Source organism: Eleutherodactylus coqui, chromosome 7 (genome assembly GCF_035609145.1).
Source record: "Eleutherodactylus coqui strain aEleCoq1 chromosome 7, aEleCoq1.hap1, whole genome shotgun sequence".
Taxonomy (NCBI): domain Eukaryota; kingdom Metazoa; phylum Chordata; class Amphibia; order Anura; family Eleutherodactylidae; genus Eleutherodactylus; species Eleutherodactylus coqui.
This window is the reverse complement of record NC_089843.1, coordinates 148,447,804-148,736,161: the sequence shown is the minus strand read 5'-3', so window position 1 is coordinate 148,736,161 and position 288,358 is coordinate 148,447,804. Positions and strand designations below refer to the sequence as shown.

The 288,358-nt window shown below is 44.1% G+C and overlaps 1 protein-coding gene across 4 annotated transcripts; it reads left to right on the top strand.

Moving 5' to 3' along the window:
- The first annotated feature begins 147,081 nt into the window (after nt 1-147,081).
- Nucleotides 147,082-264,620, top strand: LEF1 (lymphoid enhancer binding factor 1). 4 transcript variants are annotated; one of them, XM_066573816.1, is made up of 12 exons: nt 147,082-147,706; nt 151,701-151,832; nt 161,617-161,674; nt 172,202-172,338; nt 204,857-204,989; nt 211,131-211,221; nt 221,963-222,085; nt 224,524-224,686; nt 232,087-232,194; nt 239,813-239,861; nt 246,700-246,743; nt 262,469-264,620. In XM_066573816.1, the coding sequence occupies exons 1-11, from the start codon at nt 147,488-147,490 to the stop codon at nt 246,735-246,737; spliced, it is 1,251 nt and encodes a 416-aa protein (XP_066429913.1). In that variant the 5' UTR covers nt 147,082-147,487; the 3' UTR covers nt 246,738-246,743; nt 262,469-264,620. The 4 variants fall into 4 exon arrangements, with proteins under 4 accessions (XP_066429913.1, XP_066429912.1, XP_066429914.1 ...); XM_066573815.1 differs by lacking the exon at nt 246,700-246,743; XM_066573817.1 differs by lacking the exons at nt 246,700-246,743; nt 262,469-264,620 and having other exon boundaries at nt 239,813-239,866.
- Nucleotides 264,621-288,358: the final 23,738 nt, after the last annotated feature.

The following is a 288,358-nucleotide window of genomic DNA, read 5'->3' as shown; positions in this document are numbered from 1 at the left end:
ATCATACGCAGCCAGCTACGCTTTACTGCTGGGTTCGCCATTTGCTTTCCTTAATTGGGAAAAAAAATACCTGCTCTCCAAGAGTTATAATAACTCTGCTACCCTCACGTTCTGTGACACATAAGCAGGGACACAGCACAGTTATTAAACTTCTCAGGTTCATAGAATATACGCAGTGCTGCCTGTTGGTGGGAAAAAACTGAAAACAAATCTATTTGTCCAGCCTCTGTCCGTCCTTACGGGCGGTGGACACGTGTGAGCTGCGTGAAAAACATTGCTAAATCATACGCAGCCAGCTACGCTTTACTGCTGGGTTCGCCATTTGCTTTCCTTAATTGGGAAAAAAAATACCTGCTCTCCAAGAGTTATAATAACTCTGCTACCCTCACGTTCTGTGACACATAAGCAGGGACACAGCACAGTTATTAAACTTCTCAGGTTCATAGAATATACGCAGTGCTGCCTGTTGGTGGGAAAAAACTGAAAACAAATCTATTTGTCCAGCCTCTGTCCGTCCTTACGGGCGGTGGACACGTGTGAGCTGCGTGAAAAACATTGCTAAATCATACGCAGCCAGCTACGCTTTACTGCTGGGTTCGCCATTTGCTTTCCTTAATTGGGAAAAAAAATACCTGCTCTCCAAGAGTTATAATAACTCTGCTACCCTCACGTTCTGTGACACATAAGCAGGGACACAGCACAGTTATTAAACTTCTCAGGTTCATAGAATATACGCAGTGCTGCCTGTTGGTGGGAAAAAACTGAAAACAAATCTATTTGTCCAGCCTCTGTCCGTCCTTACGGGCGGTGGACACGTGTGAGCTGCGTGAAAAACATTGCTAAATCATACGCAGCCAGCTACGCTTTACTGCTGGGTTCGCCATTTGCTTTCCTTAATTGGGAAAAAAAATACCTGCTCTCCAAGAGTTATAATAACTCTGCTACCCTCACGTTCTGTGACACATAAGCAGGGACACAGCACAGTTATTAAACTTAGATAATTCATTCACTAGAGGCAGTGGGGCCTTTCGTTTTCCAAAAAGGGCAAAAATTATATTTGGCCTGCAGTCTTGCGCCAATTTATTTCCTGCCTGGGAAATCTAATCACTGGTAATACAGCATGCTGAGGGGTAGGGGTAAGCCTAGAGGACGTGGACGTGGACGTGGCCGAGGACGCGGAGGGCCAAGTGAGGGTGTGGGCACAGGCCAAGCTCCTGATCCAGGTGTGTCGCAGCTGTCTGCTGCGCGATTAGGAGAGAGGCACGTTTCTGGCGTCCCCACATTCATCGCCCAATTAATGGGTCCACGCGGGAGACGGTTATTAGAAAATGAGCAGTGTGAGCAGGTCCTGTCCTGGATGGCAGAAAGTGCTTCGAGCAACCTATCGTCTACCCGCAGTTCTGCGCCGTCCACTGCTGCCAATCCGAATCCTCTGTCTGCTGCTCCTCCTTCCTCCCAGCCTCCTCACTCCACTACAATGACACCTGCTCAGGAGCGGGAACACTCCCAGGAACTGTTCTCGGGCCCCTGCTTAGATTGGGCAGCAGCGGTTCCTCTCCCACCAGAGGAGTTTATCGTCACTGATGCCCAACCATTCGAAAGTTCCCGGGGTCCGGGGGAAGAGGCTGGGGACTTCCGCCAACTGTCTCAACAACTTTCTGTGGGTGAGGAGGACGATGACGATCAGACACAGTTGTCTTGCAGTGAGGTAGTAGTAAGGGCAGTAAGTCCCAGGGAGCAGCGCACAGAGGATTCGGAGGAAGAGCAGCAGGACGATGAGGTGACTGACCCCACCTGGTGTGCAACGCTTACTCAGGAGGACAGGTCTTCAGAGGGGGAGTCAAGGGCATCAGCAGGGCAGGTTGCAAGAGGCAGTGCAGTGGCCAGGGGTAGAGGCAGGGCCAGACCGAATAATCCACCAAGTGTTTCCCAAAGCGCCCCCTCGCGCCATGCCACCCTGCGGAGGCCGAGGTGCTCTAAGGTCTGGCAGTTTTTCACAGAGACGCCTGACGACCGACGAACAGTGGTGTGCAACCTTTGTCGCGCAAAGCTCAGCCGGGGAGCCAACACCAACAGCCTCACCACCACCACCATGCGCAGACATATGATGGCCAAGCACCCCGCAAGGTGGGACAAAGGCCGTTCACCGCCTCCGGTTTGCACCCCTGCCTCTCCCCCTGTGCCCCAACCTGCCACTGAGATGCAACCCCCCTCTCAGGACACAGGCACTACCGCCTCATGGCCTGCACCCACACCCTCATCTCCGCTGTCCTCGGCCCCATCCAGCAGTGTAGTTCAGCGCACCGTTCAGCCGTCGCTTGCGCAAGTGTTCGAGCGCAAGCGCAAGTACGCCGCCACGCACCCGCACGCTCAAACGTTAACCGTCCGCATCGCAAAATTCATCAGCCTTGAGATGCTGCCGTATAGGGTTGTGGAAACGGAGTCCTTCAAAAGTATCATGGAGGCGGCGGCCCCGCGCTACTCAGTTCCCAGTCGCCACTACTTTTCCCGATGTGCCGTCCCAGCCCTGCACGACCACGTCTCCCGCAACATTGTGCGCGCCCTCACCAACGCGGTTACTGCCACGGTCCACTTAACTACGGACACGTGGACAAGCACAGGCGGGCAGGGCCACTACATCTCCCTGACGGCACATTGGGTGAATTTAGTGGAGGCTGGGACAGAGTCAGAGCCTGGGACCGCTCACGTCCTACCCACCCCCAGAATTGCGGGCCCCAGCTCGGTGGTGGTATCTGCGGAGGTGTATGCTTCCTCCACTAAAGCACCCTCCTCCTCCTCCTCCTCCTCTGTCTCACAATCAAGATGTGTTAGCAGCAGCATGTCGCCAGCAGTCGGTGTCGCGCGGTGTGGCAGCACAGCGGTGGGCAAGCGTCAGCAGGCCGTGCTGAAACTACTCAGCTTAGGCGATAAGAGGCACACGGCCCACGAACTGCTGCAGGGTCTGACACAGCAGACCGACCGCTGGCTTGCGCCGCTGAGCCTCCAACCGGGCATGGTCGTGTGTGACAACGGCCGTAACCTGGTGGCGGCTCTGCAGCTCGGCAGCCTCACGCACGTGCCATGCCTGGCCCACGTCTTTAATTTGGTGGTTCAGCGGTTTCTGAAAAGCTACCCACGCTTGTCAGACCTGCTCGTAAAGGCGCGCCGGCTCTGTGCACATTTTCGCAAGTCCCACACGGACGCTGCCACCCTGCGCACCCTGCAACATCACTTTAAGCTGCCAGTGCACCGACTGCTGTGCGACGTGCCCACACGGTGGAACTCTACGCTCCACATGTTGGCCAGGCTCTATGAACAGCGTAGAGCTATAGTCGAATACCAACTCCAACATGGGCGGCACAGTGGGAGTCAGCCTCCTCAATTCCTTTCAGAAGAGTGGGCCTGGTTGGCAGACATCTGCCATGTCCTTGGTAATTTTGAGGAGTCTACCCAGGTGGTGAGCGGCGATGCTACAATCATTAGCGTCACCATTCCTCTGCTATGCATCTTGAGAAATTCCCTGCAAACCATAAAGGCAGCTGCTTTGCGCTCGGAAACGGGGGCGGGGGAAGACAGTATGCCGCTGGATAGTCAGGGCACCCTCCTGTCTATTTCTCAGCGCGTACAGGAGGAGGAGGAGGAGCATGAGGAGGATGAGGAGGAGGGGGAAGAGACAGCTTGGCCCGCTGCTGACGGTACACCGGCTGATTGCCTGTCATCCTTTCAGCGTGTATGGCCTGAGGAGGAGGAGGAGGAGGAGGATCCTGAAAGTGATCTTCCTAGTGAAGACAGCCATGTGTTGCGTACAGGTACCCTGGCACACATGGCTGACTTCATGTTAGGATGCCTTTCTCGTGACCCTCGCGTTGCACGCATTCTGGCCACTACGGATTACTGGGTGTACACACTGCTCGATCCACGGTATAAGGAGAACCTGCCCACTCTGATTCCCGAAGAGGAAAGGGGTTCGAGAGTGTTGCTATACCACAGGACCCTTGCGGACAAGCTGATGGTAAAATTCCCAGCCGACAGCGCTAGTGGCAGAAGGCGCAGTTCCGAGGGCCATGTTGCAGGGGATGTGCGTAGATCGAGCAGCATGTACATCCCAGGCAGTGCAACAGTCTTTAAGGGCCTGGCCAGCTTTATGGCTCCCCACCAAGACTGTGTCACCGCTCCCCAGTCACGGCTGAGTCGGCGGGAGCACTGCAAAAGGATGGTGAGGGAGTACGTAGCGGATCGCACGACCATCCTTGGTGACGCCTCTGCCCCCTACAACTACTGGGTGTCGAAGCTGGACACGTGGCCTGAACTAGCCCTGTATGCCCTTGAGGTGCTTGCTTGTCCTGCGGCTAGCGTGTTGTCGGAGAGGGTGTTTAGTGCGGCTGGGGGAATCATCACCGATAAGCGTAGCCGCTTGTCAACCGACAGTGCCGACAGGCTAACACTCATCAAGATGAACAAAGGCTGGATTTCGCCAGACTTCTGTTCTCCACCAGCGGACAGCAGCGATACGTAAGCAATACGTAGGCTGCACCCGCGGATGGAAGCTACGTTCTCTCTCACCATCCAAAACGGGGACATTTGTGCTTCATCAATCTGTGTCTAATATTCCTCCTCCTCCTCCTCCTGCTCCTCCTCGTGAAACCTCACGTAATCACGCTGAACGGGCAATTTTTCTTAGGGCCACAAGGCTCACTCAAATAATTTTTCTGAACAATTTTTATAAGTTTCAATGCGCTTAAAAGCATTGGAACTTTAACTTGAACCAATTTTTCGTTACACTGGGCTGCCTCCAGGCCTAGTTACCACTTAAGCCACATTAACCAAAGCGATTAATGGGTTTCACCTGCCCTCTTGGCTGGCCATGGCCAATTTTTGGGATGTACATTAGTACTGTTGATACAGCAATTTTTGTGGGCCCTCGCCTACAGTGTAATCAAATTAATTTTTAGCCCACCTGCATTACAGCTGACGTTACCTCAGCTGTGTTGGGCAATGCAATGGGATATTTTTGTGTACCGCCGGTGGGTTCCAGGGAGCCACCCATGCTGTAGGTGCACACTGAGTTTTTAATACTTCTGTACACTTCTAAAGAACCCGTCTGACTGGGGCATGCAGTGTGGGCCGAAGCCCACCTGTATTACGCACGACATTACTACCTCAGCTGTGTTGGGCAATGCAATGGGATATTTCTATGTACCGCCGGTGGCTTCCTGGCACCCACCCAGGCAGTGGGTCCACAGGGAGTTAAACCTACATGTGTCCACTTGTAAAGAACCCCAGTCTGACTGGGGCATGCAGTGTGGGCCGAAGCCCACCTGCATTACGCACGACATTACTACCTCAGCTGTGTTGGGCAATGCAATGGGATATTTTTGTGTACCGCCGGTGGGTTCCAGGGAGCCACCCATGCTGTAGGTGCACACTGAGTTTTTAATACTTCTGTACACTTCTAAAGAACCCGTCTGACTGGGGCATGCAGTGTGGGCCGAAGCCCACCTGTATTACGCACGACATTACTACCTCAGCTGTGTTGGGCAATGCAATGGGATATTTCTATGTACCGCCGGTGGCTTCCTGGCACCCACCCAGGCAGTGGGTCCACAGGGAGTTAAACCTACATGTGTCCACTTGTAAAGAACCCCAGTCTGACTGGGGCATGCAGTGTGGGCCGAAACCCACCTGCATTAACCCTTTCCAGTCCACTGTGTGACCTGTGAAGACATTAGGGTTTAAGGCTGTACAGCTCCGTTGTTGGTAGACGTCCGTCGGGGTTCTCTTACTGTATATTGCCAGCCTCTCTGCTGTCGGAGCCTATCCTACGTGTCAGCTCATGCAGTACTGGCTTTAGCCAGCATATAGCGCCGTTGTATAACAGCAGAAAAAGAGTAAGCCCCCTAGGAAAACCATATACAAATTGGATTGGAAAGGGTTAAGCACGACATTACTACCTCAGCTGTGTTGGGCAATGCAATGGGATATTTCTATGTACCGCCGGTGGCTTCCTGGCACCCACCCATGCTGTAGGTGCACACGGAGTTTTTACTACATCTGTACACTTATAAAGAACCCCAGTCAGACTGGGGCATGCAGTGTGGGCCGAAGCCCACCTGCATTAAGCACGACATTACTACCTCAGCTGTGTTGGGCAATGCAATGGGATATTTCTGTGTACCGCCGGTGGGTTCCAGGGAGCCACCCATGCTGTGGGTCGACAGGGACTTCACAATAGGGAGTTGTACCTGCCTGTGTCTATGAATTAAAAAGCCCGGTCTGACTGGGGCATGCAGACACCTTGACAGAATGAATAGTGTGTGGCACATAGGTTCCCCATTGCTATGCCCACGTGTGCAGCTCCTGATGGCGGTGGCACAGGATTCTATTTATCATTGCTTCTGTACAGCATTGTGGGCTATCGCTCCGCCACTTTTAAAGAGGGTCGCTGCCTAGCCGTGCCAACCTCTGCAGTGTGTGCCTGCGGTCCCTCGTCATGGCAGACGCAATTCTAAATAGACATGAGCGTGGTGTGGCATGAGGGCAGCTGAAGGCTGCGCAGGGACACTTTGGTGTGCGCTGTGGGGGGGAGGGGGGGGCGGTTGGGCAGCATGTAACCCAGGAGAAGTGTCAGTGGAGTGTCATGCAGGCAGTGATTGTGCTTTGTTGGAGGTAGTGTGGTGCTTAGCAAAGGTATGCCATGCTAATGAGGGCTTTTCAGAAGTAAAAGTTGTTGGGAGGGGGGGGGCCCACTCTTGCCGGTATTGTGGCTTAATAGTGGGACCTGTGAACTTGAGATGCAGCCCAACATGTAGCCCCTCGCCTGCCCTATCCGTCACTGTGTCATTCCCATCACTTTCCTGAATTGCCCAGATTTTCACACATGAAAACCTTAGCGAGCATCGGCGAAATACAAAAATGTTCTGGTCGCCCATTGACTTCAATGGGGTTCGTTGTTCGAAACGAACCCTCGAGCATCACGGGAAGTTCGTTACGAATAACGAACACCCGAACATTTTGGTGTTCGCTCATCTCTAGAAGTAACACATTATCTGTATAGATGGGGGGTAGAATAATTTTCTTAGGTGAGTGGCTCCAAGGATTCTAAACCTAACACTGCTTATAATTTACGGATTCATATAACAATCCTCATAGGGTATGATGACTTGGCTTCAACCATAACAATTAGCCTATAACTGTTTTCATAACTAATTTTCTTTTGTTTTTGTTTGGGTCTGAAGGCATAAAGTTTCTTCTTGAGGAATGAGCTAAGTTGGTGTAGGGAATCTTAAAAAGGCCATGCAATGCTCCTGGGGGAAAAAAAAGTATAAAAATAGGGTTAGCAACACTTGGCACTCTCCTCACTGAGAACTCTTATCCCCACAGACCCATATTAAAAGTCTCTCACCTAGCCTACCAGCAATACACTGACAATAGGCAAACATCCCAAAACAGCCTGTCTGCCGATGGGTGTCTTTTCCTTTTGGAGAAGACTTTGGTTTGGCTTATTGACTTATAAGGAAGTCACCTTTCAATAGTTGGCAATATGAAGGTATTTTTCCATCTCCTATCATGGGAGGAGATTGAGAATGCGAAGCCGAGTATTACACAGCGTCGGCTCAATCCTTTCTCAAAGGATTCTAATTGAATATGTTGGGGTTTATGGTGCTTCCAGCATCTGTAAGGCCTGCACTTTACATTGTCCAAACTTTACTGCAGTCTCCACGGGAGTGCCACACTTCTAGTGAGAGAACAATTGTGGGAGGCGGGTGTGTAACATGTTTACATAGCTTGATTCTCATAACTGTCTTAAGACGTTTATAGGATAATGCACCTATGTTTGTTGGAACTCTTGCCACTGTTTCACGACCGGCATCACACTATGGTTATTTATAAATATTGAGCAGAGAACTTCAAAGGGGTATCAGGCAAGCTGAGACTGTAGAGCGTCGTGCTGAGAAAATGTAAAAACTGCAACATTACCAAAAATGCATGTCTGTATATTGTGGAATTAGGCTAAAGCACAGTGTTGAGTAAGGAACCGCTCATTCATAAATGTAGCTACTGCGCACTTTGCCATGGCTAACTACACAGTACACTTTTAGGGCATCCGCACACAGGCGTAAGCGCATATATGTTTACGATCGCGTGATGTATATGTGCTATGCAGGGAGCACGCTTGCGTACTATAGCGCCCCTATTGGTGCTTTTTACTGCACGTTTTTGCGCTGCTGGGACTGCTCACATTGGTACGGTCCTGGCAGCGCCATTTTTCAGTAGGCGGGGCAGCCTACTTAGTAAGTGGGTCAGCTGACTTAGTAGTCAGTCTAGCCTATGTAGCCCCAGGTGTTATGGTTTAACCCCGCGAAATCACGCAGTTCAGTGCACGATTTTGGGCAGACGGGGGCCTTCAGTGCGCAATTATGCACCAAAATAGAGCATGTTGTGTTTTTTTCCTTGCGCTCGAAATGCGCATGGAAAAAAAACATGCAAAGAAACCCATTGAAATCAATGGGTTCCATTTGCTGCTCATTGCAGGTGCAGATTTTGTGTTCGAAAATACACTTGTGTGTGGCCGCCCTTTCGCAGAAAAGCCTCCTTCACATGGGCGTTTTTGTGCAGGTTTTTGCTCGCAGAAAATCAGCCGCGGGAACAGCAACCATTAAAAGGCATAGTTTTTAATGGGTATACTTACAATGGTTGATTTCCTGCCATCGGCAAAAATTCGTGACATGCTCTAATCTTGTGCGCATTCGCGAATCTGAGGCTCGATCTATGGGGGTGCATAAATGCATGCCCGTGTGCACGAAAGTGTGCCCGTAAGGGCGCCCACCCACTGGCGTTCTTTTTTCCCTGCGAAATTCGCAGCATTTTCTTTCTGCAGGGGTCTATGGGACTTGTAATGTTAAAATCGCGATCGCGCAAAATCGCAATTTACCGCGATTCGCGGTAAATTGCGATTTTGCGCGATCGCGATTTTAACATTACAAGTCCCATAGACCCCAGGAGAAAAAAAATGCTGCGAATTTCGCAATGAAAAAAAAACGCCAGTGGGTGGGCGCCCTTACTGTGCGATTTTACAGTGTTAATTACTAACACCGGCGACTAATTAGGCTGGCCCACTTACTCATTAGACTGCCCTGCCTGTTCAAACATGGCACTGGTGTGTCCCACGCCGATTTAGAACGCAATTATGTCACTATCTCAAGAGCGTGAATACGTCACACTCGTGTGAAGGAGGCCTTAGGCTAGATATACGCTAGCCTTGACCGTTGGATTTATTACTATTCTTCAACGCAAGCTAACAGAAAGGACTAGTAGTGAACACATCAGACTGGCTGGATCATCCTGCCGCTGGACACCAGATATGGTCTGTATGCAGGTTAGAAGTGGGCATTATCACTGCATGTATTTAACATCAGCTTTTGACTGCGATTACATCTATTGGGTGAATACAAATTCTTGTTATGTATGTAGTTTAACAATGTCATTTCTCTGTTGAAGGAGTTTCTGTACAGGTTCATTCCATCCAGTAACAAAGGCAATATGGCAATCAGAAACTGCATAATTTCTTTTCTGGCACAGTATATATGCCCTTGGTGGCTGATAATGAGGGTTGTGGTAAATAATGGCATGACTGTTGCTGGTAATGAGGGCTACAAGGGGGTGATGATAAGCCCTTGACTTTGACCCCAAAAATTGAACAATAGAACAATGAAATTTCCGTTATTCCACATAATCCCCTCAGATATCAATGCACTTCTGGCTGCGGTGTTGCAACATCTTCAATCCATGCAGATAAAATTCCTTTGGGAGGGCAGCAAACCAGTCCTCAGCTTCTGCAATTGCGTCCGAAATTAAGGCAAATTTGGTTCCCTTGAGGTGTTTCTTTAAATTAATTTACATTTCTGGTACAATATATTTCTTTAAATTAGAAAATAGTTGATAGACTGAGGGCGAATAAGGGAGATGATCCAGCACTTCGAAACGCAGGTCGATCAGTTTGCTCAGAGTGATGGCCACTATGTAGGATGGGGCATTGTCATGCAAGAACATGACACCTTGCATCAACTTTTCAGGTCTTTTAGACATCAATGCCCCCTTCCATTTATTTTGAAGTGTTATATAATACACACCTCTGCTAGTAGAGACCTTTGGATGGTAGTCCACAAGCAGTAACCCATATTTCATCCCAGAAGATAGACCTTGCATGATGACTTCTCCACTCTGAACGTCTTTGGACGTGGGGAACCACTGTGTCTTCATTCTTTTGATTTCTTTTTTGACTCAGGACCACAAATAAAAATCCACATCTCATCCATTGCCACTAGTCAAGACAGGAAAGCATCAACATCCTGCTGAAAATGTTGCAGAATTCCCCAGCAGGTTTGCACTCGGGCACGCTTTTCATCTGCTGAATGGAGAGCACGGGCAGGGCGGTAGACAGAGATGAGGGAAGAGATCTAGGGAGGTGCAGAATTGTGGAGAGTTTATGGATGAGAGTGAAGATTTAAATTGTGTTCTGACTGTAGTGACTGGCATTGGGTGGAGGTATCCGTGTTGAAGCTGGAAAAAAAATATAAGCTTGGCTGCTGCATTCAAGCTTAATTGGAGAGTTTAGTGAGGGGAAGACCAATTGGCAGCTCTATAGAAGGCTAGGCCAACTGGAACTGGTTATAAAAGCTCATTGAACGTCCTAGTGTTCAGAGAGATAAGCCACAGCCAGACACCTCTGGAACTGTCTTATCTCCCGAGGAACGAAAGAATCAGGTGTTGAACATCTACTACGATCCTTTCTTGTCAGGGAAAGGTTAAGTCACCCAAATACACATTAGAGACATCTGGCACTGCTTTTATCTACAGGTTTGGATGACTATTGGTGCTCTTACATGGTCCGACATTCGTTTAAACGACTGCAAGGGCGTTGACATCACTGGTAAGGTCGTCAGTGCTTGTGAAGAGTGTTTAGACTGTAAAACATCACTGGCTTCTCGCTCAACGCTTCACCTTCTATGTAAAGCACTAAGCAGGGAGCTTTTACAAGCAACGCCAAGCCGGCAATCCAGCAATAGTTTTTTCGGTGACTGAAAGTCAGCGATAAACAACTGTTAATGTATAGTGAGTGATTTTTGCACATTTACACTGAATGATTATCGCTCAAATTAGTGCGTTTGAACAAATTTTGAGTGATAATCGTTACATGTAAATGGGCCTAAGGCCTCTTTCACATGGGCTACAAAATCGCACGATCACTGCAAAACGCATGTATGTGAAGCCCATGGTTTCCAATGGCTTATTTCACATGAGATGTTTCCAGCCTGAAAGAATCCATGGCTTCACATGTGATTTTGTAGTGTGAAATAGGCCTTAAACTCTTTAGATAAGTGACTGCTGGACAACTCTGATGCCACTTATCTTTGTAAAACAAAGGGTCAGATAGGTGAAAATTCAACTTATTAACTCATTGTTGGGACAGTCAGCCAGAGACAGCAGATTGTTGACAGAATCCTAAAGAAAACTATGCAGACCGATAAAGGATGCCTATAGATGGCATAATTGTTCAAAAAGTCATTCAAATCGTAAAATTCATCGTTGGCTCATTCGTTTGGCGTTCGGTTAAAACAGCGCTCGTTCCATCCTTCTGATTCACTTATACAGCGAATGTGAAAGACTGAACGATTCTTGTGTGAATGAGCCAACGATGTATCTGCCTCTCTAAACAAGCGGCATGAGAGCGAACAGGTTAGAGGTGACGTCACTCGCTCGTTCTAATGATAAATTGGCTCGTCTACAAGGGCACAAAGAGCTATCTAACGTCTTTGGTTAGCATAACCCTATTTTAAGCCTTGGCAATAAGCCCAAAGACGAAACTACAGATGTTGTATATCAAAATAAGCAGTAGATCATGGTGAAAAAATTAGGACCAGATTTTAGGGACCTTTCAGATGATTTATAGGGCTACAGAGTTGAAAAGGTATCATTTTTATAATGATTTACATCCATTTTGCCCTAAATAACTCAGTCTATACGGCTTGTCTCATCAGAGACATTCCCTTTCAACTGATTTTGCTGGGGAAGCCACAGCCAGCCAGGCATTTCCTCTGCAACAGCCGCTGAAGAGAAATGTAGTATTACATGACAGCCATTCAATGAATAGCAATCCTTGTAATACTTGGATGGCCTGTGGACCTCAGAACGGGAGCCACTTATATGGAGCAGCTCTCTGTTCTGGCTCATAGGGGCGCGTCCCAACAGGTGGTCCCCCCATGATATCCATATATGACTTAATGAGAAAATCCCTTTAATTTTATTTTAAGAATATACTAAGATTAAGTCTATATTTAATGAGAAAAGCTCTCACTTTTAGGGCTTCTTCAGATGACCATATTTTCATGCGTTTTGGCAAGCGCAAAAGTTGCCCATTCAATACGCAGAGAATAGAACCCATCGTTTTCCAAGGGTTTGTTTTCAGTTCCATACTTTGCGTGCACCTTTTTCGCACGTGGAAATAATAGTACATCCTCTATTTTTGTGCGTTTTGCATACCAAGGGCCCCATAGAAGTCTATGGGAGGTGCACAAGTGATTATTGTTCAAACAATCGTTGGATGCTGTGAATTTGAACGATAATGGCCAATGACGAGGAATGAGTTTCTTTGCTTTTCATTCGTCATTCATTTTATGCAGACATGAAAATCATTGTTCAGTTATTTGCAAGTCGTTACGTGTAAAAAGTGATTGTTCAGTCGTTTACGTTCACTGTTACGGTCCCCTGAAAGAGCGAATGAGCAAATGTAGAGCTGGTGCTACTTTTTTTCGTACACATTTTGTGCAAAACGCATTCATGAGAACGAATCCATTGAAATTAATGGGTTCTATTCTGTGTTTTGTGCGCACAGATTTTGTGTGCGCAAATACCCGGTCGTGTGAAGAAGCCTTTATTCACACGAATTTTGCTGCGATAAAATGTCAGCCGATAATCGTGACTATCTGAAGCATTGGATTCCAGGGCATTCGTTGAAATGGGCGATTTTTTGGCCGTCGGTAAAATCGGCCGGTAAAGATAGTGCATACGCTGCGGATTCTGTCTGTCTGCTTTTACGCGCGGCCGGAAAAGATAAGTCTTGCCCTATCTTTTGGCAGCTCACATAGAAGCCTATGGGAGCTACCGGCAAGGGGAGGGGGAGGGACTTTAGCAGTGGCTCACGCTGCTAAACAACCTCCCTTTCCCTCCCTTTGCCGACAGATCCCATAGGCTTCTTTTTGGCTGGCAAAGGGAGGGGGAGTAAGAGGGAGACAAGTGTAGCATCGCTAAACTCTCTCCCCTCAGCCGATGAAATTCCGGACTGCGGCACATATATGCCACACCTGGCCATGTAAATGGCTGAGAAAACGAGAGATTTAGTCGCGACTTGGTTGCGTTTTTCTCTTGTTCATGCAGTTTTCGACCACGAGGCGGGTGGTCGAAAGTCGTAAACTCCCCCGTGAAGACTGCCTTAGGATGATTTTAGATGGAATGATTATCGTTCAAAAGATCGTCCAAACGATCGAAAGTCAACGATAATCATTCGATCTAAATGCAAGCCACCGACTGAATGACGAACAAGATTCATTCGCTTTTCGCTCGTCGTTCATTTTATACATGCATAAAAATCGTCATTCGCTTGTTCACTAATCATTCAGTTTAAAAAGCACTAGTTCAGTCTTTCACCTACGCTAGTTTAGTCTTTCATCCACATTCGCTTATATGGCGAATGTGAAAGACTGAATGATACTAAATGATGTTCATTTGAATGAGCCAATGATGTGTCTGCCTGTCTAAAAAGGCTGAAAGAGCGCGAACGAGCTAGCGATGATGTCAGTCGCTCGTTCAAACAAGAATCGGCTTGTCTAAATGGACCCTTAGCACTTCAAGCCAGTGCATTGTAGTTGATCAATAGTGTCCGGTTTTCAATGCCCAAACCCACCCTGGTCATGAAATGGTTACGGCATTGTCCTTCGCTATCCTAGTGTTCTACTTTTCTTTGTTACTGTCTAGAACCAGTCTCTAAAAGTTACAATATAAACCTGCTGATATCAAAGATAAATCCATATAATGGTGCTGTTCGCTCATCCTTCCAGTGCTATGAATGCCAATGGGGACTCCCTTTGTGTCTACTGAACAGTTATCTTGCTTGATATGGAGGCATTAAGTACATGTACATGGATATCAGTGATACACCAGGCATATCTCCCTCACAACAAACACTGCTAACTGAAAGATCATCTATTCAGAAACAACACTGTGGTAGTTCAAAGAAGGGGATTTTATCTATCACAAACAGTGCCAATCTATTTAACACAACAGTAGAGATAACAATGAATGACATCAACAGCAAAACCATCTGATACCAGGTACTGAGCAAATCCCCCAAATCATGGAGGCATGAATGTAAGGGCCGCAGTGACTCGCAGCAATACCTATAGTAGACACTGGGCAATCATTAAAATATGAAGATGTAGTCTATTTCAATGTCATGCAGTGATATACACGTATTGTCAAAAAAAGATGAAGCACCTAGAAGGAGTTGTGATTCTGTTGCAAAACTCGGCATGCAGTTACATCTCAGGTAGATATGCAAATGATTAGAGTTGTGGCGTAATTAGATGAACCGTCTTGCCTCCTGAAACCCTAAAAGTGGTCCTTCCCCCACCCCTTGGCCTGTAAAAGGCTCTCAGAGGCTCCTTGTGTGCAGTGACCTCTTTTATCATTTGTGTAGAGCTTGTTGCCCACTAGACTCCTCTGCAATTCAATTCAAGAGATTTAGTCCAGGTAACAGAGTTTAAGGGGGTGGGGGCGCATTATTGGAATGCTAGAAGGTGAATGGTTGTATTGATTAATTGCACGCCGCCTGGGACATTTTGACCAGACTGATAGGAGGTGTTGGGACCAGTGGATGCATGAGAAAACGCACACAAGGCAAACAGGCTCAGGACGTCCTCGACAGACCACCAGTAGAGAGGATCATCTGATGGTCCGACAAGCAGCTCCAACTGTTTCATTGTTCACCCTCCAGAGACAGGTGGCACCATCGTTATAGTCCTGTGTCTGTCAGTGGCAACCATTTCCAGGCACTTGGCTGAAAGATATTTCATCTCACGGCACCCATTACATATACTTCCTTTGACACACCATCGCCTCTGTTTGCCGTGGTGTCATCAACAACAAAACTGGATGCTACAGAGTGGAACTGAGTTGTATTCAGCAACAAATCCAGGTTGTGTTTGGGCACTGATGACGATTGTGTTTGTGTCTGGAGACCTCGGGTGATCGCCTCAATCCTGGCTTTGTTGTGGAGCGGCACACTGCCCCCACTGCTGATGTGATGGTCTGGGGGGCCATCGCAGACGACAGTCAGTCACCACTAGTAGTAGTACGAGGGACAATGGCAGCTCAGCGATATGTTCAGGACATCCTGCAGCCACATGTGTTCCTCTCATGGCGGCTTACAGGAAGCAACAGGATAATGCTCGGCCACACACACAAGGGGGTCACAGGAATGTCTCCACAAAATTGTCCCACTTCTGTGGCTGCCCGGTCGCCAGATTTATCACCAATATGACATGTATGGGAACATCTGGGACGCCAACTTCAACAGCCTATGAGTTTGCACGATCTAGAGGCTCAGTTATAATAAATGTGGACCAATATGCCACAGGATACCATACAGAACCTGTATGCCTTCATGCCCACCCATATCACATCTTGTATCCAATCTAGAGGCGATACAACAGGGTACAAGAGCCTCCATGCCCACCCATATCACATCTTGTATCCAATCTGGAGACGGTACAACAGGATACTAGAGCCTTCATGCCTGCCCGTATCACATCTTGTATCTAAGCTAGAGGTGGTACAACAGGGTACTAGAGCCTCCATGGCCACCCATATCACATCTTGTATCAAATCTATAGGTGGTACAACAGGGTACTAGAGCCTCCATGCCCGCCCGTATCACATCTTGTATCCAATCTAGAGGCAGTACAACAGGGTACTAGAGCCTCCATGCCCACCAGTATCACATCTTGTATCCAATTTGGAGGCGGTACAACAGGGTACTAGAGCCTTCATGCCTGCCCGTATCACATCTTGTATCCAAGCTAGACGTGGTACAACAGTGTACTACAGCCTCCATGCCCCCCATATCACATCTTGTATCCAGGCCAGAGGCAGTACAACAGGGTACTAGAGTCTCCCTCAAGTGCTCAGCTTTCCGCAATAAAATTATGCTTTTGCTCTGATATTGTAATCACTTATATGAACATTACAATCACACAGAGAAATTTTCATTCAATTCAGACAAGTCCTTCCAGGTGCTTGATTGTTTTTACAATGAGTATATGTGTGAATATATTTGTCGAATCAGTGCATCAATCTTATACTTTCAGTGTTGTAGGAACTTTGTAGTTTGAACTATTCTGCAAGACTGAGTTAAATAAGACATAAACCAAGAGCCTTCCAAGAATGGAAGTTTTTTTGTATCTTTCAGTCAAATCATACATAAAAATAGCCAGATTATAGCGTTGTCTGAAGAAATATACTTACCTGAATCCAGTCTGGGTCCAGTGGTGTTGACACCTTCAACTCCAGCTAGTTGCAACATCAGCCACAACAGAACAAGAATGGGGCTTACTTAGACATTGAAATGAGCCAGTCATCCAGCCCCCTGAAATCACATCACCGGCTCCGGGAGTAGGGAGGAAGATCTATAGCATTTGACCATGTTGAAACAAAGCCAAAAGTGGAGGTTTTAGCACAGCTAAAGTAATCTAGTGACCATAGCATATAATATTGTTACACTCAAGAAAGGCATCCAGGCCCTTCTTGAATTCCTTTAGCGAGTTCCCCATCACCACATCCTCAGACAGAGTTTTATAGACTTGTTAAGGACCGTTACACATGACCGGTCACATTAACCTTTCAAGCCTTGGGTTCCAAATCAGTTCATACCTGGATGCATCAGAGAGGCCAAAGAAACTATATGATTTATAGTAATTAGCTCTCACAGATATGTAGAGATGGGCCGCGGCAGTATATACAGCCCACTCTGCTTAAGGCGCGTACACACTGAATCTTTATTGACTGAGTATATTTCTTAATACAGGAAAGCAATACGTCATTAGTCACGAGGTTAATCTTATTGGGTTAGAAAAAACATCAAGAATTGTTGAACAATCAGCGCAGTGAGAATAAATATGTGAAATGTCCTTCAAATGATTATTCTCTCTTGTGAGTTTGGATGATCGCAGCGTCTTATCAGCACGATTTGCTCTTTTCCAAAGCTCAGGACATGGGGGAGGTTTTTCTGATAGCGTCTGTACCAGGCAAATGTTCTCGGATGAATAGAAAGAAAAAAACAAATCATTAGACAATGCACCGAATACCCTGCTGTAAAGTTATTTTTGCAAATTTATTGTTTCACTACACACAAGCTTATTTACATCTTATAATGCTCCATTTTGTATCTAGCGGCCATTTTGAGACAGATTCTTCCATTTTATGGACCTGTACCTTCTCAGACTCACAGCTCTTACAGTAAAGAACCCCCTGCTTTGTTTGTGTAGAAATCTTTTTTTCTAGACTAGAGGTGTCAAACTCATTTTGACCAAGGGCCACATAGGTTGCCTTCAAATTGTAAGACCTGTGGCCTCAGTAGTAATAGGGTCCCCCATAGTTGTCCCATTAACAAAAGTGACCCCTATAGTGTCCTCAATAGTAATACTGCTCTCATAGTGGCCTCAGTACTAATAGTATCCACCATAGTGACTCCAATAGTAATAGTGACCCCCCCCCCCCTCATAGTAGCTCCAATATTAATAGTGACCCCAGTAGTAATAGGGACCGCATAGTGGTTCCAGGAGTATTAGGGACCTTAGTAATAGTAATGATCCACATAGTGACCCCAGTAGTAATAATGACCCCCATAGTGACCCCAATAGTAACTTCAGTGTTTTCTATAGTGGCTCCAGTAGTAGTAGTAGTCTCTCCCCATTGTGACTCCAGTAGTAATAGTGCCCCCATAGTGGCCCTAGTAGTAAGAGTGACACCCATAGTGACCTCAGTAGTAATAGTGGCCCCAGTAGTGATAGTGACCACTCATAGTGGCTCCTGTATTAATAGTGACCACTATAGTGGCCCCAGTAGTAATAGCTCCCCCCCATGGAAGGTCCAGTAGTAATAGCTACCACTATATTGGTCCCAGTAGTTACAAGTGATCCCCAAAGTAGTCCCAGTAGTAACAGCAACCCCCCAATTGGCCTCAGGCCAGTCAACATCCCTACACGCATTCCACTCACCCAGACTGCAGCTCTGCTTCAGAGGCAGCTGCTTCTGAGTATGTGCATGCTGAACTCTTCCCTTGACATGTGCGCTGCATACAGGATGGCACATGCAGACACCAAGGGGAATAGGTCAGTGGTCACAGACTCTGCACTGCTGCCACCAGTCCGAAGCTGCAGGCGGTATTAGTGCAATATGTCTTCACCGGAAGTATGGGTAAAGATATGAGTTTGCCATGTAGAGTTACAGGTAACGCCCACAGCTACTGATTGGCTTGGCGGACACACACCTTCATTCATGACATGGCTTATTGACCGGGACTGTCCGCAGGATCCTGACCGCTGTACTCCTTATGCAGCTTCCTGCTTTCCCTTGTGAGAAGCCCTGTGAGGCAAATGAGGAAAAGGACATGTCTCCCACAGTGAGGGAGTATTCGGGCTAGCATCTCTAGTCCTCATCCCAGCAAAAGGATGAACAGCTCAGTGTGCCGGGCCCCCCACGCAGCTCCAGGAGCCACTGACTAGCGCTCTGCGTGTTTCCGGCACTCCTCACACTTGGCTGGAGGAGCCAATAAAGAAGCATCTGCTGGCGCCCAACAGCCGCCGTCACCGAGCAGTCAAGATGTGGCGGACATTCCTGCTGACTCAGCCACGTGGGGGAGGCCGCTCTTTCTGCTTCCAACTGGAGGAGCTGGTGTGGGCGTGAGCTGCTGCGGGTGTGGCTCTAGAGGTGTGTGTCCGCCAGCCAATCAGCAGCTTTGGGCGTTACCTGTACTCGACCCAGCAAATGTATATCTCCACCCATAACTAAGGGGCAGACATATTGCACTAATACCACTGCAGGCTTGGTGAGTGGAATACCTGTTAGTTTGCTGCACCACTGGTGGGCCACATAAAATGAGGTGGTGGGACAGATTCGGCCCGCAGGCCTTGTGTTTGACATGTGTGCTCTAGACATAGAGAATGCCCCCTTGTTACATTTACAGTCCTGGGTATAAACAGATGATGGGAGAGATCTCTGTATTGTCCCCTGATATATTTATACATAGTTATTTGGTTTCCCCTCAGCTGTTTTTTTTCTAAACTAAATAGCCCCAATCTTGATAGATTACACGGTTCAACTTGACAGTAACTTTCTATTTACATTACTTGACTCTGGGTGCCTCTTGCACAGCTCTCTACTTGTAGGTGCAGAGAATTTACCAAAACTCATTCCGCATCAGCCTCCTACTGGTGTGGTCACCTGTAGACAGGTTTCCTTTCTTCCTCCAGTCACAGGATCCTCTATCAATCCTTCAGTGAATTCCCCATCACCACGTCCTCAGGCAGAGAGTTCCATAGTATCACTGCTCTTACAGTAAAGAATCCCCTTCTATGTTGGTGTACACATCTTTCCTCCTTTAGGCCGCCTGCAGACGAGCGGGTCGGATCCGGCAGCGAGAAATCTCGCCGCGCGATCCGACCCCAGAGCCTGCAGGGGCGAGCGCGTACTCACCCGCGCCTGGCGGCCCCGGCTCTTTGATGTGCCGGCTGCCGCGCAGCCGGCGCATGCGCAGACCGGAGCCGGCGGCCAGGTGAGTGCGTGCTCTGCACAAAATTAGAACATGCCGCGGTTTGTTTGCCGCGCGAGATTTCGCGCGGCCAAACCGCGGCCGTCTGCATAGGAGTGCGTATTGTAATGCACTCCTATGCAGACTTTCAGCGGCGGAAATCCCGCGGGAAATCCCGCGGCGGGATTTCCGCTCGTCTGCAGGCGGCCTTAGATGTAGAGGATGCCCTCTTGTTATAGTCCTGGGTATAAATAAATAATGCAAGATCTCTGTATTGACCTTTGACATATTTATGCATATTTATTAGGTCACCCCTCAGTTAAATGACACGCTCATAGCAAAATTTGGACAGTTGAAGACAGTCATTACCAGAAATCTATTATTCGTGACTTCTGCCTATGGGGGTAGAGTTATTTTGATAACAAACTGCACAACAGTAGGCTAAGATTATTAGATTAACTATATCATGTCTCCTTCCAAAAACATTTTATAACGTGTACTGATTATCCTACAACTTCTGAGAGACAATTGTAAAAAAATTCCTAAAACTTGGACAATTTTGAATAAAGTCAGTTATGTTTCAGCATGTATAGTAGTAAGCCCAAGTAACATCGTTTTGAATCTTCTGTCACACATATACTGTATGTCGGGATTATTTCCCAACATGTTCCTCGGATGGAAGGCTCTGACATATGCCACTGTATGCGGTATCGTACGTTGCCCATAGGGTTCCATTGTGATTAAAACAATTAATGTATGGCTCTGTATAGAATAACTTGGTCCAGTATGCTAGAATATACATAAAAAATAGTATGCTGGTTTATATCAGACTGGGCACTTTTTTTGTTTCCATGAGGCCCTAAGGATTTGTTAAGCGTTTGCACTGTGAGCTTTTCTGGTATATAAACCTGACAGACACTGCAAACGTGTGTGAACATGGCTACCATTGACCTACAGCATTGTTATGGGTTTCTGCTCTCTGCATATAAATTACTGCTGTTTCCTCTTACCTGTCTAGAGGATTTATGAAAGTTTCATTGAACATTCCCAACTGTTGCTAAGTGGCATATGTGAAAGGTAGAAGTAAACCTTACTATTTGGTCATCTATCTCTCTATCTAATATCTATCTATCCATCAATCTATTTCATATCTATCTATGTAATATCTATTTATCTCATATCTACCTATCGATCTATCTAGCTAATAGCTATCTACCTATCTCTCTATCTAATATCTATGTATCTCATATCTATCTACCTATTATCTATCTCTGTAATATCTATCTCATATCTATCTTTCTACCTATTATCTATCTATCTATCTATCTATCTATCTATCTATCTATCTATCCATCATCTATCTATCTATCTATCTCATATCTATCTTTCTACCTATTATCTATTTATCTATCTATCTATCTATCCATCATCTATCTATCTCATATCTATCTTTCTACCTATTATCTATCTATCTATCTATCTATCTATCTATCTATCTATCTATCTATCTATCTATCTATCTATCTATCTATCTATCTCATATCTATCTATCTATCTCATATCTATCTATCTATCTATCTATCTATCTATCTATCTATCTATCTATCTATCTCCTATCTATCTCCTATCCATCCATCCATCCATCCATCCATCCATCCATCCATCTATCCATCTATCCATCCATCTATCCATCTATCCATCTTAAATACATTCAGCTGTCAGCCGGATCAAGGTGTTTGATATAAATCACTTTGTATGGGCAAATGTAAAAGTATCTTTACAATCAGCCACTATCGTTCGATTAGTCACAAAGAAAAGTCATTGAAGAGTGAGAAGTGATCATTATTAGAATGGACGCCCACTGGCGATATTTTCTTTCTTGCACTGCGAGAGCACGGGAAAACTCCCGATTGCAGCGCAAGAAAGACACCGGAATAGAATCAGCATATCGCTAGTGCTTTCAATGGGGCCAGCGGCAGCAGCGCTAGCCCCATTGAAAACATAGGGAGAATGCCGCGGATTTCTGCCACAGCTGTGGCAAAAGTTTGCGGCATGCTATCCCATTGCTTTCAATGAGATCGGCACTGCTACCGATCCCATTGAAAGCACTGCTTTCTGGCAAGCCCTGCATTATCATTATCGGGGAAGGGCTTGAAATATAAGCCCTTCCCCGATAATCATCAGTAAGTGGTAATTTTTTTTTTAAATTACTCACCTCTCCACCACTCAGACGCGTCCTCCAGCGGGCTCCCTTGCACTGCTGTTAAGCTCTCTCAGCAGGCAGGGATTTAAAAATCCCCGCCTCCTGAAAGGGCTGTGCTGATTGGCTGAGGGCTCAGCCAATAGCAGCTAGTGCTTAGAAAATGCATGAATGAATGCATGAATGAATAACTAAGGGCTATCTGTCATTGGCTGAGCGCTCAGCCAATAGCTAAGCACTAGCTTAGCAGTGCCAATCCCATTGAAAGCAATGGGATAGCATGCTGCGGACTTTTGCCACAGCTGTGACAGAGGATTCCTTCATCCCCGCAGTCCCCGCGGGGATGAAGGAAATTCCTGCCCCAGCTGTGACAGCTGTCACAGCTGTGGCAGAAGTCCGCGGCATTCTCCATCTCTTTTCAATGGGGCTAGCGCTACTGCCGCTGGCCCCATTGAAAAGACTGGCGATATCCTGGTGTGATGCCGTTTCTTTTCTCCCACTGCGCTGCAAGACTTTTTCTCTACTCTCGCAGCGCAGTAAAGAAAAAAATGTCAGTGGGTGTGAGCCCTTAGTTCTGCAAAAAATCATGAGAGAGAGATTCTCCTTGCAGATTTGTTCGCTGTACAAATATAAATGGCCGTGCCTTTACACCGTTCATCAACCAACAACTATTTTTTAACTGAACTGAAGTGAAACAATTAGTGAATTACTGCATGTCACCTGCCGCTGCGATGTTTACCTGGCACTGCGAGCTTTAATTGGCACAACTGTTGTTTGCATTCATTCATTTGAACAGTTAGGCTGGGTTCACACGGGGCGGATTTGCCACTGAAAATCCGCATGCGGCTGCTAATCCCGGGATTAGCCAGCCAAGTGGACGAGATTTCTCAGAAATCTCGTCCACACGGGACGGCAAATCCGCCAGAAACCGACACTGCGGCGCGGATTTGCCGGCCACAGCATGCTCATTCTTTTTCGTCCTCCGCTGCGGCCGCTCTCTCCTCTATAGGAGCACCAGCCGCAGCGGAAGAGCGAGCAGCCGGGCCGCAGCGCTTTTGCCGGTGGAAATCTCGCGTTTTTTCGCTGCGGACAAACTGCGAGATTTCCGCCGGGATTCCGCCCCATGTGAACCTAGGCTTATTCTGCCGATAGGCGTCCTGTGCAAAGGTACCTTACATGGAGGATCCCTATGAGCAAATAGTTTCTTCTTAATACTTCTACAAGGAATGTCCATAGGATAGCTTAGTACGCAGAGTATCTATTAAAGAGGTGTATCTGTTGGTGAAGACATCTTTGAGATAAGCAATCTCTCCTAGCCCCAGGCACACTCTGCCATACATCTATAGATGATTATTTATTGCTAGTTAATTGACACGCTCATGGCAAAATTTGGACAGTTGAAGACAGTCATTACCAGAAATCTATTGTTCGTGACTTCTTCACAATATGTTTAACTGTGTGTTTGCATCACATCTCAATAGAATATTAGTTTTGGTCCTGAAATATTTAAACTTTAATGGTCACTGAATTTTCAAAATAACTTGTGCTTATGTGATAGTTAGTGTGAAAACTAGCAAGGGTGCACCACACTTTACCTAAAATTACAGTTTTTTGCTGAAAAAAGTCGCTTTAAAATGCTGGCCACTAGGGGTCTCACTTCATCTCATTCCAATTTGCTATCCACTATCTGTTCTCAAGTGATGTCTATCTCTAGAAGCAGAGATTACAATGTCAGGGTATGGTGCACAAGTCTCAGAATACGATGCAACGGATAGAGTAACCAAAGTGTAAAGTAATTAAAAACGTAAAAATATAAGTAAACAGTAGAATAGCAATAAGGAAACAATTACCGTATATACTCGAGTATAACCAGAGCCTTTCAGCACATTTTTTTGTGCTGAAAAAGCCCCCCTCGGCTTATACTCCAGTAAGGTAAAAAACAAAACACAATACCCACCTTCCAGCCGGCGTCTGTGTCCCCGGCGCGATGCTCTTCCTGGCGGTGCAGCAAGCTGCTCCAGACTTCTTCCCATTGTCATCTCCTTGGCTCGGTTTTCAATTCCCCCGCCATCAGCGTAAGGAAGCGCTGTGATTGGATCGAGCACCAGCCAATCACAGCCAACGCTCGATCATTCACAGCCATTCAGTGAATGACAACACTGAATGGCTGTGATTGGTTTATCGAGCGCCGGCTGTGATTGGCTGGCACTAGAGATGAGCGAACACCAAAATGTTCGGGTGTTCGTTATTCGGAACGAACTTCCCGTGATGCTCGAGGGTTCGTTTCGAACAACGAACCCCATTGAAGTCAATGGGCGACCAGAACATTTTTGTATTTCGCCGATGCTCGCTAAGGTTTTCATGTGTGAAAATCTGGGCAATACAGGAAAGTGATGGGAATGACACAGTGACGGATAGGGCAGGCGAGGGGCTACATGTTGGGCTGCATCTCAAGTTCACAGGTCCCACTATTAAGCCACAATAGCGGCAAGAGTGGGCCCCCCCCCCCCCAACAACTTTTACTTCTGAAAAGCCCTCATTAGCATGGCATACCTTTGCTAAGCACCACACTACCTCCAACAAAGCACAATCACTGCCTGCATGACACACCACTGACACTTCTCCTGGGTTACATGCTGCCCAACCGCACCCCCTCCCCCCCACAGCGCACACCAAACTGTCCCTGCGCAGCCTTCAGCTGCCCTCATGCCACACCACCCTCATGTCTATTTAGAAGTGCGTCTGCCACGACGAGGGACCGCAGGCACACACTGCACAGGGTTGGCACGGCTAGGTAGCGACCCTCTTTAATAGGGGCGGGGCGATAGCCCACAATGCTGTACAGAAGCAATGAGAAATATAATCCTGTGCCACCGCCATCAGGAGCTGCACACCTGGGCATAGCAATGGGGAACCTATGTGCCACACACTATTCATTCTGTCAAGGTGTCTGCATGCCCCAGTCAGACTGGTAATATGCACCTTAACAGTAACCGCGTTGGTGGTAATGTGGTGGTGACTGCGGACCTAGTAGCACGGTTGTATTTTGTTGGTTTTCGGAATGTGGCCAGGATTAAGTAGGCCGTGGCGGGGGGATGGTGGGGGGGCTCTCTTGTAGTGTCGGTAAAGGTGAAATTCTTGGACTGCCACCAGACGAACCAATGCAAAGGCATTTGCCAACAATGTTTTCCCTGTTGGAGGAGGAGGGGGATGTTTTTGAGGCACTACGTGTCCTCTCCACGTGTCCGTGGTTATATGCACCTTAACAGTAACCGCGTTGGTGGTAATGTGGTGGTGACTGCGGACCTAGTAGCACGGTTGTATTTTGTTGGTTTTCGGAATGTGGCCAGGATTAAGTGGGCCGTGGCGGGGGGATGGTGGGGGGGCTCTCTTGTAGTGTCGGTAAAGGTGAAATTCTTGGACTGCCACCAGACGAACCAATGCAAAGGCATTTGCCAACAATGTTTTCCCTGTTGGAGGAGGAGGGGGATGTTTTTGAGGCACTACGTGTCCTCTCCACGTGTCCGTTCCATGTCAGCAATAGTAGCACTCAAGACAGGCTCCAGTAACAATTCTGAAGCAGCAGTATAGCGGGAGCGCAGTCTTCGTTCCATGTAAGCAATAGTAGCACTCAAGACAGGCCCCAGTAACAATTCTGAAGCAGCAGTATAGCGGGAGCGCAGTCTTCGTTCCATGTAAGCAATAGTAGCACTCAAGACAGGCCCCAGTAACAATTCTGAAGCAGCAGTATAGCGGGAGCGCAGTCTTCGTTCCATGTAAGCAATAGTAGCACTCAAGACAGGCCCCAGTAACAATTCTGAAGCAGCAATATAGCGGGAGCGCAGTCTTCGTTCCATGTAAGCAATAGTAGCACTCAAGACAGGCCCCAGTAACAATTCTGAAGCAGCAGTATAGCGGGAGCGCAGTCTTCGTTCCATGTAAGCAATAGTAGCACTCAAGACAGGCCCCAGTAACAATTCCGAAGCAGCAGTATAGCGGGAGCGCAGTCTTCGTTCCATGTAAGCAATAGTAGCACTCAAGACAGGCCCCAGTAACAATTCCGAAGCAGCAGTATAGCGGGAGCGCAGTCTTCGTTCCATGTCAGCAATAGTAGCACTCAAGACAGGCCCCAGTAACAATTCTGAAGCAGCAGTATAGCGGGAGCGCAGTCTTAGTTCCATTTCAGTAGCCTTAGTATAGCCAAGGCACAAGTGACATTTATGTAGCTAAAGTGTAGGCCAACCCCACACACCTTTCTGTACCATGAGTGCAGGCGAAGAACATAGAAATTACTATGATTACACTGTAGGTGAGGGCCCCAAAAAATTGGTGTACCAACAGTACTAATGTACCTCAGTAAAAATTGGCCATGCCCAACCAAGATGGCAGGTGAATCGCTTTGGTTAATGTGGCTTAAGTGGTAACTAGGCCTGGAGGCAGCCCAGTGTAACGAAAAATTGGTTCAAGTTAAAGTTCCAACGCTTTTAAGCTAATTGAAACTTATAAAAATTGTTCTGAAAAATTATTTGAGTGAGCCTTGTGGCCCTAAGAAAAATTGCCCGTTCAGCGTGACTACGTGAGGTTTCAGGAGGAGGAGCAGGAGGAGGAGGAATATTAAACACAGATTGATGAAGCAGAAATGTCCCCGTTTTGGATGGTGAGAGAGAACGTAGCTTCCATCCGTGGGTGCAGCCTACGTATTGCTTACGTATCGCTGCTGTCCGCTGGTGGAGAACAGAAGTCTGGGGAAATCCAGCCTTTGTTCATCTTGATGAGTGTTAGCCTGTCGGCACTGTCGGTTGACAAGCGGCTACGCTTATCTGTGATGATTCCCCCAGCCGCACTAAACACCCTTTCCGACAAGACGCTAGCCGCAGGACAAGCAAGCACCTCAAGGGCATACAGGGCTAGTTCAGGCCACGTGTCCAGCTTCGACACCCAGTAGTTGTAGGGGGCAGAGGCGTCACCAAGGATGGTCGTGCGATCCGCTACGTACTCCCTCACCATCCTTTTACAGTGCTCCCGCCGACTCAGCCGTGACTGGGGAGCGGTGACACAGTCTTGGTGGGGAGCCATAAAGCTGGCCAGGCCCTTAAAGACTGTTGCACTGCCTGGGATGTACATGCTGCTCGATCTACGCACATCCCCTGCTACCTTGCCCTCGGTACTGCGCCTTCTGCCACTAGCGCTGTCGGCTGGGAATTTGACCATCAGCTTGTCCGCAAGGGTCCTGTGGTATAGCAACACTCTCGAACCCCTTTCCTCTTCGGGAATCAGAGTGGGCAGGTTCTCCTTATACCGTGGATCGAGCAGTGTGTACACCCAGTAATCCGTCGTGGCCAGAATGCGTGCAACGCGAGGGTCACGAGAAAGGCATCCTAACATGAAGTCAGCCATGTGTGCCAGGGTACCAGTACGCAACACATGGCTGTCCTCACTAGGAAGATCACTTTCAGGATCCTCCTCCTCCTCCTCCTCCTCAGGCCATACACGCTGAAAGGATGACAGGCAATCAGCCGGTGTACCGTCAGCAGCGGCCCAAGCTGTCTCTTCCCCCTCCTCCTCATCCTCCTCATGCTCCTCCTCCTCCTCCTGTATGCGCTGAGAAATAGACAGGAGGGTGCCCTGACTATCCAGCGGCATACTGTCTTCCCCCGCCCCCGTTTCCGAGCGCAAAGCAGCTGCCTTTATGGTTTGCAGGGAATTTCTCAAGATGCATAGCAGAGGAATGGTGACGCTAATGATTGTAGCATCGCCGCTCACCACCTGGGTAGACTCCTCAAAATTACCAAGGACATGGCAGATGTCTGCCAACCAGGCCCACTCTTCTGAAAGGAATTGAGGAGGCTGACTCCCACTGCGCCGCCCATGTTGGAGTTGGTATTCGACTATAGCTCTACGTTGTTCATAGAGCCTGGCCAACATGTGGAGCGTAGAGTTCCACCGTGTGGGCACGTCGCACAGCAGTCGGTGCACTGGCAGCTTAAAGTGATGTTGCAGGGTGCGCAGGGTGGCAGCGTCCGTGTGGGACTTGCGGAAATGTGCGCAGAGCCGGCGCGCCTTTACGAGCAGGTCTGACAAGCGTGGGTAGCTTTTCAGAAAGCGCTGAACCACCAAATTAAAGACGTGGGCCAGGCATGGCACGTGCGTGAGGCTGCCAAGCTGCAGAGCCGCCACCAGGTTACGCCCGTTGTCACACACGACCATGCCCGGTTGGAGGCTCAGCGGCGCAAGCCAGCGGTCGGTCTGCTGTGTCAGACCCTGCAGCAGTTCGTGGGCCGTGTGCCTCTTATCGCCTAAGCTGAGTAGTTTCAGCACGGCCTGCTGACGCTTGCCCACCGCTGTGCTGCCACACCGCGCGACACCGACTGCTGGCGACATGCTGCTGCTAACACATCTTGATTGCGAGACAGAGGAGGAGGAGGAGGAGGAGGAGGGTGCTTTAGTGGAGGAAGCATACACCTCCGCAGATACCACCACCGAGCTGGGGCCCGCAATTCTGGGGGTGGGTAGGACGTGAGCGGTCCCAGGCTCTGACTCTGTCCCAGCCTCCACTAAATTCACCCAATGTGCCGTCAGGGAGATGTAGTGGCCCTGCCCGCCTGTGCTTGTCCACGTGTCCGTAGTTAAGTGGACCGTGGCAGTAACCGCGTTGGTGAGGGCGCGCACAATGTTGCGGGAGACGTGGTCGTGCAGGGCTGGGACGGCACATCGGGAAAAGTAGTGGCGACTGGGAACTGAGTAGCGCGGGGCCGCCGCCTCCATGATACTTTTGAAGGACTCAGTTTCCACAACCCTATACGGCAGCATCTCAAGGCTGATGAATTTTGCTATGCGGACGGTTAACGTTTGAGCGTGCGGGTGCGTGGCGGCGTACTTGCGCTTGCGCTCGAACACTTGCACAAGCGACGGCTGAACGGTGCGCTGAACTACACTGCTGGATGGGGCCGAGGACAGCGGAGATGAGGGTGTGGGTGCAGGCCATGAGGCGGTAGTGCCTGTGTCCTGAGAGGGGGGTTGCATCTCAGTGGCAGGTTGGGGCACAGGGGGAGAGGCAGGGGTGCAAACCGGAGGCGGTGAACGGCCTTCGTCCCACCTTGTGGGGTGCTTGGCCATCATATGTCTGCGCATGGTGGTGGTGGTGAGGCTGTTGGTGTTGGCTCCCCGGCTGAGCTTTGCGCAACAAAGGTTGCACACCACTGTTCGTCGGTCGTCAGGCGTCTCTGTGAAAAACTGCCAGACCTTAGAGCACCTCGGCCTCTGCAGGGTGGCATGGCGCGAGGGGGCGCTTTGGGAAACACTTGGTGGATTATTCGGTCTGGCCCTGCCTCTACCCCTGGCCCTGGCCACCGCACTGCCTCTTGCAACCTGCCCTGCTGATGCCCTTGACTCCCCCTCTGAAGACCTGTCCTCCTGAGTAAGCGTTGCACACCAGGTGGGGTCAGTCACCTCATCGTCCTGCTGCTCTTCCTCCGAATCCTCTGTGCGCTGCTCCCTTGGACTTACTGCCCTTACTACTACCTCACTGCAAGACAACTGTGTCTGATCGTCATCATCCTCCTCACCCACAGAAAGTTGTTGAGACAGTTGGCGGAAGTCCCCAGCCTCTTCCCTCGGACCCCGGGAACTTTCGAATGGTTGGGCATCAGTGACGATAAACTCCTCTGGTGGGAGAGGAACCGCTGCTGCCCAATCTAAGCAGGGGCCCGAGAACAGTTCCTGGGAGTGTTCCCGCTCCTGAGCAGGTGTCATTGTAGTGGAGTGAGGAGGCTGGGAGGAAGGAGGAGCAGCAGACAGAGGATTCGGATTTGCAGCAGTGGACGGCGCAGAACTGCGTGTTGACGATAGGTTGCTCGAAGCACTTTCTGCCATCCAGGACAGGACCTGCTCACACTGCTCATTTTCTAATAACCGTCTCCCGCGTGGACCCATTAATTGGGCGATGAATGTGGGGACGCCAGAAACGTGCCTCTCTCCTAATCGCGCAGCAGTCGGCTGCGACACACCTGGATCAGGAGCTCGGCCTGTACCCACACCCTGACTTGGCCCTCCGCGTCCTCGGCCGCGTCCACGTTCTCTAGGCCTACCCCTACCCCTCAGCATGCTGTATTACCAGTGATTTGATTTCACAGGCAGGAAATAAATTGGCGCAAGACTGCAGGCCAAATATAATTTTTTCCCTTTTTGGAAAACGAAAGGCCCCACTGCCTCTAGTGAATGAATAATCTAAGTTTAATAACTGTGCTGTGTCCCTGCTAATGTGTCACAGAACGTGAGGGTAGCAGAGTTATTATAACTCTTGGAGAGCAGGTATTTTTTTCCCAATTAAGGAAAGCAAATGGCGAAGCCAGCAGTAAAGCGTAGCTGGGTGCGTCTGATTTAGCAATGTTGTTCACGCAGCTCACACGTGTCCACCGCCCTTAGGACGGACAGAGGCTGGACAAATAGATTTGTTTTCAGTTTTTTTCCACCAAAAGGCAGCACTGCGTATATTCAATGAACATGAGAAGTTTAATAACTGTGCTGTGTCCCTGCTTATGTGTCACAGAACGTGAGGGTAGCAGAGTTATTATAACTCTTGGAGAGCAGGTATTTTTTTCCCAATTAAGGAAAGCAAATGGCGAAGCCAGCAGTAAAGCGTAGCTGGGTGCGTCTGATTTAGCAATGTTGTTCAAGCAGCTCACACGTGTCCACCGCCCTTAGGACGGACAGAGGCTGGACAAATAGATTTGTTTTCAGTTTTTTTCCACCAAAAGGCAGCACTGCGTATATTCAATGAACATGAGAAGTTTAATAACTGTGCTGTGTCCCTGCTTATGTGTCACAGAACGTGAGGGTAGCAGAGTTATTATAACTCTTGGAGAGCAGGTCTTTTTTTCCCAATTAAGGAAAGCAAATGGCGAAGCCAGCAGTAAAGCGTAGCTGGGTGCGTCTGATTTAGCAATGTTGTTCAAGCAGCTCACACGTGTCCACCGCCCTTAGGACGGACAGAGGCTGGACAAATAGATTTGTTTTCAGTTTTTTTCCACCAAAAGGCAGCACTGCGTATATTCAATGAACATGAGAAGTTTAATAACTGTGCTGTGTCCCTGCTTATGTGTCACAGAACGTGAGGGTAGCAGAGTTATTATAACTCTTGGAGAGCAGGTATTTTTTTCCCAATTAAGGAAAGCAAATGGCGAAGCCAGCAGTAAAGCGTAGCTGGGTGCGTCTGATTTAGCAATGTTGTTCAAGCAGCTCACACGTGTCCACCGCCCTTAGGACGGACAGAGGCTGGACAAATAGATTTGTTTTCAGTTTTTTTCCACCAAAAGGCAGCACTGCGTATATTCTATGAATAATAACTGTGTTGTCGCCCTGCCTATACAATTCTTTCCCTGCAGTATCAATGGAGGGTGGAATGCTCTGCAGAGGCGATTTTGAGAAGCCCAAAAAAAATGCAGCACAGCTAAAAGCAGCCTGGACAGTACTGCACACGGATAAATATGGCCCTAGAAAGGACCGTTGAGGTTCTTGAAGGCTACACTCACTCCTAACACTCTCCCTGCCTATGCAGCACTTCTGTCCCTAATGCCAGGTGCAACGGTCTGCAGAGGCGATTTTGAGAAAAAAAAATTTGCCACTGCTAACAGCAGCCAACACACAGCTATCAGTGGCCCTAATAAGGACCTTTGGGGGGTCTTGAAGCCTACACTAACTACCAATTCTTTCCCTACAGCAGCTCCGGTACAAACAGCACTGTCCCTCATCTAACTCACACGGCATCTGAGGCGAACCGCGGGAGGGGCCGACTTTTATGTTCGGGTGACACCTGATCTCCCCAGCCACTCACAGCAGGGGGGTGGTATAGGGCTTGAACGTCACAGGGGGAAGTTGTAATGCCTTCCCTGTCTTTCAATTGGCCAGAAAAGCGCGCTAACGTCTCAGGGAAGGAAATGAAAGTAACCAGAACACCGCATGGTGTTCGTTACGAATAACGAACATCCCGAACACCCTAATATTCGCACGAATATCAAGCTCGGACGAACGCGTTCGCTCATCTCTAGCTGGCACTCAATCCAATCACAGCGCTTCCTCACACAGCACTGACAGCGGGGGAATTGAAAACCGAGCCAAGCAGATGACAATGGGAAGAAGTCTGGAGCAGCTTGCTGCACCGCCAGGGAGAGCATCAGTTAAGGTATTTGAGCTATAGTCGTCCCATGTGAACGCATGCAGAAATCTGAATGACAAGCTGTTCAGATCTGAATGACTGCCAGCTCACCGTACATGGAGACGGGCAGGGGGAGAGCAGGGAAAGAACGCTCCTTGGCTGCCCCATCTCCATGCTGGCAGCGCTCTGAGCGATGCCAGTGAATCTTGCTCCTGCGTAACAGCACAGGAGTGAGCTTCACTGGGACAAGTGTCGGGCATCGTTTGCCCAACAGCTTCCAATATAGTTCTTGTCAGAGGCTGACCTCACTTACAACTCCTTGCACTGGATATCTTCCTGACCGAGTTTACTGCTTGATTCATAGTCAAAAGCACTACTCTCTCCATTTCCTGCTGTTAGCGTTGCACCCCTATTAGCTCAAGGGTCACTTATTTCCAGGGTCTTCCTGGTGCCAGGCACCACACACCAGCTTTTTAGTCTTCAGTCCTGTGCCACTCAGCTCACTACGCAGTTAAAATTGACCATTTTTATATCAGAGCATCAACTAACCAACAAGTGTCCAGTGAGCATGCTCAGTTTAGTTGCTCCAAATTTTGGCAACGTTCCTGGGGTGTCTCACCCATTACATTTCTATGGCAACACTACATATTAGTTGGGGCATCCTTACAACAAGACATATAACAGGAAATGGAAGTGGGTTCTGCCTCATGCTTCCCATAGAAGTCTGTGGAGAAGGAAGGAGGAGGAAAAGGGAGAGAATGGCAGAGACATTTACACTAATGCTGCCGAAGTTAATAATAACAGGTCTCCACTAAGCAATATGCTAACAACACCTAATGTGATAAGGATTAGAGATGAGCGAACGTGTTCGTCCGAGCTTGATATCCGTGCGGATATTAGGGTGTTCGGGATGTTCGTTATTTGTAACGAACACCATGCATTGTTCGGGTTACTTTCACTTCCTTCCCTGAGACGTTAGCGCGCTTTTCTGGCCAATTGAAAGACAGGGAAGGCATTACAACTTCCCCCTGTGACATTCAAGCCCTATACCACCCCCCTGCAGTGAGTGGCTGGGGAGATCAGGTGTCCGCCTAATATAAAAGTCGGCCCCTCCCGCGGCTCGCCTCAGATGCCTTGTGAGTTAGTGAGGGACAGTGCTGTTTGTACCGGAGCTGCTGTAGGGAAAAAATTGGTAGTTAGTGTAGGCTTCAAGACCCCCAAAGGTCCTTATTAGGGCCACTGATAGCTGTGTGTTGGCTGCTGTTAGCAGTGGCAATTTTTTTTTCTTCTCAAAATCGGCTCTGCAGAGCGTTGCACCCGGCATTAGGGACAGAAGTGTTGCATAGGCAGGGAGAGTGTTAGGAGTGAGTGTAGCCTTCAAGAACCTCAACGGTCCTTTCTAGGGCCATATTTAACCGTGTGCAGTACTGTCCAGGCTGCTGTTAGCTGTGCTGCATATTTTTTTTCTTCTCAAAATCGCCTCTGCAGAGCATTGCACCCTCCATTGATACTGCAGGGAAAGAATTGTGTAGGCAGGGCCACAACACAGTTATTATTCATAGAATATACGCAGTGCGGCCTTTTGCTTGTAAAACAAGTGAAAATAATTCTATTTGTCCTGCCTCTGTCCGTCCTAAGGGCGGTGGACACGTGTCGGCTGCGTGTGCAACGTTTAAAAATCAGACGCACCCAGCTACGTTTTACTCCTGGCTTCGCCATTTGCTTTCCTTAATTTGGAAAAAAAATACCTGCTCTGCCAGAGTTATAATAACTCTGCTACCCTCAAGTTCTGTGCCACATTAGCAGGGCCACAGCACAGTTATTAAACTTCTCATGTTCATTGAATATACGCAGTGCTGCCTTTTGGTGGAAAAAAACTGAAAATAATTCTATTTGTCCTGCCTCTGTCCGTCCTAAGGGCGGTGGACACGTGTCGGCTGCGTGTGCAACGTTTAAAAATCAGACGCACCCAGCTACGGTTTACTGCTGGCTTCGCCATTTGCTTTCCTTAATTGGAAAAAAAAATACCTGCTCTGCCAGAGTTAATAACTCTGCTACCCTCAAGTTCTGTGCCACATTAGCAGGGCCACAGCACAGTTATTAAACTTCTCATGTTCATTGAATATACGCAGTGCTGCCTTTTGGTGGAAAAAAACTGAAAATAATTCTATTTGTCCTGCCTCTGTCTGTCCTAAGGGCGGTGGACACGTGTCGGCTGCGTGTGCAACGTTTAAAAATCAGACGCACCCAGCTACGTTTTACTCCTGGCTTCGCCATTTGCTTTCCTTAATTTGGAAATAAAATACCTGCTCTGCCAGAGTTATAATAACTCTGCTACCCTCAAGTTCTGTGCCACATTAGCAGGGCCACAGCACAGTTATTAAACTTCTCATGTTCATTGAATATACGCAGTGCTGCCTTTTGGTGGAAAAAAACTGAAAATAATTCTATTTGTCCTGCCTCTGTCCGTCCTAAGGGCGGTGGACACGTGTCGGCTGCGTGTGCAACGTTTAAAAATCAGACGCACCCAGCTACGGTTTACTGCTGGCTTCGCCATTTGCTTTCCTTAATTGGAAAAAAAAATACCTGCTCTGCCAGAGTTAATAACTCTGCTACCCTCAAGTTCTGTGCCACATTAGCAGGGCCACAGCACAGTTATTAAACTTCTCATGTTCATTGAATATACGCAGTGGGTCCTTTTGGTGGAAAAAAACTGAAAATAATTCTATTTGTCCTGCCTCTGTCCGTCCTAAGGGCGGTGGACACGTGTCGGCTGCGTGTGCAACGTTTAAAAATCAGACGCACCCAGCTACGGTTTACTGCTGGCTTCGCCATTTGCTTTCCTTAATTGGGAAAAAAAATACCTGCTCTGCCAGAGTTATAATAACTCTGCTACCCTCACGTTCTGTGACACATTAGCAGGGACACAGCACAGTTATTAAACTTAGATTATTCATTCACTAGAGGCAGTGGGGCCTTTCGTTTTCAAAAAAGGGAAAAAATTATATTTGGCCTGCAGTCTTGCGCCAATTTATTTCCTGCCTGTGAAATCAAATCACTGGTAATACAGCATGCTGAGGGGTAGGGGTAGGCCTAGAGGACGTGGACGCGGCCGAGGACGCGGAGGGCCAAGTCAGGGTGTGGGCACAGGCCGAGCTCTTGATCCAGGTGTGTCGCAGCCGACTGCTGCGCGATTAGGAGAGAGGCACGTTTCTGGCGTCCCCACATTCATCGCCCAATTAATGGGTCCACGCGGGAGACGGTTATTAGAAAATGAGCAGTGTGAGCAGGTCCTGTCCTGGATGGCAGAAAGTGCTTCGAGCAACCTATCGTCAACACGCAGTTCTGCGCCGTCCACTGCTGCAAATCCGAATCCTCTGTCTGCTGCTCCTCCTTCCTCCCAGCCTCCTCACTCCACTACAATGACACCTGCTCAGGAGCGGGAACACTCCCAGGAACTGTTCTCGGGCCCCTGCTTAGATTGGGCAGCAGCGGTTCCTCTCCCACCAGAGGAGTTTATCGTCACTGATGCCCAACCATTCGAAAGTTCCCGGGGTCCGGGGGAAGAGGCTGGGGACTTCCGCCAACTGTCTCAACAACTTTCTGTGGGTGAGGAGGACGATGACGATCAGACACAGTTGTCTTGCAGTGAGGTAGTAGTAAGGGCAGTAAGTCCAAGGGAGCAGCGCACAGAGGATTCGGAGGAAGAGCAGCAGGACGATGAGGTGACAGACCCCACCTGGTGTGCAACGCTTACTCAGGAGGACAGGTCTTCAGAGGGGGAGTCAAGGGCATCAGCAGGGCAGGTTGCAAGAGGCAGTGCGGTGGCCAGGGGTAGAGGCAGGGCCAGACCGAATAATCCACCAACTGTTTCCCAAAGCGCCCCCTCGCGCCATGCCACCCTGCAGAGGCCGAGGTGCTCTAAGGTCTGGCAGTTTTTCACAGAGACACCTGACGACCGACGAACAGTGGTGTGCAACCTTTGTCGCGCAAAGCTCAGCCGGGGAGCCAACACCAACAGCCTCACCACCACCACCATGCGCAGACATATGATGGCCAAGCACCCCACAAGGTGGGACGAAGGCCGTTCAGCGCCTCCGGTTTGCACCCCTGCCTCTCCCCCTGTGCCCCAACCTGCCACTGAGATCCAACCCCCCTCTCAGGACACGGGCACTACCGCCTCATGGCCTGCACCCACACCCTCATCTCCGCTGTCCTCGGCCCCATCCAGCAGTGTAGTTCAGCGCACCGTCCAGCCGTCGCTTGCGCAACTGTTGGAGCGCAAGCGCAAGTACGCCGCCACGCACCCGCACGCTCAAACGTTAACCGTCCGCATAGCAAAATTCATCAGCCTTGAGATGCTGCCGTATAGGGTTGTGGAAACTGAGTCCTTCAAAAGTATCATGGAGGCGGCGGCCCCGCGCTACTCAGTTCCCAGTCGCCACTACTTTTCCCGATGTGCCGTCCCAGCCCTGCATGACCACGTCTCCCGCAACATTGTACGCGCCCTCACCAATGCGGTTACTGCCACGGTCCACTTAACAACGGACACGTGGACAAGCACAGGCGGGCAGGGCCACTACATCTCCCTGACGGCACATTGGGTGAATTTAGTGGAGGCTGGGACAGAGCCTGGGACCGCTCACGTCCTACCCACCCCCAGAATTGCAGGCCCCAGCTCGGTGGTGGTATCTGCGGAGGTGTATGCTTCCTCCACTAAAGCACCCTCCTCCTCCTCCTCCTCCTCTGTCTCGCAATCAAGATGTGTTAGCAGCAGCATGTCGCCAGCAGTCGGTGTCGCGCGGTGTGGCAGCACAGCGGTGGGCAAGCGTCAGCAGGCCGTGCTGAAACTACTCAGCTTAGGCGATAAGAGGCACACGGCCCACGAACTGCTGCAGGGTCTGACACAGCAGACCGACCGCTGGCTTGCGCCGCTGAGCCTCCAACCGGGATGGTCGTGTGTGACAACGGCCGTAACCTGGTGGCGGCTCTGCAGCTCGGCAGCCTCACGCACGTGCCATGCCTGGCCCACGTCTTTAATTTGGTGGTTCAGCGCTTTCTGAAAAGCTACCCACGCTTGTCAGACCTGCTCGTAAAGGCGCGCCAGCTCTGCGCACATTTCCGCAAGTCCCACACGGACACTGCCACCCTGCGCACCCTGCAACATCACTTTAAGCTGCCAGTGCACCGACTGCTGTGCGACGTGCCCACACGGTGGAACTCTACGCTCCACATGTTGGCCAGGCTCTATGAACAACGTAGAGCTATAGTCGAATACCAACTCCAACATGGGCGGCGCAGTGGGAGTCAGCCTCCTCAATTCCTTTCAGAAGAGTGGGCCTGGTTGGCAGACATCTGCCATGTCCTTGGTAATTTTGAGGAGTCTACCCAGGTGGTGAGCGGCGATGCTACAATCATTAGCGTCACCATTCCTCTGCTATGCATCTTGAGAAATTCCCTGCAAACCATAAAGGCAGCTGCTTTGCGCTCAGAAACGGGGGCGGGGGAAGACAGTATGCCGCTGGATAGTCAGGGCACCCTCCTGTCTATTTCTCAGCGCGTACAGGAGGAGGAGGAGGAGCATGAGGAGGATGAGGAGGAGGGGGAAGAGACAGCTTGGCCCGCTGCTGACGGTACACCGGCTGATTGCCTGTCATCCTTTCAGCGTGTATGGCCTGAGGAGGAGGAGGAGGAGGATCCTGAAAGTAATCTTCCTAGTGAAGACAGCCATGTGTTGCGTACTGGTACCCTGGCACACATGGCTGACTTCATGTTAGGATGCCTTTCTCGTGACCCTCGCGTTGCACGCATTCTAGCCACAACAGATTACTGGGTGTACACACTGCTCAACCCACGCTATAAGGAGAACCTGCCCACTCTCATTCCCGAAGAGGAAAGGGGTTGGAGAGTGTTGCTATACCACAGGACCCTGGCGGACAAGCTGATGGTAAAATTCCCAGCCGACAGCGCTAGTGGCAGAAGGCGCAGTACCGAGGGCAAGGTAGCAGGGGAGGTGCGGAGATCGAGCAGCATGTACATCCCAGGCAGTGCAACAGTCTTTAAGGGCCTGGCCAGCTTTATGGCTCCCCAGCAAGACTGTGTCACCGCTCCCCAGTCAAGGCTGAGTCGGCGGGAGCACTGTAAAAGGATGGTGAGGGAGTACGTAGCCGATCGCACGACCATCCTCGGTGACGCCTCTGCCCCCTACAACTACTGGGTGTCGAAGCTGGACACGTGGCCTGAACTAGCGCTGTATGCCCTGGAGGTGCTTGCTTGTCCTGCGGCTAGCGTCTTGTCGGAGAGGGTGTTTAGTGCGGCTGGGGGAATCATCACAGATAAGCGTAGCCGCTTGTCAACCGACAGTGCCGACAGGCTAACACTCATCAAGATGAACAAAGGCTGGATTTCGCCAGACTTCTCTTCTCCACCAGCGGACAGCAGCGATACGTAAGCAATACGTAGGCTGCACCCGCGGATGGAAGCTACGTTCTCTCTCACCATCCAAAACGGGGACATTTCTGCTTCATCAATCTGTGTCTAATATTCCTCCTCCTCCTCCTGCTCCTCCTCCTGAAACCTCACGTAATCACGCTGAACGGGCAATTTTTCTTAGGGCCACAAGGCTCACTCAAATAATTTTTCAGAACAATTTTTATAAGTTTCAATGCGCTTAAAAGCGTTGGAACTTTAACTTGAACCAATTTTTCGTTACACTGGGCTGCCTCCAGGCCTAGTTACCACTTAAGCCACATTAACCAAAGCGATTCACCTGCCATCTTGGTTGGGCATGGCCAATTTTTACTGAGGTACATTAGTACTGTTGGTACACCAATTTTTTGGGGCCCTCACCTACAGTGTAATCATAGCAATTTGTATGTTCTTCGCCTGCACTCATGGTACAGAAAGGTGTGTGGGGTTGGCCTACACTTTAGCTACATAAATGTAACTTGGGCCTTGGCTATACTAAGGCTACTGAAATGGAACTAAGACTGCGCTCCCACTATACTGCTGCTTCAGAATTGTTACTGGGGCCTGTCTTGAGTGCTACTATTGCTGACATGGAACGAAGACTGCGCTCCCGCTATACTGCTGCTTCGGAATTGTTACTGGGGCCTGTCTTGAGTGCTACTATTGCTGACATGGAACGAAGACTGCGCTCCCGCTATACTGCTGCTTCGGAATTGTTACTGGGGCCTGTCTTGAGTGCTACTATTGCTGACATGGAACGAAGACTGCGCTCCCGCTATACTGCTGCTTCGGAATTGTTACTGGGGCCTGTCTTGAGTGCTACTATTGCTGACATGGAACGAAGACTGCGCTCCCGCTATACTGCTGCTTCGGAATTGTTACTGGGGCCTGTCTTGAGTGCTACTATTGCTGACATGGAACGAAGACTGCGCTCCTCCTATAATGCTGCTAGTGATATGTTAGTGGGGCCTGTCCTAATGCTACGGCTGAAATGTTACTAATTCTGGGCTCTGGCTATACCGCTGCTAATGGTATGTCTCTGGGGTGTGGAAACAGAGGCTTCCCAAAGACATGATGGCGGCGAGGCCATTTCCCACCAACGCGGTTACTGTTAAGGTGCATATAACCACGGACACGTGGAGAGGACACGTAGTGCCTCAAAAACATCCCCTTCCTCCTCCAACAGGGAAAACATTCTTGGCAAATGCCTTTGCATTGGTTCGTCTGGTGGCAGTCCAAGAATTTCACCTTTACCGACACAACAAGAGAGCCCCCACACCATCCCCCCGCCACGGCCCACTTAATCCTGGCCGCATTCCGAAAACCAACAAAATACAACCGTGCTACTAGGTCCGCAGTCACCACCACATTACCACCAACGCGGTTACTGTTAAGGTACATATTACCAGTCTGACTGGGGCATGCAGACACCTTGACAGAATGAAAAGTGTGTGGCACATAGGTTCCCCATTGCTATGCCCACGTGTGCAGCTCCTGATGGCGGTGGCACAGGATTGTATTTCTCATTGCTTCTGTACAGCATTGTGGGCTATCGCCCCGCCCCTATTAAAGAGGGCCGCTGCCTAGCCATGCCAACCCTCTGCAGTGTGTGCCTGCGGTTCCTCCTCATGGCAGACGCACTTCTAAATAGACATGAGGGTGGTGTGGCATGAGGGCAGCTGAAGGCTGCGCAGGGACACTTTGGTGTGCGCTGTGGGGGGGAGGGGGGGGCGGTTGGTCAGCATGTAACCCTGGAGAAGTGGCAGCGGAGTGTCATCCAGGCAGTGATTGTGCTTTGTTGTAGCTAGTGTGGTGCTTAGCAAAGGTATGCCATGCTAATGAGGGCTTTTCAGAAGTAAAAGTTGTTGGGAGGGGGGGGGGCCCACTCTTGCAGGTATTGTGGCTTAATAGTGGGACCTGTGAACTTGAGATGCAGCGCAACATGTAGCCCCTCGCCTGCCCTATCCGTTTCTGTGTCATTCCCATCACTTTCTTGAATTGCCCAGATTTTCACACATGAAAACCTTTGCGAGCATCGGCGAAATACAAAAATGCTCTGGTCGCCCATTGACTTCAATGGGGTTCGTTATTCGAAACGAACCCTCGAACATCGCGGGAAGTTCGTTTCGAATAACGAACACCCGAACATTTTGGTGTTCGCTCATCTCTAATAAGGATCCTTTTAAGCAAATATATTTCCTTCAAGTCCAAGTACTGATCTGTTATTGAGAAGTTTTAATGGAACAAATAGCGCAGTCTGCAGAGCTACATCTTCAGTTACAAAACTGGAAACCTAATGGAAGCAAGGTGAAGGTTTTCAGTTTATTTCCATTTTTTTTTAAGCCCATTGCAATCAATGGGGGAAAAGGAAATGTTTATTTCCATTTTAATTCTGCTTCTTTGCTCCAAAAATGAAACAGAAAACAAAATTATAATTGACAGCCCTAACTGAAGTGTGAATGCATCCTAACTGATATAAAAGTGAGTATTAATAAAATACCTAATAATTACACAACTGTGTCAGGAAAACCTCTATAAGCTATGCAGCTGAAGACAGTTGCTAAGGAAAATCCATCTTTAGCTGCATAGTTGAATACAGCTGCTGAGTATGGGGGGATGTTTCACTTTAGTTTGCCCCTACTCTGTAAAGTGTTTGTAGAGATGTGGAAAAGAGTTTGGAGCAAACTAAGGAGAAGCATCCCCCCCTCCCCCCCCGTACTCAGCAGCTGTATTCAACTTTGCAGCTGAAGACAAATTTTCCTTAGCAACTGTCTTCAGCTGCATAGCTGATACAGATAGGGGAAGCCTTTCTTAAACAAATTTTAATTAAAAGCTCCCTGAATCTGTTAATGAAATATATAAAAAAGATGTTAAAATCACCTCCTCTTTACGTTAAAATAATGAAATAACAGCTATACTTTAATGTAAATGATCTATACTTATGCTAATTAAGGCTTAATTGAATTTCCAAAGCAGCCAGTTCATTTTAGAGGTTGTTCGGGGATAGAAAAGAGAGTTTGCTACTACTAAAAAGAGGCAAATTGTTGATTGTTTCCATGTACAGTAGCAACATTGTTTTCTATACATCAAGGAATAAAAATAAGCTTATAATTTCTGAAAACACGAAAAAATGATACCAATCTGTTAAACGGGTGCAAGATTTCATATTGCTTGACTATATAGCCATGTTAATTAAAGGCGGAGCTTAACTTTTCTTAATTGAAAAATCTAGATAACAGAGCGGCTTACTTACTAAGCAGGCTTATGGCAAAAATTAAAAAATGGTCTAATCAAATTGGGGCATCAGTCTTATACCCAGGGTGGACCTTGAAAGAAGAGAATAAATGCCTATTGTGTAAGATTATCTCCCGGGGCCTTGTTTTTAGCATTCGTAGTTCTTTATGATTTAGTGTTGGATAAGGCACTTAAGTACAGTAGTACAGATTGTATGCTTATAGAGGAAAATCATGGCTCCCATGGTGGGCTGAAATTTTAAATCACATCATGTTTCACAACCATCCTGGTCTGAAAAATAAATCACTAGAGCAGAGAGTAATGTAATTTATACTTTCAAAATATTGTATCCTTAGGGTGTCCTCTTGAACTTCAAACGTAAGCTTTGTAATTATTGTACCTATCAAAGGAAACCCAGAACTTCACCTCAGTCCAATTTTTCTGCCTGGTCTGCAATATTTAATTGTTAATCAATAAGCCACTTTTTTGGCTTAATTCTTGCAAATCTAAGAATCGGTAATATTTAGATGAATATTTAGATTAATGTACATACAACATTTACGCTACAAGAAGTCAATTTTTAATTGATCATTAGATCATTAGTTTTTAGATTTCAACAGATGCATGGTATTCTTTACAGAATGAAAAGTTATGCAAATATTCTAATATACTAAGGCCTCATGCACACGGGGCAAATTGAGCAGCGGATTCCACGCTTGTCAACAGGCGCAGGCGATCCGCTGCTCAATCTGCCCTTTCATGTGTGTGGGGATTCCTCTCTCCACGCACACATGCGGCCGCAATGTGCCGAAATAAAATCGCAGCATGCTCTATTTTCCTGCGGATCCTACAGGGACAGCTTCCATTGAAGTCAATGGAAACCGACACTGCCGCAGCACACCAGCAGCTGTCACTGTGGACGTGCCGTGGATCTGCGGGAAAGCAGGAGATTTAAAAAAAAAAAAGCACTGACATGCACCGGGCGTGTCAGACGGCATGCCCGGACGCATCCGCCATGCTGAAGAAAAAAGATCCGGTCGTGACAGAGGAGACCCGCGTTGGATGCGGAGAGGTAAGAACCTGTCTTTTAATGCCCATGTCTGCGGGCATAAGAGGATTCCGCTGTGGAGTTCAGCAGCAGAATCCATGCGTGCCCGTGTGCATGAGGCTTAATGTATCTATTCCACATGGTTTTTAAAATCTCTGCTTGCTGTCATTTAATAGAAAACTTGATTTTTCACCTCCATTGGATTATTAATATTACATGCTCATATAATGAATGCACACATGCAGGACTGATTACTAGTACAATGCAGTCATAAAAGGGGTATTATTACTAGCTATAGGCATAAAGGGGTATAATGTTTGAATGGGGGCATAACGAAGGCATTATTACTGAATGGGGCACCTTTCTGAGTGAGGTGTACTAAAAGTGGTACTTACTGTGTGGGGCATATAGGGGGTGCAAAAAAGGGATATTATAACTGTATGGGGCACCACCGGTGGCATTTTTACTATCTGGGGTATAGCTGAGAAGATTTTGTAGAGATGTAGAAAATTAAGGCAGATTGCTGGAAAATTGAGAAGCCAAATATGTCTGTGTGTTAAATTCTACAGTGACAAATTGAGAACAGGAGTGGTCATGTCAGTGTGGGCTGGATGGAGAAGAAAATGGAAAGTGTATGACTCTGGGGTTAGCATTTGGTCCTTATATAGTATAATGTTATTATAAAAGGCCCATTTACACCAGCTGATGATCGCTAAAAAAAAATCGCTATTCGGCGATCGTTTTAGCGATAATCGGTGCATGTAAACGTGCACCCATCGTGTTCTTTTCTTTTTAATTTTTGCACTATGAGCTGTAGTTTTTATTGGTAGCATTTTGGGGTACACAGGGCTTTTTTGATCACTTTTATTGAGTTTTTAGGGGCAAAATGAACAAAATAAGCATTTTTCGTGTGATTTTTTTTTTTTTACAATTTTTGCCGTGCAGGACAAATATTGTGTGCAGTTTTTTTGAACAGGTCGTTATGGATATGTTAATACTGACTATGTGGATTTAAAAAAAAAAAATCTTTATACGAACCAGAAAGTGCATAGAAAAGGTTTTGTTTTTTAATGTTCTTTTTACACAATTTTGTTTTTTTTTTTTACATTTTTTATGTCCTTGTAAGGGACTTGAACCATAAAAGCTGTGACTGCTAAATACCTTATCACTTACAATAGTAATCATAGGCCACGACAGGCCAGGACACCAGTGTCTGACATCCGGTTGCTGCTATTACATTGTGGAGGGTCAATGACGTTACAGAGGGAGCACGCTCCCTCTGTGAACCCTTTAAATGCCGCAGTGTATATTAATCACAGTATGCAGGAGGTTAACAGGGGGATCCCTGTTCTCGTTGATCCCCATTATTGCAGCTGAAGGCTGACTGTCAGTCACAGCTGGCTCCGACTACAGGATGGTGCAGGCTCACTTCTGAGCCTGCAGCATCCACAGGACATCCTGTTGCATTAAAGGGGTTGTCCCGCGCCGAAACGGGTTTTTTTTAAATTCAATAGGCCCCCCGTTCGGCGCGAGACAAACCCGATGCATGTGTTAAAAAAAAACAAAACGTTTAGTACTTACCCGAATCCCCGCGCTGCGGCGACTTCTTACTTACCTTACTAAGATGGCCACCGGGATCTTCACCCACGATGCACCGCGGGTCTTCTCCCATGGTGCACCGTGGGCTCTGTGCGGTCCATTGCCGATTCCAGCCTCCTGATTGGCTGGAATCGGCACACGTGACGGGGCGGAGCTACGAGGACCAGCTCTCCGGCACGAGCGGCCCCATTCACCAGGGAGAAGACCGGACTGCGCAAGCGCGTCTAATCGGGCAATTAGACGCTGAAATTAGACGGCACCATGGAGACGAGGACGCTAGCAACGGAGCAGGTAAGTGAATAACTTCTGTATGGCTCATAATTAATGCACAATGTACATTACAAAGTGCATTAATATGGCCATACAGAAGTGCTGAACCCCACTTGCTTTCGCGGGACAACCCCTTTAATCACCCCCCAGCACGGACGTAAACTTATGTCCTGTGGCGTTAAGGGGTTAAACATTACCCCATCTGCTCTTTTCTCTCCATTGTACACATTCTTCATGGCAATTGCTACTCAGATGCCTCTTTAAACCAATATTCTTGCCAGGTTCAGGATAACCATAAGAACAATATAAACTAATGTAGAATATAAATAGAGGGGCTCCTTGAACTGTCCTGTAACTGAGGACCCCCACAGGTCACAGAAGTGATACATTTATTTGCAGACAATAGAAAATAACGACAGAGGGATCTTGTCTGCTGTGAAAGACTATTAATTTGCAGTTAACTTCCCATGTATCTATGAAGACTTCCAGATGTTTATCCTTCCAAGTCACTCAGAAAGAGACATCAAAGAGCATATTAGCATTTTCTCTCACAGATAACAACATTGACATACTGCATGCTGACTCATACAAACCACAGCGGTAGGAGTGCTAGCTTAATATTCGCTCGCTCACAATCAACAATATTCTTGGGAACCTTTTCTGAAAATGAGAAAAACACCTCCACAATCACCACAAGAACTGGGTGCATTTTTTGCTCCATTATTTAGTGTGATAAGGGTGGAATTCTCCGTTGCACCACTGATACCCTTGATGCCCGTTTGTGAAAAATATCTTGTATTTAAGCCTGATTTAGACACAACGATTATTGAGCGGCTTTTGAGCGATCACCGTTGTGTGCCTTTACGGGGCAAGGTAATTGTTCAAACGTTGAGCGATCACCTTGCGCTCCAAGCGGGGTATGCAGAACACAAGCGTGTCCGCTTGTCTTCTGCGTCCAGCTGTTCTCTGCTCAGAGTGCTCAGCTGGTATACAGCTGAGCGCTCCAAGCGGGGTATGCGAAAGACAAGCGGGGCCGCTTGTCTTCTGCATCCAGCTGTTTTCTGCTCGGAGCGCTCGGCTGTTATAAAGCTGAGCGCTCCAAGCGGAGGATGCAGCTGTGTTCTTCATACCCCGACTGTTCAGGGAGCGCTCAGCTGGTATACAGCTGTGCGCTTCGTGAGGAGTATGAAGAACACAGCTGGACTGCTCTGTTCTTCATACCCCGGCTGTGTTCACTGAGCGGGATACAGCTAAAACAATAGTATCAGCTGTATCTTGTGAACTCCTGATAAGGCTGATCGTTCTCTTTCAGCATGCTGAAAGAGAACGATCAGCGATTTGTTAACAAAAACTGTACGATGTAAGTGCAGATAGACACAACAATTCTCGCTCAAAAGACGGCTTTTGAGAGAATTTTGAGCAATAATCGTTGTGTCTAAATGGGCCTTTATGTTTAAAAAAATACAATCAAACTGTAGTCATTTGTACACGTACACTAGATGTAGTTTATTCAGATTGTGTCTACTGTATGTATTGGGTCTTTTCTCTTCATTCTACTGTATATTTCCCCTCTGCATGCTCTTGGGCAGCTCCTCTTGGGCGGTACTCTGTGCTCTAGACCAATCAGATGTCTTTTTTCTGTTATTTTTCTTCAGAGCCTGAAGCATCATAGAAATAGATAGAAACTTCAGTAAGAGATGGGAACACGAGCTCACCCGTCACAGCAAACTCCTGTCCCAGTGTCTCGGATCCCATCCTGACCGGATGTAAGGGGAAAGCGTTGCCCTGCACTACCCCTTACTGTTAGGGCTTAAACAGATGGGGGCATGCACAAATACACTCTGCTATGCAACTTACTAGCGCATGAACCAGTCAAAATTATTTTTGGCTTTGACAGTTCAAAGTTCACGCTATTGCATTGGGGGAAAAAAAGCAGGAAGATAGGTCCTACCTTATCTTTTCTCGTACGTAGTATTAACGTGCGAAAATCGCGCTAGTCAAATTGAAACCATTGAAATGATGTTCATCTGTTTTAGCCCTTAGGAACAACTCAGTCACTCATATCAGCAGCATGACCATGACTACTAGGCCCCGTCCTGTCTGGTCTGAGTTGGGGCCAGGAGGGAAAGCCAGTCGGGAGCGAGTGCTGACAAGCACTGAGGACAGATTGTTTATTTAGGCACTGTGTGAAAGCCCAGACCTACCGGTCAGGACAGCAGCGGGAGCGATATAGTACAGAGTGCTGCACGCTCTGTTGAGATGAGGCTCCACTTCCCTTATAACACGGCAGTGTTGCAACCAGCACGTCACTGCCCAGAAAGTCAGCTCCCAAAATTATTGGCGCTAAGCCCCACCCACCGGCCCAGGACTTTATAATGCATCAGATCACACAGGCATATTTCCACGGACAATATAGCACCGGGTGCTTTTATACCAGGCAGGAAAGATAGTCCTGCAACTATCTTTCTGTCCAGAATATGTTGGCCGCTGCTTAGACTCCTATGGGAGCAAATGACAGCCAGAGAAGAGAGGTGGGAGGGAGTTTAGCAGTGTGACTGCTAAATTGCATTCCCCTTCTCTCCTTCTCCCTCCACCAGCTGTTTGCAATGAGTTAAGCTCTGCCCCTCCCCACTCCCCCCATTGTTGGCTGCAGACAAGGGGTGGGAAGGGGGCGGGAGCTTAGCTCCACCCGTCCCACCCCCTCCCACTGCAAACAGCCAGAGGGGTGGAGAGAGCAGGTGAGCCGGGGAAGGGGAGGGAAGAGGGAGACAGCTTAGCAGAGCTAAACTGTCTTCCCCCCTGCCTAACGGCATTGCGGCCTCGGCGTATATGTGTAGGGCCCAGGCCATCTGAATGGGTGAACAAACGTTAGATTTGTGCGCCCGTTAACATGTTTTTACGGCGCCGGCAGGCGCATGTAAAAAAGCTTAAGGCAATGCGAAAGAGCCCTTACTGTGCAAACGGAAATTTTAGTGCCTGCTGCCACCATATCTTGCTGCAAGTCTTTTGCAGTCACTCAAGGGTTTTTGACCACCTGATTCCTCATGAACCTGATGACAGCCGGAGATAGCCTCCTCTTTCTAACATATCCAAGTAATGCAGTAGGTGTTCCTTTTACTTTGAACTTTCAAAATATGCTTCAACTGTATCTCTATAAGCATTCATTGGCTTTGCTATTTCTTGTAACCTTTTCTTTGTCTCTGCAAGTCAATGATTTCTTTTGGACCACTGTCTGGATTTTGTCATATTTCTAACATGCCAGTCCAGGTATTGATATGTTTTATCTCAAGCACACCTGATGCAACTAATGAGGTGCTTGAAGAGTTGCATGAGATGTGCTTGAGACAACAAAAGCTTTGCAAATGAGTGTTCTTATGAGGGATTTATAAAAGCACACATTTTATCTAGGAGGTTGAATAATACTCTTGCAGTAGCCATTAAAAATGGCATTTTATGTTGAATTTGGCGAAACCATTCATTATATTAATTGTGCTTACTAATATACAATTGTTTAAATTGGACTGACATGGACTAGACGATGGACAAATGATCTTTTTGGTTATAGATCATTTGTGAATGAAACCTAAGGGCGTTTCTACACCGGCCGGAAAAGATAGTTCAGGAATACCGCAGTGCCTCCCATAGACTCCTATAGGAGTCCATAGGAGCTGCCAGAGAAGGGAGGTGGGAGGGAGTTAAGCAGCGTGTTTGCTAAACTCCCACCCCTCTCCCTCCTCCTATCCACCCCTTGTCGGCTGTTTACAATGGGAGGAGGCAGAAGCTAGTTGCTAAGCTCCTGCCCCGTCCTGCCCCTTCCCATTGCTGGCAGCCGACGGGGTGGAGAGGAGGAGAGAGCTTAGCACACTAGCTCCTGCCCCATCCTGCCCTCTTCCTTTGCCAAGAGCCAGTGAGGGTGCGGAAAAGGGGAGGCAGTGTAGCAGAGCTATACTGTCTCTCCCACCCAACGGTATTCTGGGCTCGGCATATACTTGCCGGACCTGGGTGCACAAACGGGAAGTGCAATCGTGACTTAGTCACAACTGTCTTTCGTTCACGTGATTTTTGGTCACGTTGTGGCCCTGACATGGCTGACCAAAAATTGCCTACTCTCATGTGAAAGAGCCCTTAAATTTCACTAGACTAACGATCATTTTAGTTGAAATCATTCATTTTCATCAACTCTCGTTTAATGTATCTGAGTACCTTAAAGAAACTCTATCACCATCTTTTTGCACTGCTCTCGAATCTTTAGAGACGAGCGGGCAGGTACTCGCATAAGGCACTACTCGCTCGAGTAGTTTGCCTTAGCGAGTATGTTCGCTCATCTCTACTTCCACTCTTTTAGCAATATAGTACATCAATGACCACAGTTCCTTTAGCTCCATGACCTGAGACTTCAAGACTTTCTTGCGACTCCTAAGGTCTGAGTAGGCTCCCAAGCTTTGCCATGGCTCAGAGTTACAGGCAACACTGAGCCTCTTAGTAGGTTCCATGGGTTTTCTCGCAACTCAGGAGCACCGGCTGCACCCAATCTTTAATAATGTACTTGCTTGTGCACTCCACCACAGCAGCAACAACAACTTGTGTGCACTGAACACGCTTGTGAGCCGCACTCCGCTATTGTATCACCCATGGCACCACTCTGCGGGCAAGGCATACCCTATCATATATTCATAAGACGCACATGCCTAGTTCAATGCAGTGGCTGGCTATGTTAAACTTTAAATGGTCACTGGATTAGGATTGAGATGTTAGGCCCTTTTACATGCAAAAATAATCTTTCAAACAACTAAAAGATTGAAACATTTAGCGATCTATTTGTATAAAGTGTTAATGGCCATTAACACTTTATCATCTTCAATTGCATGTAAAAGAGCCTCCAGAAGCTGTTTGCAGAGCCCAGCGTGTGATTAATCACACGCCCAGCTGTGGAAACAGCTACCTCCACATTCCTTTGTTCTCCTCTTGGCTGCTGACACATTCCATTGGTCACGCGACAGGAAGAACATCCTGCAGTCTTTTGAAAGATGAGCGAAATACATTCAAATGGAATATCTTTGCTCAGTTTTTCAGCAGTTGAAGGATGGATTTTAAGCTTAAAGGGGTTGTCCCGCGGCAGCAAGTGGGTCTATACACTTCTGTATGACCATATTAATGCACTTTGTAATGTACATTGTGCATTAATTATGAGCCATACAGAAGTTATAAGAAGTTTTTCACTTACCTGCTCCGTTGCTAGCGTCCTCGTTTCCATGGAGCCGACTAATTTTCGGCGTCTAATGGCCAAATTAGACGCGCTTGCGCAGTCCGGGTCTTCTTCTTTTCTCAATGGGGCCGCTCGTGCAGGATGCCGGCTCCGTGTAGCTCCGCCCCGTCACGTGCCGATTCCAGCCAATCAGGAGGCTGGAATCGGCAATGGACCGCACAGAAGCCCTGCGGTCCACCGAGGGAGAAGATCCCGGTGGCCATCTTCAGCAGGTAAGTAAGAAGTCACCGGAGCGCGGGGATTCAGGTAAGCGCTGTGCGGTGTTCTTTTTTAACCCCTGCATCGGGGTTGTCTCGCGCCGAACGGGGGGGGGGGGGGGGGTTGAAAAAAAAAACAACCCGTTTCAGCCTGCGTTTATATGTAATGATATTGCTAACTTTCGGTTGTTTCAATGAATTTTAAGCGATAATCGTTAAGTGTAAATGGGCCTTTCGACACAATGTTTGCAAGGAGGCAACACAAGGCCTACAACAATCAGATTAGGCCAATCTCACAAATTCGTAAGTCACTTTGCAGCATGCAAATACGCCTGTGTGAAGGAGGGAGGCCTTAGGGGTATGTTCATAAATAGCTGATATGATGCAGATTTCACAACTTTAATTTAAATGCAATTGGATGGGTGAAATCTGCTGCAGATCCGCAACAAAAGCTGCTGCAAATTAGCTACCCTGATGTTTTTGGAAAATATTCTTAGTGATGGTAAGGGCATGTTGGAGCTTTCAAAAACACACAAGTTGCCATAAAAGAGCCTTGTGGATGTCAGCTGCATTGTATGGAAGCCCTAACTCATGGAAGAAACAGAAGTTTTAATTTATAAAAAGCCATTTGTGGTTGACAGTGGAATGAAAGCTGATATATATAAAGTAGCGGTAGCTTTATGTGGTGAAAGCCAAGTTAATCAGAAAATGATTTTCCAGAGAGCTCTGCAGCTTTCATATGACTGCTGTGGCCTGCAGCTCCTTCATCTTAATTGCACTTGCTAAAGATAGGACGCCTTTAATGCAAAATTATTTTTTAAATTGAATGTCACAAGTGTGGCTGCTCGGATGGGTCACATTGCTGGGAAAGGAGGATTCAAAGCCGGATAAAAAATTACATAAAACACCTTTGGGTGTTATTTAAAATGAAATCATTCATCCTTTTTGGGGCCCTACATTTTCTTTTGTGACATGAAAGCTGCTGCACCATTGACTGCTATAGGACTGCAAGAAAATGTTTTATTATATATTTAGAGTCATTCTGGGTTTCTTTGTAAATATTTTCAAAGATGGCTTGTTACAATGTAATATTTAGTTATTACAGTGATATTAGGAGCCCATTATATTATTGTCTAATACTTTCCATCTTAAAGGGTTTTCAGAGAGTTTAATATTGATCAATCAAGTGTCTGGCGCTCGGGATCGGCACTGATCAGCTGATATCGGGCAGCTGTTATTGCAGAAAGAGCTTAAAGCAGGTAGCTCTGCTAGTAGTGCAGCAGGCCAGGTTGGTAATACAGGCACATTGCTATCAATGAGAGCTGCATGTGCAATACCAACCATGGCCACTGCACTACAGACAGAGCTATCTGCTGCCAGTTCTGTCCGCAATCACATCGAGCCCTGCAAGCAACTGAATGAGGATCCTGACTAAGGATGAGCGAGTATACTCGCTAAAGCACTACTCGTTCGAGTATCTCTCTGCTCGTCCTTAAAGATTCGGGGACCGCTGCGGAGCGGGGAGCTGCGGGGGAGAGCAGGGAGGAACGGAGGGAAGATCTCTCTGTCCCTCTCTCCCGCCCGCTCTCCCCTGCTCCCCGCCGCAACTCACCTGTCAGCCGCAGTGGTCCCCGAATCTTTATGGACGAGCAGAGAGATACTCGTCTAAAGCACATTACTCGGACGAGTAGTGCCTTAGCGAGTATACTCGCTCATCCTTAATCCTGACCAACAGACCCCCACCCATCAACTATTAAGATAAAATACATATTACATCCTGAGGGTGCATTCAGACGACCATATATCGGCCGGATATTCACGACGGCCGATATACAGCATCTCTCTCTGCAGGGGGAGGAGGCTGGAAGAGCCAGGAGCAGTGCTCTGAGCTCCCGCCCCCTCTCTGCCTCCTCTCCACCCCCTCTCCGCCTCTCTGCACTATTTGCAATGAGAGGAGGCGGCGCTTTGTTCCGGGAATTAGCTCCGCCCCCGTCCCACCTCTCCTTATTGAAAGTACTGCAGGGGGGTGGAGAGGAGGCAAAGAGGGGGCGGGAGCTCAGAGCACTGCTCCCGGCTCTTCCAGCCTCCTCTCTCTGCAGAGAGAGACGCCGTATATACGGTCGTCTGAATGCACCCTGAAACTAAGGGCAGCTTCACACAGGTGTAAGTGTACTTAAATGCACAATTGCGTTGCGTATTTGCGCGATGGGCGTTGTGTTTTTGCTTGTGTCTGTGTGTATTTTCCTGCGAACTTGTACGCACAATAAAACACACAAACATGCTGCCTTTGATTTTAAAGGCAAATTAAGCTTAATATGGGCCAAGTAGTGCATAATACACATGAAAATAGGACATACTGCTATTTTTTGCACAACCCAAATATGAGCGCAAAAAACCCCCAAAAACACAATTGAACCTACTGAAATCAATGGGTTCTATTCCCTGCATATTGCGTACGCAAATTTTGCACGTGTAATATGCAGCACAAATGTGTTCATGTGAATAAGCCCTAGCCATGGTTTAGATCTGGTTCTATCCCTCCTTGTAGGTTATTCACATGGGCAAAAAATGGAATAAAACATGCACAGACAATAATCCAAAAAGTGACATTTTATCCTATCCAAGTGTAACCGATTGCCCTGTATGGCCCATATCCAGTAGTTGTATGGTGTAAATCAAGCTATACGGGTGGGTCTGTGTAACTGTAAGTGAGGTCAGACCTCTACCAGAAACTGTAACCTTATTTGAGTATCTAGTGCAGTTATTGTGCCCAAGGAAAGAGCTGCCCATGGCACCAGACTTTACTGGGGAATGTAATAGTGATGGGGCTGGTAACTGGCACTGCCCGTTGTGTCTATAGTATTATATACATACATAAGATGGTGTTATAGTGAGCTGTGGAGGAGCGGAGACTCGTGACAGAACATGAGGTTTTGCTGTACCCTATGTAGCCCCTGGCTGGCTGTATACCGTATACTGCACTGTAACACTGCTGACCCTGGAATTCATAATGGCTGGAGTGCATCAGGCCTCATTCTGAGTAAAGACTCATTCACACAAAATCCGCAGAGATGTCAGAAAGGTCTAATAAATGAACGGCGTAAAATATGCGCAACAGTTCCTCATATTTGTATTTCTTTACGGCCACATTGGTGATCGTATGTATGACTACACAGTCTGTCAGTCAGATGATAGCTTAACTACTGGGCTGTGCCACAAAGAGAGGATTTAAGTCTGAATTAATAGAAGGGAACCTTAAAGACTAATGTGCGCTTAACATATTATTATGCCATTTACTATAATGTAAAAATTGTCATTACTTCCCCTATAAATCAAACACGCGATTGCCTGAACTTGTTCCTAACTACCGATCACCCCAGTCATGTCACAACTGGCCTAGGACGATGATTTGTTACATTTATGTATTTTACACTCTTACAAAATTACAATATAAAGCAGCATTACATTTATTTTTGTCTATTTCAATGGTTGACAAGTTCATATTTTGTGTAATATTATCATACTCTAAGGCCGCCTGCAGACGAGCGGGTCGGATCCAGCGGCGAGAATTCTCGCCGCGAGACCCGACCCCAGCGCCTGCAGAGACGAGTGCGTACTCACCCGCGCCCGGCGGACCCGGCTCTTTCATGTGCCGGCTGCCGGCCAGCCAGCGCATGCGCAGACCGGAGCCGGCGGCCGGGTGAGTGACGTTTCTGTGCGAGGCTCTGCGAGCCCTGCACAAAAATAGGACATGCCGTGGTTTGTTTGCCGCGTGAGATTTCGCGCGGCCAAACCGCGGCCGTCTGCATAGGAGTGCGTATTGTAATGCACTCCTATGCAGGCTTTGAGCGGCGGAAATCCCGCGGGATTTCCGCCCGTGTGCAGGGGCCTTAGGGATATATTTCCTAGCTACCTGCACTTCCTCTGTTACTGACTCTGTTGTTATAACACATTGTTAGTCCACAGTTTTTAGCATTCATTGACTTCTAAAGCTTACTGAGTTGCCACAATATAACTTCTCTGTCTTTGACAATTCCTACTCCTTCCTACCATTATACTCCTTTTCCTTCTCCTTTACCTTGTAGCTGTATTCTTCTCCTACAGCTAACTCATGTTCCAATCTCACTCTTTCCCCAAAGCTTCTTCAAGCACTTTGCTAGTTTCCTACTTCTGTTTATTACGCAGGCCAACCAACTCAGTAAATGGCCTCATTACAATCTGCATTCTGACAGCACGAGGAAGAGACACAGATTAGATATTAGAAAGAACTTTCTGACAATGAGGGTCATAGATGAGTGGAACAGGTTACCACAGGAGGTGGCGAGTTCTCCTTCAATGGAAGTCTTTAAACAGGCTGGACAGATATCTGTCTGGGATGATTTATTGAATCCTACATTGAGCAGTTGGTTGGGCCCAATGACCCTGGAGGTCCGTCCCTTCCAACTCTACCATTCTATGACTGATGCAGCATATTTTTGTAGGCTATAGACTGGACCAAAGCCTAGACTAATTTTGGAGCAGTTTTATGGCCTGGTTAGTAATAGTATATGACCAGTTTAACATTACCCTCCTTCTCCCATTCCTCTACTCTGTGTCCTCAGTGTGTTGTTATAGAAGACTAAGGCCGCTCTCACACATACGTTTTTTACAGTGCTTAGCGCAGCATTTAAACGCTGTGCCAAATGCTGTAAAACGGCTCCATTGATTTCAGTAGGGCTTCTCAGACGAGTGCTGGAGAGCAGCATTTTTAACGCCACAATTTTAAAATGCTGTCTGCTCTATTTTACTGCATTTTACCATATTTTAACACACCTTATCACCCATTGAGTGTGTTTACATATGCTGCATTACCGCCGTTCAAAAAAGCGGTAAAATGCAGTGTTTTTACAGATGCCTGTGTGACAACAACCTAAGGGCTCATTCACACAGCCATAGGCGTAAAACACTGTGAGTATCTCGCAGCGTTGTAACATTACAGCCCATTCGCTCTGCCCTAAGAGACCCGGCAGTGATTGTGACAAGGCTGCGCATGCTGGGGATTCTGGCGTCACGGACATGCGCAGTGTGACTGTTTTTTTCAAATTCCCTGCTCTGTGCAGAGTGGGGCTGCGTATTAAACGCTGTCCATTCACAGAGAAATACAGCATGCTGCAACTTATTTCTCCTGCGTTTTATACACAGTATCCACTTGCAGTTCCAACGCAGGTGTGAATGGAAGAAGAAAAAGTCCATAGACTTTCATTGCGTGTTTCGCACAGGAAATATGCATGCGTAATACGCCCATGTGCATGAGCCCTTTGTGTACGTTTCCTCCACATAATTTATTTAATAAAATGCGGTCTAAATATTTTCTGATGGTTCCTTTACATTGCCCAAATTCTCGACGAGCATTTTGATCAGTGCTCAATTCATTTTCTTCTGTACATGCTAAGATTCAGATTATGGGGACAAAGGATTGCTATACATCTGATCATCTCCCTATTCACATGGAAAGATGCCAATCAGCGCATAAACAAGTCGATAAGACAATGAACAAGTGTTTGCTCTATTGTCGGCTGATCTTTGGTCTCTTTACGCAGCCCAATTGTCAGACAAACGAGTGTTTACAGAAATACCTAGGCCCAATGATAGGCACATATATAAGGAGGACCATTAGTCACAATCATAGACAAACACAATCGAAGTAAACTAATAACAGACAAGCTGTTGTATTGTTTGTGTCCTTAATTGAGTACATTGTGTAAACATCTACAGTGTAGAAAAAATAAGTGAACCTCTGTTAATCACTTCTCCAAGAACTAATTGGCAAAAGGTATTTAAATTAAGGAGATGAAATTGGAACTATGAGTTTCATGGGTATACAAAGCCTGGTTCCTGAGAAATCGGTGCTTCTCAAGAAAGATTGGTCAGTATGAACCATGCCTGACGGCCACTGTTGGAAGACCTCAGAAGGCATACTACAGAGACACGTGGCGGCGGAAAACACTACAAAAAACATTGCTAGGTGTACTTCAATCCATGGTTTATTAAAATGACTCCAAGAGCACAATTGGCAATCCTGAAAGAGAAAAAAACTGAAGGGTAACAGCAAAAGTGAAAACTCTGAAAACTGCAAAAACCTTGGTTCATGTGTCCACTATTAGAAAAATACTGAATAATAATGGTGTACTTGGAAGGACACCGCGAAGGAAGCTGCTGCTATCCAAATAAACATTGTGGCAAATCTCAAGTTTGCGCAAGACCACCTGGATGTTCCACATTATTTCTGGGAAAATGTTCTATGGACAATGAGACAAAAGTGGGACTTTTTCAGCAGAAATGTATAATGAATGCCACATGGTGCTGAGTTAACAGTGTTTTAAAGGTAGCATATGCAAATAAGGAAGATGGAACAATACCACTGCAGCACCACCTATTGGATGGGGATATTTGCCCCTTATCTGTGTGCAGTAGGTTTTGAGCTTACTTAATGAGAAGCCTGTGACGTGGGTCGGGAGGGGTGTCATCTCTCCTTAAGGCGAACACCCAGAAGATATGCTGACATCTAATAGGTGGCGCTGTAGAGGTATTGTTCCATCCTGCATATATTATGCAGAGGAGCATTCATGGCCTTATAAGTCTCCTCACTCACCTCCTAGGTGTCTCCACACACCTTCTGGGTGCTCTCCTTAGGGAGAGACTGCACCTCTTCCAACCTATGTTAAAGGGATAGATAGGCAAGGAGGATGAGCAGGTAGGGAAGTTGGAAAGAATGACTTGTCCATCTTGGGTTTGACAACACAATCAGAAGCTCCAGACACAAAGACTACCCTGAGCACATGTTGATCAATAACAGAAAAAAGATGGGAGAGGGAGGTAGTCTGCCAGCATTTGGTGTAAAAATGTTAGGCAAGTGTGGAATAAATGCTGCAAAATAAGAATGTTTATTTTGAAAAATAAAAGGCGCCTGACTCCAAATTTATTCTGTAGCAGGACAACAACCCCAAACATACAGCCAATGTCATTAACAACTATCTTCAGTTTAAAGAAGAACTAGGAGTCCTGGAAGTTATGATATGGCCCCACAGAGCGCTGATCTCAACATAATTGACTAAGGGCTCCTGTCCACGGGCGTTGCGAAATCCCGCTGCGGAGATTCGCCCGGGAGCAGGAGTCGGCAGGCGAATCACTGCGGTGAGCCTCTCTGACAGACAGGCTCACAGCGGAGAACCGTGGCAATTTGCAGCATGCTGCGATTTGCCGTCTGCAAGCGGATAATCACTATGATTCTCCGCTTGTAGAGAGGGGGGCTGCGCACTCAATAACAACGCTATGGAGAGCATTCAACGCGATGAAAATTCACCCATGGACAGGAGCCCTAAGTCTGATATTGCATGAAGAGACAGAAGGATTTGAGCAAGCTACATCCATAGAAGATCTGTAGTTAGTTCTCCAAGATGTTTGGAACAATCTCCTGCCAAGTCATTCAAAACCTGTGTGCAATTTATTTAGAAGACTTGATGCTATTTTGAAGGCAAAGGGCAGTCACATAAAATATTAATTTGATTTCTTTTTTGTTCGTTCACTTTGCATTTTGTTAATTGACAAAAACTATTGACACTTCTATTTTTTAAAGCATTCTTATTTTGCAAAATTTTTTCCACACCCTCCTAAAACCTTTGCACAGTGCTGTAGATTTGGATCCCCTACATCTAATCCAGTACATACAGTAGAGGATTTCTGAGCTCATTTATCTCTGTTATCTAATGAATTATCCCCACCTGAACTCCCGGCCATTGAGACTTTCCTGAAAACTAACCCTCTCCCTTCTTTTTCAGCAGCCCTGGTGGACTTGTCTCCCAATTGGCTATTTCCAGTGGTCCTATTGCAATGAATGGGAGCGGAGGTGTGTATGTGCATTGTCTGCTGTCACACACTTTGGGAACTTCAAGATGTGGCTCAGATGGTTTTGAGCTAAGAGCTGTTGTGAGACAACCCCATTAAACATTAGGACCCCTTTAACCCTTTCCAATCCACTGTCTGACCTCTAAAAACATTATGATTTAAGGCTGTACAACTCTGATGTTGGAAGACAAACGTTGGGGTTCTCTTACTGTATATTGCCAGCCTCTCTGCTGTTGGAGCCTATCCAACGTGTCACCTCATGCAGTACTGGCTTTAGCCAGCATATAGCGCCGTTGTATAAGGCCAGAAAAAGAGGAAGCCCCCTAGGAAAACCAGGATACAAATTGGATTGGAAAGGGTTAAGCACATTATAGACACACCTCTTAAAAAGCCTTTACCCTTCACTCCATTTGAGCAAACATACCATTTAGATCCACATGCTATTAACTCCTGGGTCTTAGACCTTTCTTACATATGGCCATACATAGGACTTCAGATTTGGGAAAGCATTTCCCTTAGCTCTACTAACAGATTGCTGTTAGAATCTCCATATAAGGTGCTGTTGCACTGTTACTCACTGCCAGTTCTTGTCGCTCATGCTGTCTCTGGATACCTCCCAACTTGTTTTAGGGGTTCAGCATTCTTTGGAAATATATTCCATATTGGGTGGACTTGTCCAGGTTTCAACCTGCCTAAAAACCCATGGGAAGCACTTCTTCATAAATCTATCAAAGGGATACCTCTCTTACAGCAAAAACTTAGAAGCTTCTTCCTAGCTACTAAGCAGACCATAGCAAAAACCTGGAAACAGCAGATCCTTGACTTCTCTGAGTTCCAACAACAAATGAATATTATATAATCAGTGAGAAACTAATTGCCATTCTGCGAAAAACCCTTCAAGGAAAAATGTGGGAACCCTAGAAAGTTTACGCTTTCTTAGTTAGTCCGTGTCCAGATGGCCAACTGCTAGTTGCATTTGAAGCTCTTGGGCACAACTTACATCAGACAGTACAACGGCACATATTTATCTGCTGTCGTATCCCCAAGGATAGTGGATATTGCATATCCAATCTTGGTTATTGAATCGGACCAGAATAGGACATGTTGCAAGTTTTTCATGCTCATGTGAAAAGCCTAATTGGCTATAATGGGTCTGAGTGCCGCCTGTGACATACACAGACAGCCCTCTGATGGAACATTGGCCACACTTATGAACGATTGATTGCTTACTGTGAATGGAGGCGAGCCGGAATGATACCCATCCTATCCAGCCTCATTCAGTCAGCAATGCTTGTTCCAGTGTAAAAGCACAAAAATGATTATCACTGGGACCATCTTTTTGGTATCGTCCCGTGTAAAGGCACCCTTAGACTACTGATGCACAGTGTGCATTAGATAATCAGAGAAGGGGTGCAGCCATATTTGTCCAGGACTGGAGGGTCACCTTAAGTTTACATGTTGTAGATTTAATTACAAAATATATTATATACGAGTATATCCTGGTATATAATTCATGTGAACTCGCATCCATGCATCAAGGCTCAGCTATTCTTTTTGAGCATTTCCTATGGGACAAATGCAAGAAAGATTTTCTCACAATGAGGAAATTCATGCTCTATCCAGCAAACCATCCCACTTCCGTTCTTACAGCGTGCTGTGACCAGCTGCGTGTGTGTAAAAGACTGATCAAACAGACAAATGTACTGCTCGGAAACATTCAGGTGACCTTTCTTGTCCTTCCAAAGACTTCTGACTTCCCGCAAACTTCAGCCACCACAAAATAAACTTTCATGTAGTGTAAGCAGCAGTGCAATGATACTTCCAATGTTAGGTTGCGAGTTCTACATGTTTTTTGTAATCAAAAGCCTTGTGTGATTATAATCCTTTCATAGCAGGCATGATCAACAGGGTTATTTTTATTTCTCCATATTGGCTTTGGCATATAGAGAGCCGACTGTACAGCAAAACTGGTAAAACATACAGAATGTCAACAGGTTCTATGCATAAAAGAGGATAATGGGTTTTCCAGTTCTAAAAAAAATTGAAGAACTATCCTCATTAGTTGATTGGGAGAAGTCCACCCCTGCCAATCAGCTGTTCACCGGACCCCTGTCATGGTGTGTAGAGCAAGAAGCAGATAACTCTGTACACTTTACAATGACCTGGGTTGGTATCATAGGCATAGTTCCCATTGAAATCTCTGGGAGCTGTGCCTAAATTCCCATGCCAGGTCACTGTATAATATAAGGAGTTATCTGCTTCCTGCTCTGTACATCGGCACAGTCGTCATCTGATTGTCAGGGGTCCCAGGTGGCGGCCCCCCACCCTTCAGATATTGACAACCTATTTTGAAGATAGATCATTAATGGTTTTAGAGCTGCAAAAAATCCCTTGAAATTAAAATCCATAATTATTTGCTTAGAGTATGCGTACCATGTCAAACGTTTTCAATTGCTCTAATATATTAAACATGCTCTGCATTGTAACTTATAATTAGACCCACCCAGGGATGTAACTACAGGGGATGCAAGTGACACGGTTGCACCCGCGCTCAGGAGCCATAGGGGGCCAATAAGACCTCTCTTCTCCATATAGGGAGCCCAGTACTATGAATAAAGCATTATAGTTAGGGGCCCTGTTACAGGTTTTGCATTAATGAAAACAAAGATCTGGTACTGTGTTAGCCAGTAGAGCAAAATGTGATTGTTCCCAACAAGAGAAACCATGTAATCTTATAGATATGATACCTTTTAATGGCTAACAAAAATACATGATGTTATAGCAAGCTTGCGAACCTCTCGGGCTCTTCGTCAGGCTAAAAATGGAATAGATCTGAAGAGGCATGAATATTCATACACACTTATAACATATATACTTATGACAAGGCACAGACATGGATGTGATTGGTTAGCACCTGGCCTGACGATTCCCCCTCAACAGTAATTCAAGGACCATAAAACGTTCACTCCGCTATCAGTGCCTAGACAAAAAAAGTTTGTTTTCTGTTGCAGTACTCCTTTTAAGTGCTAACCAATCACATCCATGTCTGTGCCTTGTCATAAGTATGTTATAAATATTCCTGCCTCTTCAGATCTATTCCATTTTTAGCCTGACGAAGAGCTTGAAAGGTTCGCAAGCTTGCTATTACATCATGTAATGTTAGCCATTAAAAGGTATCATATCTACAAGATTACGTGGTTTCTCTTGCTGGGAACAATCAGATTTTGCATTGGGGCCCAGAAACTTCAAGTTACGCTTCTGGACCCACTATTGAGACTGGACTACCAGAACAGCCTGACAGATATGGCTATCAGGAGTGGCAAAAGTATGAATTACCTCTATATAAGATTGTACTTATGTGTTGTTTAAACAAGTATTCCCATCTCAGGCATTTATTGCACATACAGAGAATATGCCCTAAATGTCTGATAGATGTGAGTCACACCGCTGACAGACCTTGTCAAGAACTTCAGCCCGTCCCACCTGGCCACTGCAACCAAGCACAGAATTAATGGAGACAGGTGGGATATACATTAAACTTTAATGGCATATCCTGTGGAGATGGAATACCCCTTTATGAATCAGAAAACAGGGGTCAGAAGATCCTTCTTCTCCCAATAGCTGAGGGATCCATAGAATGCAATGCATACCACCAGCCCGAATAACACAAAAACTTGTTACTGCAATTCAGTAGGTCAAGTCGCTGCTTATGATTTCTTCAGAAGGATTGTCCAGCCAGGGATTTATTCTGATTGCTAGATCTGGAGTCAGGAAGGATTTTTTTTACCCTAAAATTAGGGAAATTGGCTTTTTCCTCATGGTATTTTTTCCTTCCTCTGCATCATAATTGGAGGATACTTGGCAGAACTGGATTGATGTATATATTTTTCTGCCTTACAAATCATGTTACTAAATGCAGCATTGGATTAATAGGAGACTCTAAGAGAGAAAGGTAGACAGGGTGCAACGAACTGGAGTTGGCAGAGAGTAGTTCGAGTGGTCACGCAAATCCTGTCCTTGTCATGGTGGTTGCTACTCTGCCCAGAAATGGTGGCTCGTGCAGTTGGCAGATTAAAAAAGTGCCCTCACCGGGGCAACCGATAGTTAAGGAATGTGCGATGTGACGCTAGTGCCTCTTAGTCTTGTGTGACGATGAAATAAACAGTACCAAGAGCTGTAGTGAAACCAGAGGCACACAGTTTACTTGTAGCTTGGAAAACAGGTCAAAATCCAATACAGGCAACCATATACAATTACTTCCAAATTCTCAGTGGGAGACAAAAAACAAGGTACCAGGCTAAGTTATCCAGCAGCTAGTCCCAAGAGATTTTTCGTAGAGGCATGGAGGAAACAGGACAGTCTCTCTAGACACTCTAACTTCTGACCAAATGGGGACAGATTAAATTCACGATTGGGTGGCTGCTTTCCTACCCGCAGACAGGCAAACCTTTCAGGACAAGGTTTCTGAAGACTGTAGATGACTACCTCTCTGTCCTGCCGTCCTCCCCTCTGAGTGACTCCATGGTTAGGCACCCTCCATAGCTTGACTCTGAATGTAGGCCAGATACTCCCACGGCCTGGGCTAGCTTGGATTCCTAACTCTCTCTCCTCTTCTCTCCTCTCTCACTTATCCATTTCTGCTCTCACTTTTCCATTTTCTCTCTTCTCACTTCTCCACTTTCTTCCCTTTCACTTCCCCACTTTTTTCTTTTCTCTATTCCACCCCCGAGCTGTCTTTTATACCAACTTCTTTAACTAATCCGGGCAAAGGGGGAAATCTACTTGACCAATCCCAGTAGTAGCTGAGGGATGATTGACAAGAAATAGAGTGGGTTAGGGTGAATTGTGCTCAGTCATACCCAGGTTAGAGAGAGAATACACCAGACACTGAACTTTGGTTGACCCAAACAAGGCTAATACACACAGGTTACTACCATTGACAGCACACATAGACATTCATACACACCACTTGAAGTAGCTAACAAAGTGCTGTGGGGGCCCTAACTCTGGGCCACTAAAAGGGCTTCTGCATAAATCTAAAACTAGTCATAGTGGTAACACAACTTCATTTCTAGATTGCTCAGTTATTGAGATTTGATCAGTTCCCTGATATATTTTTTTAAAAAGTGTCTCTGAATTGGGGCTTCATTTTACATGACATTATATATGGCTTTGTACATGGGCAGTAAGGGTACCATTGTATAGTGGCCCAACGTCATTGGGGCCCCTCTATAATGAATGCTTTATGTAGACTGTATTGTCTTGTACTTTGTCTGGTATAGCATATTTAATATTTAATGAATCAGCTTAATGCACTAATGTTTGCAGGAATGAAAGGGTTAACATCTGCAAATGTGCTGTCTGTGTCTGGAAATGTATCCTTTTATGTTGTGAGTTTGAAGTCATGTGACTATGCTTCAAATATGTGTTTGCAAAGTGGAATGCAAGAGACTTGACTCTCTAGGCTAGTCTAGGACAAGTGAGCAGTTAGCGAGAGTCTGCAAGAGAGAGAGATGCTTTTGCACCCCCCACAGACACTGATCGGTCTGTGCGTGGATAATGGAAGAGGCCAAGCGATTTCCCAAGAATTGTTCTGGGACTTCTACCCCCAGGAGTTCTTCCCACTAAGCAGAGGAAAGGAAATCGCCAAGCAGCGCTGAGAGTCAGTTGGAAGAGTGAGTGTTGAAGGGGTTGAGAGTCTGGTGGAGTAAAGAGTATATTTCCAGGAGCGGAGCTACACAGATAACTGGGACTGTGGGCCTGAGATTCATCTTGAGTTTTGCCTCCCTGTCACGCCACCAACTTTGCCTGCATCGGTGCTTTGCTCTGTCCTATGTACTGTTGAACTGTTTAGTGTTGGCATTTTCAGTAAAGCAACATTTGCAACCATTCCTGGCTCTGTTTTCAACTATACTCTGTGTGTGTGGACTTTCATTCCATCATCCAGCTTCACCACAGAGGAAGGAACGGTGGCGTCACGGGACATCGAACTGTAAGTTCCGAACCACACATCGGTTCATTGTTCTTCTGAGGTCTCTCCCTAAGCAGTTGATTGGACGGGTCTCATTTATCCCTTACTGGGGAGGAGATGGTAGAGCCACCGTGACAAGTGACATCTCTACCCCCGCCATCTCCTCAGCCATGGGCCCGCTCCCCGCATGCTGCATTTGCACAGTACAACTGTTGGGTGCTGTACCAGCGATTTTCACTCTGGTGCTTTACACAGGTCAATAGTTGTGCAGATGGGTGGAGCTGGAGTGGGTCGGGGATCATTCCGGTCTGCCCGCTTCCATTCACAGTAATTAGAAGTTGTTCATAGATTGAGCGACTCCTGCTTAAACTGAGTGAGAACTGAAACGGAATGACTAGTGACAATTGAGCGACTACTCGTCATCACGGTGCCTTGTCGGGGGGTGTATATACAGCTGACAGTTGCCTGATATTGCTTATTTGAGTGATTATTCGGACGACTATCGGCCCGTGTAAAGATACCTTAAGATAAGGCTGCATGCCTACAACTGTAATTTTAAACTTCCTATCATGTGTATGCACATAGACATTTTTTTATAGTACAATGTGATAAGAACACAGGCTCCTGTTTACTAGCTATAATGTACCTGTTCTCCTGTGGGATTATGTGGTTGTAAGGTCTGCTGCAAAAACCAAGCACATGAGTACCAAAACACGTGTATCACTTCAAAGACTAGTAGTTAGCCCTTGTTTGTTTTAACTGGTTATGAATGCATAATGTTTTTGAAGTGTGACAAATGAACCGTCCTCCAAACATTTCTGCTGACTTATAATACTGTGTATAAGTTTAAGGGAGGTGTGGAAAAAAATGCTGCATAGTAAGACAGACTCAATGATGTTGAGATGCAGAATAGAAAAAAGGGGGTGGAGCAAAACCCATATGGAATGAGTGGCCCAGAAAAGATGCCGTAGAGGTTTGGAGTGTGCAAGAGTTGCTGCCAACTAGAAAGCGTGCCCCCTAAGTAGGCGTGGATGTATGGAGGAGTGCAAAAATAAAATACTGGTGTGCTCAAAAAATAGTTGAGTAATCCGAACTATTAGGTGAGTTTTTTCCCTTTCAATTGGTCAAATAGACCATCATCATTGGAAAACGCGTTTTGGGGCAAGACCCCTTCCTCAGTTCAGCTGGATTAAATACTAAAACAGTTGGAGACCTAAGCAGGGAGAAGTCCCAAAGATGACACCAGAATACCAGTGGAGGGTACAGGGATCAGGGCTATAAGGAGAAATATCTGGAGGGACAGTGGGACAGAGGAGATGTATCCACATAGCACATAGCTGTAACAAGAGGACAAGCGGTTCTTACTCATAGCTTATGTCGACATGAGGATCAGTATCACATATAAAGGAATTTTAACCAATAAAACATGTATATGTGACTTGTGCATTAATTAGTCATCTGATGTATGCATAATCAGTGGGATATCCTCATCATCTCATACAATCTCATACAATAAAATTAGTTGAAACCCGACAATAATACTGTTATTATGGAGAGTTGCTGTAAAAATAATATTACCAAATAACATTTAGCAAAGAAAACCATAATGTTCAAACAAACACAAATAAATTAATTACTGCAAAATAATGAATTAAAAATGTTAGCATAAATCACCAAGTAAATTAATTGTGCAACACAACCTTATCCAGTGCGCTTCACGGTTTAAGAGAATCCTATGTGGATCTCTATCACATTTAGGTATTTTAATTTTTCTATTGCTACCGTGTTTCCCTGAAAATAAGACAGTGTCTTATATTAATTTTTGTTCAAAAAGGATTAACTTTTTTACATGTATAGCTGCCTGGACACTATTTAAATTGACTTTTTAATTAACTGTTAGCAGGGCTTAATTTTGGAGTAGGGCTTATATTTTAAGCATCCTCAAAAAGCCTGAAAAATCATTTTGCATCCTCAAAAATTTAAAAAGTCTGGAAAATCATGCTATGTCTTATTTTCAGGGTTTATCTTATTTTCAGGGAAACAGGGTATTTCTTTTAGGTGGGAAACAGCCGTAAAGTCAGGTGATAAGGCATGGGGCCACATTGGAAATATTTCGGTTTGCTGGTCTTTTAACCCCTTGAGTGGCACACCCAGAAAATTTCCGGGAACGAGCTCCACTGCTCATAGCAACATAGCCCGGAAGATTTCCGGGCTATGTATCACTATGGGAGCTGCAGAGCACAATGCCACAAGCTGTGACAGTGTGTTCTGCCTGCACAGACCCACACAGAGCAGTGCAAGGGCTTTGAAAAACCAGCAGAAGATATTGCCGATATGTCGGCAACCTCCTGCTTTGTTTACAGGTTGCCATAGAGACCATCGGCTTGTCAGAAGCAAGCCGATGGTCTCTGTGGCAGGGAGAGCTGGTTGTTAGCTGTCAGAGGACAGCTAGGTACTAGCTCTTACAGCAGAGATCAGAGAAAACCTCCGATCTCTGCTGTGTTAACCCTTTACATGCTGCAGTCTATGTGACTGCAGCATGTAAAGGGCTGTCACTGCAGCATGTAAAGGGCTGTCACCATCGGACCCCCTGAATGTGATCAGGGGTCCTGATGGGTCCCTGTGGAAGTCCCCTAAAGGGACAAAAAAAAAAAAAAATTTTAAATAAAAAAAAAAAAGTAAAAAAATTATTAAAAAAAAAAACACTTGTCTCCCTTTACTTTGTAAAAAATCAAAAATACAATCACACATGTGGTATCCATGCATCGTAATGACCCAGAGAAGGAAGTTAATACATTATTTAACCCCTTAATGACATGGCCCCTTTTTTTCTTTTTTCTCCATTTCTTTTTTTCCTCCCCCCTGTTTAAAAAATCACAACTTGTCCCGCAAAAAACAAGCCCTCATATGGCCGTGTCAATGGAAAAATGAAAAAGTTATGGCTCTTGAGACGCAACTGCAAAACTAGTTGAAATTCAATGATTAGACCATTTTAAAAAACCTGCCCTGGTGGGCACGACAGGGTGGTAGGAAACCCGCCACTCAAGGGGTTAATATCATTTAGATGTTCCAGTAGCCGTATTTTCAGTTTTCTGATTGTGCATCCTATATATATATATATATATATATATATATATATATATATATATATATATATATATATATATATATATATATATATATATATATATATATATATATCTCGATTAACATACTTCACATCTAATTTGGTAAAATCCGAGATCTGAGTAGCAATTTAAATGTGTATTAATCTTGGACATTTTTGGTCCTGTAGAATCCGTGAAAGTGCATGGGTTCAAGTTCTACATATCTGTGCCCCACACTTAAAATAACCTTTTGTGTGTAACCACATATTTGGTCTCGAATAGGTGGAAGAGTATAAAATTGGAAGTAAATATACTTCCCAAATTGGGAGTAATCTGTAATAAAATGTTTATGCCATCTTTTTTAGGATTTCATCGTCATATAGAGCAGATATATGTTTTTGTATGATGTGCTTTATACTGAAAAACTGGGTACTATATTCCAAGATTAAAGTAGGAGAACTAACCCATTTATGGTTTACTTATCTATTGTTTAACAAATCATTATGTGATCTGTTAGTAAAAATAGTCTTTGCTCTGTGAAGCTCCCAACCTGGATAACCTCCGCCTCTCAAGCAAGTGTTAAACTGTTTTACTTGCTTTTCATATTTGCTGCTGGTATTACAATTCTGTATGGCCCTAATTAGTTTCCCCACAGGAATTCCCTTTGTTGTATATCAGTAGGAAGGAAGAGGGGTGGAGCAAACCCGATGGTATTGGAGGCTTGGGTCCCAGATAAAGATCAAGAGACCAAAAGCCTTAGAGAAAAATTAGATGAATTGTGGAGCAGCTACCAACCAGAAGAACCTACCAAGGGTGGGCATCCCAGAAATGCGAAAAGCTAAAGGGAAAAAAAAAATGGTGAATAGGCATGACTCTCCAGAAAAGGTAGTGGGATGGTAGGACATAATATCCAACTTCTCTTTTATCAGATACATTAAAACTCATGCATCTCCCACTTCTCCTGGTGTCCCAAACTCTGCCACTGATACCATCAGCACTTTTGGGATCCACATTCCTTCAGTCTCAAGAGTGATGTCCCACCCAGCTTGACTGATGAAGTAGTTCACCATGCTGTGTTTTAATGTATCTAATAAAAGAGAAGTTGGATATTATGTCCTACCGTTCCACTACCAACTTAATAACAATGATAATCTTTATTTGTATAGCGCCAACTTATTCCGCAGCGCTTTCGAAGCACAGGGGAGCAAAGACAATACAACAATTACATGTCGGAATCAGTAGTAGGGTTTTTAAGGCACGCCTGAAGGTCTGTGCTTTGGGGATTGTCCGGATGCCTTGGGGTAGAGCGTTCCAGAGGATCGGTGCTACTCTGGAGAAGTCCTGGAGGCAAGCATGTGAGGTTTATATTAGGGCTACTGCACACTTTTTTTCACGCAATATCGCTGCATTTTTTTCACATGAATGTCAATGAGATTTTCTAATGTTAAAAAACGCATTTCAAGTTTGTGCTGTGCTATTTTTGTGCAATGCGTTTTTAACATTAGAAAGTCCCATTGAAATCGCGTTTAAAAAAACGCAGCAATATCGCGTGAAAAAACGTGCCAGAAAAACGCAAGCATGCAGGAGCCCTTAGAGGGGCGTTTAGTCTGTGTGTTAGCAGATTGGAGTGCGTGCGCTAGGTGATGTATGGACAGGAGGAAAGCGAGGTACGGTGGCGCGGTGCCATGGAGAGCTTTGTGGGTGAGGCTGAGGAGATTGAATTGAGTTCTGTAGTGGATGGGCAGCCAGTACAGTGATTGGCATAATGCAGAGGCATCCGAAAAGCGGCTGGATAGGAAGAGGAATCTAGCTGCCGCATTTAATATAGATTGGAGAGAGGAAAGTATGGGGCAGGGAAGGACAATTAGCAGCAAGTTGCAATAGTCAAGCCGAGAGTGGATGAGGGCGACAATGAGTGTCAATATCTCCATACTGAGATGGAGATATTGGGGATGGGGGGGTGAGGCTGGCAGAGGGCAGGAAGATGAGAAGGTCAGTTTTTGAGAGGTATTTGAGACAGCGGACAGACAGCCAGTGATGTTTTGGGGAAATGGTGCTGAGAGGTCGCAGGAGGAGGTGTATAGCTGGATGTCGTGAGCGTAGAGATGGTATTGGAGGCCAAATCTGCAGATGGTTCGTCCGATTGGGGCAGTGTAGATAGAGAAGAGGAGGGGGCCAAGGACCAAACTCTGGGGGCCACAAACAGTGAAGGGGAGTGGGAGGAGGTAGACCCAGCGAAGGAGATACTAAATTAGCAGTCAGAGAGATAGGAGGAGAACCAGGAGAGAGCAGTGTCCTTTTGGCCGATGGAGCAAAGCATGTTGAGAAGGAGTTTGTGGTCGAAAGTGTCAAACGTAGTGGAGAGGTCGAGGAGGATTAGTACGGAGTAATCTCCGCTCGACTTTGCCACCAGGAGGTCATTTGAAACTTTTGTGAGCGCGGTTTCGGTGGAGTGTAGGGGCGGAAGTCAGACTGTAGTGGGTGAAGAACAGTTTTCAGTGAGAAAGTGTGTAAGCCAGGAATAGACCAGTCGTTCTAAAAGTCTGAGATGAAGGGGAGGTCTGCGATGGGTCAGTAGTTAGTGGCGTCAGTCGGGTCAAGTTGGTTTCTTTAGCAGGGGGGCTATGATGGAGTGTTTGAGTGTGAAGGGGGAAAAGCCTGAGGTTAGAGAGATTTTAAAGATGGTAGTGAGGTGGATAATGACAGCCGGGGAAAGGGACCGGAGGTGTGAGGGGAGAGGGTCGCTAGCGCAGGTGGTGGGGCGAGCTGAGAAAAACAGTCTGGAGATTTCTTCCTCTGTTCTTAGTTTGAGTGCAGATAGTGAGTGACTGATAGATGCAGTGCTGAAGAGCCCGGAATCAGGGACAGCCGTATAATGCGCTGTAATATCTTTTTGGACATTTTCTGTTTATTTTCTTTGAACTGGGTGGTTAGCAATTTCACTTTTTATCAAGATACAGCTTTAAATTAACTAAAAAATATGACTGATGTCACTATTAAATTAGCTGACAAGGAGGACACAAACATATGGAGGATTTATTGTCTCCGTGGCACCTCTATGGTAACAGCAATGGCCCCTTTATAGTAATAATGCCCCCCATGGCTCCTTCATTGTAGAAACGTTACTATTTTCTATGTGTTGCTATGCCCAGCTGGGGGTGAATCCGTGCATGGAAAGTTTTGGACAGCAGCTAACTGGAGTTAATTTCTAAAATGTTTACACAGTACTGTACATACTTACATAGCACTTAAGAAAGGTAGAAGTAAATTTTCCTATTGGTCACTCATCCATCTATCTTCACATTTAACATCATAATTTGAACTAATGTTCTATATTTTTCTTTATACACCATTCTACAGAACATAAGATTTGCTTTGCTGAAACAAAGTAATTAAGAATAAGGAAGATGGAACAATACCTCTGCCGCGCCACCTATTGGATGGCCGCATTCCTTCAAATCAATGTCAGACCCTTTAAACAATAAAGATAGGTGTGCAGCACTCAGAAACTCATATCCAGTCCATATGGTTATATCAGAAAATGTAAACGGTTTATTGTAACTCCATGGAATCCAACAGATATGCGACGTTTCGACCTATACGGTCTTTGTCAGGCATCTTTAAACAAGTCTTTAAAACAGTGACTGGGAATTGAAAATCATGCCAGAAAACCATACACAGACAGCTGCTTTGGGGTTTTTGCCCCACATCAGTGTGGTTCTGGCTTGTTTAGTGAGAGGCCCGTGATGTGGGTCGGGAGGGGTATTATCTCTCCTTAAGGAGAGCACCTTCTAGGAAGGAAGAGAGGTGGAGCAAACACAATGGTATTGGAGACTTGGGCCCCAGATAAATATCTAGAGACCCATTGACTTAGAGAAAAATTAGATGTATTGTGGAGGTGCTACCAGCAAGACGAACTCACCAAGGGTGGGCACCCCAGATATGTGAAAATCTAAAGGAAAAAAAACTGGGTGCCCTCATTCAGGAGCGATGATACCCCTCCTGGCCCACGTCACAGACCTCTCACTTGCCAAGCCAAGTGAGCAAAAACCCTGAAACAGCTGTATGTGTATGGATTTTGACTTAGTTTTCAATTCCCGATCATTGTTTTAAAGACTAGTTTAAAGGGTCTGATCCTGACTTGCAGGAATGCTGCCATCCCATATGTGGCACTACAGAGGTATTGTTCCATCTTCCTTATTTGCATATGTTTCCCAAAGGAGCATGCATGGCCTTATAAGTCTCCTTACTCTCCTCTTAGGTGTCTCCACACACCTTCTAGGTGCTCTCTTTAAGGAGAGACGAAATGACCAAAGTAATTGAGAGACAGGATTGCAGTACTGTAAGTGCTTTCACCTCTTTCACAGTACCAGTTGATAAGGGGCTCTAGATATACAGTATTAATGACCAGAAGGAACCTGTTTTCCTATCTAGCCAGCATCCGCAGTGTGAGCTATGCTTTGCCTCTGTGAGATAATGCAGGTTTATATAAACCAGCAGTGATAATGTAAAATAAATCTGTTTCTAACCCTCCTCGCTACAATCCTAAGGCCACTTTCATATGACAGAAGTTTGGTCAGTATTTCTCATCAGTATTTGGAAGGGTCATGTTACAGATAAATTGCCTGTAAGAAGTGCTGATTGCCGATATAGCTAATCATGTACACTTGCAAAACTTGCTTTTATAGCTTACGATAATCGCATGGTCTTTCCACCATTGCAATCATTGGTGCAATCACTTGTCTTTCCTCCTCTCATGGAGTGGGGGGAGATGTTTAACCCGAAGCTTGCAGAAGGGAGTATGTACAGTTCACAGCGCCGGAGGGGGGGGTTGGGAGATCTCTGGCACATTACCTAATTAATTTTAATAACACTGTCATGCCACGCTGGCTGCGGCCACAACACGGTTCAGGCAGATGTCACAATGTCAGCCCAGCCTATGTTACTCTAACACTAGCGCATGCACCCTGTTATTCAGCGTTTGGTGCCGATGAGTGAACTTCCATCTACTAGTGGAGGGTCTGATTGGTCAGTGGGGGGTGCTTTTCCTAGTCGGTTAATCAGCCATTATTGTAGTGTTTATATTCCAGCCCCTCCTCTCAGAGGGTGTAGGTTATTCCTCTAGTTAATTAGTTTTGGTCCAGTCCACAACCTCATAGCGTCATCTCTGAGTCAGATAAGTCCTTGGTGTTTACAGTCCTAATATGGTCTTGTACGTCTGCTTCATTGTGCTTATGTGACTATTATTATTTACATCTGTTACTTGTCACCCCCTTTTACCATCTAGAAACAGTCTAGGTAGCACCCAGGTTCTGAATATTGGGTTGCCCTCGTCAGGACGATCGCCCAGCTTTTAGGCAGGGTATTCCCATATTAGTACAATGGGGTAAGATCTCCCTTCCCCTTATTATTTAGTTTAATTATTAAATACTTTTGCTCTCTGAGTTTATATCCAGTGTGTATAGCTACCCTTTTGGACAACTATTACGTATGACTTGGAGAAGGTGCTTTTGGAGTATGGATCAGATGTTATACACACTAGCTATCTACAAAGTACAAGTGGCCAACACTTCTAACTACCTGTCATTACAGGTACTGACTGCTAGTTGCCCGCTCCTTGATGTGAACAAGCAGAGCTTGCTCCACTCTGAAAGTTAAATGATTTCTCTTTCTGCTCTCATCACGGCGAATGTGAGTGGGGAATATATGAAGCAGACACGGAAGTCCAGCCTGCTTTATCCTTGATGAGTTCCAACTGTGCTACTCAGCTTATAACTAGTCGCAGTAGTCAGAAACTCAGACCCCGGCTGTTTAACCCCTTAGATGCTACATCAGTGTTGTCAGTGGCATCTAAGTGGTTAGACAGAGCGATGGGGCTTCCTTCTCCCCTCATTCACCTCCCCATGAAGCAATTGTGAAGTGCCAAATAGTTTTCATGGCTGCTGGAGACTAAGTGAAGGTTCTGACCTCTGTGTAATGGCTGGCGCTCGTAACTGCAGGCTGGGGGCAAGTATGAGTGCCGGCCACTACAAGGGGGACTGAGTACTTCTGCTCTGACCCTGGCGTATCCTGGCGGGCAGTGCCTGAAACACCCATTTAATGTCGCCTGAGTGATTCCCAGCCTGGAAGCCGCGGCACCCCAGTTGGGAATCACTGACATACACTGACATTTATCATGATAAAAACAACTCGCACCTCTTTGTGGAAAGCCAGTATTTTTGCAGACGTCTACCGTAGGAAATATAAAAGTGCTGCTTTGTTACCTAGAGGGAGACTCTGAAAGTAAGCTTGAGGGAATATTTTTATATAATACTGGATATTATCAGGTACAGACATGTTAAAAAAGAAGATTAAGTTCTTAAGGTGGGGCTACACTGTAACAAGCTGCTACTTCATTTTGTAGCATGTGTTGCTAGTCAATGTCCTTTTGAGTGATCCGACCACAAAAGAAAAGAAAATCACAAATGCTTCGGTAAATAAAGCACTTTACAGCTCGTTTGCTTTAATGAGAGAGTGGTGACATGTTCGCCTGCAAAAAAACAGAAAGTCCTCTTTATTACATTCTGCTACCATAAAGCAATCATTGCTTCTTATGTACAAGACAGGGCCCCGGAATACAATCTGCTAGAATAGTGCCGTCTATAAACATAAGGATCCATTACAAGTTATGATGCAAGAGTTACAAGCAGTTTATATCCAATTAAAATCTACATAAAAAAGATGAAAAACTTTGCTAATCTTGCACTGATCCTGATTTACAGTATGTTATCCACCATGTACAGTGGTCTCCAACAGGGAAAACTACTGTGCCAGAATACATAGCACAAAAGAGTTTGTTTAGAAATATACTATCTAGGTGAATCTACTGTATGTTACAAATATGTCATCTTCTACAACCATGTTAGGCTACTTTTAGACGAGCCGATTCTCACTTCCAGGAGCCAACAAGCGATTGACATAACCGCTGGCTCATTCGTTCTTCTGTAGCCTCTATAGACAGGCAGATTTATCATTGACTTGTTCAACGAGAATCGTTCAGTATCGTTCAGTCTTTTACATTATCGAATGTGAAGGACTGAACGAGCGCCGTTTTTAACGGAACGAGAAGCGAACGAGCCAACAATGATCTTTATGCCTGCGTCAAATAAATGACAAGCGAGAAGCTAACGATTCTCATTCGTCGTTGGCTTGTGTTTAGGTTGAACAATTATCATTCACTTTTGTTTGTTTGAACTATTTTTTTGAATGATACATTCTGAATAAAAGCACCTTTAAACAACTGAAAGATTGAAAAATTTTGCAATCTATTTGCATAAAGTGTTAATGGCCAGTAACACTTTTATCATCTTGATTTGCATGTAAAAGGGCCTCCAGGAGCTGTTTGCAGAGCCCAGGGTGTGATTAAGCTTTGTTTTGCCCGTGGCTGCCGAAAGATTACAATGTTATCTGCTAGCTCCAGTGGAAATAACAGCGTGTGGTCTACTGAGAGATAAATGTGTTTGCTTTACCTCTCAGTAGATGAATGATGGATTTTAAGCTCACCTTAAAATCATCATTCAAACAAAAAAGTGCACAATGCCCGCATTTACATGTAATGATTATCGCTCATTTTCGGTCGTTTGAACGAATTTTGAGTGATAATCATTACGTGTAAATGGGCCTTTAGACTTAAGGCCAGCTTCACACGACCAGATTCCTATTGCGGAATCCACGATTGGTGTCCACGCTGAGGATCCGCAGCAAAATACACGCTTTGAAAGGCATGTAAAATCGTTTTATCGCTCTCACTTTTGAATACAAATTGCATATTCCATGGGCGAAGGAAAAATCGCAGCGCGCTCTATTTTGCTGCAGACTCTGCGCTGGCAGCCTCTATTGAAGTCATCAACAATTAACATTGTGTATGGACTGCAGGTACTTGCGTCATCGCTAAGTGACAGCACAGGAAATACAAACATTGAAAAAAATCTGTACTGCACATGACCGATGGCGAGCCACCACAGTCATCCGCAATACAGAAAAATTCTGATACACAGGGTTGCCAGCAAAGCTCATAGCTGGAATCTGCTGCGGGCCTCTCACATACGGAATCCGGCCCGCCTGTGTGAAGCCGGCCTTAATGATTGATGTCAAAAGACACTATCCCACCATGGTACAGATGCGACAAATTTTCCCTTGACTGTGATAACAGTGTGCCAAAATGTATCTTATCTTAACTCATTAGGAAGCTATTGTTCTCATATCTTAACAGAACAAAGCCCATTGTAAAGTAATTCAAAGTGTAAATAACCCCCCCCCCCCCCGATAATATGGTACACCAGTAATATAGCTATGTAGTGATAACTATAATATGAAATATAAGTATGGTTAAAGGCCCTTTTAGACGGAACGAATGTCGAAAAAACGATGCCCGACGCTCGTCCCCGCACATACAACAGTAGCTCCCGTGCACCTGCATGGGAGCGAGTATAATTGGCTCACAGCGGGGAGGCTGCAGGAGATTTCTCTCCTCGCTCTCCCCCACCCCTCTCTATTGACATAACATGATGCATAAATGATGGATGATGAGCTGATCGCTCATCGTTCAGTGTAAATAGCAGCTGTTCAGTACTGAACGGCCACTATGTTAAGTCAATGGAGAGTGGCGAGGGAGCCCGAGTAGAAAATTCCCCTGCAGCCACCCCGCCCCCCTGCTGGCCGCTCTGTGAGCGAGCCAGAGATACTAGCTGCCGTGCAACAGCAACGAAGTGAGGACACACAGGGACAACTGTCGGGCATCGTTTGCCCGACATTTGTCCCATCTAACATTCGGACATTCGTCCCCATACATTTTAGTTCTTTCAATCAATGCGCAGTTTTGTAGTATTTATGTATATGAGCAAATGAAATAAAAACCAGCTGCTACACAAGGAATTTGTAGAACAATGTTGTCCATTTACCAGTCATTTGCAAGGCAGCATTTCAAGTCCTGTATGTGGAATGATTTCTGCACAGCACTGTGCAACATGTTAGCACTATACAAAGAACAATACCCTTAAAAGGGTGTGAAGTATTTTTTTTCTTCCTGAAATGGGGAAAAATGTCTTCTACCGCATTGGGGTTTTTTTTGCCTTCCTCTGGATCAACATTGGGGGAGGTGACGGGGGGTTAACGGGGGAACTGGATGAACATGTGTCTTTTTTCGGCCCTGCAAAAATGCAGCTTGCCCCACCACCAGGGCCAATAATGTTTATCTTCACTGCTGCGCCCTATGCATAACTTTCAGCGATATGTCCCACCCTCCCAAGAAATGAAAAAAATACAAATATCTACAGGACAACTTTTATAACACAGCTGGCTTACAATGGCTCAGCTCTTGTATACATCTAAATAATGCAGTCACCATATAATAGTCAGATACCAGTTCTACACCATGACAGGGATTACAATGCACTTACCTCTAGTGATCACAGGTGGAGTCTTCTCCGTTTCGATACATTTACTTTCCTTTTTCTCATCTGAATCTGAGACCGTCATGACAATTTTTTTCACCAAAAACTTGCTTCTGCATACAAACTCACCATAATGCTGCCCTAATGCCCCTCCCAGTGCTTCCTACCCAGTTATATTGCATCTTTTTGTGCCCCACACAGTAATAATACCCGCTTTGTGCCCCCATATACAATAGTTCTCTGTGCCCCCACACACTATAATAGTGGCCCCATGTTCCACAACACACTGTAATAGTGCATTCTTCAGCTCCCAGACACTTTTACAATGCTCCTTGTTCCCCACACACTGTTATTCCTTTTTTTTGCTCCCAACATACATTTACATTGCCCCTTTTGCTGTCACACAATGTTTGAGTGCCTCTTAAACCTTAAAAACTGTTTGAGTGCCCCCTTATGCCCACATTCTCTGTAATAGTGCCCCTTGTGCTCCTATCCACATTACTAGTTCCCCTGTACCCTTACATATTGTAATAGTTCCCCTTGTGCCCCCTATAATCTGTTATAGTGATCTTTTGTGTTCCCATATTCTGTAGTAGTACTCCTTTTTGTCCCCATACTTTGTAGTACTGCTCCCTTGTGCTCCCACAATCTGTAATAGTGCTCCCCTTGTGCCCTCATAATCTCTAATAATGTCCCCTTAATCCTCCTTTTGTGCGCCCACTAGGAATAATCCCTAACTGCACCTGTCAATATTTCGATGAGTCCACTGCATGCCAGTGTGGCTGTGAGAAATCTGCAATCGTCTCCTCTGTAAGCTCTACTCCAGGGTCTCAGAGCAGACAGAGGAAGATGACTGCAGATATCACACAGCCACAAGGCGTGGAGGACTGGAAGAAGAATCCAACTCATTAATAGATTGACATATGTAATTAGAGTGGAAGACGCCCAGGTGCAAGTTTGAGCAGTGTGGTCCTTATAGCTACATCACTGAATACGTAGAAGAAGCTTAACTTGATGCCCTGGGTGCAATTACAACCCCTGCTCCTCTTTTTCTTCGGACCTGCAAGCATAATCAGGAGAGTACTTAAAGGGAACATGTCAGCTACTATAAGCACTATAAACTAAGTTATGGTGCTTATAGTTTAGGTGATGGGGAGTCATTGTGTCATTATCTTCCAGTTCCCCATTCCTACAGTGTCCCGCAGTAAAGTCAGCATGCACGAGCAGCCTGACTCTTTCTGAGCACGCAACTCCTACTTCTATGGGAGATGTGCATGCAGTAGAGTCAAGCTGCTGGATCTCGCTGACTTTACTGGGGGGACACTGCAGGAACGGGAAACTGGGAGATAATGACGCAATGACTCCCCATCACCTAAACTATAAGCACCATAAGTTAGTTTATAGTGCTTATAGTAGCTGGCATGTTCCCTTTAATCTTCCAGCCTTAATAAAACTAAGATGGGGGTTCCCACCCCCCAAAGAAACAGAAAAAAACAAGTCACAACATACTTTCACTCACTATGCTGTAGTCTAAAGCAACTCTCTCACTTTTATTTATTCTTCAGTTGGAGGAGATCCAGAAGATGGAGCAGACTAAATCTGGCAATACACAAGCTAAAGGCTATGTCACTCAACTGCACCATAAATATGCATACTCAGCTAGGAAGAGTGTGCGTAATTGAAAAGAAGGCAAATAAGCCAGTCATATCACAAAGGATTGTCATGTTGAACTCCAACAGTCAGGAAGTTTCTGAACTTCTAAAGAGTAGATGTTATTAACTTTTACCTCATATGTGTATGGCAAGCTTCAGATTCAGAGCCTCACAGTCAGTGACTTATAGTCAGCAGTGGGCCAGGCTGGAGGATTTGGCAGCTGGCATGTTACAATGGCAGACGGCAGGATGGAGTAGGATCATTGTCCACCTATGCCTTCCTCACTTCCACTGGAGATGTATCAATATTCACAATTATGCTAGTTGTTATTGGAAACATTCATCGAGCTTGCCATCAGCTTACTTGAGCTCTTATAAATTAGTAAGTTCATTTCCCCTACGGTACCAGTCTAATGTTTGGACACACCTTTTTCATTCCATGTTTTTTCTTTAATTTTTTTTATTTTCTACATTATAGATTTATATTGAAGAAATGACAAATATGAAGCAACACATAAGGAATTAGCCAATAAACAAAAAAGTGTTAAGTTAACTGAATACGTTTTTTAAATTTTGGATTCATCAAAGAAATTCATTAATGTAGCCCCCTTTTGCTTTGATGACAGCTTCGGACACTGTGGGCATTCTCTCAAACAGCTTCATGAGGTAGTCACTTGGGATGGTTTTCAATTAACAGATATGCCTTGTCAAGAATTAATTTGTAGATTTTCCCATTTTCTTAATGTATTTTTTTTTTTTTTTTTTGTAAATCAAATTTTATTAAGTTTTCACAAAAGAATACAGGAAATCAGACATCAGCCTCTACATCAGCAGACAATTCGTCGGACTCTCGTCCATCACGTAACGACACTCCACCAGCATAATACCGTAAACAACATGGTTTTCCTAATTAGGTGAATAATACGAAAATAAACTATTAAAGTAGTCTCCTGGGGAGCAATATCGTCCCGCCACGGGCCGAGCCCAGCAGCCAGCCTTAAACTGCCTGCACTAAAAACATTGAGAGAGGGAAGGGACTAACATAGAGACAGCCAAAAAAAAAGGGGGGGGGGGGGAGGGTAACACCGGGAAAGGGGACACGAAAAAGGGGGGGGGGAGAGGCGGAGATGCTACATATCGGGGGGTTCCAGGGGACCACGTCTCACACATCCCACAACGCCGCAGCTCTCACCTCACGCCAAGGCGCCCAAGTCACAATGAATTTATCATAGGAATTATTCGACCAACTGTGTAGCTCCTCCAAGGAGTAAAGGTTGTCGACTCTCTCCCTCCAGAGACCCAACGATGGTGGCACACTCTGAAGCCACAGACGGGGAATCAAGGATTTGGCCGTGTCTATTAGTAGGGCTATTAGCTTGTTCTTTTTTGGATGAAAATGTTTATTCGGTCTCCACAGAAAAACCAGGTCTGGGGTAAGACGGACACCAGGCGCGATCTGTTCGACAATTTTCCCCACTCCTCTCCAGAAAGGGGTTAGGACCGGGCAGTCCCACCAGATATGGAGATAAGAGCCTGTCTCCCTTCTGCATCTCCAGCAGGAGTCCTGTGGAGAGAGCCTGTGTTCAAATAGCCATTGTGGTGTTCGATACCACCTGACAAGGAGCTTATAATGCGCCTCTTGTGCAATTATGCAGGGGGTAAGTCCAAAGGACGTGTCGAGGATTGTCCTGGTCTCCTCCTCCGTGAGCCGTATACCCAGCTCCTTCTCCCATGATGTAAGGAAGGCCGGTTTATAGGGTTGGAAGGGGGAAATAAAAGATCTGCGAATGAAAGCAATCTTTTTATGAGAGGATTTGTTGTCCAACCACGATCTCTCAAACCCAGAGAGGGGTCTGGTTGACTTAAACTCACTGAGGAATTCTTTAAAGAATCCTGCTAATTGGGCACTCTCCAGGAAGGAGAAGGATTCTGCAGGGAGAAGTTTTTGAGGGATCGTGGCGGGGGGTAGGTGCGAAAGAGCTTGCAGATTGGCTATGGAAATTGACCTACACTTTCTCCATACCGGCGCTCGGGGTCGGTCTCCAAGCGGATTCATTACTCTGGGAATCACTTCTATGGGGGAGACAGGTGAGGGCGATGGAGCTAGATCTGTTCTGAGCTTGTCCCACACTTCGCATGGACCCCTGAGGAGGGGGTTGAAGTTTTTAGCCCGGTATTGAGCGCCTCTGGGTAGCCAGAGGGTCTCAATCCGAGATGTGTTGCTGATCTCTACTATTAACCTTGAGAGAGGATCGGCGTCCTCCAACTTAGAGAGGTCCCACCAATAGCGGAGGTGGGCCGCGCAGTAGTAATCATATAGATTAGGAAGATCAACCCCACCCTCTCTTCTCTTCCTAATCATCAGACCCTGTGCCAATCTCGGCCTCCTCTGTCTCCACACAAAAGCCGAGAAGATCCCGCGCAAGAGTTTGAAGAATTTCGAGGGAAGATGAATAGGAAGCATTCGGATCTGGTAGAGTATGAGAGGGAGTATATACGACTTAATGATATTTTTCCTCCCCAACCAGGAGATGCAGGGGATGTCATAAGATTTGAGGAGTTGTTTAACCCGCGCTATTAGGGGGATAAAGTTGGTGGCATATAGGTCTTCAGCTTTTTTAGTCAATTTAATCCCCAGGTACTCCAGATGGGAGGATGACCAAGCAAAGGGGGAATTACTTCTCAAAATGTCATATTGCCTTCGTGGAATGGAAACGTTCAGGGCAGTTGATTTCGTGAAATTGATCTTGAAGTTTGAGATCAACCCGAAATCTTCAAGAAGCTCAGAGAGTCTAGGGAGACTCTTCTGGAGGTCCGTGACCACAAAGGCAATATCATCGGCAAAAGCTGCCGCCGAAATTTGCTGTTCTCCCACCCGCAGGCCCCTGACCCCTGGGTCTTGTCTGACCCTCTGGAGCAGGGGTTCTAGAGATAGAATAAAAAGCGAGGGGGAGAGGGGGCAACCCTGCCGAGTGCCGTTTCTTATAAGGAAGGGAGGGGAGAGGATCTCATTGATTTTCAGCCTAGCATGCGGGCAGCTGTAAAGCGAAAAAATCGCTCGGATGAACTGCGCCGGGAGGCCGAACGAATGCAACACTCTCTCCATGTACAACCAGTCTACCCTATCAAACGCCTTTTCGGCATCTGTACCTATTATTGCGAGTGGGATCTTGTGATGTTGGGCGTACCTGGCCGCATGGAGGAGCTTGATGCAGTTATCTCTCCCCTCCCTCCCTCCAACGAAGCCGGCCTGTTCCGGATTAATCAACCCGGGTATAAACGGCTCTAATCTTTTTGCAAGCAATTTTGCCCACAACTTCATATCTGAATTAATCAGAGAAATGGGGCGATAACTGCCGCACATTTCTGGGTCCTTGTTGTCTTTGAGAATTAGCGTAATGTGAGCTTCTTGGGATTGCTTCGGCAGGGGTGCCCCCCTTAACAGGTCGTTGAACAGAGAAGTCAATTTTGGCTTTAGTATCGGGAGGAAGGTTTTATAGTAATGAAGCGGGAGGCCGTCCGGCCCCGGGCTTTTGTTGGGGGGGCTCGAGACGATCAGCGCCTCCACCTCCTCCTGTGAGACTTCTGCAATCAAGCTAGCAGCCCCCGCAGGATTCAGTTTCGGCATATTAAGGTGTTCCAGGAATTTATTTATATGGGCCGCGGGGTTCTCACCCGGAAGGGCATTATGAGTGTCCCCGAGGTTGTACAAATTCGTGTAGAACCTCCGAAACTCCTCTGCGATTTCCCCGGATGTAGTCAGGGACGCCCCGGCAGGGGATTTGATTGCTCTTATTACGTTTTTAGCTCTGGCCTTTTTAATCAATGACGACATGAGCTTGCTGCCCCTATTACCCTGGGCGTATAGTTTATGCCGGAAATGCAGCTGGTTTTTGTTATATTTCGAGTTGAGCAGAAGTTTTAGATCTGCTCTTGCTGCCGCAAGTTCAGCTCCATTCTGTACTACTTGGGAGAGTTTTGCAGTCAGCTCCAAACTGGCGATACGTGAAAGCTTCTCGTCGATAGACTTCTGCTTTTTTTTCTTTATGCGAGAGCCCAGGGCAATCAAGAGGCCACGGATGTAGGCCTTATGGGCCTCCCAGACCAGAGGCGACTCCGACTCTTTTGTGGAGTTGAGGCGAAAATATTCTTCTAGATGTTAAGATAAGCTCTCTCTATCCTCTATGTCATCAAAGAGGGAGATGTTCAGTGACCATCTCCACTCCCTGGCTACTGGTTGAGGGAGACGTAGAGATGTATGAACCGGGGCGTGATCAGAGATCGTCATAGTGTCAATGCTCGATCTAATCAGGGACGGGAGTAGGGAGGAGGAGACCAGGACATAATCTAACCTCTGAAAAGTGGAGTGCACAGAGGAGAAAAAGGAGAAATCCTTGGTGAAGGGGTGCAGAGTGCGCCAGGTGTCGACCAAACCCAACTCCTGAAATCGTTTGCCCAATTTTTTCAGTTTCTTTTGGGATATATGCGAGCGGCCCGAAGAGGAGTCTACTGTGGGATTAAGAGTGACGTTAAGGTCACCCGCCAAAATAATCTGGCCTTCGCTAAAGTGTTTTAAAATCTCGAGTTGCTTAAGCAGCCAAGGGATCTGCTCTGTATTTGGGGTATATAAATTGGCTAATGTAAGTTTTGTGTTATTCAGAGTGCCCCTTACGAACAGAACTCTGCCCTCGTCGTCTCCAAACCGGGCCTCCTCGACAAAATTAATTGTTTTATGGAGAAAAATGGAGACCCCCTTCGAGGCCGACGAGGGATGAGTGCAGTGGAATGCCCGAGGGAATGATCTCCCAGGTAGGGGGAAAGTTTTATTACCTTTGTAGTGGGTCTCCTGGAGGAAGAGAATCTTAGTGTCGTACCTCCTCAGAAGTAGTTCCAAGCTGTGACGTTTAGAGGGCGAATTAAGACCTTTGGCGTTGAAGGAGGTGAGACGCAGTTCATTCATGTTGGAGTCCCTGGACTAAAAGGGGAAAAAACACACGTGAGACAAGCAATGACGTAATCACCGCTAATATGAATATTATGACTTTCCGTAAGTGCTCCTCTTCGCCGTCCCCGGTTTGGAGGCAGGGGGTGGGATAGGGGGGGAGGAGGAGGAGGGCAGGGGGGGGAGACAGAAACCAGAAGGTAAGGTAACGCACAGATAGAAAACAACAGAGAGAGAAAATAATGCAAGGAGAATCCCCGCAGCAGAGCCACTACTGGCGAGGAAACCTATGCAGGTGTGCCCCCGGGGGGGGTCCGTAGACTCCCCACTAGGGTCCACACGTGAGGCGGCCTACTGAGATCCCACCGAGAAATGAATCTGATGGGATGTCAGAGAATTAGTTGCGGCCTGGACGAAACAGGCCCCACAGCCCACTAATCAAAAAAAAGAGAAACGAGGTATACAACCAGCGAAACCTCCGATCAGATATATCAAACAACTTATAACAGTTACAGCAAATAAAAAACCTATGAAGACATGCTCACTGTCTTTTACAAAGTCTCTGGCCCGAACAGTGCGATACACTATATCGTAACCTGAGAAGAGGGGTGTCCTGAAGTCTCGAAGTCGGGAGGCTACCAAGTCTCTTGTATAACTCCGACCGATCCGATGTACCGTTCGACTCCGGCTGAACCCAATAGCATACTGTAGGCATAAACGGTTAATCAAGAAAGAGAAAAAAAAAAAAAACAGCTTATAACATCAATTGCCATAGGACCATCCCCCACGCCGCATGTAAACGGCTAAAGGGGAGGCCCCGCGGCTAGTACCAAATTTGAGGGCAAAACAGGAGAGGACACTCTCCAAAAACAGCGGATCATGAGTCCGGCTTGGGTTTTTTCTTCTTCCCCTTAGGGGATTTTGTGCTGCCCGCCAGCAGCCAGTCTTCAGGGTTCTCTAGCGGCTGAAACTGGGGAAGGTCCGGGAGAGGTTGCCAATTAGAGAGCTCGATCGGATCCATTTCCAGGAGGGTCCACAGTTCCGCCATCTCCTCTTGAGTGCGAATATTGACCCTCTTACCCTTGATGGTCATGCTGATGCCGAAAGGGAACAACCACGCGTATCGGATGTCGCGGTTTTTCAGCACATCGAGCAAAGGGCGTAAAGCGCGGCGCTTTGCCAAGGTAGAGGGCGCCAGGTCCTGGAATAACAGAATGGATGAACCCTCAAACTTCAAGTCCTTAAAAGATCTGGCCGCTCTAAGGACCGCGACTGCGTCCGGGAAGGACAAAATTTTGCATATTACGTCCCTTGGTTGTTCAGAGGGGCCCGCCGGCGGACGCAGAGCACGGTGAATCCTCTCCACACAAATAGAGGCCGCTCTCTCCTCCCCCAACAGGGTGGCGAAAATAGCTTTGGCGATTTTTTCCAGGCAGTCATTTGCATACAATTCGGGGATGCCTTTAAAACGTAAATTATTGCGCCTGTTCCTATTTTCTAGGTCTTCCTGGAGCAGGAGAGACCTGTTTAAATGCAGGTGCTGTTCCTTTAAGGCATGCTCCAGTTGCAGAGAGTGGGAGGTAATGGCTGCAGAGGAGGACTCTAAATCTTCCACCCTGTGCCCCATTAGTTTAAAATCTTCTTTAATCTCTGCTAAATCAGCACTAATGGGGCGCAGGGCTTGTGCTATCAGGTGCTTCATAAATCCCCTGGAAACGGACTCACCATCCTCCTCCTCCGAGGTCCGTTCTTCCTCCTCACCATGGCTGAGAGCGGGAGCGAGCGCTCGTGCCGGCGCCATCTTAGCAGGGGGCCGCGGGGAGCGAGAGGAGCGATCCCTGAAGAAACCCCTCATGTCAGCCTGCGTTTTGGTCGGTCGAGGGGTGCCCTGCAGATCAGTGGATTTTTCTTTCCCCGTTTTGCCCATGTTACCGCTGGTTGACAGCCGCTGTAAGTTGCTGTGGGTGCCTGCTTGTGGGAGCGCGGGTCTCAGGCAGCCATTGCGCTCGACGTCCAGGCTCCGCCCCATTTTCTTAATGTATTTGAGACCATCAGTTGTGTTGTGCAGAGGTCAGGTTGGTGCACAGCTCCATACAGTGTTTAGCCTCATTCAACTACTGTTCTAATCTATAATATGGCAAGAACCACTCAACAGAAATGACAGTCCATGATTACTTTTAGACATGAAAGTCAGTCAATCCAGAAAATGTCAAAAACTTTGAAGGATCCTCAAGTGTAGTCATGAAAACCATCAAACACTATGATGATACTTTCTCATGAGGACCGCTTTAGGAAAGAAAGATCAAGAGTTATCTCTGCTTCAGAGGGGAAGTTTATTAACATAGTATGTGAGGCCGAAAAAGGACATATGTCCACCCAGTTCAGTCTATTACCCTACAATCTTGATCCAGAGAAAGGCACAAAAAAAAACACTAATGAGGTAGAAGCCAACTTTCATCATTTTAGGACAAACACTACTTCCTGACTCCAAATCTGGCAATCAGAATAACTACCTGGATCAAAATCCTTTAAAAGTAATGGCCCTTTCACAACGGCCGTCAGTCGGGTTAACGATTGCACGAGCGCTGACATCACCACTAAAGTCAGTAGCACCTTATCGGTGCACCCGTGCAGAGTATTTACACCGATAGACTTCACCGATGGATCTTGGCCTTCTCGCTTGGCCCTTCACCTTCTATGAGCGTTTACACAGAGTGACAAGTCCACGAACCGGCGATGGTTTTTAGACTGACTGGAAGAAATATTTCGGAATTATGTAACTTTTGTGGTAGAGTTATTGATATTCTTTTCCTTATGGCTTATTACACTCTAAGCCCATCATACACAGAAACATGTGGCTGATATTATTGCTCTGACATCTGCCTACAAGTACATGCCCCCTAATGAGGTAATTATCACACCACTTTTACTCTCACAGTAATCATCCACTTCTTAGCCTCTGATCTTTTTCTTCCCTTTGATAGCATTACTCCTTAATAAGTTGTATAATATTATGTTCTAATGAGTTATTTCACAATTTCCATGCACATGTTTACCCATCAAAATCAGATATGAATGCCACACTATAGATGTTGCTCTCACAATGACTCACAATTGTAATTATCGATATTGTAATAGAATGTTCATTAATAATTTTCCGATTGGCCACTGCAATTCACAATTGTTCTGCGGTTACATCCATCTGTTCCATGGAAAAGATGCAACCCCTTACCCTTACAACCCAAAGAAGTTTAGGACAATATTGTAGGTGGTTTTCATTGGAGATTGTGTCAGCAAATAATGGTCAGACAGAGGTGAGGAGTCAAAGTATAAATAGGGAGCTAGAAAACCTAAAGTCCAAGGATACAGGGAAGGAAAGTCCAAGGAAACAAATGAGATCAAAGGTTCAAGACAAGTAGGCAAAAAAAGTTTACAGGAAACTGCAAGGGATCTCGTGTCACATACAGAAGTAGAGATTGCCAGGCCAATATGTAAATATGCATGGAGGCATCACAGAAATTCATGCATCCCAAATGGAGGGCCCTGTTGACATGGAAGCATATGAGGAGCGAAAAAAAGTATCATTACATCATAACAGGAGCCATGTCTGTACTGGAGCACGTACAAAAAGAAGTACAGAAATGATTGAGGACAGATCCTCACCTTACTAATCCAGCAGAACATTTCACTGATGAAAAACAGATGGGTGAGTTTGATACAACTCTATGACTCCGTACAAACAGACATCGGAATAATACATTCAAATGCAGTTTAAGGGCTCCCTCACACGGGCGTATGGGGGATGCATATTTTGCATGCATGTAATACATAGTACATAGTTAAATATGCATTTAAGGGCAAAACAGATGTCCGTTTGTGCAACTATGCTTACCGCCTTTTCCTCAAAGTATTCAAACTCTGTGCATATTATGCACCAAAATAGGACATACTGCCGTATTTTTGTCACGCGCATAATAAAAATTGCATTTCTGAATGGCCCAATGTAAAACAATGGGCATTTAGGACTGTGTATTATATGTGTAAAAAATATGCGCATCACATGCAGTCTTCATAGGCTCATGTGAGTGAGCCCTAAAGGAAAGAGCAGAAGTTGGGTAATGCAGGCTACTCTTCACCTGTACAAGAAACCCCACCCCCCCAACAATAAAAACAAAACTTTATTCATGCGGTATCATATCACTCAGGTCCTCACCTGCCTTACGGCTTTCAGCACAATTCTGTCTCTTTGTTCCATTTTTGGAGTAGAATAAAAGGAATTAAAAGGGGGTGCCTCGTGTCCAGGCTATGGCCATTCCAGGTTAGCTTTTGGCCTATGCTGGATGTCTTCAACCCATTAAGGACCAAGCGCAATAAATATAGGGCGTTTGCTCCTGGGCTTTAATCCTGGTGTGGGATTAAAGCTCCTCTACTAGAAGCAGGTTGGGTTCCCATCTATCAGACACAGCCAAAGACCTAAGGGAGAAGAAAGAAGCGGTTTTTAACCCCTTCTGCCTTTCCTTTTGCAAGCTACATAGTGCTCAGTGAGCGCTATGTAGAGAATGTTGGAAGCTGTAGTGCTGTTACCTACATAGGACCTGGTGGTCACGTGATCACCAGCAACCCCCAGCATGTCAGTGCTGCGGGAGCTTAGCAGATCCTTGCTTGGCTCTGACAGTGACTACTGTCACACTAGGATGATATTTTCCCATGTAACTGGGACTTCTATGAATGCTCCAGTTACAGTGGAAATAAAACAGTTATAGTTACAATACAAAAATAAAGTGTAATGTCCCCAGGGGTTTGATATGACATGGGAGACATAGATGTTAAAAAAAGTTACAAAAGTACGTTTAAAAAATTACAGAATGAAATAAAAATAAATATAAAAGCAAGAAAGTGACCTATCGCCGATGCCAACCTAAAGCATCGCCATATCCATCCTGTATTCCGAGATTATACAAATTATATATCAAAATGTCTGAAACAAAATGGCAAACCCATTCCTGTACTTTATTTTAACATAAATGTAATTAAAATAATAAAGAACTGTAAATTTAGTGTTTTTTTGTTTTACTTTTTGCATACATTACCCCATATAAAATAAAAAACTCAAAAATTTTAGTGATAAAAGGTATTAAAAATTGCTCTAGATGTGACAGAAAAAAAATGCTGCAAAAATAATTATGGCTGGCCAGCTAAAAAAATTGGGGCATAAAACCATCACATGGGTAAAATTGCTAGAAAACGTTCAGTTCTTTAGGACTAAAACAAAAGGAATTAAAATATGCCAATGAACGTCTGGGAAACTAAACAAAATCCCGGCCTCCAGACATATCTTGATGCTCAGAACAACAGTTTTATTAACATATGCAACAGTAACAGGCTGTAACCGGCCACAACAATATTATCAATAGCCTGGGAACTGGGAAGAGGTTCTTGTCACAAATGTCTTCGTATGAAAGCCAATGAACAAAGTAAACCAGTCTGTGAGGCACGTGACACAGTAGCTGTTTTTAGTAGTGACCGGGTGAGTAAGCAACAAGCCTACCATGGCTATAGGAGGTGAGATATTGAGGAGGAAACAGAGTCCAGCAAAAATCAAGAAGGGTCTGACTCATCGGGTCTCTGAAATGTGCCGCCTTGGCTGTCCTTCTGACTTTCCTCTTCCTGCTGCGCTTGCCTCTGCGGAAGTATTTTTTTTCTCAGACTCCTCTTTACCACGCCTGGAAATCAGAAGTGTGCCGAGAACGCCAGACTCTGCCCCTCCTTGAGTTTTCCTCCCTCCATAAATGTCATACATGTAATGTCTTGTGTTGGTGCACTGTGCAAAAATGTTTTGTCATTCTGTTATGTGTATTGCACAGCTGCAGCAAGTGAGGAGTTAAGTGTTTGCATAAGCCTGGGAGATGCTTGCAATGTATCAATTTGTCTAGTCACGTGGTATGAGTGAGAATATAAGTGTGTGAGAGCGGGAAAAGTTCTTCTGGGTTCCTGAGAGAGAGTGCCAGCCACATGGGGGTACTTTCAACTCCCATGTGGTGAAGAATGGAGGAGGAAGAGTGGTTCCTGACTACCTGTGTGACAGCAACTATGGCAGAGTGAGTCCCTTGAGAAGAGAGAGAAAGCATGAGTAAGAGAAAGTGTATACCAACAGGCCTAGCGCAGAGGTACTCAGTGATTATTTTTCCTACGCGGCTGTCCTGAAGTCTTGGATAACCACGTAGATGTACCCCCATTTGTTTTCACATCTGGCCATCCTGAAGTCTGGGATCACCGGGTGGAGGTACTCTCAAGTCTGTTTCTTTACTTGCACTGCCAATTTTGTGTAAATTGTAACATCATTTGGAACCTGTGTTCAGTAAAGTTTTGCCAGGCCCTGACCATTCCCAGGGACCTAAGGTATGTTACTTTTGTCTGCGACTCCATTATTTACCACCAAGGGTCATACTGGTGGGTGACGGAAAGGTGGCGTCACCCGTGACATCTGCTATCCCTGTCCTCCAGTTTATTGGGTATCCCTATCCTAGGGGTATCCGGAAGAGGCCCAGCAATGCTCTGGCCGAGGCTTCGTGTGTCCCTCCAGGACAGAGCCTGGTAAGTGCCACCGTGACAAGTGACCATTCTACCCTCCCAGCTCCTCAAAGTATGCCTTGTGTCTGGGGTCACCCTACAGGATGCTGCAAATAGACCCTTGTTTAGGAACATGCTACATCTGTACATAATGCAATACAAATGTGGTTTTGGATTCATAATTGGCCAAACCAGAAAAGAGAAATTATGTGCATCACTCTGGTCGCAACTACCTGAAAATAAGGAGTGAAGCCCTAGTTTTAGAGATTTGTAATGTACAGGATAGCTTACATCTCACCTCTGTTGTAAGAAGGCACTTGTTTTCTATGGGTTTTTTCACACAAGCGAAATGATTCTGCCAGGGCACAGTGGAATTTGCCGTTGGAGAAATCTACATCAAAATCCGCATGGCTAAATGGGGATTTTGATGCGGCATTGCAGACAACTTTTTTTAGCTTGAGGTCATTGACTACTGCCCTTACACTGTCTTGTGAAAGGTTTTGATCAGGGTACTTTTGTAATGGGCTGGTGGTGCGTGCCCATGTTATAGGTTGCATGATGGCACAAAGATGACAGACGGAGCAGCAGCCAAATAAATATATATTGCTCCATGAGAGGGTTCATGTACTGTTTTATCATGACTATAAAAACTTTCCCAAGAGCTAGGCCCTTTATAAAATAAAAAAATAGATCATACTCACCTTTCGGAAGACTCCTGAAGCGGAGCTGAGCAGCTACATGACCACTGTCGCCAATGATAGGTGGCAGCATCACGTCCCCAAACTCTTGGCATTATGGCACCCAGGATGTGAGTGCTGATGCCAGGAGCACCAACGATGACGCTGCGGCCTCTGATTGGCCATAGCAGTCACTCGCTTCCACCCAGCCGTCTACCTAGAAGCATTGTAGAACATCTATGTGGTCTCAGGCAAACTTGAGACATGCTGTAGTGGGGTTTTTTTGAGAGCCCCAACTTCTTTTGTGGTGTCCCTCCATGAACACCAAGCACCATTCTGATTCAGTATTTTCCTAATAGTGGCAGCCGGCACATAGCAGAGCGGAGGAGACACTGGAGGAGGTGAGCTGCAGGGGCACGGGTCACATCCCGCTGCGAGAATTCTCGCAGCGGGATCTGACTCGGCCGTCTGCAGGAGGCCTTACTGTGTGGATGTTTGCTCAATGTGCACAATAAAATAAATGAATGGTACAACTGTTGGTATCTTGTTAGTTTAGTTAGATTGTGTTTGCTTATAATTGTGACTTCGATAACATTCAGACCACATTATATTAGTACTCAATGCAAAAATCCAGGTAAGGGTGCCTACACACTAGTGATATGTTTTCTTGAGATGTGAGAGCGAGTGAAAACGCATGATTATGTATTAATGAATTTCAATGGTTTCATACTCATTTGCGATTTTTCACTCAAGGCTTGCAGCACTAAGAAAAATCTGCGATATTGCACATTGTTTTCAATGGGGCCGGTGGCAGCAGCGCTAGCCCCATTGAAAACATAGGGAGAACATCACAGACTTCTGCCACAGCTGAGACCCCCGTGGGGACTGCGGAGATGAAGGAATCCTCTGCCACAGCTGTGGCAGAAGTCAGCGATGCTATCTCATTGCTTTCAATGAGGCCGGCACTCCTGCGGCCCCATTGAAAGCAATGGGCTGCAGGTAACTCCCGCAGCAATGATTTTCGGTGAAGGGCTTGAAATACAAGCTCTTCCCTGAAAATCAGCCCTAGCTGTAAAAAAAAAGTTTAACTTTTTTTTTTACTCACCTAGAAGAGCAGTCCGGCTCTTCTCTCCGGCCCTGGCAGTAGTCTTCTGTCTTCTGCAGGCTGGGGATTGAAAAATCCATGCCCACAGAAAACGCTGCCTCTGATTGGTTGAGCGCTGTGACGAATCAGAGGCAGCGCCCAGCTGTCATTGAATGATGGATGTATTTGTGCACACAAAATTTGTGCACGCAATATGCAGAGAACAGAACTTGTTGATGTCAATGGGCTTGTACACATTTTCTGTTTTTGCACGCATGAGCAAAAAAAGAAAAAAAAATTGCTCTATTTTTGTGCGCATTTGCTCAGCAAGGGTTCCAACAGAAATCTATGGGAGGTGCACTAATGCATGCGCAATGCGCGAAAAGAATGCGTGAAACACTGTGCAATTCTATGAAAAGAAAGAACACATCTGTAACTCATACACAAAAAACCTTGCTCTATGACCCCAAAAATTATAGTAAAGCGCCGATGTGTGTGCAAAAAAACGTAGTATATAGCACAGATATTTTGCGTTTTTGTGCATTCGCTCATGTAAAGCCACCCTTTGCATATGAATGACTGTTGTTTGTGTGGTTTCACACGGAGTAACACTGTTCGACAGAGATTTTTTTCTTGAGTCATTCAAATTCGAACAACTGATGACTTTTAATCAAACAGCGACTGTTTTTTTTGTAAGCTGAAATTAAACGACTTATCGCCCAGCACCCTGTTGCTGGCCATGTTTATATGCAATGACCATTGTTTAAATAAGCTCTTTTAAGCAATTATTTGTCCAATAGTCATCCCATGTAAGGCCGGCTTCACACGGGGGTATTTGGTTATGCAAAAAAACATAAAACATGTTCTATTTTTCTGCATATTTGCACACCAAAGGTCCCAAAGAAGTCGATGGAGAAGGGGTGCGCGAATGCACACGCAATATGCAAAGAAATGCATAAAACACTGTGGGATTCCACTAGAAAAAGAACACATCTGGAACTAATTAAGACTAATTAGCCATTTCAATCCATGCGTCTTTGTTTGCCGCATGCAAAGGAACACGTCTTGCGGGTGCAAAATGTACAGTAAAGTACGCAATGCATGCCCAAAAAATAATGTTCATGCTGCAAAAACACTACGCTCAGACGCGAGCAAATACGCATACGCCCTGTTGAAGCCGACTTTTAGCCTATTTCTACAGTTGAAGCAAGATGAGCAGCTGCTAGACGCCTCGGGGGAAAACAATAAGTTTGGTCGGGTCGAAATCTAGCCTATCTACTCTTCTCCCCCTTCCCATTGTAGAAGCCAGCAGATAGTCTGATAGTCTTCAATATATGGAATTGAGTAAATCAGACAAATCCACCACAAATAGGTCCTGCCCGTGGCCGGGTAGTCATCAGTATGCCTGTGATGGGACATTGTGGGTATGAGGCGGCAGGCGCCCCTGGATGGTCAGTGAGGTACAGCCTGGCCTCCCGGCTCTGCAGCCTCTACTCCCTCCCTTCCCTCTTGGCTGTGAGGCCGGCTCTGCTGTCTACTTGGAAGCTCTCCAGTCTTGTGTGTTGTGTGTGTTTTTTTCATCTCTTCTTCAATCCACAGTTGAGCAGATCCAACTCCAGGCGCTTTGATCTTCGCCTCAGTCTTCTTTACCCGGAAGAAAACCCTTTTGCCTGCTCAGCTGGGAGCTTTGAGCACACGTGGAAAATGAAAAAAAATCCTTGCACAAGCTCCAGGATTTTTTTCTTCTTCCAAATTTAGTCACACAAAGGGGGCCTAGAAAAGAGCGAGGAGGAGGGGAGGGAGCAGAACGAGGAGATGAAAGGGACTGCCGCCTGGAGATGAAAGGATCCAGCCTGAGCAGCCAGAGCCCGCCCTAGTGTGAGTGTGCAGACAGTCCCCTACACACCACAGTCCTACAGCTTCTCACGCAAGCCTGTGCTGCTCTACACCGCCGTGTCACACACAGCCAACACTTGTGTTATACATCGCCGTGTCACACAGATCTAACACTTGTATTATACACCACTGTGTCACACATCTCCAACACTTGTATTATACACCGCCGTGTCACACAGATCCAACACTTGTATTATACACCGCCGTGTCACACAGATCCAACACTTGTGTTATACACTGCCATGTCACACGCATCCAAGACTTGTGTTATACACCACTGTGTCACACACATAGTACTTGTGTTATACACCGCCGTGTCACACACATAGTACTTGTGTTATACACTGCTGTGTCACACACATCCAACACTTGTGTTATACACCGCCATGTCACACACATAGTACTTGTGTTATACACCGCCGTGTCACACACATCCAACACTTGTGTTATACACCGCCATGTCACACACATAGTACTTGTGTTATACACCGCCGTGTCACACACATCCAACACTTGTGTTATACACCGCCATGTCACACACATAGTACTTGTGTTATACACTGCTGTGTCACACACATCCAACACTTGTGTTATACACCGCCATGTCACACACATAGTACTTGTGTTATACACCGCCGTGTCACACACATCCAACACTTGTGTTATACACTGCCATGTCACACACATCCAACACTTGTGTTATACACCACTGTGTCACACACATCCAACACTTGTGTTATACACCACCGTGTCACACACATCCAACACTTGTGTTATACACAACCATGTCACACACATCCAAGACTTGCGTTATACACCGCCGTGTCACACACATCCAACACTTGTGTTATACACCACTGTGTCACACACATCCAACACTTGTGTTATACACCACTGTGTCACACACATCCAACACTTGTGTTATATACCGCCATGTCACACAGATAATAGTTGTGTTATACACCGCCGTGTCACACACATCCAACACTTGTGTTATACACCGCCATGTCACACACATAGTACTTGTGTTATACACCGCCGTGTCACACACATCCAACACTTGTGTTATACACCGCCATGTCACACACATAGTACTTGTGTTATACACCGCCGTGTCACACACATCCAACACTTGTGTTATACACTGCCATGTCACACACATCCAACACTTGTGTTATACACCACCGTGTCACACACATCCAACACTTGTGTTATACACAACCATGTCACACACATCCAAGACTTGCGTTATACACCGCCGTGTCACACACATCCAACACTTGTGTTATACACCACTGTGTCACACACATCCAACACTTGTGTTATATACCGCCATGTCACACAGATAATAGTTGTGTTATACACCGCCGTGTCACACACATCCAACACTTGTGTTATACACCGCCATATCACACACATCCAACACTTGTGTTATACACCACTGTGTCACACACATCCAACACTTGTGTTATACACCGCCATGTCACACTCATAGTACTTGTGTTATACACCGCCGTGTCACACACATCCAACACTTGTGTTATACACCACCGTGTCACACACATCCAACACTTGTGTTATACACCGCCGTGTCACACACATCCAACACTTGTGTTATACACCACCATGTCACACACATCCAGCACTTGTGTTATACACCACCATGTCACACACATCCAAGACTTGCGTTATACACCGCCGTGTCACACACATCCAACACTTGTGTTATACACCGCCGTGTCACACACATCCAACACTTGTGTTATACACCGCCATGTCACACACATAGTACTTGTGTTATACACCGCTGTGTCACACACATCCAACACTTGTGTTATACACCGCCATGTCACACACATAGTACTTGTGTTATACACCGCCGTGTCACACACATCCAACACTTGTGTTATACACAGCTGTGTCACACACATCCAACACTTGTGTTATACACCGCTGTGTCACACATATCCAACACTTCTGTTATACACCGCTGTGTCACACACATCCAACACTTGTGTTATACACCGCTGTGTCACACATATCCAACACTTGTGTTATACACCGCTGTGTCACACACATCCAACACTTGTGTTATACACCACTGTGTCACACACATCCAACACTTGTGTTATACACCGCCATGTCACACACATAGTACTTGTGTTATACACCGCCGTGTCATACACATCCAACACTTGTGTTATACACCGCTGTGTCACACACATCCAACACTTGTGTTATACACCGCTATGTCACACACATCCAACACTTGTGTTATACACCGCCGTGTCACACAATCTAACACTTGTGTTATACACCACTGTATCACACACATCCAACACTTGTGTTATACACCACTGTATCACACACATCCAACACTTGTGTTATACACCACCATGTCACACACATAGTACTTGTGTTATACATTGCCGTGTTACACACATCCAACATTTGTGTTATACACCGCCATGTCACACACATAGTACTTGTGTTATACACCGCCGTGTCACACACATCCAACATTTGTGTTATACACCGCCATGTCACACACATAGTACTTGTGTTATACACCGCCAGGTCACACTCATAGTACTTGTGTTATACACTGCCGTGTCACACACATCCAACACGTGTTATGCACCACTGTGTCACAGACATAGTACTTGTGTTATACACCGCCGTGTCACACAGATAGTACTTGTATTATACACCACCGTGTCACACACATCCAACACTTGTGTTATACACCGCCATGTCACACACATAGTACTTGTGTTATACACCGCCGTGTCACACACATAGTACTTGTGTTATACACTGCTGTGTCACACACATCCAACACTTGTGTTATACACCGCCATGTCACACACATAGTACTTGTGTTATACACCACCATGTCACACACATAGTACTTGTGTTATACACCGCCGTGTCACAAACAACCAACACTTGTGTTACACACCGCCATGTCACACACATAGTACTTGTGTTATACACCGCCGTGTCACAAACAACCAACACTTGTGTTACACACTGCCATGTCACACACATAATACTTGTGTTATACACCGCCGTGTCACACACACATGGTACTTGTGTTATACTCTGTCATGTCACACACGTAGCACTTGTGACATACTGCTGTGTCACACATAGTACTTGTGTTATACACCACCGTGTCACTCATAGCACTTGTGTTATATAGCACCGTGTCACACACATACAGCACTTGTACCATACACCACTGTGTCACACACAGCACTTGTACCATACACCACTGTGACACACACATAGCACTTGTGCCGTACACAACTGTGCCACACATATATACCACTTGTGCCACACACCACTGTGTCACACAAATAGCACTTGTGTCATACATCTGTGTCACACATGGCACTTGTGTTATACACTACCGTGCTACATATAACATTTGTGTCGTACACCAATAGCACTTGTGCCATACACCACTGTGTCACACATAGCTCTTGTGCTGTACACCAGGGTGTCACAAATACCAGTGTGTCATGTGTATCATCTGACGGTCGATACATGTTCAGCATCCTCACATTTTACATCCGTGTGTCCTATGCTCCTCTACTAATAAAGGAGAAGTTTTATGGTTGCAGCTATCCTCTGCTTTTTTCTTTGCTCTTTATTATCCTTCTGGTACCCTCACTTACTTTCCCATCATTCGAGGTACATACCCTATGACTTTTCCATCCACTGTTTATGCGAGCAGCAGTTATCCACTACCCCCAGGTCCTCCCCGCCTGTTTATGGATCACTTTGCCACCTGGCTCCCCCACTTCATATCCTGCGAAGTCCCAACCCTCATCTTAGGCAACTTTAATATCCCCACAAATGACCCTATCTCCCCATCTGCCTCTCAGCTTCTATCGCTTACCTCCTCCCTTGGTCTCTCAACTCCCAGCCTCTTCCACTCACAGAGATGGCAAGACTCTTGATCAGGTCTTCCTCCATCTCTGCTTTGCTTCTTACTTCACTAATTCCCCTCTCCTGTTCTTGGACCATAACCTCCTTTCTTTCTCTGTCAAGCTCCCTAGTATCTCCCCAGACCCTCCTACTTATCATACACACAGGAACCTTCAGGCCGTTCGCACCCAAAACTTTGCTGACACCCTTCAGTCCTCTCTGTCCCCCATCTCTTTCCTGTCCTGCCCTAACACCATTCTGAAACAAGCCCTGGATGAAGCAGCACCACCCATGACTCAAGCCGTCTGACGCAGACTACGGCAACCCTGGCTCACATCTCAAATGTGCTTCATTTGGCGGTGCTCTGGGTGCTAAACGGCTGTTGAGAAAAGTCACAAAAGTCTGCAGACTTTCTCCACTTCAAATTCATGCTCAGAACCTGCAACCTTTCCCTCCACCAAGCCAAACAAGTCTACTTCACCTCTCTCATCTCCTCACTCACAACCCTAAACAATTCTTTGACACTTTTCACTCTCTCCTCAGCCCTAAATTGCAGCCCCCTGTGACTGATCTCTGTGCTGAAGAGCTGGCTGCTAACTTCAAAAAGAAAACCGATGACATCTGGCAAAAAAAAAAACTCGCAATCCCAGACTAGCCCTGACCCTAGTCTTTTCAGTACTGCATCTACCTCCTGTTCACTCCCTGTACTCAGACCAATACCAGAGGAAGAAGTCTCCAGATTGCTTTTCTCTGCTCCGCTAGCAACCCTTTTCCCTCACACCTTCTCTGGTCCCTCTCCCTGGTGGTTATCTCCCACCTCACCACTATATTCAATTATTCTCTGACATCTGGCATCTTCCCCTCCTCATTCAAACATGCTATCATATTCCCACTGCTAAAGAAACCAACTCTTGACTCGACCGATGCTGCCAACTACAGACCCATCTCAAATCTCCCCTTCATCTCCAAATTATTAGAACACCTGATCTACTCCCGCCTTATGAGCTGTCTTTTAGAAAACTCTCTTCTTGACCCCCTAAAATCTGGCTTCTGCCCTCTACACTTGCCAGAAACTGATCTTACAAAAGTGTTAAACGACCTCCTGACAGCCAAATCAAGGGGTGACTACTCCCTACTGATCCTCCTCAATCTGTCTGCGGCATTTGACCACAAACCCCTCCTTAGTATGCTTTGCTCTATTGGACTAAAGGACACTGCTCTCTCCTGGTTCCCCTCCTACCTATCTGACAGCTCCTTCAGTGTTTCCTTTGCTTGTCTCTACCTCTCCTCCTCTTCTTCTTGCTGTTGGGGTACCCCAGGGCTTGGTCCTCAGTTTTCTCCTTTTCTCTATCTGCACAGCCCCCATTGGACAGACCATCAAGGGATTTGGCCTCCAATACCACCTCTACACTGATGACACTCAGTTATACACCTTTTACCGTGACATCTCTGCACCTTTCCTCCAAAACAACACCGACTGTCTGTGCGCTGTCTCTAATACTATGTCCTCTCTCTACCTAAAACTGAACCTCTCAAAAACTGACTTACTGGTATTTCCACCCTCCACTAACTGACCTCATCCTGACACCTCCACCTCAGTGTGTGGCATCACCATAACTCCCAGACAGCACATCCGCTGTCTTGGAGTTATATTTGACTCTGATCTCTCCTTTACCCCCACATCCAATCTCTTGCCCGAACATATCAGCTGCACCTCAAGAGCATAGCAAGAATCCACCCTTTTCTCCCCTTGGACATGCTAAAAACACTCACCGTTTCCTTTATCCTGTCTCGACTCGATTATTGCAACTCAGTGCTGATCGTCTCCCCCCGCCAGACTCTCCCCTTTCCAATCCGTCCTGAATGTGGCAGCCAGGCTCATCTTCCTGTCCAGCCGCTACTCGGACACCTCTGCCCTGTGCCGGTCACTGCATTGGCTGCCCATTAAATGCAGAATTCTATTTAAACTCACTACCCTCATCCACAAAGCCCTCCACAGCATCGCACTGCCCTATACTGCCTCCCTTATCTCAATCCACCACCCAGCTCGTTCCCTACGCTCCGCTAATAAAATCAGACTGAGTGCCCCTTTAACCCGAACCTCTCATTCCCGCCTCCAAGACTTCTCCAGAGCAGCACCAGTCCTGTAGAACGTGCTACCTCAAACTACCCAGGCAATCCCTGACCCACATAATTTCAGGCATCCTCTAAAACTACACCTCTTCAGGGAGGCATACCACATCCCCTAGAAAAAACCCTTTGTACTCCCCTTGATAACATGCTCCCTGTCCTACAGACTGCAATCCCTGCTAGCCGCCATCAACCGCCCCCTGCAGTCATACCGATTCAACCACCACACAGCTTAAGTCTGACCATTGTTTATGTGTTTATGCCTTGGGGTCACACTGGACTCTGACCTCTCCTTTGCCCCCCATATCCAATCTCTGGCCCAAACATGCCACATGCACCTCAGAAATATTGCTAAAATACGTCCGTTCCTAACTACGGACACGCTAAAGACGCTCGTGGTTGCGCTCATCCACTCCCGGCTTGACTACTGCAACTCGCTACTCATCGGCCTCCCCCGCACTAGACTCGCTCCACTCCAATTCATACTAAATGCAGCAGCTAGACTCATTTTTCTATCCAGTCGTTATTCAGACGCCTCTGCATTATGCCAGTCGCTGCATTGGCCGCCCATCCACTGCAGAACTACATTTAAACTCCTCTACCTCACTCACAAAGCTCTGCATGGCGCTGCGCCACCATACATCGCCTCCCTACTGTCAGTATACCACCCAGCGCGCTCACTCCGATCAGCTAACACCCTCAGACTAAACACCCCTGTAATACGAACCTCTCATGCTCGCCTACAGGACTTCACCAGAGCAGCACCCATCCTCTAGAATGCTCTACCCCAAGGCATCCGGACAATTCCCGATGCACAAAATTTCAGACGTGCCTTAAAAACGCACCTCTTCAGGGAAGCATACCAAATCTCCTGACCTAGTCCCTCGCTTCTCCCTATGGTGCCCCACCCTGTTTGCCTTCTGATAAATGATCTGTACATAAAATTTCCTATTGCCTGTGTTCCCCAACCCCTGCACCTCCTGTACCACCCTCAACCCATTTGTGTCTAACCCAATGTACCTCACATTGTAATTGTTGCAATTGTATTGTTTTGCATTTATCCATGCCTGAAAGCGCTGCGGAATAAGTTGGCGCTATACAAATAAAGATTATTATTATTATCTGTATAGCATCCCTCACTCTCCCCCTCACCATACGGTGCACATCTCCAGGCCCTTTACCTTCTGTATCCCCCCATTATTTGTAGTATGTAAGCTCGTTGGAGCAGGATCTTCACCCCTACTGTTTCCATCAACTGATGTCATTCAGTCTCAGGTCTCCTTCAGATGAACGAATTTAATGCGTTTTTGCATGCAGAAAAATTCTGCACACAAAACATGTTGAATAAAGCCCATTGATTTCAATGGGTTCATTCTCACTTCTTTTTTGTGCGCGCAGGTACAAAAAAAAGGACCTGCTCTATTTTGGGCACATTTGTGCACCAAAGAGACGCATAGAGGTCTATGGCAGGTGTGCAAATGCGCAAAAAGGCTACACATTCCCCCCCATGTGAACTAGTAGTGTCTGTGGTGAAATGCAATAAATTTAGCAATTCACTTCTACTTGGTTCTGATGCATAAGCAGACATTCGGGGCTCTAACCAAACTTTACGGTACCTTCACTCATACTGGCAGTTGCTGGGATTCGACATCTGGCTTCCTTCTGCCATATCATGTGGAAGCTCTATAGCTACTCACACCTAGCACACAATATATGTACCACATACCGGGACTTTATATGTCGCTGACAACATTTCACAAACAATACATGCACAGAAGTCTTTACTAAGTTAAACGCTGCTTGCAACTCGCTTCTCCTTAGGCATTCAGACTACACTTCTTGAAACCAACACTTGGGATTCCGTGAATACTGCACAGAAGTCTGGTCTGCAATATTGCTATCTGTGGATTTAACGCAATATCACACAACTCGGAATACATAACTCTGCCCTCTATCAGACTTGGCTTTAATTATACCCAAGTGCCTTGCTGCACCATAACATTCATCATCCTACCAAATAACCCGCACCATAACTAACACTGTAAGGTTTCCTTAACTCCTATGAGTAGTTCTGGTGGGTCCAAGACCCCCACCCTAGCCGGGGATTTTGCACATTACAGAACCTGGGGAACAGAGTGTACTCTTGATTTCTTGGGAACACTTGGCAGTCCACTTTCACTCGAAGCAATGACTTTGGAAGCCCTTCACTTTCATCTTCACCTGCCCAGTGTCCACTGCGTAGACCTTTAAAACAGCGCAGCTTCAGTGTTGGGGAATGATGGAGAGAGAGACTCCTTCTCCTCCCATGCGCTGCGGGGTTCTCCATGGTCCGGCCGCTCCTTCAACTACTGTAGCAGCTACTACAGCAGGCATTTTCTTTGTCTGATCAGCAGCGGCTACACAGACCTTTTCACAAGCCCCTTTGTCTCTAAGGGCTGCTCCTCAGCATGGAGACTTGGCCTCTTTAGCTTCTGCCCCTTTACCATGGTCTCCCCCACTTCAATAGGCTGGCTGGCTGCATAAGACACTGCTCTGCTAAATCACAGTCTCTCTCAAAACTGTTGTGTCACTCTGCTTTTTTTACTCATTGGGTGCAAATACCCTTTTCCAAGATTGTTGCTACAGCAAAGTCACACGATGGGTTGGGGCTTTCTCAGCTCTGATTTCTGGCGGTGATGTCATTTGAGGCGAACTTAAACACTGTATCAGAGGAGAGCTGAATTAAATCATGTTACATCCCTGAAGGGTCTTTAAATACATAAAGCATGTTAATCATGTAAAGACAGGGTTAACTCCTTACATTTACAGTAATAGTATAAGGCTTGGCAGTCATAGTCTTTCTAAAAGGCCACTTAGCTTGGTGGTTACAAATAACAGGAAACAGTCTCTTACTGAGTGCGCACAGCTTGATGGTCCAAACTCTTTGCTAAGCATTTAGCTTATTGGTTACAGTCTCTTTTAGCTTTGCCGGACAGTTACCAACAGAACACAAGGCAACAGATTACAGCAAACAACTTGGTCTATTTGGCAGCTCCTCTAGCGCTTGACTAGCATACAGTGCGAGCTTCTATGTCGTGGTCTGGTACCATCAAACTTTACCCGGAGCATAAAGGAAAAAAAAGTTGCGCTTACCCCTTATATATATTGGCCGACTATACTAATGACTTTGATGCTTGAGGAAGGAGGCAAAACAGTGTGCAGTACTCTGAAATGCATCACATTCTACTGTATTCATACAATTGAGGATTTCCTGCTACATTGGAGTTTCCTGTCCATCGATGAATGGTCACATGAAAGTCATATTTAATGTGACTATCTGGATTTTAAGTGCAACGCGCTACCCGCATGTTAAGTAAGTTGGTTTTAAATTCTTTTGTCACCGTGACAGAAAAGGAAACCCTTTGAAGAGCCAAAATGAACTATCACCGAGGGAATCACTAAAATATAACTTTTATTAAATAAAATTTAAAAATGTATCTAAGGCGTGATCCTTTAATTCTGTTAAACTCCCAATGGAGAAATTGGCATTCTACAAGTTGGTAAGTCCATACATATATTATATGTTAATGCCCAAATTGTGATGCACTGAGATATGGTACCACAACTACCGTGACCTGGCGTATATAGTTTGTATGTAACCAGGAATCAACACAGTAGTTGTATACAGCTCCACATATATCAGTCACTGCTTGGACTATCCATGCCCGATATGAGTAGCAGTGGTTTTATATTTATGTTGGAGCTGACAAGAAAATATATTTTTCACAGAGGAGGCAGTCAGAAAAAAGTCTCCAAAAATTACGTATAAGGCCCTATCACAGTGGTGACTTAGAATAAAAGAGATAATTTTATTAGAAAAGTAATTAAAATAGAACACATAGGGGCACAATGAATGAAAAAGAAATAATAAAGGACATAATATGACAAACGTCAAAACACACAAAATACAGTTGCTGATAATGAGTGTCAGGCAGCGCAGTTGTTGGTCTATTATAAGGATGTGTTTTATATGACCAACAGGTCCTGAGCGTTATGGCCTGACACGTGGAACCTTTGAGGCTGAAACCACTAAATTTCTTATCCAAATTGGTAATATCAATAATAGAAAGATGGCTATAAGAGTATTTGTGGATCAACCAATCCAAGGAAATTATATATTCACAGCTGCCGATTGGTATCTCACTGGTTATCTGGGCTACGGATACCAGCCTTTTTTGTTTTTATCTTGTATCTACCTACCTTCTTCTGTCATTTTGACATCTTAGGGAAAAGAGGTCTGGGTGCGAATCTGTAGACGGCTTCTGAGAAATTGAGCTAGAAATGTACTAGTTCTCTTTATAATAGACATGCGTTACTTTGGAGTTTTGTCTCCAACTATTATCGACTATGTTTTGGACATAGCACCATCTTGATACACATGTCTATCTGAAGCTGTGTGAAGAAGCAGACTAGAATTGGAGTATAACTATACAGGATCTGAGTAGGCTAATTTGACCTTCTTAACCAGGAGGCCGCTTTATATCTTAATCTCTGCCTTTGAGTAATACTCTTAGGATTCCAGCCTAGCGCCCCACTATGAACATTTGAGTGGGACGTTGATTGAGCTGCCTGTCTTGATCTTTGACACTATAAAAAAATCTCAGGACAGAGATTTATAGCCCAGCATCACTCTGTACACTTAAGTGGGACGCTGTTTCAGCCGTATATCTCGGCTCGCGGTATTGCAAAAGACCTGCGAACAAAACCCCACTCTAGGTTCTGCTCACCCTCCAGTATATCTGGCGAAACAGTTGTTCTTCTAACGTCAGGACACTTGTTTCATCATTACCCATTCTACTTAGACTTTATAATTTCGTCTATATAACTCACAATGCTCCTGATGATCCACATAATCAAGTGGTGAAACGCGTTGAGCAGAAACGAACGATAATAGAGCAAAAAAACGAATATTGGAGTTATGGGTCTGGAATTTAAGTCCCGTTGAGCCCCATATATCTCTGAGAAACCTTCTCATGGAAGACAGTCTTTGGTACAAATATTAGTACCACAGACTTTCTGGAGAAATCTTTTAAGATTGGGATCAATTTCGACTCTCATACAAAGAGATTCGAACTATTGAAACCAACCCCTTCTTATACAGTTGCGAAGAAACTTGAATACAGCTGCCAATACGAAGCTCACTGATGGTGTTTGGGCTGCGCAACACCATTAACCAGTGAGATACCAATCGGCAGCTGTGAATATATAATTTCCTTGGATTGGTTGATCCACAAATACTCTTATAGCCATCTTTCTATTATTGATATTACCAATTGGGATAAGAAATTTAGTGGTTTCAGCCTCAAAGGTTCCACGTGTCAGGCCATAACGCTCAGGACCTGTTGGTCATATAAAACACATCCTTATAATAGACCAACAACTGCGCTGCCTGACACTCATTATCAGCAACTGTATTTTGTGTGTTTTGACGTTTGTCATATTATGTCCTTTATTATTTCTTTTTGCATTCGTTGTGCCCCTATGTGTTCTATTTTAATTACTTTTCTAATAAAATTATCTCTTTTATTCTAAGTCACCACTGTGATATGACAAGAAAATATAGCACTATTAGATACAGGGCAGTAATAGAGCACACTTGAAGCATGATCCCTGTCTGGTATAGTGCTCGATTTAAAGCATATACTGTATATCAGTGCCCAGGATATGTGGCATCAATGTCAATGTGGTATACCAGCTGATATACCCTAAATTGTGATGCACTGAGGTATGGTACCACAACTACCGTGACCTGGCATATATAGTTTGTATGTAACCAGGAATCAACACAGTAGTTGTATACAGCTCCACATATATCAATCACTGCTTGGGCTATCCATGCCCGATAAGAGTAGCAGTGGTTTTATAATTATGTTGGAGCTGACAAGAAAAGTATAACACTATTAGATACAGGGCAGTAATAGAGCACACTTGAAGCGTGATCCCTATCAGGTATAGTGCTTGATTTAGAGCATATACTGTATATCCGTGCCCAGCATAAGTGGCATCGATGTCAGTGTGGTATACCAGCTGATATAGTTGGCTATAGCCTGATATGGTATGCTGCTCCAATCTACACGGTCACTATTACACGTTTATAGTGACTAACGGGACTAATGACAGTCTTGATGTTCTATGTTATGTAGTGGAGCTAGCAAACAGACTTCACCGCTGAATGGTCTGAGGTACATTGTTAAGTAGTGTATAGATATAGTGCAACACTAAAACTCCATGTGGTTTAACCCCACGACCATTACTAATAAATACAGCAGAAAGTCTCAGGCCAGGGTCAGCAGGAAAGATGACCCACTAATATGGACTTTACACTGCTATATGCAGCCGATAAGTAAAAAACTGATAACTGCTTCCATTCAGATGAATGGCGCTATTAGTGACATTTTATAGTTACTAGCAGCAATACGCAGTTGAACTTGGGAGAGTTCAATATGATATGCACTGAGCTCCCACTGTCAGTAACTGCTACAATCACTACCACCATCAGCGCATGAATAGCCAGATGAAAGATAATGTGGACCTCTATTGCATGTCCCACAAATCAGCAAGGCTATCATGAACTAGCTGACACCATCAACGCGTTTCAGCGGTCATTGGTGAGGTGACCGCATCATCAGGATGGTGAGTGTATAATATAGAACCGAACAGCCTGACCGGCTGTGTAAGAATGAGCTCATTACCACATTGACATTGATGCCACATATCCTGGGCACTGATATACAGTATATGCTTTAAATCGAGCACTATACCAGACAGGGATCACGCTTCAAGTGTCCTCTATTACCGCCCTGTATCTAATGGTGCTATATTTTCTTGTCAGCTCCAACATAAATATAAAACCACTGCTACTCATATCGGGCATGGATAGCCCAAGCAGTGACTGATATATGTGGAGCTGTATACAACTACTGTGTTGATTCCTGGTTACATACAAACTATATACACCAGGTCACGGTAGTTGTGGTACCATATCTCAGTGCATCACAATTTGGGCATTAACATATAATATATGTATGGACTTACCAACTTGTAGAATGCCAATTTCTCCTGTGGGTGTGACGGTTGGTAATGTTTGGACATACCGTACACACCAGATTTACTCCATATTAATCTACCTTTTGGTTCTGTGTCGGACGCTATCCATTACTTAGTGTGGATACTTTATCAAGAAACTTTGCTCAAGGAGGCCCTCTCCAGGCCACACAAGGCCAAAGTACACAGTCCAAGAGGCCAGGGCAGTGGATCACCATCCCATCCACAGGATCTCAAAGTCTTCAACTTAACGCTATGTTTTCTGAACTCAACTTCAGTTTTACAAGAAAGTGCGAATAACTCTTGTACTCAGTCAGTCTTAGGTTTACTGATACTATGTCACCCCAACCACAGACCAGGAGGCATGTGGAGCAACCCCAACTATAATCTTGGACTCTGCCTTTGACAGAGCCAATGCAGCGCTACCCACAATGTCCGCACCGGTGTGACCCAAGATCAATCACGTACATTATAACCTAACAGACAATAAACTGTATAGGTGCCGCACTATCCGCAAATAAATGTGGTTAGCACATAACATGCAAACAGTGCAACATCAATATGGTGGTGCAAAACTTGATAGTTCTAGTTATGATCTCTAAGGGCTCATGCCCATGAACGCTGCAGAATACACCCACGGATTTCCGCCGCAGGAGTGCCCCAATTCAAACAAAAAAGTACCAGAAAGTGATTGCGTTTTTCCACGCGAATTTCCGTGGTCTCCATTCCTTGACATCAAAGGAGCCCTCCTGCTGCGGAAATCCGCGGTAAAATAGAACAGGCCGCAATTTTTTTCCAGCTGCGGAAATCTGCAGTAGAAATCCAGATGTATGCGTTGGCAGGCAGAAAGCTATTAGCTTCAATTGAACCTTGCCACTGCGGAATTCATGCGGGGATTTCCGCCGCGGGAAACGCGGTGCAAATCAGGCTGCGGGCATTCACCCTAAGACTTTAGCAATCTATAACATTACAAATGGTAACATAGTTCAGTTCCCACTTTTGGTAGGGGGATGCAGTACATGGTGGCATCAATATCTAACGCCTTATAAACACAGGCACTTGCCAGTTACAACTAGCAACCTCATACCGGTAATAGAGTCCCCAGAAAAGTAACAACATTACCCTATCAGTAACAGCCATAAAGTTCTCCATGCTCAAGAGGACATATCTCCCAAACATATCTTCCCAAAGAAGAAAGGCAAATTTTATGAACTTTAACCCCACCCTACTAATGCATATATGTGATATGGTCCATGGATAAATATTGAACAACTTGACCAGGCAGAGCCAAACAATGCCCGGGCATGCTGCACTCTTAACCGATAATACTCAGCCCTTAGTGTCATTACTCCAAGCATCCATCTAACTGAACTCCAGTACTTTTTTTCGTTGATCCGAACCACCACTATTTTCCAACCAACTTCAGATTTCCTCTGTGTTATTAAAAATGGCTGCCATGGAGTGCAAAAACGACATCTCCCACAATACACCACTATCAGTTACTGACAAGTGATAAATCATGACTGTACAAACTGTGCCATCATTACTGAATGTGAAGGCACTGAGCATGCCTGACCAGTAAAACCATGGAGCATACAGGTCATAGCCACTGGATACCAATGGGAGCTAAACAAGGGGAAGACCACACGTAGAGCAATATCCCTGCAACTTTGTAAAACAAGTTATAACATTGCATTGCAAAGTTACATGTTATCATCTTAAGAAGCATGTAACTTTCACTCTAAATTGCTGAAATACCCCTTCAACTGATGACCTATACTCTAGATAGGTCATCAGTAGTTGATGCACAGGGGTCCACTACTTGGGACCTTCGTCCATCAGCTGATCATCTGGCCCGCTGTAAGGTGCAGCGGGCCAAACATCATCATCACTGCTCAGAGGAGGAAGTAGAAGCACCACACTTCTCTTCCACTTCCTGCGTCTCTCCTGGTCAGCACTGGATGTGAGGTGTTGACCAGGAGAGAAGCAGGAAGTGGAAGAGTACTCACCCCTTCCTGTGCTAACCACTGATAACAACATTTAGCCCTGCCCATCAGTTACGCTAGGTCCTCGGTTAAAAAAAAGCTACAGAAAACCCCTTTACCTCTCCAAATGCTGACTAAACTAGTAATGCATCACGAAGATTACTAGTTTTATTGTATTAGTAAGTTCCTAAAGTGGTTTTCCATGAGTTTTTAAAAACTGACTAAAGGCAGGGATTGGGCTAAAATAGAAAAAAAAAAACAAGCAGTATTCACCAGTTAAAAGGTCCCTTGGCTCAGCACATCCTTGTGAAGAGTCAGGACCACAAGGTCACCTCCTATCCTCTAGTGACTCCTGCTTCTTCTGTCAGTGATTTCGACAGGCAGTTAGGTACAGACACTTCTCTTCTTGCACTTTTTAGCTCTGCACTGCTCACAGACACCACTACAAAACTCAGTGCCAAACATACTATGCCACAGTTCCAAATCAACTGTAATGGCCTGAAGTCTATATATCTGGCCCCTCCATAATAGTCATACATGTCATGTCTTCAGTGTAGATGCACTGTGCAAATTGTCTTGTCTCCAGTTATGTGTATTGCACAACTGTAGCATGTAAGAGGTTAATCTCTGGGATATGTCTAGAAATTGTATCAAATTATCTTGTCATGTGATGTTGTATGATATATATATATATATATATATATATATATATATATATATATATGTCTGCAAGATTGGTGCAGAGAGAATCAAGGTTCTATTGCTTGAACGGTAGAGTGTGGAGGGAGAGTGCCAGCCACATGGGGGTGCCTTCAACCCTCATGTGGTGAAGAATGGAAGCTGAGGAAAGGTATTCTGATGTTTCCAACCCAGGTCCCCTATCTGAGGGATTGAGTGGAGAAACTTAATTGTTCAATGCTAAGTGCAAAAGTATTGGCACCCCTATGTGAATGTAACTTCGCGGTGTCATACAAACATGAAATTTGGCACGAACATTCTTTAGGTCCTAAATAGGAAAAGTAAAGTGGTCACAACACAATTATTCAATGATAAGTGCAAAAGTATTGGCACCCCTATGTAATGTACCTAATCTAATTCTCTAATTCCCAGTGTTGTACAAATATGAAATTTAGCACGAGCATTCCTTAGGTCCTAAATGGGAAAAGTAAAGGGGCCACAACTCGATTATTCAATGCTAAGTGCACCCCTATGCAATGTAACTTCCTGGTGTCGTTGAAGTGTGAAATTTGGCACAAGCATTCTTTAGGTCCTAAATAGGAAAAGTAAGGGGGTCACAACTCGATTATTCATTACTAATTGCAAAAGTAAGTGCACCCTTATATATTGTAACTTCCATTGTTGTACAAGCGTGAAATTGGGTACGAGCATTCTTTAGGTCCTAAATGAGGAGAGTGGGAGGGGTGGCACATTCTGCAGAGGGACATCAGTACATGCAGCCTGAGGAGAATCTAATGCTCCTCTATGTGTATAAATATTTTATTCTTCAGTTACTCTAAAGTAACCTTGATTTCATAAAATGTTCCGTGCGAACAACACGTAAGCACCTGTATCAAATTAACTCGGGCAAGGCCAGGTATATCAGCTAGTATAGTGATAATATTTAAAGAAGCTACAATTCCTAAAGTATCAAGCTCAGTGTCTTTGGATGCTACAACAATGTGCAGATTTATCAACCAATCTTTTCAGGAGGAAGATTTTTCACATAACCAAAACTGAAAAATTGTTTTACATATTAGACTCTTAGCAGCCATTTTTCTTTTTCTTAGAGAAATTGTAGAGATAGCAGAGATTGTTCAAAGCGAACAAGTATTAATTCCTTGTTAGCTAGAAGTGATGCCAAAGGGGTACTAGTGCTTCATGGGAAACCAGATACAGCGCCATTAATGGGGTTTTCTGAGTCCCGCATTTTTACACCTTGGAAATAGCATTTACGGATGGTAAGAATAGAATCTCCTTTATAGGCACATGGGCTTACTTTGTGGGGATAAGAATAATTTTATCTGCTGCAAGCATGATGTGTATGAAAATGTAGATCTCAGGTCAATCTAAAGAAGCTAGAGGGTGCCCTCACCTGCCTTACGTTAGGCTTCAGCAACCCCCTTTACTGCTGCTGATCAAAGAACTCTCCATACAGTGCAATGGAGAGGTAGGTGACTGGACTCACTTGTGGCTGTCTCTGTATTCAAGTCTATGGGAGTTGCAGACAGAGCTTAGCAAATAATGCTTGGCTTTTTCCATGACTCCCATAGACTTCTATGTAGAGGGCTGTGTGCTAGAGTTGGCGCTTCTCCATTGAACTCTATGGAGAGTAAAAAGGAGAGAACCATCAAATGCGGCCACTGGACCTTTATTCTCCCAATAGGTGAGGGTCCCAGAAGTGGAAACCCCCCACATTTATCAAATTATACCAAAAATGCTTAAGATGATCCCACTGATTGCTGAATACATAACCATCTCAACTCTTTAGGCTAGACTTACACAATGCAATGCTGTCATCTTAATGAAAACATTGGATTGTCATAATTACTACTGTATTTGAACAGAGGTCTTGTTCGGTTCATAACATTTTTGTATGATTTACTAAAATTTTCCTGATTCATTCATCAGGAATGCTACTTAAAGGGAACCCGTCGTGTCCCCACAGCACCATAAACTAAGTTATGGTGCTGTTAGGGAACGTGACAGGGAGCCAGGTGATGTATTTTTTATACTCACCTTTTCTGGTGATCTAGGGTTGTCCTCCTCTGAAGTAGGTGCGCTGCACAAAATTCTGACACTCTGCAGAGTCCAGTGTGCACGCTCTCCTATAGAAGTCTATGGAAGAGTCAGATTTTCATGCACCACCGAAACTTCAGAGGGTAACACTGCTGGACTGTGGAAGCAGGTGAGTATAAAAAATACATGACCCGACTCTCTGTCACATCCCCTAACAGCACCATAAGCTAAGTTTCCTTTAAGCAGCCCCAAAGTAGTCAGCTACTAAGCTGTCTCCCCCTTACCGGCTCTCTGCATAGGGAGGAGGCGGGAGCTAGTGTTTTAAGCCCCACCCCCTCTCCACCCCTGGACGGCAGCCAGCAACGTGAGGGGGTGGGATGGCGCGGAACTCAGTCCCACCCCCGCCCCTCCCATTGCAAACAGCCGTCAAGAGGCGGAGAGAAGGGGGACAGTGTTTAGCAGTCACGCTGCTAAACTGCCTCTCCGGCAGCTGTCATTGGCTTCCATAGGAGTCCTATGGCAGTGGCCATATTCCAGCCGGGAAAGATAGTTTCAGGACTATCTTTCCTGCCAGGCGTAAAAGCGCTCAGCGCTATATTGCCTAGTCGGGCGCTTTTGTGCTGTGGGAATACGCCTATGTGATCTGATGCATTAGAATCCAATGGATCAGATGGTAGCGTATATCGGTCGGCTGTGAAAATGGCAGCTGATATACGCTCGTGTGAATAAGCCCAATCCGTGTATGAACTAGTCAGTCACTAGTCGGTATTTGTGTGTATATACAGATATAAAGTGCGTTAGGGTGTATGGGGTGTCAGCATACAGTGCGACAAAGGGTGGCAGGTTTTCAAGGGGGAATATAGAAGTGGAGTAAATGGAGAACAGATAGATTTGGAAAGATGTATTTTTAGAGCACACATAAAACTGTGGACATTTAGAATTAACCTGACAAACATGTTACGGATGGGCCAGTGCTTGCACCCTAAACTTAAATTTGCCAGTTAACCCCTAGTATCCACACGAGAAAAGGGAAAAATCCTGGGATGTTTTTGGTGTGCAGGTGATGTGAATCATAGAAAGGTAGAGTTGGAAGGGACCTCCAGGGTCATCGAGTCCAACTCCCTGCTCAGTGCAGGATTCACTAAATCATCCCAGACAGATATTTGTCTAGCCTTTGTTTGAACATTGAAGAAGAACCCACCACCTCACGTGGTAACCTGTTCCACTCATTGATCACCCTCACTGTCAGAAAGTTTTTTCTAATATTTAATTTGTGTCTCCACCCTTTCAGTTTGATCCCATTGCTTCTAGTATTTCCTTGTACAAATGAGAATAGGGCTGATCCCTCTACACTGTGAGAGCCCTTCAGATATTTGTAGACAGCGATTATGTCTCCTCTCAGCCTTCTTTTTTCCCAGCTAAACATTCCCAGATCCTTTAACCTTTCCTCATAGGATAGACCGCTCACCAACACTTTCCTGAACTTGCTCCGGTTTGTCCATGTCTTTTTTAAAGTGGGATGCCCAGAACTGGACACAGTATTCCAGATGAGGTCTGACTAAGGAAGAGTAGAGGGGGATAATTACCTCACGTGATCTAGACTCTATGCTTCTCTTAATACATCCCAGAATTGTGTTTGCCTTTTTGGCTGCTGCATAACACTGTTGACTCATGTTCAGTCTATGATCTATTAGTATACCCAAGTCTTTTTCACATGTGCTGCTTAGCCCAATTCCTCCCATTCTGTATGTGCTTTTTTCATTGTTCTTGCCCAGATGTAGGACTCTGCACTTCTCCTTGTTAAATACCATTCTGTTAGTCACTGCCCACTGTTCAAGCTTTTCTAGATCTTTTTGAATACTCCCCCTCTCTTCCCTAGTGACCCCCCCCCCCACAGCGGCCCCTAGTATAATAGTGATTCCCCCCACAGCAGCCCTCAGTATAATAGTGACCCCCCCCCAAAGCGGCCCCTAGTATAATAGTGACACCCCATAGTGGCCCCTTGTATAATAGTGACCCCCACAGCAGCCCCTAGTATAATAGTGACCCCCCCCAAAGTGGCCCCCAGTATAATAATGACCCCCCCCCCCACAGTGGCCCCCAGTATAATAGTGACCCCCCCACACAGCGGCCCCAGTATAATAGTGACCCCCCCCCCCACAACGGCCCTCAGTATAATAGTGACCCCCCCCCCTACAGCGGCCCCCAGTATAATAGTGACACCCCATAGCGGCCCCCAGTATAAGTGGCCCCCAGTATAATAGTGACCCCCCCTCACAGTGGCCCCCAGTAAATTAGTGACCCCCCACAGCGCCCTCCAGTATAATAGTGACCCCCCCGCCACAGCGCCCCCCAGTATAATAGTGATCCCCCACAGAGCCCCCCCAATATAATAGTGACACCCCACAGCGGCCCCTAGTATAATAGTGACACCCCACAGCATCATAGTGTGCGCCGGGATCAGCGACGCTAGCAGTGCAGTGAGCGAATGCTGGCAGGGGAGCCGCGGCCCCTGCCAGTATTCGTTAAAGTGGTGAGCGGCCGATGGCGGCATGTGCCAGCAGGGAGGGCTCTGCATGCCGCCTCTGGCATAGGTTTGCCACCACTGGCCTAGGAGAACAAATATAAATATCAGGTTTTGGTAGGTTAGTAGATGGTGGAAACACCAGAAGTTCAGATTTTGACAGATTCAGTTTTAGGTAGAGACAACATGGTGTTAGAGTCTGCGGACAGACAATCAGTGGAGTTTTGTAATAGTAAGGGTGTGATGCCACGGGAAGACGTGTATAATTGGGTATTGTCAGCGTAAAGAGATGTGACTAAAAGCCAAATCTTTTTGTATTATTATGTTCTTTTGTATCCATTCAGAATGGTATTGATATTGGTAGATGTGATAAAAGACATCCATTGTTTACCCACATGCTTAGACCCTGTGTCACTTGAGAGCACTGACTCACATGGCAGCGTGTTCTGCAGCTCTCTTTGATGTGATAGGGGCCCTTGGTGTTGAGTCACTGTCAGGTAATAAAACCTTCACAGATTCTAACCTGGTGGAAACTCAAACTGCATGCTCGCTGCACTAATGTACACAAAGCATATCTGTTTTGCAATGGCTGCAGGCACTTTGTTTCAGTGTTTTGTTCTTGTCTGTCACCTTTCAGGTCTGTCAATTCTCTTGGTTTTACTCTGGACAAATGCCAAAATCAAACCTAAAAAGTTAGTGGCTTCAAGTTGGTATCAGGCAGTGGCCCCCATAAGTACAGCTACATGATTGTAACATTGTTATAAGTAAGTGATTACAATATCAAAGCAAACGGATAATTCATTACATAAAACTGAACACTTGAAGGGAGACTCTAGTACCCTGTTGTACCACCTCTAGCTGGGATGCAAGATGTAATACGGGCAGTCATGGAGGCTCTAGTACCCTGTTGTACCACCTCTAGCTGGGATGCAAGATGTGATACCGGCAGCCATGGAGGCTATAGTACCTTGTTGTACCGCCTCTTGCTTGGATACAAGATGTAATACGGGCAGTCATGGAGGCTCTAGTACCCTGTTGTACCACCTCTAGCTGGGATGCAAGATGTGATACCGGCAGCCATGGAGGCTATAGTACCTTGTTGTACCGCCTCTTGCTTGGATACAAGATGTAATACGGGCAGTCATGGAGGCTCTAGTACCCTGTTGTACCACCTCTAGCTGGGATGCAAGATGTGATACCGGCAGCCATGGAGGCTATAGTACCTTGTTGTACCGCCTCTTGCTTGGATACAAGATGTAATACGGGCAGTCATGGAGGCTCTAGTACCCTGTTGTACCTCCTCTAGCTTGGATACAAGATGTAATACAGGTGGGCATGGAGGCTCTAGTACCCTGTTGTACTGCCTCTAACTTGGATACAAGATGTGATACGGGTGGACATGGAGGCTCTAGTACCCTGTTGTACTGCCTCTAGCTTGGATACAAGATGTGATACGGGTGGACATGGAGGCTCTAGTACCCTGTTGTACCACCTCTAGCTTGGATGCAAGATGTGATACCGGCAGGCATGGAATCTATAGTACCTTGTTGTACCGCCTCTTGCTTGGATACAAGATGTAATACAGGTGGGCATGGAGGCTCTAGTGTCCTGTTGTATCACCTCTAGCTTGGATACAAGATGTGATACTAGTGGGCATGGAGGCTCTAGTACCCTGTTGCACCACCTCTAGCTTGGACACAAGATGTGATACGGGCAGTCATGGAGGCTCTAGTGCCCTGTTGTACCACCTCTACCTTGGATACAAGATCTGATGCTGGTGGGCATGAAGGCTCTAGTACCCTGTTGTACCACCTCTAGCTTGGATGCAAGATGTAATACGGGCAGTCATGGAGGCTCTAGTACCCTGTTGTACCTCCTCTAGCTTGGATACAAGATGTAATACAGGTGGGCATGGAGGCTCTAGTACCCTGTTGTACTGCCTCTAACTTGGATACAAGATGTGATACGGGTGGACATGGAGGCTCTAGTACCCTGTTGTACTGCCTCTAGCTTGGATACAAGATGTGATACGGGTGGACATGGAGGCTCTAGTACCCTGTTGTATCACCTCTAGCTTGGATGCAAGATGTGATACCGGCAGGCATGGAATCTATAGTACCTTGTTGTACCGCCTCTTGCTTGGATACAAGATGTAATACAGGTGGGCATGGAGGCTCTAGTGTCCTGTTGTACCACCTCTAGCTTGGATACAAGATGTGATACTGGTGGGCATGGAGGCTCTAGTACCCTGTTGCACCACCTCTAGCTTGGACACAAGATGTGATACGGGCAGTCATGGAGGCTCTAGTGCCCTGTTGTACCACCTCTAGCTTGGATACAAGATCTGATGCTGGTGGGCATGGAGGCTCTAGTACCCTGTTGTACCACCTCTAGCTTGGATGCAAGATGTGATACCGGCAGGCATGGAGGCTCTAGTGCCCTGTTGTACCACCTCTAGCTTGGATACAAGATCTCATGCTGGTGGGCATGGAGGCTCTAGTACCCTATTGTACCACCTCTAGCTTGGATGCAAGATGTGATACCGGCAGGCATGGAGGCTATAGTACCTTGTTGTACCGCCTCTTGCTTGGATACAAGATGTAATACAGGTGGGCATGGAGGCTCTAGTACCCTGTTGTACCACCTCTAGCTTGGATACAAGATGTAATACAGGTGGGCATGGAGGCTCTAGTACCCTGTTGTACTGCCTCTAGCTTGGATACAAGATGTGATACGGGTGGACATGGAGGCTCGAGTACCCTGTTGTACGGCCTCTAGCTTGGATACAAGATGTGATACGGGTGGACATGGAGGCTCTAGTACCCTGTTGTACCACCTCTAGCTTGGATGCAAGATGTGATACCGGCAGGCATGGAGGCTATAGTACCTTTTTGTACCGCCTCTTGCTTGGATACAAGATGTAATACAGGTGGGCATGGAGGCTCTAGTGTCCTGTTGTACCACCTCTAGCTTGGATACAAGATGTGATACCGGTGGGCATGGAGGCTCTAGTACCCTGTTGCACCACCTCTAGCTTGGATACAAGATGTGATATGGGCAGTCATGGAGGCTCTAGTACCCTGTTGTACCATCTCTAGCTTCGATGTAAGATGTGATACAGGTGGGCATGGAGGCTCTAGTACCTTGTTGCACCGCCTCTAGCTTGGATACAAAATGTGAAACAGGCAGGCATTGAGGTTTTAGTATCCTGTTGGTCCACCTCTAGCTTGGATGCCAGAAATGATATGGGCATACAGGTTCCATATGATCCACTGTAGCATATTGCACCAGATATGCTGTAACTGAGCCTCTAAATTGTGCAAACTGGTAGGCTGTTGAAGTTGGCATCCCAGCTGGTCCCATATATGTTTTATTGGTGATAAATCTGGTGACCGGGCAGCCACAGAAGTGTGACAATGTTGTGGAGGCATTCCTGTGACCCCCTTGTGTGTGTGGCTGGGCATTATCCTGCTGCCTCTTGAGAGGAACACATGTGGCTGCAGGATGTCCTGAACATATCGCTGAGCTGTCATTGTCCCTCGTACCACTACTAGTGGTGACCGACTGTCATATGCGATAGCTCCTCAGACTATCACACCAGCAGGGGGTAGTATGATGCTCCACAGCAAAGGCAGGATTGAGGGGATCACCTCGAGGTCTCCAGACATGAACACGGCTGTCGTTAGCGCCCAAACTAAACCTAAATTTGCTGCTGAAAACAACCCAGTTTCACTCTGTAGCAGTTCAGTTTTGTTGTCGACAGCACCACTGTCAAAGGCCGCACATGTAATGGGCGCCGTGAAACCAAATGTCCTTCAGCTGAACACCCGGAAACGGTTTCAACAGAAGTTGGTGAAAGATATCTTTAGATGGCAGACCATGAAACAGTTGAAGCTGCTCGTGCTTTTCTGATGATCAACTAGTGGCCTGTCGAGGTCATCCTGAATACAGTCATCTTGTGTGTGCACCCTCATACATTTACTGCTTCCAACACCTCCTAACACTCCGGTCAGAATGGCCCGGTAGGGTGCAATTTGTTGATACGACCATCTAGCTTCTCTCATCCCAATAATGTGCCCCTCTCAGACTCTGGTAACGGGGCGAAATCTCTTCTGTGCATCGTAGAGGCGTCTAGGGGTCAACAAGCGGAAGAAGAGGTCACTACACACAAGGAGCCTCCGAGAGCCTCTTATAGGCCAAGGGGGGAACCACTTTTAGGGCCTCTGGTGACAAGACTGTTCATCTAATCACCACAACTTTAATCATTTGTATATTTGCCTGAGATGTAGCCGCATGCCAAGTTTTACAGCAAAATGACAACTTCTTCTAGGAGCTTAATTTTTTTTTCTACTAAGAGTGTTTTACTTTGACGCCACTTTAAAGTTATGTAAGAGAATTGCATCATCCTCTAATGTGTATTACTGGAATTACTCAGTTTATGGACAGGAGTGGTCACAGGTAATAAAAGAGAGCAAATGTACAGAAGACTATATTCTCCAAATTATACGTCAACTGAGAAGCTGTCCCAAGTTATTGACAGGCAACACCAAGTTACTTAAAAACATTCACTCATATCGATCTGCTCTCTACCCCTGAGCCCTGTATCCAGCTTGATCAGCAGATTACTGGATAGCATATTTCAACCTTATTTCTGTACGAGGTTTTCGTACCACCAATATAATCTGTATCTGCTTCTGGGAGAATGTCTGATCTGCACTAATTACATCTTCATGTAGTTACATATATAAGATATCATTTCTAAAGTAATAGCACCGACCATTTAGAAGTTTTCCATTTTGTAATTTTTCTAATTGATGTGAACAGGTAGAGGCCAACAGTGCCTAATGATACGTCTAAGCCGCTCATCGCAAGGCAAAACATTACACTACTCATTACCGACTTCCAGATTGCAGTTGGAAGCAGAAGTGGTTATTCAGCTTATCATAGTTTATAGCTTACAAAGTGCTGCACAAAAGACTGAAATCCCCATACTCAGGGCGGCTTCAGACAACCGTATGCGCAATTGCGCACACTTCAGCATAATGTATTTGCACTGTAAATGAGTTTGATTAGGTAGATTTGCGCACTTATCAGCACATACACCCATGTAGAGAAGCCCTGAATAGAGGTGGAGCATGCCAGAGATCTCTTCCAGCCCCCCACCTCCATTGAGAGTACACAGGCATTCTAAACAGGCTGCCCAACTGTGATCGAGTCGCCTGCCAAAATTTGCGTGTTCTCGCTCATTCACATGAGTGGCTGTGGTGTATATACGCCGCAGCCAGGAATTTCCTCCGTTGGCATAAATCCTCAAAATTACTTAAAATGCCTAAATAGTGCCACCTGTCATGTTTTAGCAGTGCTAGATGCTGCTAAACTTCCTCCCTCTCCCTTTTTCAACAGCTCCTATAGAAGTTTATGGGAGATGCCAGTGTATATGGCCAAAAGATAGGGCAAGACCTATCTTATCCGGGCGTATAAAAAAAATCGTCTGCCGTATTCGGTTGCGATGTCCTATAATTTCCGGCACAACGGTTTTATGCGGCTAAAAATCGGCCATCTGAACGAATGGTAGTGATTTTTTATGGCGGCTAATTTAGCCGTGTAAAACGCCCGTGTGAATAAGTCTAAGGCCTCATGTCCACGGGGAAAATCAGGCCCGCTCCGGATTCTCCATGTAGAATCCGTAGCGGGTCCCTCCTGCCCCGAGGACATGAGCGCTTAAAGTAAGAATAAACTCACCTCTCGCCCACTCCGGATCTTCCCTTCGCCGCGGCTTCATCTTCTCTCCGTTGCGGCCGGATCTTCTTTCTTCGGCCCGGCGGATGTGCATGGCACGTCAGTTGCGTGCCGCACGCATGCGCCGGCCCGAAGAAAAAAGATCCGTCCGCGACAGAGAGAAGATGAAGCCGCGGCGAAGGGAAGATCCGGAGCGGGTGAGTATATTCTTATTTTAGGTCTCCCGCGGATCCAGACGGCTTCCATAGGCCTCAATAGAAGCCCGCGGGAGCCGTCCCCGCGGGAGACCCGCACGAAAATGGAGCATGGTCCAGATTTTTTCATGCTCCATTTTTTTTTAAATCACTTTTATTGACCATCTGCGGGTATTTATCTACCCGCGGGTGGTCAATGCATCCCTTTGGGATGCGGATCCGCGTGCAGGAGAAGAGTTAAAATCCGCTGCGGATTTTAATTCTTCTTTTGCCCGTGGACATGAGGCCTAAGTGTGTTGCTTCACATACCAGCAGGACATAGCAGTGTTGTCTAGTTTCCAAGCTTTTTATGTAAAAATGCTATAATTTTATTGCTTTGTATGTTTCATTCAAGAAGAATTTTTTCATTAAAATTACAGATTGAACAACTCAGTGCCAGGAAGCTGCCAGTGTGTGTTAGTCATTTTGTGGCTAGTGTATACTTAATAGTCTTTTTCAGCCCTTTGCATGACGTCTATCAATATACATTTACCCTGCATGCCTTCTGTAGGGGCAGATCTTCCGGGTGTGATTTTTGCCCCTACCTTGGTGCAGTTCTCAGCTGCTCATGAATCTCTTAATGCTGTGCACAGTCTATCAGATGCCTCGTCATCTCTGCTCCTCCCAGTTGTCTATTTACTCTATTACTGCAAAAGTTATTTTTATGGACTGAAGAGGGTTCTGAACACTTAAGGGGGTTTCACGCAAATGGATTCTAATTGTGGAATTCGCGATCATCATCTGCGCAAAGGATATGCAGCAAAACGCAGGCATTGAATGGCTTGTAGTTTTGATTTTTCCTTCACTGTGGAGGTCACTATTATTACTGGGGTCACTATGGGGGTCACTATTACTGGAGTCAATGTTGGGGTCACTATTACTACTGTGGCCACTATGACATCACTATTAGAGCACGTTTACACGGGCCCGTATTTCTCAGCTGCTTCAGCAAGTTTTTGTGTATGCAAATACACTGTGTATTTGCACACGTAAAAAAGAGCACAGACGGGCCCATTGCAGTGAATACACAGGTTTCCTGAATATTCACTGCATATTTATGCCAGCCCATGCACTGCAATATCCTATTGCAGTGCGTAATACTCACCAAAATAGGTCATGCCACATATTTTTATATACACTCATGTGAATAAACCCATTGAAATCACTGAGTTCTATTCACTGCATAATACACCCACACAAATTGTGTGCTTAAAGGGGTTGTCCCGCGCCGAAGCGGGTTTGTTTTTTTTTTTAACCCCCCCCCCCCCCCCCCTCCGTTCGGCGCGAGACAACCCCGATGCAGGGGTTAAAAAAACAAACCGCTCAGCGCTTACCTGAATCCCGGCGGTCCGGCGTCTTCATACTTACCTGCTGAAGATGGCCGCCGGGGTCTGCTCCCTCCGTGGACCGCAGCTCTTCTGTGCGGTCCATTGCCGATTCCAGCCTCCTGATTGGCTGGAATCGGCACGTGACGGGGCGGAGCTACACGGAGCCGGCATTCTGCACGAGCGGCTCCATTGAAGAGAGCAGAAGACCCGGACTGCGCAAGCGCGGCTAATTTGGCCATCGGAGGGCGAAAATTAGTCGGCTCCATGGGAACGAGGACGCTAGCAACGGAGCAGGTAAGTAAAAAACTTTTTATAACTTCTGTATGGCTCATAATTAATGCACAATGTACATTACAAAGTGCATTAATATGACCATACAGAAGTGTATAGACCCACTTGCTGCCGCGGGACAACCCCTTTAATATGTAGTGCAAATACGATCATGTGAACAAACCCAGTCTTACAATTACAATCCTCCCTTTGAAGGCAACCATAAAGCTGATATGACCCTCAGTGAAAATGAGTTTGGCACCCCTGGGCAAAAAGCTTCACCTTTGGCACCAAGATAGCCCTTGATGTCCATATGCCATAGTAGATACCATAAGAAAACCTCTTTAAGGGTGGATTCAGACAAGTGTGGTTTTCTCCACGTGAATACTATGTGCAGGAAAGATACTATGTGCGGCATCTATTTTCCCCGCAGCTTTTTTCAAACTCCTGTGCTCTGGTGCAGAGTTTGAAAAGCTGGCAAAGGGAAAGAAATTCCCCTCATTCAGGTGCAACTACACTGCATGCCGGCGAGCATAGTCGCGCCTATGCTCATCTGAAACCGCTCTTAGAATGAGAGGGCTTGTAACATCACTGTCCCTTTTTCCTCTCCTGTAACATCTTCCGTCTCTGTACATGCCAGGTCCGTGGGCATCGCAGGGAAGGAGGGTTTCTTTAGACATTCAATTTAAAGGCACTATTTTTTTTAAAGGGGTTGTCTCATTTAAGAGAACCACTGTCTATATATATCATGTTATGGCATCTAAACAACATACAGGGGATCCTCTACTTGAGCCCTCAACTTCTATGAGACAAAGTAGGGAAGGCTTTGTAAGGGCTAATGTACACAACTGGATTTTCGGTCCGACTCTACAACTAACTAGACTGAGACAGCATAGTAGTCAATATGCTAAATCACACATCAGTTTGTTCACATGGACACTTGAATTGCTTGGAAACAAAAATGCAACATGCACTAATCGGATTTGATTTGCAGGGATACTCGGGCATTAAACTTAATGGGGACGCTAAAAAAGAGACAGCGCACACGCATGAAAATCACATGTTATTACCACTTCTACAAGAAAAATGACATGATATATAAATATTGTAACATGTATGAAGTCCTTAAAAGGGTTGTCTAAGATGAGAAAAAAGGGTGTACTTTATTCAAACAAAAACAGCACCACTCTTGTTCATGTGTTGTATCTGATATTGCAGCTCATCTGCAGTGAAGTGAATGACTCACCTACATATCCCAGACACAGGTCATAGTGCAGCGAGCAGAAGGGGTAAAGGTAGCCTGAGTAGATGAACTAATGGTGGCGTGGTCACAGTGGTAGCTACTTAGACTTAAATGGCTACTCATGGAGTAGGAGGATTGCATTGGACTTCTCTGCAGTTCGGGTAATGTCAGATCATGACGCCAGTACCTTTGAGGATGAACTCATGTTTGCAGAGGTGAAATAATTGAGACCAATCCACGTAGTTAAGGGTAAACCGAAGGTACACAGTTTACTCAGTACTTGAGAAAGTTAATAAATAGTTCACACTTTGCAGACGTTACAGACAACGACAAACTTCAATACATTTGTTGGTAACACGTAACAGGCATTGATTCCTTAACTCTCTTTCTCTCTCTCTGTTAGGAGAGATGCGCCACACTAAGTTATCTAGGGGTTGTTCTGGATAGTTGCTGGTAGAAGTGTGGAGGGACTAGTGTAGCATTGTCTGTACTACCTCTGTCTGCTTGCTACACAGGAACAAGTTTCACTCATAATTATAAAGCACACTTTTCGTCCAGCTTCCGTGGGGTCTGCCCTTACTCCGGTTCCTTCCAACAGGGTGGAAAAAGACTCTGCTCACACTCCAGATGCTATTGGCTCACTACTCTTTTCGTGCTCCTTGTTCCCAACGCTCTCCTCCAACTCCCGACCTCCAATAGCTGCATAAGGTGAGGCAGCTCCTCAAGCTGCTGCCTCTCTCTACCTCCTCCAACTAACTCCTTTACTTCCTATCGTTTCCCGCACTTTCTCTCCCTCTGCTGACTCATTTTCTCCTCCACCCAGCTCCCTTTACCGGGCTTGACTCCACTTCACCATTCAGGAAATTAACCCCTTAACGACGGGGCCATAGTGTTTTTACGTCCTGCAGCTGCAGGACGTGTATGGAGGGAGGTAGCGGCGTTATCTCCCTCCATACAGCGCGGGCGTCAGCTGTTTATTACAGCTGACACCCGCGGGCAATAGCCGCGCTCGGCCGTTCGGCCGATCGCAGCTATTAACCCTTTAAATGCCAATTCTGACAGCGGCATTTAAATCCCCCGAACAGTCCCACACGGCCCCCCCGCGGTGAGATCGGGGGACCCGTGCAGGTGTCATGGCAGCCGGGGGCCTAGTGAATGGCCCCAGGGCTGCCTTAGCAGACTGCCTATCAAGCCATCCACACAGGGTGGCTTCATAGACTGCCTGTAAAAAAGCAGTATGACGTAATGCCATAGCATTACGTCATACTGCAGGAGCAATCAAAGCATCGCATGTTAAAGTCCCCCAGGGGGACTTCAAAGTAAAGTAAAAAAAAAGATCAATAAAGTTTTCTAAATTGTAAAAAAAAAAAGTTATAAAAGTTTAAATCACCCCCCTTTTGCCATATCTATTATTAAAAAATCTAAATCATAAAATAAAAATATTTATTTGATATCGCCGCGTCCGTAAAAGTCCGATCTAACAAAGTAGTGCATTATTTTTTCTGCACGGTGAACGCCGTCCGAAAAAAAAAATAAAGAACGCCAGAAATGCATTGTTTTAGTTACCCTGTCTCCCAGAAAAAACGCAATAAAAAGCGATCAAAAAGTCGTATGTATTCCAAATTGATACTATCGGAAACTACAGGACATCCCGCAAAAAATGAGCCCTTGCTCAATTACGTTGACGGAAAAATAAAAAAGTTATCGCGCGCACAAAATGACCACAGAAAATAATTGAAAAAAAGTTAATATCTTAAAAAAAAGTACTACAGCAAAAACAATACTATATAAGTTTGGTATCGTAGTAATCGTACTGACCCATAGAATAAAAATATCAGGTCGTTTTTGTTGCAGTTTGTGCGTCCTAGAAACAGGACGCACCGAAAGATGGTGGAATGTCATTTTTTTCCCCATTTCTCTCCGCTAAGAATTTTTAAAAAGTTTTTCAGTACATTATATGGTACAATAAATAGTGCCATTGAAAAATACAACTCATCCCGCAAAAAACAAGCCCACATACAGCGACGTCGATGGATAAATAAAGGAGCTACGATTTTTTAAAAGGGAGTAGGAAAAAACAAAAATGGAAACAAACAAAAAAAGCCCGGTCACTAAGGGGTTAATGAGAAGCAGCCAATCCGGAGAGGACTGTTGCCGGGCAGACTAGCTATAGCCCAATATTTAGGGAAAACCAGTGTCTTTCTCCTACAGAATGCCTCCTATGTCCCCATAAGGGCTCATAGCGAGGATTCCAGGCCTTTTAACCCAATTGACTACCCTGCAGGACTCTCTGGGTCACTACAATAGGCAAGAGCGGCACCATTTGTGGACAAAAATGAGAATTTAAAGGGCCGCTCCGGCAAAAATACACGTTTTCATCCTTGCCCTTCTTACATGATTGTCTGTCACAATCTGTAAGTTTTCTCTGTGTATTCCAGCCACTGCCATGCAGTGTAGCCTCCTGTCTGACACTTAGCAGACACCATCTTGAGAGTGAGATTTTTTTTTACTTTCCCTTTCAAATCTAGCCCATGATACACCAGCACAGCATTAGTTGAAGGCTATACCATTCTGCCTTCTAATTATCATTACCTTCTTTATTCACCAAAATAAGCTACAGAGCATAAATACACAGTCAGGAAGATGAGCTGTGATCTCCTCTATTATTTTAACTTGTTTTTATTAAACATTTTTGCATTAAACAGGGTTTCCATACTTTTACAAAACATATATATCCGTATATCAAGCATGTTTATCAAAACATATATCTGTGTAGAAACATATATATTCTTAAATTCTAGTTAGACATTTTCTCTATCCTTGTCAATAGAATTTAAACATTAAAGGGGTTGTCCCGCGGCAGCAAGTTGGTCTATACACTTCTGTATGGCCATATTAATGCACTTTGTAATGTACATTGTGCATTAATTATGAGCCATACAGAAGTTATAAAAAGTTTTATACTTACCTGCTCCGCTGCTGGCGTCCTCGTCTCCATGGTTGCCGTCTAATTTTCGCCGTCTAAAATGGTCGAATGGCCAAATTAGACGCGCTTGCGCAGTCCGGGTCTTCTGCTTTTCTGAATGGGGCTCCGTGTAGCTCCGTGTAGCTCCGCCCCGTCACGTGCCGATTCCAGCCAATCAGGAGGCTGGAATCGGCAATGGACCGCACAGAAGAGCTGCGGACCACGGAGGAAGAAGATCCCGGCGGCCATCTTCACCGGTAAGTATAGAAGTCACCGGAGCACGGGGATTCAGGTAAGCGCTGAGCGTTTTTTTTTTTTTAAGTCCCTGCATCGGGGTTGTCTCGCGCCGAACGGGGGGGGGGGGGGGGGTGTTGAAAAAAAAAAAAACCCGTTTCGGCGCGGGACAACCCCTTTAATACTGGTATGTGCTTTTCCTGCCTTCTTACTTCGTATGGATGGTAGAGGGGAGAGGGAAAGGAGAGAGAAAAAAAGAGGGGATGGGAGGGGACATGGGGTCCCATTAAGGGTCAAAAAAAACAAAACACTAAAACAAACCTTCAACATATTTCAACAACCTAACCAACCATGGACCAAGTTGACACCATTATTATTTTTTTTTTAATTTGTCTTCTGCATCTCTTCTCCTGTATATAATTCCGAACAGAAACATATTCTCCGTCCTGTATACGAATAAGCGCTCCGGCGCAGGCGGACCCCCGGCGTACCCCCCATGTCAGTTACACTCCACCGATTGGGGGGGGTCTTCAGTCATAGACCTAGTCATGTACCATGCAGTCCTTCTGAAAGACTCATGTATTGCTCTTTTTACTCTGCGAGGTAGGATATCAATAAAACTTTCCCATATTTCAAAAAATCCCTCTACCTGCATCTCCTTTTGGAAAGAGGCTTCCACCCAGTCCATACGCATAATAAAGGAGAGCTTTTCCAAGAAGAGTGATCTCCTCTATTATAACTGTATACCAGGAGCTGTGTGATCATCATAGAGATTGAAGCCTATGGAAGCCATCTGGATCCGTGGGAGACCTAAAATAAGAATAACTTACCCGCAGTGGTCTTCTCTTCTTCGCGGCCGGATCTTCTTTCTTCAGTCCGGCGGATGTGCCCGGCGCTTGCACGCGGCACGCCGCCGACGTGCCGAGCACATCCGCCGGCCGAAGAAAGAAGATCCGGCCGCGAAGAGGAGAAGATCTGCCCGGTCCGCTGCGGGTAAGTTTAATCTTATTTTTAGCGCTCATGTCCGCGGGGCAGGAGGGACCCGCTACGGATTCTCCATGGAGAATCCGTAGCGGGCCAGATTTTTCCCATGGACATGAGGCCTAACTACATCTGAGGTGGTCAGAACTGAGGCCATATGACCAGCTGAGAAAAAAGAGGCCAGGGGATTCAGACAGAACTAACTCACTAAGATAACACTAGCTCACTTATATATATCGTGGGGATAGTTACATCATGAATGAAAAAAGGAGACCAATTGCTGGAGTTTTGGGAGAGGAATGTTGTCCCATTCTTGTCTGATGGAGGATTCTAGCTGATCCACAGTCCTGGGTCGTCTTTGCCAGAATTGTCACTTCATAATGCGCCAAATGTTTTGTATTGGTGAAAGGTCTGGACTGCAGTCGGCCAGTTCAGCAACCGGACTCTTCTGGGAAGCCATGCTGTTGTGATGGATGCAGTATGTGGTTTAGCATTGTCTTTCTGAAATAATCAAGACCTTACCTGAAAGAAACGTTGTCTGGATGGGAGCAAATGTTGTTCTGAAAACTCTATATACTGCTCAGCATTGGTGCCTTTCAGGATGTGTAAGCTGCCCATGTTATAGGCACTAATGCAACCCCCATGCTATCAGAGATGCAGGATTGTGAACTGCGTGCTGATAACTCGCTGGATGGTTCGTCACCTCTTCAGTCAGTACGACATGACATCTGTGATTTCCAAAATAAATTTCAAATTTAGAGCAGTTTTCCATGTTGCCTCAGTCCATTTTAAACAGACAAAGCCTTTTTGCGTCTTAATGGCCAACTAAATATCATGTTTTTTTCATTGTCGCATTCCAAAGGCCATAACTTTTTAATTTTTCCTTTATTATAGCCATGTAAGAGCTAGTTTTCTGCGGGACAAGTTGTATTTTTTAATGGCATCATTTTTGGGTACATATAATGTATTGCATAACTTTATTAATTGTTCTATGGGGATTAGAAAAAAGAAATAAGGGGCGTGGCCTAGGCCATGAAGGGATAGGAGACACAGGCTGAAGGCTCCCGCTGGACCCCGGCTTAACAGCTTAAACACAGGCATACACGGACACCAAACACCTACCATGGGGCGTCTGAAGAAGGCAAGAGACAAGGGGACGCCTGCAGGAGAAGAAATGGGGGACCCTGGACGCTTTCCTGGACCATATTCCACGGCGGCCGGCAGCACAGGAGAAATCCAAGATGGCGCCGCGGCACCGAAAAGGGGGCGGAGCTACACCACCGAGCGGCGCCGGAGCTGCAGGCACCACCGCTCAGCAGACCAGGCCACCTCAGACCGCAGGCAGCCACCTGGCAGACCCCAAAGACCACAGGTACCCTGCCCCACAGCCTCAAAGGCAGCCTAAACAGGCAAGAGAGCTGCTGAGGCAAGCCCCGCCCACCACTACCGGCACCATGCTAAAGCACAAGCTCCCTACCAGGAGCACAAGAGGTGCCTCCCCAGACCCCCCAGGGCGGAAAACAGCCCACAGCCCGGCTGATACAGGGCCAGGGATGGCAACCAGACTGCAGGGGGCTCTACTGCAAGCAGCAAACGCAGGTGCAGAGAGGGGAGACAAGTGTCTGAACACAAAAGGGGGAGAGGGGTCAAAGAATGCTCCCCAAAACCTGCAGGATCCAGAAGAAGAGGCCCATCCCCTCCCCCCTACACAGGCGAGCTGTGGAAGGGAGACCTCACAGGAAAGTGCACCCCCCTACAGAGATAGCTCACGAGGCAGCCCAAGCAGCACCCTAAGCCAAGACGCAACAAAATCCGCAAAGGGGCACACCTCACAATCGTACGCACACCATGCCTCCGTGTCTGGCTCAGACGAAGAGGAAGATGACGACACATGGGATTGGAAAGCTCACCTAAAAAGCATCCCTACCAGAAGTGAAATAGACGCCTTGCTGACTGAGCTCACAAATGCAAGCCATAGAAGCATTGCAAACTGAAATAAAGCATATTGGCCACAGAGTCGCCGACAATGAAGAAGCTCAGACTGAGCTACAGACGCAGCTCACAGAACATCATAACATCCTGCTAGACCACTCCTCACAGATCACGAGCATACTCACTCACCTGGACGATATAGAAAATCGAAACAGAAGGAATAACATTCGCATCCGCGGCTTAAGCGAGGAAGTGGAACCGGCACGCTTAGAACAGTGGGCAATCAAAAGTTTAGGCGACAAACTCAACAGACAAGAAGACAATCCGATCGAGCTGGACAGGATCCACAGAGCCCTTGGTCCCAAGAGCACAGAGCCAGCCAGGCCACAAGATGTCATCTGTAGGATCCACTTTTATAGAGAGAAAGAGGAACTCCTCTGGAAAATTAGAGAAACAGGCCCGATCACATACAAAGGCAGCTCACTCTTGGTTCTGCAAGACCTATCAAGATGAACACTTCAATTAAGGAGGGCCCTACGACCAGTATTAAGCGCACTTAAAGAAAAAAACATCCCATACCGCTGGGGATATCCCTTCCAGCTGCAAGCGGGAAGAGAAGGAAACACAGCTATCTTCAGGGGCCTTGGGGACCTACCGAGGTTCCTAGCCAAGTTTGAAATCCCTATGACCGCACTTCCAGACTGGCCAAAGGTCGGAGCCCCAGACCCGCTACCTTCCAAAGAAGCCTGGCACCTGGTCGGCCCCTCAGGAAAACATTAGAGGATGGGAGATACCCAATAACTTGGGGGCTCCCCCCTACACGCCAATCACATAGCCGTTATTGACGGAATTATTTTCGCCACTGTCCGTGGATGCCAAATTGAAACAAAACCCAAGAAGGGTTCAGATATTGAAGTCAGGGTTTGGGGAGCGCTGTAAGCCAAACCCTGGAGCAGGCTCCCCCAACCTAGGCCAGCAGCACAAGTTGCTGCACTGAAAATTATTATATCCATAGCCTTACTTGCTACGTGAAATTACACAGAAGGCGGGGCCTTCTTGGCCTAAGACCTCGCCTCAACATGTCACATGTGTTTTGCTTAACGTTTCTCTTTCTTTCCCCCCCCCCCCCCTCTTTACCCCTAATGTCTCATCTCTCACCTTCACCCCCCCATCCCCCAACCCCCCAAGGTCTTCTTCTACCAACTACAGGGGTCTACTACCCGTGGGTCCCGGCGATGTCCCCCCTAACTCAGTAAGATGACATCATTGACAGTAAGTTCATATAACGTTAGAGGCCTGAATAACCCTAGTAAAAGAAACCAAATTCTATACAGCCTCCACAAGAAGAGAGTAATGATAACTTTCTTCCAGGAAACCCACTTCACTACCGCAAACACTCCCAGTTGCCATAATCGATACTACCCATATTGGTACCATGCCCCGCACCCAGACCGCAAAGTAGGAGGGGTCTCCATAGCCTTCCATAGACTACTAAAACCTCAAGTCCTAGGAATAGAGAAGGACGATGAAGGGAGATACCTTTTCCTGAAACTAAAAATGCTAAATGATACTTACACACTAGCTAACTTTTATTTTCCCAACCAGGGACAGGTGGCCTTTGGCTCCAGAGCTCTTCGGAGACTGTCAGAGTTCGCAGGAGACACGATGATTGTGGCAGGAGGCGATTTCAATCTTCCCCTGGACCCGCTCTTGGACACTACTTCGGGGCGCTCCTCGGTTTCCCCCTCGGCTATCCACAGACTCAGCAAGGTGTTGGTGAGTTTACACCTAGTCGACCTGTGGAGATCTCTCCATCCGGCCGGCAGGGACTACAGCTGCCATTCACGGGTACACAACACATACAGCAGAATCGATTACCGTATATACCGGCGTATAAGACGACTTTTGAACCCCGAAAAATCTGCTCTGAAGTCGGGGGTCGTCTTATGCGCCGGTAATACCAAAAAAAAAGTGTTAAAAAAAAAAAATCATTACTCACCTCCCCCGGCGTTCTGTCGCGCTCCGGCAGGATGTCGCTCGCTCCTCGTCCCCGGCGCAGCATTGCTTTCTGAATGCGGGGCTTGAAATCCCCGCCTCCAGAAAGCTAATACACACGCCGTCAGCCAGTTACAGCCATTCAATGACAGCATTGAATGGCTGTGATAGGCTGAAGGCGCACGTGGCTTCAGCCAATCACACTATTCAATGACATCATTGAATGGGTGTGATTGCTAACACACGTGCGCCTTCAGCCAATCACAGCCATTCAATGATGTCATTGAATAGTGTGATTGGCTGAAGCCACGTGTGTTTTAGCCAATCACAGCCATTCAATGCTGTCATGGCTGCCGGCGTGTGTATTAGCTTTCTGGAAGCGGGGATTTCAAGCCCCGCATTCAGAAAGCAATGCTGCGCCGGGGACGAGGAGCGAGCGACATCCTGCCGGAGCGCGACAGAACGCCGGGGGAGGTGAGTAATGATTTTTTTTTTTCTCCACTGTATTACCGGCGTATAAAGTGAAAGTTGGGGGGTCGTCTTATACGCCCCGTCGCCTTATACGCCGGTATATACGGTATATATTCGTATCACATAGACTCCTAGAGGGCTCCCCTAAGTGCTCAATAGGTCAATTCGTTTGGTCAGATCACGCCCCTATATTAGGGGAACTCAAACCCACCCGACAAGACTACAGAGGGTTTAATTGGAAACTTAATGATAACCTCCTTAATGATCCCACCTTAACCGACATAAAAAAAACGATAGAGGTTTTTTTAGAAGCTCACAAAACCGACTCGACCCCTGCACCAATTAAGTGGGAGGCTTTAAAGTGTACTCTGAGAGGGGTGTTCATGGCCCACGGAGCGAGACTCAAAAAAGAAAGATCCGACAAGCTCAAGCTGCTATTTCGGGAACTGGAAACCCGTGAGACGGCTAACAAAGCTCAGAAGTCAGAGACTCTTCTGACAGAAATCATAGACATCAGACACAAAATTCTCGCCATACTGGAATAGAACTCCCTCTACATTAGAGACAACCTTAGGGCAGGATGTTACGAGTACGGTAAGAAAAGCGGGAGGTGGCTCGCAAGGACCCTACGACCTCGAGTCCCTCAAATGAGTATCATGTCCATCTGGGACTCCTCCGGGAGAGAGGTACACACACCAAGCGAGATCTTGGAAGTCTTCCGGACTTACTACTCCGACCTCTACAATATCCCCAGCCCTCCAGATCTGGAGGAGCATATACACGGAGAGCGAACAGCACACTATCTCCAACAAAATATTAATAGAACAATCTCATTTGCGGAGGCGGAGGCTATGGAGGTGGACCTCTCTCTTGGGGAACTAAATCAGGTTATACGAGATTTGAAAGTGGGAAAGAGCCCCGGCCCTGATGGCTTCACGCCAAGATTTTATAAAACATTCGGGGATCAGCTGGCAGAGGGCATGCTAGCTGCGTTTAATGCTGTATCTCGGGGTTGTCCATTCCCCCCTCAGGCGTTACAGGCCAATATCGTGGTAATTCTGAAGCCAGGGAAGGAACCCCGGTCATGCAAAAGCTATAGACCCATCTCCCTCATAAACAGCGACCTAAACATTTTCTCGAAAATCCTGGCAAATAGATTAAATCCCCTGATACCGGCCCTCATACATGTAGACCAGGTCGGGTTTGTCCCTGGCAGGGAAGCCAGCGATAATACCATTAAAACTATCTCCTTAATTAATAAAGCTCGGAACACCAACACCCCATTGTGCCTTCTAGCGCTGGACGCGGAGAAGGCCTTTGACAGGGTGAAATGGACCTTCCTGGAGTCAATACTGGGGGGGGGGGGGGGGTCTTGGCCCGAGGGTCCTTTCCTGGATAATGGCCCTCTACAGCTCTCCCTCAGCAAGAATCAGGGTCAACGGCCTTCTGTCAGCTCCTCTCACGATACGGAACGGCACCAGGCACGGCTGCCCCCTCTCCCCTCTCCTATACATCCTAACAATGGAACCCGTGGCGGAGGCCTTGAGAAGAAACCCAGAAATCAGGGGGATAGCGGGAGGAGGCAGAGAACACAAACTATCTATCTTCGCGGACGACTTACTGTTGTACGTGTCGAGCCCTAGCACATCGATACCTGAGATTAAAAAGGAACTCACCAGATATGGGAGTCTCAGCAATTTTAAAATCAACTCCCAAAAATCTGAAGTTCTAAATATCTCCTTACCAACTCAGGAGGCTAACCAGATGAGCAGGTCCCTCCCATACACGTGGAGAAATGACGCAATAAAATACCTGGGCATACACATCCCTGCTGATCCACAAGACATCTTTAATCTAAACTACAAGCCGCTACTCTCATTATTCGAATCTGAGATGGATAGCTGGTCTAAACTATATTTATCGTGGTTTGGCAGAATTAATTCTCTTAAAATGAATCTGTTGCCCAGGATTTTATACATTTTTCAGACCGCGCCATACGACATCCCTAGGAGCTTCTTTTGCATACTACAAAAGGCACTAGTAAAATATGTGTGGAAAAATCAAAAACCTAGAATCAGCCACAAGACCTTAACTCGATCCAGGGCATCCGGGGGGAGCAGGCCTACCAGACCTTGAACTCTATCACAAGGCAGCGATAGGAAAATGCATTTCAGACATATTCCACCAATCGGATAGGAAAATATGGGTAGCGCTGGAACTAGAACAAAACGACCTGAACCTGGAGGGAGCCTTCTGGATCCCAGGGAGGGTAGATTGGAGGGGCCAGGGGGCGTCCCCTTTGGAGGTTCACCTCATAGGAGCCTGGAGACGAGTAACTAGGCACAGTAAGATAACGATTGTACCCGTCCCCCTGACGCCCCTTACCGGAAACCCTCAACTTACGGTTACGCTGACGGCTAAGACATTATACATTTTCCCAGACAACACTAAGCATATCACACGAGAGGTATGGGGAACGGGAGGCATGCGCCCCTTAAACGACATCATAGGGAACCATAGAGTTAAACCGGGAGCCTGGATGCAATACTTGCAAATCAGGAACTACCTGAGCTCATTAAAGGCCCCAAGACAGTTATACTCAAACTTAACTCCATTCGAGGAAATATGTATGGCCCCCAACGCCCCGACACACATGATATCTCTGCTGTATGGGTTGTTGCTCAATGGTAGGCAAAAGGAGTCGCGCCCGCAGTGGGAGACAAGATGGGAGGAAACGATCAGGAAGCAGTTCTCCGAGGAGCTCTGGGGCAGAGCATACAAGCTTTCTCATAAGATGTCCATTTCTACTAAAGCCCAGGAACTCAATTATAAAATCATCTCGCAATGGTATAGGACTCCATAGAATCTTCCCCGACATTCCTGAGGATTGCTGGAGATGCGGTCTGGAGGTGGGTTCCATGTTACACATATGGTGGCTCTGTCCAATGATCGCCCCACTATGGGGGGACATTGCCGGGTTATACAACAAAATATGTAGGTCTAACTTAACCTTAACTCCTGAAATTGCCCTTCTTTCCATGATACCTGGTAATATATTAAGAATCAAAAAAGGCCTATTGAGACATTTTATTGTGGCAATGCGCCTCATTATCTCACAGCACTGGAGACATAGCAGCGAGCTTCGCAGATAGGCTTGGATAGAGGCGATGGAATACACCAAATTTATGGAAGAACTTAGGAATGCAGATTCTGTGCCTGACACCACACGAGAGACCACTGTCGGTATCTGGTCTACCTGGACAGACTTGAAGGAATCACCCTTCTTCCACATGTGGCTGACCAACGGCGCACTATGAGCATTGATATGTTGGAGGATTTGAGATAGCAGGAAGAACTTAGCCCGGACATTGCCCGCCCAGGAATACGCCTTAATTGAACATTTACATGCGTAATGTGGTTAAGAGATGGTAGAGGACCACACTTCCCCCCCCTTCTCTCTCAACCCCTCCTCTCTCTTCCTCTTCTCCCTCCTTTCCTCCCATCCCCTCGCCCAGCCACTCTCCCTACTGTGTCATTGACCATCCCTGCCCTTTTCTGTTTGCCCTGGCACCCTTGCTAGGATAATAATTTTAGTTAAAATTCATATTTGTCAGTTTAATTGTAAAATTTACATTGCTATCTTTGCATAACTTGAAGCACGGAAACGGTTCCATTGAGGGTGGGGGGGCGTGGGGGACGCCGGGGACCCCCGGCAATAATTAACAGCATCAATAGAAAAGGGGAACTGCCCGAGAACAGGAGGGAGGAACCAGGGTGAGTGACCGATCTAGGAAGCTGGAAATCCCAGTGAGAGTGTACGGCCCATATCCCTGAATAATACCTCTAGCTGGGGTTCGCCTGGGTGTATCCCCCCCCCCCCCCCCCGTGTCCTCCGCCGACACCAAGTTTGTTAAGTTAATCCATTCTCCAAGATACATTCTCTAATGCAATGTTGTTTATATGCTTGAAAACCAATAAACATATTTTGAAAGAAAAAATAAATAAATCTTGCTATTTGTTTTTTGGTTTTCATTTTTACAGTGTTCACTGTGCAAAATAAATAATATGATAACATTATTCTCTGGGTCAGCACGATTCCGGCGATACCAAATTTATGCAATTTTTTTAATGTTTTGCTATTTGTGTACCCAAAAAACACTTTTTTAATGATTTGCTTTTCTGTAGCTGCATTCCAAGAGCCGTAGTATTTTTAGTTTTCCATCAACAGCCTAACATGAGGACTTGTTCTTTGCGGGCTGAACTCTAGTCTTCATTTATCCAATGTTTGGGTACCTAAAAAATATTCATTGCTTTTTATTCCATTTTTGGCAAGATTAACAAAATCTGCAATTCTGCCAAGTTTTTTATTTTTCTTATTAATGGCATTCACAGTGCAGTATAGATGATATGTTAAATTAATTCTGTAGGCCAGTACGATTACAGTAATACCAAATTTATATAGGTTTTCTTTTGCAACTTTTTCACAATTAAAAAAAAATTATGTACTTTTCTTTTATCGCTGTATTTAAAGACCCCTAACATTTTTAGTTTTTTGTCAACGGTGCTATGTGAGGTTTTTTCTTACAGGGTGAGTTGTACTGTTTAATGGTGCCATTTGTTGTCCATGCAATGCTTTGATCCATTTTTTGTAAGGCAAGATATGCAGAACTAGATATTTTCGACATGCTTTTTGTATTTTTTTTTCATGCCGGACACTGTCCCAGTTAAATAATTTACAAACTTTTTACTCTGGGTCATTACAAACACAACTTCAGTATAGCAGTGTATTACAAAGCCTATGAAGCTCAGCCAGAGACTAGACCTCATAGGTCACCGTAGCTGGCAGACCAAGAGGCCATTTTCAAGCCTCCGGGTGCTATGGCAACCAACTGGGAATGTGTGATCACTTTGCGGGGTTTCAATGGGTGAGAGAGGTATGTAAAGGGTTAAACAACGGGAATCAGTAGTTTCACGCAGTTTACGCAAATGCCAGACTATTATCCAACAGCTGAGCACCTGGTCTCGCTGGCACAAGAGATCTGTGCCAGGCTTCCGATGCAGCCGGGACATCAGAATGAAGCCCCTTAATCGCTGACTCAAAAGGCATATGGGCAATCGTTAAAGAGTTAAATGAGGTTTGGCCCAAAGAAGACGCCACCATTTCTGGATTGTGTTCATATATGGCTTCTCCTTTGCATAATAAAGCTTTAACTAGCATTTGTGGATTGCACAGTGAACTGTGTTCACAGACAATGATTTTGGGAAGTATTCCTGGACCCATGTATCATGCCTGTTTTTAATGCAGTGCCTGAGAGCCCGTAGATCTCGAGTGTCCAATATTGACCATCAGTCTTGCCCTTGTGTACAGAAATTTCTCCAGATTCTTAGAATTTTTGGACGATATTCTGTACTGTATATGGTGGGATATTCAAACTCTTCGCAATTTTATGTTGAGGAACATTGTTTTTAATTGTTCTACAATTTTTAGATACACTTTTTTACAGATAAGTGAACCTCTGACATCTCTGCTTCTGAGAGACTATGTTTCTCCAACATGCTCTTTTTATACACAGTCATATGACTTAGTAGAAAATTGACCCTCCAGCTTTTTTATTAGTATCACTTACTTTTCCAGTTTTGTGTTACCTCGTCCCAACTTTTGTGAGATGTGTTGCTGCCTTCAATTAATGAATGAGTTAATTGTTTTAAATGAAATGGAAAAATGTCTCACTTTCACCTTCTGATATGTGTTCTATGGTGAATACAATATGGCTATTGGAGACTTCCAAATCCTTGCATTCTTTTTTAAATTTACATGTATTTACATTTAACACAGTTCCAACTTTTTGGGAATTAATTGGAGTTGTAATAGAATCAAAAGATGATTACTTAATAGATTGTACTTCATCAAATAAATAGGACAAAAACTGGATTGATGTTTACATACAATTCTATAATCCTTTTGAGTTTAGTTTTTATGATATTACCACTATCTGCTCCAACAGTTTGCCCTGAGTTAACAATTTACCAGTCATGTGAATGCATCACATGCTGTGAACATGATGACCATCAATTTTTTGTTCAATTTAAACTCTGAATGGTTAAAACATGTGACCTGAATGACTTTGTTAGTTGTGCAGGTGATAATGTCTTGTTTTCCTGACAATTAGGCCATGTAAGGGGACGAATGATTGACTGGCAAACAAGCAAACACTCATTTTTCGGCTGCTCGGCTCATTTATGTGAGCAAAAAATGCTCAGTGTAAAAAAAATGAAATAGGTGTCAATCGGCGCTCTCTACATCGGTCAACACCTGGACCTAAGTAAAAGCATCATTAATGTAAAATAATCGCAAAGGTACATCAAGAATTGTGTAATAAAACTTCAGTGGGTTAAAGACGTTTAAGAAGTAAGGCATAGGAAATTACTAGGGGTCATGTAGTCTTCCCAGCTGACCAATCTCCAGCAAATACTAGCTGATGATATCAATGTTTCACCAAAAGTCATCTCAACATTCATAAGATAGTACTGAACAATAGCACAGGGCCACGATATCTTCTTCCAGTGTTGTCCAACCGAAGTGTGATGCCAAAGGGCACAACCAAAAGCAGGACTATAGAAATCTCAAAAATGGGGATATGGAATGTTGGATCTTACTATATCATGTTGATGGAAAAGATAGGGGTTTATGACAATTTGCCTTTCAGGGCCAATCCTGCAAAAACACATTTTTCCATCACTGCACCCCTCATTTGATTGTCTATCACACTCTAGATGTCTCATATGTATATGTCTTCCAGGCAGTGCAGCCTCCTGTCTGATGCTTAGCAGACACCATCTTGAATTTTACGTTTCTCCTTGCTTTCGCCTCCTCTATGCTGTGCAAGCAATCCCATGGTGTATCAGCTCAGCATCACATGATCAGCTACAGTCAGTACCATCTCTGCCTGCTGGGAGGATAACATAATTATCATTACCTTCTATATTATTCTATATAAGACCATTAGTATACAGCCATGGAGCATAAAGTGTGATCTTCTTCATTATAAGGGCTCCCACCCACTGGCGTTTTTTTTCACTGCGAAATTCGCAGGTTTTTTTTTTCTGCAGGGGGTCTATGGGACTTGTAATGTAAAAATCGCGATCGCGCAAAATCGCGATTTACCGCGATATCGCGATTTTGCGCGATCGCGATTTTAGCTTTGCATGTCCCATAGCCCAAAGACCCCTGCAGAAAAAAAAAAACGCTGCGAATTTCGCAGTAAAAAAACGCTAGTGGGTGGGCACCCTAACTGTGTGATCATCAGTGGTTGTTTCCACCTGTGAAGCGCCTGTGTTTTACAGTCCATGCAGTTTTATCATCTAGGAATTATGGTTGCTAAAATAGTGATTCTTGGAAAGAACAGGGTAAGACAAGTAATTCCCCTTGGTCACAATGAAATCATATGATCCACCTGAGGAGAAGGACTCCAGGAATTTTCAGAAAGAGAGGAATACCTAAGCCATGTAATACTAGTCATCTTTAGTGTTAATTGGCCAGGCGGTAAAATGATTCTGAGTTTAATACCCCAATGGGCGGTCCTGTCAGTGATTGACAGATAATTCTGTATGTAATGTCATATACCGGTAGCTGTCAATCACTGATAGGACCGCCCATTGGACCTCTGAGGTCAGAATGAGCAGAGATGTAAGTGACAAAAATTCAAGTTATACTGAATCCTCTCCTATAAACTATATATCAATCTGCTGAACATGCTTCCTGCAGTTTGGAGAGCAGGATCAAGGTGACAGGTTCCCTTTAAGGAGCCTCCATCTGCCTCACTCATTGCAGCTCAATAGTTTGAATGCTCTTTTAAGTAGCAAAACTACAAAACAACAGAAAATGATCAAAATACGTCAACTTAAGCTCTAAAATGCTGAATTCTTGGAAAAGATGGCGGAGAAAGAAGCTTACCCAGTAACGACAGTTTCATATGGTGATCCTAACTAAACTTCTGATTGCCAGTCATGCTTTGGTCACATTTTAGTAGCAGTCCAGAGCCCCAATAGATGGATGAAAACTGAAACAACATCTCATCGACGGAATACCCCTTTAACTTAGAATTCTATAGTAACTTGTATCAAAACAGGTTTTCTAAACGGGTGAACTTTTGATCTTCCCCAGTAACAAAAATAGACGTAATCCAACAACGGGAAAGTCCATATGAATTAAAGCAAGACATCAAGTTAATAAATTGTAAACTGTTCGCATGGAAGCAGATTCAGTTGATGCGTTTCGGACGGGACATCCTTATTCATACCATGAATCATACAGTCACATAGTCAAGCAAACGCCAATAAAATATAAAACCATTAGGCCTCTCTATGGCGTAATGAGCTACGTTCGAGAATGCAGTAAGTGCGCAATGACATGCAGACTTGGCATGTTTGCACGCATAATACGCGACAAGATAGTGCAGGCTGCGATTTTTGGCGCATGCATTTCTCACGCTGTGTTTGAGAGGCACAGTTAAAGTGTATGGGAAATTTGTACTGCGTATTACGCGTGCAAAAACTGTGCGTGAAATATGCAGTGACCATACACTCGTGTGAGAAAGGCCTTAAAGTTCCGATTTTTTAATAAAAACCATCACTAATGATATGTGATGCCCTGTCTGATGTCCATGCCTTTTCGGAGTGCGTGTTTGTAACAAGAAAAAAACCAAAAGTCTCAGAAGTTTATGTCTCTGAACTCATCCCCTCACCAAGGGGTTTGGTTATATTCTCAATCGCCTTAAATGAAAAGGAATCACAATTGCCTTTATGGCATTCAAGCAAATGCTGAGACATTGCAGAAATTTTTAAAGCATTACGGTTACTAGCATCTGCCTTTTACTCTTGTGCTGCCCTTGTGGACATGCAGTTTCCAACCAGTCCTTAAAATCAGTGTAGATTAGAGATGAGCGAACGTGTCCGTAACGGACACATCCGCACCCGGACACCGGCTTTAGCGAACACTGCAGTGTTCGCGCGTAAGTGTCCGGGTGCCGCCGGGGGGCGGGGAGATGCGCGGCGGCGCGGGCGGCAGTAGCGGGGAACAGGGGGGAGCCCTCTCTCTCTCCCTCTCCCCCCCACTCCCCGCCGCACCCCCCCGCGCTGCCACGGCGGCCCCCGAACTTTTTCGCCCGAACACTGAGGTGTTCGCAAAGTTCGGTGTTCGGGCGAAAAAGGGGCGGGGCCGAACGTGTTCGCTCATCTCTAGTGTAGATGCTTTTACCCTCCTTAGATGATCATGGACAGCAGATACGAGCGTAACCGCTCCAAAAGGCCACCCCTTTGAGAAGCCTGTCCCCTTATCTAGACCAGATTTTCAGTTCAAGCATATATTATGCATAATCGTCATCTTCTTTGACAAGTCCATGCCCTAGAAGCCCACTTTTCATTACAATTTGGGTTACTCAAAACATCTCACGGCATTCTGTAGGCCTTTCTACATCATAGGTCTTCCAGCATCTATATGATGACATGTGCCTGAAGCTGGTCAATGTACAGTCCCAACTGTTTTTCCCAATTAACAATCTTTAATGGATCACATTCGTTCATTGAGAAAACATAGACAATCTGCTGGTTGGTTGCTTCATCCAGTTGTTGGCTGTGATCTGAAGTTGTAACAAATGGCGGATTTGCATTCAGGATAATGGAACATAACGGCACCAACAGGGATGTTTCATTTGTCAGCTAATCATCCTTGTCTGTACACGGTCATACATGTATGTACTGTCAGAAGTCATATTTGTGCTCCATCTGACAGATGGTTTTCATCTCATGTCTATGGACAGCTATGGCAATAAGTAGATCACCGTCTCTAACCACAAATATTCCAAGGCTTGTTATATTTGCAGATTTTTTTCTCCTTGGTCCAACTGTAGTCATTGTAACCCCTATTTTAATGACTACTCTTTTGCTTAGCATGAAATGCAGTATGAATGAAATCCTGTGTCCCGATGATGTAGATGTAGATTACGCTGTAAATATAAATAATTTATGGTAAGATCTACAGCATGCTAAAACTGTTTTTTTTCATATTTTAACAAAAATTAAGAATTTTTTTTCTTAAAATGGCCCTTGAACTACTTCTAGGGGCATTTCAGATGAGCGTATCGTAACCCGTCCATAATATGGATCCATATGACAGATGGCATTACAACCGTATGTCATAACTTTTCGATCTGATTTTGCTTCCATATATTTTATTTCCTACTGGACAAATACAGATCCACATTTGCCCAATAGAAAATTATAGCAATCTGCCGTCAAAAACGGAAAAAAAATAGGTCATGCTGCCTTTTTTAAAAAAAACAGCCGTTAAAAATTCATTCATGTCAAATAGATAGACAGATTCACATTAGCTCTGTATTACAGTCCACAAACACAGACCAGCTAAAATATGCTCATCTGAAAGCGGCCTAAAGAACACTGCATCTCCAGTACTGCGTATAAATATATTGCTTTTTTTTTATTTGTACTTTTCCTACCTTGAAGCCGGGGAAATAAAAGCTTGTTTTGGACCAAGACTGAAATGTTGCTGATTGATATGTTACACGTTGTAGCGGTGTATTAATCCCAGTCATTTTCACATTGCTGTTTGATGCAGAATGTATTGAACTCTATTAGATTGTTATTCTAATGAAATTCTACCATGTTTTTTTTTTTTTTATCTCAGATTAAAACTCTGTTGCTGCATTGGTATAATCCACAACTGCAAATGACTGATTACTGAGGTATCCTTAATTTTTGTTGAATGATCCACCATGAAAGCTGATCTAAAAATGATTTTTACTGCATAAAAAAAATATATATTATCAAGTTTTTGTTTTTTTTATGAGGTGTACATTGCTTGTCCTCATTAATCAGATTATGCCTAATTAAAAAAAAAAAAACACACATCACAAATTAGGATGTTGCATACTGGCATAATTTGTCATTTACATAGCAAAATAAATGAATAAAATCCAGAAATTAATTTTTATTACAAATCATTACATCATGCGTGATTGTGATATAATTAATAGAAGCAGTTTATCCCATTGATCATCTCTCCATTTTTTTAGGCCTACATAAGCACTGGATTTAATGTCCACATCAAAAAAATCATATTTATTCGTAATGGAATTGCGTTTTATCATCACTGTTTTCGATCATTCATGTTTTACTACAAAGAAATGAATAATAACTAAGTGCAACGAGTATCTGTAAGAAATTGGAAAATATAATAGTATCTGCTCTTTTAATTAAACAGTACAGCACTATGAAATGTGGCTATATATAAAGTTTCGGCAGAATAAAAAAAATCAAATTAAAAAAAAAATCTAGATATTACTATTAAAATATATATATATCCCAGATGTGACAGATATCTATCTGTATAGAAACACGATGCATTTTAGGATAGCTGGCAGTGTTATCATTGTATTACTATTATTTGTTAGCCTCACACTCAATTTCTTACAGATCTGGCTCAAACGCAGATGTGATTTAAAAGGAAACGGGTTTAAAAAAAAGTATTTTGATGTCTGTTTCCCTCCAGCTCTTTCCTTTCCTGCTCTCATAATAATCAGCATCCTTTCCTACTCCCCCTTATCATTGTAATCTCCTCCTCCCCCAAATATTCCTGCAGGTTTGTGTTGTCTACAGTTAAAACTGGCATGCTGGTAAGGTTTCCTGAGCTCATGGAGAAGGCATAAATCATTTTACCCTTTATGCATGTCATAGAAGAAGAAAAAAAATTAAAGAAGAGGGAACAAATGGGAGTGGGATAATATGCAGCACACATGAAAGAGTTAGCAGATAGGGGAGGCTGCAGCATCCCTTGTAATGATGCTTCCAGTCTTCTGCTTGGTCTAGAATAAACACCCTGCAGTCTTGCAACTTCCTTTCCACTTAAAGCAAAAAAAAAAACAAACCTGAAATTAATTAGTCTGTAGACCACATTACAAGCTGGACATCGACGTAATGATTTTTTTTACATGATCCAATCAAAAAATCAATGGAATAACACATTGCTACTATTTATTCATTAGATTATAGAGCAATATCCTCTTTTTAGGCGCTGCTAAAACACAATGGAAGGGAAGCTGTCAATGCAAAAAACAAAAAACAAAAACAGTTTTGCATAACAAGACACAATAGAAGAGAACCCAATGAAGGGGACGGGTTTATCTCTTGTCACTTTTATTCTCCAAAATCTGAAAATCCATTGAGGATGCCTCACTGGGAGTCACAATGAACATACTGGTCATATGTACATAGGCTAAAAGCGAGCACAAAACAGTTGGCATAATTACATTAATCTGATTTGTTTATGGGCTACACGCTTACTCTATATGATCTTAAGAAAATATTAGGTCATTTTTAAAGAAAATGGTTATGACAGCACAGATGGGGAAAAAACAGATGAGCGTTTCCCCTTACCAATTCTCCAGGACCTAAGATTAAACCCTACGTAGTGCTGGTCTATATGAAGAGGTCTATCACTACTACCTCATTTACAATGTCTGAACTATAAAATCCTCCAGTCCTACAAGTTATTTGTAAATACAGAGGCTTAATGTTTATTTACATCTTACCAAAATTCCAGCTTTCATTTATTACAGTGTTTTTATTAGATGACTAATGGAAACAATTGATAATATACAAATACATATTACAGGAAACTGAGGCTTCAGCATGAATTTGTAGTATTAGAGAGCAGATTCATGCATGAAGACTCATTAGGTGTCAGTTCCCTATAAAAAAAACATATCTAGAATATGCATTAAATAAAATATAAATAAAAAGGTTTCATCTATCTATTTATCTATCTATCTAGTATATGTTTTTATGGATAATGATGGTTTAGTGTAGCATGCAGCCAGCCTTCCTTGTCTCCCCATTGTACTGTGCCTTTCTTGCCCTATCTCCCCTCCTGCAGTGGAGTCTGGGCAGGGAAAAGGTGCTCTAAAAATTAGTATGCAAATCCAAGCAATTAGCATGAGGGGGAAATAGGATTTACAGGCAAAATGTGTGATTCTGTGCTAATATGTCACCAACTTCCAAATAACTGACTGCCCCCTATCTTGTCACTTTCTCTACTGCATAGCAATACTAGAGTGGCGCACTAAATCTGCAGGTACATACGATGTGATTGATAATGATCTGATCGATGACTTGCAAGATTGTTGCAACTAAACAATGCTACAATATTTCTATCAGGCTGGTGACAAGCTATTCTTTTAGTATGAACCCTTTTGTATCTTTAGAAGTGCAGTGGGTATCAGTGAGTGCAGAGGTGATCTGCAAGAAGTGTTCTCACCTCAAGACCTCAGATGGCTTTCTCCTTATAGGAGCCCACAGATTTAGCAGCATGCTTCTCCGCGTCCTCGCTGCTAATAAAAACTGCAGAGATCCCTCTTCTATATTCTTCATCACTCAAATGGGATCTATATGGTGTTATTTCTGTTTGATCTCAGCTTATACTCACCAGCATCCGAGTATTAGCGAGCTCCCCTGCTGCATGCCCAGATTTTACAATTCTATATGCATGCATAATGATGTATCCTTATACAATATACATAGTTGCATATATTTATTATATATACATATATGATATACAGGGTGAAGTCAAAAAGACTGATCCAGCGCTATATCTCAAAATCGGTGTCCTACATTGAAATAACAATAGTGTACTTGAATAGCAAGACATGGATGCATTACACAATAGTATGGCGCACGGGCGAATGGGGGCCCTGAATTCTAATTTGATGTTGTGCCCCTGTAAGAGATAGAGAGTAAAACCCAATTGCAAATTTGAAGAGTAGCATGTGAGAAGGAGAAAACCGCCTTCCATGTCTCTCTAATGCTACGTTCAAAAAAATAGTTTTATGGAGTGAAACTGAACGACAGTCATTCAGTTTAATAGCAGGCAACGACTTAACGATGGACGAGGTTTTCATTCGTCGTTTAGTTTCAGCCGGCAAAAAAATTAGCGCCTTCTCGTGCAGTTTAAACATTGATCGTTCAGTGTATCACATAGAAATGTGAAACACTCAACAATTAGTGAATGAGACTCCTGCAGCCTAAACACGCTGCCCGAACATGGCCGAGCTGATGATAACGTCACCAGCCCGTTGGCTTGGGCAAACGAGAACCGTGCAGTTCCTGTCCCATGTAAAATGAGCATAAGTCTTGTTGGACCACTGCTATGACTAAAGTAAGCAAGGAATACTTGAAGTGGCCACATACGATAGGGTCAGATCATCTAGGACGTCATCCACCATCAACAGCGTTGAGAGTCCCCGGAACGAACACAGGACCAACAATGTCTCCATACTTGTAACAGAAGGAGGCCACTTTGATTGCACCTTCTTTACTTCAGTCCTAGCAGCAGTCCCACAGAACTTAGAGAGACACGGAAAGCGGATTTCTGCTTCTGACACGCCACTCCTCAACGTTGCAATTGAGTTTTACTCTTTATATCTTACAAGGGGGCACAGCACAAAATTGAATCCATGTTCCAGGAGCCTGTGCGCCATACCATCATGTAGCACCTCTGTGCCTTCGTATTCAAGTATGCAATTGTTATCTCAATATAGGACACCAGTACTGAAATATAGCCTGTTTTGGGTTTTTTTTATTACACACTGTATAACATCTACATAATTGCATATATTATATAGGAGTACATATATGATATACAGTCTATTTATTGCACCCAGACAGGTATGGAGCATGCATATAATGACCGAGGATGCTATAAGTTGAGTAGTTGGTGGGGTCCTGCATGCTGCACACGGGACATGTCCATCTGTCCCTCCTATTAGATCTCTCTCCTGTAATTGCATATATTATATAGCAGTACATATAATAATAATCTTTATTTGTATAGCGCCAACATATTCCGCAGCGCTTACATAGACAGGGGGAATACAGAAAGACAAAATACAAACATTACAGAACCACGGTTACATATAGTAATCAGTTGACTGATACAATAGGGGTGAGGGTCCTGCTCCAACGAGCTTACATACTACAAGTAATGGGGTGATACAGAAGGTAAAGGGGTGATACAGAAGGTAAAGGGATATGATATACAGTCTATTTATTGCACTCAGTTAGGTATGGAGCATGCATATAACGGTGTAAGTTAAGTAGCTGGTGGGGTCCTGCATGCTGCACCCAGGACGTGTCCACTTGCCCCACTTATTAGATCTCTCTCCTGTAATTGTATATATTATATAGCAGTACATATATGACATACAGTCTATTTATTGCACTCAGTTAGGTATGGAGCATGCATATAATGGTGTAAGTTGAGTAGCTGGTGGGGGTCCTGCATGCTGCACCCAGGACGTGTCCACTTGCCCCACTTATTAGATCTCTCTCCTGTAATTGCATATATTATATAGAAGTACATATATGATATTTATTGCACCCAGACAGGTATGGAGCATGCATAGAATGAGTGATGATGCTATAAGTTGAGTAGTTGGTGGGGGTCCTGCATGCTGCACACAGGACATGTCCACCTGCCCCACTTATTAGATCTCTCTCCTGTAATTGCAGTTATTAGGAGTGTCTCATGTTGGAGTGTTGTTCTCCTCTCCCCTCCCTGGTGTGTGCCGGTCCCCCTCCTCTATCAGGGAGCTGTCAATCACGGCGGCGGCTTCCCTTTCATCTCCTTCCACCGCCGCCTCCTCCCCTCCAGCAGACAGAGAGGAGCGGGGGAGGGGGCTCAGGAGGAGGGGGGATGTTAAAGTTACATTACACAAACACACAGGGAGAAGACAATCCCACCCAGAGCTGGAGCAGGACTGGACGTGATGGAGTAACCTGGGGCTTGTGGGGTGACACACCGGGGGCCGCCGCCGCCGCTGCTGCTGGAAGTTCCTTGTCAGACATCCCGGACTGCTCAGCCTGACTCACCGCTCTTACTCACTGCTCTCCTCCATGTGAGCTCACAAAGCAACACAAAAGTTTTGGATGGTGACAGCAGAAGTCTTCAGGATCGCAGGTGAAGGTGGAGAAACTTCTCAGGAGTCGCTTCTGGTCTCCTCTGCAGTCTGGATCCGGGGATCTGCTGCTCTCCTTTTAGGTTGGGGGAGATTTTGGCATTTTCTGGTGGGATTTCTGCCCCTCTTTGCACAAGTAGAGGCTGGTGTCTTCTCCTGTCACAGCCATGCCTCAGCTCTCTGGAGCAGGGGGAGGCAATGGAGGTGGTGGGGACCCTGAGTTGTGTGCCACTGATGAGATGATCCCATTCAAGGATGAAGGGGATCCCCAGAAGGAGAAGATCTATGCTGAGATCAGCCACCCAGAGGAGGAAGGGGACCTGGCAGACATCAAGTCTTCTCTGGTGAATGAGACTGAGATCACCCCCAGCAACAACAGCCATGAGGTAACTACAAGTCCTAGTCCTAGCAGACATCTGGGGGCTCCTGTGTACATGGAGGAGGGCTTAGCAGGTATATTCCTGGAGGATTCAAAGTTCACAAGTGGTAAAACTACATGAAGCCAGTGCTAATAGTAAGGAGGTTGGCTCCAGAGCATGATGTTAGCTTTCCAATATGTGTATGGTCTTCATCTGTATGTCACTTTTATATACTTTTAGTGCATATAATGGATACAATGTTTATGGGTTTTTTTCCTAGCAAACATTTTGGCCAGGCTGTGGTTTGGGGTTGGTTGGAATGAGCATACAGTATAGTATAATGTCCATTATCAAGTAGACAAATGACAATGCCCCCCCGAAACACTTTTCAGTAGTGATTTAATACATTTTTTAAAGAGACAAATTCAGAGTCTTTAACTATTATCAGCCCACAGCTGGCAGACATGGGGGTTGACCCATATGTTGAATGGAATTCGGTGCACAAATCTGAGCATTTTGCCATGCATGTGCATTTTTGTATATCTCTGGACTATTTCTTCTCATCTAGATCTACAGATTTGTATTATGACTTTTGTGGGGCATTTCAATGGAATTCCACCTATAACTATGAAGATCAAGCACATTTCTTAGAGCTCATTCACACGGGTGTATTTTCTGTCTGTATTTCTTACGGACAACATATGGACATCATAATTCCCATTGATCGGAATTGGAGTATTTGGATGAGTGTTCATTTTTTTTTTTTTTCCACACACTGACTGGTCACATGAAAAAAAAAATCACTGCATGTCCTATTTTGGTCCATAGTCATCAACTGAAATTGTCCATTTAAAGTCTATATGAACGTGCCTAAAAATGCAGCATCCATATTCACTGTGTTTTTACGCATGTTGCCAGGAGCCAATGGAGAAAAAAATAGTGACAGTAATCGGGCCTTCTGCATTTTTTTTTTATTTTGTATGTGAAAAACTGTAAATATGCATGTAGCACACTTGTGTAATGCAAAAAAAAAAAGGCAGCGAAAAGGTACAATTTTCATGCACTGATATTGCATCCGCCCTTGTGTATGAGCCCTTAATCTGAATGTGTATGTCTGGCATGCTGTGAGTGCAGCCAGTAGTGGCATACAATTATTTGGAGAAGAGGATGGCTTGCAGTGAATCTTTAGAATTTGGTTATTCATTTGATCTTCCGCAATTTACTGGATCAGTAACTCTGGACACATCACTTCCAGTTTTTTTTCCCCAAAAAACTTCTAACTAGATGTGTGTTTGGCCTTAGCATGTCACCTCCATTAGTCATGTGAGCAGTGCTGGTGGTGCAAGGATGATTCATTGTTATGACTAATCAAAACGAAATAAGTAACAATATCCCTTTTATGTAACATTTTAGCTGACTGGATAGATATTGCACAATAGTTATTGTTGGATGCTTGCTATGAAGGTAAACTATAACAATGTAGTATCAATAGAAAGTAGAACACTGTTTGTAATACAACCTGGCAGTTTTCCCTGTCTGGTGGTGTTACACAGTTGTGTTTAGTTATTCGCTACATACTTCTACATGCATACACATTTGTGGTCATTGCAGGATGCAGATATTTGTATGGCAGCACATGAATGTTTAATAAGTAAAACAAAAAGAGAGCAGGAAGCAACAGTCTGCCACATCTGTCCAAATAAGCAGTAGCTGACCACAGGTAACTGTGATGGGTGGGCAGCAGGTCCAGGATGGGGTGAATAGGACCTGGGGCAGGACTGTTGGAAGTGTAGATTTTCCTATTAAACATTTAATTGCCTTTTTTATCATATAAAGAAAAAAATATTCCATATCACTGTAGTCTTCATAGGATTCCTCATTCATATTTTATCTCCTGCAGTTTTTATTACACTTGGGTTTCTTCTTTTCTATTTCTGCTACATTAATAAGAGCTATTATTTTATAGCAGCCAGGCTGAAAGATTATAAGCCACATGGGTGCCTACTGGTACATGACCCAGCCTTTCAACCTGACATGTCTACTGTTTATTTCACCAGGGATTTCCTTCCCAGAAGCATGTGTGTTTAATGCACCCAGAGCTAACTTGATTTTCCATAAAAAACGCCATCACCAATGTTCTTCCAAGAACAGTTTAAGACTATTTTATTCATATAAGGCCATTTTTCCGACCGCAGTATCTTGCATTGGTATTTGTAAGCCAAAACCAGGAATGAATCCAATAAACAGAAGAGGTGCAAATCTTTCCATTATACTTTTTAGATGTAGTGTTCATTCTTGCTTTTGGCTAACAAATACTGCCGTGTGAAAGTGGCCTAAATGGAAAAACAAAAATTTGGTACGGTGGTGGCCAGTAAAGTGTGATTGTTCTCAGTAAAAGAAACCAAGTAATCTTGTAGATAGGATACCTTTTAATAGCTAACAAAAATACATGATGTTACAGCGAGCTTTCAGGTCAGGCTACGAAAGGTCGATAGAACCCGAAAGCTTGCTGTAACATCATGTATTTTTGGTAGCCATTAAAAGGTATCCTATCTACAAGATGACTTGGTTTCCTTTACTGAGAACAATCACAAAGTGGCCTAAAGCAACATTGCTGTTTGCAGTTGTCAGAAGTTGAGCACTAATTCATAATAAACCTGAGATCACCCTGGTCTGTGTGGGTCATACCATTCATAGTGCTGTGACTTATACAGAGCATTGGAAAGCATGACTTTTGTTTGTGCTGTCTCCTTTAAATGGAGACAATGGTATTGGACTTACTATCCAGGCAGTTTACAAACTGCTTGATGTCAACCAGCATATGTACGAAGAAAGTCCTACGTTCAGCCATGTTTTTGGCTCCTGCTGTTTTTGGACTTCCCCAATGAGTAGAGCAGATTTAGGAAAGTGAACACAGGGTGATATAAGTTTGTGTGTTGTGCAGTTGTAAATGCTACATTGTATATTCAGGGCACTTGTCAAATTGTTTCCCAGCAACTGAAATGGTAACACACAGATGACTGGAGTCACCCTTATCTCTTCAGGTTCTGTGTCTGCCTTCCTTTGCCTGTATGTAAACTTTCCCTAGCCTATCTAATCTAAGATTAACCCCTGTAATGCTATAGCCCTGCCTTAGCCCTTTGAATTTTGTTTAATTTGACCCATTCCTGGGAACTCCCCAAAGAGCTCAGGCTGTGTGTATACACACATATGCATGAAAAGCTCATTAGAGCAAGTAGTGAATGAATAAATAGCCTTTGCTTTTTTGTGTGACCGAATAACCCCTCCCTCCAAAAGGAACCTTGATGGCACAAAAAGACACCAGTCAGGCACCATGAGCCTATGTCCCCATAGAGGAGAAAGTTCACAGAAGTCCCGTGGCCTCTTGTGAAGGTTCAATGAGCCAAACATATGTCAAGAACTCTATTTTTAATTAGTCTTTCATTGTGTTTCTGGCACCGTGTCTTTTCCAACATAGATTAATTGGCCTAACATGAAGCAATTAATTCGCTATACAATTTGTTATATCTTAAGGCCTATAATCGACTGCACTAAAAAATGCGTTTTATATGCAACTAAACAGCGACCTATTTAAATTTGCTTTGTTCTAGATTCAAACATTTTTATAGAAGGAGTGCATTGGATAGTAGGCTACAAATCACATGCAAGTAGCTCATCATTAGGCAATTTATGACCATTTACATGGTTTTATTCTGCACATCTGTGCAAGTCCTACGGTGGGAAGCTTGGGGATCTCCAAATATTTTCAGAATAGAGACTAAATTGGAGGATTTGAGTTTAGACTTTGTAAATGGGGTAGTAGTGATGACCTCTTTATATAGAGTTTGGTCATAAAGTCCACATTTCTTATGAAATTTACCATTAACATTTTTGTGCCTCCTGTTTAATAAATACGTATATCCTGTCCTTTTACATAGCTATGACTTAATTTTTATTTTAGCTTTATTTAACCCTTGTTTTAATGGATTTTTCAAGTAAATTTTAACCTCTTTGTTGCCAGATACATAATGCAGCACTTCTCGTAGAGGTAAATGTTCTTGCTGAAAGAAGGCTCTTGTGTTCACAATTGGGCTGTCATCACACAAGTTTCCCCATAGCCAGCTGTGGCCAACACAAGGAAAGCAGACTGCAGGTGAAGCTGCATTAAGTGAATTGTATATTAGCATATTTTGACAATAAAGGAGTGTGCCCACCCCGATGTTTTATCACTTTTTCCCCTTCACCTCACGTCTAATATTACAAAATTTTACTGTGCATCCTATTATTTTATAGTCAGGAGATAATTTAGTCTACATAATGGATTTTACTAGAGGAAAAATTACCTAAACCAATCAGACGTTGCTTTCATGAGATTATTTTTACATTGCTGATACATAATTTTAGTAAGCTCCGATCTAAGAGCTGATATGGAGCCGACAGAAAACAAGTATTGAATTGTTTCACGTCTATTGCTTCAGCATGGGCAGACAATAGTTTCATCACTATTCTTTTTTATCATTGTAATTGGGATTTCAACACTGCATAAATGATAGAACACAAGTCAGCCCAAGGGATCCAGCGTGATCACAGAACATACAAGGTGCAAAATGCTAAATCTGATCAGCCTTAAAAATTAGTCTTTTTTTTTTTTTTTACTTTTTCAGTTTTACCGTGAATATGGGCCCAATATGCAGATTATGGCAAATCAAGTCCATTAAGAAAAAAATCTTGACTATTCTAGAATGAGATGATTGCTCCTTGTAGATACTGTACGCTCATTGCTCCACCATGTAGTGCATGCATGCCAGATTGGATCTGCAAGGGATGCTTGTGATCCTCACGATTCAAATTAGTTGCTTTGAAAATCTTGAAGTCTTGTGTTTCTTTTGTTTATTTGCTTTGGGTTTTTTTTAACCTAGACCTTGAATAATAAATATATTCAGCTCTGTTGAAAATAATATTCAATGTAACACTTCTACTGAAATCATATAATTTATAACACAATTTCTAAACAGAAGTAACTCCAAGCCACTGTAGTAGTGATCTGTAGTAAACTTGGGCAAATTTATGAAACTATCTAAAAAGAAAAAACTCTTTGTTGCCCATAGCAACCAATCACAGTGCAAACTTTTTTTCTATTATTGTACTATTGGAAAATAAAAACTGTGCTGTGATTGGTTGCTACAGACAACTAACAGTTGTTTTTGTTTTTTTTCTTTTCAAGACCGTTTCATGAATCTGCCCCAAAATGTTTTTGACATAGACCATATAACAATGAGTGGTTGTTTGAGTTTAAGGCCAGCTTCACACGAACATACTTGTGCGTGCAAAACACAGAGAATAGAACCCATTGATTTCAATAAGTTCTTTCACATTTCCGTATTTTTTTCCTGCGCATTTCTGTCATTCTATTTTTTTTTTGTATTTGCACGTCAATGTGGGGAGGGGGTGCACACTTGTGCGTGTAATACGCAAGGAGATGACTAGAACATATCTGGAACTAATTAGCAATTACAATCGCTCCATCTTGTTTGCTGCACACAAATGAACATGCCCTGTGGGGGCAAAGAGTACTGGGGAATATGCTGATGTGTGCGCAAAAAAAGCATCATTCATTCCACAAAAAACACAGCGCTTAGGCACGCGCAAATGTGCTTGTACTTGTGTGAAGCCGGCCTAAGTTTATTCATTTGAGTAAATATATAACATGTAGCAATTCCTAGGAGTAGAATGACTTCCCATTGGGTAGACACAAGCTTGTTACTGTAGATGCACATGGTAATAAACACTCATCGTATTGGCTGAATTACCCGTGTATCCATGGTAGCTTTTATAAAATACCATAATTCCTAGTTGTTTAATAAAATGCTGCTTTTTGTAGTAACATGCTTGGGCATGTAAGCTCTGTTGGTTTTAATGCTGGTGTTAGACTGACTTGACCCTGTCACTTGGCCCTTTCGAAAGTCTTTTGAGGATCAATTTGCATACGGTGAGTTTGTTTTTTTTTTTTGTTCCCTCCTCTTCCTCTGGAGAAGACTGTCTTTGGCTTATATTTCCAGTCATGTTTAGAGGCCTGTTAAAATTTGGAGATTAACTTGTAGTAAAGCTACCTTCCAATAAGTGGCGCTGCAGAGGCATTGTAGCATCTTCCACTTGCATATCAGATTTCCCAGAGGACCCTTATAATATGGCCTTACAGTTCTCCTCACCCTTACTAGGCGGCCTCCATAAGGAGAAACTACCCTTCCTGACCCTTGTTGGTGTCCAACATGGCTTACTGATCTGAAGTTTTGTCATTTATGATGAATTACTTGAGGATCTCTCGGGTCTCTTTCTTATACAGGCGGCAGAGGTGATGGTTCTGAATAGAGATGAGCGAGTATACTCGCTAAGGCATATTACTCGAGCGAGTAGTGCCTTAGTCAAGTATCTCCCCGCTCGTCTCTAAAGATTCGGGGGCTGGCGCGGGTGACAGGTGAGTTGCAGCGGGGAGCGGGGGGGAGAAAGGGAGAGAGAGATCTCCCCTCCGTTCCTCCCTGCTCTCCCCCGCCACCCGCCGACCCCCGAATCTTTAGAGACGAGCGGGGTGATACTCGGCTAAGTCACTACTCGCTCGAGTTATATCTTAGCAAGTATACTCGCTCATCTCTAGTTCTGAAACTTTCAGTCATTTAGAGACTAGATCACTTTGTTAAAGAGATTTTCCGAAATTAAAAGTAAAATTGGCAGGGAGCAGATAAGTAGTTGAACTTGCCTCTTAAATGTCCCCCCACGCCCATGCTCCAGCGCCGCCGAGGTCTGGTGCTGGAAGCTCCTGCATCAGTCGTGTATGGTTTATAGTTCACTTGACTGCTGCCAATTGCCATCCTCAGTCGTCATGTCTGCACGAATGGCACATAACCACTGAAGAACGCGATTGGCTGCAATGTTCGAGTTAACGATGAACAGCACAGGACGGGTGCTGGAGTAAGTGGAACATTTAAGAGGCAAGTACTAATATATATTTCTCTTCTTTTTTTATCTGAGTGCTTTCACCTAGGAGCGATAGTCATTCAGTAATGGAGAGCATCGGAGATCTCTTCCCCTCATCCACCTCCATTCACTGTGAACGGGCAGTTGTTCATAGATGAACGACTGCCTGTTTACACTGAGCGAGAAGTTGCTCATCAGTAGCTTGGTTTCAGTGAGCTGAAACAAAGCGATGAGCGGCTAATGAGCAATTTCTTTCTCAGTACCCCGTCTGGCTCCACTTTATACAGGACGACTATTGCTGGAATTTTTAAAGTCCATTGACTTTAATTGACTCCAATCAGCATGTATCACACGTCCATACAACGCATGCTTAATACGCGGTGAAAACACGGTCGTGGACATGAGCCCTTAGAGTTGCCAATGTAACCACACAACACTTGTTGAGTAGTATGCAAGGATACCATTCTAACCAAGTCTACCTTCTAGAGTGTAATAGCGCCCCCTCCACCTGTCAGATCAGGTTAAAGATCCTAATTAAAGAGATGCTTTAAATTACACAGCAGCATAAACATCTTGCCTTACTGCGGTATATTTTAAAGTGTCCCTTTTAATCACAATCTCTCAACAGTCTCAATTTTCGGGGAAAACTCCTAAACGTAACGTTATCTTTGTTTGGACTTTGTATTGTCAGTGGAATGCTTATGTAATATGACAATTTATTTAGGGTGCTGTAGGTTAATTCATTCATTAAAAATGATTTGTGGTCTTATCTCTGTTCTCTTATTATTGAATTATCTCATTGCTTTCTTTAGCTAACTCTTAGTGAAACTTCATATGGCCTACCCACAGAGCAATTACAGTGGGTAAACTGCTTTCGGGCGGCCTGAAATGTGGTTGAGATAAAGTCTCCATGTGACATCCGATCTTTCCTGTCCACATAAACCCTGAATGATCTAAAGCTATAAATTGGTTTCAAAATCCTAGCTACACTACTGCTTTCACTAATCAAGAGCCAGGTCCATGGGATTCGGAAGTGCTGGTTGTCTATGACAACTTTGTTTCCTAAGGGCGTGATGCCCGGCTACTTTTCCATGGCCAGCCCATGGCCAACGGTGATCCCAAGGTCGGCTGTATTTTAGTTCCTTTCTCCTGGGGAGAGCAGATGGCGCATACGCATTCCCTCCCCACTGAAATGAATGGGAGTCTAATGTAAATTGATAGTTATTTGACCTGTTAAAATATGTTCCTCCATGAGTCATACTTTTTCTTCACCGGGGCAAAATATTCCGTTTACTGTCCTAGCTGCGTATTTGAATACCCTGGCCAAGGCCGGGTGGCTTTTTGCTACTTCTCTGACACCCAGCACATATGTTCCGCCAATCACATATTTGTATAGGGGCATCCCCATTGTCACCTGACAGAAGAGTTCAGGAAAAGTGAGAATCTGGTATATAACGTTGTTGGCCAAGCTCAACATGTATGTTTATGAGCTTATTGGAGATGGCCATTGGCCCTATAAAGGCTCTTAGACTGTAGTTGTCGGGCAAACCCTGGTTTGGTCAATAGCCAGATCTCCCAACTCCATCATACACATGAACACTTGGTTTGACTGAGGGTTCATGTGTTTTCAATGGGCAGAGAGGAGTAAGCCCCTGCCAGACACCTCTGGTTGTGCGTTTATCTCCAGGGAGTAGCAAAAAAAAAAAAAACGAACATTAAATTTCAGTGTGCTGATCCTTCTTTTTCACAATGTCTTCTCTTGGGAAGGGTTAGTCGGAAAGCCCCCATACACAAGCAATAGTCATTTGGTCCCACAGAAATGAGCAGGTTTGGACGATTTATGTGTAAGGGGGACTTTGCATCTTCAGTCGAAAAGCATCCTAGAGGGCATTGTCTCTATATTCTAAGGGTCTGCTCAGTTATTTTGGTCTGCAGAAGTAAGCCCCTCCCATAGGAGTCGGAGAGCAGCTTTTCCCGTTCTTTGAATGTATGTGGGTGGAGTCTGGAGCTGTCAGTCGAACAAGTCTGCTATATAAAATGTCTATATGGAATGTCTCTATTTGCCAAGTCTGTTCCCTCTGCCTGAAGCCCCCTAATATAGTAAGGCTTACTGTGTATGAGGATTTTCTTGTAATCGGTGGACACATATGACACCCGTGCTTGGTATACATATACAACATCCGGTCATGGCTTTGCTTCAGTTAGACTGATGGGAGGCTACAGCTGGCATTACATCTACTAGCAATTGAGTGGCAAATGCTATTTATTGATAGCACCTATAATATAATGTGCATGGTGCCGCACTCCATGAATTGCATCATTTCTATTTTTTTTATCAGTTGGTAAATTGAATCTCAGAAGGTCTAGTATTTTTCAGATTATCTTCCAGCCAATCAGATTACACCCCTTCTTTTTAAAGTGCAGTTTAGAAAATTAAAAAGCCACTCTGTTCGGTGTTTTTTTAAAATTCATTCATGCAGTTATAAACCCTACCCCAGTGTGCACTTGTCAAAAACAATCAAGTATCTAGGAGTTGTCAGAAATAAATGAAACTTTCTCTGTGTGATTGCAGCATTGATATAAGTAAGTGATTACAATATCAGAGCAAAAGGATAATTTACTGGAGAAGACTGAACACTTGAAGGGAGGCTCTAGTACCCTGTTGTACCACCTCTAGCTTGGATACAAGATGTGATACAGGCGGCATGGAGGCTCTAGTACCCTGTTGTACCACCTCTAGCTTGGATACAAGATGTGATACAGGCGGCATGGAGGCTCTAGTACCCTGTTGTACCGCCTCTAGCTTGGATACAAGTTGTGATACGGGCGGGCATGGAGGCATACAGGTTCTGTATGGTATCCTGCGGCATATCTGTCCACATTTGCTGTATCTGAGCCTCTAGATTGTGCAATCATCTAGGCTAATGAAGTTTGCATCCCAGATGGTCCCATACATTTTCTATTGGTGATAAATCTGGCAACTGGGAAGTATTATCCTGCATGAAAAAGGTCTCTTGGAAGCCGCTGTGGGAGGAACACACGTGGCTGCAGGATGTCCTGAACATACAACTGAGCTGTAATTGGCCCCCGTACCACTACTAGGGGTGACTGACTGATGGCCCCCCAGACCATCACACCAACAGTGGGTGGCTCCACAGCCAAGGCAGGTTTGAGGCCCTCTTCCCTAGTTCTCCAGGCACAAATACGACCATTGTCTATGCCACAACTAAACCTGTAGTCGTCACTGAAGACAACGTGGTGCCACTCCGCAACAGTCAAATTTTCTCGTTCATGACACCACTGCAAACTGAGGTGACGGTGGGTGTCAAAGGCAGTACACATAAGGAGCACCATGAGACCAAATGCCCTCAGCCAAGCATCTGAAAATTATTCCGACAGACACGGAGACCTGTAGCGATGCAGCTGTCTCTGGGTGGTGGACAGAAGGCTGTTGGAGCTGCTCATGCTTGCCGTATGATCAGACAATATTCTGTACTGATGGTCTGTCGAGGGTGTCCTGAGCCCGGTTACCTTGTGTGTGTGTGCCCTCACGCATCCACTGGTCCCAACACTTCCTAACAGTCTGGTCAGAATGGCCCAGATGGTGGGCAATTCGGGGATATGACCAACCAGCTTCTCTCATTTCAATAATGCCACCTCCCAAACTTTGATAACTGGGTGAAATCTCTTTGATTACGTTGTAGAGGTGTCCAGTGGTCAACAAGCTCTACAAAAGTGGAAAAAGAAGTCACTACACACAAGTGGCCTCTGAGAGCCCTTATATAGGCCAAGGGTGGAAACCCTTTTAGGGTCTCAGATGGCAAGACCGTGCATCTAATCATATCTGCCTGAGATGAAACCGCATGCCTAGTTTTGCAGGAAAATGACAACTCCATCTAGGGGCTTGATTTTATTTTTTGTCAGAGTGTATGTAAGTGAGCTAGTGTTACCTTGGTTGGTTATTTCTCTCTGTTTGAAACTCCTAGCCTTGCTTTCTTTAGATGGTCATGTGATCTACATTCTGACCAACTGAAACTTACTTGGGGGTTATGGATTCATTTTCTAGACAATTTCTCTTTTTTTATGCTATTACATGGATTTACTAAACAAGTGTGTTATGGGGCACACAGGCACTGCTGTCACAGTTACTGAAGATGATCACACAGTTATAATAGAGGAAATCACAGCTCATCCTCCTGACTTTAGACTTATCGGCTGTAGCTTATTTCGGTGAATGTAGAAGATGATGATAAACCGTTCCCCCTGCAGACAAAAATGGTATGGATTTTAGTGATGTTGGGCTGATGCATTATGGGATTGATTTAAAAGGCAAAGTAAGAAAATCTTACCATCAAGATGGTGCCTCACAGGGGTATGTAGTGCAAGGAAGTGACTGGAATACACAGAGAAGACCTGCAGAGTTTGCTGGGAAAGCAGGTGGTGATTAGGGCAGGCATGGAAAAATGTGTATTTCAACACTGGATTGTTATGGGCATATCCCTTGACTTCTAAATGTAAACTAGTACATTTCAAAAGTAGACTATTTGCCCAGAAAAAACAGTCAGATGACTGCTTTAATTTCTAACTTAATTTGATTTTCACTTGACTTGAGTCACAATTCTAACTTTCGTCAGGATTGTGAAATCAAGATTAGCCCTGCCCCCTGTGGGTGGGGTTAATATCAGGCTGGTGGTGATGGTAGGGTGGTGGAAATGGGGTGTGCAGGACATCGGGAAGTGTTGGTGTAACTGAGGAGAGGGCAGTATATGGAGGCTGTAATGAAATGAGAAGAGGACAGTATATGGAGGCAGTGATTGGGTGTGTGCATAGTACATAGCGGCTAGGATAACTGTAGAGTATGGAACCCAATCCTTCGTGTGTATATAACGAACGTTCATACCCCATCCTTTTACATAAGGGAACCGCATAAACAGCAATTCTTTGATCGGTGCTATTATCAGAATCGAACTATTCAATCCTCATAATCAATATATATAAAAGGAACTGCTGTGTCTGTGATTCCCTGATGTAAAAAAGTGTCCTTGGCCTATTTAACAACAAAAAAAAAGAAAATTGAGATTTTGGCTTTTAGCCAAATCGCCCAGCTCTACCTGGTAAAAATGATGTCTGAAGTCTGGTTCCTATGAGCGTTGTCAGCAAAAGTGTTGATACTTTTTTTTTTATATCTGCTATTCATTTGCACCACGTTTTTTATAAATGTTCCCTACTGGCCATCTTTCGGTAATTGAGCACAAGCTGCTTTTTCTTGGATAGTACATTTTTGTGTCTCTGTTTATATGTTACTTAATGCATAAAGTACATCCTGTACTAATATTTGGTTGAAGGCCGCCATTTGAAAACTAAAACCCAGCCTTCTAAAGAATATTTTTAAAAAGTTGGGACTTCCAGCACTTAGTGGATTAATGAACAGATGCAAACTGGGTAATTACTGTCAGATGGAAGTCCTCTTAAGTTATTAAACACTTTATCTAATACCTTGTTCCAGCAGGAACGAAATCCAATGTTAATAGGATGGCTTCACTGTTGGGGTTTTGTCTGCCCCACTGTTCATTATTATTATTATACCCATACATTTTATGCTTCATATAAGTAGTATATCAATGGTAGGGTTTAGAGATGAGCAAGCATACTCGCTAAGGACAATTACTTGAGAGAGCATTGTCCTTAGCGAGTACCTGCCCGCTCGGAAGAAAAGATTCAGCTGCCGGCGGCGGGCAGGGAGCAGCGGGGGAGAGCGGGGAGGAACGGAGGGGAGGTCTCTCTCTCCCTCTCTCCCCCTTGCTCCACCCTGCTCACTGCCGCAACTCACCTTTCCCCCGCGCCGGCAGCCAAACCTTGATCGAGTAATTGTCCTTAGCGAGTATGCTCGCTCATCTCTAGTAGGGTTATAATCCTACTGTTTGCCTCTCTACATCCGTAAGTAAAATCCTTGCCTTCGTGGCAAAGGAGAATTGACTTCAGTTCTGCATCTTGAGTATTCGCAAAGATGGTAAAGGAGAGTTAAATTAAAAGATTTAGAGGGTTTATTATACCAAAATGTTAAGGTTTAAGGTTGAACTGTAAAGTTGGTCATAGGCATTACCATGCTTTTCGGATATTACATAATTGATTGACTAGCCAGCAAAATTCCAGTGTCATTGGCTGATGCGTAAGGGAATAGTTCATCTGCGAATGAACTATATTATGCGTTTTCATTCCTGTATTGTTTCTTGGTAAGTAAAATGATACATCTTATTTGCTGTACTTGTGCTTCCTACTTTTCATACTGTCTTTAAGAAGACCTTGATGAAAGGCTAATTAATTCTATTAAGGTGCTGTAGGCTAGGTGCAAACTTGCCAACTATGAGGCTCTGGCACAGCTTGCATCAGACAGCACACAGACACCAGCCCTTGTAGTGTCCCATATACACAGCACATTCACATTCATTCATGTCCATGAAATGGACAGGAATAGGACATGCCTTGAGCTTTATCATGCAGGTCCTTGTGAAAAAACGTCTATAAGTATAGCCTCGTACACTTTAATTGGTTTAATTGGGCCTGAGCTGTCTATGGTATTACACGAACAGCACATGACCTCAAAATTTGCTAGGCTAGCGTATGCCTAGCCTTAGCACAAATACTAACACATTGTGTTTTTGGGGAGTTTTGCTCTGGTTTTACTCCTTTTGAACCATACATTTGTGGCAAACTTTAATCACCAATGCACCTATAAAGTGAAGACTGGTTTCCTTATCATACAGTATAAGGCCACGTTCTGCTGAAGTTTCATAAATGTGATGCATAACAAAAAAAAAAGTATTATGTCTATAGTAACATCAAAACTATCACTAGTATATCGTGAATGGGAAGTGTTAACGTAAGGTGGGGGTGTAGTTGTACTATAGAAGTATAGGCTTATGATCAATTTCTTCTACACAATAACATTGTTAACTATTTCTCAGATTTCAAGAAGAAGACAGGACTCTTACCATGAAAAGTCCAGAGAACACCCAGATGATGGTGAGTTCAAATAATTTATCTCTATCTTTATAAAAGCATCCCATTATAAAAGAGCTTTTAAAGGGACACTAAAAGGCCTCTTACACAGGCTGATGATTGGCCCAACGAAGGTTTGTATGTCTGTTCCCGATAAAGACCCGGTATAAACATGCCCTGCAATCAAATGGAAAAACAAGAAAGTACTTGTCTGTCTTTTATGTAGACTTAAAAACGATTGCTTGTCCACAGCGCATCTTCCTTGTAAAGAGGGGAAAATGCCTTGTGAAAGTCCTGTGATCATTGCCTTCGTCTGCTGGCCTGTGGACTTTGTATAAACTACAAGAAGGAGTGGGTAAATGGAAATTATTAATTCTGTGAGCTTATCTCTCGCAAACCTTTTGCTATTATTGAAGCTTTAATGGATAGCAACATAGACTTGGACAAATCGGACCACGGTTTTGCCTTGAAGGGTTTTCTATATCTGTTGAACTCCTTTCCATATCTCTATTGGGGTATATGGATGTCAAAGATGAGAGTTCCCTGCTTCGAAAGAGCAGCTTGTATTCTGGTGGACTGATCGTGATGACTATTCATTCGGCTAGGTGCCAGTCTATATTTGAGTGGCCATATGGAGCTTACCTACTTGATAAAAGTTGGGTTGCGACAAACTCTTGGAGATCGATTGCTTTCAGGGCAACTTCAGTCGGAGTTTAGCCCTTTAGGGTTACTAAAGCTTGATATTTCTGACAGCATCAAAGAGGTTGGTTTGTTGTTCTAAGCATGTGGTCCCTTCTTCAAAGAATCGGTGGGGGTCCTAAGGTCATTGACCTTTACCAACGTTATCTTCTACCAAGCCCTACTTCAATGAATAAATTAAGGTGGAACTTCCCAGGTGTGGAAGGTTCATGAAAGTTTTTGAGAGTACCTTACATTTATTTTGAAGTCAACAAGCTAGACGGCTGTGCGCCAGAATAACATCAACTGAGTCGATTACTAAACCTTTTCCAGTGAAAACATACCTTCCCGTATAAAAAACAGTATTTGAGGTAAAACCAGAGGACCCTGATTGAACACGCTTAGATATTTTTCACCACATTTCTTCCTAATCAGACAGTCTGTAGAAGTTTGTATACAAAGGCAAGTGGCCAGACAGTATAAAGTCTGAAATGGTGTTTTGGCCAAAAACAGTTGTTGGAGTAAATGTGGTATTTTACTGACAAGGATATTTTACGAAGTCTGGGAGGCAGACGATGGCCTTTCCAGCTGCTCTTGAACTACAAGTGTCAGAAACTCACTAACATAAGCTACTAATGGAATCGTATTAAATGCCAAATCAATGGATTTATTAAAAAAAAAATCAGACTTTACAACTCTTTTCACGAATGTTATGTCAGTGGGAGTTATGGGACGTATCTGAAGGTGCAATTCTAATGTCAGACGACCTCATCTCCACAAGTGCCTTTATTTGGTGCACTTGCAAAGTAAAAAAGGACTAGCGTGTCAAAAAGTTGGTATTGGTGGTAAAAGTTAAAACCTAACCAATGCTACAAGTAAAATGTAATTTCCCCTTGAAATAGATAACAGTAAACATGTCATTTCCTGTACCATTTCTTTATTAATTTTCTGTCCGGTTGCTTGTATAGCAACAACATATTCTACAGAGATTTCCACCATTTAGATTAGTCCCTCTCTCCAGTGGGGCGAATATAATCGAGCTTTGCAGTTCTACACGAAGGACCATAAATCCTCAGTGTATTTTAAAATTCTACTCATTGTTTTTCCAGTTATAGAAGTTTCTGGAAAAGTGACACTTATTCACTAATATGAAAGTGATGGATGTACCATTTCATAATTGGGCGGATTTACCTTTCAATTTTGTACAAGGGTTGGGGTGATAACCCTTGTAGGTGCTGTTTTGGTGGTCATAACTTTCCCAATGACAGATCTAACTAAGGGCCCTTTAACAAGGACCGATAATTGTTCGGATTCCTGCAATCCATTGAAAATATTAATAATTATCGTTCAGTGCATAGACTGAACGACGAATGATAATTCGTTCCCCCATCATTTGTCGTTCGGTTTATGCATGAGAACTGATTGACAATTGGCCTATGTAAACAGGCAGTTGCTCATCTATGAACGACTGCCTGCTTACTGTGAATACAGATGGGCAGACGATACGATCACTGGCCTGCTCTGCCTCCATCCATTCATTCATTCATTCATTCATTCAATGATGATACTTGCTGTGTAAAGGCATTGGAACGACCTGTATGGCATCTGCACCTGACAGCTTGTCCCATGTAAAAGGGCCCTAAGAAATGATTGACCAGAAGTTTAACACCAGGGGTCAGTGATTCTCCTGTGTCCGGGTCACATTTCTGATATTCGCACTTTGAAAAAATAACTTTTACAAATTTTCCCAGTCATGGGTTTGTGTAAGGACTTGTTTTATGCAGGGCAACCTGTAGTTTCTTGTGGGTATCGTTTTGAGAGTTCACCCTATATATTTTTTATCCTTTTTTTTTTTAACCTTTTGTATTAAATCTTTTTTTTTTTTCATGCAGACTAGGGGATCCAAAAAGCGCAGTTCTGGCATTGCATATTTTCTGACAGCATTTACTGAGCTGGATTCATAATGTTAAATTTTAGTAAATTGGACCTTTTGTGGGTGCAATGATATTTCTATTTTATTTTTTTACATTTCAACTGATTTTATTGAGAGCAAATTATTACATGCAGATCAGCTAGAAACTTCTCCTCGCAGGGGGTGCAAAAAAGAAATGTCATGGTAGAAACAAATAATTAAACAATGAACTTCCACACAGGGTTCCATTTACAGGACATTTAACAGGTATTTCTGTAGCTCTCTTTTAGTTCTTCTTTCTCTCCTTTTAAGGGGAATATGAGGCCAGAGTTAGACCTCCTAGAACTATGAAAGGCGGTAGGGGGAACTAGGGTCAGTACTGCGGTTTCCGGAGTTTGTCCCGTCCCACAGAGTCCTTCTGCCTGTTTTCTTACCCTAAACTGAGTATTCTGGGTAGACCAGGTATTGCCAGGCAAACACCATGTTTGCCAAGTTCTTAAAAATAACTCAATTTTGTCTTCTCTCATGGCCGACAATTTTTCATATAGCATCATTCTTGAAACCCTAGCAATAATTGGGTCAATTAAAAGAGTGGGCGAGAGCCATTGAGATGCAATGTATATTCTAGCAGCCATACAGATGAACTGCGAGAGTTTATGCTGTCGATTATTGAACCCCGTAGGTTAGTCGGGATGGAGAGAGGGGGAATGGCTTACCCAGGGTTCTGGATATGAGGTTGGTCACTTGCCTCTGGAGAGACCTCACCACCAGGCATGTCCACCAGATATGAGAGGGCGTCCCCAGTGACTTACAGCTTCTGAAACAGTTTGGTGAGGTGCTTGGGGAGTACTTGTGGATTATCGAGGGAATCAAATATGTCCTATGAAGTATTTTTAATGATGTTTCGGCGAGAGTCACCTGATGGCTGCCTTTTGATATAAAGTTTTGCCATTGAGGTAGGGAGAGGGAGATATTTGGATCTGATTCCCAGGTGTAGCATGAATGGAAGCTTATTTCCCAGTACCGGCTGGTTCATATTGGTGTATAGGGAGGATATTGCATCGGGCTAAAGGGGGACCATATACAAAGACTTTCAAAGCCTGTGAGTTTTGCAGCAGGGTGGTTGTTGTTTGTTAGGGTTCGAATGAAGCTAGGTATTTGTAACCATTCTAACCATAGATGCCCTGGGATGTTTATTTAATTTTTTTAATGCGACAGCTGAGAAAAGGAGAGGTTAAATGGTTTAGTAATTTTGTTTTGTTTTTTTGTAATAAGTCTTTTAGTTAGTATTTTTTTTTCTTTTTTAAGTCCCCATAGAGGACTTGTGATCGTTTGATCATTTACTGTATACAGTACAATGCAATACTATGGTATTTCATTAGAATGTACAGTTTTTTACAGACTTAAAGGGGTTGTCCCGCGCCGAAACGTTTTTTTTTTTTTTTTAACCCCCCCCCCCCCCCCCCCCCGTTCGGCGCGAGACAACCCCGATGCAGGGGTTAAAAAAACAACCCGCACAGCGCTTACCTGAATCCCGGCGGTCCGGCGTCTTCATACTCACCTGCTGAAGATGGCCGCCGGGATCCTCTGTCTCCATGGACCGCAGGGCTTCTGTGCGGTCCATTGCCGATTCCAGCCTCCTGATTGGCTGGAATCGGCATGTGACGGGGCGGAGCTACACGGAGCCCCATTCAGAAAAGAAGACCCGGACTGCGCAAGCGCGGCTAATTTGGCCTTCGGAGGCCGAAAATTAGTCGGCACCATGGAGACGAGGACGCCAGCAACGGAGCAGGTAAGTATAAAACTTTTTATAACTTCTGTATGGCTCATAATTAATGCACAATGTACATTACAAAGTGCATTAATATGGCCATACAGAAGTGTATAGACCCACTTGCTGCCGCGGGACAACCCCTTTAATATTAAAGATACTCCATAGGCTTGGTTTTAATAGGCAAACAATCATGACAGCCCTGGGGTTTTCAGAAGGCCCCAGGCTGCTTTGACCCCCCCCCCCCCAACCAGCAACCATGTGATCTGATCGAGGTGGGTCCGTATGGCATACTTAACTGCGGCTTTCAGATTTGACAGTGGCATTTAAAGGGTAGCGGCTGAAATCTGCATTATCTCTGATCTGGGCTATTACAAGCGCATGTCTCCTCCAAAGCCTACGGTATGTGTCCATATCCTGTGGACATCTATATAATGCTTTGTTTACACGGGACGAATGTCGGATAAACGACCGCATGAGTGATGACATCACCGCTGAGGTTGTTGGCGCTCATGCAGAGTGTTTAAACAGGCAGATCTACGCTGGTTTCTTGCTGGGCTTTTGCATGCAGAGAGAAGTCGGCGATCCAGCGATGATTTTTATGCGGGCTGAAAGTGAGCGATAACTAAAAGTAAACAATATTTTCCCATATATAGGTAACTATTATCACGCATTTTTACTAGTTTGAATGAATTTTGCGTAATAATCGGCCCGTGTAAATGGCCCTTAAGTCCTTACTGTATGGGGTATGTGCAGTTAGGACATTTTATAGTTGTTCGGCTGTTTGGAAGGGGTTAAACAACCTAGCAAAAGAGGACAAATATATAATGAGCACTGATTAATAACGTAACGAGTCAAGGTTTTCAAAAGGCTATACATAGGCTGATGCAAATTGTTTGCGAGATGAATGATCATTTAATATGATTTTGTCCCCATACGCTTCCATTATTGTCAACACAAATATTGTTGTGGTTCTTTTAGGCACAAGGATTTTCGCTCAAAAATCACTCAAAGCCGTCTTTTGAGCGATAATCGTTGTGTCTAACTCTGACATCATGCAGTTTTCGCTGATCGTTGTTTTTCAGCATGCTGAAAGATCAGCGATCAGTTATCAGGAATTCACAGCGGGATACAGCTGATACTATTGTTTCAGCTGTATCCCGCTCCCTGATGGCAGGCTGTGAAGAACAGAGCAGTTCTCCATACCCCGCTCGGAGCGTTCTGCTGTATAACAGCCAGGTGCTCCGAGCAGAGAACAGCTGGATGCAGAAGACAAGTGGGAGCAAGCTGCTTGTCTTCTACCTCCTCTGCTCCGAGCGCAAGGTGATTGCTCAACGCTTGAGTGATCACCTGGCACTGTAAAAAGAACACTATTATCGCTCAGATTTTTTTGAGTAATAATCGTTGTGTCTAAACCAGGCTTTACAGAGGAACACATACTGCCAAAAACAAAGATTGTTGCGGCAGATAAATGATGCGATCAGCTTTGGCTGATTTCTGTCCTTTTTTCATGGGGCAATAACCAGTAGCTTTTTGGCTAATTTGTGGCCCTACGATTAGAGATGAGCGAGTATACTCGCTAAGGCACTTTACTTGAGCGAGTAGTGCCTTAGCCGAGTATCTCCCCGCTCGACTCTAAAGATTCGGGGGCCGGCGCGGGTGACAGGTGAGTTGCGGCGGGGAGCGGGGGGGAGAGAGGGAGAGAGAGATAATCGGCTAAGGCACTACTTGCTCGAGTAATGTGCCTTAGCGAGTATACTCGCTCATCTCTACCCATGATGCTTATTCATCATTATTGTTCCGGAAAAAAAAAAAAAATTAAAACACTCTGAACCTATAAGGCAAAATGTTGTAAAATTCAAATTGATTTCGATATCAACAAATATATTTGTTCGTTTTTCTCTCTAAATTTGAAGGCTAATATGTTGTTTCAGATGATGTAATATAGGGATAATATTCATAATTGGTGGCAGCAGACTCCTGTTTTACTGGCACCAGAAACAATGCGGACCTAACAAGCCCTTGTCACTTAGGTGTCCCGGTTTAAATTTGGTATACAATGGAGCCCCGCTGTGGGTTAAACTATGTGGGGGGAACCTTATGTTACATTTGTATCACAGTCTGAGTTTAATTACTGTCAATTGGTATGAATAGAAGCAATTGTTCATGTGACAAGTATTCATAAGGAAACCCAGGGTAACGTAATCTAATGAGATGCCTGCCTGTCCCGTGTGGTGGTCACATTACACAACACGTAGCACAAAGGACACTGTTTTCATAAATAAATAGTTGCCAACAAAGAACAACTGACATAATAATACTCTATGAATGGAAAGACGATTGTGGTTTTACTAACAGCTGACGCATTAAAAATACAGCAGGCGTACACATTCAAGTATCGCCTCTCACCAAAGAAAAATAAGCAACTTTTATCGTAAACTTTTCCAAGTGCTCACATGCCGCTGGAAACTCTTGATCTGAACCAAAAGGTTGAAAATAATAAGCCTTACAATTTCTCGCTTGTTAGAAGAAACATTGTAAATTCTTTCGACTTATTGGAATACGTCCTTGTAATGTACATTTGAGTTAATATATCGTAGTTGTCATTTTTTTTAAAAATGCGGGTTTTATTGCATTTTGCTTTTGGACAGTGTTTTCTTTGACTTTACTTTCGCTGTCTCTGATCCATTTTGCAGCGGTGGCTGATGAATTTTAGAATAATTGATTTGACACAAGCTATATGCAGACACTACAGTTACCCTTCGGTGAAGAGGCAGCCTCTCTTCTTGAGTACGAACTGTGTAGCCAGTGGTGTTGGCAGAGTGGTGGCCAAATTGCTTACTTTGATGATAGAAAAGGGAATAATTCCTGCTGAGAAGTTGTATTATATGTTGGAGAGCTATATAATGACCACTTCTGATCAGTATGCTACAATACGTAGATTGATGATTGGTTCTAAAGCATAAAACTGCAACAACAAATGTGTAATTGTTGACTTCCCCAGTTGATAACACATCAGTGGCAGAGGCGTAACTTGAAGCTCTTGGGCCCCCATGCAAAACTTGTAACAGGGCCCCCAATATAATTCTTTAGTACTGGGCTCCCTATATGGAGAAGAGAGGCCTTATTCCCCCCCCCCCCCCCCCCCCAAGGCTCCTGGGCCTGGGTGCAACCAGATCCCCTGCATCTCTTATAATTGCACAAGTGATCAGTGGGGGTTACAACTAGAGATGAGCGAGCACTCAAATGCTCGGGTCTGCGTTATTCAAGTCGAGCTTTTCGTAACATTGAAGAGCTCTATTCGAGTAACGAACCCCATTGGCTACAATGGGAGGTTCAAGCATTTTTGTATGTGGGACGCCGGGTCCGGAGTTTTTTTTTCTCTCTCTCTGGGGCGGAGTCTAACATGGCTTGATGCTCTCGAGTACACTAATACTCAAACAGAGTACGTTCGCTCAACTCTAGTTACAACTTACAGACCCCAGGCTGCAATATTTAAAAGTTTGGGATAGCACCTTTTTAAGAAGCTCAAACAAAAATTTGTGCAACCTTTAAGTGTTTGTTTTGTTTTTTCTTTTAGGTTTTTGCATGTCTAACCTGTTGTTAGTGCTAAAGATATGCAGTGTGGGAGAAGGCATGCATTAAATCCTGACTTTATTGTCAGAAGTGACTCATCCTTTTTTCCTTGGACTGGACTTTTAACAAGGGGGTTGAATCTGACTGAGGGGTTTTGGCTGTGGGCCCACAGGCGCTTTCGAAAAAAATATCAGTCCGCTGCGACTCTTTGCTCTTCCCCTTCTCATACTGGTCTGATGGATGCAAAAAGGATTCTGTCTTTTATTGCTTTGCCTTTTAAAGCTTACACTGGGCGAATGGGTCTCCATTGAACATAATTTGCCAACATGATGTGAACAGAGCCGAAGACCTTTTTTGATTCTTTTTTTTTGTTCTTTTCATTTCTACAGCAAAAGCATACTGTTTTAATACAGTGTTCTGGGGAAAATCTCCACATGAAATTTTATAGCAATGACAGATCAGCTGTAATAACATTAAATTACACATCCCGCTAAAAGAATGCGAGTTAAAAAAAGAAAACTGACATAGTCTAATATTTTCCATTCTCTGCTTCTGTTTTTGAGTATTTTCATACCATCCATCACAACAACAAACACATCCCCCTTATTAAAAAAAATGAAAAAATAATTAGAAACCTCTTACATTGTGAGCCTCCTAGAAGGAAATGTGTCTCTACGGACACCTCCTAAAGCAGGCCAAGCATATTGAATAGGTGTCGGAGGAACTCTCCGACCTCCCCATAAACATGCGTGCTTGGCTGATCCATGTTTGTTTATGATAAAGTATAAATCTTGCAGAGCTTCACTGTCAACCATTTTTATATGGCGTCATCTCCTCAAATCACTATGGAAGCTTGCTTGTAGCCAAAAAAACCTGGCCACATTCTCCTTCCACTCCTCCTTTCCTTCCAGATCCTATGTACCCCTCTGAGGGAAGAGAACCATATCTGAATGGAAGTTCAGGTGGGTTGACCGTGCAAAGCCTGGAGGATTAATTACTGCTACTAAGGATCTCGTATGAAAGAAGTTTGAACCACAGTGAGCCTGACCTCTCCTCCCGATTAATCCTATATAAACAGGTGGTTAGTGGAGCTCTGGAACAGTTTTATGTAGTTTGTCATTTGTTTTTTTTTTTGACTGGGTGCAGGAGATTAAAGGGGTTGTCCCGCGCCGAAACGGGTTTTTTTTTTTTTCAACCCCCCCCCCGTTCGGCGCGAGACAACCCCGATGCAGGGAGGTAAAGAAAGCTCACCGGAGCGCTTACCTGAATCCCCGCGCTCCGGTGACTTCTCTACTCACCGCTGAAGATGGCCTCTTCCTCCGTGGACCGCAGCTCTTCTGTGCGGTCCACTGCCGATTCCAGCCTCCTGATTGGCTGGAATCGGCACGTGACGGGGCGGAGCTACACGGAGCTACACGGAGCCCCATAGAAGACTGCAGAAGACCCGGACTGCGCAAGCGCGGCTAATTTGGCCATCGGAGGGCGAAAATTAGTCGGCACCATGGAGACGAGGACGCCAGCAACGGAACAGGTAAGTATAAAACTTTTTATAACTTCTGCATGGCTCATAATTAATGCACAATGTACATTACAAAGTGCATTATTATGGCCATGCAGAAGTGTACAGACCCACTTGCTGCCTCGGGACAACCCCTTTAAGGATCCTTGTGTTGGCTCTTATATATTCTTTAAGACTCCTAGAAATGCAGTACATGTATGAATGAAATAAGCTGCTTCTGAACACATCAGTCAACTCTTACCTCCAAGGAAACAAAGGATTGCACTGTCCTTCCATTCCCTAATGGCATATGTCAGTGGAATACACCACTAACATCATGGACTTTTTGGGCTATCTTGCCAACATTGGTGGCTTCAGCCATCATTAATCAAATACGTGACCCAGAGGCGTAACTGAAAGCTACTGGGCCCCAATCCAAAATCTCTATCAGAGCCCCCAACTATAATGCTTTATTCATAGTACTGGACTCCCTATATGGAGAAGAGAGGCTTTTTGGGCCCCTTAAGGTTCCTGGGTCTGGTTGCAATTGCATCCTCTGCATCCCCTATAGTTATACCCATGAGTGACCTATGATTTTAATGTGTTACCTCTAAAGGTTGGAGGTTACTATGAACAAGTTACTTGCATTGTGGCTTCCATTGGTAATGGAAACCACACCTCCTTGCCAGATCCATCGCTTGATGAATACCACTTCAAGTACTTATAATACTTTAATGGACCTCAAGTACTTATAATAAGTTCTGTTAGATTATATTGTGGTTTCTGTCTTTTTGACATGTCAAGTCTGAAGGGACTGCTATTTGAAGCTCAGAACTGAGCCTCCGATCGCAGTGTGGACATGGCTTAACTTTGACAAAATTACTCCTCGCTTTTTTGAACCTCGATTCACCATAGGAAAATCGGCATAGGCGTGGGAATTCAGAGGTTCTGATGACTTCTTAGAATGTCCAGTTTGCGTTTTCTTATGTTAAATCAATATTTCTTTGCCATAAAAAATGACTTTCTGTCTTGATGTTTTTCTTGATGGTAAATTCTAAATGGCTTTTTCATAAGACAATTTTTCTTTTCTCTTTTTGTTTTTGTGGTTGTGAATAGCTGGAAAACATCCGGATGGTGGCTTATATAGCAAAGGCCCTTCGTATCCTGGATACCCAAGTTACATCATGATGCCAAATATGAATAATGACCCATACATGTCAAATGGATCTTTGTCTCCACCCATTCCTAGAACAGTAAGTGCTCTGTGTGTTTCTCGAGTTTGTTTCTTCTCAGACTCCGTCCAGGTCAGATTTCTGTGTAATGTTTGAGTCTTCAAATTCTACTTGGCAGCACAAACCATAAAATGGGTTCTTTCTGTGTGAACTGTGCTGTTATTGTCTCCAGTAGCTTCTGAAGAATTGGAGTATCTTCTCACATCGTTTGTTGATACTACTTCCAATTACCGGTGTCTATGTGTTAAGTGGTTTTCTGTAAAATGTGTGTTTATTTGGGATCTTGTTTTGTTTTCTTACTTCAGCATGAAACGAAGGCTTCTATATTTTCAGGGAGAGAGCTAGTAAAGTGGAAAGTATTATATGAATTGATAGTTGTTCTTATAGAGAGAACTAGCACCCCCACCCCCTTCCCAAGCTACAGGACACTCATTGACGTATGCTTCCAATATGTTAACATTTTATGGAACACAAATGAAACTTTTTCTTCCCCCAAGTCCAGAGTTTTGAGTAACTTTTCAAGATATTCTACTAGCATAGGTAAGTAACATAAGAAGATAGTGAATTGACCCATCAGCTGACTTTTGTGTGAATGTCCATGTTTACAATACTCTATGACAGGTAGAGTGTCGTGAAGCAGTAAATGTATTATTTTGAGCGTCCTTTTTGCAACATAGTCTATGAAGACTATTTATGATTTCTATTTGTTTTGTCTGTGGTAACAAAAGGTCATCCATATGCAACGGGAATCTCTTTATTAAACATGGTTAAAGATGGCCATAGACATTGGATAATATTTTGACAGTTATTAGTACTAATTAGCCCATTAAGTTGGACAGACATAAATAGTATTTCTGTAAAGTAGGGGGGCGCACAACTGTCGGACGAATTTGGTGCCACTTATCTTTAGGTGAAGCCAAAGGATCAGAGAGGAAAATCCACGCTATTATCTTTGTCTTCCCCAAGGGCAGCTCTCAGCCAAAAGACTGCCAGACCCCGTAAATATTATATCGTCATCCCACCCTGAATTTGTCATCAGGATCCACTGACCAAAGGCCCTTTTACACGGAAGAATTATAATTCCCATAAATTTTCAAACAAGCGAAAATGAATTATAATCATTCAGTGCAAACGTAGCCAATGATCGAACAATAAATCGTTCATTTACACAGCATGAAAATCATCGTTGATTCGTTCACTAACCTTTCAGTTTAAATACCAGTTGTTCAGTCATTCTCATTCTCTTATACAGCGAATGTGAACAATTGAACGATTTCTCATTTGAACGAGCCAATAATGTATCTGCCTGTATAAACGGGCTGCCTAAGCGAATGAGCGAGCTCTGATATTGTTACCTTGTTCAAACAAGAAATCGGCAGGTCTAAATGGACTCTGAAATAGTTAGGGCTCGGTCACATGAGGGGAGATCCGCACAGAAAGAAAAACGCACAGCGTGCGGGAAAAAATCGTCATGACCATGTTCATTGCCACCCATATGTTCTTTCTTTGGTATGTGCAGCTTTTCGTCTGCACCTGCGGTGCGTTTTTTTCTGCACGGAAATATGCGCAGTTCTCCGCTCGTGTGACCGAGCCCTAAGAGCATCACTCTTCTCGAATAACTGCTTAGTGATCCAAGCAGGCTCGGGTGGGCTGTGGGGGGGAGCGTAGCAGTGTGGGAGGAAGAGTGAGGGAGATCTCTCTCTCTCTTCCCTCCGCTTACCCACTCACCCCACCCGAGCCTGCTCGGATCACTAAGCAGTTACTCAAAAAGAGCGATGCTCGCTCGAGTAGCTGTCTTACCGAGTAGGCTCGCTCATCTCTAGTTGTTACACTATAGAAGTTTGGAAATGGTAAAAACCTATTGATACTATGAAACATGCGTCTTTCTTAAACTATAAGCCCCTCAATCTTCAAACTGATTCTTGGCTTGTATGACAGACTTATATTCTCAGCATGTAGTGGATCAGTTTTTAACTTTTTCACTCTTTGTAAAGAACCTGCAAGAGATATTTCTGACTAGTGATTTGCTGTTTCACACATTGGGCGTATTCAAACTTTTGGAGGGTACTGTATGTTTTTATTGAATGGATTCTCATATATAATTTGTTATTTTTTTTAATACCCCTTCAACAGTCTATTGAGAGGCTACGTGACTTGTGATATTATGGGGTACTCTGTAATGTATACAGGTCACATGGGTTTGTACTTAATTGGCCCACGGCTGTACATTGGACATCGCTAACCACCTTCACTGCTATAGTCAATATAAATACAGACCAACTGGGAGCCGCAGCGGGCAGTGCGTGAGTGTGTGTAAATTTTACTTATTTTCTAAAGGAACTTGTCATAAGAAAATGTTTTAAAGCCACCAGCATAGTGTAATGGAGCATTACACAAGCAGCCCACCATGCCGTTTCGCAGTTACCGGAACTCTTATCTTATATTTTGCACACCCAGTATGTAAACTCACCATCAGCCCGCCAAGTCAGCGCGTAACAGATGAAGCTCCGCTTCTTCTTCCTCTCGCCACCACCCACTGTACAAGGACATCAGTGCTCCTAGTTCTGAAGTCTCACGCACCCATTCTGCACTGCCTTCCATGACGTTGAGGTGTATACACCTTGCTTCGAAGCATGCATGCTAAAGATGTGGCAAGAGCATTGCACAGAGCATGTGCAAGACTTTAACACTAGAAGTGCCGATGTCCTCATACACTGGGTGGTTGCAAGTGAGAAATGAGGACAGGCTTCATCTGTCGAGAAAAAAGGAAAAAAAAAGGCTGTTGAAAAAAAAAACATTCTAAACTTGGTCGAAACAGAAGGCCATGGATATAGTAGTGAAGGAACGTCTCTTTATTGGACAACATGGAAAGCGAGCAAGTGAAAACACGTTTCGGGGTTAGGCCCCTTCATCAGTTCAGCTGGATTAGAGTATACAAACAATTGGAGACCTGGGGGTGACACTGTTCCAAAAGTTTGTGGGAATCCCAGAAATCCTGTAAGCAGCAGGGTGACCAGGATGAGAGAAGTGCTTCAGGCATCACTGGGTGACTCGTAGGGCTGATGGTGCGGCCTCTTTCACTCGAGGCATCGCGTTTAAATACTTGGCATGCAAAATGTTGCTCATTTTTGACACTCCTTTTAATTATACATTTTTGAATGTATTTAATTTTTATTTTATGTTGGAATTTCTTTTGACTAGTAGTTGCCTCTAATCCGTAGTTTATGGTACAATTAGCTGATCAATGACAATTCTAAAATGTTGTTTTACGAGATTGTAATTGTATGTGGTGGTATTGGCCAAAACTACAGTTGTAGAAGGTCTCATGTCTTTAGAGGTTTGGAGCTATTCTAGCTACTGCCTATATGTTAAACCCACGTTAAAAGTACATAATAGAAGACAAAAACTATGCAGATCTCGGAGTTATTATGTGAAATGAGGTGAGGATTTTAACACCAACACATTCAGCGTTTGTTTTAACACCTTTTAATACCAGTGCGTTGACCAATTGTTTGTCATGCCACAAAAAAAAGTGTCACATCACCTAAGTGGCATGTTAAAATACAAAAGCACTCAACCTCTAAAGACGTGCTAAGACAGGGCCTTTGTTCTCCGAAGCTTTCCGCCCCTTTAAATGTTACAGCTGTTTTATTGAAAGTGAACAGTCCACGTGTTCCTGGCGGATTCGGAGCATAAATGGGTCCCTGCTACTTTCATCAGTGTGAAAGTGAAGGCGGCTTCATGGGCAGCCCCTACTAACGATACATGTTACTGTCCGCAGATGCCGATCTGGAGACTTTTAAGTCTATATTATGTTACATGACACATAAACTGAGTTCTGACTGAAGAAATGAATACCAGCTCCGCACAACACATTGCCTTCAGATGAGGAGTCAAATGTGTTTTGAATAAGAAGACATTGTGTTAGAATTCTTTGTTTCTCAAAAAGCCAGGGCCTACATAAATTTAATTTAAAGCATTCTCACATTTTGCCACATAGAGCCTGTGTAAAATGGGCTGGCGGATGTTGAAAGATACTTAATAGAATATTTTTTTTCTCTAGATGAAGTAAACAGAATTTGTGGCTTGGCAGATTATAAGAAGCAGATTCCTTTACAACATATAGTTACGGCTCCTTCTAGCCTAAAGTGTTGTGCAAAACGTCTTGAGGTGTAAAGAGCTCATTTCCTGTTGACATGTTTTATGAACGTTTTGGAGGGCTCCCTACAAGAAGAGCCCTTTAGACCGAACAATTATCATTCAAACGAGTGAAAGTGAGTGATGATCGATCCGTGTAAGCACAGCCAATGACTAAGAATAAATGGTGCCCCTTTTAGTTGGTCCCCTTTTAGTTGGTCCCCTTTTAGTTGCTCCCCTTTTAGTTGGTCCCCTTTTAGTTGGTCCCCTTTAGTTGGTCCCCTTTCGTTGATCCCCTTTCGTTGGTCATTTTATGCAGGTCTAAAAATCATCGTTGGCTCGTTCACTAATCGTTCAGTTTAAATACTGATTGTACATTCCCTCTTATTCACTTATACAGTGAATGAAAACAACTGAATGATTTCTTGTTTGAAAGGGCAAACAGTGTATCTGCTGCATGAACAGTTGCCCAAGCAAACTGACATCGTCCACTCGTTGAAACGATAATCATTTGCAGGCGCAATTCTTTTTACTGTAATAGGAGCTGCATTGGCCAATACACAGGTCAGAGTTGTTGTAATGGGAGCTGCATTAGCCAATGCACAGGTCGGAGTTGTTGTAATGGGAGCTGCATTGGCCACTACACAGGTCAGAGTAGTTGTTGTAGTGGGAGCTGCATTAACCACTACACAGGTCGAAGTTGTTGTTGTAGTGGGAGCTGCATTGGCCACTACACAGGTCGGAGTTGTTGTTGTAGTGGGAGCTGCATTGGCCATTACACAGGTCGAAGTTGTTGTTGTAGTGGGAGCTGCATTGGCCACTACACAGGTCGGAGTTGTTGTTGTAGTGGGAGCTGCATTGGCCACTACACAGGTCAGAGTAGTTGTTGTAGTGGGAGCTGCATTGGCCACTACACAGGTCTGAGTAGTTGTTGTAATGGGAGCTGCATTGGCCACTACACAGGTCAGAGTAGTTGTTGTAATGGGAGCTGCATTGGCCACTACACAGGTCAGAGTTATCTGCCTCATACCCTTTGTTTAGCCAGGGACAGCAGACGCTAGAACAGCTGATGCGTTGGGGGCCCAAGCAGCGGACCCCAACGTATCTATTATTGATAACCTGACCTGAGGATAGGTAAATGAAAATTGCCTAGAAAGCTCCTTCAGCACCGTAAACTGCTGTAGTGCTGTCAATATTCAGCCCCTAAATGCTTCTCTCCGGGACAGTGGCTGACGACATAACACTGTATATGGCTATACCATGTATGTGAGTGCGTATAGGCTACATAGAGATATAGCCTGCTATATACGTCAACCTGACTACATACTAATCCCAAGTTGTCTCAACTGGAAATGGATTTTGCCTCCTAGCACTCAGCTGAAAAGAGACAGAATTAGTATTGTTCTGGTTGGTAGATAAGGTTTGGTGATCTATAGCAACTGTCTCCATTTGTGAATTATTTTTTTTTGTAATGGCAGCTGCACTGCAATAACCAGGACAGTCTGACTGCCTTCAAAGATGCAGCCAGCTGATGGTGAAACTGGATATTGTTCCTGTTTGACATTGGGATTGAGAGACGAGCCATATTGGCACGCCGTGCATACGCCTGCTATGTTCCTGTTTGTGTAGTAACCTCAGCAAGCAGTCTTGATAACGGCCCTTTTTATACTGTTCTAAAGTATTCTTCTACTACTTCAATACAGCGTATGTAGTTCCCCCACCCAAATATTTCTCTGATTACCACAAAACATGTCTACTACATATCTGCAAGGTTTGGATATAGCTTTGCATTGAACAGCTAAAGGCCTTTTTACATGGGTTGATATTGGCATTAAGCAAACACCGATCATGGAGATTGGTGCTCATTTAACTGACCCGTTACACAAACTGATATCTGAGTAGCGTGTTCATTCATGTGATCGTTTGTCCCCCATTCATTTCACGTTGGATCCTTTTTTTTGGGGGGGGGGGGGGCATAGACTCTTGTATCTCCCCATTCTCTAACTAATATACCAGTAGCGCTGGACACTTCATTTTATTGAAGACAAAACCACTTAAATTTTGGCCACTGAGCTCCAGTTACACAGTGAAATTAGAGTTTAGTGCAGTATTTACATGATGTGCCGATGGATGGGATTGGAGCAGTCTCATCTTAAAAAAGTGTGTGCCTAGCACTGCTCCTATTAGTGGGGGACTCAAATAGCCCCCCCCCCCTCCTCTCTTCAGAGTGCTTTAGTATTCGGCAGCACATCCCAGTTCACATGGGAAGACCTGCTGCCAAGAATTGCCTTTTTTTTTTTTTTTTGCAATCGCACAAAAGATGGGATCACAGCTGTTGAATGAACATTCTGCTCATTCATTGGCTGATGGAGTGGAGCTTCAACTGGGCCAACAATTGGGCAAATGATTGTTCCTATGAACATTTTGGCCAGTGTGAAAGGACCGCAAGTTTTTAGAGCAGCGTTTCCCAACTCCAGTCCTCATGGCACCCCAACAGGTCATGTTTTCAGGATATCCTATAGTAAGAACACAATGACTGAGGCACTGACAGTAATTAAATCACCTGTGCAATACTGATGTTTCAGTAGGAGCCATATAATATTTGATGTGTCATCCAAGGGTAAAAAAAAGGACTCGGCAGTGACTTTCTGAAGTAATAACAGCGGATCATTTTTGGGTCAGGAGGGGGGTGTCGGAAGGGCCAGGTGAGACTACTGCTGAAAAGGGAGCCATGAAAGTTGATCTAAGCGAATTTTTTTCGACTAAAATGATCATTCGTCAGTTTAACAAGTGATCGTTTTTTTACTGCCCGATGAACCAATTGTGGTTTGGAAAGAAGTCTGCCTTCGTTAAAACATTTGTCCGATAGTGTGGATGGAAAGATCATTCAGTCTATTAAGAAAATTACATATAAATATAATATATATCTCTTTCTAACGTGGGTGGCCAGCTTGAACCCGTGGGTGGTCACCTGTGTTTCTTCAGACTCAGAGGATCGCTTTAAGGTGGAAGTTGATGATGATGAATTAATGTTAGAAATGCAGCAGGAAGGCTCGGCAGTACTTAAACCATACTTTTCTCTATTTCCTGCTAGCGTATTTTTCAAATTTCATTGTTTTGTGCAATAAACATTCGTTTGAGAACATCATTATTGCGCCACAGCTCATTGTAGACCATAAGAATCTACATTGGCTGTCTGAAGAAGGAGCAGGATACAGAAGCTCCTTACCTTGATGAGGAAAAGCAACTGCTGAACCACCTCAATAGTCCTAAATGGCCAACCTACTCTTGACATACAGTATCTGTCAAGCTCCAAGTAGTAAGATGTCAAAGCCAGTTTTTTTTTTTTTGCTTGTCCCATAGCTGATAGCCAACAAACTATCATTATAGACTTCTTTCATAACATCGATCGAATCTGTTGATCTTCTTGTATGTGTTCTCTAGGTGCTAGCATTATAAATTACTTGGAGATACACCCATTGTCAAAATAAAAAATCAACTACCTAGGAGTTGTTGAAATCACATGAAACCTTTTAGATGTGTGATTGTAAATGATTACAATATCAGAGCAAAAGGATAATTTATTGTGGAAAACTGATCCCTTGAAGAGAGGCTCTAGTACCCTGTTGGGCCACCATTAGCTTGGATATAAGATGTAATATGGGCAGGCATGGAGGCATACAGGTTCTGTATGGTATCATATGGTGTATATATAGGTCTACATTTGCTGCAACTGAGCCTCGTGCAAACTCGTAGACTGTCGAAGTTGGCATCCCAGGTCGTCCCATACATGTTCTATTGGAGATTTAAATCTGGCAACTGAGCAGGCCGCAGAAATGGGACAATGTTGTGGAGACATTCCTGTGTCCCTCTTGTGTGTGCAGCTGGGCATTATCTTGTTGGAAAATGCCTCTTGGAAGCCGCCATGAGAGGAACACATGTGGCTGCAGGATGTCCTGAACATATCGGTGAGCTGTCATTGTACCTCATACCACCACGCTACTACAATCCCTACACAAGCAGAAAAAGAGGTCCACTACACACAAGTAAGCTCTGAGAGCCTTTTTATAGGCCAAGGGTGGAACCATTTTTATTGTCTCGGGTGCCAAGACTATTCATCTAATCACACCACAAGTCTAGTCAGTTGCATATTTGCCTGAGATGTAACTTCATGCAAAGTTTTGCAGCAAAACCATAACTCCTTCTAGGTGTTGTTTTTTTTCTGACAGTCTAATTAGCATTTTATATCAACATGGCATATTCACAGAAATTATATATTGTAGTTTTGTACATCATCACACTGAAGAGAATATTTGAACAGAAATGTAATTCATACGATTTTACACTGCATGCCCACTATATTGGAGACCCCCATCTAGCAGTGCATTGAACCTTCTTTGGCCTCCAATACCACAACAGTTTGTTCTGCATAGATTCCAATAGATGTTGAATATTCGCCCATGTGGACAGGATAGTATCTTTGTTTCTGAAGATTATATGGAGGCACTGACCTGCTCTGAACAGGTTCATTTCATGCTGCTTGTGCCGAATTCTGACCCTGCATCAGCATGGCACAAGAGAAATCTAGATTCATCTGACCAGGTGATGTTTCTCCATTGCTCAGTGATCCATATTTTTTATTCTTTTTGCCCATGGAGTCTTACCTTTCTGTTTCTCATAGACAGCAATGGCAATACGGATTTATTAAAATCCCACCAGTTAGTGTGAAGCCACATGTAGTGTGTAACATGGCTATTGACCATCTAGGAACATGCATGCATGGCCAGAAGAGATCCAATTTTCACAGGGTAAATTAAATTCCTAGATTTTCTAATTTTGGCAGTAAAAAATCCTCCTCCACACGAGCACAGCAAATATAAAGTCATCCGCTGTTATAGCCCATCCGTTCTAAGGAACATGTCGTCGCACCAGTGCTTTGGCTGCAGTTTACTCGACTTTACACCTATTTATAAGAATAATTCTTGACCTCCTTCTCTGACCCCATCCATTGATGAGTGGTTTACATCCACAGTATCCCCTTTCGTTGGATGTTTTTCCTTGATCACACCATTCTCTATATACTCTTAACGCCTTTTACATGAGAGAACTTCACAAAGTCTACCATTTTAGAAATGCTGGCCCCAGCTAGTCTAGCGCTGATGACCATGCCTTGTTCAAGATTGTTCAGGTTTTTGGAGTTTTGTGTGAGTGGCCCAATACGAATCAGTGGTTACTGGCATCATGTGTGGGATAATTGGATGCGCAATACATCTATGTGAGCTCGGCCTAAAATGGCTAAAGTTACCAACGTTGCTTTCACGGCAGGAATTCTATATTTTATGGCATGTTAACTAATCTGCTGCCCACAATGTACGTTGTGTGTGTTGGCTTTTTTTCTTTTGCACTGGTAGATTGCTCGGGGCAGGTCTGAACCCAATGTCTGCATGGAGCTAGTCTTTTTTTTTTTTCAGTTATTTTTGTTTCTCTCCCAATGTAATGGCAGCATTTTTGGCTTTCACTGAGATTCCTGTGTGCTTGAAAGGAAATGAGATTGGAAAGACTTGTAGAACACAATGACTACTAAAAGCGCCGAATAAATACTCTACGGAAGCGCTATGGTTGCTAGGCAGTGCCCAATTGAGTTTGAGTGGCTATGTAGCAGCCCACACTGCCACCAAAGGTGACCATACTTGTTGGTGAGATAGAAGCCCCCTTCCCCCAGCAGTTGTATATTTTGTAGGAAACGATGACTGATCTTGTACACTAGGGCATGGAGTATTTCCGCTGTTTTTAAAAGCTGGTAAAGTAGGCGGCCAACAGGAGGAACAATGACTCCCTGATGGTTTTCTCAAAAAGAGCTTCTTTTAAATATTAATTTATGTTTGCTGAAAGAAAACTACTGCCAAGAACTATTGCACTACCATGGCCTTGAGCAATCATTAAAACACTGTTACTTTATTCTTTAATTGGTTCTTTGGGACTAGGTAAATAAGGTTTATTTAACAGCGCCTAGAACATGCAAGTCCATGATTAAGGAGTACATACGTATTTGTCATTCGTGGGCACTCTGCATGCAAGCAAAGATTGCGTTTACCCCTTTACCATTGGGCCTTGTCTTGAGTGACCATGGGGTAAAAACTTCTATTTAAAGCACATGGTTAAAAAAAAACCCTAGGACTTGATTATGGGATTGTCTGTTGTAGACAAGCCTTTGTTAAATGTCCTGCTGGTGGGGTTGTCAAGCGGAGAGCTCCCTACTCTATCAGCTGTTTTTGGTTTGATTTGTTGACTATTTGGCTATTTAAGTGCACTGTAATGTAAGAAAACTCCTGCGATATACAGAATAAAACCCTAAGCAAATAACCAAATATTCTGGATGATTGGATCCACATAGAAAAGTATATAAAACTTTGATTATGAACAGTCAGGAAGATATGAAGTACTGTCAAAAAATATACTACTGTCGGCGGGATCGGATAATTGGTTGTCTTTTGTGCCGTCTTCTGTTCCTTGTGCTGCAAGACTCTTGACTATCTTGCGGCTCTTTGAGAAAAATAAGTGACAAACCTTCATAGCAATAAACCGCCGAGCAATTCTGCATCTACCACTGAGGTTCCGACGGCAATATGTATTTGCTTTTGTAGCCCTTGTTTTATTCTGCTAACATGATAAACTCTAGGAACTGATGCCCTGTAATTACTGGTTCTATCCTGATGACGGATGTATGTTCCTAAATGGTCAACGGCCATGTTACATGCTACACACTGGCATAACTCTAGGCGATGCGGTTGGCCCAGGAGCCTTAGGGGGCCCATAAGGCCTTTCTTCTCCGTATAGGGAGCCTAGTAGTATGAATGAAGCATTATAGTTTGGGCCCTGTTACAGGTTTTGCATTGGGGCCCAAAAGCTTCAGGTTACGCATCTAACGGTACATGTAGCTTCGCCCTAGCTAGTGGGATTTTAATAATCTGTATTGTCTTTGGATGTTGTATTATATTTAGTCTGGGAAGAATAATTACTTGCTAGATAACATTCATACCACAAAACTGAGTAATCATCACTCTGAAAGGTTTATCTATTGCAATGCCTGGGTATTGCTGTAAAAGAAAAAAGTTATTCCAAGGATTAAAGCGCATCACTGCTAATTCAATTAGCCAAATGTTGAGTAAATCGCCCTTATTTCATCTTAGATGACTACCGCTACCCAGTATTTGTGCATAATTTATAAGATTATCCCTTTAAATGGTAGAAGATGCAGACCCTTGCTGTACAAGTTCTTGTGTCGTCAATGTATTGTGAGGTTACTTTAATGCTTAGTGTAAAATCTAGGGGAATAGTTGAACACGGAAGAGAAAAAGACCCTCGGGTAAATTAAATGGGGCCCCTCCTGGTACTAGTCTATAGCTATGTACTCTGGCTTCCTCATCGCAGAATAGTAATATATGAGAGGCTGTGGTGTAACGTTTCGGCCTCTTCCTTCCCATAGCTTGACTGGTCCTGGCCACCCTCCTTTTGTTTTGAGGACAGGCCCTTTTTAATATCCCTTGGAGAACGGCAATGGCGCGGTCCTTTGTGCATCTCTACCCAGGAAGATCGGCAACGTTTTTCTCTGGTACACTGTACATGACTGTCTCTACCATGGATGCATTCATTTATATTGTACATTCTGGCTTTGTGGTTTTACTAGTTTGTTTATAGATTAGAGATGAGTGAGCACGCTTGGATAAGTCAGTTTTCAAGCGAGCCTCGCTTCTCTCGAGTAACTGCATTCTTGTCCGAGCATGCTCGGGGGGTGGTGGGGGTGAGCTGGGGGAGGGGAGAGAAGGGAAGGGGAGAGAGATATCTCGGAGTTTGCTACCTGCTGCCCGCCTCCATTCACAGCAAACAGGCAGTAATTCGGAGATGAAGAACTGCCTGTTTACTTGGGCTTATTGTCTGATTTTTATGCCTGCCTAAACTGAACAATAAGCGAACAAATTATCATTCCTTGTTCATTCACTAGCCGTGTTTCACACTGAACAATCATCCTTCAGTTCTGCACAATCCAGCGATTAAACTGAACGCTAATCGTTCCATGTTAAAGGGACCTTAGTGTGATGTGTGTTTGGCGCTGGATGCAATAGATATAACTTTCAGGCACCTCTTAATCTATGCCAACTGTGAACTGGTATGAATTTACGTAAAGATTTACACTAGGTTCTGGCATACCATTCATTAAGTTCCGTCCCTTTTCTTTAAAAGAAAGAGGCAAGAGTAGTGGAGAGAGGAGGAAAAAAAGTTAATTGTTTTCGGGTAAGCCATTCTTGTGCCAAAAATGTTGGTTTTTTGGGTTTTTTTTAACAGCACAATGTGGCGTATGGCCCTGGTTAAATCCTCCCCTATAGTTTCATCACTTGTACTAGCTTTAGCATTCAGTATATGTGAATGTTAAGCCGTGTGAAGGTTGTTAGCACGTGCATACACTGGGGCAGATTACTAACCCTGTCCAATAGTTAGTGTAAACTTAATACCGGGGCAGCCAAAAATGTGCCAAATATATCACAATAGCTGGATGATAAATTGATACGTCTTTTCATACGCTTGTCTAACTTTATACCTCCTACTAGTTGGTTTGCTTTTTCCCGCATTCGGAATCCTGTCCTTGCCACAGCTGTGTCCGCGCGTACCTGCTTTCTTTTTCTTTCTGTACTGATGGTCTGCAAGGCTCCTCGTCGGACATGCGCAGTACAGATGTTTTTCTTAAACTCCTGCTTTTCCTGTGGAATCTGCAGCCTGTCTGCAATGTCAAATGCAGATGTATCGTATGTTTTCCATTGACGTCAACACAAGCTGTTGGTGCGGACACCGGAGGAAAATGGAGCATGCTGCGATTTTTATTTTTCTATCTGCAAGAAACTGCTATTTCATTTCCGCTCGTGTGCATGAAGAATATCTTTTGCGTAGTATGCTATGGGCGGTACTTGCTGCAGAATCCCGAGGCGGTCGCCCGCTCCGGATTACGCAAGTCAAATCCGCCCTTATGCATTCATCCTTGGGGTCCGTTTTCGCCCTGCCGTTTCCTCATTTTAACAAGCGAGCAATGTTGGAATCCGTCGGGCAACCTGGTTATACAGATGCATTGTTGGCTCGTTCAAATGAAAAACTCGTTCAGTCATTCACATTCACTGTACAAGTGAATGAGAGAGACTGAATAATCTGTATTTAAGCCGAATGATTAGTGAACGAGCCAATGATGATTTTTTATGCTTGCATAGAATGAATGATCTATCCTTGATCATTCGATCGTTGGCTGCGTTTAGACATAACCATTGTTCATTTTCTCTCGTTTGAACAGTTTTTATTTATTTTCTTAACTATAATCATTCCGTGTAAAAGGTCCTTTATTTTACCCCTGACTGCAGCCAGATAAACGCTGTGTCTAGTAAATGCTGTTGAGGTCACGTTGGCACCAATAAATTGAATTTGTCTGGTGGAAAAGCCCTTTTAACTTGGACTTAATCAATATTAGCAGCGAGAGGAGGACGGTCCGGGTGTTGTTGCAGCTGCTCACATGCTAGGACAAAGCTTGTTGTCTGTTTCTACTCCATCACCGACAATGGCGGCTGAGATAATGCAAAACTTTCATGTGATCCGACTCTGATCGCATCTAGTAATCAGTTCGTATTACTGGACTGTGGCAATTGTTTTCAATGAATGAGAACTGCTGCTAGTGTAACTGAATTGTGTAAGCCGTCGCTAATATAGGGCCCCCAACACATGGCCATATTAGGGGGCGACACTAGTGGGGGAGTCGGTAATATGGTGCCGCTATACTTCTGTCAGCCTGTAGATCTTACAGAGGTCTTCTCCTCTAGACTGCCATATGGTCAGCCTGCACAGGGGCTTTATAGGCATGAGGCCCTGCCACTGTCTTGGATTGCATAGAAAGTGCTGCTAATAATTGGCATGATTTGTATTTGTATTTTTTTTAATCAACTTTAATTGGCATTTTTTGTCTTCATACATTACACGTAACACAGTCAAGAGTTAAACAGGAAACGCATGTATTGTCCATAGGTCACCAACAGTTCTGACTCTTCGTAATGCCTTCCGAAATGTTCAACCGGGCGTTTTAAGAAACTAGTTGCAGAATAATAATTCACATCTCGCTCAGTAGGCTAAACAGTAACCAGACATGGGAGGGTGGAGATAGGAAAAGTAAGCGGATAGGGGAAGGAGGGGACGGGGTTATGGGGGGGGGGGGGGGGGGTACTATCTATAGGACTTACAAAGCTATATGCAACTCCAAACAGGGAATGGAGAGGCCATGGCCTGATCAGGGTCTACGTCTCAGCCTGGTAGATCGTGCCGGCCCCTCAGATTCCGCCAGGGACCCCAAATCTGTGAGAATTTAGCATGCGTGCCCCTCGACCAGCTGGATAATTCCTCCAGGTTATAGATGAGTTGTATTTAAATGGAAATTCTGAAAATGCTGAAATCTAGGAGGTACAGCTGAGTAGCAACAACCTGTACTTTTTACCTGCTGCTCTGGACCCTCTTCTTCCTCACATGCAGCTACCGATCTGCCGCTGTTTACATGCATCACGTCCACAGTAAAAACAGCAACAGACTGTTACCTACAACTCCCAGCATGCATAGAGCTTGTTTACGTAGCGTTGTCCTGCAACTTACTAGCATCAACCTCCTTACTGAGAGTGACGGAGAAAGATGGCTGAAGCAGACAGGAGTTTCCGACACTCTGCCCCATTCCATTTGAATGTATTTCACTCAACTTTCAAAAGACTGCAGGATGTTCTCCCCGCGGCATGTTTACACTAGCCATGGGAAGAACAAATTGAATCTGTGGGCAGCCCCAAGGAGAACAATGCAGCTGTTTGCAGAGGCCAGCTTGTGTTTAAACACACCCAGCTGTGCAAACAAGTCCTGGAGTTCTTTTTACATGCAAATTAAGATGACTAAGTGTTAATGGCCATTAACACTTTATGCAAATTGATCGCTTAATTTTCAGTCATTTGAAAGATCTTTGCGTCTAAAAGGGCCTTTAAATGTATGCAATTTGTGTCTGAAAATAATCTACTAAATAATATTATCTAATGCAGATGGGTAAGCACTAAGCAGGTCCCTTTCCAGAAATGTTTTCTGACCCGTCCTGTTTTAGTTAGACAGAAGTCAGCCATGAATATTGTTTGATCAGAAACATAGATGAACTGTTGATCTTTCCTCACTGGATCTGTGCTGACTGTTTATCAGTGGAAATCTGTTTTGTGTATGCAGTATAAATGATCAGGCTGCTTATGGCTCATGCCCACAGCCGAGCCTGATTCCGTCTGCAAAATATCGCAGCAGAATCAGACCCGGCGCCTCCCAGAGACCCTATACTCCCCTCATCGGTTCCCCACAAGTGTCTCGCCTGACCTGCCAGCACTGGGCAGTGACATGGATTCTTGTGGTACTTGGGACTGCAATGGAAGCAGTCTGTACGATTTTCGCAGTTGATTTCCGCTCGTGGGCATGGGAGAATCGTTTACCACAGCAGGTCTATGGATGGCCATTGCTGCAGAATTTGCTGCGGGTTTCTGACCGCAAATTCCGCAGTGATAATCCTTCCGTCGGTATTAGCCCTTAGATTTCTGTGCATTGGAAAGAAGTGTAATTATAAGTTCACAACCTGAAGGCCGTGTCACTGGGACAGTAGATTACAAGCAGCTACATACTAAAATAGAATCCTAGAATGGTAGAGTTGGAAGGGACCTCCAAGGTCATCGGGTCCAACCCCCTGCTCAGTGCTGGATTCACTAAATCATCCCAGACAGATGTCTGTCCAGCCTTTGTTTGAACACTTCCATTGAAGGAGAACTCACCACCTCCCATGGTAACCTGTTCCACTCATTGATCACCCTCACTGTCAGAAAGTTTTTTTCTAATATCTGATCTGTGTCTCCTCCCTTTCAGTTTCATCCCATTGCTTCTAGTCTTTCCTTGTGAAAATGAGAATAGGGCATTTGACTCTTGGGGTCCATACCTATTGACAGCTGCAAATACTCCCCATGGTCCACCTATAGACCTACAGAAGGCTTGAGTCCTGCCTCAGACATTGTGTGCAGTAGGTCATCTTGGTGTGTGTTTTGTCACCATTTTTGGACGTTCTAACAGAAGAGTATTTCTTCTTGTTTCCACTGGATCAAGGGTCTTTATATGTGCAGTTGCTGCCATATGGAGCAGGAAGCTCTGGCCAACGTTTGTCTCCCTTGGAATAAGCTGGGGTCAGAATTTTCAAGGCTGTGGACCCACATCCTGCTTCTGTCGTCATGTATGTTTGGACAATCTGAGCTTATGTTTGTGGGTGTTTCCTGCACATTGGACTAATGAGATGTCTAGGGTGAGCTAATCTAAATGGAAATGGTCACTGGGGCTTTAAATAGAAAGGTATCAAGGCACCTGTGTAAAATAATTATTTAGAAAGACAGAGAATTGCTATGCAGATCTTTATTTTTCTAGTAAAGGGAAAACGTGTTTCAATGAGAACTAAAATTGGCAAGTATTTACCATTTTCCAGCCATTGGCAGATATATAGGGCTAGTGACAGCCAGGATCATAATGTTGGAAATGACAATCAGATTGTTGGTAACTATTTTATCCAACTACAATAATTTGTTTGTTACTTTGAAAAATCTCTGTATGTATTCATATTCAGAGAAGAATACACTTGGCCCAGCTATGTGTATGTTTATAGGGGAATTGCCAACATCAGATACTTCCCCCACTGCTGTTCAACATGAAGAAAAAAAGCTGAATATTATTAATCTGAATTAAAAACAACCATCAGTCTTAAGCCTGGTTTAGACACAACGATTATCGCTCAAAAGATGTCTTTTGAGCGATAAACGTTGTGTGCCTTTTTAAGTTGAGCAATCACTTTGCGCTCCAAGTGGGGGATGCAGAAGACAAACGAGGCCGCTTGTCTTCTGCATCCGGCTGTTATACAGCTGAGCGCTCCGAGCGGGGGATGTAGAAGACAAGCAGGGCCACTTGTCTTCTGCATCCAACTGTTCTCTGCTTAGAGCGCCCGGCTGTTATACAGCTGAGCACTCCGCGCGGGATATGCAGAGCACAGCTGGAGCGCTGTGTTCTTCATACCCCGCCTGTGTTCAGGGAGCGTGCTACAGCTGAAACAATAGTATCAGCTGTATCCAGCTGTGAATCCCTGATAAGGCTCATCATTGCCTTTCAACATGCTGAAAGAGAACGATCAGCAATTCCTTAACAAAAACAGCACGATGTCAATGCCGTTAGACACAACGATTATCCCTCAAAAGACTGCTTTGAGCGACTTTTGAGCGAAAATCGTTGCCTAAATCAGCCTTAATAATGGTTTGACAGAGCAAATTCAAACAATAGTCATTCAGTGTGAACATGGCCACTGATAGGGTGTCAAGCAACAAGTCAGTTCAACAAAATAGTGTCTGGCTGATCCAAAGTAGTCTGGTGTAAAGTCAGTTTTCCATATTTGAACAACTTGTGAATGAATTTTCATATGTCCCTTCTATGAACGATATCTCAGCAAACGACTGAGCAAATGTGGCTCTGTGTAAAAGCAAACAAACTGCTATCATTTGTACACTTCAACGTCTAGCTGAATGATGGTTTGGTCCGTGTAAAAGTACCTTTAACGGTTTATAGGGGCGTATTTGTATTCGTAAATCTCACCATCTCTCCCATAATCGAACATCTTCAAGTGGTTTCAAAAGAAAGCAAAATCCCCACGGCCAATCGGCTCCATTCTAGGATGGAACCAACCAGCGCCAAATGGACCCCATTGACTATAATTGAGTCTGTTTGGTTTCCACTCGACTTTTAAACTGTATTTACGGTATTTTGAGCCGGATCTGCAACGGAACCTCCTAACAGAGTTCCAACGCAGAAGGAAATGTAAATAGGAAAAGTGCTATACTGTGTATCCAGTTACTATAATTGTTACTATACATTCTAGTTTGTTGTAGGTTTATTGCATGTGGTCACTGGATTTCTTGAGGATATTTGTGCATTTTTTTATGTTTTTTTTTTTTTTTTTACTGTTTGTCTCAAAATATTCTCTTTTTCACATTTGAATTTCTATTTCCCACTTTATATGTAGCAGGTTGGAGGATAAAAAGGTGCCATAACAATCATGTTACTGTATAGTATTACTATTTGTATGTGGAACCAACCAGACTTGATGCTGGTCAAAACAATTCGCATACAGCTCGTTTCGCTGGCCTGGAGGCATGCAGAGAGGGGAGTATTTTGGTGTGGCCGGACTCTATTGATGCAATAGGAAAGCAATAAAGTCAAATAGCTAGGTATGTGTATCCAAAACATGTTAGCAGCTTCACAATGGAATGCATTTGTGGCTTAGAATCTGAATGTTAGAATTAAAGAGCTGAGAAAAGCATTATCTTCAGCTTTTTTTTTTTTCGGCTTTTTTTTCCCTTCAACTTAGAGAAAACAGCTATGGGTGATGTCAGATGGAGCACTGAAAACATTGAGAGTCCTGGCAGAATGTAATACAGCTGCAGTCCAACATGATGCTGAAATGGGGTTGTGAGAGCATAAAGGCTTTCCGTATTCCCAGGGCGCACAACTGCTTGCGGCCTTGGCTTTGATCTCTTCAAAGGCTGCTGCCTCCTCCTAGATGGGGGAGACTTGGCTGCCGTTCGCTTGCATTGAAAAAAGGCAGAGGTCTCTATTCAGGCAGAAATCAATCACTGTGCAGGAACAATTAAGTGTAATTCAACCATCATGGAACCAGGATGAGATTATGGGTTTGTTACCTGAGTGACTGCGTGGAGATGGGGAGCAAGGGCCTGCTGACACGCCACATTCTGATGACAATAATAGGCACATGAGTGATGTGGCGGGCGGGGGGAGACACAATGACAAATCATGGTCATGCTGCCCAGCCGAGCAGAAAATGAGGTTACAATTGAGAGATAATACTTGCATATGTAACCGTATTTTAGCAAGCTGGGCAACTTAAGGGAATGAATACAATGGGACCCCCAATTCAGACGCATGTAAAAGTGACTGCTATGTGAGTTAAAATCCAAATATATTTGTGTATGTATGTATGTGTAATATATATACACACACACATACACACTCAAACACACACACACGTGTGTGTGCGTGTGTGTATATATATATATATATATATATATATATATATATATATTTACATACACATATACACACAATTTGTGCGGTCAATCATAATATACTTACATTATTATTATTACATTAATTATGATTAATGGTACCTGTCACATAATCATATCAGTGGCAACTTTTTTGGGAGGTCCAATAAAAATGCTTGAATCGTTTTGAATTTGATCAATTTTTTAAAATACATTACTTATACACAATTTAGTGTAAAAAAAAAAAAGGTGTGTGTATGTATGTATGTGTGTATATATGTATATATACATATATATATATATATATATATATATATATATTATATATACTCTAGCCCATAAAATCAGCCTTAGTGCATTGCAAGTGCTGGATGAAATGTCCCCTTTTCTCTTAAGAATTCTTTTCTATCATATATTAAGGAGAAAAAGTTTTTTTTTTAATTCTTCCTCCTTTTGTTGAAGCTAGGAATATTTAAAATTTCATGTGCTGCTGTCTGACTGAGATGTGATTTCCTTTGCATAAAATGGAAATCCACTCATTTTAGCACTTTTTTTTTTTTGGCACTTCACAGACATTGTCTAAGAATAAGAAAAAAAAAACCCTATCCCCTTGATGTACGTTATATTAATGACACATGTCCTGTCACTGAAATCCCGGTCATGCCTGTCATAAGATAATATGCAGCGGCTGCGTATCTTGTTCTCGGAACCATAAAAATTACAAGTAGGAAATCCTTGCTAACCAATTGTAGCAAAAAGTGCCAATTTACCCCTTGATCCCTCTAGGGAATGGCCAATTAGGAAAACAGGCTTTAGGAGCTTATTAGGTTGGCAGTCTCTAGTAATACTTGGAATAGCTTTGTTGTGGCATGTTTGTCTCCAATAAGTAGGTGTGCAGGGCAAAGCACAAACAAGTTTTAACAAAGGTGGTCATTAGAGTGGAGCCACGAATGTTGTTCCGCACCGTTGTCACATTGGGCAATGGCACGTGACCGATAAAGGTAGGGATGTATTAGCTGTCCATACTTGATGAGAAAAATAATTTGTTAAACCAGTTTTCGGGTTTCTTTGGAATTTGTCTTTGAAACTGTCTTGAGGTTCGGTCCTAGCATGAACAACATATTACGGTTTGTGTAAGACCTGAAAAAGGATATTTTTGGTGAAGGCTGAATGAAAAAAATATGTATTTTATTCTAGCAAAGAAAGTCCCCTTGGCCATGTCTTGCCGAATCAAGGCTTCTACATAGAGGTCAAAGAGCAATAAATAAATGAAACGGCAAGAGTATGAAGATGCATCAATGAGGAGTTTAGCACACAGGGCTGCATTTACCTTTTAAGATGTTCAGGCAGAGACATCAGAGGCGTGAGAGCTGCTTTGAGTTACAGATCTTCAAACAATATAAGTCAAAACAAAAAATCAATTCCTCCGGTCCCTGGGAGCAGTTATCTAGAGATAAAAGAGAAAAATAAAGTTATGCTAAAGCAGGCAGGAGAAAGGAACCAATATGCCAAGGGTACTCGGAGCATGAGCATTGCAGTAGTGGACCTCGAATGAGCCAACATCAATGAATTTTCATCTCATCAAAAAAGTTCAGTCTTGCCAACTCGCTTCAGCAAGGCTACAATCTGCTCCAGGGCTGCCCGAAGCTTTGGCTTCAGTAAACTAGTTCTTTTTTATTTTTTTCCTATCTTTTTTTTTTTTCCCCCAGTTCTCAAATATAATCATGTAGGGAATTGTTGTATACTGAAGGCATGAAACTTTTTGCTGCGGTCAGGTTTTCTAAGACAAAATCGCAATTGGCCACTAATTGATAAGAAAGGGAAATGTGTCTGAGAGTTGTTCTGTGTACTACATTATTCTTACTACTAATGTAAAGATTGTAATTGGATTTGCACAAATCGGCCTAAAATTTCTCATTTCCGTTCATGGTTATGAGAGCAAGATGGTGAGCTCTTTAGGGGACTAGGTTTGCCGAATGTAGGACTTCTAAGGCATGGGCAAGGAAATCTAGGCAGCCCATGTACGTTCAATAGCTGTCAGCCGGATGCTTGATTACCCCATACATGGGAACCCTTAGTTTGTCCGAGCGCTTGTGTTTTTCTGGTAACAGTAGAGAAAGCTTTAGCCAAACGGTTCTGGCAGCAGCTTACCTCTAGGGGACGAAAGAATCGGGCATTGAAAGTCAACATGTCTGATCAATCCTTTCCTCCCTCTTCTTCTATCGGGGGGCCTCATAAACATTTGTCAGCCAGTCCAACCTAAAGTTTGAGTTTGGACAACTGTTTTCATAATGTGTTACAATATCTTCCATCGCTCTGTCAAGGGAAATAAAGAAAGAGCAGACGATCCAAGGATTCCTTCCAATTCACACTGTGCAGAGAACACTGCAGAATCGCATCCATATGGTTGCTAGCATATAATCCAGCTGATGGTTCCAGTCTCCACAAGACGCAGATTTCCAACCGTCATGAAATGTTAAATGAAAAGGATCACACATAGTCCAGTACAGTCGAAAGTTGCATAAATGTATTAATAATACTCCCAAATATGTGAATTAAAAGGCACTTCGGAAAAAACGGCTTCACAGTACCACCAACCCAGGATTTCACCGATGGTCTGCTTCCAGGACATGATGGCCAGCAACATCCATGATCATTAAATACCTCACACTTTATAAATGCCTGTTGATTTTATGATGTATTTTTATTTTAAACATAAAATATCTATAAAACACACCTCTCAATACACATCAATTGAAATATATAAAAATCGGCACATTAAGCTCAGTTTTAGATATCCAAACCCCAAAATTATCCTAAGTCAAAACTACACATGAATCGCCATTCATAAAAATCAACAGGTCATGTGGCACAAACCCTCCAATAAAAAAACCACAAACTCCCTACACACAGAGCCCCATTCATAAAAACTTGTGAGTCACATGTTACAAATCCTCCAATAAAAAAACCACAACCATCTATTCATTAACATGAAGATCACAGTCCCATTAACCCAATATAATACTGACATATACAGGTTTTATTTTAGGAATCACTTTAATTCAAGCTCCACATTTAACCCTGCAGGGCCCATGGTGTTCAGAGTAAAAATCCAATAGCCCTCACATTCACTTATTTGGTTACAATAATTCTCTCCTTGTCATCATTTCTCGCCAATGCTATACCTCACAATTTTAGACCACTTGGATTTTTATTATGCTTCTCCCAAAAAAAATGTGCCAGGATGCTGTGGTCCATTTTGCCTTTTTTTTATGTTGTTGTAGTGCTCTACGATACAAGTCTTTAATTGCTTGTCCTTTTAATATACCTCAACTCGCAAGGGCACTTCATCATATATTACACAAGGACTATTGCATATAATGAGATCCTTGATATTAAAGGGTGTGGGATTTACACCATAAACATGAGTATCACAAGTATTTCCCCTCAGTTGGGTGGGCCTACACGCTTTAAACTTATAATTTGCGAAAAACTCTTTTCTATTCACTTTTTGAATAGCTCTTGGTACAATGCAACTGTGAACTAACCTATCTGTAATGTTACCTCTACGATGTACAAAAAATGGTTTCTCAGAAAGGTATTTTCCTATAAACGGATCGTGTTTTAGTATAAGCCAATTTATGTGCATAAAATACGAATCCTGAGTAATTCGCATGATAAAGACATTTATTGATCTTCCATTTTTTTCTCTAATCTTTCATATAATTTTTTCCTTAATTTTCCTTCCAAAATCACATCTCGAATGTCTGACAAAACTGCAGTGCCCGAAGAGCAAGCCCACAGCCAAGGAGATGGCGGTGTAAATAAGGATTTTGTCACGGGTGGCTCCACCATCTCCTCCACTGAGGGTAGTTCAGGACCCAACCAAGTTACTGCTAGGGGAGGTCACAGGGGAAAAGTAACCAGGAGTTATCAAAAAAAATCAAAATCATGGTATTTGTATAGCGCCAACTTATTCCGCAGCGCTTTCAGGTAATTATTATTTATTACCGCCCACCAAGCTGGGTACTCATTTTACCGACCTCGGAAGGATGGAAGGCTGAGTCAACCTTGAGCCGGCTACCTGATTCATGCAGGGATCGAACTTGCAACCTTCAGGTCGTAGGCGAGAGCTTACACTCTGCACCACACGAGGCTCCTTTTAAATGTTCTTTGTCACTCGTGATGCCACTGTTCCATCCTCTGCGGTAAATCTTGATGGTGAAATAACTTGGTCCACACGCAGGGATACTTTTTGGACAAACCAGTGTAAACGGAAGTTGTTGAATCTCCAATCGACCGCATGCTTGCAGTAAATGGAGGCGCGTGGCCAGAAGAGATCTCCGACTAACTCTTGTCTCCGTTCACCTAGCAACTTTCCCTTCTGTGTGAAGACACAGGAGCGATAGTCGTTGGGCCAAACAGTCGGGCGCTTTATGCGTCTGACACTTGTCCTTAAAACTCGTACAGCACATGGTCTTTGAGCTATATAGTTTAAATGCTAGGAAATGTATCCTTGATTCCTTGTAGAAAAATGTAATTGCTTAACCGCTTTGTGACCGCCCTATAGTGTTTTTACATCCTGCAGCTGCAGGACATGTATGGAGGGAGAACATACTACTCGAGGGTGTTAAACCTTTAAATGCTGCAGCATTTAAACCCCCCGAACGATGTTCAAGGGTCCCGTACGCCTTCTCTCCCCCCCCCCCCCCCCCGTCATGGTAGCCGGGGGCCCTTCTGAAAGGCCCCAGGGCTGTAATGGCAGTATCCTATCAACTCATCCCCATGGGGTGGCCGGATAGACTGCCTGTCAGATTGTAGCATGATGTAATGCTGTAGCATTACATCATACTGCAAGAGCAACCAAAGCATTCCATGTTGTGGTCCCCTAAGGGGGCTAAAAGAAAATGTAAAAAAGACACAACGAAAGATGGGGGATTTCGTTATTTTTCCATTTCTCTCAACTTAAAATTTTTTAAAAGTTTTTCAGAACATTATGTGGTACATTACATAGTACCATTTAAAAATACAACTCGTCCCACAAAAAAACAAGCCCTCAAACAGGATAAATATAGGAGTTATGATTTATTTTTAATTTTTTTAAAAGGGTGAGGAAAAAATGAAAATAGGGGGGGGGGGGGAGCTTGGTCACTAAGGGGTTAAACATATTTTGTTCACATTTCAAAGTGATTTACATTTTTGCAGTTTTCAGTTAGTGGTACTGGGTTTTGTAAGGCTCATGCTGATTTGCACCGATTGTGCTATTCAACCAGCTGTCAATAGCTCTCTAAGTATTTCTGAGGTGTAGAAGTAATTCTTCTTCGGTCTTCATCCACCATAACATGTGTTTTATGTAGGAATATATTATGCCTTTTTTGAGGTATTTACACTGTGTTTCTGCCCATGTTGTGGTTTTCCAAAAATGACACTAATTTTGTCCAGAGTCTCTTCTCAATCCTGTTTTTGGAAACTGCAGCATATGCAGAAACGCAGTGTGAATGCTCCCTGAACTGTGCAACTTATAAACGTAAAACTTGGGCCTTGTCCACAAACCAGAATAATGTGTAGTACAACACTGAAGCTCCTCCGACTCTGTCGTATGGGACCGTACATTGGAGCTGCTTCCTTTAGAAGCACTACTTCTAGCTGAGAACACCTCCGTAATATGCTATGTGATGGAGTATGCCTTCTGTATGCAATCAGGTGCCCATAAAAGTCTTGAGTGCCCAATTATAACTCCAAACAACTTGTATGCTGTGCAGAGCTGTAATACAGCTTTCCATTGTATGAGGTTTCCGAAAAACCTATAAAAGATTGTCATGGATATAAATCAACTGGCAGTTTAAGTATGAGAGCAATTAAGAAGCTGGGAGGATACAGAAGAAAGAAAAAGAATGTCCTTCTCTCTCAGAGAAAAGTAAGTATTTTACGTTGAGTGTCAAAGGTGAGGAGTCCAGGGCACTCCCATGGATAAAGAACAATGTCCTACATTTGTAGCTGTGGTCAGTAACCACAGCTTCCTTTTTCCATAACCATGTAACTGCTGAATTGGGTCCTTTTGTCTGTCCTTCATGTGAAAAGTAGGTTTGACCTCTTTCTCCAGTAGCTGGACATGCTAAATATAGAGCCTTTCATTCCTTTGATGAAACGGAAGCCTCCGCATCCGGTGAGGTCACCTCCTAATAAGACCCCCTCTTCTTGTTCTTCTTGTAGGGATTATATATGTTACCCATCATCTTTGCATGTACAAGGTAGCCACTTTGAGAAAAGAACTTGGAAGACCATGGCACTAAACTATGATCAATACCTAAAGTAGTAGAATCTCATGTCTTCCTTAAGCCGGGCAAGTCAAGTGCCATAACTGGAGAATGACATTTTTAAAGTTATATTAATGTTATTTTTCTACAAAATATGATTTTTTTATTTTTTTTTAAATAATCTATTTCCTAAATTTTTCTTTTCTTGTACGTCTCATTTCTACCTTGGGGTCTCTTGGAGTTACATATTCCCATCCAATAACTGTTTGCAAACTGACTCCCTCTGTCAGAAGTATTAACTGTAAGAAGAAGTCCACTGAGGAAAAATCGGATTAATTATGGAGTATGTGGAAGAAGAACAAACATTTTGTTTTGAAGATGCTTATTTCCTTTGTGTTCTTTTAACCAAAGAGACTTTGCAAATCATGTTGTAAGGCCTGTGCTATGTGCGTTATGCACAAGGGATTGCATATCCAGAGTATTGCCTTGAAAACGGAAGAGACACTTAGGGGAAAACAGATGTGTTAGCAAATCATAAACTGCTTCTACTTAGCTTTGTGCAACACATCAGAGTGTGAAGATGGGAGCTTGCAGCTATTTTGCCAAAGGACAATGAGCTAGTTCCAGTAATTACTTTTGTTTATACATCAGAAACTTGTGTAGCTGACAGTAGGTCATAGGGCAGGTCCTTCTGGATCATGTAACCTCGAGGCTTTAAGGATTATTTCTTCTAGGGAAGCTCCCAACATTGATTATCGGCACCATTATTGTCTGCCCTGCACAATGACTTGGATGTTCATCTTCCCACATGTGGTTCTTCGAAGAACAATTGGAATGAGTGATCTAGACAAATGTGTCAATCATACTTGCCTTAATAGTAGAAACAAAAATGTTGCTTTGCTATTCATTTACTTTTAGTGTTCTGTTTTACCAAATTGGTCTGAGACTCCATTGTGTGACACCAGAGATGATGGTAAATATGATGGTTGGAAAATGTTCCAACCAGTTATATGTTAGGGTGTCATTGTATGTGTGAGGTGTCATCTAATACCATAAAATTAATTAATATATCATCCTTACTATTGATAGTTGGTTGATTTGGAGACCAGACGTCTGAGATTGGAACATTTTTGATAAGTAGGGCCATTTGAGATGTGTGTAAGGATAGGACAAGTTTGCTTGGTGCCCAAACCATTACTTATAGAATGTGGCCTACTAGGCTATGGTCACATGACGATATTGATAATGACAATTTGCACTGATTGGAAGAATTTATCAGACCCCGGTACTCTACAGCATTATCATCTGCATGGAAATATTGTCCAGTATGTTGTTTAAAGGGTCTTTGACACGGGCAGTGATCGCGTATGAACACTTGTTTCCGATCATCTGCCGTGTTAAAGTGCCACCGATCTTTTAAACCAGCTCCAAAAATCATCTGTTATTGACAGCACATCACTCTGTATAAACAGCTATGTGCTGCTGGCAACAGTGGAACTTGGTACTAACCATCATTTAGGCACATACAGTAGCATTAGCCTTTCTGTGTAAATGGAGATGAACAAGCCCCAGTTGACTTGCAAAAAATGTTGATCAAAGGATTGTTCCTGGTAGAAAATCTGCCATGGCATAAAGACCTGAAAGGGATTGTCTGAGGTGTTGTTTTTTTGTCCCTTAATTTTTTGCACTCATGTATTTAAAAAAAAAAAAAAAGAGATAAATACTCTGTATACTCTACTTTCCCAGTGCTGCAGCTTCGGTCTCCCCTGATGCTGCAGTCAGGTCGTACAGCACGTTACAGGCTGCTGCAGCCAATTGGCATTCAAACATTGAGGTCTGTGATTAGCTGCAGCAGTCTGTAATATCCCTTAAACAACCCGGGAGACCTTGCTGGTCACAGAGGGGAGTCAGAAAAGTAAGTATAGGATATTTTATTGTTTTTAAACCTGGGAAGCATAATCTTATGTATGCATTTTAACTCTTGATAACCCCTTAAAAAAAAAGTTCAACCCTTTCCAATTCACTGTCTGACGTCTAAAGACATTTTGATTGAAGGCTGTGTAGCTCTGATGTCGGAAGATGTCCGGCAGGGTATCCTTACTATACATTACTGGCCGCTTTGTTGTCTGGGGCCTCTCCAGCATGTCCCATTCTATAGTACTGGCTCTGGCCAACAAATGGCACCATTGTATAATGGCAGAAAGAGAAAGCCCCCTAGGAAACCCTGAATCCAAAATTGGATTGCAAAAGGTTAAGGGAGAGCATTGCCCAATTTGCATTTTTTTAAAGCCATAAATTGTCTGCTTCCACCTTTTTATTGGCCCCTTGTTCATCTGTCTGTCTTTTGCCTCTGTCTTGTGCCATATTTTTTAGAGGAAAGCGCCAACTGTATTGGGTTTGGACAGGGTATGAGAAGTAATGAAAGAAGTAGGTTTTGAACAATATTTGGTAAAGCCCATATGTAGTGTTAGGGGCAATCCTAAAGGGTTAAATAGTTGCTATAGTGAAACTGCAAAAATTGGGCCAAATTGTCACATTTTGTCACAGTGAAACAGAGCATGCTCTGTGGTATAGAATCAACTGGCTGTCGTATTAAAAGGCCAATTTCTTGATGCAACACAAGAGCAGCCAAGACTGTGGTAGAGAGCTGAGGTGCAGCAGGGAGCGCTACCAAGATTGGTGTGATAGCATGCAGAAAGAGCTGCTAGAGAGAGGCCAATGGCTTCTTTTTGGAGGAACCATGGACTGTCCACTGCTAGAATCAATCAGCTGCCATGTTACCATTGCAACTTGGTGCGGCCCCCTGGACTAGGACAAGGATCAGGGAAAGTTGTAGTAGTCGAATTCCTGACCCCATGCCACAAATCATAAGTGAGGCCCCCTCTATGTTAGGTATGCACATCGATGTGGACAAGGCTAGTTAAGCAACAGGCCTGTTGCGTATTGTGGTACCGCTTGAAAGGACTCAGACTATGTAGCAAATTGCCATTGCTCGCCATTGTGGACTGAGACAATATTCAATAGGGTGTGAGCATATTTAACAATGTGGAATTAGGGCCTGTATTAACAAGACACTGTGGTGTTAATGCGAGCATTGACCCTTTAAGGATGAACTGTGTATTGCGTATGTTACATTATTCCTTTCACTGGGACTAATCTTCGTACTGTTGAGCCTGTCTCACACAACCGGGTTTGAGTGAGCGTCACCCGCACGAACGATGCCCGATATTCCGCACACTTTCAAACAATAGAACATACGCATGTACGCTCAAATGAGCGGACAGCGATTGCGATTTCTGATGGCGGAAATAAAAATGGCAGCATGCTCTATTTTAGTGTGGATTCCGCACTGATGACTTCCATTGAAGTCAATGGAAGCCGTCCAACCCATGGCCCATCCGCAATTGACATTGCAGTTAGGTCGCGGGTGTCCACTTCATTGTCTAGTGATTGTGCAGGGGAAAAAGGATTTAAAAAAACAAAACAAAAGAAAATGTACTACACATGTCTGACGGCGGCTGTACATGATATTCCAAGTGTGTGCGGTCGCTGTCCGGGGACAGGGCCGGATTCCACTGTGGGCTTCCACATGCGGAATCTAAACCACCTGTGTGAGACTGGCCTTACTGTTCTTCCAGTATTACATATGGTGCAAAAAGTAGTATTAATCCTAGGATTTAGTTAGCATTAAATCCAGTCAAACTTGAATTGCTTACTCATTATAACACTCCCTTTCATCACTTTTTCTTTGTAAAGAAATATTGCATATTTTTGTAACTCCTTCTGCTGCACCATATCCTGAATCTGTTGTGATACCAGCACCCTTGACGATGGCATCTCTAGGAAACTGTTTCTGACACATCCTGAGATGGATTTGAATTATTCAGAAGAGGCAGAGCTAAGGAGTTAACACCTATAGACAATCAAAGGCAAAATAGTCACATTTTCTGTAAAAAAAAAAAAAAAAAAAAAAAAGTTCTGCATTAATTCAGACTAAGGTGTCGTCTGAAGGTTCAATGTAAGGCGGAAGCTACAGTTAGGGCAGCAATGAATTTTTTATGGTCCACAAAGGGGGGCTTTAATATACTGTACACTGTTGGCATTATACAGTTTGTACATAAACGCGCATCTAGATGGAGTAATCATTAACATGATGATGATGTAATAAAATAAAATTAGATGCTGAGTGTATCAAATGTGGACTAAATGATGCAATGTATATAATGCATCAGTATCAAATGTGACGAGATCCCCTAGAATTAATGTCTTATTAGCAAGGAGAAGCTCTGTTTGCTGTGAGAGAATGGAAAGCATACAGTCAACAAACAATATGATTTTCATTTCTTGAACTTTAAACCTTCTCTATATGACAGAGTATCAAAAGGACAAGGTAGGGTCAAGCTGGATATTCCTGCAGTGGAACTCGGCTCATGAATAATAGTGAGATATTATAATTCTTTTGTTATTTAGTGACAAAAAAGAGATCTAATTCTTGACACACCTACCGGCACTGTGTTCACTATGCAACCGGCAAAAAATATAAGACAAGGCCACAGCTTAAATTAAAATCCTTAGGTTCTTATCTTCTTCCCACAGGAAAGCAAATCTGTGTTGAAAACCGTAAAATTAAGAGGAGAGCTAGGATGGCATAATTTAGTGAGAATTCATGGTGCTGGATTTTTTGAGCTTTATGACTGGAGGGATAGGCCAGACATTAATAAGATACAGTAATACAACTTCTTGTGGTCTATAAAAAGGCTCTGGGAACGAAAACAAAATTAAAGAAATGTTGCGTTCAGGTTTTTGCTTTTAATGTGTCTGTATTTATAGATCTTATCATTCTGGTTTTAACTTTTGTTCTCTCACTAGCCATTAAAATTTGTATTAACCCTTTCCAATCCACTGTCTGACATCTAAAGACATTATAATTTAAGGCTGTACAGATCCGATGTTGGAAGACGCCCGTCGGGGTTCTCTTACTGTATATCGCCAGCCTCTCTGCTGTCGGAGCCTATCCAACCTGTCACCTCATGCAGTACTGGCTTTAGCCAGCATATAGCGCTGTTGTATAACAGCGGAAAAAGAGTAAGCCCCCTAGGAAAACCAGGATACAAATTGGATTGGAAAGGGTTAAGAGACCTCTTTATACAGACATTGATAGTATATCGCTAAGATATGTCATCAATGTCCGATTGTTGGGGGTTGACTGCTGTCAACCCTGCTGTTTGTTCGAACAAAGTGACATTCGTGCTTGGACAGATTTTCACCTCTTCATCTCCTGTCCACTCCACTCAGCATTTTCCTGTAATTACATTAAATTAAAGTTTGTGTCTAACCGTGTGACCTCCTGGGAAAAGTTTGTGCCGAGACTGCTGCATTAAAGAGGGTGAACTATATTTTTTCGTTCATTATGTAACTACCCTCCAGTATATAAGGCAGCTAGTATTACCTTGGTTAGTTACTCATTTCTATCTGAAACTCCTGGCCTCCCTCTCCTCAGATGGTCATGTGATCTCAATTCTGACCAGCTCAGATTTACTTGGGTTTATGTGCTCTTAAATTAGTCATTCAATTTTTCAGACAGCATAATTCCAATGTGATTGACCCTATCACACTAGTTCTTTAAACGGGAACACAGAGACTCCATTACTGATGATGATCACAGGGCTCTTGTGACATAAGTATAATAAAGGAGATCACAGCTCATCCTCCCTGACTGTATACTTGTGGTCTGTAGTTCATTTAGATGAATATAGATGATCATGGCAGTGTCCTTCCCGCAGGCAGCGATGGTACAGGTTGTAGCCGCTCACGTTATAATGTGCTTATGGATCATTGGATTGATGTCACAGAATAGGGAAAGAGAAGGCAGGGACGTATCTTTGTATCAATATTGTGCCGAATAAGCATCAGACAGGAGGTGGCACTCAATTGTGTGATGATCAGGTGAGGCATGCAGGGTTGGAAAAATCTGTTTTTGCCTCAACTGGCCTTTTAAGAATTAAAGGGAATCTGTTACCTTCTTTTACCCTATAAGCTAAGCTTATGGGCTGAAAGTAGGTGACCCATGGAGTCTGGGAATGTTCAATTTTTTTATTTGCTTTCCCCATCATTCCCTGAGTGTGGGTGATGGAAGCAGCCGCTTAATGCATTGAGCAACTCAAAGTAGTTCACCCATTCTAAAATTTGAACATGTGGACTACTTGGCAGCACCACTCAATGCATTGAGCAGCAGCTTCAAGCACTGACCACGGGGAATCATAAAGAAGGAAAGGGTAAAATTTAGATCCCTGGGTCACCTATTTTCAGCCCATAAGCTTAGTTTATGGGGCTAAAAGTAGGTGACAGATTCCCTTTAAACTAAAAGGGTCTGGTTTGTTTTGTTTTACCAACCATGGGCTATGTATACATCTTGAATGGTGATGAGCTGCAATTCCATACTCAGCCCATGGACAAAGGTGGTGCTGTATCAGGGGTGGATGCAGCTCCTGAACAACCCCTTCATATGATATCCAGCAAAGGCTACCATTTGTGACTTGTATAACACTAGACTACCACATTTTGGACTGTTGGTATTGATCTTGAATACCGATATCTGGAAAAGCAAGACACCGTATAGTCTAATATCCTCTTGGTTTCTGCTACATTGTAGTAGTAAGGGTAAAACTACAAAAGTTGGACCATGAGACACCAGAATTATTGCTGTATCTGTAATTAATTTTCGGCAGAAAGATTGTTCTGCCATTTGCTTGGCTGTATGTTCAGACCTTTTATTCAGTAATGAGTGTCATCCCCATAATAACTTGCACATAAGGGTTTGCAACCACTTTTTTTTCCCTTTCTTGTAGAGCAAATTGATATGCATAATGAAATGGACATCAACTTGGTATTAAGTTGAACTTGTAGTTAAAATGCAGACCTTTGCTTATTTGTCATGGTATATTTACACTCTCTTTTTCATTATTGTTACAGTCAAACAAGGTCCCAGTTGTGCAGCCATCACATGCAGTGCATCCCCTCACCCCTCTTATCACATACAGTGACGAGCACTTCGCCCCAGGAGCTCACCCTTCACATATTCCTTCAGATGTCGGCTCAAAGCAAGGTATGGATTACTGCTCCGATATTTTTTCTTTATTCATGGCTACATGAAGAGGATGGCTGTAGGACAGAGCATATCGCCAAACAGGAATACGGGACCTACAATTCTTATATTCTCCATGTTAAGGAAGTAAATGATGGCTCATTTATTCTCTGTATCTGTATACACTTCTATATTCTTTGTAACATGACCATTATTTCTTATTGACTTCTGCTTGCTGCATGTGACATGCATATATTTAGTGTTGAGAGAACCAGAAATGCTGGAAAAGATATTTGACCATATACATTTTGTCGAAAAAAATCCAGACCCTATAGGGAGTTGTCGTTCTGCTACATGGTTAGATGAACAGTTTTGACACCAGAGGCCCTAAAAGTGGTTCTACCTATGGCTTATAAAAAGACTCTCAAAGGCTACTTGTGTGTAGTGGACCTCTTTTTCCGCTTGTGTAGAGCAGGTTGACTACTAAATGCCTCTACGACGCAGAGAAGAGATTTGGTCCTGTTAAGAGTTTGAGAGGGGCGCATTATTGGAATACAAGAAGCTGGATGGTCATATCAACAAATTGCTTGCCACCTGGGTTGTTCTGACCAGACTGTTAGGAGGTGTTGGAACCAGTGGATGAGTGAGCACACACACACAAGGCGACCTGGCTCAAGACAGCCTTGACAGACCACCAGTAGAGAGGATCTTCTAATTGTTTGACAAGCACAAGCAGCTCCATGTGTTTCGTTGTCCGCCATCCAGAGACAGGACCCCTGTGTCTGTCGGAACCATTTCCAGGTGCTTGGTTAAAGGATAATTGGTCTCACGGTGCCCATTATGTGTACTGCCTTTGACACCCACCCGCCAGCTCCTCTGTTTGCAGTGCTATCGAAGAACAATGAAACTAGACCACAACGGAGAGGAACCAGGTTGTCTTCAGAGATTATTTAATTTAGGCACTGATTATAGCTGTGTTGATGTTTGGAGACCTATGAGTAAGTGCCTCAATCCTACCTTTGCTGTGGAGCTGCACTATGCCTCCACTGCTGGAGTGATGGTCTGGAGGGCCATTGCATATGACAGTCAGTCACCCCTAGTAGTGGTACGAGGGACAATGACAGCTCAATGATATGTTCAGGACATCCTTCAGCCACATGTGTTGCCTCTTACGGCAACTTGGAATTGGGATGTTCCAGCAGGATGATGCCTTGCCACATACACAAGGGTGTCAGGAATGCCTTCACAACATTGTCCCATTTCCGTGGCCTGCCCAGTTGACAGACTTATTGCTAATAAAACATGTATGGGACTCCAACTTCGACAGACTAAGAGTTTGCGCGATCTAGAGGCTCAGTTACAGTGAATGTGGACTGAAATACCGGAGGATATCATATGAAACCTGTATTCATCCATCCCCGCCTGTATCGCATCCTGCATCCAGGCTTTAAATGGCCCAATGGGGTACTAGAGACTCCATGCCTGCCCGTATCACATCTTGTATCCAAGCTAGAAGTGGTACAACAGGGTACTAGAGCCTCCCTTAGTGATCAATTTTCTGCAATAAATTATCCTCTTGCTTTGATATTGTAATCCCTTACTTTTGTAGCACTATAAAAACGCATGTATGTGAAGCCCATAGTTTCCAATGGGTTCTTTCACATGAGGGATGTTTTGTAGCCTGAAAGAACCCATTGGAAACCATGGGCTTCACATACTTGCGTTTTCGTAGCGCTACAAAGATGTGCGATTTTTGTAGCCAGTGTGAATAATGTTACAATCACAATGTTACAATCACACAGAGAAAGTTTCATTAGATTTCGACAACTCCTTCTAGGTGCTTGATTTAGTTTTTATGTTTTTTTTTTGACAATGTGTATATCTAAAGCTGCAGCTGGCCGGCCCTCCCAAATCCTCTCAAGACACACCGCAGTGAGGAGTGCATAGAAGTACTTTTTCATATTTCATTATGAGAAAGTGGACTTTTCCTATTTTGCAGCACCCGGTGCCTGGAATACCTGTTGTACCTATTTATTATTTATAGGTGCTGTAAGCCACCTCTGTATAATATGCCCCTAGTCATGGGGTTGTGTGGCAAAATCTTTGTGTGTTCACATGTGCAACCAATTACCCAGCCAGAACTTTGGCCAAGGACCTAAAGGTACAGTGTACAAATATTGTCATTACAATGTACAGTTTTCTGCCAACAGTTTGTAAGCAGAGTGCATATTAGGACAGCAAGGACACTATCCACAGGGCAACATGCATATCAGCGCAGCACAACCGTTTCGAATGTGGCAACAGTCAACCATTCACAGTTCAGGGGGTATGTGATGGATATTTGGCGTACTGAAAGTCTACATCAGTTTCCAATGCACTTGCACATTTACGCCACCACTCTCTGGGGCCTACTGACCTATATTTGTGAACTTCTCCATGGTACAAAGGTTTGGAATACCAATATAATGACCATACTCCCCTCAACTACTGAACAATACCTGATATTTTGCTATAACTAGAGATGAGCGAACCTACTCGGCCACACCCTTTTTCGCCCGAGCGCCGCGATTTTCGAGTACTTCCGTACTCGGGCGAAAAGATTCGGGAGGCGCCGTGGGTGAGTGGGGGGTTGCAGTGGGGAGTGGGGGGGGAGAGGGACAGAGAGAGGGCTCCCCCCTGTTCCCCGCTGCTACTCCCCGCTCTGCCATGCCTCCCCCCGCCCCCCGGCGCCCCCTGAATCTTTTCACCCGAGTACGGAAGTACTCGAAAATCGCGGTGCTCGATCGAGTAATTACTCGAAACGAGTAGGTTCGCTCATCTCTAGTTATAACCTTTGCCAAGGAACCTAATCTCAAATTATAGAATGCATCTTTCTGATTCTTCATCTTTTCTTTACTCTAAACAATCACAGTAGTTGGAAAGAGTTTCATTTTTAGGGTAAAAAGTCTTTCCCAACACCTAAAATGTCATATATTTAAAAATTTGAGGAGCATTTTTCCAAAATGAGTTGAGATGATTTTTAAAGTTTTTGTGCCTAATGAATGATACTGTACTTATCCCTTTTTGCTTCTGCTTACATGTGTACAAGGTGATAGTTAAGCAAAGTGAGTTATTTCCCGTTGCATAACAATTTTATTTAATGCTGTCAGAGCGAAAGTCGTCCTGTCCACAGACTATTTAGATTTTCTCTTGACTCCTTTCGGAAAAACTCTCCTCCTTTTTACTACTGCTAAAGTTAAATTCCTTACCACTAACCCAATGCAATTGCTTGATCTTACTGTAAGGAAAATCCACAACCTATACCATTCTGCTAACACAAACATCTCTTCTTGGTTCCCTTCGTCTTTGGCAGGAATAGTTTGAAAGTATGCATGGTCACAAAATAGCATACGAATTCCACCCACCTTTCCCAACTTTTTCACATAGGCAACTGGTGGAGATGAACAACATAGGAAAGTTTTCGAAGGATATATATAGAAGTATGCGTTCCTGCTGGTAAAAATAGCAGACCGCAGGTTTTTACTCTGCCCTTATAAAACAAAGAATAAGAAACTATTCAATAAAGCTGCCTTTATGGCTATTCATTTTAATGTTGTTGCCTTTATATTCAGTTGCAAGAAAAAAATTAAGGGTCCTTTTTACATGGAACGATTATCGTTCAGTTTTATTGTTGGACGGTGCAAAACTGAATGATAACCATTCGATCGCTGGAAGTGTTTACACTGAATGTCTAACGATAATTCGTTTACTTGTTGTTCTTACAAAACATAGTAAAGAGCTCACGGAGATGATACTGATTCCCACTGTCCCACGCCGGCGGCTCTGGGTCCTGCTGGTGACATATTGCTTACAGGCTGCGGTCAACTTGTGATGTCCCGTAAACCTGCTGCACCAGCCATTGATCGAGCTCAGCAATGAAAGTCAAGATTTTCTGTTTGCAGTCTACAGAGACCTATAAAATATGTAGAACCACAACAAGCAAATGGCAAAGAACACATGTGACTTTCGCTCTACTGAAAACTTTGCAAAATGGATTACAGTTAGAGATGAGCGAGCACGCTCGTTAGGCTGATGCTCGAGAGACTGCTTACTCATCCAAGCAAATGCGAGGGAGAGTGAGAGAGATATCTCTCTCTCTCTCTCCCCCCTGCTCCCCCCGCTCAACCCCGCCGTAAGCAGTTACTCGAAAAGGCCGATGCTCTCTTGAGCATCAGCCTTAACCCTTTCCAACCCACTGTCTGATGTCTGAAGACATTATGATTTAAGGCTGTACAACTGCAATGTTGGAAGACATCTGTCAGGGTACTCTTACTGTGTATTGCCAGCCTCTCTACTGTCGGAGCCTATCCAACGTGTCAACTCATGCAGTACTGTCTTTAGCCAGCAGATAGCGCCAATGTATAACGGCAGAAAAAGAGTAACCCCCCCCTAGGAAAACCGGGATAGAAAATGGATTGGAAAGGGTTAAACGAGCGTGCTCGCTCATCTCTAATTGAGGTGTTTTTGGAATGAGCTCTTCAATTGTTTGTGTTATTTAGTTGGCTTGTAATTGGCTACAGTATATTTGTGGCTTAGATAACACTGTAGAAAATCCAGGGGATACCAAAAGGGTTCCTTTTTTTTTTTTTACTTTTTCTTGCAACCGTAGAAAGTTTTCCAATATTACTTAGAAATTTAGAACAAGTACGACCCTTTTATATGGGATGACTAGTGAGTTCTTAATTGCCTGACCGTTGTTCCAAAGACTATTGCACCTGTGCTTTCACACAAAAGTGAAAATCACTCATTAAATGGAGGCAAGTGCTCTGGAGATCTCTTTCGGCCACTGGCCTCCATTTAGAGTCAACGGGTAGACTGTTGTTCAGTTTTCATTTCTGCATAAAATGAATCGTGGGCCGTGTCTACACCAAATCATTCGGTTTTGCACTATCCAACAATAATTGTTCCGTATAGAAGGGCCCTTGCTAATTACCACTGCATTGCTTACGTGATAAAACATATGTATGTATTCATTGCATTGAACTTTTACTATGGGTTTAGGTAAATTTGCTACAGATCTGGATTTATTTCACAAAACTGTAAACCCTAAATCACTTATACCACATTCAAAGTGAGAACATTGAGAAAATATGCAAATAATGATTGGGGTTAAGCATGTTGATAATTCCATTACCCTTCTTATGTGTGCACTGAGCTTGAGAACTATGGTGCAGGGAAAGCTGGCATCCATTTGGGAATGGGATTAGATGTTTGTGGCAAGGTGTTTGGTCTACTTGTTGTAGGGTTTTCATTCCCAGTACAGTGAAAGAAGATGTGCAATTTCTTATGGGATTCTTCTTCATATAATTTTTGTTCTACGGAAAGTACTACCAATGCAAAACAGCTTGACCTTGCCGCCCAAAGGCGTCAGCTTGATGAAGAGCTTAGTAGAAGCTGGAGTGACAATCGGGAGCCAAGTGAATCATATCAAGAGTGAGCATTAGAAGCCTTAAAATGATTCATAATTAGTCACTGATCCTCTGTGGTTGAAACGGAGAGGAAAAAATGCAATGCAACCTTTAGGGAATGTAAGTTAATGGACAAGCCCTAATGTAATATACCTAATCTATGCTGTATTAAAGCCTATTTTAGGCAGCTGCTGCTTTTTTTTTTTTTTTTCCTTTTCAATTTTTTTTGGGGGTATTTCCTAAATTTAAAACTTGCCATTAAGACAACAATATTGGAGAATTTCTAAGAGTACAACAATAGTGTTTTTTTTTTCAGATTTTAGTTCTCTTCTTGATGTATGCACCGGGGAATCTCAATGTGTAACTTTAGGGTTAAAATCAAAATCAGAAATTGCCTAAGCACCTTATAAATGTAAATTTCATGGTTATTGCATTATGCATGCTGTTCATGTATATTTTTCCTCATCCATCAAAAAATAGAACAGAACTGGAGGACAGTGACTAATCCATTGAGGGCTGAGAAGGAATTAATGTCCTCCGGGGTAAAATAGCAGCACTTACCACTTCTTTGCACTGGAACCTAACATTATTTGTCGTACATTACATTTACAGCAAGAAAAAGGTATTGATGTGACTGTCCTGTGACTCTACCTACTGATATACACACACAGATATGGTATTTGGAAAGTGATACAACGTTCTGCTTCTTTAATAGGCATGCACAGGCATCCCCAAGCACCTGACCTACCTACCTTCTACCCACTGTCTCCTGGAGGTGTGGGCCAGATGACTCCTCCTCTCGGCTGGTAAGTTTTCAGGACAGACTGTTAGGATGTTTCACTTTTTGTTATATTATAGTTAGGTCTAATATTTCTGATAGTGAAATGTTGAAATTGCTTTCATCTGGTATTTAATTAATTGTCCAAAAATTCTTAAAATTCAACAATTCTTTCCAGCACGGCATGTCAATATAATAAGGAATTTCAGAAAAGCAAAGGAAAAAAGCTATGGGATTAGTCTGACTAAATTGTTTCATTAGCAGATCTTGTAACGTTTGGCTAATCAAGTCTGATAAGGACTCCTACCAGTAGTTATGAGCCCACTGTATTCATGAAGGGTACACTCTTCCCAGTTTTCTCCGCCCCCTCTCAGCACATGGCTACCATGTATCTGCATGTATACCCTCAACCCTCCAATCGCTGGTAAGACGGACGGGCTCAGGCATACGGCACTTTGCAGCTCTCATCAAGCTTTCCTAGAATCAAGAATGGCAAACCTGACAAATCTTTATGCACCGGGTCAATACACTTCAAATTCTATCAAACTGAAAACTTATCTAGTTATGTTAAGAGAGATGTATCAAGCAATCGGCACTGGGATGGGATGCAGCAATTTCAGATAACATGCCACCATTATGTAGAGAAGTTAAGGCCATTGTCCAACCACGTAAAGTTTTAAAGGGCTTATAATAACAAAAGTTGTAATACATTACTTACCAATCCCCTGTCACTCTTGTGCCGATGCTTTACTGGTTCACCACTGGTCTCTTCTTCCTGCTCCAGTGAGGACATGTCAACCTGAAATGAGACCACAGTCAGTTGTTGGCCACAGTGATGACCACGGGAGTGGCAGGAGATTGGTAAGGTGGTAGTATACTTTTTGTTATTTTACCCATTACAAGATCTTTTTAAAAATATTTATCCTACACCTCCCCTTTAAAACGTTTGTATCATGAAGACAACACCTATCTGTGTATCCTATTAGGCATAGAATTACAGATGATGTGGTATACAGATTTATTTCATATGAGGACAGTAATAATGTTTTTTTTTCTCATTTAAAACTACATTTGCTGTTCTGGTTCCATGAGGTGTCATCCCACAGTCTGTCTATGTCTGATAGCATTTTAGGTTCACACAGTCTTGTGCATGGCTGTGTCAGGCCTCCTGGTGAATCATTCCAGTCCGTGCACCATCACTCCCTTCTTGACTCATGTAATACAGAGATTTATCATGCCTCTGAAGAGTAATCTTCTCTGAGATGAGTTAAGGTGGTTTTACACAGAATGATTATTCGGATTCCTGCGATTCCCGCGAGAATCTGAAGGGTAATCGTTCAGTGTAAATACATGCAGTGACTGAATGATGCAATGGTTTTCTGGTTGAGTTTCCATGTGGCCCCATGACTTCACTATCTTCCCTTCTACTGATTGCTGTGCTGGATAGGGCGGAAGTGACTGATAGGAATGATTGTATCCTGGCATTATGCTAGTAATGGTAAATGGGGATGTTGATGCATCTAAGCTGACCAGTCATTTGGTTGACAGCCATCTCTTTCGACACCCATAACGAGCACCTATTTCCTCATGTAAAACTGCATTGTAGCTTTAGAAGTAAACTAAACAAGTGATTATTGACTTTGTTAGGCCGGATCCACATGACCGGATTCCTATTGCGGAATCCACGATCGGAATCTGCAGCAAATTGCACTAATTGAAAAGCATGTAAAATCATTTTTTCGCTCACACTCGCAGATAAAAATTGCGTTTTCCATAAGATTTATTTTGCTGTGGACTACGTGTGGACGGTCTCCATTGAAGTCAATGTAGGTCGTCCGACCCACGGCCCATACACAATGAATATTCACAGCTGGAACCTGCTGTGGGATCCCGCATGCGAAATCCGTCCCGGTCGTGTGAAGCCGGCCTTAGTGTCATCCATAACAAAATCAACTTTTTAACTGATTGATGAAAATCAAAAAGGAAATTTGTAACCATGTAGATATTTACATTTTTGGAAGGTCACAATTACCAAAACGTAAGGGTCCTTTCCACGATGATTTCTGTATGTTGTGTTACTATTGTGCTCCCTAGGAACAGATTGTTTTAGTCCTATTTCAGTATTTTATGAAAGCAAAAATTTTCTGTAACTGGAAATTAATCTGAAATTGTGATTAAATAATAATTCTGCTTTATTATGGAGGGTCATAAGTCCCCCATGCTAGAGCCATGATGTGTGGTGAGATTAGAGAAAATCGCCCGAAGCATGAAACGGATATTGGCGACTTTCCTGTTTGTATGAAATCTCTATAGTAATAAAACCAGGTGATTTCCAACATTTTGCAGGACAATTGTATCGCTACATTGTTGTTGGCTGGCCTTCATTAAAAGGATAGACCCGAGTTATAAGATTGGCTAGATTTTATTAACCCTTATTTTTTATTTTGCTTGTTTATAAAGAACATGAGTATTTAATATTTTCACTAAAATGTTGATGATGATAATAATAATCGTTCTTTATATGGCGCCAACATATTCTGCAGCGCTTACAAAACAGGGGGGAAAAACAAAACCACTGTTACATGTAGTAATCTATTGATGGAAACAGTAGGAATGAGGGGGATGGTTAAATTTAACCATATAGTGGTCGAATCTGTATGACTGCAGGGGGCGGTTGATTGTAGCTATCAGGGATTGCAGTCAGTAGGACAGGGAGCATGTTATCAGGCGGAGTACAGAGGGTTTGGTTTAGGAGATGTGGTATGCCTCCATGAAGAGGTGCAGTTTTAGAGCATGCCTGAAATTATGTGGGTCAGGGATTGCCGAGATTGTTTGAGGTAGTGCGTTCTACAGGACTGGTGCTGCTCTGGAGAAGTCTTGGAGGCGGGAATGAGGTTTGAGTTAGAGGGTTGCTTAGTCTGATTTCATTAGCGGAGTGGAGGGTGCGGGCTGGCTGGTGGATTGAGATGAGTGAGGCAATGTAGGGGGGCACGGTGATGTAGAGATCTTTGTGGATGAGGGTAGGGAGTTTAAATTGCATTCTGTATATGAAAGGCAGCCAGTGTAGTGACTGGCACATGGCAGAGGCGTTCGAGTAGCGGCTGGACAGGAAGATGAGCCTGGCTGCCGCAATTAGGAGGGATTGGAGAGGGGAGAGTCTGGAGCACAGGAGGTCGATCAGCAGCGAGTTGTAATAATCAAGCTGAGACTTGATGAGGGCAACAGTGACTGTTTTTATTGTGTCCACGGTGAGAAAAGGGCGTATTCTTGCGATGTTCTTGAGGTGCAGCTGACATGTTCGGGCAAGGGATTGGATGCAGGGGGTCAAGGAGAGATCATAGTTGAATATAACCCCAAGACAGCGGGCGTGCTGGGAGTTATGCTGCCACACACTGAGATGGAGATGTCAGAAGGAGGTCAGTTAGTAGAGGGCAGAAACACAAGTAGGTCAGTTTTTGAGATGTTCAGTTTTAGGTAGAGAGAAGACATAGTAATAGAGACAGCGGACAGACAGTCAGTGGCATTCTGAAGGACCGGTGCTGTGATATCACGGGAAGAGGTGTATAACTGGGTGTCGTCAGCATAGAGATGGTACTAATAGCCAAATCTCCTGATGGCCTGTCCAATAGGGGCTGTGTAGATGGATGGTTTGTATGCACACTAAAACCTAATAAAACCCAAACCAAAAAGAGCCTCGTGTATAAGAACTAGTGCTGACAAATACTGCAGCTGTCCTCCATAACAACCAGATTCTGGTTTTCATATTGTCAGTATAGTTTAAGAAAATGGAAGTTCCGTCGCAGATCCGACTTAAATACCAGAAAAAAAAGCTCTGCGTGCAGCACTTTTTTCTCCTGTCTAAAAGCTGGGCGGCTGAGTGTAAATGAGGTCCATTCAGCGCTGTTTAGTTCTGTCCTGAGATGGAGCTGTTCAGCCATGGGGATTCCTCTTTCCTGCTCCCCAAATAGAAGAGGAAAGCGGAACCCCCGATGCAGGTGTGAATCCACCTAAATCTTTGTTATCGGTGTTCGTAACTTTTTCTTTCTTTTTGTGTGTGCGCTAAATAGGGATGAGCTGTAATACCAGGCACAGCCTGTGGAGAAGAGTAGTGCTGTTGGGAGAGGGGTTCGAAGAAAACGGACCCAGTTTTTTAATCTTATACAACTGTAATGGCCCAGATTCTTTCTGTGTGTTTTGTCTCTTACATATGTAGTACAGTCATGTCTTTGTGTGTACTGATGTCTGTGCTGTTTTTCTAGTCAGCCTATGTCAATTGTGAGTACGGTCTCTTAAACTTGCTGAGTATGTATGACCCGAGGAGTTAAGGAGTTGTAGTCGGGAAGCGAAGAAGAGTGGGTGTGTGTCATGGAAGAGCGGACGGAGTACGTCTCAAGAGGAGAATGTGAAGGTGTCCAGGAGAAGGGAACCGTGTGTGGAAGAGGCAGAAACTCTAAAGTTCCCCTGAGCCGTGTCTCGGGCCCATCCCTGTAGCTATGGGATGCCTCGGCGGTGGCGAGTGCACGGAACCACCGGTCATCTACCACAGTTGTGAGCACTGATAAGGACTGTGTAGAGAGGAGATTGGAAGTGATTGGAACAGAGGAAAAGGAATGTAACAGAGAAAATGAGTGGTTGTGGTATGTACCTGACGAGTAACCCCCGAGTAACGAGTAGCCCTGAAACCGTTCGACAGATAACGAAGACTGCGGATGCTCGAAGGTTAAATTGGGCAAGAGTGACTCTTGGATACAAACTTGTTGAGGGAAGAATTCTTGGACAAAGTGTATTTTTGTATTGTAATGCCTAAGACCGGTTAATTGGAACCAAAGTAAAGGATTCTTGTTTTATCTTTGCATCCCAGAAAAGGTGATGTTTGGCACGGTGACAAAGATGTCTGCGAATTTTATTAAACAACCTTATTTTTCTGAGGAGTCTGCTTCCAGTCAGACAGTTCCTTAGAAGCAACTGCAAAAGGAGAAGTATAGTTTTACATGGCAGCCATTTAGATGTATGGTCATCTGTGTAATAAATGGGTGACTTGAATCTTCCAAAGAAGGAGCTGATTATTTTTAGAGTAGCTCTCAGTTCTGGCTCGTCGCAGGGTATCTTGAGTCGGGGGCCCCTCATCTATCACAAACATATGCTCTAAGAAGGCATATGGGCAAAGGTTATCATCATGAGACAACGCCTTTAAAGGGGTATTCCAGGCTTTTTGAACCTATCCTCTGGATAGGTCATCACTAGTTGATCAATGGGGGTCTGCAGCTCAGTGAGGGAGTGAAGGCAGCACTCCTACTTCCTGCTATGACCACTGATGACCTCACCAGATGAACAGCTGATGGATGATGGTCCTGTGCGATGGATCCCCATCAATCCAATACTGATGAACTATTCAGAGAATAGATCATCGGTTCAAAAAGCCTCGGAGTATTCTTTTAAATATTGTTTCAGTAATTTTAATTACTTCACTAAATCAATCCTGTTGGCCTTCCTTGAGGATTGGTTTTATAGTTTTTGCATAAGCATTGGGTATAGTGGCAAGTATTTGGGATGTCTACTATCATATCACTGTAAATTGTTCCAAAGTGATTGGCGCCATAGTTTGATCTATTTTACTTCAAGGGGTTTGTTCTACTATAACTTTTTTTTAACAGCCAGGCATGGCATAGGATAACAAGGTAATACTCACCCGTGCCCAGGATGTGAGCACTGATGGAAGAAAAACGCTCAGTGACGCTGTGGCCTCTGATTGGCTGAAGCTGTCACCTGACTTCTGTCAGACATACATACAGAGATCATTGCTCGAGCCACTCAGGCTGTTTCCCAGGGGGATAAAAAGAGGTGAGTTACTCATTTTGTTGTTTTTTGCTATGCCCAACAGTTTAAAAAAAAATTGTACTTGGAAAACCCATTTTAAAATCTATTTGATGTTGATGCTTCTCAGAAGTAGTTGTTACTGGCACAGAGGAAGGTTTGTTGGTCAAGCTGTTGGTTTAGAACATCATCTTCGTGTTTGTAGAGCAAGGGTACATTTTTCCCTAACGCCACCATGAGCACAACATGTAAAAGACAAGCTGACCTTGGCCTTTGACGTAAATGGGAAAGATGTGGAATAATTCTGAAGCGTGAATGAATTTGGAAAATGGCTAAACCTTTCCCGCTAATGTTTGTCATTTCTGTTCAGGTGTACAACTTTCTCTGCCTTGCAATAGGACTGTGGGATGCAGTATTTGGTAATGCTTTCGTAATGCATCATATCTGAGGCCACTTGTTCTCTACCTTCTAAAAGTTGCCAAGTTCTCTTGTATACATGCAATGTTCACATAACGGATTTACCGTAATAGTCGTTTTCATTGGTTCTTAATGACCTATAAAGAATTCATTACTATAAATTTTCATTTTGATACATAATATGGAAAGTTTTTAGAGTTTCCAGGTGTTTTAAAGGTAGGATTATAGATTCACGGGTAAAAAAGGTGCCAATGTTGTACTTTTAGGTGGATTTAAAGTAATATATCCCAGATAAATGATGTGTTTGTCCATACGTTTTAAGATGTATTGCTTCATTAGACCTACAAACAATGCATGAGGGAAATTTGCGAAGCCCGGCATGTTCTATGACTGGGCTTAGTACAATTTCCTCCACAGCATAGTGCACCGAATACATGTATTCAGTGCATTCCTGGCTCCTCTGTGCACCTTCTGAGAAATGTATGCCTGGTCCCAACCAGGCGTATATTTCTGGCATAATTTAAAGGGGTTGTCTCGCGAAATCAAGTGGGTCTATACACTTCTGTATGGCCATATTAATGCACTTTGTAATATACATCGTGCATTAAATATGAGCCATACAGAAGTTATTCACTTACCTGCTCCGTTGCTAGCGTCCCCGTTGCCATGGTTCCGTCTAACTTCGGTGTCTTCTTGCTTTTTTAGACGCGCTTGCGCAGATGCATCTTCTCCCTTCGGCTGGTCTTGGAAGCATCGGCGTTTTGGCTCCGCCCCCTTGTACGCATCATCGCGTAGCTCCGCCCCATGACGTGTGCCGGTTCCAGCCTCCTGATTGGCTGGAATCGGCACATGACGGGGGCGGAGCCAAAACGCCGATGCTTCCAAGACCAGCCGAAGGGAGAAGATGCATCTGCGCAAGCGCGTCTAAAAAAGCAAGAAGACACCGAAGTTAGACGGAACCATGGCAACGGGGACGCTAGCAACGGAGCAGGTAAGTGAATAACTTCTGTATGGCTCATATTTAATGCACGATGTATATTACAAAGTGCATTAATATGGCCATACAGAAGTGTATAACCCCACTTGCTGCCGCGAGACAACCCCTTTAATGAAGTTTCTGGCGTAAATTATACATAGATTTGAGGATCCAGGGTGGCCATGCCCTTCGGAAGCTCTGGCCTCTTTTTAAAAAGGGGCAGACACAGGAGGAAGATGAGTAGCAAAGTTTTGCAACTTTTTGTGCGTCAGTATTCTGGTGTACAGCCTTTCGTAAATGTCCCCCATTGCATCTACTCATGAGCAATGAGGGTATCAAATTACCACCTTCTACATTATCTACATTATACGAAGTAATTTACAAAGGGGCATTCTCAGGATTTGGGGGATCTGTGCTCGATAAAGGGCTTGTTTTGTTTATAAAACATCAAATACCATATTGGGATACTCTTGAGTTAAGAGGAAGGTTCTTTATTCAGTACTTTTCATCAATTAGCTGACACAGAGAACAGCGACCAAAATTGTCCTTCACTCCAGAGCACAACCGTTCTCAAGGAGCAAGCACCATGTGCTGCACCAAAAAAACAAAGCCTGCTCTCCATAGCATCCAGCTGTGCAGTCATCACAACAGCTTCCCCCTCTTCCTCCTCTGCTGACCACCTCCTCCACTGGGCATTAATCCATCGGGAAAACCTTTCTATTGTATCATAGTATTCACTCCCAGTTTGGTGCTTTATACTGCTGTTGTGTATTGCAAGATAGATGGTTAGAGCTATGAAAGTAACATATACCAGTGCATGGTCTTGTTTAGGAGAGCTTCCTTGACAACTGATTAGTGTCTATAAAAAGAGGTTTCTAGCTGGAGAGCATATTGCTCCTCTTTTCATTTTGTGTATAATCTTTATTTAGAAAGTTGGGTGCATGGTCTGTACCCATTTTGGAGTCTGTTGAAGGGATGAGCCTTCGAGCGTGAACAGAGTCTTTGCTTGAAAAGGTTGAGTAACCTTTCTCTACTGCAGTGTTCCCCCAACTCCAGTCCTCAAAGACCCCAACAGGTCATGTTTTCAGGATATCCTATGGTAAGAACACCTGTGGCAATGTCTGAGGCACCGACAATAATTACATCACCTGTGCAACACTGAGGAAATCCTGAAAACATGGCCTGTTGGGGGGTCCCAAGGACTGGAGTTGGAAAACAGTGTTGTACAGGATCTGGTGTGTCCATTCACTACACGGATAGCCTATTAATTTCAAGGAGCACTATGTAGTTTTGTATTTTTAATGCAGTGGTGCTGCAGGGTTTCCTAACATATTACATCTGTCTGTTAGGGGTGCAAGAAGCAGGACAGCCTTAATCTTAAGAGATCCAGAAAACAAAAAAGACAGTGAAACAAAAGAATGAGGCACAATGGGTCCCTCTGTCCTATTAGAGGAGACAAGTACTACAAATGACACCGTGGTTGGGGCTTCGCTGTTAAGGACTTTGTATTAGGGCCTGGCACTTCAGGTTACACTTATGATCTCTTGTGTCTCATTGGAATGACTAAAGATTTAGTTGCTGTTTACGGATTTAGTAGTACTCAAGCTATTGAATTTTAAGAGAATTTGTCATCATTATCTTGCACTCCTCTCTGAGAGCAGCACAAGGTAGTGGCATGCTGATGGCAATGATATGTCTGGTATATTTATATTTACTTTGGGAGAAACTTTCATTTTATCAGTGGCAGCCAGACAGAGAATTAGGCCTCCATATTCGCAATCCGCAGGCTAGCTTCACTCACCCCGCCCTTCAACCATTGACAGACACCTTTTTGCCTATTGCTGAGCATAGTAAGACAACTGGCAGTCATTGGCTGGAGGGTAGGTGTGGCTAATTGCTGTCTATGAATATCAAGGACTTGTCCACGGTGTCTGGCTGCTACTAATAAAATGCATGTTTCTCCTAAACTACTGCACAGTCGCTTATACGGAGCAGACGTAAAAAAAAGCCGTCCCCGTTTATGCTTTCGTGTGAAAGAAGCTTAAGTGATACGTTTACTATATTAAAATGGTAACATTAGGCTATTCATCACCGTTATGATGAAAAAATGAAGCTATTTAGGTGTGTGTGTGTGCGTATATGTATATATGTATATATTATATTATATATATATATATTTATTATATATATGTGTGTGTATATGTGTATATATATATGTATATATGTGTATATATATATATATATAATGTGTGTGTGTGTGTGTGTGTGTGTATATATATATATATATATATATATATTTGTGTATATATATATATATGTTTGTTTATTTAAAAATAACTGTGTATATAATTTTCTACTGACTCCACCAAAATGGGACTCCAACTGCACGCCCCTGATACATGCAGCAGACCTATCACTGCGGTTTGAGTGCTGTCACTACCTTGTACTGCTCTCAGAGAGTGCTGAAAGAAGATAGTGACAGATTCCTTTCAAGTGGTGGTTTGTTTCGTTGGTACTTTGCTGATACATTCATTTTATGTCACTTTTCTATACCTGCTTCCTATAGTACGGTTTCTAAATGTCATGGTTTCCAGGTAACTTGGCATTGCCTTTTCATATTCAGTGTAGTAGTTGAAAAGCCTAAAATGTATAGACCTGTAGTATTGAAGAAATATGTCTTTGAAGATGAGCTGGAGTGGGGCTGTAGATGTCTTAAGTATGTAGATGTATGTAACACCTTTCAGGCCTGAACTAGCCGCTTCACAAGACACAGGGAACCGCAGCGTACTTCCAGTTTAGTACATCATAAAGAAGATGCCCTTGTGTTAGTATTGTCATCCTTATAGCAACTGTGTTGCTAAAAATAAGCTATTTATATTGTGTGTAATGGATATTATTTTGTTGTTACATTGTTTTATTAGATGCATTTAGACACAGTTTTCCAACACATGCATTATGTTACTCCTTCTCCTATTGCTTTGTATCACAATGGTCTGCAGTTTATCCCTACAGTATAATAGCTGACAATCAAGATGTCTAATCTTCCACACTAGAATAATCCCAATCCTCCGTTTCATGCCTGTGGCCTATTCTCCCCAATAAAGACAATTCACTAAGTGCTGGGATTGTCAGCAGAGCAGCATTATAGGCGCCTGCAGCTTCTAAAGCCATTTTTACATGAAATCTGTCAATCAATAACCCTGTTTGAACTGAATTGATTGAGCCAAGTCGGCTAGGAATGAATCAATTATTCTGTCTGAACTATTCTTTTTAAATATGTTAATCCAGTTCAAAGTGGAAAGCAGCTCCAATCAAAAAGAAACCCAATGTAATCTAAGCAGTTTAAAAGCGCACAACACAATAATACTTGGACTTGGTTTTAGAATCCTGCATGTTAATTTGTCTCTGTTGTTGTATGTGTTTTAGTCCTAATCATCACAGATGTCTTGCTTTCTTTATATATTGGGTCTTTAGGGTAATCAATAATAACTATTAGCGAAATTACTGGACGAAATACACTTGCCTATTTTGCTTCCTAATTTGCCTTTATATTTTATCGTAGGTATTCACATCACATGGTGCCTGGTCCTCCAGGTCCGCACGCAACTGGAATCCCTCACCCCGCTATTGTCAATCCTCAGGTTAAACAAGAACACCAACATAGTGACAATGACTTAATGCATGTGTAAGTATTACTTTCACTAGAAGGCCAACTTCACATTCCTATTGCGGAATCCACGATCGGCGTCCGTTCTGTTCTGCGCATGACTGATGGCAAGCTGTCGTGGTCATCTGCAATACAGAAGTAACAGGTACGCAGGGTCACCGGTTGGCTTCACAGATGGAATCTGCTGTAGGATCTCACATGCGGAATCCGACCCGCTCATGTGAAGCAGGCCTAAGACTATGCAATGTATTCAATAGGGTTAGGATTCACATTATATCTGTAGTTGTGGGCTTCAATGCAGCATGGCCCCACAAGTATTATTTGTAGTACTAGTCTCTTTACATGGGGCAGCAGAATCCTTTGTCCACTCCACAGTGCCCATTCTGAGCTCTGAGTCATGGAAGTGGGACACACTGACCTCTCCCTGCCCGCTATCTCCTGAGTCACGGAGGTGGGTCACACCGAGCTCTCTCTGCCCGCTATCTCTGCGTCATGGAGGTGGGCCACACCGAGCTCTCTCTGCCCGCTATCTCCTGAGTCACAGAGGTGGGCCACACCGACCTCTCCCTGCCCGCTATCTCCTGAGTCACGGAGGTGGGTCACACCGACCTCTCCCTGCCCGCTATCTCTGAATCACAGAAATGGGCCACAGCAACCTCTCCCTGCCCACTATCTCTGAGTCACGGAGGTGGGCCACACCGACCTCTCCCTGCCCGCTATCTCTGAGTCACGGAGGTGGGCCACACCGACCTCTCCCTGCCCGCTATCTCTGAGTCACGGAGGTGGGCCACACCGACCTCTCCCTGCCCGCTATCTCTGAGTCACGGAGGTGGGCCACACCGACCTCTCCCCGCCTGCTGCATGCAGAGTGATGGCTCTCTCTTTTCACAAGCAGGGAGAGAAACTGTCAGTCTACATGAAGCAGGCAGGGCAAACTAGCGCAGCGTGCCTCTGACAAGAAGCTCTACTGCAAATCAGACTTCAAAGCGTATTTATTCTGAAACCCCTTATCCAGGCACATCTATCCTGGATTCATTGTTTCGGTAGTATGGAACTGATGACGGAAAGGTTATAGACACACACAATCTAACTAAACTAATAATGTACTCTGAACATCCTGACCATCACCCAACACATGGCAGGGGAAAATGGGATCAAGCATGTAGAATTCCAATGCCTGATCCTTTTATTATTGTGGAGGATAAGCCGCCTATAGAGTTGTCTGACATCAGTTTGGGGTCTTTTTAGATGAGGCAACTCTTATTTGAACGAGCAAGTGACGTTGCTGTTTGTTCTTGCTCGGCCTTTGCAGACAGGCCGTCTCCCCTTGGGGGTGCCTTTTGTGCACCTGAAAAGGGATGTGCACGTAAGGCACCCCAGAAATATTAATGAACTCACACACTTTTAAAGAGAGAAATGGTACAAAATTCCAGCAACAGGAAACATTTGATTGCTGCTAAAGGGGATATGTAGCATAGAAGGTGAAGCACTGAGCAAGAAGCCTGTGATCCAGCCAGGGGCGTAACTATAGGGGATGCGGTTCCTCCCGGGCCCAGGAGCCTTAGGGGGCCCATAAGGCCTCTCTTCTCCATATAGGGAGCCCAGTACTATGAATAAAGCATTATAGTTGGGGGCCCTGTTACAGGTTTTGCATTGGGGACCAGGAGCTTCAAGTTACACCTCTGGATCCAGCGATACGTTTTTCTGTCTAAATGCTCAGCTAAACAAGGTTCTAACTATCTTTTCTGTGACAGCAACACTCGTGCCGTCCTTTAGACCAGTGTTTCCCAGCTCCAGTCCTCAGGGACCCCCAACAGGTCATGTTTTCAGGATTTCCTCAGTATTGCACAGGTGATGTAATTATGGTCAGTGCCTCAGACATTCCTACGGGTGTTCTTACTATAGGATATCCTGAAAACATGATCTATTGGGGTCCATGAGGACTGGAGTTGAGAAACGCTGGTTTAGATGACTCTTGTCCCATGTAAAAGAGTCATTACAAATGTATGCCCCTCATCTGATTGATCTCTATTAGATGATGACAAATCACTGATTAAACCCAGTGCCAAAATAACAGTAACTGCCCTGTATGTGCCTGCACTTGGCTGTCAGACACACTCCCATATCAAGATTATACATGACCTTAATGCCCCCCAGTATGATATGCTAAATTTCAGAAATGGTAAAATTACCACTTTACGTAATATTAGCCGATTCCCATTTCTACATGACATTTTTCATGTGAAATGGCAACAATAAAATAGATGTAATTTTAGAAAACGGTGTACACCAACTCTGCGTTTTGACGGCCTCGGAAAGATGGCCCTTTCTGTGCCATTCTCATTGGCTTCTATTTCATGTAATTAGTTGCAAGTGTTCATCAACCCATTAATTATATTTGTTCATTTGCTCTTTTGTGTGGTTTTCATCAAAATGTGTCTTTCGTTTCCATTTAGGAAACCTCATCATGAACAGAGAAAAGAACAGGAGCCAAAAAGACCTCATATAAAGAAACCGCTGAACGCTTTTATGTTGTATATGAAAGAGATGAGAGCGAACGTTGTAGCAGAGTGTACGCTTAAAGAAAGTGCTGCCATCAATCAGATCCTCGGCAGAAGGGTGAGCTTTGGGGGGGTTTTTTCCCTTTCTTTTCCTTTCGGCAAACCTGTGCTCGGCTCTACAAGACACTGATTTGTGCCCTTGTGACATTCTGATGCTCACTAATGATTATGCTGTTGCTTGGTAACCTGTAAATATGGCGTAAATGAGGAAGTGAACGGTCAGCGCGTGAGTCGCCTCTGCTCTGTTACATCTCCCTGAAGAATCATTTATAATGTACCAAAGACAAAATTGCTTTACAAAAGTACTTTGTACTCTTTCCAACAAGATATCCGGAGTGCTTCCTGTGTTGGTAATATTTTGGGTTTTCCACTCGCTCCATGCTTGCCGCAACTATGTATTTTACCTAGAAGACACAGCTCTCTTGCAGAACGAAGAAAACATGGCTTGACTGTAACTCATTGTCCCGCTCCGGAGGAAAGTCTTGGGATTCATCCGGAATATTAGACTTGAGCATCATGAAGCTTCTAAGGACTGATCTGTTTCGGTCACTTGGACCTCGTGAGGCTCAGCAGGGATCAAGATGGCTTTTTTGGAGACAGTTTGATTCCACTTGGTGGAGAACAATTTACATATTGTTGCTAAAGACCGCTTTCACATGGCAGCGCTTTGGTCAGTATTTTATATCTGGTATTTATAAGCCAGAAATGCAATCAAAATCATAAAATGGACAGATTAATACATGTGGAATGCTGTGTAAAAAGTGCCATTTTCAGACATACCTTCTAGATGGATCTCCTACAGATATGTCCTCAATAGTTTATAAACCCTTTAAGAATAGGCCATCAGTAGTAATCAGTGGGGGTCTACTGCTTGGAACCCATGCCAATCAGTTTACCAGACCACTGCGCTCATACAGTGAGCAGATTTCTACAGAAAACTGACAGCTTTGTTCCTACTGCAGTGGCCAGGTCTGGTATTACAAGCAACCTTGCTATTAAAGTGAAGAAGGATATGCAATGCCAACCCTGGCCACTGCAGCGGTAATGGAGCTGTCTGCTCCCTGAAGAAATCAGCTCAGTGTACAAGCACATTGGCCCAGTTGATCATAGGGATCCCGGGTGGCATCTGATTTATTCTTGGTGGTCTGTTCTAAGGATAGGCCATCAGTAGTTAACGTTTAAAGGAGTTGTTTGCTGCAAACACTTCTAGTAAACTCAAATGCTGTGTTGAGTCTATTGGCTGTGGTGGCAGTGCATGACTTTCATATTTAATTTCTAAAATTGCAGGACTTAACAAACCTATAAAAAAAAGCCAATAACACAGTGTACTTTCATTTTCTTTAGAGAATTTAGCACACAACGCTCATTCACTTCCCAGAAACAAATGAATCATTTTTGCTGTTAATTTCCTGTGATTCACACACTTCCAGGAAAGCTATGACCCTGATGCTTGTCACTTTAGAATATTGATGGCCACATGGTCATCCCCCGGTTTACCACTTCTGTACACTGTTTGTAATGTTTATTGGGATAATTAAAATAGGTTTGTTGAATACACAAGTAGTTTTATAGAATGTTATCAAGCCAGACTGATGATACAAACTCAGGCTACAGAAAAGCTTAAATGTGATGCATCAACCATGCAGTGCTTACTCGCTGCATTTGTGTTTACTGGGTACCCACTAACTGGAGTAAAAGGTTTTGGAGCTGCACCACAGAAGAGAGAATGTAGCGACTGTGTAAGTGAGCTGAGGTGCTGCTGAAAGGGTGTAACGATCTGCATAGGAGCTGCTGCCAGAGAGGAAAAGGCATTGGGAGTCTGAACCCTTGGATGAGACGGAGGCTGCTTGGCACAGACAGAGAGCATCGGCAGAGGACTTTTTAAGACTGCCAGTGAAAGAGCGTGGGATTGCGCTGTAGAGCTATGAATCAAGACCAAGGAAGGCATCGAGGAGCACATTGGTAACTTGTAAGGGAGGCCGACCTCAAATTGATTGTAGCTGTGAACGGCTTTTAGGAAGTAGACCAATAACTAAAAGGACTGTTGTGTAGGATGTGAAGTGTTTTGGCGCTAATGGTTACAGAGGTAGGGCCACAGAGACACGTGGCTACATAATAGAGATCTATCAGTTGGGGATTGAGTTCTGTGTCAAGTAAACTGTGTTGCTAGTAGTCGAGCGTTAACCCCTTAAAGTAAAGACTGCATGATTTTGTATCTCTGTTTAACAGCACGTTGTTTTTGAACTGTTTCATTTCTACGGTTTTCCTAATGTTTCCCGTTGTGCACAAATCATTATTGATCCTGGAATTTAGTCAGTCATTGTTAGTGTTGGGTAAATCTACTGGAAAAGTTAAGCTACTTATAACATTACTCACTTTCATTTCTTAGGAAAAAATATTGTTTTTGCGTTGTAACTCCTTCTGCTGTATCGTATCCTGAATGGGCATAAATGACTGAGCTTGGTCATCTAGCCGGAGCTGGTCAATGTGCAGTATATGTTCCAATACCTTATTTTACCCAATAAGCAATAGTGTTCTGTGCTTGACAGAGCCAATACTACAGTTATTGATCACCTTCTAATAGCTTATTGCTAAGCACATAGTTCAAGCTTTCAGATTGTGGCTGCGGTTTTTCCACTTTGATTCACGTTTTTTGTGTGGGTAAAGTCATGCTGCTGTAATTAAGCATGCCCCATATTAATGATTTTATATCTTGGTTGTCTGAAAGTTCCTACAATAAACTCCAGAGCTTTTGTTTCACTTGCATGCCTTGTTCTATCACATTTCATGAAGTCCCTAGGGTACCATAGCATGGACCATGTACTTCCTGGAACCGTAGCTTCTCTTATCCTTGTCATGTATTTCCAATCTTAAGTGTTTACCGATCTAACTTTGCCCCCCCCCCCCCCCCCCCTTCCCGACTCATGCAGTGAATTTTGGTTTGAAAGTCCACAATGTATTCATTGGTCAGTCAGCGCTTTTTGTTGTATTGTGTTCTTTACCATCACTGCTAAAGTCACTATCTTTGTCTATTCAAATATAACAGAGACTTTGCTGTATACACACCAGGGTCACAGTGACCTTAATCATAGTATGTACATGAATAACTATTAAGCCCTTGCCAACATTAGTCAGCCCGCCATACATGTATGGTGGATGTTTGTCAATCTAGGAGGCGGTCTCAGTTAACAATCCTGCTCCAGGGTGTTTAGCTTTTTTTTTTCTTCTTTTTTTCCTGACACTTAACTACAATGACTGAGATTGCAGTTAACTCTGATTGCTGCCATTATCCCTCTAGATGCTGCTGTCAGTACTGTCTTAGAGTCTTGCTGTTCCTTCTGTCTCTTAAACAGTTCTCCTTTGGGGAGCCATTTAGTTACGGTGTTGGCCCAGGGTCTTGTAAAGACCTCCACGTCTGCTGTGGATGTCTTCCTGTGGCAGGGCTTAATAAAATGCCTATAAATGTATAATATACTGCAATACCGAAGTATTATAGTATATTGTACATTTATAGGCATTCACTCTGCCCCCGTCCCTCCATTGCAAACAGTAACGAGGGCCAGAGAGGGGGCGGGAGCTCATTGCACTGTTCCATTTCAAGAGCATAGAAACAGAAATAAAAACGGAATTCAACTTTTCCATTTTATTACCCCTTTATTTTTTATTGTCTTTATTGGGGTATGTGTGTGTTTGTTTGTTTTTTTTCTATTTTTTAATGGACATATTCCCATTAATTTGAAAAATAGAAATGAAACTGAATGGAATTGAATGCAAACTGAAAAGAAGAAAATCTGTTTCTTTTGAGAACCCCCTCATATTTCTGTCTTTTGAAAAAAAATCAATGGGGAATAAAACCAAAAAGTTTAATAATACTGTTTTTTATTTCTGTTTCTCTGCTCCTGAAACTGAACAGAGAAACAAAAATGGTTAACCGAGGCCAACGCCAGTGTGAACGAGCCCTAAACTGCTTTCACAAAGTAGTGATGTCGACCTCGTTAAATATAATGAACAGCACAGCCAAGCAGGATGACATCACTTCTTAAGATTTGTTAAGGATGAACTCTGCACAACCCTTCTGCGGCTTTACAGGTCACACACCGGCGCTCACAAGCATATATCTGAGAAGATAGGAAGAAGGAACATTAATTTAATAATGAAGAGACATTTTGCAGACATGAACTGTCGTTAAACTTTTGATGGGATTCACAGGTTAACACCTTCTCCTGGCACTTGAGACTGTATGGAGTCATCTGGTTTCCTATCCAGGACAGTTGAACTGGTTTTAGAGTCTTCAGATCTCTGTGGAACGCATTCAGTTCCTCCTCCTTTTTTCTGTTTGTATGTGGTTGGGCTGCAGATTTGTTTCTTTTCTGTAGGTTTCATTGGATCCTATTAGATCCTGTAAATTCTCACAATATAATATTTCCTCCTAGATTATATACCCCTTATAGCAAATGGCCATTGTTGTGGTCTCTAATTTTACCTTTATTTCCACCTAGCCGCTTATCCTGAGATTGGATTATCAGATTTTGTAGATATGGGTTTCCTATTTTTATATCCTAGGATCTCGGAGACCTACTTGGATTTGGTTGTAGTCCTATGCCCGGTTACCTTGTAGGTAGTTCTTTGTCTTCTGTCTGCATTCTAACTAGATGTGCTCTCCTTTAGTGGGGTTTGCATTGTACCTATATATGTTTTAAAATCTCTAGTTTTTGCTTTTTTTTGAACTTTTAACTTTTTAGATTTTATTCCTATACAAAGACAAAACTTATCTGCAGTGACTTTGTAGCTGCTTTGTGTATGACCTATGTGATAGAAGCATCCTCCTAACCCTCCTGTCACTGGAGAATGAAACTACTGTATATCCGTTTCCTTTTATTTCTATACTTTCAAAAAGTTGATAAGAACCTTGACTATTCTACTCATTTCTGAGGCTGACAGAAATCTATTTTAGCATAAAATATGTTGTTATAGCAGATCAATAGGGAGTTAGATCCGCTCCAGATGTTGAGGAAGTGCTAATACAGGTATTAAACGTCAGTGTGTAATTAAAAGTGGTGGAAGCATTGCAAGAACTAATTAGGTGTCTTTTACAGAGTGGGAATAAGGCATTAATGACTAGGCGCCACTAGAGATCTTCTAGACCTGGGGCCCTTTAAACACAAACCGTGTTATTCCGTCGGCTACAAACTCGAATAAGCATTTATGGCATTGGACTCGTTGAGTGTGTTTTACCTTGGCCTAATTAGAGACACATTTCTTGCCCATGCTTCTCCTTGGTTATTGATCTACTGCTCCCGATACTTATATTTTTCCATATTTAAAATGCATGTTGTCTGGGATAAGCCACTATCTAATCTCCATGCCTAAGGCTATCAGGCCCTTCTCTTTTAAAACATGTACAGCCGACATTGCATTTTCCTGGCAACATAACGCCTATTCACATCCAAGGCACATATGTCACTGTGGCAGCTGGAAAGCCGACCATAAAAGTGGATTATGGTGACACCATTTGAAGGATTTAAATTGATTTTGTGGCAAATAAGAGTGTTAAGTCGAAAACAGGTATCCTCATCTCTGTACATTTCGGTGTAGGCTTCCTGTTTTATTATTGCTGAATCAGTGTTTTTACTGCACATTGTATAATAGGTTATGCAGAGGCAACATAAAATGTCAAATTTCACACCAGCTTAGACCATGTTCTCAACATCACTCTACAATGCTTAGGTACCTGCTAAATTGGTTTCAGCACTGAAATGTGATAAATTCTTAATACTTCTACTATCCTTATGGAATTCAGATTCTATGCTTTAGCTTTCACTGTATAATGCTATTAATATTTTGGATTTCTGGTCAAGACCTTTTGGGGGGGAAATGATGCATTTTGTAATGAAAAGCCTTACCAGGTCAAGAACAGTTAAGTTCATTGATATGTCTCAGATCTTCAGAACTGTTCTGGCTGCCTAATTGTTATAGCCAACTTTTTTCTATGTATGTTGTCATCTGATGAATTTCCATAGTGCAAGAATCCACAGTAATTCTGCACAGTTTAGTGTGGATTTTGGTATGCATCCGCAGCAGATTTTACCCATTCAGAGGAAGAGGTGAAGTCTGCTGTCGATGCATGCCAAAACCTGCAGCAAATGGGATGGATTTTGCCACGGACCTTCCCAATGCAGTGAATCTACACCAAATACGCACCAGTTTGTACAGATCTTGGTGCAATTTTGCCCCCATATAGGTAGAATTTGATATACTGCATATAAATTTTGTAGATATCCTCCACATAGCTTGTACTGTAAATTCAGCAGATGTTCGATTGCTGCTTTGCATGGGTTCCTTACACTGCCAATTCTTGGTCTGATGTAGCATGCGACGACTGCCAAAGCATGGTAATTGGCCACGCTCATTTAGATGTCCTTTCAAGGACGAAAATTGCTGAAGGCCCATTTAGACACAACGATTCTCACTCAAAATTCTCTCAAAGACATCTTTTGAGCAATAACCGTTGCATCTAAATGCATGGACATCAGCAGCGCTGATAAGATTCTTTCAGCTTGTGTCCCGCTAGTAGTTCACAGCGGGACGCGAGCTGTAAGCATGGAGAACAACGCAGCTGTTTGCTTATGCAAAACAGCTGAATTGTACACCGAGCGATAGCGGCTGTGTCCCGCTCCGCCTGCATAGCTCTTTAGTAGCTAATTAGCTACTATAGACTATGCAAAGATGATCACTCAAAACGGTCACTCAAACTGTCATTTGAGTGATTTTTGAGCGATCATCTTTCAGTGTAAATGGGGTCTAAGAGGCGAACAATCATTACCATGATTGTTTGTCCCCATAGAGCTGTTTTGGGTTGATTGTGCATCTCCTTGTTGACCTGGTGGTGATTTATAACTCACCAGCAAGTATTTTTGCACTTGCTAAAAATTAACGAAGAACGAGCATTTGCCAGTTTGCCGGCTGATCCGTGACCCAGAGATTGGGTGAATATTCACGCCGGATAATCGAGTATGTAAGAGGGCCTTAAGAGGAAAAGCAAAGCTATTTCCTTGTACACAATTCACTCTGCACATGCCTATAATGCCATGTCTACATGTGCTAACACTTAATGTGTTGGAAAAAAGGGTTTGGGTCTTAGTAAATACTGGCTTCAGCCTTCACACCATTCTTTTTCAATTGCTCCATTGTAACGTATACATTGCATGACTCAATGCTACTCTACGAACTGTGACCTTCATATTCTTGACATGCATTGTGTTACTCAACTGATCTGGCCTTATTGGCTTGGAGAAACTTGTTGAATTACATTTATGGATTTCTGTGTATAAATGTAGTTTTGTGCATAGTGTAACTTTATTGAATATTTAATTCCAGAAATGTTTCTCAGTGAAGATATTTCCCCCTTTACAATACATATAACATGCGATTATTAAAGCTGTACTTTCTCTCTTACAGTGGCATGCTTTGTCCCGTGAAGAACAGGCCAAATATTACGAGTTAGCCCGAAAAGAGAGGCAACTACACATGCAGCTCTATCCAGGCTGGTCTGCAAGAGACAACTACGTAAGGGTCTTTTTAATTGTTTTTCGTAAGAATGTAGACCTGAATAATGTATCTATCACAGCCAGGCAAGCAGTTCATTAAACCTTGTGAAATGATAAGTCTTTCGTGTTTCATCTGTATTCTCAGCTGGAACTTAACAATGTAACCCCAGCCAAAAGTGACAACTGAACTGTTCCCAAATCTCTCTGTATAGTAACATTGTGCAGTATTTCTTTTGTAGCCTTCAATGGAAGTACTCCATATGTCGTCTCTTGTCTTTTCAGTCTCTAGGGCAGGAAGTAGCTTTCTGGTAGCGACAATTGTTTGCCTTCTTGATTTTCTCGAAGCTGCTGTTTTGTCACCCAGTCACTAGAAGCCCCCTCTGTCTCCCCTGGAAAGCGGTCACAGTAGAGGAACATTCTACATTAAGGCTGGCTGCACACGGGTGATATGGATTCCGCATGCAGGAGCCCACAGCGGAATCAGACTCTGACCCTGCATACAGCAGATGCAAGCCGTCGGTCATGCGCAGTACAGATTTTTAATATATATTTTTTTTCTGTGCCATCACAAGGCGATGAAGCGGGTACCTGCAGCCTATTCGCAATGTCAATTGCGGAATAGACGCAGGTCGGACGGCCTCCACTTCAATGGAAGCCATCCATGCGGATTCTGCAGAAAAGTAGATCATCATGTGATTTTAAATCCACTCGCGGAAATCGCAGTCGCTAATGTGAGTGGGCATGCAAAGGCTCTATTCTTTTAATCCTCTCCAATCCACTGTCTGACGTCTAAAGACATTATGATTTAAGGCTGTACAGCTCCGATGTTGGAAGACGTCCGTTGGGGTTCTCTCACTGTATATTGCCAGCCTCTCTGCTGTCGGAGCCTATCCAACGTGTCCCCTCATGCTTTAGCCAGCAGATAGCGCCGTTGTGTAACAGCAGAAAAAGAGTAAGCCCCCTAGGAAAACCGCGATACAAATTGGATTGGAAAGGGTTAATGTGTGCGTAATACCACGGATAGTCCACGTGGATGACTATGACGGATTCCACAATTCGAATCTGCTTCTGTACAGCCAGCCTTGATCCCTCTCAAAATGCAAATAGAAAGATGGAACAATATCTCTGCAGTGACCTCAATTGGAAGGCAGCATTCCTGCAAGTCAATGTTAGACTTCTTTTGACAATGACTGGAATTTGTGAGCCAAAGCCAGGATAACCATGCACAACAGCTGTTTCAGGGTGATGGTCTCTTTCCATTTGCATATTTACCAAAGGAGCATGGATGGCTTTATAAGTCTCCTCCCACACCTTTTAGGTGCTCTCCTAAAGGAGAAACTATACTCTTCCTATGCCTCTCAGACATGCTTGATTAAATCTCGCCTTACTAGATCATGCTCTACAATCTATATTTGTACCTGCCACAGATGTGCTGTTCTTCACCTTCATTGAAAGGGCTAATCTACTGAAGACAACTTCTGCTCATAAACTCTTTCAGGACATGCATGTCATAAAAGGAGATTTCTCCACTCAGGAGCAAATCTGTTAGCCTGAAGAGTGAGTTCCACTGCTGGTGGACTTCGGGCTGTCCATGCAGTTGAATAGCTGCCATGTAATACTATATTTCCACTGTATTGGTTGGAAGATGCCTGTCCGGAGTTGGCTTCACCCAGCAAAATTAGCTAGACCTATGGTGATCTGCAGATCACTCTGATGAGATAACCCCTTTAATGTTACATTGTTGGCAAATCTAGTTAAAGGAGATGTCTCGAGGCAGCAGTGAAATATTTTTTTTGCCCAGTCCCCCTTCTTCAGTATACAATACTAAGTACCAATGTAAATGGCTTTTAAAGCCGGTTCCTACTTACAGTTCTGGCGTTTCATGAACTTATAAAAAGTTTCCCAAAGATGGCCGCCGCTTCTTCTCCCTGCGCTTGCTTCAGCCCGACGTGCTCGCTCCCGAGACGCCGGTCACGCTTCGTATTAGCAGGGAGCTGTCCAGTGCTGATCCTTTCCCCCTGCACAAGGGAATCCAGGCTTCATTATAGCAGGGAGCTGTCCAGTGCTGAATTCTCAGCAGAAGGTACTGTAATGCCTCCCTGCAATTCACTTGCCACTGTTTTAGATGAAATAGTTTTTTCACCTAAATATATATGTGTGTGTATATATAGATAGATATATATAGTATACATGTGTATGAGTATACGCATACGCGTATTCGTGAGTGTATATACACACACACATATATATATATATATACACACACATACCCACACGTGTTTTTTTATATGCGTGTGTATATGTGTATGTGTGTATATATATATATATATATATATATATATATATATATATATAATGTGTGTGTGTATATATGCGTGTACACATCTTTTATATATATATCTCTATATATCTATATATAGATATATAGAGATATATATATATATAGTATACGTGTGTACGAGTATACGCATACGCGTATTCGTGAGTGTATATATACACACACATTATATATATATATACACACATATATATATATATATGTGTGTGTCTGTCTGTGTATATATATATATATATATATGTGTGGGTGTCTGTGTATATATATATATATATATATATATATATATATATATGTGTGTGTGTGTCTGTCTGTGTGTATATATATATATATGTGTGTGTGTGTCTGTCTGTCTGTGTATATATATATATATATGTGTGTGTGTGTCTGTCTGTGTATATATATATATATGTGTGTGTGTGTGTCTGTCTGTCTATATATATGTCTGTCTGTGTGTGTGTGTCTGTCTGTGTGTGTGTCCCGGCGGCGGGAGGCTCGGGCAGCATCGGGAGCAGCATCGGGGGCACGGCGGCGGGAGGCTCGGGCAGCATCGGGAGCAGCATCGGGGGCACGGCGGCGGGAGGCTCGGGCAGCATCGGGAGCAGCATCGGGGGCATGGCGGCGGGAGGCTCAGGCAGCATCGGGAGCAGCATCGGGGGCATGGCGGCGGGAGGCTCGGGCAGCATCGGGAGCAGCATCGGGGGCACGGCGGCAGGAGGCTCGGGCAGCATCGGGAGCAGCATAGGGGGCACGGCGGCGGGAGGCTCGGGCAGCATCGGGAGCAGCATAGGGGGCATGGCGGCGGGAGGCTCGGGCAGCATCGGGAGCAGCATCGGGGGCATGGCGGCGGGAGGCTCAGGCAGCATCGGGAGCAGCATCGGGGGCACGGCGGCGGGAGGCTCGGGCAGCATCGGGGGCAGCATCGGGGGCACGGCGGCGGGAGGCTCGGGCAGCATCGGGAGGCTCGGGCAGCATCGGGGGCACAGCGGCAGGCTCGGGCAGCACGGCGGCGGGCTCGGGCAGCACGGCGGCGGGCTCGGGGGCAGGCGGTGACCTTCGGGGGCAGGCGGTGAGCTCCGGGGGCAGGCGGTGGGCTCCGGGGGCAGGCGGTGACCTTCGGGGGCAGGCGGTGAGCTCCGGGGGCAGGCGGTGAGCTCCGGGGGCAGGCGGTGGGGCAGGCGGTGGGGTCCGGGGGCAGGCGGTGGGCTCCGGGGACAGGCGACTTACATGGGCGGCTTCTCGGCTGGGCTTCTCGTCTCCGCTCGGCTGGGCTGCTGAACTTTCTGCACCTTTCTGCTCCAGCGCGCTCCCGAGAGGTTACAGCTCGTCTGCGCATGCGCAGAAGAGCTGTAGCGTCTAACACACTGAAGCGGCTCGCGCTGAGCAGAAGACCGGACTGCGCAAGCGCGTCTAAAAAAGCAAGCTGCCAGCGAATTTAGACGGAACCATGGAGACGAGGACGCTAGCAACGGAGCAGGTAAGTGGAATAACTTCTGTATGGCTCATATTTAATGCACGATGTACATTACAAAGTGCATTAATATGGCCATACGGAAGTGTATAACCCCACTTGGTTTCGCGAGACCACCCCTTTAATTATTAACCTCTTTAAAGGCGGATTTTTGTTTTTGCACATCACTTGAACTGTTTTTGTCCCAGTCTTTGGAAAAACACTTCTTACATGCTGTCGCTGAACATTGTTTTTCACTGAGTGAGGCAACTCATGATTGACATAGACCTTCTTTTGATTTGTTACCAGCTGCCTAGTTGTTTTCTCTTATTACCGCATGATATCCGCCAGTGAAGTCATTCTGATCCAACAACTTGTTCTTTAGTTGCTAAAAATGGTTGTTCTTTTTATGTTCGGTTTTATGTGTTCCTGACAGCATTGTACTGCAATACCAGTCAACAGTAACCATTGAGCTACATCCATTGAAGACCCACTACTAGTTCTAGGCGTCTTTATGAACTTCTATTTAAGTAGAAACAAACCGCCTGATATTTGGGTTCTCGCTGAAAGGAAGTTTCAGCACAGTTCAATCTAACGTCAGGTTCTACAGGTTTGGTCTCTTCTCCTCTACTCTTCAACATTACTTGTATAGCACAGTTGCAGTGAAAAATATGGCAACTCTTACTGACTCCAACAAACTTATTCCTAGAAAGGGGTAGTCAATAGAGATGAGCGAGTATACTCGCTAAGGCACATTACTTGAGCGAGTAGTGCCCTAGCCGAGTATCTCCCCGCTAGTCTAAAGATTCGGGGGGCAGGGAGCGGCGGGGGAGAGCAGGGAGGAACAGAGGGGAGATCTCCCTCTCTCCCCGCCGCAACTCACCTGTCACCCGCGCTGGCCCCCAAATCTTTAGAGACGAGCGGGGAGATACTCGGCTAAGGCACTACTCGCTCAAGTAATATGCCTCACTGAGTATACTCGCTCATCTCTAGTAGTCAACAATGTCCAGATAGACCTGGCATTGTTTAGTAATGATGACTTCTCCTATATTGTCAAATATAGGTGTCACAGCTTTTCCTACCAGACTAGTATACCATTCATCTATTGTCAGTCTTTATAAATAACCCATATAGCTAGAAAAAACCACTGTATCTAATAACAAGTTGTGTTAAAAAAATGCACAAGAGGCGAATACTATATATACTATATTAGGCCCTCTGTACATGTCAGAGCCGGATCCTGCTGGAATCCGGCCCTGCCAGCAGCAGAGCCGCATGTGATTTTACTTTCACTTTTCAAACTGTACTGCGGATAGTCGGAATCCGCAACCTTTCCACAATGTGATTGCGGAAGGGCTGCGGATCAGACTGCTTCCATTGACTTCAATGAAGCAGTCAGGGCGGAATCTGCACAAAAATGGATCAGGCTTCATTTTTTCCTCTGCTTGTGGCGCTATTTGCTGCAGATCCGGGGTGCGGACGCCTGCCGCGGATTCTGCAGCAAATATCCTTCCGTGGGCAGGAGCCCTTATAGAGAAAAATGTTCTACTTATTTTCTATATATACCAATAATAATGCCGATGTGCCTTTTGATAAATCTAACGGCATAACCGTTTTCAAGATGGCCGATGTTATAGCTAGATTATAGTGAAAAAAGCTGAAACTGAACGAATGTTTTTGGTGTAACTTTGTATAATATTGCCTTATAAGTATTATAATGCCTTTCAAATGGATCTATTGTTGAATAGTGAATAGTTGCGTCTTTATTCCAGATATAAGCCTATAAAGAATTATGTCTATAGAAATGGTCGACAAATGGTAGATGGTAATAAAGGTGTCTTAGAGTTTGGGTGGGGGTGGAAGGAGCGCATAATATCAGGGTGTCAGATTGCGTAGGACCAGAGTTTGCAGCAGCTGTGGAACTGGGCTAGTCTCCAAGTGATTCATTAACCCTATCCGTAACAAGGCGGCATCAAGCGAATGCTGTCCTTCTGTTCAATGGTTGCCTTTCTGTAAGGGAACAATTTACTTGGTAAACATATCTGAATGCATGAGCTTTAGTCTACAAATGGCCCAATACTTACAACAGTCAAAGTTCCAAGTATTGTCTACGTGGCTGTAGAGCCTTTGTTCGGACAAGTAGTTTTATCTTCTCTCAAGGGAGCTGCTTTGGCTGACAAAAGTAACATCATTGGCAGAATCGGCCCTTGTTGGCTGCTTTCCACTCCATCCCTGTGATCACTCTTAGTACAATTGAGGCTTTTCAGTAGAGCTGGGATTATTACTGGCTACAGAATCAGGCACCAGAATGCACGCTTCTGTACGGCAGAGCTGTATGAGTGGACATTTCGAGTAGTGGGCAAGACTTCCAGCTGTAATTCCAGGCCAACAATACATCTACATCCTGAGTCCTCTTACGTACTCTTCTCAATTGAACTGGAAAATTCAGAGAACTGAAAGATTACGAATGCGAAGTATAGATTGTCAACATTTCTAAATGCTAATATATGCAAAATTAGAAGCGCAGAACTATATTATTTCTCTGTCATTTGACAAATTATAGGGATCATACTCTATGATCCGCTCATGCAGAATTATTTTTGTTCCTGACAAAATATATACCATGGTGGCACTTTTTGGGGGTTCTTTTCTCAAATCAATATACCATAAATATTCATTCATCCAAAGCAAGGAAAAAAGTATGTAATTGCACTCCTGAGCATGTAAACTATGGTAGAGCTTCCAAAAGGAAGAATTAGGGGTAAATGGGGAGAGACAAGAGGCCTTGGCTGGCTAGGGGGATTTAGGGGTAAAAGGAGCAAAAGCCTACCCGCTTGGGTCAGAAACGGGTTTGTAGTTTGTGAAGGAAACTTACCATTATCGCAGCAGTGGGTCCAGTTTTGCTGAAATATCTCTCCTGCCCATCCTGGAAAACAGAGGTCATGTTCTTTAAATAAATACCACGATATGCACCATTTGACTTCAAAGAGGTCTGGGTTGTTTTCTTTTTAATATTACATTTGGCACCTAAAGAGGTTGCTCAAGATGAATTTTTTTTTTGTAAAAATGGTACCTCATGGCAAAAAAAAGCATATGCTCTCTTCTCCCTGGTCCCCATATGTCCCGCACCAGCAGCTCCATGGCTCCAGGTCTCACCTGTGATGTGGCATTTACTGGCTGCTGCGGCCTGTGACATACAGCATACGGGCTGCTGCAGCCTGTAATCTATTGCTGAATTCTGTGATTGGCTGCAGCAGCTAGCGATGTCTCATACACAGGCTGCTGTAACCTGTAGACACTATATCACAGGGCAACTAAGAGCTTGTGGCGCAGAATATGTGGGAACCCTGGACAGGTGAATATACACTTGTTTGTCATTTTTTGCTACGGGGTCCCCATTTTTACAAAAGTTTTTTTTATGTTTGACAACCCCTGTAAAGGCTAAGCAGTGAACTGAGCTATAGGCAGAAATATTCATATGAGGGGTATGTAGCTCTTCAATTTCCAAGTTTTCTTTCTCCGTACCAGGTATGTTTGGACAAGCTGAAAGTGACAGCAATTGCTATCAATGCCTTTGAGGAACCGCTGATCCGGCCCTTAGAAACCCCTTGTTAGGATTCATTGTTGTAGAGCCTGACATTGACAAGCGTATGGATTATGTATGCCATAGATGACCGAATTACAGACAAGATTGTCAGTACTGAATCTGTGTTGTGTTGTATACTTGGAAATGAAGAGAGGCTAGATATAAGAGATTCTAAGCAAAACCAGTGGCCTTCTATGTATGTTATCATTGAGTTATTAGTACCTATGAATTGTTTAGAATTAACAAACATGTTTTTTTTACTGCAGGGCAAAAAGAAGAAAAGGAAGAGAGAAAAACTCCAAGAATCCACATCAGGTTAGTCGAGTCGTATTGTGTCTTTACCTGCTTTTTATATGGATATGCAATTAATAATAAATTAGTCATATTTACAGTTTTTACCAGTTGAAGCATAAAAGGGAGATGTATTTAAGAGCATCCAAGATAATAGAAAAACGTTAGCATAGTTATAATCTATCCCATCACTTAAACATAATTATGGGACTCTAAGACCTGTTATCAAAAAGCATTGTGATTAGAGATGAGCGAGCATACTCGCTAAGGGCAATTACTCGAGGGGGGGGGGGGGACGAAGGGGAGATCTCTCTCTCCCTCTTTCCCCCCTGCTCCCTTCTGCTCACTCCCGCAACTCCACGCTCCCCCGCGCCGGCAGCCAAATCTTTTCTTCAGAGCAGACAGGTACTCGCTAAGGACAATGCTCGCTCGAGTAATTGCCCTTAGCGAGTATGCTCGCTCATCTCTAATTGTGATATCAACTATTTACCTCTACCGCTAAAATATGACGTAAATGCCCTTTTAACAGTGACCTGTGAGTGACTGTTATATTTTTTTACCTCACTGTTTTGACTATATTGTATTACGTTAATTTTGATCCCAATAAATTTGCTTCTACTTTTTTTTTTCTTTTTCAACCTAGATAACGACCTTTTATTGTCTATTTGTGCATAAATGAAGATGCCATCGATGTTATACTACTTTAGGGATTTTATATTTGCCTCTTTAAAGGGTTAGTTACAAACGAGTTGGTCTTTTTTACTGATTCATCGTCATGTTATTCTCTTGAGACCCTTCGAAGAAGTGTTAATTGTCCTTTTTAAAACCTGTAAAAGTCAATGTATACATAATTGAAATACCCCATAGACTGACCCTTCATCTATTTCGTCAGGCAAACCAGCTGAGAATATTCCCTATGAGTTCAAATCACCTAGCTAACTAAAAGAGGAATCAGCAGATAGTCATATTTACTTTAGCAGGTCAAGTAGGTTACCAGCCGAGTAGAAACCTATACTAAAAAGTGATGTTCTATTGGTGGCAATGCACACTTTGTGTTGGGATCCCTCCAGTCAACCCTTTATTTACAATATATTAGATCAGCAGACACTTCCAAGCCAGGGGTTAGTAATCCTTGTGTATCACATGCTTCGGTCTAGACAATTAAAATAGTGGTTGCAACCACATCGCCACTTCCTGGAGTCATGAGTTTGGACACACATTCTTATACCCTGCTTTTCTTGTTTTTGTTTTGCATTGTAGATTCATATTGATTACATGAAAACTATGAAGGAACACATGGAATTAAGTAGTAAACAAAGTGTTAAACCTGAATATTTTTATATTTTTGATTCTTCAGAGTATCCCCTTTTCGCTTTTTATGACCACTTTGCACACTCTACCTCATGAAGCTGATTGAGAGAATATAAGTCACCTGGATTGGTTTTCTAACAATCTTGAAAGGGTTCCTAGAGATGAGCGAGCACGCTCGGATAAGTCATTTATAAGTCGGATAAGCCTCGCTCTTCTCTCAAGTAACTGCATTCCTGTCCGAGCATGCTCGGGGGAAGGGGGGGGCAGGGTGTAGAAAGAGAGACAAGAATGCAGTTACTCGAGAAGAGCGAGGCTCGCTCGAGTAACTGACTTACCCAAGCGTGCTCGCTCATCTTTAGTTCCTAGAGGTGCTCAGCACCTGTTGGCTGTTTTTTTTTTTTTTGCATTCTGCAATCTAAATCCACCCCTTCATCCCTCAAGTAATCTCATTTGGGCTTAAGTTGGGTGGTTGCAGAGGCCATGTTATCTGACGCAGCACTCCATCACTCTTTCTTGGTTAGATAGCATGTATGTAGCCTGGACAAGTGGTTAGGCTCAGTGGCCTGTTTAAAAGACAAACAAATGATGGTCCCACTAAATGCAGAACTGATCGGATGGAATGTCTCTTCAGAATGCTGTACTAGTTATGCTGGTTAAGTGTGCCTTGAATTCTAAGTGAATCACCAACAATATCGCCAGCAAAACACCCACATACCATCACACATTCTCCTCCATACTTCATGGTGGGAGGTACACATGTAGAAACCATCAGAACACTTTTTCAGCATCCATCAAAATCGTGGAAGTTGGAACCAAAACACATACTTCCACTGGTTTAGCATCCATTCCTTGTGTTTCTTGTGGTTGATCCTCAGTAGGGGGAGCTTTGCAGCGATTTGATGATAAAGGCCTGATTCCCAGTCTTTTCTGAACAGTTGAAGTTAAGATGTGTCTGGCACGGTTTATGGTTTCTGAGGCTGCTAAGTCTAATGAACTTATCTTCTGCATCAGAGGTAACTCTTAAGCCGCCGCCTTTATACGGGATGAATGTTGGGCAAAGGATGCCCGATACTCGTCTCTGTATGTACTCGCTCCCGTGCTTTTGCACAGGAGCAAGTATCATTGGCTCGCAGCGGGGCGGCTGGAGGAGAGGTCTCTCCTCACACCCCCCTTGATTCACTTGACATAGCATCCCTTCAGTACTAACTGACTATTTGCACTCATCGTTCAGGATTTTATGCAGCCCAAACGATGAGCGATGATCCTGAACGATGAGTGTAAATAGCAGCCGTTCAGTGCTGAACGGCCACTCTTTTAGGTGAATGGAGAGGGGCAGGAGAGAGCAGGGAGTTAAATATCCTTCAGCCGCCCTGCCCACTGCTGGCAGCAGCACAGGAGCGAGGACACACAGGGAGGAGTGTCAGGCATCGTTTGCCCGACATTTGTCCTGTGTAAATGGGGCTTTAGTCTTCCTTTTCCTGTAGTGGCTCTCATGGAACCAGTTTCATCCTAGCATTTGGATTACAGGACTGCGCTTGAGGATACCTTCAAAGTTTTGGACATTTTCTGGAGTCATTGACCTTCATGTCTTGAAGTAATAGACTATTTCTCTTTACTTTAGTTAAGTCGTTCTTGCCATAATGTGGATTAGAACAGTAGTTGAATAAGGCTAGTCACTGTATGAAATTTTGTACCATATCTGCCTCTGCACAACTCAACTGATGGCCCTAAATTCATTAGGAAGGCAAGAAATTCCACAAATCAACATACCTGTTAATTGAAAACCATTCCAGGTGACTTGGCATTCTTTCAATCAGCTTCATGGGGTAGAATGTGCGGAGCTGGCATCAAAGCAAATGGGCCTACTTTTGAAGACTATAAAATAGAAAACCTATTCTTGTTTAACACTTTTTGTTTACTACTTAATTCCATGTGTGTTCCTTTAGGCCTCCTTCCCACGAGCGTGACGGGCTCCGCCGCGTAATATTACGCAGTGAAGCCCGTCACGGCGCCCCCCAGAGCCCCTATACTTACCTGCGGGAGATAGCGTGAAATCGCTTCCCCGCCCACCGCCGCCGCGTCACCGCCCGTCATCGCCCGTCACCGCCCACCGCCGCCACGTCACCGGCCGTGTCACGTGACGCGGCCGGCCGCGTCATATGGCGTCATATGACGCGCGGCGGTGGGCGGGAAAGCGTTTTTTCACGCCATCTCCCGCTGGTTACAGCGGGAGATAGCGTGAACGGACGTCTTCCATTGACTGCAATGGAAGCCGTCAGTGCGTACAGCCCGTCCTCACCCGCAGAAAATAGAGCATGCTGCGGGTGAGGACGGGAGAAATCGCGGTGCGTAATTCCGCGGTGGAATTACGCATCGTGAGCATTGTGCTATTAGGTTCAATAGAACCTAATAGCAGGGTGCAACGCAGCGGATTTTTTTCCGCGAATTTACGCGGCGTAAATCCGTTCGTGGGAAGGAGGCCTTATAGTTTTCAGGTCTTCAATATAAAACTACAATGTAGAAATAAAAAAACAACAAAGCATGGAACGAAAAGGTGTATCCAAACTTCTGACTTGTACTTTAGGTATAAAAAATGATCAGATTTGTTAGGACTGTGTCACACTTTTTTTTGACAGAACAGAACCAAAAATGTAGGTGTTAAAATCAATCTATTGTGCATGGCTTTAGGGTAACTGAATCTGCTGATGTTCCAATGTGTATTGGGTTGCCAGTCTGCTTGGTTAGTCTTTACTTAAGAAAATAAAGCAACCATATATGCAATATATTTGCCATCACATATGATGGATTTTTGGTTTCCCCAAATCTGCCACCCAACCCAAGGTCGGATCTGGATCTGCCACCCAACCTAATGTCCATGGAGTCCCCAATCCTCTGGCATTAAAAGAAAATAAGGATCTATATCAATAGGGAATTATTAATCCTAAACTCCACACCATGTGAAATAAATCCAATTCAACTTCCTTTTAATAATTTCAAGCTTTAAAGGGGTTGTCCCGAGGCAGCAAGTGGGTCTATACACTTCTGTATGGCCATAATAATGCACTTTGTAATATACATTGTGCATTAATTATGAGCCATACAGAAGTTATAAAAAGTTTTTTACTTACCTGCTCCGTTGTTAGCGTCCTCGTTCCCATGGAGCCCGACTAATTTTCGCCCTCCGATGGCCAAATTAGCCGCGCTTGCGCAGTCCGGGTCTTCTGTAGTCTTCTATGGAGCCGCTCGTGCCAGAGAGCGGCTCCATGTAGCTCCGCCCCGTCACGTGCCGATTCCAGCCAATCAGGAGGCTGGAATCGGCAGTGGACCGCACAGAAGAGCTGCGGTCCACGAAGCAAGAGGTTCCCGGCGGCCATCTTCACAGGTAAGTATAGAAGTCACCGGAGCGCGGGGATCAAGGTAAGCGCTCCGGTAAGCTGTCTGTACGTCCCTGCATCGGGGTTGTCTCGCGCCGAACGGGGAGGGGGTTGAAAAAAAAAAAAACCCGTTTCGGCGCGGGACAACCCCTTTAAAGGGCTTTTCCAGACAATTTATTGATGATCCATCTTCAGGAAAGGTCACCGATAGCTGATTACCTGGGGCCCACTGCTCAAGACCCTAATCGATCAGCTATTGTGGTGCCCATTGTCACTGGCAAAACACAGGGTATGGAGTGGAAGCAGATTACTCCAACTCCTGTGTAGTTGGTGATGGTAATTGCTGGCACAGCTCCCATTCAATAAAAGCTGTATCGGAGCGATGGGCTAAGTCATTAATTTAAAAAAAATGCCTGGTACACCCTTTTAATGTCAGTAATTTTATTCTCCACTTCATGCATATTTTAACTTTTTTGTTTTGAGACTATAACTGCAGTTCAGGTACTTTGCTTTTTCAAAGTTCACCATTTACCATTCACTAAGACTAGATACTTTCTGACAGCCAGTATGAGCTCATGGAAAATGATAGACCTTTGTAATGAGAATTACAATTAACCACAGAAACCTTTTTGGTCATCACCACACCACAGAAAGAAAAAAGATACTGACATTTAGAATCCTACTGCTCTTGACCTCAAATGACCTTAATCTGGGATTTGGCTTGACCATTTGGTTTGCATGTCTCCTGTACTGGCTGCTAAGTTCTCCTAACAGCTGTCAAAAGATCCCAAACATTATGTAATATTATCTGTTAAGTTGAAAGTCACATTTGTTCTGGGGGAATGAAAAGTATTACCGTGGTAAAGGAAATAAATCGCAACTGTAGTCACATGCAGAATACATAGACTCCTTACTGGGAAGTTGGGTGCAGCTTCAGTGCAAGTCTTTCATATTTTACAAGTCACCACAGAGTTGTTTGTATTTCTCAACCCGTTGCCTCCGTCCAAAATCTAGAAGCTTTATATGTGGTTCTTTTAGATAAACGTTTTTCATCTGCTTTTACTCTCTTCTAATCAGCTTCTATGATTTTGAATTGGCAAAGAGCGAAGATAGAAGGTTTGGATGGACCCTCAAGATAAAGAGATTGTAGCCAGCAGTAGTTTTTCCATTAGAACATGGTGATTTTGCAGGGTTATAGCGCTAAACTTCACCCACAAGTGCTACTATCTTAGCACTAAATAGTCACTGTTGTTTTTTCCTTTTTCACTATCTCCCTATCCCCTCAATTTAGCCCCCATTTACATGTGCACCAGCAGCTCCTGTCTTTTTTTTTTTCGTTGTTTGGCTCCATTCAAAAAGATGAAAATGCCAGAATTGCCAAATCCAGCACAGAGGGCCAATTCAGTTTCTGGCATTCCAATGGCAATAATTTGTCCAGGATTTTCTGCCAGAATTGCAGCAGAGCCTCCGCTGCAGTTGTCAATGTGGTCTTATAGGACTGTGTTAGACAAGTCACTGTATCTCCGCTTCCTGAGTTCCAAGATATGAATATTTCTTGCTCTTTCCCAATGAATAAACATTTCAGAAATCATTTTTGATTCCTATTTTTGACACTCGCAATATTTTGGCCTGTTCATAGACTATGATCAAAGCAATTCTAGTATTTCCAGAGCAAATAACTCAGTTTCTTAGTACATTAGAGACCATATAAATAAGATGTGTGTCACCTACTTGCATAATATTCCTGATTATAGGATGTGGAGGTGTTATGTACACTTTAAAAGAACATAAAATAGCATTTTCATTTCTCTATGGACCTCCTTAGTCCAATAAAAATAGATAGATAAAGATTATCCAAAGGTCACTAAAGAATTACCACCTAGGATTTAATTACTTGACAGCTACTGTAGCTATTGACCAACAGGGTTGACCTTTATGCATCCATTGAGGAAACAATGGCTCTTCATACAGTATTAATGTATGGGGAGAGACATGGAGTGAATGTAAGTGGATGTGTCATAAAAGTGATATGTATGTCTAGAAATATAATGGATATCATTAAAACACTGAAGGCTGGTATAACAACCATTATTTTAGTAAAAGAAATCTAAAAATATTGCAAAAATGTGTAAAACTTTTAATCAACAACTTTGTTAAAAGACACAAATTTTCTACAGGTGCAGGCCCACCAAGAATGACAGCCGCCTACATCTGAAGCATGGTAAGAACATCTCTTTAGCTCTCATATTGTTATTAGATGGGATAAGGCTTGTACTGAATTACCCATCTACTTTAAACTAATTTTCCATCTGCTAAAGAGACTGGCCACTTTCTTGAGGTGGAAGAGTTTTGTCAGATCTATTATAGAAGGTGATTTCGCTAAAATATCACCAGTTTCAAAAAAATCTACATTCTCACAATGGTTTTTATACCGGCTCTGTCATAGTTTGTAGAATTCTGCTAATATTTTGTACAAGGGAAAGCGCATCATAAAGTACCCACATTGAAACTTGAATGCATATTGACTCTAGGAATTCTCCAACTTCTGAAGCTTGGAGAGTATTTTGCATTGCAAATGTTTGAAAAGATATACTTAATGGACAGTTCTTGAGACATCCATCCTTTTGTACAAGAGAGTGTTGGCTTAAGGTCTCGATTTGACTGTGGTTACAGATTTCCTTTAAAGAGGTTGTCCCACTTATTTTTGCTTTGCCACAGGAAGCCGACAACTTTGTACATTGCACAATGTTCTGAGCTGGTACTGCTATTGCAGTACATGGGACTCCACTTGCAGTACCAACGGAGGCCACTGTGCAATGTACAGAGCTGTTTGCTTCTTGCATAGGAAAAACTCTTTAACGTGGTTTTCCAGGACACAAATAATGCTAACCTATCCGTAAGATAGGTCAGTTATATCAGATCAGATATAGTAAATATGTATATTATACCAGAGTAGAATATACATTGAAACTAAAGTGGACTGAAGTCCTATAAAAATAGCAAGTACAGTCTCGGTACAGATAATATGTAAAAGTTCTAAGACTTAAATATGCACTCAGTCATTAGGTTGTGATTTAAGATTCTAACTAAAGACTTGAGACCGAGACTGTCTCCGCTAATCACGTAAAGGAGCCTCCATTTTGGCTACCATATGATGTTGATATTGCCGTGCAGCTTTCCAGACCACTGGCTCCTGAAATCTTTAAGGTACAGCCAAAATCATGTTGCTGCATGTTTCTGTCAGCCAGGACATCTTTGTAAATTTATGTACGTAATTTGCAAATTTGTTTTACAGTTGTTTAAGCACTCGCTTTCCTTACCAAGTCTATAAAATGGAATCTTAGAATGGTAGGCATTTCCTTTCATCTGGCACGGTTCCATTGTTTACAGCCTGTGTGGTCTGACTCCTTGCAGCATGCCACTCTAGAAGGACCCTCTTTTTAATAAAGACATCTGTTAGGACCCGGACAAAGACGTTCTGTTGAGAGTCCTCGAACACTGCAGGAAACTAGTTTGCAGCATGCTGGGGATACTTTGCACAAAGTTAAAAGTTCTGTGGGCATTGAATAGTGAGAAATAGTTCTTTGGCAGTTTTTTACTTTTTCCCCCCAAAATTTCCAGGAACATGATGTGCTAATTTTTGTCTGCACACTGCTGACTTTTTTATTGTCTGCCTGGACATATGGAAACCATATGTCTATTTACATGGACATTATTAGAGACGTGCGCTGTGTACACAGACTTTGCATTCCAGTATTGTGTGCTTGGTGAGTCACATGCAGTATTGTGGCGCTCTTGTTGTGTTGCAGATTGTATCATTTTAGATATGGAAATGTATTAAAATGAATACAATTGAATTTACTGGTGGTTATTGGCAACATATGTAGTCTTCACATTTAGCCTTGTCACAGCAGCATTTTGAGGCCATATGCAAGCTATTGACTATTCCGATGCACAAGTCTGTTGTAAATGGCACTTTCAGATATTTGAGGCTTCTTGCAATGGTCTCAGTAGAGAATGGAAGCAGCTGAATTTCACATTTCGTCCCAGTACTAACTACATCAAGAGTAGCTATGGAGATAAGTGCTGTCAAGAAAAGTTGGGTAGAGTTCAAGAGGGGCCTGGATGCCTTTCTTGAGTGATACAATACTATATGTTGGAATCACGTATTCGGAAGGTTGTTCCGGGGATTATTCAGATTGCCAGATTGGATTCAGGAGGGAATTTTTTTCCCCTAAAAGGGGAAAAATTAGCTTCTGCCTCATTGTTGTTTTTTTTTTGCCTTCCTCTGGATCAACATTGAGAGGGTAATAGGCTGGACTGGATGGACATATGTCTTTTTTTGGCCTTAGATGCTATGTTATTATGATGTAGTGTTGGAAGAGGGCAGCTAGTCTGTGCAGAAAAGGATTTTTTGAGTGCAGTTCCGAAACATTTTACCACCGTTGTAGGTTCTGGGTTCCAACAACTTTTGACCGTGTGATAAATGGCTATAGTCCTGTGACTGACACCGATTCATATGGACCACATAGGCCTCCAGGGAACCATATAATTGGAATTAATGGCGCAGACCTCAATTCTCACCATAGATGACCTTTTAAAATATTTTTCTAATTTTGAAATAGTTGATACAGCAGAGGTAGATGATGACATAGGATCATCGACAATGGTATGGTACAGCTAGAGATGGGAATATCTACTTATCCTACCATGGTGAAGTAAATGGGAAAGGTAAGGATCGTGTGTTTTGGACGTCCTGCTAGTGATGGCAGAGTTAAGGATGCACAATAAAGTGGAGCTGGAGGTAGTGTTTAAGTGAAGCGAGGAACTGGCGCAGGTTTACAATATACGGGAAAGTTGTGTAATTTCTGCCATTGTCCCTAGGCCAGTTTCACAGTATTGCATTTGTCTTTAATCATGGTAGAAAGTTTCCCCTCTGAATTTAAGCTTTAGTTGTGGATACTAATGAAACCCACAATGGAATGTGGCACCACAATTATTTGCAGGCCTCTTGACTTCAGCAATATGACTACATAATATTCCACTGTTCTTCCTATTTGCTTGTTTTAACCAGTGTGAAATCTGTCTTTAGGAGTGTTAAGTACAATGTATAGGACTGGCTACCAGATGAAGAGGACAAAGACGTATTATATAGTAGCCGGTAGGGATGGGAGATGCAACTAGCAGTAGCTTTATATCCATTTTTCCTACAGGGCAAATGCCAAAACCTACACAACCATTCCTTTAAAGTTACAGGCACAAATACCAAAACTTCTGGAAATACTGTATGTCCTCCTACTTTAGTCTTGATCAGCCTTGTGAGAGGCACATTTATAAGATCCAAACCACCATTCATACGTAAGGCTAACTTCAAATGGACTGTGATTCAGGGCCCAATATCGCGCTCGCCAACATGTGATATTCCGATGGATGCGAGGTGGTTTTATGTCAAACCCGCCTCACATCACTTCGTGGTAGTAGAATCGCAGAGTTTTTCCCATTATTTTCAATGAGAAAACCATTGCAATGTACCACGTGCAACTAGCTTGGGGTGCGATAGTGGCGGTGTCCCCATTGGGAGAACACACACAAAGATAGAACATGCCGCGATTTGTTTCCCATATCGCAGTGCAATGTGGAAAAACATCACTCATGTCTATGACTCCATTCAAAAGAATGGGGTTCATATTTGTGCGTCTCTCAACGCACAAATCTCTCACGATTTTCCCACCCATGTGAAGGCGGCCTAACTCTGTGTATTAGGATATGTGGGCTGACACAATGTGGAAGGTTTATTAAGACTGATGTTTCATTCACTAGTATTAAACAGCAGCCTGCTGAAGTAAGCTGCGATAATTAGGAGGTACGCAGAAAAATGTAACCTTTGGCGCATTGTGGGAGATTGATCATGTGATTTGTAACAGTTTTGTGGCAGGAAAAAAAAAAAAGCTAAGCAAATCAGAACTTGGACAGGAAGTGTTGTCATGTGCACATAGCAGATACGTGGGATGTATTCTTTTCTTTGTATTATTATTTTTTATTGTGGAATCCATATTAGGACCGTCCACACTGGCATTTTCACATACATTTCATTTATGCAAGAAACGTGCATGGGAAAAATGGGAAAAACACATGCATTTTAAGCATATATTTACGTTTTTAAAATCATATGGCGGTATATGTTTTTGATCCTTTTTTCATTTTTTTTTTTTTCTTGTATGAAGAACGTATGTTTTTCCTGAAAACTGTTTTCTTGTTTTTTTCCCCCCCCCCTTGACCACAAAAAACGTACAACCATACCTTTGCATAAGTTTTCCATTGACTGCAATGTCTGGGGAAAAAAAAAAAGTCTGCGTTTCCATACGTTTTTATTTTTATCTTGTGGGCCTGAAATGCTTAGTAGGCTATGCTTTTCAATCCCACAAAAACTATGCATTTTTGACTACATTTACCCAACTGTTTTGGGGAGAAAAAAATATGCTTTTCATGTATGCCCAAATGGCAGTGTGGATGGGCCCTAATTAAGAATTTTTAGGTTATGTTTAGTGGAGTATATATATATATATATAACATGTCAGTTAGTATCGATCAATTCAGGTTTAGCTACTATATGACTAATTAGATGTATTATTTATGGCTTACATGAATCATTATAATGATTCGGTCTTCAGAAAATCAGACCACATGTTTGGTAGAGGCTGACACCTACTGGTATATCCCTTTATTACTTAACGTGCATGAGAGACCGCATTAGTAGTGGAGAAGTTACCAATTAGTTTGTCGTTGTCTTTGAGTGAGAGCTTGGAAACCTTTTATGTGTAACAGTAGTAATAACCGCCTGTAGTGCTATAGGTGAGAAGAGTCCTGCCGGGATCATGTAGCGCATAGATGAAAGGTAGCATTTCTGAAATACATCTGTTTTGTTTTTGATCACTTGGAAAAGTGGTTTCCATTCGGTGGTAATCTACTGGTTGTGGAACTGCAGCTCCCAGTTTGCAGCAGGTTAGTGTGATATTGCAACACTTGGAGAGCCGTAGGTTGCAGACCAACCACTATTTGTAGTTTGTTATACTTTTACATACGGCTTTAAAAAAAAAATATATATATATATTATAATAATTCATCACTCCATGCCTGGACTGTAAGTAGTCCGGCCACAGCATCCAACCTAAATTTCATTCGGTTCTGTAATAGGTGATACTGTTGAGTAACACAGGCTGAAAAAAAGACACATGTCCATCCAGTTCAGCCTATTTACCCCCCAATGTTGATCCAGAAGAAGGCAAAAAAAAATGCCAATGAGGTAAAAGCCAGTTTTCCCCATTAAAAGGTAAAATATATCAGATGTCCGTTTGTCATCACTTTTGTATGTTCGCTTTAGGGTATTTTTGAACTTTTTGTAAAGTTTTTAAACTAACTGAAGCTGTATAGTGGATATGTCACTGGGTTGTGTTGTCTTCTAATCTACTCAACTGGCCATTGACAAATTACCCTACAGTTTGGGCTGTAGGGACACATCATGCTGTGTCTTTAATAATGCAGTGTAGTATGCGGTCACAATTGTAGCATGCAGCTCTTTTGTTGAATTGAAAGCCACTTGCGAGGGTCTTAGAAAATATCATGTTGCCAACTGCGGGCTTACAGAATGAGACATCTGTGAGGGCTTGGAGAATGCAGCCTTCATGGCATGACTTTGTGAAGTGATATGCTTAATTCTCATGTCTCCAAGTCCACATAGCGCCTGTGTCAACTGTGTATAACTAACTTTTCTGATGTAAGAAAAGAGTACTTTGCAGTTCCTCAAAGATGGCGTTCAGTCTACTACTGCCCTGAGTCACCTCTTACAGGGTGGATTATATGAAATGATCTGTTTTACGTCTCCCAAACTCTTGACCTTCTACATACTTTTTTCCCCCAACTGACGTGATTGTGTGATCACATGTAATCTCTTGACTCGACGGGTCAGAATATTTGTGTGTGACATCCCTGCCAAGAGGAATGAAGATCCTTCCATCATTTGTGGTGTAGTTCACGTCACTGACACCCTGAATCCAGAGCTCTTCCTATTAGGTTGAGGTTTTGGTCTGGAAGCCCCAGACCTCACTCACTTGGGTTCCTGGACATGAACAGCTACCACACTGTGCTTTTAGGTTGTAACATGTATTTTCTGCAGTGATTGCTGCTTTGTAGTGGGAAACCATTCTGAGGATATTGGCAGACATTTATGGCTTATATCATAAATAGGAAATTAGACTGTATGGTACATTTTTACTAACTTTGATGGGGGTAAGCTCTATAAGCCTTATAGATTTTATATATGCTCTAACAAATTGTGAGGTATTTTTCTGGATTATGACTGAGCTATTGATACAAATTTCCGATGGGAATGGTGTGCATAAGGTGTAATGCCCATGTAATTATTTGCATTATAAAGTATGTATCTGTACTAAGCCAGTATGGAGATAGGGTGGGTAGGAGGATGTCACACACTGGGTGTGGCGCTGCATGGGTCCCGGGTGGTGCAAGAGTGGATGAGCGTGAGTAAAAGCACAATCGCACACATACTCCATATTGAGAGACACACATAGGGGTATTGTAATGGGCTGTGACCACATTTCAGTCATTGCAGTCTGCTGCTTCATACTTTTAATAAACAGGTCAAAATAGAACACAGGTTCTCCTCACCTGCCTCACAGTCCACTGGAAATTGGCAGCGTAGGTCGGAGCTGGCAGCGTTTCCCTCCAAGATGTCCTCATCCTTCCAGTAAGTGGGTCTACCTCGTAGAGGGTCCAGAGCCACCTGTATTGATGCGAAAATCTGCTAGATAGGTCTGCAGGCTTGAGACCAGGGCAGAATATATGTAACCACTCATGTTTTTTGGTTTTTTTGGTGCTAACAACTTTTTAAAAATTCTTTCTTCTTCCTCTGACGTCTACCAATACTCTGGCCATAGTTCTCCTTCCATTTTATACTCTCTCAAATCTTATGAGAGAAGCACTCCCAACTTCGCCATATGCCCTTTCCTTAAAGAAACAGTAACAATCAGTACAACAATAGGCAATACACACAATGAAAGTCCAGACTGGGATAGGCATGGGGTACCTTACTACACATGCCTACAGAAATATCAGTAGACCCCTGCCTTTTTTTCGTTAACCTTATGGAAAAAGAATGAACTTTTGTCCTTTCTCCATGAGATGTTATGAAGGTGTGAGGCAAACTGAGCTGTGGTTCCTTTTTTCGGTCCTGTAGCAGCCACAGTGGTTTCTACTATAGCCCAAACACTTTTGCTTGCATCTCCCATTTTGGGGATCCTTTTTAGCTGGAGAATTTCAGGTTTCTTTCCCTTGTAGTAGAATACCAGAGACAGCTTTTAATCAAGAGTGGTGCTTGTTCTGGAATAAAGTATTATTATTTTCTTTTTTTAAAATGTTTTATTACCCCACTATATAGAGACTGAACATGAGTCAACAGTATGATGCAGCAGCAAAAAAAGCTAATGCAATTAGGGGATGTATTAAGAGAAGCATAGAGTCAGTCCCCTTTTCCTCTGGATCAACATGGGTGGGTGGAGGGGGGCGCTGGATGATGGACATGTCTTAAAAAATATCATGTTGCCAACTCCAGCCTTACAGAATAAGACATCTGCGAGGGCTTGGAAAATGCAGCCTTACATTCTATATTACTATGTTAGATCACATGATGTAATTATCCCCCTCTACGCCTCCTTAGTCAGACCTCATCTGGAATACTGTGTCCAGTTCTGGGCACCCCAATTTTAAAAACACATCGACAAACTGGAGCAAGTTCAGAGAAGAGTTACCAAGATGGTGAGCGGTCTGCAAATCATGTCCTATAAGGAACGGGTAAATCATCTAGGAATGTTTAGCTTGCAAAAACGAAGGCTGAGAGCAGACGCAATAGCTGTCAACAAATATCTGAAGGGCTGTCACAGTGCAGAGGGATCAGCCCTATTGTTATTCGTACAAGGAAAGACTAGAAGCAATGGGATGAAACTGAAAGAGAGGAGACACAGAATAGATATTAAACAGTGAGGGTGATTAATGAGTGGAACAGGTTGCCACGGAAGGTCGTGAGTTCTCCTTCAATTGAAGTGTTCAAAACAAAGGCTGGACAGACATCTGTCTGGGATGATTTAGTAAATCCTGCACTGAACAGGGGGTTGGACCTGATGACCCTGGAGGTCCCTTCCAACTCTACCATTCTAGGATCGTTTACTTACAGTACGTCAATATCTGTATCCAATGCATACAAAAAAAGAAAATCTGCTCATCCAAGAAATTAAGGGTGAAAGTGCACAATAAGTGATGGCTGCAACAAATACAGAAAGCCACACAAGCCTCACCGCTCATTAATATCTGCATAAAAATGTACAACTGTTATATATACCAACTGCATATAAAATGCACCCTGTATCCAACGCCTGATCTTAGAAATGCGCTACAGAGGTTCTTGGAATTAACTCATTAACCTAAATTGGCATTCAAGGCATGCTGTTAATATTCGCTGGGGATTTTTAGTATTTTTGTGTTTCATGTCCGGACGCCCAGTGGGTCTCGGGGAAACAGAACCCCAGTGGTTTCTCCTCCGTTGAAGGGTGTAATATTACTATGTGATTCCTCATTGATTCTCTGCTTGCCGGAATGAGGAAAATAGTTCTGTAGCTTCTTGAAAAGCAATTCTGCTCTGGGAACGGTTTCTTCTGGCTTTATCAGTAAACTCACAGCAGCGGCATTAAATATGAAGGACAAATAATAAGCACACAGTGGCTTTTATTCAGACTGATCCTAGAACTTCACATATGTAAAATGTGACTTGCAGCACTCTCTTTGAAGCCTAACCACAGCCAGGGTGCTGTAATTGCAGCCTTTGATTGTGCCGACTTTACTTGTGGATTGGGCCGTGCAGCGGCATGCCTGGCTTGGCAAGACTTCAGCAAAAAGCCCCCCAGTGAAGTCTCAGATGTGGGCAGTCCTTGCATGCCTGTGGTTTCTTGAAAAGAATCCCGATTTGACCTGTTTTTTTTCTATACAGTAAAGCCAGAGTTTCTTTCGTAGGTGCTTCTGGGGTTCTTGTACTCCTTTCTGCCGGCACACGGGCTGCAGGGTGCTGAAGTGTGTGTATATATCTTATAGAATAAAATAGACCTGGTTTTATGGGTTTGTTCCCCGTATCTGCATACAGCTATAATCATTGTTAATGAGTTGCACCCTGTGTATAATAAACGGCCGCCTGCGGGGTTTGTGGACGGTCGGTTTTACGGACTCCTCGCTGGGAAGGTTTGTCTAGGAATGTCCCTGTTTTTCATTATTAGTCAACCACACGGGATATTTAATATGTTGCATCATTAGGATGTCGCTCTTACTTATTGGCCGCCTGTGGCGGAGTTTTGTCTCATCTGTAAAGTCGTCCCTGTGATGATCGCTCCTGTGCTTTTAGGGCTCCTTCACACGGATTTATGCGTTTTTGCAGACTCCTCTACGTTACGTATTTGCACTATGAACGAGCCTTTTCTGCATGTGCATTTGCATTTTTTACTGTACTTTTTGCACGCGCGGCTTCATGTTATACGCATGTTTTTTTGCGCACAAGACACAACCAAGCCTCGATTTTGAAATGGTTATTTAGCCTAATGGGTTCCAGTTATCCTGCAGCATTGTGCATCCCATTGCAAATCTTCCCATAGACTTCTACGGAGACCTATGATGCACAAATGCACACAAAAGTAGAGCAAGCTGCGTTTTTTTCTGTGCATGTGAAAAAGGCAAACGAGAATAAACCCATTGAAATCAACTTATTGAGCGCTCAAATTTTAGCGCACGCAAATACGCCCGTGTGAAGGAGCTGTTACTTGGGAGGATCATTGCTCAGTACTGGAGGTGGCCAGGGATCATTCGAGCCCGCCGGCCACCACTCACAGGAAGCAGACAGTCATTCATAGATGGACTGCCTGTTTACACAGAACGATGCAGCTGCTGACCAACGATAAGTTTTAGGTCTACATGAAAGATCCGCTCAGCAATTTACCACTGATTGGTTTCTCACTGCATGCGTTCACACGGCACAATTTTTTATTTTTTTGTGCAAACCACTCTATCTAACAAGCGATTTGCACAATAAAAGTGTCGTATAAAAGGGTCTTTATGTAGTTTTTTAACCAGTTTGATTCTGGCTGTCCAGCATGTACCTACTATATTTAACTGCTATAATGTCCTCGTGTGTGTAAAGGTGAGATCAGTATGAAATGACATCCTGACTCCTTCTGACATCAACCGCAATACTGGTAGTGCAGTGCTGCAGGTTTTCTGAATGTAAATTTCTACATGTTCTTTAGGTAGTGTACCCCTTTAAGCAGAGCTATTCTAGAACACAGGAGTACCGCAGCCACCCATCCTGTGCTGTCCGGCGTCTGCCTCCTCATGCCCCACAAATAGACAGAAGGAGGGTATAGCTACATAGTATGCAATCATGATGCTACCCATGCAGGTGTTTATTTCCTTCAATACTCCCAAATAGGTGGCTTCACTCTTGTATTACAAATGTGCCGCCGCTTACAGCTTCCCCAGCAACAATAGCTGAACACTAGTAGGTTCGTACCTGAAGGGAATGTGCCTTCAAAAAAATGAGCTATTGCATAAATCAAGTTTTTATGTTTAAACCTATATTTTCAGGATTTTTTAAACTAATTTTCAATGTTGAAAGCTATATTTGAAAACAATCCCAATCCTGCAGTTTTCACACTGAACACTAAGCCCTGTGTAAATCCACCTCTTAGCCTTTGCTGAACAGTTTTCTATACAGAACAAAGTCATTACATTACATTACACTCACAGGCAGGATTACAATGAAAGGTAACAACTATATAGAGTTAACACAGGATCACCATTCACAATCGTGATAGTCACAGCTCACCTCCTCCCCGTCCTTTCACAATGACCCTCTATTCTAGGCATGCTCTGTAACCTGTGCAATTTGCTATACGAGTCAATGGGTCCCATTTGTCCATTGTGTGACCCATGAGTGTTGCTGTAAAGCATGACTCTAACTGCTATTAACTGCAGCCCAGGCAAGATGGCCGCCCTCAATCATGTACAGACAATGGAACAAATAAATCTACAATCCTAAAATAAAAATAGATTAGAAGAATAGAATATGGTTTTAATTTAGTAAAAAAACAAACTTATAGCTGATCCATTCCCTGGGACCCCTTGTCAAATATTCGCATACATAGGCATATTAATCTACAAGGTGAATATTTTATTCCTGGAACCAAGTTTACACTTTTCTGAGAACTTTTATGAAACTAAGAAGAAGTCACACTGAAGAAGTGAAATAATGTGAGTACAGATCCTGAGGTTTCACCTTCACATGTGCAAGGATCCAAACCAGGGAGGTCAGCAAGTTCAATCCCATGGAAAGTGGCATTCTCCAGGACAACCAGTAATCCTCTGTTCCCATGGCCGGCCAGATTCCTCAGTCTCTTCTAACCCCACTGCTTCTGTCACCTCTCAAGTATGTTGTAGCTTTATCCACAGACACTTAGCTTATGTTCTTAAGGAACTAACTTGCTAAAAACGCTGTTAACACTCCAGTGGGGTGTCATAGAGATCAATTTAAGCAACACATCCATATATGCCTCTAGAGATGTGTATATTAAATCACGGAGAGCATCAGACTGTCTCCACAGAATTTTGATATAATGTAAATTTGTGAAGCCACAAAAGACCAAATACTCCAGCAACGAATGGTCCGTTTACACCTGCCAATTATTGGGCCCAAGTGTTCCTCTAGATGCTCGTCCACCTGCCAGTTGTGGCCTGTAAAAGACCCAACGATCAGCCAACGAGCGAGTAAAGTGAATTCATTGGTAGATCAGCTTATTTATGCAAGCATAAAAATGCTCGCTGTACATCATCCCTTGTAAACGGGGAAACGTGCAGCCAATCAGTAACAGTTGCATGGGGACGAATCATGGCGTTAATGATTGGTGGTCCACATAGAGCATATCTGTTAGTGTTGACCAACCTGTTCATTTTCAATCAGTGATTGTTGGCAGGGGCAGAATGTCTGGCCATGTAAAATTACCATTACTGCTAGAAATAAGTACATGTCACAAAATACCTTTTTAAAAGAACATGTTACCAAGTATGAGCACCATAAACAAAGTGAGCGCTCTGGATTGGGTAAGCGGGTAAGTAGAAGAAATACTTCCCTAGACTGCAGGGAACCTGCCATATGAGCATCATAACTTAGTTTATGGTGCTCATACCTGCTGACGGGTTCCCTTTAACTTAGGTGGGTTAAAACATCCTTCCAGGCCTGAAGAAACCTAGATGGCCCCACCGTTCTCTGACTAATAATGCATACTAATGCTGCTATTTGCTCCTGGTCTGTGTTTTGGGGGGAGGTTTTATTTGGGCTTTATATTAATTGGTTATGTTTATCTTTTCTATGGCAGGAATTCAAATTTGACTTTTTTTGCACTTGCACTCTATAGCAGTAGCTTTACTCCTTGTTGTCTTGGAAGAATTTATGTGGTCTGCATTTTTACGTATATGGTTGTCAGTTGCTGGTATTGTCCGCCTATAAGTTTAGAGTTTTTGTACTGTCTATTATATCCTTCATTATCTATTAGTGCTGCAGTTTCTATGGCACATATGGACAGTGATTTTTGCCGTGTGGACTCCGTTTAGGTCTGTTGCAAAAAAAAAAAAGAACAAGTCTTGGCTATAACTTGAAAAACTGTGAAATCTTATATGCACCGCTGGAAGTAATTAAATTCTTTATTGCAACATTAAAATAACCAAAACGCACCAGAGCCCTGGAACGGTTATCCTGCTAAGCCAAATAACTAAGGAACGGCATATCCTCAAAATGGAATCTAAAAAGGATGCTGGATGCAAACACATAAAATATAACCGCAATGAACAAAATGCCCTTGTTCACATAGTAAATGATGTGGTGGTTACTGACCTGCAATATTCAGCTGCCAATAATCCCCATCTAGTAGTATGGTCTCATTGGTATAAGCTGTATATAGTGATTATTGGAAGCCCAGTACCATGCAGACTTACAAACCACATACTGTATGGTAGTTGACTAAAAAAGATGGCCGTTTTTATTAACGGATTATTGATATTGCGTGTTATATATATTAGGCGACTAGTGAACACTTTTAGATTTTCTGTTTAGAAGACTTATTTTCCTCCATTTGGATTATCTGTTGCAATAAACCTTTTTAATGGTTAAAGCAATGCATATATCATTGTAGTGTTTTTCAGTGTAGAGCTCCCACTTGTCCTCTATTAAGCCACTTACAATATTGTGAGTAAGGGCATTGAGAAAAATAACAGAAGCATCCAAATAATTCTGCCCCATTTATATCCCCCTCTAATGTAACAGTGGGTGCGCGGCTAGCCCCCTCCTCCTGCAGCTTCAAACTGCCTTACAAAAATTGCAGCTCTTGAATGTTCTTGGCATTGGTGGTCTCTCCTTTGAGTAACAAAGATTTGTAACCCTTCTACAGGGAGTAACGATGACTGCTTTTTAGACTCTTATTAAGACTTACTTTGCTTTTAAGTTTGGATCTACCCTGCAGCCTCCTCTCAGTTTCCATGCGACTAACCTTCACATATAAGGTCCATGGAGTCTGGCTTCCTGACTAAGCTTCCATAGCCCCATCATCCAGCAATCTCACGGTCTCTCCTTTTCTTAGATAACTACTCCAGACGACCCAGTTTGTTAGAAACATGCAAATTCAGGACACTATCACTATATTGTGCACTCCCTCCCTTTGGTGGAAAGGGTAGCCTAACTTATAGGATCTGCCACTATGTTCACATAAGGAATATGGTGTCCCTATGCCCTCACACCTCTAGGAACAAACCCCATGCAGTTGCCCACCAATGGCATATCAATGGGTATGGCCGAATTAACCCCAACACTAGGACAACCACCAAAACCTGTACATAAAACCAATTAGCTTATTGCATTATGTAGATTGTAGGGTGCAAACCATGGGTGGGGCAAGGGGCCAAGTCTACAACGCCCTTACATCTCTAATGTGTTTATTGAACTCTTCAGCCCTTATCTCTCCTCTCCTGAATGTAATTTTTAGGCTGATTTATGTTCAAATTTAGATATTTGTTCAGGAGAGGGGCTAGAGACTGGGCCATCAGACTAGCTCCCGTAAATGGCATACTGCAGCTTGCTAAATATGCTGTTGTACACATAAGCTGAACAATGCAAAATGTTTACTTAAATGCATGTATTTTTGGCTGAAAAGCATCTTTACCATAGGGATTTATTAAACAATTTACCCCCCCCCCCCCCCCCTTCCCCCAAAAAAATGTCCAAAGTCTTTAAGATCGTGAATATCTTGCTGAACCCGCCAATTTTGGTTGAGCTGGAAAACCACCTATATGAAGGATGTCCTGAATTTTCCATACCAGCAAATCTCGGGGTGAAGGGCGAGATTTTGATATTCCCGATCCTTTGTTCTCACATGAGATAAGCTGCTGCCAGAGGTGCCTGGCAGTTCCCCATTGAAAATGCATGCACACTCTCAGCGGAGCCAAGTATGCCTATGTTGGCCAGGATGGGGCATTGTGAGGAATAGCTGACACAGCCAAATGAGCATTTGGCCCGTGGCAATCAGAACAGGAGCAGTTGCCGCTTGTAGATACAGTAGTTGTACAGTAAAGTTTGTTGTTTTTTTTTTTTGGGGGGGGGGGGGGGGGGGTTTACTACAAATCTTGAAATCTGATTCTACGATTATTTGCATCCAGGCCCCATTTGTGACGGGTAATGATGCCATTCATCTACTCTAAACTGTACATTCTTTGCACTTTCATTCCCCAGTCCGAAGCAATACTATCACTAGGTCTTTTAATTCCATCAGATTTCACGGCCCCTTTTTCACTGCAGAGGTCTGGAGCAGATCTGCCATAGTTATTATAACCTCCTGACTTCAAAGGCAGTATAGGGAAGAAATGGTCTAAACACAGCAGAGCTGTATTTTTCTCGGTGTAGCAGACATTCCTGGCTCCTAATCTGCTGCAGCTCTGAATCACAGCTCTTGTATCAGGCTGCTGTGAACCTACGGCCCTGGCGCCTCCGGGACATTCCTCGACAGGAAGCCCAATGTTTTAATGTTAGGCTAAGAGGAAAACCTTCCCAGGAAGAGCAACCTGGACCAAACCCTTTGAACGTCTGGGATGAAAAGGCTAAAAGTAAATAAAATCTGTGGGGTGCTCTTGTGTTTCTGCACAGTTCTTTTGGATGGCGTTAACTCTTCTCGAAGAGAAGTCTAGACTGATTTTTTGACTGTAGGAAAAATGGGCTTCATCCAAGAAGAATAGATAGATAAGACCGATTAGATAGATTTTTTTGGCTAATTTTTCACTCCAACTAGTATCATTGCCAGTAGGTTCTTGTTGACCGACTCTCAGGTAGACCTGTGGAATACGTGCAGTAAGAGCTCCCTCGTGTGTCTGAAAACAAAGTAATACATATAAAATGATGGGCAGCCTGCATTTCCCATGACTAAATCTAGAACGTCTGTCTATTTTCCAACGGATGACATTTCTATGTTAAAAGAACTAGAGACGGTGCACTAAATATATATTGTGATTAACTATAGAAGTTGATGGTTTTATTTTGATACTACTAAATTGTGTAATTCAATAGATAGGATTGAATGCCAATTCGCATTTTTAAACTTTGATATCTATTAGTCCTGGGTCCAATGCAATGGCGTATGTGTTAGACCAACAATTGAAAGCTTCACCGCATTCGATGGCATAGAATGCATAAGGCAGGCATGAGATAAATTCATACCAAGAAGCTGTAAACTGTTGATAAATAACAATTGTTTTATAAAATATAATAATCTAACTTTTTTTCTTATTTTCTATCCATTGCAGGGGGGAAAAAGAATTCCTTCTCGGCGTGTAAAGCAAAGGCAGCAACAGCAGGAGGACTCCTAGAGATGGAAGCTTGTTAAACTCCCCAACTTCTCCATTAACAGCAAGACCGTCCCCAAGGAGTCTGCTAATGACATTGACATGCCACTGCTAGAGACACTGTACCGTATAGACAATCACTGCCTGTAGTTTGGCACCACTGGTACCAGGGGGCCTTCATGTACCACAGCTAGATCCCCAAGGATGGAAGACATTGCAAGAATCATCAGGATGCATTATTATCCATCGTATTCATACTACTTCCATGCAGCGTTCACTGCAGATGGGAAGTTCCTAAAGTGACCCAGCCACAGACCAAACAGAGTGCTGACATTGGATAGAAACCATGGACAAGACAAACCTCTTTTATTTAAGAACGGAGCAAAAGGATCAATTCTGTTTTTTTGGGTTTTTTTTAAATCATTGTATTGTTTTATCTCCATAAAACTTGAATGCTTTTATATATCAGATTTAGGATGGATCGGTGTATATTTTATTAGTCAGGGTATAAACCAAGCCCCCGTCCCACTTCCTGCAAAAAAAAAAAAAAAAAGCAACTAAAATAATAGATTTTTTTTTTTCTGCACGAAATTGTCTTTTTTTTTTTTTAAATACTTTATTTACTTAGGGATGGATCGACAACCTTTTGTTGCTTCCATTGTGTAAAGGGTCGTAAGGAGATATAATGTATTAAAAATTTATAGAGAAAAGTTGTTTTTTGCTGAGACCATACAATATGACCTGGATGTCGAAGTTTTATATATAGGTAAGACAAGCAAGTGTTCTTAAATTTCATTTTTGAATCTATGGAAATTAGGGGCGCTGGTTCTATGGTGATTTGTGGAAAATGAATAGATACTTGGGAAGACGGTTTTAGTAGCCCCCGATTTTATAATTAGTGCAGTATACAATAAGTTATAGATACTTGTTCTCCAGAACCGTTATAGAAGAATACGGCTCTGTTCACACTAGCGTCATGGCGTCCATTTATAAGACCGCTAGGATTCATTGACCTCCATTTGAAAAACTTAATTGACTATAAGTGGTGTTCTTGCTGTCACAAATATCTGAATATTAACCCTTTGCCATCCAATTTTGGATTCAGAGTTTCCTAGGGGGTTTCCTCTTTCTGCCATTATACAATGGTGCCATCTGCTGGCTAGAGCCAGTACTACAGTATGGGACATGCTGGAGAGGCCCCCAACGACAGAGCGGCCAGTAATCTACAGTAAGAATACCCTGCCGGATGTCTTCTGACACCGGAGCTGTACAGCCTTCAATCAGAATGTCTTTAGACGTCAGACAGTGGATTGGAAAGGGTTAAATGGAAAGCTCATAACTAAAGTGTGAACAGACCGTAAGCCACTGACTTTGTATAACCAACGTTTGGCTAAGGGACAATGAATATATCATTCAGCCCAGATGACACACAATAGGTTCCCCGGTCCTTAGGTAAGCTCTTGGCTGGCACTCGCTGTGACTGTACATTGTCATTGTGCTATTTTTCTTATATATTTTGCAGAAGGGGACAATAAGGTGCATTTCACGTCATTTGTCATAAATAATGACCTCGAATTGCGGGCCAGGTTCTCTTTCACCCCCTTTCTTCTTCAGCAGAATTCAAGATGATCTTATTTTTTCACAAATGCCCATGATCTGTCTTTTATCTGTTTGTATTATGTCAAACACATATATTTAATATATAATTCATCTTGTAGGAAGACATGCAGTCTTCTATTTGGCCCATTTGGAGAACCATCCCATAAGTCCTAAGGAAAGGGTGATGCAGTTTTGTGTATTACTCCTCTGTTCTTTTTTTGGAATAAGAGCCCAGCACTTGGATTCATTGTTACAATGTAAATTGTTCTGTATTGTATTTGTATTATTTTCTTCTGCTAACCTATAGTGGGATTTGATGCCAGTTGTAAAAAAGAAGAACTTTTGATGTGTCCCTTTTATCGGTCGCAAAGTACAGGCTTTGCAGAAAGAGAAAATTTGTCAATTCAACTTTTTTTTTTGGTCATTCCAATTTGAGTTAATGTGCTGAGCATATGTTTTTAAAAAAATAAAAAGCTTTGTAATAAAACAGAAAAAAATACTATATTATTTGTTGCTAAGGAAATCCATTGTGTGGGCTTTTTGTTCATATGGCTTACTTTTATTGCCTACAAGGGAACAGCAGGCATTTTGAATTAGGGCCCTTTTACATGGACACATTTATCATTCAGTTTTGCACAATCCAGCGAATGAACGACAAATAATACGGTGTTTGTTCGTTCATTCACTTTAGGCATCATTGGCCCATGTAAACAGGCAGTTCATTTATGAATGACTGCCTGTTTATTGTGAATGGTGCCAGGTGGCCGGAAGAGATCTCTGGCCCACTCCCATTTCCCTTCACGTATTATTGCACCAGGTGTGCTTTTTGACATAAAATATGAAGATAACTTTATTTTTTAAAAGTTGTACAACAATTGGCAAGTACATCATCCTACATCTAAGCGCTCAATAGAGTTATGTTGTAATTAAAAAAATGAAGTTTTAATAGTGCTCTAGTGGCACCAGTTTGTAAATTGGATCAGGTGAACTTTCACCCAGGGTAGTTTCCCAACATTAATGTTAATCCTTCGGAGAACCCCCTTTGATGTCCTGTTTTCGGAACAGATCATGGTGGTCAGATCTCCACCAAAGTTTGATGATCTCTACTGATCAACTCAATCAAGTCCCTCCAGGAGATAAGTTATCAATGTTAAGGCTTCACAGAATCCCTATAAATTGCAATATCCTCATACTGAAGATATGTAAGACTATGGGGGGAGCACACTGGGTATATGGTTGGGAGTTTATATTAAAGGAGATGTCCCGCGCCGAAACGGGTTTTTTTTTTTTTAAACCCCCCCCCCCGTTCGGCGCGAGACAACCCCGATGCAGGGGTTAAAAAAACCACCCGCACAGCGCTTACCTGAATCCCGGCGGTCCGGTGACTTCAATACTTACCGCTGAAGATGGCCGCCGGGATCCTCTATCTTCGTGGACCGCAGCTCTTCTGTGCGGTCCACTGCCGATTCCAGCCTCCTGATTGGCTGGAATCGGCACGTGACGGGGCGGAGCTACACGGAGCTACACGGAGCCCCATAGAGAACAGCAGAAGACCCGGACTGCGCAAGCGCGGCTAATTTGGCCATCGGAGGCCAAAAATTAGTCGGCACCATGGAGACCAGGACGCTAGCAACGGAGCAGGTAAGTAAAAAACTTTTTATAACTTCTGTATGGCTCATAATTAATGCACAATGTATATTACAAAGTGCATTATTATGGCCATACAGAAGTGTATAACCCCACTTGCTGCCTCGGGACATCTCCTTTAAGATCTATTTATACAGATGTCTCTAAGGTTAGCTTATGTGTAGATAAAGGATATGTAGCCTTACACAATCCCATATGACCTATAAGTGGGTCTGTTAGTAACAAGAGATGCCCTATTTAAAGGGGTTGTCCCACAAAATTGTTATCCCCCCTATCCACTGGATGGGGGAGGTAACTAGTTCAGTATTAGGATTCTGAGTGCTGTGACTCCTGCCGATCAGTATTATGGGGTTCGGAATGAATGGAGCGATCGTTGCACCTGTAAATCCATTCAATTCAATTGGACTGTTGGAGATAGCAGAGTTCCGTTATCTTGTGCATTTCCCTATGAAATGAATGCGGCGATAGGGCGCATGTGTAATTGTGGTTCTGTTCACTCAGGGATGCTCTGGACCCCTATTCTCCCGATCAGCAGGATTACCAGCTGTCAGACCCCAATAATCAGATAGTTAGCCCCTATTCTGTGGACAGGGAATAAATTATTACAAATATTGCCACACCTGTATAATAGCCATATCATGAGTCTGCTGTATTCTCTATTTGTGGCAATTATACAAATAACACTTTTTTGTCATTTGTATGGAGTAGAGTAGGGCAGCATGTTAAAGCACCTGTCAAAGATCATTTTAACTGCTGCCATTTTAATGAATGCCTTTCTTTTGGTTGTTTTTAGAACCCTTGCCTAATAGGAGCTAGGTTTAGGGATTTGGTCACAGCAGTGTATGTGTAGGAGATACTGCAATCCAGTATTGGCAATGAGGTTGAGCAGCTCGACTTTGACATTCTCTCCCGAAACTCTATGTATTTTTTCTTTCAAGCATGTTACTCTGCTACAGATCTGCAATATAAGGTGATCCTTAACAGAGACCAGACTGAAACTGAAATTCAGCCCTAGCATACGACAGCACACAGGCCCACTTCCTCTATGGGAATGTGAAATATATGTTTGTGCACTCGTGAAATATGGCAGACCGTCTATATATCACTTTTACAGAATACAAACTACTATAGGAAGAGTGCAACAGCTACCAGTAATCCACTTGGAAATCCCATGCAACAAAGAAGAAAAAAGTCCAGCACTTCCTTAAACGCAAAGTCTTTATTACATCATCATCGGTGAAAAGTCCATGATGCAGTACAATTCTTGCGTGTTTCGAGCTACATGCTAGCTCTTGATCACAGCATACAGAAAAAAACACTTTATTGACAAACATAATGAGTTTTTGGAAGGATATTGTTTAAAGCCAATTGAAAAAGTTAATGCCCCACAAAGGGGAGAAAAAGCGTTCTCAACAAGGAGGCATTTTGGATATTAAAACTATCTAGCAGATATCCAAAAGGGTAATATTATAATAGTGATTAGCTGCATATTTTTTAGTTCTGTTAGTCTGTATTGACTTGTATGTTATGTCTCTATGCTGTTCTAGAGCGAAGCCCTTATGCTAATTATAATGTGGTGATTGGTCCTTATGGTTTTACAGTTTTCCATTTTTTTTGTATGCTGTGACCAAGAGCTAGTCTTATGCCTTGTTTATGTATGTGGAGAGGGAACATATGTGTTTTATGATCTATTAAGACCCTACCAATGCCCCTGGCACACAGTAATAGTGTCCCTACGCATTGATGATGGCTCTTTAGTGCCTTCTCACAATAAAAGTCATCTCCATGGTGCCTCCCATACAGTAGGGAGTGCATTTATTGTCACAATGTACTGATACCCCGTTAGTGCCAATCTCGCAGTAGATGTCTCTTTAGTCCCCCCCACACAATAAAGATGCCTCTGTCACAGTAGCGATACCCCCCAAAGCAGTAAAGATGCCGCCTTGATGCCCCACACAAAGTATGATAACCCCTTTAGTGGCTCCCCACACAGAAATAGTGTCCCTAAATATAACAAAATGAATAACTCGCCTTGCCCTTTACACACAACAAAGGGTGCAGATTGTTATGGGTCGCGAGTAAGGCACTCAGGTTATATTAGAATATGGCACAGAATAAGGGCACGTGGGAACAAAACAAAAATGTAGTTGCTGCAGGCTACATGGGGTGGAACAGTTCACACCAGCAAAACAAGTAATATGAGAAATTGTAACTGCCTACCATCTACTAGCTACTGTAACTCCATACTCAGCAATAACTTCACGGCAAACATCAAAACTGTATCATAGAAATCAAAGATAGTCCACAACTTCATGGCCACAAATCACACTGTCCAAAAGGTATGTAAGCCACAGTCCTTTTGAGAAGATACTTGGCTAACTTGTCTCAGGCCAGAGTAATCACGCCCTTGTGAGCAGTACAATCTCCAAAGCAATTGTCACCATAAAGCTTCATTCACACAAGTGTTTTTGTGTGCCTATTTTGACACAAAATGATGTCCGGAAATTTTGAGGCGTATGAAAAAAAAAAAAAAAAAAAAATCGCATCATCAAAATGCCGTTTTCAGTCACTGATTTTCATGCTGCATCAAAAAATACATCTTGACCTATTCTATAGGAGCAGGAAAAAAATGAGTGGGGGTGAGTTTACCCACATCCTATTTAAGCATTAGAAGTCATTACGAGGATTTCTATCAACCGACTGAATTCCGCGCTGCAACATATTTTTCATGCAATATGCCCGAGTGAATGGATGGGAAAACACTAATTGATCGCGGGACTCAATCGCGGCTATTCTTCCTTATTGCGATTTTCAGATGTGATACGGCCAGCGTAAAAACGCATCACCCGTGTGAATGAGGCCCACTTGCTTATTGGAGACTAGCCTCTTATGTGTCTGGCTGCGGCCTAGTTGATGTACAGCTCAAACAAGTCTTTGATAGTTTCATAGTGGTGGGGGCTTATCCCGGTTACTACCCCCCTGGATAGTCACTATCTGTGATGGGCAAGTAGCTCCTGAAGGTAGGTGATCTGTCAGCTTGTTGAACCAGAGATACTTGGCAGCAGTAGTTGTCAGCACCAGCAGTCCTCAGCAAACAGCAGGACTGTCTCCCCCAAACTCTTCACCAGCTACAAATACCACTCCTCTGTTCAGCCTCCTCATAGTTCCTAAAAGTTTCCAGTACTTCCTATTGAGCATGCTCAGTAAAGTCCATAGTATACAAATAGCTCCTATTCACTTCTACTGGCAAGAGTCTCTCTCTGTATTGGAGCTCTCTCTAGTGGCCAACTTTAATATTACAGTTTGCATCACTGTCTATTGACTTTAATGGGGCTGGATTTATACTGTTTGTAGCAGGGGCAACCTGCCACCCTGCTAGAAGATCACTCTGTAGATCAGCTCTGGTCTATGACTCGACATCGCTGCACCACACTTGCCCACACCAAGCCTGCGGTGGCAGGAATCACAGGATTAATAGTAGAGCAGGGAGCAAAAATAGCCCCACACCACAGGGCACATTTATAAACATGGCGTAAAACAGTCACAAATGTTTGCACAAGTGGGTATTTGCACAGAAATGTCCAACTTTCACTTTTCACACTGGTCTAGCCACTTTTTCAAAAAGTGGACAGGGCTTGTGGGGATGGGGCATGGCTGACTTCGACTGACATATTTATGTATAATTTATACCCGTAACTGCCATAAATTATTACAGAAATGCACGCCAGGTCCGACCTGAGAAGGTGTATGGAGATGTTGGGATGCGCTTCAATACACGAAGAGGGCGTGCCTCCTCATTTATAAAGTGCACCATGCGCCAGGGGAAGTTATACTTAGGCTGGCACCAGAAATACCAAGCTCAGTGAATTTCCCCCATGTGTCGTGCCTGATATTGCAGCTCAGCTCTATTGAAGTGTATGGGGCTGAGCTACAATAACAAACATAATCTGCAGACAGGTATAGCGCTGTTTTTGGAAGAATGCATCCATGTTTGTCAAACCCTGGGCACCTATAAGTTCCCACAACATTGATAACTATGGCTCAATAATGCAGGTGGACCCTAATAATAACATATTCATCAGTGCTTCCTGCCAGCTTAAATGGAACCACATAACATGTATATGCATGTTATGACAGATGCTTGGCTGCCATGTATTTATGACAGCAGTACTTGGCTATAGATCCACCTTGTGCTGCCATTAAAATGCCCATTACTATGGTGACACCTCTATTGTGTGCAATGGATCTTTTACAGGAATCTGCATGAAAAGTCTGCCATCTACATTCAGTAGCATACGAAGATACTTTATTTACCAATGGGCTACTGTGGATGCTCCATTATGACTTTGTACAACTTGCAACAACATTTTATAACTTTTGATGGGCTCATCTGTGCTAGGGCCTTCCATCTCAATTCCGTCTCTCTGTTCTGTTTTTGGAGCAGAAATGGAATTAAATGTTTTTTATCCCCATTGATTTCAATGGGTTTTCAAAAAAAAAAACAGAATGCTTTTAGTTTGCTTCCATTAGGTTTCCATTTTTTTAATGGAACAAATAGCGCAGTCTGCCTTGCCAACATTGTTAGTAGAAATAGAATAGAGGGAAAGATGGGAAGAGTGGTGTTCCTTCAGAGCAAAATTCTGCACATCTAAAAGATTACTCCAGACTTTTCTGATAGTCATGTTCATTATGTGTGATTATTGGCACCTATGAGAAAAGAGCCTCAATCCAGAAAGTAGTAGGTTCTTTACAAGGCGTTTTATAAAACTCATGACCACTTTTTCCAAAACAGTAGGCTGATATCCTGAGTAGACCGAATAACAGCTAATAATACGGACCGGGCCTGAGACGCTGGGAAGACTAAACATTACAAATGAATGCCATCCTTTACCGGACATCCATACAATGTACGAATAGATGAAACCCAACCGTTGGCTGTAGAATATGATTGCCCTGTGGTCAGGAGAACTGGCAGTTGTTGCCTCTGCCAACTCATTGACTGTCAAATGATATCCGCAGTGTTCTTAAAGAATGATGAATAAGACCTGGGAAGCGGGACAGAAAACTGCAAGGCACACAAGATCCAAAACAAGCAGAGAATACTGCCTGGAAATAAAGTGTTTTGCTTATATCCTTGGCTTGAAAATGGCTGACCAAGTTAAAAAAATATGCTCCTCCTAAAACAAACAGCTACTTCAGGCCTAAACATAGATGTTCACCATAGATGTACGATACGGTCACATGTGCCACTTAGCGGTCATCCAGAATAAGCAGCTGTGTGATAAATAGTATTTGAATCTGACATTTACATCATCCAGACGTACAGGATGTGCTATATAGTGTGTTGTACTCTAACCGTGACCAGGCGGTATGGTTACAATAAGCGCCGGATGTCACGTACACAGCATCCAGCTTCGAGGTGTGTGGGCGGTTATACTCAACCCACACAGCCCTGTTCCCATATGCCTCGGATTTTCTTTATCACATTAACCCGTTTAGGACCAGGCACAGTAAGTATACGGCGCCTGTTCCAGGGCTTAAAGCCTAGCTGTATGTAAAGTTACGGTGGAGTTTTAAGCCTCCTGACTCTGCAATCAATCAGAAGCAGGCCGAGTTGTCAGCTGTTAGTGACAGCTGATAACCCGGAGGAGAAGATATAGCTATTCATGAATGAATAGCTAAGGGCTATGTGTGATTGGCTGAGTGCTCAGCCAATAGCTAAGCAGTAGCTGCTCTTGGCTGAGCCCTCAGCCAATCTGCACAGCCCTTTCAGGAGGCGGGGATTTTTAAATCCCCCACTGTTGAAAGAGCTTAATAGCTGTGCTGGGGAGCCAGCAGGAGGACGCAGCTGAGCGCAGGAGAGGTGAATAATATATATATATATATATTTTTTTTTTAAATTTATTCATGATTATTTCAAGCCCTTCCCCGATAATCATTCTGCGGGGCTTGGCTGAAACCATTGCTTTCAATGGGATCGGCAGCAGTGCCGATCCCATTGAAAGCAATGGAATAGAATGCCGGGGACTTCTGCCACAGCTGTGACAGCTGTGGCAGAGGATTCCTTCATCCCTGCGGTCCCCGCGGGGATGAAGGAAACTCCTGCCACAGCTGTCACAGCTGTGGCAGAAGTCCCTGGCATTCTCCATCTCTTTTCAATGGGGCTAGCGCTGCTGCCGCTGGCCCTATTGAAAAGACTGGCGATATGTTGGCGTGATACCGATATCCCGGCATCATGCCGATTTTTTTCTCGCACTGCGATGCGAGACTTTAACTTTAGTCTCGCATCGCTGTGGAGAAGAAAAAAAAAATTGCCAGTGGGTGTCCACCCTAAGTCTGGGCAGGAATAGCTTGCCATTCCTCGTACAAGGCTGTGAGAAGAGATTGTTGTGAAGATGGGTATGGGTGGCGGTGTCGTACCCGTCGCTTCAGTTCGTCCCACAAGAGCTCAATCGGATGAATGGTTATTACAAAATGAGCAGCTTTTTATTTTATCCATGCCCTTCCAAGCATCCCGTTCAGCAAACTCAGTATTTGCATATTTGCTGATTTTCTGCTGTGTCTGAATCCTTTTGTCCATATAGTGTACATATAAGAACAGAACCAAGCTACATAGACAAACTTACTACATAGTCATGATACCAGAATCAAGCTTACTACATAGATACAAGAACAGAACCAAGCATACTACATAGATACAGTACCAGAATCAAGCTTACTACACAAAAACGATAATGGAACTTACCACGTAAATACAATGCCAGAACCAAGCTTACTACTCAGGTACAAGAACAGAACCAAGCTTTCTACATAGGTACAATAAGAGGACCAAGTTTACTACATGAATAAGGTAACAGGACAAAGCAGAAAGATGTTTTTAATATTCTAAAATATGCTTAGCTAAGATGAAATTTGAAAACTAACTAACTATGCAATGTATCTACCAATGTATCTACCTTTTGAATTACTCTTTGTTACCCCACCACTGGTCTCTTGTACCCATGAGACGGTAATGTCACCATTATTAAAGCAGAATTGTTGCAGCCACCTGCTGTATATTGCTTGCAGGGTTCTGTAAAAACTGCACTGGGATCCCTGAGTCATAGTAGTTGGCCGTTCTGTTCAGAGCCTCCATCGCAAGTTCTACTAAAATAATAGAAAAAATAGCAAAGTGCTCTTTTTTTCTGGTAAAATACCACACACACTAATGGAAACCCAATGGACCCTGTTATAGTCAATGTGGTCCATCTAGTGTCATTGGTGGCCAGCATATGACAACCGGCACCACCATTACGTCTAAGAGAAAACGTGACAAAGGATCACTAGTGGGGTTCACAATCGTCTCCCTACCCAGGCAGCGAGAGTGAGAAGGACTTCCTTGTTACAAATAAAAAGTTCTACATTGTGCCCAAATCATGGAGCCCTATGGTTACTCGGGTTACAAACCAGGGCAGGCTTGTACGCCAGTTCCCAGTTCCCTCTGAAGGCTTCCGTACACCCGGCTTCCAGACAGAAACATCTGTGAAGTTGAAAAGCCAGCCACTCATAAACACATAATATTGAATCATTTCCCTCAATAAATAAATAATGTGTAATATTTTTGACTCATTTATTTGATTTGGTTCTCTTTATCTACTTTTAGAACTTGTGTGAAAATCTGCTGTACTTTTAGTTCACATATTTGGAGAAATATGGAAAATTCTGAAGGGTTCACAAACTTTCAAGCCCCACCATACAAACTACCCAAACTCTGGTTCTGGCAGTTATACAATGGGGACTCTTATTACCCACTACATTAATCCTTTATGGGTCCTTACCTTTAATTCCTTTGTGCCATGACTCTTTAAAAGTCGATTATCGTATATCTTGCCAGTATGAATCTGTCCTCAAGGAAAACCACAGAAACATAAGGAGGATATAGAAAGTGCTTGCAGATGGAGACTACTTAGAACTAAACTAATGCCCTGTGCAACTACTTTGCCAACTTGTTGTGCAATTACCTCTTTGCATCGTTATTTAACATTACATTATATTGACCCCGGTAACTTTGTGTATGACAACAGGCTGTATATTATATATATGCTTATACCTTGCATCTGCATAGAATGATTGAGGATCCTCAAACAGTTGTGGTTTCTGATACAGAAGAGATTACTAAAGTGTAAGTTATTTGAGACCTCACAGCCTCTTTTCAAAGGCATTGGAATATTTTATTGTTTAATCTGTTTTTAATTTTGACACATATCCGTTTCCCATTTGGCGTCCTCTTGAGTAAACGAGAACCATCTGACCATCTGCTGCCATAGACATAGGGAGGTGTACGCGGCGTTTACAGGCTCATCTCCCCCTGCCCTCTGCAGACGGGTATACTTATAGTAATGCTTCTGCTAATGGCCTTCATATTGTTATCATTACATCCAAGGAAAGAAGGCGGCTTAATTCAAACAGTCAGTACAGGGAGGTGCAAGTCAGGCTAACAATCTAACAATGAGTTTACTTTGGAAGGTCTAGAAGCATATCGAGTCTTTGTTGCCTGTTCTACTGCAGGAAAACCCCAAACCTTTGGAATTATTGCTAAAAAAACCTAACATTCAAAAAAGTGTACCTAAACTGCACCATGTGAACAAGGCCTTTCTGATCTCCTGCATTGACCTTGCGCTTTATAAAACTTTTTTTTACCTTAAAGGGAACCCATCAGGACCTCCTAATGGTGATGGGCTGCGGGCACTACACTAAAGTGATAGACACACGGACTTTAACAGTGGATATAAGAAGTCTACACACCCCTGATAAAATACCAGGTTTTTGTCACGTTAAGAAATCTGATCAACATGATCCACCTTCAGTGTGACCCGTTATCTGTACAATTCCACTGAAAAACAGACTGAAATATTTTAGGGTTGAAAAATAAAATAAAACTTAAACAATGTGTTTCCATAAGCGTGAAGACCTTCTTATATTTGGGGATGTGGTTGTGTTCAGAATTAGCCAATCACAGGTAAACTCATGATAAATAGTAGTCAGCACCCCGCTGCCATTATTTACAGGGATTCTGGTTTACCCCATATGAAGTTCAGCTTTTCTAGGAGAATCTTCCTGACATTTTCTTAGTTGGTCCGTAAAGAGCTTACAGCACGTCAGTGGAGTCTGATTGTTGGAAGGTGTCAGTCAGGAGAAGGAGACCAAAACATGTCCAAGGCATTACATATACCATGGAACACAGTGAAGATCGTCATCATGAAGTGGATTACATTTGGTACAACAGTGACATTACCAATAACTGGAAGTCTCTCGAAAACTGACGAAAAGACCAGAAGAAAATTGGTGCAGGAGGCTGCCAAGAGGCCTACATCAACATTAAAGGAGCTGCAGGAATTTTTGGTAAGTAGGGGTTGTGTAGGGCATGTGACAACCATCTCCCGTATTCTTCATATGTCTGGGCTGTGGGGTACAGTGCAAGTCAGAAGCCTTTTCTAACAAAGAAAAACATCCAAGACTGGTTATGTTTTGCCAAAACCTACATCAAGTCTGCCAGTCGCTTGTGGGAGAACATGTTATGGTCTTAACTTTTTGGCCACAATTCCAAAAGGTATGTTTGGTGCAAAGTCAACACTGCATATAAGCAAAAGAACACCGTACCCGCAGTGAAGATGGTGGAGGCAGCATTATGCTTTGGGGCTGTTTTTCTCCTGCTGGAACTGGGGTTTTAGTCAAGGTGAAGGGAATTATAAACAGTTCCAAATTTCAGTCCATTTTGGCACAAAACCTTCAGGCCTCGGCTAAAAAGCTGAACATGAAGAGGAATTTCACCTTTCACCAGAAGAAGATCAAAGTTTTATAATGGTCCAGCCAGAGCCCAGACCTGAATCCCATTGAAGATCTGTAAGTGACCTGAAGAGGGCGCTACACACAAGATGCCATCACAATCTGACAGATATGGGGTGTTTTCGCAAGGAAGAGTGGGCAAAGATTGCCAAGTCAAGCTACCCAAAAAGATTGAATGCAGTCATAAAGTCAAAGGGTATATCATTAGCATTGGTTTTAGGGTATGCATATTTATACAACGCTATTCTCGGGGTTTTTTTCAAATCATGGTATTTGTATAGCGCCAACTTATTCCGCAGCGCTTTCAGGTAATTATTATTTATTACCCCCCACCAAGCTGGGTTCTCATTTTACCGACCTCGGAAGGATGGAAGGCTGAGTCAACCTTGAGCCGGCTACCTGATTCATGCGGGGATCGAACTTGCAAACCTTCAGGTCGTAGGCGAGAGCTTACACTCTGCACCACACGAGGCTCATTTTTTTCCAACTTAAAAGATTGTAGTTTATTTTTCTGTGGAATTGTATAGATAACGGGTCACCTTGAAGCCTTAGTCAGACGGGCGTTTTTTCACGCGATTTGCGCAAGCGCATGCGTCCAGCGATTTTTTAAAACCATTGCTTTGCAATGGTATCGCACACATGAGCGCTTTTTATGCGCTCGTCCGATAAATTATAGAACAGAAATCGCAGATCGCACCTATCTGCGATCTGCGATTCCTGTTCTCTTCTCTATATGCGCTCAATGGGACCGGCGGCAGCAGCGCCGACCCCATTGAGAGCATATACTAGACAAATCATTATTCTCTGCCACAGCTGTAACAGCTGTGGCAGAGAAGAACGATGTTTGCCCATTGAATTCAATGGAGCCGGCAATACAGCTCTCATGAATCTGTGTGAGTGAGAGCTGCCTCTGATTGGCTCAGCGCAGGGACCAATCAGGGGCAGCTCTCACTCACACCCACTGCAGGCTGGCCACGCTGAACTCCGTCTGCCGGGACAAGGTGAGTATATATATATTTTTTATTTTTACACATTTCTGGATGAATTGCAGGGAAGGGCTTATATATTTAAGCCCTTCCCGACAATTCATCCCACGATCGCCCGCAGCGCATTGCTTTCAATGGACCTGGCTGTATTGCCGGCTCCATTGAATTCAATGTGCTGGACAGCTCCGGCCCATTTCTATTGAAACGCGGCTAGGAGCAGTATTTTTGGGGGATTTTTCGGCCCTGGTCACGCGATTTGCGGATGCGTATCCGTCATGCGATCCGCAAATCGCGGCAAAAAACGCCCGTGTGACTAAGGCCTGAAGGTGGAAATAAATCTGAAATGATTCATCTTTGTTGGGTTTTTTTTATATTGCAAAAACATTGCATTATTTAACAGGGTTGTGGAGCCTTTTTACATCCATTGTATAGCGATTGCTGGTTTTGGAAAATGTCCATTTCAAAATTTGCAGCGCCCAGCAGAGTCTAGTGAGTCTGGTGCGGCTCATTAATATTCATCGTTCACCCCACTTCTACCCAGGTTTGTTTTTCAGCCACACAGCCCCAAATTCTATACACATAGTTAAAGGGTTTGACCTATCCTCTGGATAGCTCATTAACAGTTGATCAGTGGGGGTTCACCTTTCAGGACCGTGGCAATCCGCTGATATTGGCTCAGCTATCAGTGGGGATGGAGCTGGAAGCTGACAGCTCCATCCACGTTGCAGCAGCCGGGGTTAGTAAGTTTAGACAGCTTCTATTGAATTGAGATAGCTAGTATTCCTTGTTAAAGGAGTTGTCCCGCGAAAGCAAGTGGGGTTATACACTTCTGTATGGCCATATTAATGCACTTTGTAATATACATCGTGCATTAAATATGAGCCATACAGAAGTTATTCACTTACCTGCTCCATTGCTGGCGTCCCCGTCTCCATGGCTCCGTCTAATTTCAGCGTCTAATCGCCCGATTAGACGCGCTTGCGCAGAAGGGTCTTCTCCCTTCTGGACGGTCCGGGCACGAGCGGCGTTGTGGCTCCGCCCCCTTCTACGCGTCATCGCGTAGCTCCACCCTGTCACATGTGCCGATTCCAGCCAATCAGGAGGCTGGAATCGGCAATGGACGGCACAGAGCCCACGGTGCACCATGGGAGAAGACCCGCGGTGCATTGTGGGTGAAGATCCCGGCGGCCATCTTGGAGAAAAAGAAAGAAGAAGATGCAGAGAGGGGATTCGGGTAAGTAAAAATTTTTTTTTTATTATTTCACCACATCCCTTGGGTTTGTCCTGCGCTGAACGGGGGGCCTATGCAAAAAAAAAACAAAAAACGTTTTGGCGCGGGACAACCCCTTTAAGTTAAAGGGTTTTTCTTGGAAAAATACTATTGTTGACCTATGCTCTGGAGAGGTCATCAATAGTTAATTGGCCGGGGTTCGACGCTCAGGATCTCAACCGATCCACTGATTGTGCAACCGCTGATAGAGCCTCAAATACACAGGAGTCAGAGTGGAAGTCGCTGCATCGACCCTGTGTAGTGGCCGGCACTTGTAACTGCAGGTATTGCTCCCATTGATTTCAATGAGAGTTGACAGTGCTGGGATACAACGATGTTGGTGCTTGTTTTTGCAGGCGCAACTCTCATTGAAATCAAAGGGAGCTGCTTCTGCAATTAAGAGTGCCAGCCATTACCCAGGGGTCTGAAAAGCAGCTTCTGCTCCGACCATAGTGTAACCTGGTACTGACAGATGGCGCTGCCTGGAAAACCCCTTTAAGGCTGTTGTGATTTTGGTCATTGAGAAACTGACTTTTTTACATTTCAATTTTCATGCAATTTTTTTTTATTATTATTACTTTACTCCATTGCTTGCCCTTTTTAAAACCTGGTTAAGTTCTTATTCCCTTTACAGTGAAGTCTAATTCAGTCTTATGAAACCACTGTTAGGAAGGAATAGGACAAGGACAAAACAGGTAGTCTTACTGAATCAATCACGGGAAGTGTATCCTTGCCAAATACAGAAGTTGTAAGGCCAGGTAATGGCCATTACTATGTTATCTCCATCAACAAGAAGTGGGCTTTAGAAAACCCAGGCAGCTACATGTAGAGTTTCCTTCCTTGCATGGTTTCCTAGAAGCAGCAGGTAAGGCATACACGGTGTATTTATTACTCTGTGGGCTGCTTCCTGCTCCACAGCTGAAATGACCTGTATGTAGATATAGGACCATTGGTTCTAGGAGAGCAGCTGCTCACAGGTAAAAGTAATACAGAGTAGGTTAAGATCATGAAAAAAGATGTAACTCTAAGCAGGCGCTGTCAGTTCAGCTTATCAGGTTATTACAGTGCTTGAAAAGAAGGTTTGGTACGGTGTTAGCCAGTACAGCAAAGTGTGATTGTTCTCAGTCAGAGAAACCAAGTAAACTTGTGGATATGATACCTTTTAATGGCTAACTATCCTCTATTGATCCTTCTTCAGGCTAAAATGGAAATGGTTTGGATGGGGCACATATATAATATACAAATGCAGAGAAGACACCCTCTTGATTGAAATACAAAAGTTCACACACAGAAATTTGAGACTGTTTTGCACTCAAAACTTAAAGCAACAGACAAACTGAGCTGAGACGTAAATACCTAATCAGTCCACTGAGCTCAGGAATGTTTTATGATGTGTCTTATCTCTCCTTCAACCTGCACATGAAATGAGATGCAGCACCACCTATTCGATGGCAACATTATTACAAGTCAAGTTCTGAATTTTTATGAAGTTAAAAAAATGATTGAGAAGAGGACATCCCTCTTGGCCTTCTTCAGACCTTTCATATTTTCCACTTATGCAAGAATCCCGGGCTGAGGTTCATTCTATTCTTGAGGGTATCAAACATACACCAAAAGTTTCAATCAACTCAGAGATGACCTTCTGAAAAATTCAAGGCCACTGCCCGATTCGCTGCTGAGCCTACGTCTGCATAAGAAATGACCAATCAACACAAGGAGTGTTTGCTTTAACGACTATGCTCAAAAAGTAGTTTTTTCCCCCAGAGTAAGGGTGCAATCCCACGTGCAAGACACACAAAACTCGCATGAAATTACAACATATTACTTGCAATGGGTTTATCTACATGGGTGTCCATGGGCAGGAGCTTGAAGCAAAATCCCAACCTGCCCATGGCAAGAGGACATTACTTACCCTTCCAGGTTCTTTTGCGTGGCTGTGCGGGTCTTCTGTCTTCTCCTCTGTGGATGTGGGCGGCCGGCTGGCCGCGGCACATACGCAGTGGGTATACATTTTTTTAACCTCCTGCTTTCCCGCGGGATCTGTTGCTCGTCTGCAGTGACAGCTGCGGGTGTGCCGTGAATTGGATGGCAATGGAAGCCATTCCTGCAGGATCCGCGGCAAAATAGAGCATTCGGCGATTTGTTTTCTGGACCAGAAGGTCCGCAAAACAAATCTGCATGTTTTAATTAAGCTGCGGATGCCCATGTTTCCCTTGGGTGGCTTGAACTGCGGATCATCCGCAATTCAACCCCATCGGTGGACATGAGGCCTTACTCTTATAGCGATGCTGCGAGCTGGAAAAATAGCAGTATGCTATATTTTCGTGTTAGTCTTACAAATGTGAGGTCACCTGCACATCGCACAGTATATGGTCGGGGTGTCCGTGGGCTGTGCGATGTGAGTCACGCCTGAGAACGTCAGGCATGACTCGCTGTCTCCTGTGTGAATGCACCCTAAAGGTGCCCATCACACCATTAAAGTTGCACTTAGCCGGTACTCAGCATTTTGATGGTCCAACGGTCCTTTATCAGGACTCACACTGGCATATGTGGGCTGCATATTCTGCGCTTATTTTTCACTCGGGTAACACTCAGTCCTAAAAGCCCATTGATTTACAATAGCCCATTCAGACATGCAATTTTTAGGTCTCATGTACACTCATATGCCAGTGTGGGTGAGACCTAAGAGTGGCTCCATCACTATGGCTGAATGTTGAGGTCCAGAGCAATGTCTGGTATGAGCCACTTGGGAACTTTACAGAACATTGGAACACATTTAACAAACCATTTTACTAGCTTATAAATGGTGCAAATGTTGGTGCACGCCACATCTGTGCCAAAATCTGTGACTTTCATCTTTTCTCAAAGCAAAATCATAAGTAAAGTCTTAGGACAGAGAATGTGCTTACCTGGCCATACAGCACTGCTGCATGTGTAGTGGCCCATTCATGATTGGCGCTTCCCTGTGGGGAATATTGACATGTGACCCTGGAGTACAGCATAACATCAAGTGAGCAAGTTATTCATGGATCATTTTCAATATGAATCCAAATTGGATTATGAAAATCGAGCGATCTGAATGATTGGTCAATGGTGGTAGACTAGCTGGGGCCAGTATTTCAAAATCAGCCAACCTCATGGGGTTTTCTCATACAACGGTGTCCAGAGTATAACAAAAATGATAAAATGAATGAAAAAATTTACCGTATATACCAGCGTATAAGACGACTTTTGAACCCCGAAAAATCTGCTCTGAAGTCGGGGGTCGTCTTATGCGCCGGTAATACAAAAAAAAAAAGTGTAAAAAAAAAAAAATCATTACTCACCTCCCCCGGCGTTCTGTCGCGCTCCGGCAGGATGTCGCTCGCTCCTCGTCCCCGGCGCAGCATTGCTTTCTGAATGCGGGGCTTGAAATCCCCGCTTCCAGAAAGCTAATACACACGCCGTCAGCCAGTTACAGCCATTCAATGACATTATTGAATGGCTGTGATTGGCTAAAACACACGTGGCTTCAGCCAATCACACTATTCAATGACATCATTGAATGGCTGTGATTGGCTGAAGGCGCACGTGTGTTAGCAATCACATCCATTCAATGATGTCATTGAATAGTGTGATTGGCTGAAGCCACGTGTGTTTTAGCCAATCACAGCCATTCAATGATGTCATTGAATGGATGTAACTGGCTGACGGCGTGTGTATTAGCTTTCTGGAGGCGGGGATTTCAAGCCCCGCATTCAGAAAGCAATGCTGCTCCGGGGACGAGGAGCGAGCGACATCCTGCCGGAGCGTGACAGAACGCCGGGGGAGGTGAGTAATGATTTTTTTTTTCTCCACTGTAATACCGGCGTATAAGGTGAAAGTTGGGGGGTCGTCTTATACGCCCCGTCGCCTTATACGCCGGTATATACGGTAGCTAGAGGGGATCTTATAGCTGTAGACAATTTGTTGACAGAAGGGGTCAGAGGAGGAGGATAAGAATCCTTCTGATGAAAAAGAGGTGCACAGTGAAGCACATTGCAGCAACATATGAGCCCAGTGCTCCAACTGATGTGTCCGAATTCACAAATTGTCATTCCTTAACACAGATGGGCTGTAACAGCCGATAATCAGTCCAAGTACATTACTGTCTAAGAGAAACGAAGACAAGACTCCAATGGGCAAAAAAGTGCAAGAATCGGACTACTAAGCAGTGGAAAAACATCGCCAGGTTAGATGAATTTAGAGTTGTGTTGCACCATCTTAATAGGAGGTTCAGAATTTGGTGCAAGCAGCATGAATCGTTGAACCCTTCCTGTCAGCTGATCAGAGCATGCCAATACCTCCATCTAGTTTGTACAAGAAGCTTCAGGTTCGCATGGGCCGATATTCCTGCAGAACGATTTGAACACTGAATGGAATTTGTGCCACAACAATCTCTTGAAGTTCTGATTCTAAAGAAAGCCCAAGGTGTTACTAGATGGTTGTCCCAAATACCAAAAAAGGGGGGGGGGGGGGGGAGAGACTAGTTACTAGAGATGAGCGAACGTACACGTCCGAGCTTGATACTCGTTTGAGTATTAGCGTGTTCGAGATGCTCGTTACTCGTAACGAGCACCACGCGATGTTCGGGTTACTTTCACTTTCATCTCTGAGACGTTAGCACGCTTTTCTGGCCAATTGAAAGACAGGGAAGGCATTACAACTTCCCCCTGCGACGTTCAAGCCCTATACCACCCCCCTGCAGTGAGTGGCTGGCGAGATCAGGTGTCACCCGAGTATAAAAATCGGCCCCTCCCGCGGCTCGCCTCAGATGCGTTGTGACATAGCTGAGGGACAGTGCTGTTGGTGCCGGAGCTGCTATAGGGAGAGTGTTAGGAGTTAGTGTAGGCTTCAAGAACCCCTTCTTAGGGCCACATCTAACCGTGTGCAGTACTGTGGAGGCTGCTTTTTGCAGTGTTGCACATTTTTTTTTTTTGGTATATCGGCCGTGCAGAGCATTGCGCCCTGCAGTAATACTCCAGGGACAGAATTGTGTAGGCAGGGCCAGAAGACATATATTATTGACTGAATATACGCAGTTGGCCTTTTCAAAAAAATATTGGGCAAAAAATCTATTTGGCCTGCCTGTCACTGTGCTCAGTGGTCTGGGTCCGTGTGTGCTGGGTGTAGTAGTTCTACAAATAAATACGCAGGCAGCTAAGTGTTACAGCAGGCGTGCGCCAAATTATTTCCTGGCTCAGAAATCACCGCTCTGTTGCAGTTAATAACAGTGCGACACTCTTTAGTTCTGTCACACACTCCAGGGCCAGAAGACATATATTATTGACTGAATATACGCAGTTGGCCTTTTCAAAAAAATATTGGGCAAAAAATCTATTTGGCCTGCCTGTCACTGTGCTCAGTGTTCTGGGTCCGTGTGTGCTGGGTGTAGTAGTTCTACAAATAAATACGCAGGCAGCTAAGTGTTTTAGCAGGCGTGCGCCAAATTATTTCCTGGCGTTCCGTAAGCGAAGTCAGCCTCCAACCACAGGCCAATAAGCGGCACATTTAATTACAGCGTTCTGTTTCTGCATTACTGGTAATACAGCATGCAGAGGGGTAGGGGTAGGCCTAGAGGACGTGGGCGCGGCCGAGGACGCGGAGGCCCTAGTCAGGGTGTGGGCACAGGCCGAGCTCCTGATCCAGGTGTATTGCAGCCGACTGCTGCGGGATTAGGAGAGAGGCACGTTTCTGGCGTCCCCACATTCATAGCACATTTAATGGGTCCATGCGGTAGACCTTTATTAGAAAATGAGCAGTGTGAGCAGGTCCTGTCGTGGATGGCAGAAAGTGCTTCCAGCAACCTATCGTCCACCCACAGTTCTGCGCCGTCCACTGCTGCAACTCAGAATCCTCTGGCTGCTGCTCCTCCTTCCTCCCAGCCTCCTCACTCCATGAAAATGAGACATTCTGAGGAGCGGGCAGACTCCCAGGAACTGTTCTCGGGCCCCTGCTCAGATTGGGCAGCAGTGGTTCCTCTTCCACCAGAGGAGTTTATCCTGACTGATGCCCAACCATTGGAAAGTTCCCGGGGTCCGGGGGATGAGGCTGGGGACTTCCGGCAACTGTCTCAAGACCTTTCAGTGGGTGAGGAGGCCGATGACGATGAGACACAGTTGTCTATCAGTGAGGTAGTAGTAAGGGCATTAAGTCCGAGGGAGGAGCGCACTGAGGATTCTGAGGAAGAGCAGCAGGACAATGAGGTGACTGACCCCACCTGGTTTGCTACGCCTACTGAGGACAGGTCTTCAGAGGGGGAGGCAAGGGCAGCAGCAGGGCAGGTTGCAAGAGGCAGTGCGGTAGCCAGGGGTAGAGGCAGGGCCAGACCGAATAATCCACCAACTGTTTCCCAAAGCGCCCCCTCGCGCCATGCCACCCTGCAGAGGCCGAGGTGCTCAAAGGTCTGGCAGTTTTTCACTGAGAGTGCAGACGACCGACGAACAGTGGTGTGCAACCTTTGTCGCGCCAAGATCAGCCGGGGAGCCACCACCACCAGCCTCACCACACCAGCATGCGCAGACATATGATGGCCAAGCACCCCACAAGGTGGGACGAAGGCTGTTCACCGCCTCCGGTTTGCACCGCTGCCTCTCCCCCTGTGCCCCAACCTGCCACTGAGATCCAACCCCGCTCTGAGGACACAGGCACTACCGTCTCCTGGCCTGCACCCACACCCTCACCTCCGGTGTCCTCGGCCCCATCCACCAATGTCTCTCAGCGCACCGTCCAGCCGTCGCTAGCGCAAGTGTTTGAGCGCAAGCGCAAGTACGCCGCCACGCACCCGCACGCTCAAGCGTTAAACGTGCACGTAGCCAAATTTATCAGCCTGGAGATGCTGCCGTATAGGGTTGTGGAAACAGAGTCCTTCAAAAGTATGATGGCGGCGGCGGCCCTGCGCTACTCAGTTCCCAGTCGCCACTATTTTTCCCGATGTGCCGTCCCAGCCCTGCACGACCACGTCTCCCGCAACATTGTACGCACCCTCACCAACGCGGTTACTGGCAAGGTCCACTTAACAACGGACACGTGGACAAGCACAGGCGGGCAGGGCCACTATATCTCCGTGACGGCACATTGGGTGAATTTAGTAGAGGCTGGGACAGAGTCAGAGCCTGGGACCGCTCACGTCCTACCCACCCCCAGAATTGCGGGCCCCAGCTCGGTGGTGGTATCTGCGGCGGTGTATGCTTCCTCCAGTAAACCACCCTCCTCCTCCTCCTCCTCCTCCAACGCAACCTCTGTCTCGCAATCAAGATGTGTCAGCAGCAGCAGCACGACGCCAGCAGTCGGTGTCGCGCGTCGTGGCAGCACAGCGGTGGGCAAGCGTCAGCAGGCCGTGCTGAAACTACTCAGCTTAGGAGATAAGAGGCACACGGCCCACGAACTGCTGCAGGGTCTGACAGAGCAGACCGACCGCTGGCTTGCGCCGCTGAGCCTCCAACCGGGCATGGTCGTGTGTGACAACGGTCGTAACCTGGTGGCGGCTCTGCAGCTCGGCAGCCTCACGCACGTGCCATGCCTGGCCCACGTCTTTAATTTGGTGGTTCAGCGCTTTCTGAAAAGCTACCCACGCGTGTCAGACCTGCTCGGAAAGGTGCGCCGGCTCTGCGCACATTTCCGCAAGTCCCACACGGACGCTGCCACCCTGCGCACCCTGCAACATCGGTTTAATCTGCCAGTGCACCGACTGCTGTGCGACGTGCCCACACGGTGGAACTCTACGCTCCACATGTTGGCCAGGCTCTATGAGCAGCGTAGAGCTATAGTGGAATACCAACTCCAACATGGGCGGCGCAGTGGGAGTCAGCCTCCTCAATTCTTTACAGAAGAGCGGGCCTGGTTGGCAGACATCTGCCAGGTCCTTGGAAAGTTTGAGGAGTCTACCCAGATGGTGAGCGGGGATGCTGCAATCATTAGCGTCACCATTCCTCTGCTATGCCTGTTGAGAAGTTCCCTGCAAAGCAAAAAGGCAGACGCTTTGCGCTCGGAAACAGAGCCGGGGGAAGACAGTATGTCGCTGGATAGCGAGAGCACCCTCCTGTCTATATCTCAGCGCGGTGAGGAGGAGGAGGAGGAAGATGAGGAGGAGGGGGAAGAGACAGCTTGGCCCACTGGTGAGGGTACACATGCTGCTGGCCTGTCATCCTTTCAGCGTGTATGGCCTGAGGAGGAGGAGGAGGAGGAGGAGGATCCTGAAAGTGATCTTCCTAGTGAGGACAGTCATGTGTTGCGTACAGGTACCCTGGCACACATGGCTGACTTCATGTTAGGATGCCTTTCTCGTGAGCCTCGCGTTACACGCATTCTGGCCACTACGGATTACTGGGTGTACACACTGCTCGACCCACGGTATAAGGAGAACCTTTCCACTCTCATACCCGAAGAGGAAAGGGGTTCGAGAGTGTTGCTATACCACAGGACCCTGGCGGACAAACTGATGGTAAAATTCCCATACGATAGCGCTAGTGGCCGAAGGCGCAGTTCCGAGGGCCAGGTAGCAGGGGAGGCGCGGAGATCAGGCAGCATGTACAGCACAGGCAGGGCAACACTCTTTAAGGCCCTTGACTGCTTTATGGCTCCCCAGCAAGACTGTGTCACCGCTCCCCAGTCACGGCTGAGTCGGCGGGAGCACTGTAAAAGGATGGTGAGGGAGTACGTAGCCGAACGCACGATCGTCCTCCGTGACGCCTCTGCCCCCTACAACTACTGGGTGTCGAAGCTGGACACGTGGCCTGAACTCGCGCTGTATGCCCTGGAGGTGCTTGCTTGTCCTGCGGCTAGCGTCTTGTCAGAGAGGGTGTTTAGTGCGGCTGGGGGAATCATCACAGATAAGCGTACCCGCCTGTCAACCGACAGTGCCGACAGGCTAACACTCATCAAGATGAACAAAGCCTGGATTTCCCCAGACTTCTCTTCTCCACCAGCGGACAGCAGCGATACCTAAGCAATACGTAGGCTGCACCCGCGGATGGAAGCATCGTTCTCTATCACCATCAAAAACGTGGACCTTTTCGCTTCATCAATCTGTGTATAATATTCCTCCTCCTCCTCCTGCTCCTCCTCCTGAAACCTCACATAATCACGCCGAACGGGCAATTTTTCTTAGGCCCACAAGGCTCAGTCATATAATTTTTCAAAACAATTTTTATACGTTTTAATGCTCATTAAAGCGTTGAAACTTTCACCTCAACCAATTTTTATTTTAACTGGGCTGCCTCCTGGCCTAGTTACCAATTAAGCCACATTAACCAAAGCGATTAATGGGTTTCACCTGCCCTCTTGGTTGGGCATGGGCAATTTTTCTGATGTACATTAGTACTGTTGATACAGCAATTTTTGTGGGCCCTCGCCTACAGTGTAATCAAATTAATTTTTAGCCCACCTGCATTACAGCTGACTTTACATCAGCTGTGTTGGGCACTGCAATGGGATATTTTTATGTACCGCCGGTGGGTTCCAGGGAGCCACCCCTGCTGTGGGTCCACAGGGAGTTGTAAATGCATCTGTTTCCACTTCTAAAGAACCCCAGTCTGACTGGGGCATGCAGTGTGGGCCGAAGCCCACCTGCATTAAACATGACATTACTACCTCAGCTGTGATGGGCAATGCAATGGGATATATTTATGTACTGCCGGTGGCTTCCTGGCACCCACCCATGCTGTGGGGCCACAGGGAGTTGTAAATGCATCTGTTTCCACTTCTAAAGAACCCCAGTCTGACTGGGGCATGCAGTGTGGGCCGAAGCCCACCTGCATTAAACATGACATTACTACCTCAGCTGTGATGGGCAATGCAATGGGATATATTTATGTACCGCCGGTGGCTTCCTGGCACCCACCCATGCTGTGGGTCCACAGGGAGTTGTAAATGCATCTGTTTCCACTTCTAAAGAACCCCAGTCTGACTGGGGCATGCAGTGTGGGCCGAAGCCCACCTGCATTAAACATGACATTACATCAGCTGTGATGGGCACTGCAATGGGATATATTTATGTACCGCCGGTGGGTTCCAGGGAGCCACCCATGCTGTGGGTGCACACGGAATTCCCATTGCGGAGTTGTACCTGCCTGTGACTATATATAAGAAACCGCGGTCTGACTGGGGCATGCAGACACCTTGACAGAATGAATAGTGTGTGGCACATAGGTTCCCCATTGCTATGCCCACGTGTGCAGCTCCAGATGGAGGTGGCACAGGATTGGATTTCTCATTGCTTCTGTACAGCATTGTGGGCTATCGCCCCGCCCCTTTTAAAGAGGGTCGCTGCCTAGCCGTGCCAACCCTCTGCAGTGTGTGCCTGCTTTTCCTGTGGCAGACGCACTTATAAATAGACATGAGGGTGGTGTGGCATGAGGGCAGCTGAAGGCTGGGCAGGGACAGTTTGGTGTGCGCTGTGGACACTGGGTCGTGGGGGGGGGGGGGGATTGGCAGCATGTAACCCAGGAGAAGCGGCAGCGGAGTGTCATGCAGGCAGTGATTGTGCTTTGTTGGAGGTAGTGTGGT

What these genes read in the sequence shown, in the direction of transcription:
- LEF1 (XM_066573815.1), top strand. Translation starts at nt 147,488, where the DNA reads ATGCCTCAGCTCTCTGGAGCAGGGGGAGGCAATGGAGGTGGTGGGGAC. An exon ending in CTCCACCCATTCCTAGAACA is followed by an intron (nt 172,339 to 204,856) that starts GTAAGTGCTCTG and finishes TTATTGTTACAG; the next exon opens with TCAAACAAGGTCCCAGTTGT. An exon ending in ATGACTCCTCCTCTCGGCTG is followed by an intron (nt 211,222 to 221,962) that starts GTAAGTTTTCAG and finishes ATTTTATCGTAG; the next exon opens with GTATTCACATCACATGGTGC.